At 33.9% G+C, this 237,887-nt stretch overlaps 10 protein-coding genes and 2 long non-coding RNA genes across 19 annotated transcripts; 4 read left to right on the top strand and 8 right to left on the bottom strand.

Moving 5' to 3' along the window:
* Window positions 1-13,595: 13,595 nt before the first annotated feature.
* On the bottom strand, window positions 13,596-14,163 carry LOC129952474 (uncharacterized). Its single transcript, XR_008782317.1, has 4 exons — window positions 14,089-14,163; window positions 13,866-14,028; window positions 13,723-13,802; window positions 13,596-13,665 (listed from the first exon to the last, which is right to left on the bottom strand). It is a non-coding gene; the product is annotated as an uncharacterized LOC129952474 (long non-coding RNA).
* Window positions 14,164-17,127: 2,964 nt separating this feature from the next.
* On the top strand, window positions 17,128-22,468 carry LOC129952468 (GPI ethanolamine phosphate transferase 3). Its single transcript, XM_056065060.1, has 6 exons — window positions 17,128-17,768; window positions 18,752-19,395; window positions 19,450-19,633; window positions 19,690-21,295; window positions 21,356-21,825; window positions 21,894-22,468. Exons 1-6 carry the CDS (start codon window positions 17,616-17,618, stop codon window positions 22,086-22,088), a joined length of 3,252 nt encoding a protein of 1,083 aa, XP_055921035.1. The 5' UTR covers window positions 17,128-17,615; the 3' UTR covers window positions 22,089-22,468.
* Window positions 22,469-25,282: 2,814 nt separating this feature from the next.
* Window positions 25,283-26,873, top strand: LOC129952472 (putative nuclease HARBI1). Of its 2 annotated transcripts, none has more exons than XM_056065065.1 (5): window positions 25,283-25,534; window positions 25,597-25,768; window positions 25,818-26,051; window positions 26,127-26,265; window positions 26,325-26,873. In XM_056065065.1, the coding sequence occupies exons 2-5, from the start codon at window positions 25,748-25,750 to the stop codon at window positions 26,843-26,845; spliced, it is 915 nt and encodes a 304-aa protein (XP_055921040.1). In that variant the 5' UTR covers window positions 25,283-25,534; window positions 25,597-25,747; the 3' UTR covers window positions 26,846-26,873. The 2 variants fall into 2 exon arrangements, with proteins under 2 accessions (XP_055921040.1, XP_055921039.1); XM_056065064.1 differs by having other exon boundaries at window positions 25,593-25,768.
* Window positions 26,858-28,236, bottom strand: LOC129952473 (uncharacterized). Of its 2 annotated transcripts, XM_056065067.1 has the most exons (5): window positions 28,079-28,236; window positions 27,955-28,023; window positions 27,812-27,874; window positions 27,202-27,747; window positions 26,858-27,146 (listed from the first exon to the last, which is right to left on the bottom strand). In XM_056065067.1, the coding sequence occupies exons 1-5, from the start codon at window positions 28,155-28,157 to the stop codon at window positions 27,139-27,141; spliced, it is 765 nt and encodes a 254-aa protein (XP_055921042.1). In that variant the 5' UTR covers window positions 28,158-28,236; the 3' UTR covers window positions 26,858-27,138. The 2 variants fall into 2 exon arrangements, with proteins under 2 accessions (XP_055921042.1, XP_055921041.1); XM_056065066.1 differs by having other exon boundaries at window positions 26,858-27,747.
* A 3,926-nt stretch (window positions 28,237-32,162) lies between these two features.
* On the bottom strand, window positions 32,163-73,266 carry LOC129952470 (TRPL translocation defect protein 14). Of its 3 annotated transcripts, XR_008782315.1 has the most exons (12): window positions 72,627-73,266; window positions 59,323-59,390; window positions 57,578-57,615; window positions 57,188-57,225; window positions 52,942-53,058; window positions 37,874-38,002; window positions 37,680-37,816; window positions 37,402-37,615; window positions 37,004-37,331; window positions 36,760-36,941; window positions 36,126-36,247; window positions 32,163-33,375 (listed from the first exon to the last, which is right to left on the bottom strand). XR_008782315.1 is itself a non-coding variant. In XM_056065062.1 (11 exons), exons 1-11 carry the CDS (start codon window positions 72,673-72,675, stop codon window positions 33,290-33,292), a joined length of 1,386 nt encoding a protein of 461 aa, XP_055921037.1. In that variant the 5' UTR covers window positions 72,676-73,262; the 3' UTR covers window positions 32,163-33,289. The 3 variants fall into 3 exon arrangements, 2 of the variants coding, with proteins under 2 accessions (XP_055921037.1, XP_055921038.1); XM_056065062.1 differs by lacking the exon at window positions 36,126-36,247 and having other exon boundaries at window positions 72,627-73,262; XM_056065063.1 differs by lacking the exons at window positions 36,126-36,247; window positions 52,942-53,058 and having other exon boundaries at window positions 72,627-73,258.
* A 6,680-nt stretch (window positions 73,267-79,946) lies between these two features.
* LOC129951253 (kelch domain-containing protein 10 homolog) lies at window positions 79,947-82,454 on the top strand. Its single transcript, XM_056063337.1, has 2 exons — window positions 79,947-81,169; window positions 81,241-82,454. The coding sequence occupies exons 1-2, from the start codon at window positions 80,609-80,611 to the stop codon at window positions 82,183-82,185; spliced, it is 1,506 nt and encodes a 501-aa protein (XP_055919312.1). The 5' UTR covers window positions 79,947-80,608; the 3' UTR covers window positions 82,186-82,454.
* Window positions 82,455-95,334: 12,880 nt separating this feature from the next.
* On the bottom strand, window positions 95,335-119,876 carry LOC129950967 (homeobox protein 6-like). 2 transcript variants are annotated; one of them, XM_056062941.1, is made up of 3 exons: window positions 119,282-119,876; window positions 96,456-96,606; window positions 95,335-96,386 (listed from the first exon to the last, which is right to left on the bottom strand). In XM_056062941.1, the coding sequence occupies exons 1-3, from the start codon at window positions 119,418-119,420 to the stop codon at window positions 95,528-95,530; spliced, it is 1,149 nt and encodes a 382-aa protein (XP_055918916.1). In that variant the 5' UTR covers window positions 119,421-119,876; the 3' UTR covers window positions 95,335-95,527. The 2 variants fall into 2 exon arrangements, with proteins under 2 accessions (XP_055918916.1, XP_055918915.1); XM_056062940.1 differs by lacking the exon at window positions 119,282-119,876 and adding an exon at window positions 99,234-100,045.
* A 30,754-nt stretch (window positions 119,877-150,630) lies between these two features.
* On the bottom strand, window positions 150,631-153,914 carry LOC129952813 (protein elav). The gene is made up of 2 exons (XM_056065659.1): window positions 151,810-153,914; window positions 150,631-151,665 (listed from the first exon to the last, which is right to left on the bottom strand). The coding sequence occupies exons 1-2, from the start codon at window positions 153,078-153,080 to the stop codon at window positions 151,650-151,652; spliced, it is 1,287 nt and encodes a 428-aa protein (XP_055921634.1). The 5' UTR covers window positions 153,081-153,914; the 3' UTR covers window positions 150,631-151,649.
* A 17,368-nt stretch (window positions 153,915-171,282) lies between these two features.
* On the bottom strand, window positions 171,283-176,626 carry LOC129950425 (uncharacterized). The gene is made up of 2 exons (XM_056062367.1): window positions 172,907-176,626; window positions 171,283-171,661 (listed from the first exon to the last, which is right to left on the bottom strand). The coding sequence occupies exons 1-2, from the start codon at window positions 176,624-176,626 to the stop codon at window positions 171,302-171,304; spliced, it is 4,080 nt and encodes a 1,359-aa protein (XP_055918342.1). The 3' UTR covers window positions 171,283-171,301.
* A 20,167-nt stretch (window positions 176,627-196,793) lies between these two features.
* LOC129950292 (uncharacterized) lies at window positions 196,794-207,662 on the bottom strand. Its single transcript, XM_056062185.1, has 3 exons — window positions 207,271-207,662; window positions 197,825-197,986; window positions 196,794-197,752 (listed from the first exon to the last, which is right to left on the bottom strand). Exons 1-3 carry the CDS (start codon window positions 207,416-207,418, stop codon window positions 196,959-196,961), a joined length of 1,104 nt encoding a protein of 367 aa, XP_055918160.1. The 5' UTR covers window positions 207,419-207,662; the 3' UTR covers window positions 196,794-196,958.
* A 6,020-nt stretch (window positions 207,663-213,682) lies between these two features.
* Window positions 213,683-233,825, top strand: LOC129949215 (cyclic GMP-AMP synthase-like protein). 3 transcript variants are annotated; one of them, XM_056060525.1, is made up of 5 exons: window positions 213,683-213,969; window positions 230,510-230,675; window positions 230,797-231,539; window positions 231,611-231,751; window positions 233,711-233,825. In XM_056060525.1, the coding sequence occupies exons 1-5, from the start codon at window positions 213,967-213,969 to the stop codon at window positions 233,756-233,758; spliced, it is 1,101 nt and encodes a 366-aa protein (XP_055916500.1). In that variant the 5' UTR covers window positions 213,683-213,966; the 3' UTR covers window positions 233,759-233,825. The 3 variants fall into 3 exon arrangements, with proteins under 3 accessions (XP_055916500.1, XP_055916499.1, XP_055916501.1); XM_056060524.1 differs by having other exon boundaries at window positions 231,611-231,806; XM_056060526.1 differs by lacking the exon at window positions 213,683-213,969 and adding an exon at window positions 214,306-214,330 and having other exon boundaries at window positions 231,611-231,806.
* LOC129949216 (uncharacterized) lies at window positions 215,555-218,228 on the bottom strand. The gene is made up of 3 exons (XR_008782013.1): window positions 217,360-218,228; window positions 216,329-217,279; window positions 215,555-216,271 (listed from the first exon to the last, which is right to left on the bottom strand). It is a non-coding gene; the product is annotated as an uncharacterized LOC129949216 (long non-coding RNA).
* Window positions 233,826-237,887: the final 4,062 nt, after the last annotated feature.

The following is a 237,887-nucleotide window of genomic DNA, read 5'->3' as shown; positions in this document are numbered from 1 at the left end:
TCCCAATATTGATAACGAGAGTGTTCATTTGTAGCCAATACTTAATATGCGTCATTCCTGATTCAGCCATAAATCCGACCATACGCAGAATGTGTTCTCTAATTGGCTTCTGGAAGTTCATCCCAATATTGAATGAATGGGTACGTGATAAGTTGAATTTCCGGATTTAGGATGACACTAATCGACGCGAGATTCACGAGGTGCCAAAGTATCTAATAAAGTTTTTGTTTGGGGTTGATTTTAAACTCGAGGCGTCCCATCGATCCGTCTTTCTTCGAAAAAGTTGATGGCCAGCCTATAACTGTCAACGGCGATCAATATAGGTCGGCTTAATGGCATGGCTATCTCGCAACGAGGCGACGTGAATTGGCCACCAATATTTTATACTTTTTTGTGGGAATTTCTTAAGACATATTGGGATAAGCCGCAAGCTCAAATCCAGTCTGATGTTTTCCCCAGACTCATTAAAAACTGGACCTTTAGAATGCTAGCCACCGAACTAATAAGCTTTTTCACAACAAGCCCAAAACCCGGTTTTCGCGAAATTATCGGTTTTCGCCGAAAACCTACATCGAAAACTAAAGTTTTCCCATACATTTTTGGTAAACCACAAGTTTTATATAAAACCTCTTGAAAACTAATAGCAATTCAAAGTTGAACTAAACAAAACAAACCTTTCGAAACATTCAGCGCTCAAAACAGCTGATGGCTGCTGTCAAAACAAATATATCATTTACAAATAAATTTATTCGTGGTAAGTAATATTATTTATACAATTTCCTTACAAAAAAAGAATTATTGCTTTTTTTATTAACAGAATATAAAAGAACAAAAAAAGAAAACTTTGGGGAGCATCAAAAAACGTTGAGAATAAAAGCCCGGTGACAATTTGCGACACTGGCGGTTCTTTAATTATCCTCCAGTGTTTCAAACGCTCTTTTTTAAGCGAAGAACCGGAATTCACTATGGCTACTGGGGTGACGACCCAAAGAACGAGGAAGACTTGCTCATAGTTCGTAACAACGTTTCCAAGGGATGCGTCTTCGATCTCGTCGCCACAAATCGACGCTTTCGCTTACTACCTGGAGAAAGACTTTTCGGTAACTCCTGTCAATTACAAAGGTTTGGGAGATATGAGAAAGGCGATAAGTTCATTTGTGGAGGAGAATAATTATGAAAAAAAAATCTCTGGTGGAGCCTACACGAAATCGTTCAGAATCTTCTCAACCCCGCCTATAAGTTGCTCGGACGGCCCCAATATACGGCGATTTTTAAGGCGCATTTGGGCAACAGAAGCAATAGTCATAGGCTCAGTTTTTTAGATTGAATTTGTTGTGAAAGGAGAAGAAAATGTCTTAAATAAAATGAACTTTTATTGTAACAGTTTTGTTTCTTGATATGATATATTTTCTCAAAAATTAACACACACACACCGGCTGAAGTGAACAAAGAGGATAGCTACAGCCAAGCGAGCTTGTAGTTCTTGTTGGTTCATGTCGTGAGCCGTCCCCAGAACTTCAGTTGAAACTCTTCTTTGAGACCAGCTAGTGTTAAGTTAAAATCAATTTGAATTGGTTAGAATTTATTTTATTTTCACAAATAATTTGAGAAGAACAAAACTTTTAACTTACAAATTTGTTCATCAATAAAAAATATTAATATTATATTATAATATATTGTCGCCCGAGAATTGGTTTGTTCCATACGCCACTTTTGGTGGTTTTGAGTTAGGAATGGATTCTATGGTAATTTTGTATGCTCTTTCTAAATCTGTGATCAGATTTGCGCTACGTCTCTTCAATCCCGAGATATCCAACATCAATTTTGTTTCATATCCACCAAAATCAACATTTTCTAGAATTGTTTTGTGCCATAAACCATTTTTTGGCGTTTGGGACATTTTTTCCATATAATTTTTGTCAAGTTTTTTGTCAGAATTGTTTTGTTCCACGTGCATATCACGGTGACAAGGGATAGAAAAAATACTAAAAATGTTGAGAATTGGTTTGTCCTACGTGCACTTATGTTTAAGAAATGCTATGTTTATGGGACAATGATCGCAAACAAAATTTTAGTATTGGTTTGTGCCATATCCATTACAATTGTGTCGCGCAACTTCAGATAAGAAATATCTGGAAAGCAATCTCAGCTAAGCTCGGATGTACAGACTTTACGTTGAAGATTATTAAAATCCAGTAAAAGAGAATGTTTACCGCTCAATTTTCAATAGCGAATTCAATCTTTCATTTCATAAACCTAAGAAAGACCAATGCGACAAATGCGTTTAATTTAAAAATAATGAAAACAATCTGACACCGGACGAAAAAGCTAAATTTGAAAAACACATAAAAGAGAAAAAGCTTGTGAAAGCCGATCGAGATTTAGATAGAAGCAATTTGGATGCAACAAAATGTATAATAAGCTATGACTTACAAAGTGTATTCAGCTTGCCAAGGGGAAACGCGTCCGAATTTTACTATAAGAGTAAGCTTAATATGTTCAATTTAACTGCAACAGTAGTAGTTGCTTTCCCTGGCATAAAAAGATTTACTTATTGCGTAGTTTGGACAGAAGCTCATAGTGGTCGCTCAGGAAATGACATTGCAAGTGCATTAATAAAAATTTTGGAAAGGCTTATCGGAGTATACTCCACCTTAAAAGGAGTGATTCATGTGTTCCGCAGAATAGGAACAAAATCAATTCCACCGCAATTAAAATGTCCCTAAATAGACGTGGTGTAGAGATGATTGTTCAGAGATATTCCGAGCCGGGACATTCAGGAGATGGATTGCATTCATTCGGCAATCGATAAGTATTTGAAAAACCTTGAGATCCATAGTCCACTGCACCTAGTGAAGCTTTTAACAAGCGTGAACACAGACAAAGTTGAACTTAGAATTATTCAAATGCTTCCTGAAGATTTTAAGGCGTATTCCATTTTGGCTAAGAAAATGGACTTCAGCAAAGTACCTTTTTCCAAAGTAAAAATATTGCTTGAAAAAGATTTCGATTTTGATATAAAATTTAAAAACTCGACGAAAGAAAAAGAGTACAAAACTCTAAGTTTATTTAAGACAGCCACCTAGGGTGCACTACCAACACCGAAAGCACTGTTGTGGATGCCTTCCATTAACCGCATCCTCAATCCTAAGGTAGTAAAATAAAAAAAGAATAGTTAAATAAGAAACAAATAAATCTCATACTTACCCAAAACTTGTTGACTCGTTGGATGTTGTTTATTTTGTGTTGTAGCTGTCACTTGCCTCATTGTTGGTCTCCATGGAAACTCTCCATAACTCAGTGGAGAGGAATTCCATGGGAAAGCAATGGGTGCGTTCCGGAAGAGATCTGGGTTTGGTGTATTGTCGTTTAAGTTGGTTGAATTGTTAAGTTGCATGTGAATGAAACTTTGTTTTATTTCCGTGTTTAGTTTTCGGTTAATGCATGTCCTGGCAGTGGTTAGGTGGTTCGTATTCATACGTTTTGTGGTTACTTTGTTATTATGTGTATGGATTTTTTTTAAATGTTCTGGTTTCATGTGGTTCGGTGTTACAGGTCTCTCCGATTTCGACCGTGGAACACACCCTTAGTTCTTGGGACACTGATACCCCTATTCTGTTGGAAGTGTTCTAATACCTACGTGGTTTCCCACTATTTGAGTGTGATGATGTTGGTTGGCGGTGTATGTATGGATAGGTGGATCGGATGATATGTTCCTGTTAGAGATAGAATACATCATCCGAATATTGTTTTTTTGCCGGTGTGGGTGGGATGATAATTTCAGCACTCCCTCATTTGGCCATCTACCACACAGTGGATTAAAAAGTGAGTGATAGTGGTAAAATAATATTCAAATATAAAAAAAAAATCAGTTGGACCAACAGATTCGAATATAGTTAGTTTTTCTTGTTAATTTGATTTAAATTCCAATATTAAAATTAATTCCTTATAGGAAATAAAAGCTGTATTAAGATAGTGTAAACTAAATTGAATGTCAATTGGTGTCAACAATTTTGAATAAAAGAACCCAGCACATAACAAGTAAAGGTGGTGAGTCTATTTTTTTTTTTGTGAAGAATAGGAATTTACTTATTTTTTTTTTATAATAGTTTGATTCCCGGCGGCCCGAATTAAATTATGGAAAGCGGGGCCGCCACTTAAAAAAAAAAAAAAAACAAAAATTTTGAAATTTAAATAAAATTCAAACAAATTTTGAAATTGAATGAAATTCGAAAAAAATTTGAAATTGAACAAAATCAAAAATTAAATACAAATTTGGAAAACTGAAACCCAAAGAAGAAAAATTTGAAATTGAAGGAAATAAAAAAAAAAAAGAAATTTTGAAAGAAAAGGAAATTTGGACGTGAACCAAATTGAAGATTTATCTTCATACCAACCCGGTGGATCTTTTTATGTTTGTGATTGTCCTATATTTAAGTTTTTTTTGAAATTTACCAAATTAATTCATCGGCGTGGAAGTTATTTTTTTTGTTTATTTCCATAATCTTGTTCTTTTTTTCGTCATATTTGATTGTGAGGTGTAAAAAAAAAAAGGTTGGTGTTAATTTCGTGTTCGGTACCATAATTTTTTTGTTGTATAGGGTCCTAAAAGATACCTCCACAGAGCTCTTTAGGGGTAAGGAATTAGGGCGCCGATAATCGTATCCGCTTAACAAAAAAGAAAATACCACAAAGGGTTCTTCTACGTAAAGGTAGAAACAAATAAAGACTTAGGACTACCAACCTGACTTTTTTTGTTACCAGTTTTTTTTCTTGTTTTTTTGATGTTAATTTTTTTTGTTAATTTATTTTGTGAATTTATTTTGTTTAAATTAAACTTCCGACAGAAACGCCGGAAATAGAAAAGAAAAGTTTTTTTATGTTTCGCCCAAGCGAAACGATGAGAGGTTGAGTCTTTTTTTTTCAGGGGTGTCAAGGGTAGCAGAGTGGACATGGACCTAAGATGACCTGAACCCGATCATCGACCAACAATTTTGGGGGTATCCAAAACTGGCCACGGATACCTAAAGGTAGGGTGGGTAATGGCCTCACTGCACAACATCCGCAGTGCCCTGATGTGCCAATAGTCCGTCCGTTTATGTTTCCTTCCTTTTCCTCATTCCTTGGCCTGATATATGTTTTTGTCTGCAGGCGAGGTTGAGTTTCGGGGGCAAGATCCCCCCCCGTCCGACGAGCTGACGCCGTGCACCGCAAGCAGGCCGCGTCCCCCGGATCTCAACAATCCCACCTAACCTATTCCAAATCTTCCTATCTCTTTTTCCTACCTCATCCTTATCCTACCCTTCCACTTCACCCACCTCCACACCTCCTCTTGCCTCGCAACAAAATGGCGCCCAACGTCATTAAAGGGTGTTCCAACCCAGTTGGAACATTTTTTTTGGCGAATTAGTTTATGTGGTACTAGTTTCAGTTTTTTTTTATGTTGTAATGTCTTAACCAAACTTGCTGTGGATTTTTAAACCTCGTATGTCTGCGTTAGGAAGGCCACAGGCGTACCTAGTCGTATAGCGACGAGCGTTTGAAAATTCACAGTGACCGCGGTTAATGAATGTAATGTTCTTTCTGGAATTACTGAAGTTTTTGCATAGGGCGTATGTCTGCACCAGGAAGGCCACAGGCGAACCTAGGTGTATCGCGACGTTCCTTTGCGAAAGCTTGAGTAAGGTCAGTCAGTACATTTTTCGTTTTGTCTTTTACCTATTCCCATCCTAACTTTTTTTCTTTTCTTTCTTTCTAATTTTTCAATTTTCTACTCCTAGTCTTGTTTTCTATTTGGACGATTGAATGTGCGAGACGTGTAGTCCAACATCATCGTCCAAAATTTTTGTGAAGTTGTATCCTGCCGTTTCATGTCTTCTAGCAAGGTCCCTTGAGACTGTCTAGGATCGCGGGAACGGTAGGGAAAAAACTTTGTAATGTAAATTGTTTGTGTTCTTAGTAGTTTTCCTATCCTATTATGGTCACGTCAGGGGAAGTTTAATCTGTCCGTCTGATGTCTTTTTTTTTGCAGCGATGTCGTCAGTAAGGTCGTACCATGTCGCTCATAAGCTACCTGAAGCACCCCGTATGTTTTTGGAAAACCGAAATTAACTTTTCATTTGTGAGTGTTGAAATCGCTTAAATCTGTTTGTTTAATATTCTTACGTTTATTACATATTTTTCTTTGATTTATTTTTTTTGTACATTTTTCAAAGTTATTCTGATATTTTTTCTTGATTTGATTTTTCGTTAATTTTGTTTGAGTGTTATTTATTACAAAATTATTGAAATTTTACATTTTTCTTAATTTTTTTTTGTTTTCTTAGTTTGTTAAGTTTGTTTTTGATAATTTTTCTTACTTTATAGAGTTAATTTGTTTTCATTATAGAAAACTAATTTAATCTTAGTAAGACAATCAAATTTAAAGATAACTGTACAAAGTTTTCTAAAATAGTTTTTTTTTAGAATTACATTTGTTAAGAGGTTATCTATCGTTTTTCGTTTTTCATTTTTCATTTTTCATTTTTCTATTCTTATTATTATTTTTTCTTATCGATTCTTAGTATTTTTCGTGAGTAATTTAATTAACAAGTTATTTTTTGAGTTTCTTATTTATTTACAGGTAAATAGTTATAGTTTTTTTTGTAAGTCTAAGTACAGTTTTTGAGCAATTCGTTATTTATTTACAATCATTTTCTTTTCTTTTTTTCGTTTACATTATTTATTTACTCGTTTTCGTTATTTATTAAAAATTTCTTTAGTTATTTATTATTTTTTTGTGGTTATTTATTAAACTTTTTGTTATTTATATATCTTTTTGTTTCAATTTTAGAGTTTGTTTAGTTCAAATTTACAGTGTACAGTTTTTCTATCTTATTTATTTATTTTTTCTATACAGTTTTCGATAGGTTTACATTTTTTTTTTTGTTTGATTACATTATTTTTCTTAATTTAGTTTTTTTTTCAATTTATCTTTTTCATTTTTTTGACATTTTCGTTTTCGTAAGATTAGTTGTATATACATATGTAGGTTGCAAATACCAATAGGTGTGTTTCTAAAAAGATTAATTTTTTTAGTATTAGTGAAGAAATTCAGTTTCTTAGATAAAGTACTTATTTTTTTTTGCAAACTCACCACTTTTGTTTTGTTGTTTCCGTTTTTCTATATTCTTTGTTGATTGTTGAAAAGAAAAACGATGGCTTACTCCAGTAAAGAAGAGGAAGAGCGCATAAACCGTCTTATAAGGAATGCTGAAATAAATCAACCAAGATTTACCAGGTCGGCAAGTCAAGGGTTAGACCATACCTCTAGACAGCAGATGATGTATTCTCCTCTTATTTCTGATAGGCAAATCCGAGCTGAATCCAACCAACCAGCTAGGGCTAGTATTCCTCTAGGTCGCGATGAAACCTATAGCACAGTCGATTCAGTTTCTCCTCCCCCGTTTAGTCAACTTAGTGGGATGAGAGAGGAGAATGTGCACGATAGGGAGAGTATCGGATCGATGAACGATACTGTGCGACCAGCGACAGGTTTTGTGCCTGATACTAGTAATATACCAGTATCAGTCCAGGCAGTTGGATCAGGTAGTTCCAGGGACATTTTAGAGAGCCTAGCTCAAAGACCACCTCCTTCTGTAATAAAAGCAAAAGATAAAAGATTACTACCAGAAGACATAAAAGCTTATATTAACTTGGCAATGGTAGAGGGTTTGTCTACTACCCGCCAAGTAATGCAAAGGGAAATGACCAATACCTTGAAAAGTGAGATCCAAAATCAACTTGGTGAATTCCTTAGGAATTTAAATGTAGGGCCAACAAATCATTCTTCTGCTGGTCAGATGCCCAGACCTGTGCCGGCGACCCAGCCACCAGTGCAGCAGTATCCTCCAAGTGATCCAGGTGGAAGCGCTTTTGTTCCGGTTAATCAACCGAGTCGCCGAATACATGACCCGACGAGAAGACCTCAAGATAGGGGTAATCTTCCCGCTGGGTATGAGGAAATCCCGCCAGATCCTTATGCCAACTCTTACCCTATGCGAACTCCTAACCCATACGGCTACCAACCGGAGTACTATGGTCCAACTCAGCATCCGAGACCCCAGGGTCCAATAAGATTGGATAGATGGGGCTTGAAGTTCGATGGCCAACCAACGACTATGACCGCTGAGGATTTTGTACTTCGGGTTGAGATCCAGCGGAACAAACATAGATGTGCTTGGGCTGAAGTGTTAAGGGATTTTCATCTACTTCTCTCAGGAAATGCTACCGAGTGGTACTGGCAGTTTCAGCGGACAAATTACCGTCATGACTGGCCAGCTTTGAAGGATGCCTTGCTGCGTCAGTATAGGAATACTCGCTCGGACTTCGAGATAATCCGAGACATCATGGATCGTAAGCAGCATTCCTGGGAGAGTAGTGAAGATTTCTTCATGGCAATAAACAGGATGAAATTCCAATTAAGGGTCCCAATACCGGATGTAGAGATGGTGCGAATCCTGAAAAGAAACCTCAATGAAAGAATAGGGAAATTAGTTTATCCACAGGCCATCTTTACCTCGGATCAGCTGAGGACTGCGTGCAAGGATGCGGAAGTGGCATTTCCGAGGAAGGAATTGCCAAAAACCTTTGCCAAACCACCAGGCAAATATCCGGTTAACGAACTGGAATTGGAAGAGGAGTACCAACCGACGGATGAACAGCTTGCTGCTTATCAGTTTGGTACGGCTCGACCAAAAATTTCGCCTCGCAAATACGCGGACCCTACAAAATTAGAATGTTGGAACTGCAGAGTGCAGGGCCATACTTACTTTGATTGTGAGTCTGATGTGCGAAACGTGTTTTGCTACAAGTGTGGTCTAGAAGGCGTAATAACTCCACGTTGCCCACGATGCAATCAGGGAAACCGGTCACGGGACGCGAAGGGTACGGGGGAATCGCGTGCCAATCCAAATCAAATCCCCCAATAGATTTAAAAAATTCTACCTCCGCTGATGGAGTGATGGAAACCCCTCTTTTGGAAGAGGGTGAGATGAAAATAAAAATTTTAAAGCGAGAAGAAAAAGGAGATATTATAAAAAATGAAGTGAGAGAAAGAAAGTTGTATGAAATTAAACCGTTACATGTCCGTCTTCAGGAATACGAGAAAGCTCGGGCACGAATTTTTAACAGTGCAATTAATACACCTTCGAAAAATATTTTAAAGGCAAGGGCGAGATTCAAGGCCCGGAAAGATACAACAAAGAAGATATCTTCCACGATTTTAAATTTAGAATCCGATCCTCGGCCTTATGCCAAAATTAAAATAGGTTCGAGAGAGTTTTTAGGCTTACTAGACAGCGGTGCTAGTGTAAGCATATTAGGGAAAAATTGCGAACAATTGATTGAACAACTTGGTTGTCCTATTACACCTTTCAGTTCAGGAGTTAGGACCGCTGACGGAAAAAGACAATCAATTGTGGGCAAAATTTCCATTAGCGTTACATATAAGGATAAAGAAGAGATGTTGACCTTCTTCCTCGTTCCCAGCTTGGACCAGGAGATCTATCTTGGAGTTGACTTTTGGAGAGTGTTCCAGTTAGCTCCGGGAATTATAAGTAGTATCTCGGTTGACGAACAATCAGATTCTCCAAATGCTCACCAGTTAACCTCGGATCAACAGGCCAGACTGGATGCTGTCAAAGATAAATTTATAAGTTTCGAGCGCGATGGTCTTGGAAAGACTACCATGATGGAGCATGTCATCGATACAGGAGATGCTCTCCCTGTGAAACAGCGTCACTACCCGGTCTCTCCAGCGATACAAACACTGCTGTACAATGAGTTGGATCGGATGCTGAAACTCGGTGTGATTGAGGAGAGTGAAAGCCCGTGGTGTTCGCCAGTGGTACTCTTACGGAAACCCGGCAAAAACCGACTCTGTTTGGATTCCCGTAAGGTGAACGCACTGACGAAGAAAAATGCGAACCCTCTTCCTCACATTGAAGGACTCACCAGCCGATTTCCCGACGCGATTTACATGAGTAGCATCGATCTCAAGGAGGCCTTTTGGCAAATTCCGCTGGAGAAACAGAGTAGAGAAAAGACTGCCTTTGCGGTACCGGGAAGACCCTTGTACCAGTTCACTGTGATGCCGTTTGGGTTGTGCAATGCAGCGCAACGGTTGAGCCAGTTGATGGACAAGGTAATTCCTGCACGACTTAGGGAGCGCGTTTTTGTGTACCTCGATGACTTGCTTATCATGGCACCGGATTTTGATACCCATATCAGCCTGCTAAGCGAAGTAGCCGAATGCTTACGTAAAGCCAATCTCACCATCAACATGAAGAAATCAAGGTTTTGCTTCAAAGAGTTAAAATACTTGGGCTTCATAGTTGGTGGTGGGAAATTTAAAACGGATCCGGCGAAAGTAGAGGCGATCGTGGATTTCCCGATCCCGAAAACCCCTAGGCAGATCCGTAGGCTACTTGGAATGGCAGGCTGGTATCGGAAGTTCATAAAGGACTTTTCAACTTTGACTGCTCCTTTGACTGACCTGCTGAAGAAGAGAAGCGAGAAGTTCTTCATGACGGATGAAGCGCTGATAGCATTCGAGAACCTGAAGAAAGCGTTGATCTCAGCGCCGGTTCTTTCGCGCCCGGAGTTCACAAAAAGATTTTACATCCAATGTGATGCTTCTGACGCCGGGATCGGTGCTGTACTGGTTCAGTTGGACGAGGAAGAAGAGGAGGTACCGATCGCGTTTTTCTCTCAAAAATTTAATAAAAGTCAGAGAAACTACAGTGTCACCGAGAAGGAGTGTATGGCCGCGGTGATGGCTGTGAAGAAGTTCAGGCCGTATGTCGAGGGAATGGACTTTACAATCATAACGGACCATTCCAGCCTTAAATGGCTGATGAGCATGAAGGACCTTAGTGGCAAGCTTGCCAGGTGGAGTCTTTCTTTACAGTCCTATACCTTCGACATACAGCACCGTAAAGGAAGTCAACACGTAGTACCGGATACTCTTTCTCGGGTACATGTGGATTCTCTGACTATCGAGGACGTTGCCCCGTTGATTGACTTGAAGTCAGCGGAATTCCTTTCCGATGAATATTTAGACCTCATCGAGACGGTTTACAACAATAAAGATGAGCTTCCCGACTTAAAATACGAAGACGGATATGTTTATAAAAAAGTTTTTAAAAAATTAGGCGAAGAAGAAATGTGGGAACATTCTTGGCTCCTTTGGGTACCATCAGGTTTAACCGAGGAAATTATAAAGAAGGTTCATGATCCTCCTAAATCCGCTCATGGCGGCATAGCAAAAACCCTAGCTAAACTTAGATATTATTTCTACTGGCCTAATATGACCGTGCATGTTCGTGAATACGTCTCCAATTGTAGTGTGTGTAAACAAAGTAAAGCGTCGAATCAAGTATCTCGTCCTCCTATTGTTACTTCATATTGTAGTAATCGTCCGTTTGAAAAAATATACATTGACTTTTTAGGACCATATCCAAGGTCAAAATTAGGAAATGTATACGTGTTTGTTGTATTAGATCATTTGTCCAAATTTGTGTTGTTGAAAGCGTTACGAAAAGCAAGTACTTCAAGCGTCATTAAATTTTTAAAAGAAGACGTCTTTAATATGTTTGGAGTACCAAATATCATCCATTCCGACAACGGAAAACAATTTGTATCCAAGGAATTCGAATCGATGATGGCTAAATACGGTATAAGGCATTTTAAAACCGCTCACTATGCACCGCAATCGAACGCGTCGGAGAGGGTGAACCGCTCCTTGTTGGCTGCTATTCGATCGTACCTAAAAGACGATCAAAGGTATTGGGATACGCACCTTAGCGACATCGCGTGTGCGTTAAGAAGCGCGGTTCATAGCTCTACCGGTGTGTCACCTTATTATGCATTATTCGGCACTAACATGATGACGCACGGTAGCAGTTATGAACTTGCCAAGAAGTTGCATGCGCTGGACGATAGCGAGCTGTTGACTCTTCCCCGACATGGTCGATTGCAGTGCATACGAAATCAAATTCGCGAAAACATAATTAAAGCCAACGATAAATCCTCAAAAATTTATAATGTCCGTACTAAAAACGTTCAATTTTCACCCGGACAAGAGGTGTATCGGAAAAATTTTGTGATGAGCGATTCGTCGAAAGGGTTATCAGCGAAACTCTCACCCAAGTATATTAAATGCCGCGTAGTTAAACGAATAGGAAATCAAATGTATGAGTTAGAAAACTTAACCGGAAAAAGACTTGGAATATATCACGCAAAAGATTTAAAACAATAAGTAGAATGCTTCAAAAACACGTTTGTTTGTTGGTTTTAAATACAAGTCTTTTTTCTTAGTAATCATTGTTGCTACTCGTATCGTTTCTGTTTGTTATGTGTTAATTTATTAAATTATCCGTGAGTATAACTTATTATACTTATTTAGCAACAGTTCGAAAAAGAAAAAACCGAAACACCCTATAACCACAAGTACCTGGAACTGTTTCATAAACACGGATATTTTAAGTATATATGTATTTATTATATTCATTGCATGCCTTATTTCTAAATGTTACTTAATGTTAAATGTTCTTATTTATTTATTAGGATTTTAACTTATTTTATTAAACATTTGTGATAAAATGGTTCAACCATCCCATCTGTGATATTTTTACTCATTTTATTAATTTTACTAAGACTAATAGCTTTTAAATTTTTCTTTATCTGTGATAAAATGGTTCAACCATCCCATCTGTGATATTTTTACTTATGTTTTTAATTTTACTACGACTAATAGCCTTTAAAATTTTCTTCTTCTGTGATAAAATGGTTTAACCATGCCATCTGTGATTCTTTTACTAACTTTATTAATCGTACTAAGACTGATAGCTTTAAATTATTTTTTCATCTGTGATATTTATATTTTCTTTTTTATTTTAGCTTAAGTAACTTATCTTTTAAAACTTGTGATACTAAATTTACTACTTTTTCTAACTTAAATACTATCCGCAATGATTGAAAACTACGATCTGTGATATTTACAAAATCCCTAAATTATTTATTTATTCATTTATTTATATAGTTATTTAGTTATTAATATATACTTTTTTAATCGTATCTATAACTTAACTACTTAAAATAAAGTTATATAAAAAAAAAATATTCCTATCACTTACCAATAGTTAATTAAATGGTGTAGGGTCACTTAAACGTTGGAGGTATTAGCGGTGGCGGATAGAGATGGTTGATTCGTTGCATAGCAGGATTCCTGAAAAACAGAATACATTCAAATTAGTAGGTACTCCCAATTAAATATAGATAGTTTTTTTGTATACACTTTAGGCTTAATAGAGGACATAGGTACTAGCTCGGTTTTTTCTCGCAAATCTCTGACGAGCACCTCCGATCCACATATCTAGAAGTGTACCTCCCAGCATCCTTAACTTTGGTACACCGGACGCTCCAGCAGATAGGGGTTTCAACAAAATCCTGAAAAAGGAATGCTTATTGTTAAATGTGTAGATAGTTATGTATATGTGTGTAATTTCAGGTGTCTAGTTGAATAATTACTAATTATAAATAAAAAGTAATTCGCTTTGCCTTTGACTAACGTTGAGGTAGGTCGGCAACCTACGCTGGTTATTGTTAGGGTCATTGACCTTCTAACTATAGAAAGAAAAAACAAAATGGAAGCCGACTTAATTTTATAAAATTAATACTAACCTCTACTTAATGGTAGTACAAAAGTTTGCCCGGCCTAAATCGTGGGTTTTTCCCCACAATTATCAGAAAACTCCCTTAATCTAGGAAAGAAAAATCAAGCAAATAAAATCCAATAAAACTAATTGTGTATTTCAAACACTCACCCATCTCAGCATCCCTTGTACCTCCAGTTCCTCGCCTTCATCCGAATCCCATTCCATTTCCCAGGCATCCAGAATCCTTGTTTTTTTTGCTTTTTATTGAGAGTATATCTCAATAAACAGCAAATTTTGTTGTGGATGCCTTCCATTAACCGCATCCTCAATCCTAAGGTAGTAAAATAAAAAAAGAATAGTTAAATAAGAAACAAATAAATCTCATACTTACCCAAAACTTGTTGACTCGTTGGATGTTGTTTATTTTGTGTTGTAGCTGTCACTTGCCTCATTGTTGGTCTCCATGGAAACTCTCCATAACTCAGTGGAGAGGAATTCCATGGGAAAGCAATGGGTGCGTTCCGGAAGAGATCTGGGTTTGGTGTATTGTCGTTTAAGTTGGTTGAATTGTTAAGTTGCATGTGAATGAAACTTTGTTTTATTTCCGTGTTTAGTTTTCGGTTAATGCATGTCCTGGCAGTGGTTAGGTGGTTCGTATTCATACGTTTTGTGGTTACTTTGTTATTATGTGTATGGATTTTTTTTAAATGTTCTGGTTTCATGTGGTTCGGTGTTACAGGTCTCTCCGATTTCGACCGTGGAACACACCCTTAGTTCTTGGGACACTGATACCCCTATTCTGTTGGAAGTGTTCTAATACCTACGTGGTTTCCCACTATTTGAGTGTGATGATGTTGGTTGGCGGTGTATGTATGGATAGGTGGATCGGATGATATGTTCCTGTTAGAGATAGAATACATCATCCGAATATTGTTTTTTTGCCGGTGTGGGTGGGATGATAATTTCAGCACTCCCTCATTTGGCCATCTACCACACAGTGGATTAAAAAGTGAGTGATAGTGGTAAAATAATATTCAAATATAAAAAAAAAATCAGTTGGACCAACAGATTCGAATATAGTTAGTTTTTCTTGTTAATTTGATTTAAATTCCAATATTAAAATTAATTCCTTATAGGAAATAAAAGCTGTATTAAGATAGTGTAAACTAAATTGAATGTCAATTGGTGTCAACAATTTTGAATAAAAGAACCCAGCACATAACAAGTAAAGGTGGTGAGTCTATTTTTTTTTTTGTGAAGAATAGGAATTTACTTATTTTTTTTTTATAATAGTTTGATTCCCGGCGGCCCGAATTAAATTATGGAAAGCGGGGCCGCCACTTAAAAAAAAAAAAAAAACAAAAATTTTGAAATTTAAATAAAATTCAAACAAATTTTGAAATTGAATGAAATTCGAAAAAAATTTGAAATTGAACAAAATCAAAAATTAAATACAAATTTGGAAAACTGAAACCCAAAGAAGAAAAATTTGAAATTGAAGGAAATAAAAAAAAAAAAGAAATTTTGAAAGAAAAGGAAATTTGGACGTGAACCAAATTGAAGATTTATCTTCATACCAACCCGGTGGATCTTTTTATGTTTGTGATTGTCCTATATTTAAGTTTTTTTTGAAATTTACCAAATTAATTCATCGGCGTGGAAGTTATTTTTTTTGTTTATTTCCATAATCTTGTTCTTTTTTTCGTCATATTTGATTGTGAGGTGTAAAAAAAAAAAGGTTGGTGTTAATTTCGTGTTCGGTACCATAATTTTTTTGTTGTATAGGGTCCTAAAAGATACCTCCACAGAGCTCTTTAGGGGTAAGGAATTAGGGCGCCGATAATCGTATCCGCTTAACAAAAAAGAAAATACCACAAAGGGTTCTTCTACGTAAAGGTAGAAACAAATAAAGACTTAGGACTACCAACCTGACTTTTTTTGTTACCAGTTTTTTTTCTTGTTTTTTTGATGTTAATTTTTTTTGTTAATTTATTTTGTGAATTTATTTTGTTTAAATTAAACTTCCGACAGAAACGCCGGAAATAGAAAAGAAAAGTTTTTTTATGTTTCGCCCAAGCGAAACGATGAGAGGTTGAGTCTTTTTTTTTCAGGGGTGTCAAGGGTAGCAGAGTGGACATGGACCTAAGATGACCTGAACCCGATCATCGACCAACAATTTTGGGGGTATCCAAAACTGGCCACGGATACCTAAAGGTAGGGTGGGTAATGGCCTCACTGCACAACATCCGCAGTGCCCTGATGTGCCAATAGTCCGTCCGTTTATGTTTCCTTCCTTTTCCTCATTCCTTGGCCTGATATATGTTTTTGTCTGCAGGCGAGGTTGAGTTTCGGGGGCAAGATCCCCCCCCGTCCGACGAGCTGACGCCGTGCACCGCAAGCAGGCCGCGTCCCCCGGATCTCAACAATCCCACCTAACCTATTCCAAATCTTCCTATCTCTTTTTCCTACCTCATCCTTATCCTACCCTTCCACTTCACCCACCTCCACACCTCCTCTTGCCTCGCAACAGCACAAACCTTTAAAACACCGATCTCAAAAGAAAAGAAAAAAGACCTTAAAGACGGCGAAACCAATTCTCGGGCGACGATATGTATGTTAAATAAATTTAAACGTCATATGAAAGCGACTAAATGTTCGGTGTGAACTATTTTCGGGTTTTCGAAAACTTTTTGCCGAAAACCTGGTTTTGTGTTTGGTGTGAAAAGGCTATAAGCCAAGGCGGCTATTTCAAAATCAAATGGGGTGGCGCAACAGTCCGTTGTGAACCAGGGCCTAGTGACTTACAACTCTCAACCATTCCTGTGTGCGAGTACTGTTGTCAGGAATGGAAGGGACCTATAATTTAAGGCCGAATCCGAACGGCTAGTTTGAGAAAGCACTTTTTCATGACAAGAGTTACTCTTAAAGGATTTGTCAATTTCTCGCAAGAGGCAGTACCCGCGAAAATTAATTTTTTTTTAAATTAAGCTGGCACAGGCAGGGATTGAACCCAAGACCCCTTGCATGACAGTCCAACGCACTAACCATCATGCCACGGGTACCACAGGCGGCTATTTAAACGATCTTATTTTTCACTCATAAAGTCGTTGATAGGGCTCTCAAACACAAATAAAACCTTATTGATAGCTCTTACACAACTAGTTTTATTCAATTTTAAAACCGACCCACCCTTTATGGAAAAAACCTTCATAACAAAAACTTGAAATATTCTGAATACACTTTAAATGCATTGTTACTCGAACGCCCCCCCAAATTTTTGAATTTCGAATCCATTTAAATCTCAAACCATGAACACGCCGAAATAGACATGAAAAGATTTCCCATCTCTACCCGACCAACTACCAAATGTCATAAAAAGTTAAATTCTGAAATGTCACAATTCGTGTGCGCGCTACTTTCGTGTGTCATATTTCATGTACTATGAAAACGTCAAAAATAAAATTACTCTTTTCGGTGGAATTTATTTCTTCTTAACTCGGGTGTTCTGGTTTTTTAGCTTTTTTCGATTCGAAAAAACCCAAAATGTTGAAATAAAGTGCAACAACCGAAAAGTTTAATTTCCAAAGCAAACTAATTCAAAGTATTTCCAGTGTTCGCAATTCAAATACTTGGCGAGGCCGCATCCAAAGTTTTTCTCAAATTCTCGGATATCAGTTTTCTACTTTTCAGTTTTCGCATATAAATACAAAAATACAACACGCCTGGTCCTTTTTTCTTTTCTCTTCGTTCGATAAAATGGGAAAATCTATTTGATAGTTTTTTGTTTTTAAATTTATTTATTTATTTATTTTATTTGTTGTTAATTTTGTATTAGTAATAAATTAATTGTTGCAAGTGTTTTTGAAGTGAGGAGGAGTGAGCGCCTCGCTTAATTGTATAAATTATCGCCAAAGAATCATGAATTTCGCATGGAATTATCTATTTGTTTTGATTTGGATTGCTTATCTCATTGGATCGGGTGTCTTCCTGTTTTCGCGGGGATTCTTATTGTCAAGAGTTTCTAAAACAGATGTCAGTACGTGTAGGCGGCTCTCCAATAATCCGGAAGAGGTAATTTGTGATTGTTGATGAGTAGTGATAAAGTTGACGTAATCAAAGGGAAGGAAGTGTGGTCATAATGTTAATTAGGCCTACGTCATGGTTAAGCCCTTTTATACTTAAAAAAAAGAACAAAATGCTTCTAGCATTTAAAACCGAACTTATTAGTTTAGTTTTAAAGTTAACTAATGTGAAGATGCCGGTTGTTTTGGTCTTCTTGACGACTTAAAGTCAATTCGCATGATCTGGTATCGTCATCATCAATATGTACCAGCAGGGCCAATGTTTAAGTGCTGTGCTTATTTAAGAGGCAGTCCAGAATCCACACCAATTGAAACACAAAGTTTCGTTTGGTTGCTCCTTTCAATACCATCAATTGAGCGAAAGTCAAGAATGTAGTGATGAATGATGGCACCGGTGACTTAACTTAGAGGTGAAATAACTTCGCATGATCTTTTATCATGTTTGATAGGTACCACTTTAAAGCAAAACCAATGTGGAAGATCTGGGGCAATACTAAAGACAGTTTAGACCAAACATTCCTTGCTCTTAGCTCATGAACAACGAGCCCTAGTGACTTACTACTGACAACCATTTCTGCATGCGAATAATGCCAGGGATGGAGGCATTTATAAGCCGAATTCTAGTTTGAGAAACCACTTTTTATGACCACAAATACTTTTGGAGGATTTGTCAATTTAGCAAGAGGCAGTACCCCTGAACAAAAGTAGCATGATAGCCCCTTGCACTAACAATCATGCCAAGGGTACGTTGCCATTCTACGTTTGGCAAAAATTAATCTCATCTCTTTTCCCTTACATCATGTTCCACTAATGCAGAAGTCACTTACCATGGTGCTTGTCATCAACTTCTAAAACAACCTCCAAAACTACCCATACCTATTAGGAAACCTTTTATTACGTCCTTTACAATTAATGCTTCCTTAACAGGTACTGTACTAGAACTTTTATCAATCTATTCTCAATAAATTACAGGAATATTATTTAAGTGAAGAAATCGTCCAGGAAATCTTCAAAGATGTAAACGCCTCATCGAATCTATGTCTTCCAGCTAAATCAAAAGTTATTATTCTACTCATTGATGCCTTAAAGTATGAGTTCGGCGTATTCAAGCCAAACTTATCCGACCCACTACCATATGAGAATAAGTTAACAATTATCAATGATCTCCTAACAACTGACCCAGAACGCAGTCGTATATTGCGCTTCCATGCCGATCCACCAACAACAACCCTACAACGACTCAAAGGTCTAACAACTGGCAGCCTTCCAACATTTATCGATATAGGTTCAAATTTTGCATCGCCAGAAATCAATGAAGACAATATTATCGATCAAATGATACACAATAATCTGCCAGTTGTATTTTTGGGCGATAGTACGTGGACAGATTTGTATCCAAAACGATTTATGCGTTCGTATTCGTATCCAAGTTTTGATATATTCGATTTGGATACTGTCGATACGAAGATTAAGAAATATTTGCCAAATGAATTGCGCAAGGACGATTGGGAGGTTTTGATTGCTCATTTCCTGGGAGTGGATCATTGTGGTCATAAACATGGTCCATTGCATGACGAGATGTCAAGAAAATTGACCGAAATGGATGATGTTATAAAGTAATTTAAATTCCCCTTTAAAAAGAAGTCCTGATTAATTTTAATTTTTTGAAGATCTGTAATTGAACAAATGGATAATGATACAACACTCTTGATTATGGGCGATCATGGAATGACTATTTCTGGCGACCATGGTGGGGACTCGGATGACGAAACCAATGCATTGCTATTTGCGTATACAAAAAGTAAAAAATTTGTAACAAGTGATTATGGATCAGATCCCAATTCTCTTCAACAGGTAAAAATTATTGTGCTTAATTATGACTTCAATAATAATACATATTTAAATTTTAGATCGACCTCGTTCCGACGTTAGCCACAATCCTCGGCATACCAATACCCTATTCAAATTTGGGTTTAATCAATTTTAACATAGTGCCTGATGTTGCTGTGCCTTTTATGTCGAGATATCAAGTTCTGTTGCTCCATGCGTGGCAGAATGCTCAACAAATCTACAAATACTTCTACAATTACGCTTTGGAAAACAAACGAACATTCAGTTTCGATGAAATGGATTCGATGGAGAGTCGATTTCTCCTGCTAACGCACAGAGTAAAGACCATATACACAGAGGTGGCGTTCAAAAATTTCATATTAGATCTCAATGCACACTTGCGAGATATTTTAAATGTTTGCCGTGAAATTTGGGTGAAGTTTGATGCCACACAAATGTCTCAGGGACTATTGATAACCTTCTTGCCGATATTTTTCTCATTTTTATTGATCAACAATTCGCGGGCCATAGATTTTCCCAAAATCTTCACATTCAAAGTGGTGTTGTATGCGTATCTGTTGAATATGGCGTGTGGAGTTTTTGGATATCGCTATTTCAAGAAGTTCTCCTTCAAAACCGAGGAGCATGGTATTATATTTTTCACCAGCATTGTGAGCACTCTGATGTTGGTGTTTTTGACGTTGAAGAATTGGGGCTCGATCGCAACGAATTGGAGTGGCATGAAGCGTTTCGGGAACATGACGACTCGCATCATATGTTTCATCCTCATTTCGGTGTTTTTCTCGAATAGTTTCATCATTCAGGAACCAAAAATCATTTCGTATCTACTCACTGCCGTGATTTTGCTGCTGATCTATGAGATTCTGCAGCAAAGTCTGAAAGTAGACTTTAAGACAAAATTCCGAGTAGGCGTCTTTTTGAGGTCGATATCGTTTCGATTAGTGTTGGCGGCGATTTTGGCAATTATTCTGCTTCGCTCGGCCTATTCGTTGTTCCGGTGCCGCGAAGAGCAAGGAGATTGTGGAGACTTTTCCAATAACTCGGGTGGTTTTACATTCAAACGACCGGCAAACCCCAAGACCTATCTGCTGGCGGTTGTGGTGGTTGTCTTGTACACAACTCTAACTAGATTATATTTGCGATCGTGTGGCAATTTGACGGGCTCATCGGTGAATGTGCTCTTGGCTCGCTATGGACCAACTGTGGCATCGATATGCGCTGGCGGACATATCCTGCTGACTAACAGTGCTATAAAGAACATCAAACGGAATCATATTGATTCGATGGCTTTGGTGATCTACGCTTTGTTGTTGTTACAAATCATTGTTGTGTCGGTGTCGCCGTTGATGACGTACGTCTTGCCGCCCAGAAGCACCATGATCTCGGTGAAGACGCACGAAGGAGTTGTACCGGAGATCTTTAAGAAAATGAAACAGCAATACGAAGGCGTCGAGGAAAGTGAAAAGAACTACGAAATTCCGGTTGTTTATGGCCTGGCGACTGTTTACTCCTCGATTTTGATATCATTCGGAGTTTTCCTGGCTATGGTATTGATTATCCTCCTGGAGCCAAAATCATCAATTGGACTTGTTATTTGCATCGCTGTAGCAGCTGTTATTTTGGTAGTTCATTCGATTCTAAGATATCGCACTGCCACTAGTTTTGGTAAGTTTATTTGTGTACCTTTTTGTGTCTCTTTCTTGAATATTAAATCTTTTTTTTTAGAAACTTGCATTCAACCAACATTTACTGCCATTGTGGGTTGGTTCCTTTTGGCGAATTTCTGTTTCTTCGCAACCTCACATCAGACGACGTTGTCGCAGATCGATTGGCGGGCAGCATTTGTTGGCCGGACTTCGTTTGCTCGCAACTCGAACTTCATCTCCGGGATCCTCGTCATCCTTAATACATTCTGCGGGCAGATATTCTTCATGTCCATGTATGGATTACTCAGCTCGGAGACATTTTCAATTTTTGCCCTCTTCCCTTCGCTCATTCGTTCGAATTGTAAGGAAAAAATCAAAGAAGGAGATCCTCGAATTGCCAACTCAATTAAAACAAATAACGAACTCTCCCAGCAAAACGTTGGATTCGATATGACTCGCGGTGAATTGATACTCTTTGAAAACGAGAGTGTTTATTTAGGAACACTCTTCAAACTCGCCACACAGTTTTTTATGCTTCAAGGAGTTAAGGTGCGGCCAGCGTTTAAAAAATTCCTAATTTAATTTTATTTTATTTTTATTTAATAATTGTTTTGCAGATATTCTGTGCGATGATGGCGTGTACGATACATTGTCGTCATTTGATGGTATGGAAAATATTCGCTCCTAGATTCATCTATGAGGGACTCTCAACGTATGTCTCCTTCCCTGCCATTATAATTGGTTACTTAATAATCGTTCGAGTGCATTGGTCAGTTGATAGACTTATAAATAGGATAAATAAAATCAAATGAAAGACGTTAAATTAATAATAACATTGAACAAAAACAAAACAAAAACACTTCTGGTCAAATTGTATTGAAATATTTTTATTTATATTTGTTTGTTTTTTTTTTTATATGTAATTCTATTTATACAAAGAAAAGAAAGAAAAAAACGGCTCCAAAACCAGTAAAACGGTTTCGTCCAAAGACTCAACTTAAAGCAATATCAATAGTTTTATTTGATTTTAAAAAGAAAATAAGAAAACAAAAATACATAGTTAAAATCTTAACTACTTGAAAATGGTTGTTAACAAAAAAAAAAGAAAAAACATTTTTTGTTTAAGTTTGTTTTTATAATAATCACACGCAATAAATTTAATTCACAAGTTTGTTTTTAATTTATAAGTACATTACAATGGGTTTTATTTACTATATTTTTTATAATGATAAAATCTTACGCAACTGTCGGAAGGGTAATCACGTCGTTCGTCGTTTTGGCAACAAAGCTCAGTTTTCTTCTTTGTAAACATAAACAAAACGATTTTTTTTTTAGGGCCTAGCGACTTAAAACTCTCAACCATTCCTGTGTGCCAGTCATGTCAGGGATAGAGGAGACCTAGAGTTTTATGCCGAATCCGAAGGGTTTATTTGAGAAACATTAAAAAATATAAGACTACAGAGAATTCAATATGTAGGAGAATTCATTATTTTATTTATTATAGGGGAGATATTTTTAAGTTTTTTTTTTTTTCAAAACGATTTAGTAAATATATCTTCTTCCTAATATATATAAATTACGTGTAACGTTGTTTGTCCGCGATGGACTCCTTAATTACTTAACCGATTTTAATCAAATTTGTACACCATGTGCAGTTTGATTCATCTTGAAAGAAAAGAAAGCTTCCATCTCAATTTATTATCGCAATATTATTTGATTGCAAATTATTTGTTTATTAGTAGTAGTAGTAAAATGTTTTGTTTTTTTTCCAACTTAATATCTAAAAGTTAACATTTTAACAACAATAAGATTTTAAGTTTCTTTTGAAGTTAAAAATTCAAAACTTACGTTGAAGTTGAATTTACGTAAATTTTATTACAATTATTAGTTTTAAATCAAAATTTGGTGATAATTTTAAGAACATTTTTTACTGGTTATATTCTCTCACTAGTTCATTTTGGTATGGTAAGGCTACAGTAATAAAATTCTCAAGTCCTTCAAACCTTCTGTTAAGCAAACTTTCCCAAGGAAGGTCACCCTAAATTCCTTTAAACCCGGACATCTGCCCAAAAAGTGCTGGATGTTTTCTTCCTCCCTTAAGTTGCATAATGATGATACGTTGTGGCCAAATCCGTTTCCATTAAGCTTGATTAAATCACATCTGCCTTAAAAATCCAGATGATATCGTTCAGTTCGAAACCGTCGTTAATGTAAATCTGTCCTCTTAAATGATCCAGAAGTTTGTAGATGCGCATACTGCTCTGAGATGCCCTTCGTAGGTTTTCTTGTTGACCCTCTGATTTCAACAGCCGCAATAGATCAATGCCTTTTTGGATCCAACCAATTTGAGAAATAGATCTCTCATCCCAACGCAGTCCAAAACAATATCCGAGATTGTTCAATTCCTTTACCCAGAACAATTTTCCCTCAAAAGTATTTTTGTTAGCTGATGCGGTAGTCTTGTTGCACTGTATTCGAATATTGTTTTTGATATATATCTGAGGTGAAGATCAAGGGTATAGTAATGTCCGTCCTCCGCTCCAGTTTCCATTGCCAAAGAGTAGTTTGGAGTGAATGTAGGGAATCTTAAAATTCGTTTTAAAAAATAGTGTTGAAGTTTATCCACTTCTTCCAACATTCCAAAGCCCCAGATCTAAGCACCGTATGTTTGAATAGCTCTACAAACCGCCTGAACTAGTTTCTATTTGGTTTTTAAGTTGATATTTCTCTTTGCTAGAAAACATTGGCTGCAGTGTTTCTCTTTTCTACGTGCTTTGAAAACGACATCTTTGGTGAAAGTAAGACTCTTAAGTAAGTATAGTTGGAGACAATTCGAATTCTTTCTCCGTTTAATATCCATTTTTCTTGACTAGATAACCTTCCACCAGTTCTGAACACCATTATCTCACATTTAGATAGATTTACTTCTAGGCTCCATTTAATGCAGTAACATTCCAGTTGCGTTATCATCTGCTGTACGACCGTGACATCATCCGCCAGTATAACCATATCGTCTGCATAAAGCAGCAACCTTACGTTGAACAAGTCAATACAGAGTCCTCCTTCTAAAGATTCATGCAAATCGTTTATATACATTGCGAAAAGCTATGGTGATGGTAAGCATCCCTGTTTGGCTCCAAAAAGTGTCTCAAAATATTCGGAGAGCTCTTCTCCCGTCCAAACAGCTGACTGTGTGTTGGAGTATATGGCTTCTATTAAGTTTACAAATTTTGTCGAAACTCCTACTGTGTGTAGTTTGTAGATAAGTAATTTTCTTGAAATTTTATGAAATGCAGCTTTCAGATCGACAAAAAATGCATACACCTTTTTTTGTGCCAACATCAGATGAACGCTTGATGCCAGATTATAAATGTTATGCACTGTCGAATATTTTTTCCTAAAGCCCGCCTGAAATTCTGTAAGTATATTATTTGCCTCCACCCATGAGTACAGCCTCTCGTTGAGAATTCCCATCATAATCTTGGCCACACAATTCTTTAAGGAGGTTTCCCTGTAATTCCTCGGCTGATTTGTCTCCCCTTTTTTAAATATGGGAATGATATTTGTTTTCACAAAGGCTCTCTACATTGCAGTCGTTCAACATTCTATTAAATCCTGCTGCCAGTTGCTTCAAGAAGTCATCAGTTGCATGTATGAAGAATTCAAAGGTAATCCTGTTGTTTAGTTTAACTTTTTTTAGAATACTTATAACTTCATCTACAGTTATAGGCATATCCAGATCCCAATCCTGAATTAAGTTAGGTGCATACAAAATCTGATTTGCCGTTTGATTTGGGTTAAGAAGTGAATTATAATATGTTCTAAACTCAGGACGGAATTTTGATGAAAAATTTGATGGTCTTGGTTACGTACATATTTCCTTTGCCAACTTTCACCACTCTTTACTGTCTTTTACACTGCTTATTTTGTTTTTTATTTGACAGTAACAATTATCTGTTAGCTCCAAACGGTTCTAAGAGATTGCGACATCTGCTGACTGGATTGGTCGCATTCGAAAAGCTAGTGGCTACGTAGTCGAAATTCAACTAGATTTGTGAATGCAAAACTTCACTACAAAGCTAGTCAATCCTGAGCTGTCATATTAATGACAGATGCAAAAGTAAACAAACGCAAAATCGGAAACATTTGAGAAAGTTTTAAGAATTTTAAACAAATAACAACAATATTTTTAAATTAAATAAAAACAAATACAAAAAATTAGATAAAATGAGCGATTCGGAAGAAGATGAAGTCATAGGTATGTAAAATAGTTTAATTGTGGTCAATTTAAGACACTTCATATATTTGCCAAATAGCTAGAGCTGTGATTGTCGTAAACGATCTCCTCGCAGTGGGTTCCTTATCTGACCAACTTCAAGAAAACATTAAAGAAGATCGCGTAAGGAATACGAACTATTATGAAGTAGTAATTCCAGATTACAGTTTAGAAGAATTCCGGTGCCATTTTCGAATGAGTCGAAGTTGTTTTTCGGTAATTTTTTTTTGTTTATATAAGTATGTTATTAATTAGTTCTTTAAAGGATCTTATGACAAAGATTGGAAATCTCAAGTGTGTTCATCAGTTGGAAAAAAAACTTTTGTATACTATTTGGACTTTAAGCAAACAAGAGAGTTTTTTGTCATCTGGCGATCGTTTCAATTTAGCACCAAGTTCAGCACACAATTCATTTTGTGAGATTCTGGATTTGTTGTGTTCCCTTTTGGCTCAATACATTAAGTGGCCATCAATAAGCCAATATAATGATATATCCCGGGTATGTGTACATAAAATTTTTGACAAATTCAGTTCATCATTTTGAAATAACACATACATAAATATTCTAATGAAGGTATTTCGAGAAAAATCAGGAGGTTATATTCCCGGGATCGTTGGTGCGATAGATGGGTGTCACATTCAAATAAAACAGCCGGTCAAGAACCCTATAGACTACTACAACAGAAAAAATACGCATTCGATTATTTTACAAGGTACACTTAATATTATATTAATTTTAACAAATATATTTACATATTAATTTCTTTAAAAGGAGTTTGTGACCATCGAGCTGTTTTCATCGATATTTATGTAGGCGCTCCTGGTCGACTACATGATGCTCGAGTTATTAGAAATAGCCCTCTCTCTGATAAATTGGCTCAATTCTTGCCTGCCGACTACCATCTTGTAGGAGATGCTGCCTACCCTCTAGGTCAAAACCTAATAACTCCCTTCCGTGACAATGGACACCTTCTCGAAAGGCAAATCAATTTCAATACACGCCTTAGCAGTGCCAGAATAACCATAGAGCGAACTTTTGGTTTTCTCAAAGGCCGATTTCGTCGATTGAAATATTTGGATGTTTCAAGTCCTATGCTGGCCAATAAAATTATAACAGCTAGTTGCATTTTGCACAACCACATTCATTTATTTAATGAATCTGGAAATTTTTCTGACATCGAATCTGAAAATGATGACGATCTGGGAAATGATTTAAATTCAAGTCAAAACATGGAAAACCAAGAAAGAAGCAGCTGTGCTAGAAAAAGAAACTTCTTGTTGAACAATTTTTAAAAATAAAATATGTACTTTTTTCAATTAATTTTTTTATTTGTACTTTGTTTTGTTTACAAAAAAAGGAACTTCAGTTTGTCTTCATGACTAAAAATCTTATTACTAAACTTATAAACTAATCTTAACCTAACTATAAGCTTTCTTAAAAATAAAAATAACACACTTAATACTAAACAAAAAAAAAAACAATTCATTTAAAAAAAAAGTATTTCATCACAGTTAAAAACAAAAATTATAAAATTCATTAACAAAAAATACACACGATAACTCTCCATCCAATCTCTGCAAAGTTCTCAGTTATCTAAAAAATAAAATGATATTAGGAGAATATATTTTAAGAAATTATATTAACTTACTTGTTCTATTTTCTTTTTCTTCCTTGTATTTAAGCATCTCGAATTCCAACCTTTTCTGTTTTAGAACTCGCATTTCCTTCAATTCATTTAGCACCCCTCGCGCGATTTGCACCTTTTCCTCCTCCAGTGCAACTAATTTTGAGCGAAGGGTTGCTTGTTTGGAGGTAGAGGGAGTGCAATCCGAGGGAGTGCAATCCGAGGGAGCACACAGCGATGAAGGGTTCAGAGAGCTCACTGTAGGCGCATCCCTGACATTAACTTCGTCTTCATATATTAGGCACATTTGTTCGAAGTAGGGCCAGGACATGCGCCCTCGACCTGTGGAAGTTTTTTTGTTGTTATCCAGGATGCGGTTATACCTTATCTTTAAATTGCCCAGCTTCTTTTCCAGCGAGCTCTCTTTAAAATTGTAGCCTTTACCCTCCATCGCCTCCTTAATTTTAAGGAACACCGTCCTGCGCCTGATTTTTGGGTTTCTTAGCTCATGTTTATGCCTGCTACATTCTTCTAAAAACAGAAGAACGGTGCGGTGCTCCCAAGAAGATTCTAAAAAATTAAATCTTTATGAATAGGGTATTCTTTTTTTAAATAAGAGACAATTTAATTTTACCTTTCTCTATATTGCCTGTGTTTTCTTGTGCATAATCAAGATTTGTTGGAGTAGACACTGAATCTGTAATAATATTGTTAGATATATTTTTTAGCTTACTACATTGAAATAATTTAAGATTTTTCAAAATAACTCAAATTTACCTTCCTCCGTATGTTCTGCATTTTGTGCACTCAAATTTTGTTCCATGAATGCTGCGGCATACACTGGATCTGAAACAAAATTGTTAAGTGAATTGTTTTGTTTATTGCACTTAAAAAACATTACCTGTTAAGATTTTATTGCAAATTTCTTCATCTGCCTCTATTTCGTAATTTATTTCTAAATACTGCACAATAAGTTTCATTTTGAAATGTTTGTATCTTTTTTAAATTTTTTCAACAGCTGATTGTGAAACGTCAAAATCAGTGCCAACTAACTTTTTAGCCGAAATTTGTACACTACGTCGGAGGGGAAATTTCAACTACTTTTGTAGCTAGATTTAGCCAATCAGAACCCCTTGACTACGTAGCCACTAGCTTTTCGAATGCGACCATGAGAAAGTATTCAATAGATGGCTGATGTCAAACTTCCAAACGTTTCATATAAGCTACAATTAAATAACATAATACCCACATCGGTGCATGTTCTCCCAGTGACCGGTGCATACTTCAGTGATTGACCAATGCTAAATCTTTCCTAAGCCTGCAAACGGTAATTTTAACGGTACTCTCTTTAGATAGTCCATATTTTCTAAATATAATAATCACTTAGACTGCCAAAAAAATCAAATCAAACCAAACTAAAACAGACATCGAATCATTCTTCTTCATGAAAACGCAAGCCCCATAAATCACTTGAAACCAATTGAATTGTAGAGAACTCAAACATTGAATCCATGAGTCATCAAACCTATAAGGAAAAAGTTCTGGCAAAATTTTCTTGTTTTAAAAACCGCTGGGAATTGGTTTGTTTGCGATGTTCTTAAGAATAGATGAATGCCCAAAAATTAGTCGTCCGAGAACTGCTCACATTTTTACGCTTTGGATAGAATACGACTTAAACCCCTTTGGAAGAGAAATATAATGTCTAGAGAAGTGATTCAATATCATTTACACAAAAAGCTCTACAGATTATTTTTTAACATCTCCATTCTAAAAAGTTATTTTGAAAAGAGTCAATGGGTTTTTACTGTGACACGCGAGAAATGAGCATGAAATAATTCTTTTCTTCGAATGAAAAGATTTTTACAGTTATAAAATGTATATGACGTCATTACATCAAACTTAAACTTTTGTTCTCAGGCCCAAACTTAATCATCACCAGGCTTCCCATTTTGCCATTTTTGGCAACGAATGTGAAAACGGCTGTTAAGTTGTACCACCATAGAGATATTCTACAGGGTTTTGGTTAAAGGTTTAAAAATACCTTTTTCAATGAAGATAAATAGATTATTCTACTGCGTTTTGATCAGGCAAGCAAAGCAAAGACAACACAATAGCATCTTAGGATCAATATCGTTAGTTTTAGAGAAGATTAAGATTGACTATCGGGAAGTCCATATTGTAATATTTAAGATTAATTTTTGAGGTCAGAAGTAGACATCGTTCCTGAAAGAATTCGTATAAAAATTGTTAAATTATCAGACCGTAAGTATGTATTGTCCAAAATATTGACAGAAACAGTGCGTGCCACTATTAGTCGATTGCCACAACGTTCAAAGGTTGGTATTAAAACTAAAGTCGACCATTTTGAATGAAACTACTATTTTAATAAAACTAATACCCCTATTATGGTTGGCGAATCGAACGTTCGAAGTGAGATATTTTAATTAGCGAACTGACACATTTGACATGCCACGGTTGACGACCTTGACAGTTCGAGTTCGAAATTCAGTGCTTCTATACAAAAAAATAACAGGCTTAAATAAACGTCAACTCACGAAATTAATTGATAATTTTCATATTCAATAAAATTACAAAATAAACCAAAATGATAAGCAACATAGATTTGTTTTTTTTTTGTAGAAAACGAAATATTCGATACAATTTTAATTTTTTGGAACTCCCTAATCATCTCTAAGTAGAACAAACATTTGGACCTATTGGAAGTTCTTTAAATCCAAATTAATTCATTAAGTTTAAGATCATATTTCCGACTGAATAAGGAAGCGTTTGTATTTGTATTAAACAAGTTGGAAGGCCAATTTAAAAATGCAAGCACCTCCTTAATCCCTGCCATACTACAATTTGTTTCTGCCCTCAGATTTGTTGCTAGTGGGAATTATCAGAGCAGTGTAGGAAAAGATTTTACTTGGGCTTGTCTAAATCCTCGGATTCCTTAGTATTAAAAGAAATTGTGTGTGCAATTGAAGACAAATTATGTCATCCGATGAGACACAAAACCCACGAAACTAGTTTTTTTTTTTAACGGCCAGATCCCCAGCAGTAATAGGATGTGTTGACAGGACCCATATAGGAATCGTTGATCCGATTGAGTCGCGTCATCAGTACCTTAGCAGAAATGGATATTACAGTGATAGTAAGTTTTTTCCTCGTTAGTAGCTTTTGATTTTAAGTGCAAGTTCTTAAGGAGTGTGATTTTAAAATTGTATTCGTTATGTTGACTCCAGATATCCTCGATCAACAAATGATTCCTTTGTATGAAACTCCAGTAATCTTAGGGCCCTATTATGACTCGCGATTCGCAAGAAAAATTTAATAAATGTGAATATTTGGTATTACCGTTTGCGAATCGCTTAGTTGACATTCGCCTAAAATGACAAAAAAATAGCGAATTGAAATCTCGCTCTATTGCCAATAGCGAACGTTCGCTTTCATCTGTCAGAATCGGTCGAACTGTAATTCTTCGTGACTTGAAGAAATTTACTGTTAAATTTGAAATCGGTGGTTGTTTGTCAGTTCTTGAAACGTAGTACCAAAGAGAAGAACGTTCAATGTTCCTTGGTAGTATTTATATTTTTATATCGTCGCTCAATAACTTTTCTTTTCCATCGCGAGTAGGTGACACAAGTGAGTTGAGGGTTGTAGCAAATTGGTCCCAATATTCCATTTGTTTTTTTTTTAAGGACCAAAATTTGTATTCATCTTTATTTTGACATTCTCTTTCGTTCGAAAGTTATTCGAATTCGTACGATACGTATTTTCACTTTCCAACTTTCCAAACGTCATTTATTAAGCGTTCACATTTTGAAGAGAGAAATTAAAAGAAAAACATGTAAGTTCTGTTTTTTTCCGAAAATTAAAAAATGTAATACATTTTAATGAAAATCTGTTGATGTTTTAATTAAAGGTCACAGTCACGCTCAAACTGGACAACGAGGGAACAGAAGGAAGTTCTCATAAAGCTGATGGAAGAAAACCCAGAAATCGCGAGGGCTTTTTTAACAAACAGAAATGACGTCGATCGGTTTTGGAGAAATACCGCCGATAAATTGAATAGCTACGGGCCCCCAACTAAAGACGGAGCTACTTGGAAAAAGGCGAGTTGTTTGTATGTATGTTTATGTATGTATGTGTTAACCAGCATTTGGGTTCAAAGTTTGGACCGACTTCAAAACAAAAAGAAAAAAAAATTGGTGGACAATGAAGTCAAGAGGAAGCAGTCGGGCTTCAACGACAATAATTTAATAATCCTCACTGAATTTGAAGAAGCAATCGTCAGGCTAACTGCACTTGCTGAATCAGTGAAAGGAATACGTGGGAATGTATTTGGCATAGCTCAGCCTCCGACAGAAGAGTCTGAAACTTTGCCAAAATCAAATGACGTGTCGATAACATCTTGCCATGAGGCCGAATATGGGAGTGAAGATTTGTCTCCACATTGTAGTAGAGGGCCCAAAAAAGACACACCTGTGCAAATTCTACAAAAGCAGAATGATATTCAACAAGTTTTCAATTAGTTGTCTTGCAGCTGAATAAAAATCCATTGATTTATGCTATTTAATAAAAGAAATGAAATATACATATGTACATAATGAACTTACATTGTTTTATTTTCCGACATTTCTTTTACATAAGCTACGACCTTTTCTCACACAATATTAACGTTCCACAAATAATAACACGAATGACGTTCAAATCCACGAACATGCGATAGCGACAAATGTTTGACATTTTAGTCGAATCAACGGTTCTCATTTCGCCAACGGTAATACAAATTTCTCACACTCACACGTTTATTCATTCGACTAGCCAATGGTTATAGGGGTATAATATTATGACCCAAAAAATGAAACTAGGTACAATGAAAGCGCCAAAGAAAAACTCTTCTCATTGATCTCCAACTAAAATATTGCTGCTTTCTAAATTCCAAAAAGAAAATGTTTTCCAATACAAATAAAATCCAAGAGTTGAGTTTGATAGTGGGTGTTTACGTACATATTTAGTTTGTTTTTTATTTATTTTATTTTTAACAATAAAATTCATGATTTATCACCTAACATTCTTGTTTCTTCTTTAAAGTTCTCTCATGTAGCTACAAAGATCATTAATAATATTTAAAAGTAATATTCTTTATATTTTTTGTTTTGAAATAAATTTCATGTCTCTCTTTGGTAGTGAATCGCAAAACAAAATTAAAACAATTTAACCAAACTAAAATAAACAACAAAAATTTAAATGAAATTATATTTTTGCATTTAGCTATTTTGTACCTCTACTCATAACTACTATACATCATGATGGTCTTTCTATGTGAGTTACTTTGAATTTAGTTTATTCTTAAAAATAAGATAATATTTGACTAACAATTTCTAATTTAATTTTAAATGTTATTGTTTATTTTACTTTTATTTATTTTGTGTGTATAGTAAGTAAGTAGGTAATATAAATAATACAAGAGAATAAATTATCTTTTTCTCATAGTTTATATTTTGTTTATAATTTATTTAAGTTAAAACTTGTTTAAGTACTCAAATCATAAGTATAAGTTGTATGTATGTTTGTATATTTATGTAATTTAATTAAGAACATAATAATTAGGTTTGAATTTCGAGAGAGCAATCACAATGATTAATTTATTTTAAATTCAAAATAAGTACAGTCAAATATTGAAACAGAAAAAGTAAACAAATAAAAACAGAAAAACAGAAAAAGTAAAAAAAGCAAAAAAGCTCTTGAATAATGTTTTATTTTAATTCTTTTATCCAGCAAAGGCATTTTAAATCTAAATTATTATAATTTAGATAAAATGTAAATCAGCCAAATAAAAATAAAAATTAAAATCAGTTTACAATATAATTAATAACTTAATAAAGTGTTACTACATTGTTGAGTTTGTAGATAATAAATTTTATTCTCTTTTTGATTTTTGTATTTGTATTAAGATAACAATAAAGTTTTGATGTTGTTTTATTATCAGAATATAATTCATTTAATGTTTTTGCATTTCACTAAAGAAGTTTGCTACGTATAATAATTTTAATAATATAATAATAATCATAATAAAATATATATTTATATTACATATTAGTTAAAATTAACCCTTTGCATGACCGTTTACTATCAATTGCGTATTCGATACTCCATTTGTTTTAGATTTTTTAGAAGCTTCGGTGCCTTGGTCTATAAATAAAACAAACGCAATAAAATATATTTTAACTTTTTCTTTTCGTGAAAGGAAAACAAATATTTTCCCTAAAGTTTTTTTATTTTGTTGGTAAAAATGTAGGCCAATGGAAAAAGAAATTTTGGAAAAAAATTAAAACATAAAAAGGCAGATGATTAGAATTGAATGTGATAAGTAAAATTAAGTACAAAGTTATTTGCTACGTTTTTATATATGTATAAGAATTTTTCTACCACCAATGCACCAACTATTTTTTAAGGTTAAAGAAGAGTTATAGGTTTTTATTTTGGACATGCTTTCATAAACATTCAATCAAACAGATAAGAAAGTTGACTACAAACGAACATTTTTGAAATTTTCAACTTAAAAAACAAAATGTTCAAGCTTAATACTAGAAATGGATCGTCTGACCTTAAATGGCAAACAACATTAGCAACCTTGCGATCATATTCTGTTAGGGAAATTTACTTGCTTCATCTTGCTCAAAAACAAAAAAAAAGATCGCACACATTACAATATTTTGAATCTCTTTCCTATACTAATTTAAGAATCGAGTGTTTTATAAATTAGGGTTCAAACTGGAACAAAGCTTATGTTTTCGATTTGTATCGGTACTAAAATGTACTCCTTTCCGGTTGCATTTTGTTTTAAGAGTACATTTTTTAAATAAGACTTATTTAAGGGGTTGCTGTATGTCCTCATTTTAAAAACACGTGTACGAGTATGTCAGAATTTATTTCTTAGTTGTTAATACAAGTTCGGACTTTTTTCACATTTAATTCTAATCAAACATTTCAAGCGACATTCATTTTACAAACAAACAAAATTTATGTTAACTCTTGAAACATAAAAAAGAAGCATCTATAAAGCAACAAAATCAAATAAACAAATGAAGTATGAATTACTGATAGATGGTTGTAGTATGCATGATCGAAAAAAAGCTCATGAATTTCTTCTATTTCTTCAAGTTCATGAATTTCTTGTATTTTATTTTTTATATTTCATCTTCTTGAATTTTTATTTTAATATCATCTTTGATTTTTTTTACATACATAATTCTAAAATAAAATAACACAATTATTTTAATTTCAACAGCAAAAATATATTAGTTTCGTTTATTAAAAAATAACCTGCTTAATATGATTTGAAAACTCCTATAATTCTTAATGGCTGATTGTTATAAAATCGTAACCTGCACTACTTTAAAAACTATCAAGAAAAATGTTTATTTTATTTGTGTTTTCACTAAGGCTAAGATGTGTAGTTTTGAATTAAAAGTAAACCCAATAAATATATATAAACAAAAGGGAAACTTTTTGCTCGCAAACCAAGGTCAATTGAGCAATCAGGAATTAAAAGTTTCAAAATAAAAATCGCACTGAAAATAAGCCGAGGAACGCCAAATTTTTAACAATCATTTTAAGCGCTTTATCAGGTGTTAACAAAAATCTCCGATTTTTCAAAACTAGCTGAAAGTTTGCGACAGGAATTCAAAAATTAATGTTCAATATAAACTCTGAGAAATTGCATTCGCGGTGCGGTCATGGTTTCACCGCTCGAGTTGCCCGAAAAAAAACCGTTCATAAGAGCTCTAAACAGAGTTAAACGGTCATCAATCGAAGGATTTTGAATCCTGGAAAATGTAATTTTTGCAAACGGTCAAAGTTAAATATTATAATTATTTCTTTTAGTTCAGTTGGACAACAATTGTTATGGCGGAAACAAAGTATGAAGCTCCTTCTAAAAAATATTGTCGCAACAGTGAAGGATGGTGGTGATGGTTTGGGGTTGTTTTTCTGCAGCTGGGATTGAAAAGCTACATATTATTGATGGTATAGTAAACCACAAAAAATACATTGAGATTTTTAAACTAAATTTGGGAGAAAGTGCTCACAAATTGGATCCACAAAATTATTCACTTTCCACCAGGGCAATAACCCAAAGCATTAAGCTTATAACACACGTATTTAGCTGCTTTATAATTGAACTTGAACAAAACCTTGTCCAATCATTACTAAATAACTAGCTGTTATAATTGAAATATAAACACAAATCTTATTGACGGCAAAAATAAAGCAATGGGTATTGCAACTTTCTGTATAAGGCGTTTCGCCCAATTGAGTCATCATTTACATAGATGCTATCATCACGTTCTAAGACATATGCTTCAGTCGATGGCTATCGACACTATATAAGTTAACGACAACGATGTCAAAACGAAGATGAAAACTAACACCTTCCATGAGTCGTCTGAAAATGCCAACACATCAAACAAGTCGGTAAACCAACAGCGTTCGTGGGAACAACATTGCCGACATCGCCTAATTCCATCACCCTCGCGATGTTACCTGTGGGAACCATCAGCAGGGAAAATAGTATTTAAGCTAAGAACAAAATTGTCAATTGTATTTTTAACAAGCGGAAGCGCTGCTCAAATGAAAAATAAAGCAAATAATTAAATAAGTTATTTGCTTATGTATATAAAAATAACAACATTGATGTTCTGTAAATCTTATAATATTCAAGACACCTAGAATGTCAAAATAATGTTAAATAGACTGCTCTCAAGGTGTTATCATGATTTTCGAATTCTAAAATTATTCTCTTCACTTAAAATTATTTATTATTATTTGTCTGCTGTTACTTTTGTTTAAACCTCAAAAGCCTAAATGACAGAATGATAACTAGCGACATGAACGTTCACTAATCTCTAGCTCTAAACATTTAAGTTATCTTTCACAAATACCTTAGCCTCCTTGGATACTATTTTTTAATTTTAATTATTAAATTCTTAAAGAATCTTCAAGACTCTAAGGAGATTATAGAAGATAAAACTGTAGGTTTATCCCATAATTATGATTTTTGTTGCTAGAATTTAGAGGGAAAATACATAAAATTTTCTAAATATTTACAATTTCATTTGATTTTTAAGTTTTTTTTTTGTTTCTTTTTTTTTTATAAATAATTTAATTATATAAAAAAGAATATATGTGCGTGCATTAGAGAGAGAGATAGAGAGAGGTGTTTGTTTGTTTATACTATGTAATGTATTTACCTACATGCAATACAAGTTCTTATAAATCTAGTTTGATTCATTATTCAAAAATAAAAAAAAAGAATGAAACAAAATCATTCAAAATCAGAACCAAAACCAAAAGAGTGTTAAAATACAAAATTAATCAAAACTTAATTAAGACAAAACAATCTAATTTTAAACAAAATCAAAAGTACATAGTGAAGGTTATATTGTTTTTGTTTGAATATGTAAACTTTTTGTTTTGTATCTATGATATGTTATAATAATCTTCTATTCTAAAAGCATCATTCATCAGCGACATCGTCCTCGACTTCATCGAGGTAATGCTTACACTTTTCCTTACCATGCAATGAATGACAAAATTTCTTGGTAACACTCCAATCTTCTTTAAGTGATAGATTAAACATTGAGTAATCTGGATCGCCGGTTACCTCTTTGACTATGTTTAAGAATTTTGGCATGCAGTTCTTCAGGGCATCACCGGACAGTGATGAGTAAGTCTCCAAAAGAACGAGTCCCTTGCATCTAAAGAGATACATGAAAATTATTTTTAAGGAATAAAAATGCTTTAAAAAAATACAATGTACCTCGGATGACTTGGTTCTCTATAAATGTCCAGTTGAAAGTATTGATTGTTGATTAGAAAGCAACGACGTTTCTTGTAGATTGTAAAATGAGTGTAGTCACGCTGTGCCAATAAATTCATATAGTCTCGATGGGTTAGTTGGGTTTTTACCTCAACAGCCTGCCCGTGGAGGTGTGGCCGACGAATGGTATGGATGTAACTCCAGTGGTTCTTTTGACCACGTTTGCGTAGCCTTGCTTGTACTTTTGGTCCTGAGGATTGTAAATAGTGATGCACGACATCAAAGTCTTGAAACGGTGGAAATTCGGAATCAGGTGGTAGACTTCCGACTGAAAGGTTCAAAAAAAAGAAAAATGTATTATTTTTAAAGAGAAAGTATTATTTTAATGCTATATATACCCAGAAGTTTAAGTTTTCTTGAGCTGGTCTTAAGACGATCACCAATATCGATACCGAGTTTTTGGCATACTGCTTCAATGGAACGATTCATTTTCGATTCGAAATCTGTTGAATTATCAATAACATCGAAATATGGGTGCCCGACCCATGCAGCTGCTGATTTATAGTCCAATTCTCTGGCCATTTCAACACCTTCCGAACGGCAAGCATGATCCTAGAAGAAAAACTAATTTTAGCTTGAAAGTTCTCTTTTTAAACAAAACATACAATCAACTTACTTCTGTTGTATAAAATTCTTCAGCACCATTTGCAGCTGATACTAAATGAAGAATTTGATTATAACGATTATCTCTGAGTTCAATAGAATTCCAGTTGTTAGCCGCCATCATTTTTTCCCATTTTTCCTTTGAAATATCTTAAGAAAATTTATATTGATATTATGTAAGTTGGAGAAGATATATTCTAGACTTACAAGCGCTTGCATCCATAACACCGCGATCGCATATGATCAAACAGTTTCGATTACATGAATTACCAACTTCAAAGTAGGTATTTTCAATTTGTATCATGGTACGGATAAGGTTCTCTTGAAACTTATAAGCTACAAATTTAAAGTTTGTTTTTTGTTTAATTAAAATTATTATACGAAATAGAGATAAATAAAATATATGTAAAGCAATCATTTGTTTGCAGTTGGCTTGAGCTTAGATACGTTTGAAAAGTGCTGAAGATGAATAAGTTTTATGGGTAAGTGCTATAGGTATTCCACAAGATATTTTCGAGTAGTTGAAACCTATTGCCGAATAAAATATCCTGTGAAATTGAAAATATTGCTCAAAGACCTAAGCGAGGCATAGACATAATTATAATGATAATATTTTCACGGAATCTTTGGATCTCACTTTGATGTGTACGAGTGAAATTGGAATTAATTGGGTTTTCTAATAGGGAATTCACAACTTTGAATATAATTTGTGAACGCACCCTTTCACTAACTATCGTCAGTTTATTCATGAAATAAATAAATTGGGTGGCGCAACAGTCCGTTTGAGAACTTGGGCCAAGTGAATGACAACTCTCAACCATTCCTGTGTGCGAGTACTGTTGTCAGGAATGGAAGGGACCTACAATTTTAAGCCAAATCCGAACGGCAAATTTAAGAAAGTAGTTTTCATGACAAGAATTAATCTTGGAGAATTTGTCAATTCCTCGCAAGAGGCAGTACCCATGAAAAAAAAAAGTTTTCAGTTTATTCAGTGAACTTAAAATTTGTATTGATCTTGTGAAGGATTTTGCCAGAGTCAACAGAGTCTTTATCTGGCTTACTTTGAGGAAGAGGAGGAGTATCTCGGATGAGCTCACCTCTATTATTAAGGCGACTTATGAATGTTACGTATTACACGGAGGTAAGGAGAAGTTAGAAGTCCAAAGTACGGTCAGGCATACTGTCACTGACTCTGACAACATATCTAAAACATCTTGATTATGCATACGATGTATGCTTGCTATCTCATGGGATAATGGATCTCCATCACATGGCAAAAATCGTGGGATTGAGAATCAACACGGTAAAAACCAAAACGGTAGTTTTCAGTGATTTAAAAGAATGGTCTCTACCGTCGAGATTGAAGATGGTGTGTAGATGTATTAGAGGCATTATGTCCCGAGTTCCCAGTTTTACAGTAGAAGTTTAAACTCCACTTTCAGTTTAAACATTAGTTCAAGAATTTATTCGGTTTCACATTTTTATCTAACCCTTGAACTCGGTTCAATTTGCAGTTTCAGTTAACTGAAAGTATTCTGCTATTTAAACTTCAGTTCAGCATTTGGAACCACTTCCCACGGTGACATTTCAATATTTTTTCTAAGGCTATATTTGTTTTTGCGTTTTTCCTTTAGTTGTCGTATTTAGTTTTTAACGCATCCGTTGTCCGGGAATGGGATCTACTTTTCGAATTGAACTCATTTGCAATGGAATCCTATTCCGCGGCATTTTCTTTCCAATGTACTTTGTCAGTTTTTTTATTTTCCAGATTATTCTTTCTTTTCAAAACAAACTCCAATTCTACATCTGCTGATGAAATATGACTCGTTATTTTTTTTGGCACATGTTTGTTTTAAATTTATTTCCATTTTAAAAATTACGCAAAATAAAATAAACCCCTGCAGTTCGTCAACTAAACAAAATATTTGTTGTTTTTCTTTTGTTCTTTACCTCAGAGGGAGAAAGAAAAGACAAGGAAAGACATTTGAAAAACTTCTTAATGGCTGAATCACAAACACGCTGCAGGTTCGGCTTTACGTGACGTTTACGAGTTCAGCCATAGCATGCTTTCACTATGGAGCTTCGACCTTACGTTTCGTTTGACAATCGTGAGGAACGTTATGAAACGTAATGTGACATCAAACGGAAGCTCTAGTTCAATTATCTGAACATTTGCTTTTATTGACAGCTCAACAGCTGTAAAAAAATGTCAAATATATGCTCTTTGGAGGGATGAAATAATAGAAATGTCATTCAAAGCAACCTCGAAGCATTCCCACCGTAACGCAGACGAAGCCGAAGCTGAAGCGTGTTTGTGATTCAGCCATAAAAGTGACGATCTTGACACGTTACGTCACATTACAACAACAACAATGAACAATTACCGCGTTTACAAGGAGAATTGAATTCGAATTGAATCAGGATTTAGCTCTGTATAGACCTGAAATAGGATTACTCGATCCAATCCCACTGAAAGAGGTAAATCGAATCGAAACTTGTTTGTAAACCTGAATCGGGGAAACGAGTTATTGGTGTGTGAGGATTTGCTTGTTTGTTCTAAGCAAAAATACTCCATTTAAATGGAGTATTTTTGGTTCTAAGCTGAATTGAATTTGGCGCTAGTCTTTGTGTAGAGAGCATTGTTATAAAATCTGAAATTTATTTGAAAGTTATTTCCAGTACGCATACAAATAAAACCTAAATGTAATTTCGATTCCATTTGAATTCAATTCCTCGATTCAGTGCCACCATATACCTGGATCGAAATCTCAATTCGATTCCTCGATCTCATCTTGTAACCAGGGTAAATGCTGCCATCTACTTATCATAAAATCTAATTGAACGAAATTCAGATTTCACTCTGAAACCCAACTAACTAAAAAAATTGAACTTAGTTTAAAGTTCAGCTGAACTGAAGTTTTAACCTTCACTGTGAAACTTGGGGTAAGTTTAACGTCCTATGTAAATTACAAAAAATTTCTAGCGAAACTCTAAGTTGAGAACCGCACCTTTAAGAGCGTTACCTTCAATATAAAAAGTTCAGATATTCGCACAACAGGTTGGTTCAAAATATTGCTGCCGTTCAGGCTTTCGTAGCAAACGATCCTAATTGGGCATCGCTCAGACCATATTATAGCGTATTCGGCGTAAGGACCTTGGTTTAAAACCATATAAGATCAATGTGGTCTAAGAATTGCAGCCGATTGGGCAAGTTGTCAAGCCCTTATTGGAAATCCCTTTAAAAATAAGTATAGACATTTATAGGCATTTCTAATTTTTTTCGTTGGCAAAAATTCTGAGTATCGAATCGGAGTATAGAAAATAATAAATGAGGCACCGATTTGAAACGGTCATTAAATACTGGCCTAAGGATTCTTGGAAGCTTCGTTAATGAAGTTCGAAGTGGAAATTTTATGGAATCGATAAGGAATAAATAGGTCAATATATCAACAAAAAAAACTTAAGTAAATACAAAACAAGTTCAATTAAGGTTCATACGAAAAGAATTCGATTCGTAAATAAATTTTGTTTAGCTAAGAACCAGACACGTTGTAAGCAGTAAAAACGGCTTTATTTGTATATCTAACAAACGAAACCAGATACCTTAGCGACAGTGAAATAATATCTTATTTTTTTTGTTTCGAATTAATAAAAATATATTTGATATGGAGTAGATAAATGTATGTAGATAGGTACAGACTTGTGTGTACATAAGGATATAGTATCATAATTATTATGCATCATCAGAAGAAAAACAAAATTTAAATTAAAAATACAAAAACCTAACACAAAACAATAAAATTGGACTTTCGAACATATAGTATTCATATTTAAACTTAATCAAAAAGCTGGCTGCCACCGTCTTTGCTTGTCGTCGCTGTCGCTGTCGTCAGAAAGCAGAACGTTGAGCTTCGTCGTTGTGGATATCTAAACAAAATTTGAAAGTCTACGTGTCACGGCAACGACGACAAAGACAACGTTCTCTAAAATTTATCAATTTATTCAAAAATGTTCGTAAACGTACTACATACGACTATACCCAGTTAAAAGAGGCGCGCTCTAGACTAAGACTTTGATAAACTAGTGCGCATTTTTTATTTTTAGATTATTCGAAATAAAAGACGACATGTGCGAGATGAAAATGAGAAGTTGAATCTTAAAATCAAAATACAGGTGGCGGTGGCTGTGTTGGATGGATGGACTTTAGACAGTAGGCCTAGACAGTAGACAGGGTGTCCAAAGAAAGATACCTTATATGTAATTAGGTCATATGAGGAAAAGCGCACGTGATGTCCCTTGAGAACCTTGCAATTTATGCTTAAGTCAACAAAAAAAAAAGATTAGGGTGTGTTGCACCGAGCACATTTTTATTTTCACTAATTAATTTGTCAGTGTCATTGAAGGGGCTATAGAATATAAAAAAAAAGTCAGGCAGCGGGGTGTACCAAGTACACTGACAAGAAACGGAAATAAAATTAGAGTAGCACTTTTTTTTAAATTTATATAAGAAAACAAATAAAAATTACATCAGATTCTATTAATGGAGAATATTGTAAGTATTAGGAAATATCTTATGGGTGCATTACAATAACATTTATAATAATAAACACAAAAAAAAGATATATTACATTTGTAGGTATAAGAAGAATTTTGAATTGAATTGAATCTAAATTCTTTGAATTTTGTTTTGATTTTTCTAGAATATATCTTTGCTATTCATTCAGTTAGAAGTTTTCGACTTAATCGTCGTCGCGTCGTTGAAAACTTGGCATCTAAAATCAAAGATTTTTGCCAGAAATCGTTTAAGTGAAAATTATCTCTGATTGCAATTTTATGCTATCCCAGAGTGACAGACTATGGCAAATATCTCGAAACGTTCCTTTATTTGTATATTTTTACTTCGATTTAAATAAAACAAATCAAAAAGAAAACATTTTTAATAATTCAAAAAGAACAAAATGTTTCTTCTTTTTTGAAAATAAAAAAAAAATAATTTATTTAAAATCAAAAACTATGTATTAGCCTATTCAAAAAAAAAGTATCGTGTTTTTTTAATTTTCACAGGAAATTTAGAAACCGACGAAATACGCCCACTAAATTCGTCAAAAATGTGGGTGTGTTGAAAAATTGAGGCAACACAAACAAATATCAGTTTGGCATCGTTTTGTGTTTTTTGTTTAGTTTAATTTATAATGAAGGGGAAAGATTTGGCGGAGATTTTGCGATCATGAATTTAGGGCAAATAATAAAGAAAAATTTATTGACAATGAAAACTACATTAGAAAGCTTCCTCAAGGATATCAACGAAAGTTAAATGATAATTTAATAAAAATGAGCAATAAATCTTTCAATCATGTTTTATAAAAATTAAGGCCCCTGTGGTAGTAAACTGAGGCTTCACTTTACATTTTCGGCCTTGGTAAAATATTTTAAGTGCTTTTGATATTTTCGCTGAAAGCTTACTCATTTTTTGAAATTAGTGTGCTCAGATTTTTTTGGTGGTATCTGAACAAGATTTATTTTGTTTATAGCAAGTTAAAAGTTGTATCTTCATAAAATATGATTTTTTACAAAAAAAAAATTGATTACTTTTATCTTTTATCACTCATAAATTCGAGTACAACGAATTTAATCCTGAAAGACCTTTGCTTTGCGTCTTGATTGGAGGTCGTCTAAAATCCCTTTTCCTACAAACAATGGATGGTCATAATGGGAGATAGAGACCACTTAACACTTATTCGTAAAAAAGTTGGAATCCACATCTTTTAACTCGTGCTCAAAAAAGAGGACTGCTTTCGATTGGTTTAAAGAAGATTGCTCATAGAAAATCAATGGGGTGGATCAAGAGCAGTGCAAAATATGGAAACAGGTGTTGAATTAAGGATTTATGCCAATAAGAATTTAAATCAAAGTAGTAGACTGTTTTTTAAGATTTTCGAATTGTAAATTCATATTTCCAACAAAAATTGATTGTATTCATGGCGCATGGAACACAATTGAATTTTTTTTCATTGTATTTGTGCAACTTCGTGTTTGTGGTAATGAGTGCGGTAGAACTCAGATAATTTTTTGTTTAATTCTATTAGATGGGTAAATCTGTCAAAAAATCTAGATTCGTAGATTTGGTCTTAAATAAAAAATAAATCAATTTGTTTTGAACCATTGAATGCAAAAACAGAGGGAATTTGTGTTTTGACAGATCTGGATCAAGAATAAATTAATTAACTTAGCCCATGAAAACACCCATTAATCTCTTTCATAGATTCTAAAAGCAACCTTAAATTCACCTATTCAGGATAACCTATCCAACACGCACCCACTTGGAAGGAAATGTTTTGGCAGCTGGCTAATCAGATACTAATAGCTGGGGAATCAAACACTAGTAATTTGCCTTGCCTTCAAGTTCCTTATGTCATTGACACGAAATGTCAAATCTCAATGGCTGCGTTCAATCTCAGACAGATAGGGTATCTGTATACCTTTTGTTAGCGTAAAATAATAGCTGATCAAAAACAGGTGAGATGTCAAAAAAGGAATCCAAAGGTATTCAAGAATTTCTGGAGTATGTAGGTATCTGACAGAACAGCTGACTCAACACATGGTTGAATTTCAAGAAACAGCTAAAAGTTGTTTTTATTTTTTGGCAGCTATCTTAATTCAGCTATCCAACTCGTTCAACAAAGTATTTAAATCTCCACCTATCGAAGATACCCTATCCAACAGGAGATTGAAGGCAACGAATGACGATATCAGGCACTTTAAAGATAAGTCAATAATTTGTTTTGATTCTCTAGTGTCATCAAGCTTTATTTAAAAGAATGCAATTTTGTTTGGAAAGTTAACTGAATAATTAGCCTTATTTTTGTGCAGGCGTTAAACAAAGTTAAATAATTCTGGCTTTGCCCAATGTTCCAGATCAGTGGATGGATAGGTTAGGTTAGTTTAAAGTGGCTGCGGATATAGAACCCACACACTTAGTCCAAAAAAAGGCTTATTGTGACACCACATGAATCTAAAGAATTACTTCTTACTAGTCGAACCATTTTGAACTTTTTATAAAGCTAATAATCCTTATTACCTAGTTCACTGGGATTATCAAAAAGGTAGTCTCCCAGATGAAGTCTGCGTCATAGTGAAAGAACAGGGCAGGGAAGGTGAGAGATTGTTTCCTCTTATTTCCCATCTATACAGCTCCTGCAAGAGTAATTTGAGGCACACAAGTCGTATTGCGTGTCTGCCTATAAGACAGTGTCCTGTAAGGACACCTGTTACGGAGCTAATATGAGGTCTGCTTTAAGATAACAAGTCTTTAGAGCGCTTTAGGGCCAGTGGCTGCGCACGTTGGTAAATTGTGCCACCCAGAGTTTGTAAGAGCTGCTTTTTTTAGAAGAAGTTTACATAAAGCTAACGGTATAAATATCTTCTCCCTTTCAGGCGATATAGGTATGGCGGTTCCATTTTTAGCGAGTTCATCGGCTCTACAATTTCCTGTGGTCTCTGTGGCCCGGCACCCAACAGAGGTGAATGTTAAATTGCTGCGCCATCTCCATAAGAGACGATCGACAATCGAGGGCCGTTTGAGATTTGGTTGAGACACCGTCAAGAGATTACGTAGCAGCCTGACTGTCAGAGAAGATGCGGATATCAGAAGTTGATATCACGTTTTCTCTTAGCCAGAGGAGGAACTTTTTGATCGCTAAAATTTCCGCAATTCAGTGGCTGGAAGGCTACAAAAATTTTAATAATCTTTCAGTGAGTCAGTAGCAATTTCATTACGCTTGTACAGCTTAAGAAATAGGAAATGCAAATTCAAGTCAGTAGCAATTTCATTACGCTTGTACGGCTTAAGAAATAGGAAATGCAAATTCAAGTTCAAGACTTCAGGTCTTTTTTGATGTTTTGTGAAATCACATGAGCTGAAGTGGACTTAATAACGCAATCAGATAGCTCCTATATAATAATTTGCTTCCAGCTTGTTTGGCTGGCTTAATCTCTGCTTAGTGCTTTGGATCATCAACAGCGATATGTTCCGGGTTATATTGACAAACAAATAGAAGTGTATCACTTTTGTTTCTAAGACTGTATGTCAACTCTAATAAATTTGATCCCATAAAGATTAAAATTTAAAAGTTAGTATAGTTCAAAATATTTACCAAATGATGAAATTAAGTTGACAATACTTCAACAATAGTTTGTATACCATTGTTTTGGGAATATTTTCTTAAATAGAACCATTTCATTGTTAAGAAAATGCCGATAACCTCAATTATCTTAAAGCTTAGAATGAAAGTTGATTGTGTGACCAAAAAATAATAATTTTATTTGGCGGAAAAATTGCTCACAACTATTTCTTACGCTCTTATGTACATATGTATATTTAAATATATGTATGTATGAAATTGTTCTTAAAATAAAATAAATCTTATCATTAATTATTATTCACACCAGCAACAATTATATTTCATTAATGGTTTTAATTGACGAGCTTTATTTGTATGACTTATGACCCTAGTCACAATTTATTAACTGTGAATATCGAACAAGCCCCTTGAGCAAATATATAAATATATTTACAAGTATGCATGTACAGAAATGGAAAAATTTGTACTAATTTGTTTTTGTTGTTTTCATTTTTATATTGGCACATACGATCATCAATTTTATTCTAAAGGATGTTTTTTTAGACGTGTGGTTTTCAATCTAACAATAATTTCTTCGGAGTTGTTTTTTTTTTTGACAGCTGTCACTTGATTTATGCTCGGTTTGGTTTGACATTTCGTAATGAATAGACAAGCCCAATTTATTGAAGGAAGTTTTTGATGGGCGCATTATCTTGCGTTGGTGTGGCCTCTGGTGTTGCTTCCGAGAACGTGCGATTTAACGCTGGACTATTTTTTGAGGGGTTTTGTGAAGTCGATTGTCTATGCAGATAAGTCAGAGGTGATTGACGCCTTGGAAGACAATATTCGTTTTGTTATTGCTTATAATACGACCCAAAATCGGTCGAAAATTTTGTCTCTTCACTGGAATATATTTGAGCCAGCCGCGACGGCCACATTCCTCAAACCTTTTTTAAAACATAAAATTGCAAATCCATATCTTTATATAAACAAATCTAAGTTTTGGCCAACACATTAAATTACACTATATCAAAAAATTGTTCGTACAGGTGGTTCTTCAAAATAATAGCTAACGTACCTATTTAAAGAAAAACAGATTTTTAACCGTTCTTTTTTCAGTTTTGGTATTGTTTATTATATGAGGATTATAAACAAAACAAAATAAATTAGTACAAACTTCATGAAGAAAAAAAAATGCATCAAATAAGGCAAAGTAGGAAATCAAATGTCAAAAAATTTCACGTACAGTGATAAAAAACTTAATTATATATATGTAAGTTTTAGTAGCGAGTATGATAACCTTTCGCTTTTATAACATCCTGAAGGCGATTCTTCATAGAGAAAACTAGTTTTGAAGTGACTTCCGGCAAAATCTTGTTCCATTCTTCCAATGTAATGGCTTTTAGCTTTTAGCCTTTCTTCCTAAATAATCCCAAAAATGCTCAATGGCATTAAGGTAAGGGATTGGGGAGGATGAGGCAATTGCGATTCAACATTATAGAGAAGCCACTCCTTTACTATCCTTGATGAATGTTTAGGACCGTTGTCTTGCAAAAGTAAATAGTCGTCTTTAAGGCCAGTTTTTAAAGCGCTGGCTTTCAAATTTTTTTTTAAATTTGTAAATATTTGTTTTTATCCATTGTTGTTTCTATAAACACTGAATTTCCCACACCAATGGACCCAATAGCTCCCCAGACCATAAAATTTCCGCCTCCATGTTTCACCGTTGATTGCAAATTCTTCACATCTAATGCTGTGTTTGGTTTCCTCCACGAATCTGCGATCGTCCGACTCAAAGACATTAAACTTGCTCTCGTCAAGGAATAACACATTCTTCCAAGAATCTTCTGGTTTCGAAATGTATGCATTCGTATAGTTCGTATAGTTTTGAAACGTTTGCTTTGAACCGTGCGACCATTATATCCCTTTGAATGCAGAAAGTTCCGAAGTTTGAGGGTTAAGCGATATTCCATCATTTGCTTGAATGTCAGCAGCTATTTTAGGAGCACTAAACTTGGGATCAGCATTTACCATTCTTTCATTTTTTCGTTCCATATGAGCGTCTAGTATTTTTTTTTAACCTCTTCCTGGGGCCACTTCAAAGCTTTTATTTTTTAAATAATTTTTTAATACATATTGAACTGTAGACCGTGGTCTACCAATAGTTGACGATATCTCAGCATAACTTTTTCCGTCGTTTCTTAGTTTAAAAATTAGTTTTTTTTACTTCAAGAGGAACTTTTTTATGAGAAGCCTTCATTTTCAATTTAAAAGATCAATAGACCACGGCATACAGAGCCTAGATCTCTCAATATCATTACAATACACAGTTTACATTTCCAAAAGAACCGTTATTTCCATTTTGTTAGAGAAGAGAGCAGTGTACGAACATTTGTTTGATGTACGATCAGTTGTTTGACATTCCTGGCAAAATTCTACTAACAGTAAAAAAAAACATGAGGCAAAGCTCGAACATTTTGTTGCAGTTTTGTTGTATTTCCTATTATACATAATAATTTTATCAAATAAAGTCAATAAGCTCAGATTTGTGGTAGGAAGTTCATAGTTTAAGGGAAACCTATTTATTTTCAATTTCTTTACGTGCAATTTTTTGATGTTTAATATGTATGCATTTTATTTCTTCTTGAAAACCACACGTCTAAAATAAACACCCTTTACAATATAAAATAAAACTTAAAACGTACAATAAAAAAAATGAAAAATACAGAAATATCTTATTTCAGCCGGCACAAACTCAAATGATTTTATTAACTGAATGACTATAGTTAATAACATTTAATTGCACGTGATTTTTTGTTGACAGATGGAGGGCAATTACAAGACGAATCATAATTGCACACTCAATGTCAGATAAACTTCCTCATCACAGCTGAGCTGATGAGTACACAGTTAGTTGTTTAAACTTTAAAAAGTGATTTTCATTGAATAAATTAGTGAATGACACTTTTTGTGACATCGAGTGAGGGAGTTCAATAACGGCAACTGGGATAACTATGATTTTTGTTTTTGTTCATCTTAAATAAATTAAAGAAATACAAAAAAAAAATACACACAAAATAGTAAAATTTTACATCCCCTGTTCCTCTTGACATGCGTGTAGCCCTTAAGTCTGAAGCAAGTTGTGAGCACTTAAATTTTGTTGACAGAATACTGAATAACACTATCGATAAGTCAAAGTGAAGATAAAATAAAATGCTCTGATAAGCATTTTCACATACTTTTTATATTAAGCTGGAAGAAAGTAAATAAAGACATTTCCTGCGTCCAATACCTGATAATTGCGCACTAGATTTTTTGATATCTAGCTTCTAGACTTTCTAAGCTACGCTAGGCTAGCTGTCATAAAAAGCTAGATGACTTTAATGGCTGAATCACAAACGCGCTTCAGCTTCGTCTGCGTTACTGTGGGCCTCCTCGAGGTTGCTTTGAATGATACTTCTATTATTTCATCCCTCCAAAAAGCAAATGTTTTGTTTGTTGACTTTTTTTTTACAGGTGTTGAGCTGTCAGACAAAGCAAATGTTCAGAGAATTGAACTAGAGCTTCCGTTTAGATTACGTTCTTTTCCTTACGATTGTAGAACGAATCGTGGATCGAAGCTCTATTGTGATAGCATGCATTGAATTCCTATGGCTGAACTCGTAAACGTCAGGTGAATCCGAAGCTGAAGCGTGTTTGTAATTCACCCATAAATGACATTTGCTGACATTTTAATTGAATAGATGGGGGTTAGGGGACATCATATGCATGTTTCAATTTTACAGCAACAAATCATATAGTAGAAGCCTTAACCTGCCGGTCCAATTTGCATCTGAAAATCAAATAACCAGTGACCTTGGTTTTTGACATTTAAATTTATTGTGAATAAATCTTTTCTCGAAATGTTGCTCATTGACAAAATTTAGAAACGACAATATTTTTTTTAATTATTTGTTTTCATCTGATTTCATGTCGAGATAGATATTGGATATTTAATGGATTAAAATATATTTTGGCCAATTTTCTTTTTTGTTTTTATTCGCAAAACACCACTTGAGTGCGATAATTCTTATGTCACATGACACAGTTTTTATCATACCTTAAGCTGATATTGTTTTTGACGTTGTTTATAAATCATTTTCAAAGGGATCCACATGCAATGTGTTATCTATAGCCTACTTCATTAACAATTCGCCATAAGTGGTAATAAGTTTGTTTTGTACACTTACAGTACGGTTCATATTATTAATGTTATTATTATACCGCTATGAAAAATAACTTTCATAGAGTCCGCTAAAACACCAAGGTTGAAAAAGATACGCATTGCTCTCGTCTTGTACAAGTGTTTATCAAAAGCTCAGTTTATAAATACTACTGTCAGTTAATAATAAACGTCTTTTTATTTTCGTTTGGTATTTCAACGTGTAAACCAGCTCTTTACTTTATGTCTCTTTTCATTTGTAATTTATTTAACTTGAGTCTTTTGGGATATTACAATCTTTCAGTTAACAAATATTTTGCTATTGCCAGTCTTTGTTAGTAATTGTTAGACGGCTTTTGGGATATTCAAATTTGTCAGTTAAAAAATATTTTGCTATTGCCAGAAATGTCTCCGTTAGTGAATATTTGTCGACTTTTGGTTTTTGATTGTCAGATGTCATTGTTTAATACATCTGACAGTTGCTTACAGTTTGTTTGTGTGTCATTCACATTTTGTAGACATAGCGGTGTTCGGCGACGTTTCAAGAATTAATCCTGCTCTCACATGACGGTTAGAAAAAGGCAAGTAAGGATTTAGTTAGAATGAAATAAAATATTAAAATATCCCACGGAGAAAGTACCCTCAAAAGAATCATGTTTTGAACAGATGTAAAATAAAATCAGCAAAACTAACCGGCAGTAAAATTTTAAAATTTGTTCACTAAATCTTTCAAACAAAATTAAGAAAAGCATTTTCGATGTGTCAATGTCGAACATTCGAAAGTCGATGATTTTTTCAAAGTGTCAGAACTTAGATGTTTGACTTCCCAAGATTCTTATTTTTGTTTAAAGTAAAAACAAGAAACACAACGATCTTCAAACACTCGTGCTAGTGTAAAAAAATCTGAATAAATCTTACCACATTTAATAGAAATGAGTGTATTTAATCAACAACACCGGGCTGTTCGTTACGTATAATATCTAAAGACTTGTTAGTTAGTAAGCAAAACAAATTATTATTTAAATTAATTATATAAAATATATATTATTAATTTTTGTTCCAAAATGATCAGCGGGCTTAGAATACAAAACATAACTTCCAACGACTTTTGAATTGTTTATTGTGCAATAAATCCACGTGCTAATTTCTTTTTAAACAAATCAAATAAATACATAGGCAGAAACATACTTTATTTTCTATTCATATAAAACATTTAAATAGCAGCGAGATGAAAAAAAAATATGTATATGCTTATTTTTATAAACTTAACAATGAAAATTTTGTTTCCTATTAATGTTTTTATTTTGAAATGTGCCACATTTTTGTCAATATTATGACGTTTGAGAACTGTTTGGTTAAATGCTTTGGACTTTGGAGAAATATAAATCTGTTTGAGTTTAACATTTTAAACGTGAACAAAAAGAAGAAAAAAACATTAAATTTATTTGCAAAATGAATTTTGTTATTCAAGACATTATGACTATGAAAAATGTGTATCTATAGACGGATCACGAGTTCCACAAATACGTAACAGCAGAATTCAAAAATAATTCTCTATTACCTGTGAACTGTGAAGATAGAATAATATTTTTGCATATTGTTTTTTTTTTTTTTAGTTCATTTAAAACGGATGGAAAAATCGGATATCAGAGTGTGAGTAAACTGATTGACAGGAACTTATCGACTTGTTTCGTTCATTTTGGTTATTTGACATAAGGTAGTGATGAAACATTAGAGATAAGACCTTATAAAGTTTAAGAAAAGTGTCAAAAGGTCATATTCGAACATATGTACATTAATCTTTGGATACGTCAAACTATTTCAAGAAAATATGATGGCACAATTCTTAAAACAGATCATGAACAATAATTTTGACTTTTAGCAGAATATGATTTTTTTAAACATTATCAAAAATGTTGTTAAGATTGAAGAGGGTTTAACACAAAACTAAGTACAGAATTTTTAAAGATTTTAATTTTTGAAACATCTTATTGTCCAGCTGTCATAAAATGTTATTTGACACTTTAAATGACGTAAGTTACGTTTTATTTCGTTTTTTTTTTTAATAATATTTGTTTACAATCTATGGTCCCTAAATTTGACGTTTTCAGAAACCGAAACTTTTGTAAATTGCATATAAATAAATTAATAATCTTTTGATAGGTCAAACTATTTCAAGAAAATATGATGGCACAAGTCTTAATACGGATCATGAACAATAAGTTGGTAAAATTAATTGTTTTAGCTGTCAAATTTTGACTTTTAGCAGAAAATAATTTTTCTGAACATTATCAAAAATGATGTCTAAGATCCAAGAGTGTTTAACACTAAACTAAGTACAGAATTTTCAATGATTTTAATTTTTTTTAAAACTCCTTATTCTCCAGCTGTCATAAAATGTTATTTGACAATTTAAGTGACGTTAGTTATGTTTCATTTCGCTTTATGTTTAATATTTGTTTAAAATCTATGGTCCCTAAATTTGACGTTTTCAAAAACCGAAACTTACAGTCCGAAATAAATATTTTATTTGAGAAAAACGGTTATAATGACAAGAAATTAGTGGGAATTGGAATTTGTATTGAAAGCAAAGCGGATGAATGTGATACAACAACATAGATTAAAAACCAAAAACAAAGCACAAATGACTATAATGTGGATTTCTTTTTAACAACAAAAGATTGGTTCTTGAGATTTTAATCCCGTGTACAAGTTTTCTCAATCTTGTCAATTTCAACCCAAAAATGTCAATCCACGCAATAGTTTTAAAACCTTGAACCAGGATTTCAAGGATTAGGATCAAAGTACCTTATTTGTCAAAAAGAAATCCACATACAAAAAGATTTGTATATGCAAATATCTTGAGATAACAGTGTTGTTGTTTGTTCAGAAAACGCATACAGAAAACATCACATTGAAAAAGAGAGAGAGAGAGACAGAGGTATCACACTCACCTTCGCTTTGTTTGTCCGCAGCCGAAGCTAAACATCTTGGACATGAAGCGGTTAAATCGATTTGGCTATGCTCAGGAGAACCGAATGGAAATTGTTGACATTTGAATGTAGTTGGGGCTAAATCATAATATTTGTACAAAATAAAAATGTTTAAAATAAAAAAAATAAATAAAAATTATTTGTTTAAAAAAAATAACAAAAAAAAAACAAAAATAAAACAATAAGTTGATGTTTTATGAAATTATAATTGTAAGCTTGGCTTGTAGGTTTTTTCTCTAATCATATATAACATCAAATTTATTCCATTTGATTCACGCACTATCCTTACAAATTATATGGTTCCAAAATGTCACATTTCTCCTATAGGTGGCGGGGTTAGCGTTAGCGTCGCTAACTGGATCAACTATAGGATAGGGAGAAACCTAAACTATAAAATTTGAACCTACTGTCACTTAATTTTAATAGTCCCATGATTATTAAAATTTGTTTGATCTATGGCAATAAGTTTCAACTTAAATAACAATTTAAATTATTGTATTAATATCTCATCAAACTCGTGTAGTTCTTTTCACGCAAATTGCAGGAAATCGTTTCAAATAAGCATAATTTAAGTATAAAAGTGATGTATATTCTCCTGGCACGCAATGTCATTTACATCATCAACCGCATTCATTATAGGTAGTCTCTCTTAAGGAAGTTGATCATTCCGTCGGAGGAGTTAGCTGCAAGGTTAAGTATGTCAAAATAAAAGAAGAACTTCCAACTATTTAACTTAATGAACAGAGTCGTTTGTTCTTAATAAAGAATAATAAAACCTGAGTTAAATGACGGTAATATTTTATACAAAAGCAAGGTTATATCTTGTCATTCCTCAACTGAACTATAAAGTTGGGTAGTTTGTACTTTAACCGCCATCAACCATAGAAGGAGTAACAGTCACCAAAAAACAACAATTTACCTTGTCTTATATTGATTGCCAAGGGGCAAATTAAATAAAACAAAACAAAAATATAAAACGAAGGAAACAAATGAAAAATACGCAGTTTCCATTGCCATTGACATAATAATGTAACCGCCAGCCAGCTCACGAATCGAACCGACTCGCAATGCTAAACTAGACTATTTTTAAGCACCCACCGTGGCGCACAATAATAGGATTAGAATTATTATGAAACAATACAAAAAAGCCGTCTTCGCATCTAAAGCAGCAAAAACAACAACGACAAAATATATTCATTTTCATTCTCATTCTATATGTTTTTAAAATCATGCCACTTCTATAGCTTGCCTGAAACTTGCTATCTAATTTTATTTAATTAAATTATACTTAAAGATAGTGAAATAACAAAACAAAATCGATGTATCCTTGAACTTGATACTAGACCGTTTATCGACCAATATCACCTCCTCCTACACCAATTGAAAACCATGATGCACATGGCAAGAATTGAGTTGACTTGAGGGTGAGGGATACCTAATAGGTGCATCGACAAAAAGTCAGAAAAATATATATAGACGAAGACCAGAGTGACCAATGAGCCATCATGCTATCGACTTCATTGGACATTAATTACATAATTGACAGCTTGATTTACTTTAAACATCAGAATTAGTTTTCTAATAAGACAGTTTTTAAAAATTCTGCCTTATTCAATTACATTAAATGTCACTCAAATGGAGGTTTAGATTAGGCAATAGATAACGGTGTATGCATAAAAGCTAGACAGACAACAACGAAAAATGTTTATAAATAAATAACTGAAATAAAAAAACGAACAAAGATAGAAACAATTTATTTATAAACACAAATTTCAAATGAAATTATAACTTGTAACCATCTCATGTAAAGATATAACCATAATACTATGACCTCACAGTTTATCAATTGCGAAGCACTTAACTTTAAACTATTTATTATTTTTTTAAATGGGACTTATTTGTTTTTGAAACTTGTCTTCGTTATTTTTAGATGAGTAATAACTTATAACACTTTCAATTTTCTTAATTATAGTTTTTTTTATTTGGTAAATTGTTGGAAAGGAAGAAACATCCAGATGAACACGTCTAAAATAAAATTTGATCCTCCTTTGAAAGTTAAAGATGTCTCCCCTTTAATGGCTGAAACACAAACACGCTTCAGCTTCGGCTTCAACTGCGTTACGTTGGGCCTGCTTCGAGGTTGCTTTGAATGACACTTCCAATATGACATTTCTTAAATGGCACTTCTGGCATTAGCAGATATTATTTTTTCTCAAAATAAAAAAAATATGAGTTTTGAAATCGAAAACATTAAATTTATTGCGGAAGTACCTTACACAGCCTATAATAACCAATGGAAATCCGTCCAAAAGCAAATGATTTTTGTTTGTTGACTTTTGTACAGCTGTTGAGCTGTCCGACAAATCAAATGTTCAGCAAATTTGAACTAGAGCTTCCGTTTGGAGTCACATTACGTTATTTCGAAGGTCGAAGCTTCATTGTGATAGCATGCATTGAATTCCTATGGCTGAACTCGTAAATGTCAAGCAAAGCCGAAGCTGAAACGTGTTTGTGTTTCAGCCATAAGTGTCATATGCGGAAAACTGTGGTTTTTGATTTGTTCAATGAACTTTAGCTTAAGGGTTTAGGCTCAATGAACAAACCTAATAAAAACCTACACGTACGTTCAATTGCAATTAAGTGATGAATTTTGTAGCTATCATCAAAATACTGACGTTTGGAGTTATGTCAAATTTAAATTTGACAAAAGTTTAATTTAGTGAAAATTAACGAAAACATTAAACATATTTGAGTAACTTATTTTCTTAAACACTACGTTAAAAAAAATCGTTAAATCACAATTTTGGTTTACATTCGCTTTAGCCGAAGTGTGGCGTTTGAAGTTTCATGTTTTATTTACAAATCTGTAAATATGCTTCGACAAAAAAACAACTGTTTTTAAAGTTCTGATAAAATATAACTATTGGGGCTTTCCATGGGTAAAATAAATCAATTTATTTTTAATCTAGATTTTCCATGTTTTGCACCTAAAGGAACAAAATAAATTGATATATTTTTGATTCAAGATCAAATCTTCAGATCTGAATTTTCCACAGATTTACTTCTCTTTGCTTAAACAATGTTAAAAAGAACCTAGAATTTTTTGACAGCTCTTCTAAAATCGTTAATAAGTTCACGAAGTTACACTAATAAAATGTAAAAAAAAAACAACAATTTCAATTGAGTTCCATGCACCACGAAAAAAAATCAATTCTTAAAGGAAATATAAATTAACTCATGGAAAACTCCCATATACATTATGTCACTAAAGTGCATTCAACCTTTTTTGACAGCTGATAGAAATGTAGGTACTACATTGTGTTAACTTCTTTTTCATTATATTTAAATTAAAAAAATCAACTCATTATTGGAAAGTTAAAAGACTTGAAACCCCTACTGATGATTTAGAATCTTAATCTACAACTGAAATGTTAATTTTAAACTGTCATGTCAAATTTAGTAAGAATTAGTTCAACTATTTTAATGACACAATTAAATATATTGATAATCTTCTTTTCATTCAAATGTCAATTTTCACGTTTGTGAATTAATGTTGTATGTCATTATTTCACATATTATATTTGGCCAGTTTACATTTCTAAGATCTCAAAATAAATAAAGAAATGTCTTATACAATTTTGTGACTTTTGCTGTCAGAAATCGGATTTTGTTTCATCGATTTCTCAACAATTCTCTATCACACAATTCAAAAAGTATGAAAGCTAGTTTGATTGCTAGTTGAGATTATATATTATAAATTGTCTTTATATTGAATTCTACGAAATCTTAGAAACATAAACTGGCCAAATGAGTAAACTATGAAGGAAATTAAATGTTAAATTTTGACTTTGACAACAAATTACACCTAATCCACACCGTAACTTCTGTATACAAAATCTATAGTAATATCATGAAACAGTTACTTTTTAAGTTCGCGTTGGAACTGCACGAGCTAATGTCACCATACCCACTGGTACAACAGATATTCAAAGCAGCAACTAAACTCAATTATCTGAAGGATTTCAATTTATCAAATGAAAACATGAACAAGGCTTTTTTTGTTAAGGTTTTGACAGAAAATTTAAATGTTACCAAACACAGAAATCAAGTATTTTCAAAAACAAAAATTCAAAATGCTATAGGCTCAAACTGCAATTGCTTTTTAACATTTTTGTTTTCATGAATAAATATATAACAAAATATTTACCTTCTTTATCTGTTAGGTCCGAGAATTTGACACCGCCACTGAAATATATAAGAAAATTGCAAAAGAGGCATTTTGAGAAGAATTAATGAGCTGATATTTCAATTATCCAGTTTTTCTTTTTCATCTTTTTTATTTTTTTTGTTTTTTTTTTCTAAATGTATCAAATTTTATTTTCCAAAACAATCAAAAGTTTTTTTTTTAATTTAAAATTGTATATTATTTTTTTTAATTGAATTTTTACTATTTTAATGATTAAAAAAAAAAGTTTTTATTTTTTTTAAATTATTATTACTATAATTATATTTTGTATTGTAAATATATTTAAGAGTGAGAGAGAGATAAAAACAAATTTAATGTATATGCCAACATTTTAAAACATGGGGCATTTACCTGAGAAGCACAGTAGCCGTTTCAGGCACACGGAATACCTGAAAATATTGATATAAACGAGAATATGCTCATTTTGAGGCCTTACAAAGGCATTTATTTTGTTTGTTTTTTTTTTTCTATAATTAAATTTTGAAAACAATTAAACAAATTTTAATTTTTTTTTTATTTTGTCGTCGAGAACTAGAATCATTGTTGTGGATTTTAGTCCCATATTTGTTTTTTTTTTTTAATTTAATGTAAAGAAATATTAAATATTGTGACTGTGATGCAATATTTTATAATGTTTTACTTTTAAAGGACAAAATTGTTTTTTTTTTTTTAAATTAAGTACAAGTAATACATTTCACAAAAATTGAAAAAAAGAAATATATTTTCTTAATATGTTTAACAATAAAAAGTTTATGTCGATGTTTGAGGTAAAACAAAAACGAAGTTCTTCTTTATACAAATAAATTGATTTAAATCTTGGAAAGCGTTATCACGAATTGTTAATTGAACTTAATTAAATATTTAATTTTGTCTTAGTTAATTGTAAAATTAAAAGAAAGTTAATTTAAATTTGTGAAATGTTATGCACTCTTTGGAAACAAATTAAAGGCTGGTTATCTTATGTTTGTGTAAATTTTAACTTGTTACCTTCTATGGCTTAATCGACGTAAGACCCTGAATATCTTTGTTAAAACTCATATTGACTTTTTGTATTTAAGTAATAAAATCGAACCGCGGGTTAAATACAACTTTATTAAAACATTGTGTGTTTAAGAAAGAAAAAATTATTAAATTGCATTTTTTAAACAATGTTTCTATACGAATTTTTCTCATTCAGGCCGCTGTATTACCAAAGGCTCAAATTATAAGATTAAAAATGTCTTCATGGAAAAATAAACCTTTATTTAAGATAAGTTAGCTGTAGCGAAATTTAACTTGCTCCATTTGTTAGTTTTAATGCTGAAACTTTGTTCATATTTACACGATGCAGTTATGTAACATATGGAGTTGTTAGGATGTAACCCTTTGTTCGCGAAAGTTTAAATTACATTTTGCTACACAAGACAAAATATTTAAACTTAAAATTTCTAATTTGGTAAGTTACTTCTATTTATCAGACTAATTAATTCAATCCATCATTAAAAATAATGGTCATATGAATTAATTGAAAGATGGATGAGTTTTGCTTGTACTAAATTAAAAAGCGCTATTCTTTTAAGATTAAATCAAAATGGGTGCACACACTTTATATGCAAATTCCAAAATTCAATTTGTTTAAATTAAATTTATCAATCATAAATCCTTGTGTGTGTCTTTATCCGTAAAACAAACGAATATTTTATTTTTACGTTTATTGTTTGAGAAGTTTTAGTAAAATTTAGAAATTTAATTAGTGTTCTATTTATACAATTATCAGCGTCATTCTGCTATTGAAGGCGATAAAATTAATTTAAATCTAAACTGTTTTGAACTATTTGTTATTTTGTTTACTCGCGTTTTAATTGATTTTGAAACAAACATTTTCTCCCACGAATTAATAAGCGAAAATATTCCACCGCTTTAATAGCAAAATAAATCTGGTTGTCAGTTAAATAAAGAATTTAAACTAAAAAAAAAAATAATAAACCAACCCTTAATTCATAACTTTAAATATTTGTTTTAATTTGAATTGAAAATATTAATGATTTGACTTTATTTTTTGTACATGTTTTTTTTTTATATAACAACAAATGCAATAAATGACAAATTGTACTAACCTTCCATCCCAGATTTTCGAAAAACGTACAAAGCCTTGACTGTCCGGTAGTTTTTCCTCCACATGGTCCTGAGAAAAAAAAAACAAACAGAAACAAATTATTATATTGATATACAGTTTGATAATTTTATATTTAAATTCTTTTAAAATATTATAATTCGGATTTTTTGAAATATTATGTTTGCCTTATTTCTTTCCATTTGGGAACATTTTTTGGCGGAATGTGTTATTTTAAAAACACAACCCAGCTATGCATTATTTCACTTGAGTGAAAATAAATGTATTAGAACCCATGTGAGAATAGATGATTGTATATTTGTTTGTTCATTCGTACTTATACGAGTAGTCATGACCAGACTTCTCATAGTTAATTACAGCAAATATAATATTAAATTAAAATATGGCACATGTCAAAATTAGATACTACGGAAATCGACTGAGCGTAATAAAGAACATCAAGATATCTCTGAAGATTCGCAGTTTCAAAATGTGTTAATATTTTTTTCATATGCATTTTGGGAGGGAAATGATAACATGTTTACAGTTTAATCAATATCTTTTGTATTAACATAAAAAAACATCACTGATATTTACGTAGATATCTCGTGCTATCGAAATTGTTTGGTGATTCATGTTGAGAAACATTCTTTTCTACAAATGTTTATAGATTTTTACAAAATGTAAATAAATGCTTAATGATTAATATTTTGATATTCTCTTCAGTAAAAAAAAAAAACAAGAGTGGAATAGGCTAAGTTTTATTTCAATCCATATGGCAAACAACAGGTGGAACAACATCACCACGTGTCAGGTCACAAAAAACATCTGGCCAACACTAGATTTAAAGCGTTCAAGGTGTTTGCTACCTCTAAGCAGATCGCATATAAGCTCGATAATAGACGTAATAACCGGACACTGACTAAAAGGAAAGCACGTCACGCTGCCGCTAGGCGTTTTCTCAAATGAATTTTGCAGAAGCTGTATGGACGAGGAAGAGGAGGAAACAGTTCTTCATCTTCACTGTACATGCCCTGCTCTAGCTCAAAAACGCAAGAATTACGTTCTTAATCATATCAGCATAATTAGCCTCTCACGTTTCGTAAGGGATTTAAACTGGTTCCATTGAGCTTAGGAGGAAGCCTCAAGATTCATGTGGTATCACAATGGGCCATTAAACTGGCCTAAGTGTGTCCGTTTCAATCATGGACATCCACTTTAACCTAACCTATCCATATGACTGAAGACTAACGACTTTGAAGTTCGACTTAAGCTAAATATTTGAGAATTTAATTATTAAGCAGTTTTTTCAAAAGTTCCAAAATAATAACTATTATTTATCTTGAGAAAGAGATAGCTTAGAACATTTAAATTCGAATGGTTTATTTGAGTTTTGAAAGAACCTAATAAAAAAGACTTAAATATCATTATATTCTTTTTTTTAAGTACACAAAGGGCTTAGGGCGCCAGTTATAGCTATCATTAGGCGTGTACCATCAACTGAGCGCTCCGAGCGCTCAACTTTTTTTTTAAGTGAGACAAAAAATCTCAGCTGAGCACTGAGATTTTTTGCGGAGATTTCGGAGACAAAAAAATTCATGGATTCATTTCTCAATTTGCTTGCTCACCCAAAACAGATGTTCAATTGTCATTTGTCTGGTGTGGCGCGTAACTTAAATAATTTTTAAGAAAAGAAATACAATTTAAACATTTTTATAAATTAATTAACATGAGTAAAGAAGTTCAGCAAATTTTTGCGTTCGACGGGGTGCAATATCTTTTGATCAATACAGCCGAAAGTATAGATGTATTGAGAATTGGTAAGTATAACTAGAACTACCGAAAAGCAAATGTTTTTTTAACTTACTATCTATCTAATACTTTTTTCTGTCTATTTAAGACCACGTAAGACTACAACGGCTGGAGGAAGAACGCATTCAAATTTTAAAGAAAGCTGCAGAAAGAGATGACAAAAAAATTGCTTTACAAGAGGAAAAATTGAAGCTGACAAAAGAAAATCTCGATATATTTGTTAAATTGAGGGAGCGGGAAATCAAGATCGAAGAAGATCGAAACGATTTACTTCGCCAAATCTTACAAAAAAAATTAAAAATAAGATATATTATAAAAAAAGCTATAAATTAAGCTACATAATTACCTGAAGAGCTAAGAACCTGAAATGTCTGGTCATGGTCAACATACTTACTGTTCCTTTTATTCATTTTGCCTTAATTGTATCTTAAGTTTTTATTTTGAAAAACTACAATTGACAACATATGTTTTTGACAGCTTATGTTTGTACGGAGATTCTTGTCCCACAAAACGATTCTGCCTCCGTCACTGAGCGCTCAGTTGATGGTACACGCCTATTGGTCTTCATCGTTGAAAACAAACGTTGGAATTTTCTTGACAGGTCGTCGATGATAGCTATCATTAAAAGATTCCGTCATTGAAACAAAATTCTGATTGAAATCAACCGAAAAACTTTTACTGACAGAAATCTGTCGTTGGAATTGTGTGAAATTGGAACACAAACAAGTGGAACGATTCGTTTCACTTTTGAATATAAAAGTATCAGCTGTTCAGGAAAATGAATTTCCGTCCGGAAAATAGAAAAATACATTTTAAGAGAAAAACAAATGCGCAATTAAACTTTTTTTCCTGACAAAAAAAAAAATCTTTAAGTGATTTTCGATCGATCAGTATATAATTTTCATTTCTTATCGAAGGGAAACATAGTCAACTATCGATGAAAACATTTTCTCTGATCGATTACTTAAAAAGTTACTGCCCTTTATGTATTTAAAAAAAAAAAATGATTTGTTTGAATGTTATTATAAAAAGAACAAGATTATAATATTGAAAATTATTTATCGAATATCATACAGCGTTTTTAACTGACTAACGTTAAAAGAATTTCAAAATCAATGTGCATCGGTATCATCTTCTTGATTCTTCCCTATTTACCTAGCATTTGCAGGTGGTAACTGATTCTTTGTAAGGAATAGAAGTGTACAGTCTTCCTTAGCTTACTATATGCCCAAACATAAATCCCATTTATCACATTAGAGACATGTTTAAGCAAAAATATTTAGACATTCAGTGACTTTAATTCTCTTCTAATCCAGGATTTTTTCTTATCAAACAATCTTAGCAAACCCTATCCAAGGTATGCTCAGGCAAATAGCTGCTTTATTAGATGTTCGGGTAGGCAATATTCTTCCCACTACTAAAGGCACGAGAACTTGTGCAAGAAAAGAAATAATGTACAATTCAAATATAATTTAAGTATTTGCCTTTTTTGGTTGTTTTATGTTTAAATCTTTATATTAAAAAATTGTATATAAATTATTTATATTCATAGAGAACACTGTATGAAAGTTATTGTTAACATTTTAAGGTGCTCCAATTTTTCGCAGATCAGTGCATTTGATAGGCTTAATTAAAGCTAATATTTATATTGCTGTAGTTTTATTAGTTTTATATTTTGATAATCATTAAACATATGTATTTTTTCATTCACAATGATCAATATTATAAACATTGGTTATAGTATTGCACGATTTCCAGATATACCAGTTGAGAAAAATTCCACTACGACGATAATTAAAATCGTGATCACTGATCCATAACTACAAAATGAGCCTTGTTTGTTCTCAATTTTCAAGCACTACTTTTCAAAATGTAAAATTTTCTTTAATATTTGTTTGTTGTTGTTGTTATCCAAGAATAAGTTTATTTTTGTTAATCTATTTGGAGGTATACATTTTTGTATACATATATTATGTACATAGTTCGCACAAACAAATATTTATGACCAACTCGTACCTTTGTGGTTGTACATATATTCTATAGGAAATGATTTTTATTTTTATTTCAATTTTAAAGCATAATTTTAATCATCAAGAAAAAGATCCCCCATAAAGTTATTTAGATATACACGTTTATATATTTTAAGAGACAAAACATTTTTCCTTTTTTTTTTGTTGTTTTGTTTGAATTATGTACATATTTAAATAAAATTTTCTATTGGCGTAAATTGCTTGTGAGATTAATAAAATATATTATGTTTTTTTTTGTATAATTGATTAAGTAGATTAAACCATAAATATCGAATTAAATTAAATTTAAAAAAAATAGCAAGTCTTAAGGTAATCTAAACTAAACTAAAATATTTTATTCATAATAACAGAAAATAAGTATTATCGATTTTTTACCGTTAGCTTTGTCACAGTAAAAACAGTTTTTTGAATATATGGCTGTTCACTTTGCATAAGCATTGTTTTTTATTATGCTTCGCATCTACGTGGCATCGAGCTCACTAAAGCCTAACACCTCTCGATTAGTATTGCGTTCCACGAATCACGCACTGTTTCCCAAAATTCTTTCGAATTGTTGGGTTGTGCTTTATGAACTGCGTTCTTAACATCCCCCCAAAAATTTGCGATGAGGTTAAGGTCGGGGATTGAGTGGCCCACTTCATAACGGATAATTTTTTCTGCGCAAACCATGAATTTGCCTTTTTTGACGTATGCTTTGGGTCATAGTTTTGTTGGTATACCCAAAATAACGGCATTTCCTCTTCAGCAAAGGGTAACATAACCTCCTCGCGAATGTTCACATACTCGGTTGTATCCCTTATACCCCCCATGGGATAAATAGGCCCGACCCCGTAGTATGAAAAGCATGCCCATATCACAATTCTTAATCCACCATGCTTCACTGTTTTTATAGTGTACCGTGGATCGTATGTTGCATTTTAGGATCTTCTCACATATTCTCGACGACTTTGCTTTCATCGCTTCGCAGAACATTCCTCCATTTCTCTTTTGCCCAGTCTCTATGCGCTTTAACAAACTCCATTCTCTTTGCCACATGCCTTTTCGTCAAGAATGGTACCTTGTGTGGACTTCGGGCTGGTAACTTCGCTTATTAAAGACGTCTTCGTATTGTGACAGCGCTAACAGACAGTTGAAGTCCATTTCTTATTTTCCTAGAGCTTATGAAAGGGTTCTGTCAGTCCTTTCAGTAGTCATCCTTTTTGGGCCTCGCGTTTTCGGTTTATTTTGCCATTTTAAGGCGTTACTGACCATTTTTGCTGAGGAGCCTAGAATGTTTTTAATATTTCGGTAGCTTTTTCCCTCCAAACGCAGTTTTCGAATTTTGTCGGTGCAGTGTCTTGACCGTCCCATTGTTTATTTTTGAGCTAATATTAATTATTTTTTTATATGCTAGAATTTTACAAATACTTATAATTTTATATAGTAAAATATTTACTTAACGAAAAATATTTTTAACACTTTTTAATTATAAAATCGAAAGCACTGCTATGCTATGGCTGCTCACCTACAACGGGAAAAGTAGCGTATAACTTCAAGCTAAAAGTCTCTAATATGAAAACGAAAGACCGTTAGATGCAAGTAACTTGGTAATTTTTTTTGTAAGGATTTCCGTTTTTTTTAAATAATTGGCAATCTAATAAATGGGGCCAGCACTGCTATTTTTTTGAACGCAACTGTATGTATGTACATACATACAGCTGTGTTCAAAATAATAGGAGTACCTTTACAAAATTTGCTCAAGTGTTTTTTTTTAACATGTGTATACTGGTAATCAGCCCATTTCTCTACCGGTAAGTATAACGGGACATTAAAGATGATAAAACAATGAACTGGTTTGGAATTCATAACCGTTTACATTTGTAACCAGAGATCGAATGATCTTTACTCTCAATCAGGCTATTCAAGATAATAGGAGTGTGAGTTATATTGTACGTAAAAAAAAAAAACTTAAAAAAAATAAACAGCAAGTAACTAAATTAAAATAGGAAAATTAAATAGTTGGAATATCGAATATCTAAACAAGTTTGGTTATTTAGTGGGCCGAGGAAAGCACTGCACCGACGAAAAACGGGAAATCATAAAAAAGTTGCGAAATGAAGGAAAAAATCATAAGGATATAAAGTTGATGTTGGGGTGCTCTGACCAAATGATCGCCAATGCTGTAAAATATGAAAAAAAAAGTCGAAACCCGGGGACGGAAACGAGTGAAAATGACGATCGACGTATTGTTCGCTACAGCCGAAAGGATCCTTTTGCGTCCTCTAAGATGATCCAGGAAGATCTAGGACTGGCAGTAAGTAGCGTAACAATAGAAGGCGATTGTTGGAACACATTCTTTTCGCTCGCAGTCCACGAAAAGGGCCGATGCTTACAAAATACATGTAGCCGCTAGTTTGAAATTTGCAAGAAACCATGCTAATTGGCCTGCAGAGAAATGGCGAAACATTTTGTGGGCTGACGAGACCAAAATTGTTTTATTCGGTGGAACTGGCTCTAGGCAATACGTTCGACGTCCAGAAAATTCCGAGTTTAAGCCTCGGTACACCATTAAAAGGAGGTGCTAAAGTGATGGCATGGGGCAGTTTCTCATATGCTGGTGTTGGCCCCATACATCAAATCATTGGCACGATGGACCAGCGCGTTTATGTGGATATAATGTCCAGTGTGATGCTGCCTTATGCGAGTTGGAATATGCCGGTTAAATGGGTATTTCAACAAGACAACGACCCGAAACACACCAGACAGTCTGCCAAGGAATGGTTTCGGGTCAATGGGGTTGAGGTCATGGACTGACCAGCTCAGTCGCCTGACCTCATTCCCATAGAAAATTTATGAGCAGATGTGAAAAAGGGTGTTTCTCGACGAAGACCCTTGAATTCGAGGCAGTTGTGGGACGCAATCGAGGAAACATGGAACCAAATTCCAGTTGAGCGTTGTCAGGCCCTTGTGAACTCTATGCCACGCAGATGTGCAGCGATTATAAAAAACAAAGGATTTTCTACAAAATACTGACAAAAAATCTTAATATTGAATTTTCTTTTTAGTTTTTTTATACTTTATTTTGTTTACTCCTATTATTTTGAACAATTCGTTTTGGCTTTATTTTGATAAAATTCATGTTTTTACTACCTTATTTGTTTTAAACAAAGTAGTCTTTAAGCATAATAATAAAAGACTGAATTACCTATTTTGTACAAAAGAAAAAATAAATTTAAAAAAAATTATACAACTTTTAAGTCACGATTTAATCTAAAAAGAACAGGCACTCCTTTTTTTAACACAACTGTACATGTGATTGAGTAGGTTTTGAAAATTTGTTTAGGTTTTTTTTTACCTGAAAAGAATGAATTGAAATTTTGTAATTTTATTTATTATATAGCTATTCTGCCTTATGAATGTATCCGATAGGAACGGAAATTTCTCCGACTCATACATTTTTTTTTAAATTTTCATTTTTATAACAAAGATTTTATTCAAAGATCCGTTAAACCTCTGGAAAATAAGTTTAAACAAAGATTGGAAAGGTATAAATGAGAATGATATTTCTTTAATTTCAAATATTTCACAAAATTCGGAGAGAATTTCGTTCCCATCGGATTCTAGATATTTGCCGAGACGCTCACTGTAAATGGGATCAATTGTGGGCATTCTCACTTCTCCTTAGTTAATTTGGATGTGTTTTTCGAAAATATGTATAAACCAATACAAGAAATCAAATAAATAAATAAATTAAATAAGTCAAAAAATCATTCCATTTTTCTCCATGTTTCAATAACTTTTTGGTGAAAAGGGTTAATTTGAAAAACTTTGTTTAAAATGTTAGAGGTTAGAAGCTGACACTGACACATGTAAAACATTTCAATAGAATCGGTTGAAGCATTTTTGAGCAGTTTTGACAAAAACGTTTACAATTTTAACAAACAGTATAAGAGCAGGTACCTATATGTTGACCTTGATCCATCATACAATAGACCACAAGAGTGTTAATGATAATTGCATTCTTCAAATATTACAGGCATAGTTTTTAAATGTAAGCTTAGTAATTTATTGAAAAAGTATCGGTTTTTTTCTCAAATGAATTCTTGTGGCTTGGTTCTCATGTCAAACTTAAGTTAAAAAGTTTTGTTTCAGCTAATTCATGGGTTATAATTTTACAAATAATTTTAAACGCCTCTAACATAACCGCATCCATTCCTGACAACAGTACTCGCACACAGGAATGGTTGCGAGTTGTAAGTCACTAGGCCCTGGTTCACAACGGACTGTTGCGCCACCCAATTTATTTATTTATTAACATAACCGCACAAATGAGAGCATTCAAAAAAGTAATCAAAACATACTTCGCACTATGTAAGGAGATGGTAGTTCTGCATTTCAATTTCCGTCCAAATAAAATTAAAGGGGTTAAGTTTACAAAATTTAACTGGAAGTGATAAAATTACCATTCTTCTATTTATTTGATTTTGAAAAGTTTAAAATATCAATCAAAAAGTGGAATAAAATGACAAAATGTTGGTCAATTTTGTATTTAAAAAAAGATGGTGGGATGCGACCCACACTGATAACTTCCCATCCCGTATGTCGATTTGTCTTGCTTTAAACTTTGTAGGTTTTCGTGTTGGGTTAAAAAAGTTGTTAGTTGAATTATTCTTACAAAAATTTAAATTACCAACAATATTTTTCATATAAAGAAAAAGTTTAGTTTGAAAATCTAGTTTTATCAAATAGATTTTTAGTAAAAAACAAATTTTTACCAATATAAATAGCATTTCTTAAGAGTATTTATTTCTTATACATATAGACAAATACAAATTGGATAAATTAAATTAATTTTAGAGATATCAAGAACCGAATATCAATTTTTACCAAATCTGCAAACTATTTCTTGTAGATTTTATTTCGTGATGAAAAAACGGACTGATGGAAAAAAAAGAACTACTGAACATCGAAAACAATATTTTCTGTGAAATAAAAAAAGTTTGAGGACAATATTTTTAATTTTTGCAAGTTTTAGTATTGTTTTTTTGTAACGGTTTTTATTTTTTGTAAAAAAAACTGTCAATTAGATTTTTTTCAAAATTTAACAATATTTCTTATAAGTTAAAATTAGATGGAAGCCATAAATAAATAAATAAATTAGGTGGCGCAACAGTCCATGAAGAACCAGGGCCTAGTGACTTACAACTCTCAACCATTCCGGTGTTCGAGTAATGTTGCCAGAGATGAAAGGGACCTACAGTTTATGTGCCGAATCCGAAGGGCTAGTTTGGGAAAGCACTTTTCATGACAAGAATTACTTTGGGAGAATTTGTCAATTCCTCGCAAGAGACAGTACCCGTGAAAAAAGTTAGGTTGCACAGGCAGGGATTGAACATAAGACCCATTGCATGACAGTCCGCACTAACTATCACGCTACGGGTACTACAACTTAAACTGAAAGTTTTAAAAAGATATTTGAGTCGAAAATCAATATTTACTAACTTTTATTAAATTTTCTCTTAAGTTTTTTTTATTTTTTGTAAGAAAAACTGTCAATTCGATTTTTCTGAAAATTTAACTGAATGATGAAAACAATGAAACTAAAATAAAGTTTAAAGCCATTATCTCAAATTCTTGAAAAGATATTTGAGTCGAAAATCAATTTTTACCAACTTTTGTTAAATTTTTCTTTAAGTTTTTATTTTTTGTAAACAAAACTGTCAATTCCAAACTTTTACTGTATATTTAAACGAATATTTTTTTAAAGATAAATGTAGTTTTAAGCCAATATCTAAAAGTTTTGAAAAGAGATTTGAGTCGAAAATCAATTTTTACCAACTTTTATTAATTTTTACTTGCGACATATAGGAACTATGTATGTACATATATGGCAAGTCTTGCATTCGTGCAAAATTTCCAACTCGAGATTTTAATCAAACATGATATTACGATGGTAGAGAAGTCGAAAAAAGTGGGTCCCGTGATTCCGTCCGGTCTGTTTTGTCTGTCTGTCCACGCTCCTACAGCCTAAACCGTTGGGTCGATTTAGTTCAAACTTGGAAGTTAAGGTTTTAATCAGATTCGCGTTAGGCGTTTTTCAAATTTTTTTTTAAGATCAAAACTAACAGTGGCCCCCATACAATGTTTTTGGTCAAAAAACGAAAATTCGAATTTTCCCAAAAACAAACCCGATAGATTTTTTTTAATTTTCTCTACAATTTTATTTCGTAACTTGGCTTCTTTTAATAAGAAAAACATATTTTTGTATTGCTCTGGAATGGCACCACTGATAGAACCGTTATTTTGTTTTTTTTTTTTAACTTATAAACTGATTTTAATATTTTTTTCTGAATAAGCTCTTACATTGCCTTAACAATAATTAATTATCAAAAGAGCAATTTTTTATTGTTTGGATTTTTAAAAAAATATTGAATTCAATTTTTTCATAATTCGATTTACGGATTTTTCATAACTAAAATCCAAAACGCAAATGAGCCTGACTGTAACCAACACATGAATAGCAATTTCTTGTACTTTAACGAAAAAAATAAACTGAAGGTAATACTTCCATGTTTGCGCTGAAAACTTGTAGGAAAGAAGGAATGTGATTGGATTGTAGTAGGTACCTTCTACCTACCAATAACATTCTTTCACTATCATCATAAACATTTCATTATCTATCTATCTGCATAAAGCTGAGCACGCCAAGTGAACTATTCTATGTTCGTTTTAGACACCTACTTGATTACACAACCAATAGGCGATCTTTTTACAATTTAAACATACATATTCTTTCTCTTTCTTATCTTCATATAATTTACTTTCCATCCAGGTTCGTCTAATATGAAATTAAAATAAGGTCATTCAAAAGAAAAAGCTTTGAACGAAATAGTTGAATATTTTATTTTTATATTTGGGTATATTTTAAAATCTTATAAAGGTACTTTTTTAAACAGACTTTTTGTATACAGGAGCAAGTTCGTGCGACCCAGTCGTGGATTTTTGTTTGTTTAGGTTTTTATTTTTTGTAAAAAAAACTGTCAATTCTATTTTCCTCAAAATTTTACTGAATATTTAAACAATATTTTTTAAAGATAAAATTATTTGGAAGCCATAATCTCAAAGTTTTGAAAAGATACTTGAGTACTAAATCAATTTTTACCTACTTTTGTTAAATTTTCTCTTAAGTTTTTTATTTTTTGTAAGAAAAACTGTCAATTCGATTTTTCTCAAAATTTGTCATAATATTGAAAACAATTTTTCTTTTAAGATAAAATTAGTTGGAAGCAATAATCTCAAAGTTTTGAAAAGATATTTGAGTCGAAATTCAATTTTTACCAACTTTGAGTAATGTTTTTTTTTTGGGTTTTTATTTTTTATAAAAAATACTGTCAATTCGATTTTTTTAATAAAATTACCAGATGTTAAAAACGTTATTTTTCGTTGCAAAAAACTGTTTTGGAGATAAAATTATTTTGTATTCGTAAAATTTTCGAGGTGACAATTTTATTTTTCAGTTTTTTTTTTTTATTTATAAAAAAACCGTTAATTGGATTTTTTTCAAAAAAATATACTTGTTAAGTATAACGTAATAATATATTATATAAAATTTAATTCAAGTTTCTACCGTTTTTGGTTCGTAATTTAATTCAAGTCTCTACCGTTTTTGGTTCGTAAGATATTTAGGGTTGACCAAAATGTTGACCTTTTTTTAAAGCGCTATGGTAAAAAAACCACCCACGGAATTTTCTTGAGAGCCCTTTCTGCATCGTTCTGCCTTATCATCTATAAAACAGAATTTATTTGACGCGAAGTCGCACGCACAGACATCTTTTTAAAAATCTTTTATTTCGACTCTAGTGACCTTGAAACGTCGAGAAATGTCAAAATTTTCAATTTGACAAATCGGACCCATTACAATAACTTCCTATGGGAAGTTATAATAAAATACGAGTCAATTCTTCAAAAAGAAAAGTTTCAGCTGTAAGTTTAATATTCACAGAAACATCAAAATTGCAAACAATTCTTTTTAAAAAAGTAAAACGTATTAAAAAAAATGTGAGTTAACCAATGCTTTTGTATTTGAAAATTTTGCAAGAATGGTGCTAAAAAAACTAACTTGTTAAAACACAGTGTTGTGAAAAACATTTGCAACTGGTTGCAAGAGAATACCTACTTATTTAACCCTTTTTCTTACTGTTAACATTTTTATAGCTTTAAAATGCCGTTTGGTCGATGTAAAACCAAAAATTTCAAAGACAATTGTTTTTTACAACAAAATATACCTACTCTCAAATCAACTGAAGATCGAGACATATATCTATGAAGAACACCGGCTTCCGATCTTGAAAAGTACCTACAACCTTTCGAACAAAGACAACTTTGCCAAACTGATAAGATTTATGTTAAAAGCGTATACATAGTAGCAGTTACCAACCTACCAGGGTTAGGTATTTTCAACTACACAATTTGATTGACAAGCAATATTTATATTCATGTAGGTTTGGATAATTGATAGTTGCATTGTTTTTTGTTTTAAAATCTATTTGCACTTCCCCTTACATCCTGTTGATTGGCAGGTAGGTACATCCATTGGTAGATAGGTAGGTACCTTATTTATATCAGGTAAAAACGTAGACAAGATAAATATTATTTACCTAATTGCCTATTAGCATTTTAACTTGATATTTTAAGCGAAAAAGCAAACTCAGCCACTTAAATTGCGCAATGTCATTATTGTTGCTTTCAAACAGTGTTTATTATCTTTTTATAAAAGGAAAACAAACTAAAACAGAAAATAGAAAATAGAAGAAAATAAAACTTATAATCGAATTTTCTGATTTCGTAATAAACAAAAACAAAATGAAATGATGAATCATTCTCTACAAAAATTGTCATTTTGTTTTTAGAGCAAATCAATCGAAAAACAAAGTTCAGAATTTATTTCCTTTAAAAGTAAAACACCTCAACTCAATAGACATTCGCCGGTCCGGTCCGTAAGAAGTTAAGTGCCGATACTGATATTTCATCAACTTTGCGCACCGCTCTCTCGCATTAACTTACACCACATAATATTCATGCAAATTGTATTTTTTGAGAAACAAAAATAAATCTCGAATCACATGGCGATGGCTAGAGTTGGCTCGATTCGATTCAATTCGATTTGATACGAAAAAAAAAAACAAAGTCTTTCCCGTCCCGGTTGTCGTTGTCGTCGTTGGTGGTTGTCAACGCCACCACTGTCGTCGTCGTCGCTCGTCGCCACATGGTTGTTTTTCAGCTTTGGACCCAACACAACGTTATGTCTTTTATGATTCAATAGAAAAAAGAAGGTATCTTTTCTTACGAGTTGCATCTTGCATCCTTTACAAAGTCATCACGAGATAAATAAATACACACATTTTATTATGAAATGCATTTTCATTCCCAATTTAAAATTAGACGCAAAAGATTGATGTAGTATGTAGACATAATAGAGAGAACTTACCACCAGTTAGAACAATTTTATAAACACGTTTTTTGCCCGCCGAATCCATGATTTAGATCCAAAATGCCGATCCTTCCGGGGTACTCGGTACTAGCAAAATTCAAGTTCTCTTTCCTCGATTCTCGGTGTTTGCTATTTGGAAAAGGTCAGGTTCTAGGCTTTTTCTTTTGTTAATTTATTTTCTTTATTACAAAATTCATTACAAAAAATTTGAATGAATACAAAATCACACAGAAATTAGGAATACAAAAATTAAATTTGAAAAAAATAAAGAATTAAATCACTTTTCACAGGCGACAACAAACTAAAATCAAGACAAAAAGAATGATTTTAGATACGTAAAAAGCGAAATAGCTAGAGAAGATTGGACGTCGTTAAAAAAAGGACTTGGTGGTCGATTTGAGACGTCGACGATGTCGGTCGGCGATGTGAATTTCTCAAACTCAACTTTGGTTGTAAACTTTTATTTTTGTTTTAAACTTAATTAAATATCAAATTTTACTGAGGCGACACATTTTCTAAATGTTTTGAAGAAAGTGTTGAATTGATTTTTATAAACACTGGTAGACATGGATGATGGAGGTTTATTTTGTCGGAGGAACAACTAACGAATGTGAAAGCGAAATTGAAAATTTCTTGATTTTGCTCGAAGTCGAAGCTCGATGTCAGAGTAGTCGGACGTCGGAGTGGATGGAAAAGGAAAATCTTTGCGAATTCTCTTTCTTTTGTCTTCTTTGTGTTCGAGAAAAAGATGGCAAGCCCAACGTGCTCGATTTGACATTAGTAAGGTGAGTAACTAAATGTCAGAATAATTTAAGATGAATCGAGCATTGCCATATACGATTTTTATTGATAAACATTGCCATTTATTGCTCATCTCGATTTTTTAAGCGAATGAGCAGACATATGTACGTTTGTTCAAATAGAAAAATTACAGTGAAGTGCAGGTTCATGGAAACTGTCAGAACATAAACGTCTAAGGTTAACATCTGACCTTAAAAGAAGAAAAAGAATTTAATTTAGCGCCAGTTAAATTGAGGAATAATTCAAAAATAAAATTTGAGAAGAATTTTTAAATAAAAAATTGAAATAACAATTCTTTTTCATTTTCTACTCACTTTCCACCAAGCTTTATTTGGTGTTGTAAGAACATTGATGGCTAAAACACAAACACGCTTCAGCTTCGGGTTCGTCTGCGTTACGTAGGGCCCTGTTTGAGATTGCTTTGAATGACACTTCCAATCACGATTGCCACATTGGTTATCTGTGACCAAATTAGGTCATTATTTTTCACTTGGTCGAATGGTCATTTTTTATTCCACTTGGTCATATTTTTCCGCAACGAAAAAATATGTTTCACAATTTGAGTAACGAAAACGTTCTTGGCTTAACAGAAACAACAGGTAAACTCAACTTTGTGTACACACAATTTTTTTTTAAATATAAATTCTTGATCTAAATGGGACTTAAGGAACAGAGAAAATTATCTACTCATTACATTAGCCGTAAAAATTCTCAAAATACCTTAATACTTTTAATATACATATTGTAAAAACAAACTCTTTTAATTTTTTTTATTTATGTATATAGAATTTTTAAAAGAACTGCTACTAGTTATATAAATAATTAAACCTAATAATAATTTAAGAAATGTTTCCATAACTCCAAAAGTTTTTTGTCGGATTTCGAAATTAGAATATCATGTTTAATTAATTTTTTTTCTTCTAACTTGGCTCAGGGAGATCCCAAAGATGAAGTAATGAAATGGACGATGCCTATATTTTCAAAAAAAACACAATCAACGATAAAATTGACATTGTGCGAATTTCGGGAAAACGTCATTTTTTTATTTTTTGGAATAGTTTGTTAAAAAAATAATAAAGGAAAAGACTTAATTTTAATATCGTGCTGGGCAAAGAACTTCAAAATAAAAAATGAGTCTTTGTGTCTGGAGAGTAATAAATATTCTTAAATAATGAATCTACGATTACATTTTTTAAGCTTATAAACTTTGATCTTAGCTTAAAACGCTTTATTTGTATGTTTCGTTGTCTTTATTAGGGTTAATCTAATTTAACTAAGTTTCTAGGGATTTTATTTATACCTTATTAAAAGTAAATGTCATCTGCAAAATATGTTAGAAAAATGTGAAGAATTCACTAATCTGTGTTTACAATTTTTTTGGACTGGAATTAATTATGTTCGTTATTTTTACCTACCTAGTGGACATATTTATTTTCAAATTTGGACACAAACGTATTTTTCAGGTTGGCTACCGTGCTTCCAATATAACTTTTCTAAAATGGTACTTCTGTCATTAGAAGCTGTTATTTTTTCTCAAAATAAAAAAAAATATGAGTTTTGAAATTGAAATAATTAAATTTATCGCGGAAGTAGCTTACACAGCCTATAATAACCATAAGTGAATCCCTCCAAAAGCAAATGTTTTTTGGCTGTTGACTTTTTTACAGCTGTTGAGCTGTCAGACAAAGCAAATTTTCAGCAAATTTGAACTAGAGCTTCCGTTTCGAGTTACATTACGTAACATTACGTTATTTATCATTATCATTAGGTTATTTCCTTGCGATTGTCAAATGAAACGTGAGGTCGAAGCTTCATTGTGATAGGATGCATTGAATTCCTATGGCTAAACTCGTAAACGTCGTAAACGGCGAAGCCGAAGCTGAAGGGTGTTTGAGTTTCAGCCATGAATCACAAGAGGTTGCCTTTCGCTCTAAGTTATTTCTAATATATGATAAAATAGCACTGAGTAAAATTCAAAATATAATCAAATATTGACATAAACTCATTTTCACGACTTTCAGAATTCGTTTAACACATATAAGTGTAAATTAGTGCAGACATTTTCACGTTAAGAATGGTGGGTTTTTTTTACACTAATTCTTTTTTTTTATCAAACTGACAGTTGTCCACATAGCGAGTTGTTCAAAATTAAACCTTACATTGAAAAACCCTCTAGTTTTCACCACTTTCTTTGGGTAAACCTTTTTAAATAGAAAACTGTGAAGCTAGAAGCAGTAAAAAGATATGTTAGACTCTGTTGAGACCACTCAGTTTGACATTTCATAATTTTATCTCGACCTTACTAATTTTGTTTTGCTATTTCACTTTCGTTTCTCAAGTGAGAAGGTTGTTGATTCTTGTTGTTTGTATCATTTTTAAGATGTTTAAGTGGTTTTTTTTTCTAAGATGTTATAAATCACCAACCAATGGACATGGACCGATTTTGAAGGTCCAATAATTTAATAATTCAACAAAATTGTTACTACAAACAGATATCCTTTACTGAATCTTCACAATTTTTACAAAATGTCCTCATGAGTGAGATGGTAAGAAGGCTGAATTTTGTGTATGTTTGCACAAAAAGATGAACTTTTAACAATCTCATTCGAGCGTTTGTAACAATCCAACTAGTTAAATGCGAGTTTAGTAATTAATTTTTAGATTTATTTGGACACAAGGTATGTAAAGCAGTATGTAATCTGTACCGCCAGATGAACATTTCAAAGCAATTCAAAAGTTTCCAAACCTATAACCTTTTAAAAAATAACGTTAGAATATTTATTCATCCCTAAACTTGCTTAACTCCCATACTAATTTATAAACGGATAAAATTTCATGCTAACACCAAAACACAAACCGTTAACCGTGATAAAAACCTTTCCTCAGGCTTGTTTAACTCCCATACTAATTTATAAACAGATAACATTTCATGTTAAGCCTAGTACATATTTGTGAACCATCTCGTGAACCCATACAAATTTCAGTTTTTGGTTCACCCGTGAACTTGCTCGTGAAGCTGAGTGGAGAACAAAGTGGAGAGTTTTCGTTCACTGGCAATTCACGTGCAAAATGTACGGGAACTGTTGGTGAAGCTGAAGTCAAATGTTCACAACGTGTACTCACAAGTGTGTACCAGTGAGCAATGTCAAAAGTTCACTTTCTCCACTGGCGAACGTTCACTTCACGAGGAAGTATGTACTAGGCTTTAACACCAAAACACAAACCGTTAAAGCCTAGTACATACTTGTGAACCATCTCGTGAACCCATACAAATTTCAGTTTTTGGTTCACCCGTGAACTTGCTCGTGAAGCTGAGTGGAGAACAAAGTGGAGAGTTTTCGTTCACGGGCAATTCACGTGCAAAATGTACGTCAACTGTTGGTGAAGCTTTGACATTTGGTTTCCGCATTTTACAACGTGTACTCACAAGTGTGTACCAGTGAGCAATGTCAAAAGTTCACTTTCTCCACTGGCGAACGTTCACTTCACGAGGAAGTATGTATTAGGCTTAAAGCCTAGTACATACTTCCTCGTGAAGTGAACGTTCGCCAGTGGAGAAAGTGAACTTTTGACATTGCTCACTGGTACACACTTGTGAGTACACGTTGTGAACATGAACAAACCAAATGTCAAAGCTTCACCAACAGTTCCCGTACATTTTGCACGTGAATTGCCCGTGAACGAAAACTCTCCACTTTGTTCTCCACTCAGCTTCACGAGCAAGTTCACGGGTGAACCAAAAACTGAAATTTGTATGGGTTCACGAGATGGTTCACAAGTATGTACTAGGCTTAACCGTGATAAAACCTTTTGTTCTTTCTGAATCAACTTCACTAATTAGTGGATATTCATGTGAAAGTGGAGAACTAAACAAACAGGATACATTTTTTTCAGAAGAAACACCTCTCGAGCTAACAAAATGCATTTTTCAAGCGAAATGTAGTAGTTATGGCAGTTTTACATTTTTATTTCTGTTTGAAATTTTAAAGAAAAGTATTATACGACATGTTTCATGTTCAGTGATTATATGTCACTGAATGAAATTTGTTGAGCTGTCAAATATAAAAATAAAAGGTGCCAGCTATAGCTAGCACCATTGCAATTATTTTGACTGATTGCTTATAGCGATTATTGAAAATGCGTGTCATTGAAAAAAAAAATGCCTGATAGAAATCCACCTAAGCAAATTTTCTGCAGGACATTGGAATTGCATAAAATTGAAACAGAAATATGTATATGAACGATTCGTTTTTCTTTTGGACAAAAACGAATCAGCTGTTCAGGAAAATAAATGTCTATCCGAAAATTAGAAAAATACATTTTTAGCCAAACATAGCTATGCAATTTAACTTTTTTCACAAAAAAATTCTTTGATTGATATCTAATCGAACAGTTTTTTGTTTTTAAATTTAAGGGGGTGTATTCATTGAGAATTACAAAAGTCGTGATTTCTTGATCTATAGTTTAAGGCATAGAGATATATATTTCTCTATGGTTTAAGACTCGTTGATTTAATAAACACAGCTCTTATTGATAGTCAATTTTTCTTATAAGCTTAGTAAAACCAGAGTTTAAGGTTGTATTCTACCACAATTATACATCCAATGACAGGTCAAAGCAAAAAAGTACTATTATATTTTCAAACTTGTTGTTTTGTGCTGTCATTCCCCCAAATTGGATGTATAATAAAATAATAATATTTAAACAAAAATTGTGACTGATTCTTTATCCAAACGATATCATTCCTAAAAATTATTAGCCGCGTTTTATTATCACCATGATCTGATCCGGATCTTGGATTTACATGCATTACAACAACAACACAAGATCCTGCTTTGTGTTTGGATCTCAATTTGAGATCCAAAATTTAATTCTTTTTTTCACAACAAGGAGCGCTCTATCATTGTGATTTCACATGTAAATGTTGGTATCATTGCAAACAAATTAAATAAAACCTGTATTGCCATATAAACATTTTAATTTGACTGAAATAAAATATTTTTTTTAAATAAAAAGCGAGAAGCTTTATATTTATTTATTTGGTATATAATCCATGAAATAATTAGATATTTTCACAAAACTAATTAATTGGTGAAATTCAAATAATTAAGTCCAAAAAAATGTATATTTGACATAATTTATGGGTAATAAAAAAAAGGAACAAAAAAAATCAATGAGCAAAATGTTCTATGGGCAACCCTGCTTTAAATGTCAAAGAACATAAATAAAATCGAGAAAGCTGCAGCAGAAAAAAATGTTGAAAATACTTTTATATGGGAATTTTTTGAAATCATTCTTTTAATTGAAAATGGTTGTAAGAAACACTTAGGTGACATAAATTAAAACTCAGAACCGTCTAAACCATCTCAATTAAGAGAGTAGTTTTGAAATGACGGTGGGTTGTATGTAACACTTTTAAGAATTTTGTATGATTTTCTCTCGAAATTCTTGGAAGTGTTACATACAAACCACTGTCATTTCAAAACTACTCTCTTTATTGAGATGGTTTAGACGGTTCTGAGTTCTAATTTATGTCACCTAAGTGTTTCTTACAACCATTTTTAATTTAAAGAATGATTTCATAAAAATCCCATGTAAAAGTATTTTCAACATTTTTTGATTTTTGTGATTTGCACATTTTCAGAAGTTGTGGAGCTACAATTGGAACTGGAATCATCATCGATAAGATTCAATAGGGATAAAATTGAATTGTTTGATTCTTCGATTTCATCACTTTCAAATAAAAACTGCAAATTATAAAAGTTTTTAAAAGAGAAAAGAAATAAAAATTAAAATGAATACTTCGATCAACCACAGCAGCTTCCATTTTGGGTATTTGTTTATATTTTTTTTGCTTCGTCAATGTCACTTTTGAAAGAACGAATTTGACACTGCTACCAAACTCTAAATAATATAAAATATGATGATCCAATGCTGTTTTATATCATGATCTGATCCGGATCAGATCACGATGATAATAAAACGCGGCTATTGTCGCTTAATTCAAATGAATTGAACCGTGGTTTGTATATATTTCTTTTTCTTTTGCAAATAACTTAAACTCCTCTAAGAAATCCATATATTCTTCAATTGCGGTATCAATCGACATTTTTATTAGATATTTGATATAAGTTCAGCTTTTCAATTCACAAACAAAAATCAAATATGACATTTGGCTGTGATAATAACAAAATAAACACAGCAATTGCTATGTTTAGATTAAGCCCTAAACTTAGGTTTAGATTTATTTATGAATAGCCTAAACACTGGTCGTGATTAATAACAACTTAGCAAGAGTTTAGCAAACACCTATAAATACGCCCCAAGCTCTTTTCCGGATGGATTTCAATGATAACTATCACTTGCCCATAATTTCCTATATTCCTTCCCGTTCTTAAATTCACCACACCACAGCCGTAATCAATTTTTGTTACCAAATGTCACTACAATCCAACAGTTGTCAGCCCTTAATCCATCTCCTTCACTTACATTCCTTCTAGTCTTTCTGTCAAAAAATATACCTTGACTGACAAAGTGACAAAATTAAATTAGTTAATCCAAATCCTGGCTTTTGTGGTTAATTTTCCCAAAATTTAATACTCGCACCCGCATAACATAACCAAAAATAAAAGCCAAAGCAAATGTAGAAGAAGGAACAAAGATTAAAAATCGCTTCGCTGGCAGTTGGGTGATTAAAATCAGCTTTAAATCTAATATTTAAAGTTCACATCTAGCTCTCGGTCTCGATCTTGATTTCGATTCCGTCGATCTAGACATCGACTCGACATCCACGCGAGCAGAGCAGATGTCAAGAGACAAAAATAAAATAAAAAATGACGACTACCTCCCCAAGGTCGTCGAGTTATAACACCTAAATAAATTAATAATAATAACAACAACAATTCACCTTCTCTTGAGTGAGTTTCAAAACAAAATTTAAAGAAAATTTTGTCAAAGCTAAAAAAAAAGTGCCACACAACTCGTAATTTCTTAATAACAACAACGACATCCAAGTCTGCGTCCAAGAAGAAATTCCATAACAAAGAAAACCAAAAATATATTTGGGTTGGGAAGATTTATCATTTTGATCAGTTTTTAATCTTCTAAACATTAACAAAAGAAGAAAACAAAACTTGTGAAGACGAATAAATCAAAATCCACAGCTCGAACATTTTGTGATGAGAAGAAAAAACATATTTTTTACGACATTGAATACGATTTATTGGAATATTTTTATATTTTGCGAAAATTGCCTTAATTACATTCTCCGTAAGTTCAATTGGCCCGCTCTGTCAGTGAATTACAACATGGATTGGAATAATCTAAATCAAAACCAAGCAGACCAAAACGATACGTCCAGCAGCTCGTCGAGTAGCAGCGAGAGCAGCAGCAGCAGCAGTAGCAGTGACGATGACATGGACATGGATAGGGATGAGTACGTTTTCAGGGCGTACGAGTTGACTAAGGTTAACTACAAACTCCAAAAGTCTGACGCATTTCCCGTGTCGAGGAGTGGCCATAGAGTTATTGCATCCGATGCTCATCTATTTTCGCTGGGTGGTTACAATCCGAGATCGGCTAGAAACAGTGCGATGCGCGGACGGTGTTTGCTCTTCCAGGAACTCTGGTCGTATAATTTTGCTACAAAAAAATGGAAGTTGCTGATGGACAGCAAGACGAAAAACATGCCACAGGAATTAGCCTCAAATGCTCTTGCGATACATAATAATCTTTTAATTGTAAGTAAATTTTAGTTAAAGAATAACAAAACAATAAGTTCTAAAATATCTTTGATTTGTTTTGAAAATAGTCACATGGAGGAACTGGATATCCTTTTGGTGAATGCTGCTCAAATGATTGCCATATCTTTGCAACTGGCCAACACCGAGGTGTTGTTCGCTTGACAGTCGAAGGTGTCTTGCCAACAGCGCAGTATGGTCCTGGCATAGTGATTCATGACAATCACCTCTACACCATCGGCGGTACAACAGGTTTTGAGTATTCCTGCGATGTGTTCCGTTTGAATTTAAAGACCAAAGTGTGGGAGAAGGTTTATATTTGTCGGCCCGAGATGCGAGACGACCCTGAAGGCAGATACCGACACGAAGTCGTCTACGATGGCAACCACATATTCATCCTGGGTGGAGGTACATCAATGACAGTCTACGATCTCCAAACAATCCCCGCATTCAATTTGAAAACCAACACCTGGGACTACTTTGAAACCAAACCAGATCCGACAGTTTCCGAAGGAATGCCAAAGCCTCGCAAGTGCTTTTCATGTGTGCAACTGGAGACGCAAAATGGCGTCGAGGCATACATTACCGGTGGCCTGCAAAGCGATTTCACAACGTACTTCTCCGACGTGTGGAAAATCAATTTCAAAACAATGCAGTGGACCTTGGTGAAGACGGCTGTGCTGCCTCGACCATTGTACTTCCACTCGGCTACAACACCTGGCAACGGTTGCATGTATATATTCGGTGGCATCGAGTACAATAAAACAACCATGCGGCGTCGCAATGATCTCTACAAAATGTGGATGACAATACCAAAACTTAGTGAAATGTGTTGGGATGCAATGACCTTCTACCATCCCAATTTAGACAAATACAAACGAAATCACCTTCTGAAAGTAGGTATTCCCGAACGGTTTGTTGATCGCGTCGTAGAACCAAAATCTCCAACGAGAAATGTTAGCAGCACATCATCTAGTTCCTCCCCATCCAAACGGTCTCGTTCGCTTTCGAAGTGAAATTAATTCCCACTTCTGTTATTATAAAATTTAAACAAAACAAAAAATAGTGCTGCTTTTGTTTGCGTGGATTTTAAGAGAAATTAAAATTGTTTTGTTTTCTTTTTAACAAAAATAAAATAAGTAAGAACAAAAAAAGAAATCAATATTATTATATATATTTTATTATATTGTTTCTTCAATATCAAAAATCACTAGTTGAGGCTTTTATGCTAAGAATAATTATATTATTGATAGAATGCAAAATAATTTTTGAAAATAAAATTGAAAGTATTACCAAAATGCTGACAAAATTTTATTTTTTAATGTTGATTTATTTTCTTTGCATTAAAAATGAGATTTAAGACTCTTTGTATATTTCTTCCAGGGAGCTGGGATTATAGTTAAAATTGAATGGGGTTCTTTTGCACTGGGATGTTGATCTTCTGACTCGAATTGATATTGCTCTAAATGGCCATGGCCGTATAACCTTGCACATCATTGTTATATGCAGAGAGGAAGTTTTTTAAATATACCTCTCTGAAATAGGAAAAAAGTACACCAATATAGATTTAAATGAGTGCTATAATTAGAACCCGTAGCATGATGGTTAGTGCGTTGGACTGTCATGCAAGGGATCTGGGTTCAATGCCTGCCTGTGCCACCTTAATTTAAAAATAATTTTCGCGGGTGCTGCCTCTTGCGAGGAATTGACAAATCCTTCAAGAGTAATTCTTGTCATGAAAAAGTGCTTCACAAAAACTAGCCGTTCGGATTCGGCCCAAAATTGTTGGTCCCTTCCATTCCTGACAACAGTACTCGCACACAGGAATGGTTGAGAGTTGTAAGTCACTAGGCCCTGGTTCACAACGGACTGTTGCGCCACCCCATTTGATTTTTTATTTGAGTGCTATAATTCATTCATTAATGTTCTTAATATTGCGATGGACTTATATATACCCAAAATTAAGAAAATCAGTAACCAAAAACCTGTGTGGTTCAATAAAAGAATCATAAATCTTAATAACTTAAAAAATAAGGTTTACAAGCAATTTCGCAAGTCTAATAATGATCGTAAATTATATAAACAATATCGAATTTTACAAAAAGAATTCGATACTTTAAATAAATTTCTATACAATCAATATCTGTTTTGTGTTGAGTGTGATTTAAAAACAAATAGCAAAAGTTTTTGGAGGTTTATAAATAATAAAAAAAACAATCAAATGGCATTCCCAACCGTATGTGCCATGACGGCATTACTTCATGTGACATCTCTGTTGTATGTAACTTGTTTGCTAAACATTTTCAGTCGGTTTATTTAGACAGTTGTCCTAATTTACCTAATGCTACAAACATAAACTCTTCAAATACTCCTATAAATTTAGACAGTTTAAGTTTTTCCACTTCTGAAATTGAGTTAGCGTTGTCTAAGCTTAAGGGTGCTTACCAATTTCACCAATCATTTTACGAATGTGTGCGAATGCATTGGCTGTTCCTTTTAAAAATTATTTTTAATCGTTCACTTGCAAATGGCGAGTTTCTAAATGCTTGGAAACGTTCAACAATCACACCTATTTACAAATCAGGTGGTAGGCAAGATGTTTCAAACTATCGTCCAATTTGTAAAATTGCTACGATCCCCAAATTTTTTGAAAAGTTAGTCAATGACAAATTAAATCCTTCTCTTAAAGCAATGATTTCACCATACCAACATGGTTTTGTAGCTGGTAGATCCACTGCAACTAACCTCACTATTTTTAGTAATTTAGTGTTGAATGGACTTGAGAAAGGTTATCAGTATAATGTTGTCTTTACTGACTTTTCTAAAGCTTTTGACAGAGTCAATCATGTTGCTTTACTTATGAAGATAAATAAAGTAGGTTTTCACTCAAACTTTTTAAAATGGCTAAATTCATACTTAAGGGATCGTATTCAGTACGTTCGTATAAATAACATTATTTCTGCACCGGTATATGCTACGTCGACATTCCTGATATGTTTTTAAATTCAAATTGCTTGATGTATGTAGATGATCTTAAGGTATTTCGTTGTATACAATCTGAACATGATTGTTTCCTTCTGCGACAAGATCTTGATGTTTTATCGACTTCTTTAATTTGATTTAAATAAATATCTACTAACATTGAAATCAATCATGTTGCAAACAGTATTTGTTTCTCTTAAACACCTGGATATTAGTTCATTGGAAGCATACACAGTTCAATGACATGGAAAATTAAAAAATGGTTGGTTTCGAAGCAATTTCGCAGGAACATTAATCCCAATTAGAGCTAAAATTTGAGAACAATCAATATGATTTGCTACTATTTCACGAATTAACATAACCTCTGTATACTTTCTACGAATGTTAAGAGGCAAAATACCGAGTAGTTTACACCTCTTTTTATAGGTAGAAAAATCTATGTCCCATTGAAGTCTTTTCACTACAACTCTCGTTAATCGCTTTTGGATCTTTTCGATTCTAAATGAATGAAGAAAATATGAAGGATTACACTGCAGTATTCAAAACGCAAAATATAAATACTTTAAGGTGTGTGAATATGAATCCTAACATTGAACTGCCTTTAGCAACTAAAAAATCTATATGCTTTACAAAGTCAAGTTTTTTATCAAAAATCACACCAAGATCTTTTTTAAAGGTTATAACGGACAATGGCATATGATTGATTTTATAGATAAAATTAATTGGACGATGGTTTCGAGAAAACGTTAGGCATTGGCATTTGGAAATGTTCAAATGTAAACATAATTTTCCACTAACTTTGCTGGTGGTAATGTTTAAAATTTTAAATTGTATGTATTATATTATCTAGTAATCACTAAAGTACCTATTGTAACTTTGTTTGATGAATAAACTAAACTAAACTGTAAATACATAATACGTTGTTTTTAAGCGTAAAGTAAAACCCAACGTAATTCTTACAAAAATATTGCCCGATTTTTTTTTTACAGAGAACAAATTTTTATTTCCTAGATACAGTTCAAATCATTTTAAGATTTCACCCCTATTAGCATTGGCTAGTCGAATGAATAAATGTGTTAGTGTGAGAAATTTGTACTACCGTTGGCGAATTGAGAACCGTTGATACGACTTTAATGTCATACATTTTTCGAAGATTGAACTCACTTTATTGTCGTTATCGAATGTTCGTTGATTTGAACGTCATTCGTGTTATTATTTGTCGAACGTTAATATTATGTGAGAAAAGGTGGAAGCTTATGTAAAAGAAATGTCGGAAAATAAAACACAATGTAAGTTCATATGTATATTTCAATTTTTTTATAAACATAACATGAATCAGCTGCAAGAGAACTAATACAAATCAGTACGAAAAGTTTGTCGAACTAATGGTCACATTCACAAAGCTAGTGGCTACGTAGTCAAAATTCAACTATGTAGCTTTGTGAATGCAAAACTACACTACAAAGCTAGTCAAACTGGAACTGTCACATTATTGAAAATTGCGAATATATAATATAAGAAACATTTTTGATTTGATAACTTTAAGTTATCTTTTGTGTTTTTAAATTCAATAAAATCAAATTTAAGACACAATTTAAATGATTTATATTTGTACTTATTTCATTTTGAATTCGTGTGTCTTTTTCGAGCAGCTGATTCTGAAACGTCAAAATAATTTTCCACTAACTTTGTAGCCGAATTTTTTACACTACGTCGGAGGGGAAATTTCAACTACTTTTGTAGTTAGATTTAGCCAATCAAAATCCTTAAAAACTTGCACTTAAAACCAAAAGCTACTCCAGAGGTTTGCCTCTTACTTATTATCACTGTAATATCCTTTCCTGCTAAGGTACTGATAACGCAACTCAATCAAAGCAACGATTCCTATATGGGTTCCGTCAACACATTCTATTACTCCTGGTAATATGGCCGTTAAAAACAAACAGGCTGGGATGCGACCCACACTGATAACTTCCCATCCCGCCTGTCAATTTGTTTTGCTTAAAAGTTTGTCTATATGTACTCGTATCAATTTTTACCAAATTTGCGTACTATTTTTTATGAAAAAACGGACTGTTGGATTTTTATATAAAAATTACTGAAAATCGAAAACAATATTTTCTGTGAAATAAAATAAGTTTGAAGCCAATATTTTTAATTTTTGGAAAGCTATTTGAGTCGAAAGTAAATTTTTACCAAGTTTTGGTTTTGTTTTTTTTAGAGTTTTATTTTTTGTAAAAAACTGTCAATTCGATTTTTCTCAAAATTTGTCCTAATGTTGAAAACAATATTTCTTATAAGTAAAAATTAGAAAGAAGCTATTGTCTCAAATTTTTGAAAAGATATTTGAGTCGAAAACATTTTTTTACCTACTTTTATTAATTTTGTTTAGGTTTTTATTTTTTGTAAAAAAACTATCAATTAGATTTTCCTCAACATTTTTCAGAATGTTGAAAACAATATTTCTTATAAGATAAAATTAGTTTGAAGCCTGAATTTCAAGTTTTTGAAAAGATATTTGAATTGATGTTCATTTTTTACAAACTTTGAGTAATGATTTTTTTAGATTTTTATTTTTTTATAAAAAAAAACTGTCAATTCGATTTTTCTCAAAATTTTGTCAGATGTCAAAAACATTATTCTTCGTTGCACAAAATTGTTTTGGAGATGAAATCATATTTTAGTCGTAAAATTTTGGAGGTGACAAATTTTTTTGTTCAGTTTTTTTTTTTGATTTATAAAAAAACAGTTAAATGGATTTTTTTCAAAAAATATACTTCTTTGATATCATTTATTTAATTCAAGTCTCTAGCGTTTTTGATTTGTAAGATATTTAGGGTTAACCAAAATTTTCACCTTTTTTCAAAGTGCTATGGTAAAAAAAAAACACCTACGCAATTTTCTTGAGAGATTAGAATTAAAAGAACTTCCAGTACCTACAAAATATTTGTTCTACTAACAGATGATTAGGGAGTTTCAAGAAATTAGAGTTGTATCTAATATTCTTGCGCAGTCGAAGCATTCTTACTTTTTTTTTCTGTAATTTTCGTTTTCTCCAAAAAGCAAATCTGTGTTGCTTATCATTTTATTTTGTATTTTTATTAAATATAAAAATTATCAAGTAACGAACACAATTTTTTTTTAAATTTCATGAGTTGCCGTTTATTTATGCCTGAATTTCGAACTCGAATTGTAAAGTTCGCTAACCATGGTATGTCGAATGTGTTTAAATCACTTCGGACGTTCAATTCGCCAATACCTATAATAGGGGTATTAGTTTTCGTAATTTCTCAATAGTTAGATCATTTTGGGGTTCTCATTTGACTCTGCTTAATGTGTTGAAAAACCTTGAATGTTCTTAATGGTTTTGAAGAATTCGTTTAGATTAAGAGTTTATTTTTGATGCTGATTCTACATTTCTTTAATACTGTTTTGGGTTTTCGATTAAGGACCGTCTTCGCTTGTATGCTTTAGCGTTTTTTTAAGGTCTAGTAGGGCAGGTAAATACGATACTGAACATATTTGAATGCAATATTGAAGTAAATGATGGTATATTTGCAAAATCATCAGGAATTTTATTTAAACAAAATCAGCTTCATGAATTTATATTACCTAATATGTGGTTCTTTCGAAGATTGTCAGAAACTTGCAGTAGATCGATTTTAAATTCGGATTCGAACTAAGACACTAGAGGAATTGTAATTAGATTGCCAGCTTAGCTTTGTTGACCAGTGTAAATTGTTAGAGGACAATTGTTATAAACTAAGCAACATTGTACCAAAACTGTTCTAACTTAAAAAACACTATTTTTTAACTTAATAAAATGTTTTATATTTAAAAAAAAAATATTTTTCTAGAAACAAATAATAAAAACACGAAGTCTCTTGCACAGAATTCAAATGAGATCTTTAAATAGGATAGGTGAACTTTTTTATCTCTTGCGTACAGCTACAGTTCGAAGATTCAATGGAACAACACGAGCGCCAAATTCAACATTGCCAGACTAAAGGATCCCACGACCCGTCAACAATTTAGGGACCACCTGTCACACGAAATGAGAACAATCATTAGCACAGTACATGACGAAATCAACGCCATTGGAATACTGTGAAAAATGTTTTCATTTCAGGTGCTGACAGAATAGTCGGTCGGAAAAAGGAAGCAACAACACTTGGCTTTCAGAAGAATTAAGGATCAACGAACGCAAACGCAAAAAGAAAGAAACGAGCTGGAGTCCTCGTTTCCCATGAAAAAGAGAGAAGTTCACCGCAGTGTGCGCCGCGACAAGCGTAACTACATCATCGCACTGGCGCAATAAGCAGAAGATGCTGCAAACAGGTGCGACATCAGGACCGTTAACAGAATAACCAAAGAGTTGACCGGTACACACAGCTCAAAGCAACACCTGGTGAAAGAAGTAGACGGTACTGTGAAAAGTTCGGTGGATGAGCAAGTCAGAAGGTGGAAAAACGCTTTTCCTCCGTTTTAAACCGAGTGTTTTTGCAAACAACGTGCATCCTATACCTTCTGAATCGCCTGAAAAAACAGTAAAGATGAGATCATTGTCACAATTAAAGCACTTAAGAACAACAAAGCGGTTGGAATTGATGGAATTGCCGCAACGCTTTTACAAGCAGCGCCAACGTCATCAAGCGAACTGCTTCATCCGCTCATAAAAGAAGCCTGGACCGCCGAAAGCTTCCCCCATAAGTGGAAGAAGGGAACTATCGCCAAGCTCTCAAAAAAAGAGACCTTACAAAGTGGGAAAACTGGAGAGGAATTTGCGTTCTACCAGCCGTTGCCAAAATAGTAGCAAAAGTTATACTGGCACGCATCAGAGACCACCTTGAGGCCACACTTGATGCCGAACAAGTAGGATTCCGCGCTGGTTCTTCCTGTATTGATCATATTAATACCCTTCGGATCGTTATTGAACAGTGTGTTGAATATCGATCACCACTACACCTGCTGTTCATCGACATATCTGAATAGCTTTGCGGAGGAGAGGCATTCCAAAAAAACTAATTGCTATTAATAAATCAGCATATGATGGATCCAAGTGTCACGTTTTGCACGATGGTAGGTTGTCAGATGATTTTGAAATCCGAAGGGGAATCAGACAGGGCTGTATTCTGTCGCCAATAATGTTTTTGCTGGTGATAAGCGATGTACTGCTCGCAGCTTTGTCAGGTAGCGGAGGGATCCAATGGACTTTGACATCCTATTTAAAGCATTTGGATTTCGCGGACGATGTTTGCTTACTCTCTCATAAAATCATGGATCTCCATCAAATGTTGAGAGAGAAGAAGAGGTTGTGGGGCTGAAAATAATTTCCGACAAAAAAAATCGTTTCCATAGAAGGCTCAACCGAACAAGACGTCACCTGCCGCATCAGCAAAGCAAAAGCGGCTTTCGGTATGCTTTCAATAACTCTATCAGCTTAAGAACAAAGCTACGACTGTTTCGCATAAATGTAGAATCAGTGCTTCTTTAATGGTGCAGCTCCGAAAAGGTAACAACCACGCTCCGAAAAGGTAACAACCACATTGTAGGCCAAGCAATGCAGTGAAATCCGCTCACACAAGGAGGAAGAAGAGCTGGACGACCGAGAAGCACATGGGGCAGGACAGTCGAGGAGGAATCAGCGTCAAGAGTTTGAGGGAGCTGGAACACATCTCCGGAAATTGTACACGATTGAGCGTAGGGGTTCCCAACGGACCAAACAGGTCTTAGGACCTAATTAAGTAAGTACGTATTCTTCCCCCCAAAAAATTCAACCGTAAAACCCGTTCTTTATAAATGCCCATCAGTTTACTCTTATGTACAGTTTCGGACTTTTTTTTATATTATACGAGCACTCTAGGGGATATGAATACCCTTACTGGAACAAATATTCTTTTTGTAGTCGCACTACACGAATGTGGAATGAAATATTTCCCACTATTACAATGTGCTGACATTCAAAACCTATGTGCATCGGTATCTCCTTTATAATCCTGTCCTCTCCTAATTGTTAGCACTGGGTTTATAAATTATATGGATATTCATATCCCTTTGAGTGCGGGTACAATATACATATACAGGTATCCAAAAACTAGGGCTGGAAACGTGATTAGGCACTAAGGAATAGGAGTTGGCTTAAGTAACAATTGCAAGTTCGAACAAACAAAGACGAATTGTTTTAAATTGTATATGAATGTTTTTTCAGCTGGAGATATGAACAGGTTTTGAAAGCAAGCCTAACATAAATATGCCAAAAAAGAAATCTACCATAAGAATAAAAGTATTAAATAAACACATAAGAAATTCCAAATAGAGAAACAACAACGAATGCAGATTGTTTTACCAACCATAAAACAGTGAAGCAACTCATAAAAGCAACTATCTCCAAAAAATCCCCAGGTGTAGACAATATCAACAACACTCTTCTGAAAAAACTTCCAGTTAAGGGCACAAGATTCCTTACCGTCCTTCTAAACTCTTGCATCAAACTTAGTTATTTTCCCAGCAGTTGGAAAGTTGCAAAAGTTATACCCATTGCGAAACCAGGAAAACCACGTGAAAACCCACTAAGCTAGAGACCTATAAGCCTACTTAACTGTTTGAGTAAAATCTTAGAAAAAGTATTAAAGGCAAGATACAGTGCCTTGTCGATGACTTAAATCTTTACCCAGATTATCAGTTTGGTTTTAGACCTAGTCATTCAACTATACACCAAATTGTTAGAATTAAAAATTCAATAAAACAAAACCTTGGTATAAAGAAATCTACAGGTATAGTCCTTTTGGACATCGAAAAAGCCTTTGACACAGTCTGGCACAATGCCCTTATTTTCAAACTTGCCAAATTTAACTTTCCTATCCTAATCATAAAAATTATAAAAAGTTTTCTGGAAGACAGAAAATTCGCAGTCCATTTGGGAAACGTATAAGATCCTCAAAATATGAAGTTCCCGCAGGCGTCCCGCAAGGATCTGTTTTGGGCCCAATTTTATTCAATATTTTTTTGTCTGATTTCCCGATTCCCAAACCAAATGTTAGCTTAGCAATATTTGCTGACGATACCTTTTTATTTGCCTTGGTGTTTTATTTCGAAATGTCTTTACCGAATTGCAAGAAGCCATAGTTCTTATTGAGAAATATTTTCACAAATTTAAAATTAAAGTCAACGGTACGAAGACAATAGCAACATGGTTTACACGTCGAAGAAATTTTTGTTACTGACCGGACAAAAAACTAAAAATCTGTGCCAATGAAATCGAATGGTCGGATAACTGCAAATACCTCGGCATATTTTTAGATAAAAAGCTTACTTTCAAAACACACATATCTAATACAATTAACAAAATCAACTTAACAATAAAGATTTTATATCCTTTCATTCACAAGAACTCAAGTCTAAGCAAGCAAAATACTTTATGGCGCACCTGTTTGGTTTGACTGTGCTCACTCGCACATTCAAAAACTTCAAGTCAAAATAAAGTTTTGAAAATGATGCTCGGATTGCCATGGCATTACTCAACTAAAAGACTGATAAGGCTAATGCTTACACAGTTAAGAAACGTATCTAACCAAAATAACACCTAAAATTACTGCCAACTTCTGCATTTTGTTGATAATGGGGCCTAAGCAATACCAGTTTTTAAGATTCTAATAAGGGTTTTTCTTAGTAGCGTTTTCCCTTGAACCATAAATTAATTTTAAATAACACTTCTCTATATTATATATATTTGAATTAAGGGGGTATTCTGGTCTAGAGACATGAATTTTAGGTAATTTTTGAAGTGCTGTAGAAAAAAGCAAGCAACAATTTTACCATCAATTTTCTTATACATTATTTATTCACATTAGAAGCATACAAAAAAAAAACGTAAAAAAAAAATCAAAATTCCGTTAGTTATCAGCTGATGGAGTGGTTCGTCTCAAAAATTTGGTGCGTGACCATACCCACGATTTTAACTCTCCTAGAAATCTGAAATCAAAAACTAAAAAAGATTATTAATCTACAATAATGTCGCAATGTCTGGAACTACGGAAAAGTTACAAACATTTTTTTTTTACAAAATGGCGACTGCTTAAAAAAAAAAATACAAAAATTTACCACCCTTTTGAACATTCTTCCATTTATTAAAAATAGTAAAAATGAAAATTTGGGGATAGCCGTAGTTCCGGACGGAGTCCCTAAAGAAGTCTCTCTTAAAATTTCAAGTAAATCGGTTCGACAGGACCTGAGAAATCGTGGGTATCAGATTCAAAAAGACGGTTATGAGAAAAACGCGTTTAAAGTAACCCATTATGTCTTTTGTTCTATTAGTTGCGGCCCAACATATTTGGATGGCTGCTCAGCAAAATACTTATTTCTCCGAAAATAATTTGAATTTGGGAAAATCCTCTCGTAGACATATTCTTAAATAGTTAAACTATGAAAATATGAAACAAAAAAAAATCGATTTTTTTTTATTTCTAGACCAGAATACCCCCTTAAAGATGTAAGGAATTAAAATGTTCTAAATTACTTGCTAATGAAATAATTTAAAATGTAAAGATATTCTATATTAAGCTACAAATAAATAAATAAATAAATACAAATTAACACATAAGAATTCTATACTGTTCATTTTTTTAAATAATGTACTTATATGCCTAAGCCCCATGGTTTAAATTTCTTTGGTTATTAATTAAATAAGCTTTCTTAATTATTTTACTTCATTTGTTAATTCTAGACGTAAAATTGTTTATATTCATATATTTCCTTAAATCGAAAAGAAAAAGTAGAACTTTTATGCTATTATTGGATAACATTTGCAATGTTTGGAAATTATTACTTTGGGGTTTATTCAGTTCCTCAAAAATGACGTTAACTCTCATTTCAATGAAACACTAGCAAATAACTTTTGTTTTAATTGCAATCTCTGCCATATAAAAACATATAATTATGTAAAAGCTTTTCAACGATATAAATATCATTTTTCGGAACAAAGAGACCAAAACCACTATTCTCATTTCTATAATTTTTAATTGCAAACCTTGCTTATTGTACAACTTTATATAAAGTATAAAATGTTAATTTGTTTAAGCCCTATTTTTCTTCAATATTTGACAAATAAACTCTGTGTTAATATCACATTTAACTATCAATAAATGGTTTTTTAAAGCTTCTTTTGAATTGCAAATCTCTACCGGAATCATTTTGGCACTGTTCCTCGAATAAGTTTCTTTGTTCTATTCTTAATATACATTTATGATAAAAAATAGTACACATACGCCAGAGTTTCCCATTAAGAGTTTCACAAATCTTTGGACAATAAACCTTTCTTTAATAGAACATATTCAGTAAAAAGAGTTTTGCATCATTTAAGGACGATAATGGAAGATGAGTTAATTAATTAGATTATTGGGAAATATTTTCTCTAAGAATTTTTTGCCTTCCCGGGAGCAAGTTCCTACTATCGGGAATTGCTCACGGAATTCTTTTTCCTTGGGAACAAATTTTGCGAACATGAAAATAATACATTTTTTTCGAACATAGTTTTGGAATGATTCGACAGTCAGTTCTTAGTATAAAAATGCAAAGAATATCATTTGTATTTTTAATCGATGTAATACAACGAGAACAACTAAGTTTTTGTTGTGTAAACGTTTTTGGAACTCGAACTTTGCTTCAACATCCCGCATTCTCATCACTAGCATTTCAAGGTTGTGCCTTGAGGTTTCATCCAATATCTTTTTCTGAAACTCACTAATTTTATCAAATATTCCATTTATTTTTGGTGTCGCTTCATAGCCTCAACCGCCTCGTCAACCTTATTGCAGAGTTCTTTTTTGGTTTCAATTTCTCGTTCCAAAGCGACGTTACAAGTTATGCCTTTTTGTGGCTGTTTTTGTAGGACGAGGAATGGAAGTTTTGTTTTCATTGTTCAGCTTGGAGACCAAAAATTAAAGCACCTGGGCATTCTTCCACCAATTCTTCTAAGGCACAAATTCGTATTATCGTTTAATCCAACATTACTTTTTTGTTGAGAATTTCTTACATTGTTTGTTCCGCTTTCAATTCCGACAACTAAATAAGGGGGAAATATTCAGAGAAAAAAAACACCAGGTTTTCCATAGGAATTATTTTCTCAATTTCGAAAATTCCCGATACCAATTTTTTGAATATTGGAACAGATCCATGGGAAAAGAAATTCCCGATATCCCCAAATTAATGCTCAATTGGGACGTCTACATCCTTGATAAAGTTTTAAAATTATCGATCTACTAACTTTCGTTTGATCTGTGAAACTTGTTTTTTAAAATATTTAGAACTCGAGCATTTCTTTACTTAATGATATCGGTTTCATAAAACAAAGTTCTAACGAGTAATTTACTACTTAAATAGCACCAGGTAGGATTTTTTGGCTTAAGATTTTAAAATTATACCTAAAATAAAGTTGAAGGTTTGTCAAGTTTGTTTTTTCGGGAACTTTTTATTTTAATTTTTCCGTTTATGTGTATCAATGTTGTTGTAGTTTTTGTATTGTTTGGTTTTAAAATAAATATGCATGTAAGTTGTTTATTTAGTTTGATAAATGTCGACGCTGTGCTTGAGAGCCTAGCTTTGTTGGATTATAGTATAATAACCGCGGTTAGAAAGTCCATGGAAAATTAGGTTGCACAAATTGACATAGAGCTCATCGAATTTATTTCTTACGTGTTACGTGTTGCATATAGTTAATAGGTCGCGATGTTGAGGTAGACCTGGGACATTTGGTTTTCGACAGCATAATATGACCAAATGAGTATTATGTCTTCTTTTAAAAGAAATATTGTCCAAACAGAAGGTTTCTCTTCTTTAAACGGAAACAATTTCCACTTTCTTTCGGACCCTCAAATTGGAAGATCTAATAAATCGAAGTTATACCTCAAACTGAGATCTAAATAAAAGTTGTAACGCTTGATAAATGAATGAACAAATCTTTTATCTATGAGTACAAATTAATGATGCATATTTGATATAAAGTTAACGAATTCCGTTTTAAGCATACTTTTCATTTAGATAGAAGATTAGAATACATTTGAGAACCCATGATTTTTCAACACAGCCTTTTCAAAATATTTCATTTTGTAACATTTCTTGGCCAATGCAAATGACTGTCTCATATTTTCCGTTCATAGCCAACCATAGAAAATAACAAAAGATAAACATTAAATTTAACTAAAACTGTATTTACAACATTTAAATTATGCTACTATATTTTAACTTAATTTTAAATATTTTACATCAGATTCGTATCAGCTCATTTTGGCTACATCCTGAGTTTTTTGTATAGCATTAATCTTTCTTATCTTTCATAAATAAATATGACACATTAAAGGTCTTTTATTTTATTTTTGTAATCTAATTGTTATTGGTTCCGTTGGTAGTTTCATCCTCAGACGAGACATCGATCATAGTTTCTACACGTGATGGCGACATCACATACATAAAATGCTCTGAATTTTCATTTACATTATTTGATGGTTGACCACCAGACGCAGCTTGTGAATTACTATCGTTGTTTGTATTATCGATATTATCTGTGCTCTTGGATCGGCAGTTGCCACTTTGTTGTTTCGCAACAAAACCTCCAGATTCGTCGCATTCAAAATTCGATTCAATTTCGACTTCAGCATCGTTTATGATTTGCATGCAACGCATTTTCACCATAGCCTGGTACCGTTTTGGCATTGTTCTTACCGACTTGGCCAGGCTCAAAAAGAACAAGCAAGTTGAGTCCATTTCGCGATTCGCTCGCAATATCGAGTTAACATCAAAATTTTCAACATTACTTGTATTTTGTGGGGCAATTTTGCGAATTTTCGGCGGCGGAACGGAAGATATTTCGGGGGCTGGTAAATTGTTGGTGAAAAATGGGGCTGGTGTATTTATTGCGCGTATTTTCGCAACTATGGGGGACGTCAATGTTGGTGTCGTCGAGTTGCAGGCCAAATCCAAGGGAGTTGTAGGAATTTGTGTTATATAACCATTGGAAATGTTTTTGGCCAAAATGAAAGAGGGTTGTATGTGTACTTTGGCAGGGGCAGATACTGCTGCTATGGTGGTTGTTGTTGTTGTTACCGGTGCTATGATTTGTGGAATTTGCAAGGGTGGCGGAGGTGGTGGTGCTATCACACTATCATCGGCTATGGTGAATTTTTTTAATACTTGAAAACCTATATCTGAGTCATTTTCATCGTTGTCTTCTTGTTTTTGTGGCCTTAAAAATTAAAGAGAAAAATGTATGTTAAATGAAATGAGACGATTGTGATTTTTTTTAATCTCCTACCTTCCTGGGCCTTGGTGTGGTTTTAAAAATTCCATATGATCTGCATGTGCCCAGAATTGATATTTCTTTGAAGTTTTTGTTCCTATTCGAAACGATCGTAGATATTTTGTGTAGCTGTCTCGGAGATTTTTCCATTTTCGTTTGGCTGCATCTTTTTGGAAGAAATAAAAAAAATATATTAATTTACTTCATTTGCAAAATAATACAAATTTTATATCATAAAAAAGGCATCTCTTATAAATTTAAATACAAAATAATTTGAACAGTATTTAGAAGGTAAAGATTTTTAATTTGCAAAATCATCATACAATTTGTATTTATGGAATATGTCGTGTCCTAACTTAACCTTCAAAAAAATCAGTTTTTGATTGTCTTAAGAATTTTTAAGCTTACGAAAAAAGTGATATAAAACTTTCAAAATCGAATACATATTTTGTGTGATGTCTGAATGACTACGATATCGTGCGTCGCTAGGTTAGTAGAAAATCTTCAATTTAAAAGCAAAAGCTAGGTCTTAGTTGAAGCAAATAAATCGCAGCCCAGCTATAGAAAAAACGATATTTTAGTCAAATTGAGGAAGCTAGATTTATCTAGTATTGACCTATTTTTTCTATCTTAAGCTAAAATGTCTGTATATAAAAAAAAAGCGGCAGCTTTGTAGTAAGTAGAGCCTTCACCCATTTCTATTTACAAAGCTTTAGCTACATAGTTCTTACTTTAGGAATAATATTTACTAAGTTCGATCATGTCCGAAACGTTTATAGTATAAAACAAAACAGAGAAAAGGACTGTTTCAAATCGAAGGGTCTGAGAGGGAGCCTCTAGCTTATTGAAACTACCATAATTTTAGGTGACTTTCTGATGAAAAATGTTATCAACTGTATTCTGTATTCTCATTCTCCCCCAAAAAGGCACCCAACTTACATCGGAAAGTCGGCTAACAACACGATTTAGAAAGTTTCTGGGCAAAAGATCGATTCTCTACGACATTCAACAAAGCTCTTGAATGTCTACCGTTGATCAAAAAGTTGTTTCAAGAATCATTTTCGAGAGCAAGAATATGATCCAATGATACCTCAACTCCACAATCCGCATTAAATTCTTACCGTCGATGCATTAACTTCGAAACAACAGAAATGTACGGGTTTTTTAAATCCCCGACGCACACATTTAGCTGCCAAGATGAGATAAGGCCTTTTTTAGCCACAAGACGTTATCTAATAAACGGGTCAAATAGTCGTCTATCTTTAACTCTAAATAAGAAAATAATTAAAGATCATTATGAGGAATTCTCCTAGGGTTTCTGTGAAATATTAAGATTTTGAGACTTGTGGTATGTTCATGTTGAATTGAGTCCCAATCTCACCGCTAAAGTAGCCACAAACACATTCTTTGACGGTGCCCGATTAGTGTGGTCTAAAAGCATATCAATTTTATACAGGATGATTCATTTCTTCAAAACTCTATTTCAAAAAACGCACTGCTCTATTAACAGAGCACTCACTTTAGAAATTAGGTTTCATATTCTTAACGTTGCTTATGCGTAATTTCATTGTAATTGAGTTAATTTATTGACCAATATATGTAATGTTATATATTGTAACTATATTTCCACTAATCTTAATTTCATTCCACTTAGGTGTAACTATATTTCCACTAATCTTAATTTCATTCCACTTAGGTGTGCTGCTGAATTTTCGTCAAGATTTTGAGCAGAAACAGTTGTTAGGGTCAAAATAACCTTTAAAAACAATTTAAAGAAACCACTGGTCCACCTTGTCTAGACTTTGATCAATTTCAAAACGTTTTTAGCTCAAACTATCTTTTTCATAACCTTTCTTAAGAACTTTGTAAAAACACCTGTTAATCTATAAACAAAAATAATCTAAATGAAAAATTAAAAAAAAAGCTTTTAACAAATCAACATCAAAAAAGTACGTATACGCCTCAGTGTATCAGTGAGAAACAAACAATTATTTAGTTTTGGCAAAAATTTCTAACGGGACTGATGGCATGGATTTGGAATACAAATATACATATGTATGTAAGTACATATGTATGAGTATATGTTCCTTATTTTGTATACTTTTGGCACAAAATTACAAATTCAAATTTATTTCTTCATTCATAGAAAGGTCTCTTCTTTTTCTCAAAAAAAAAAACAAATCATTTGTTTTTGTTTGCTTTGGAAAGTTGAGCTGCACGCTAAAAAACCAACACAATTATTATTTCTCATCATAACTTCAAAGGAAAACAAACCGCAACAGATGGAAACTACAGTTTGAAAGCCTCTGCTGAGAGCAAGTTTTACGATCCACTTTAACACAAATCTACAAAAAACCTCTCTCTCTCTTTCGTTTTATTATTTTTGTATTTTCGTTTCTCTCCCAATCGGAATTCTAATTCGAACTCAATTCACAAAAACAAATTCCCCTGCTTTTCTTCGTTTTCACTGTTGCCTTTTTCCACTTCCACCACACAGCACACAAAAACACTCTACAGTTATAAAAGGAAAACAAATAAAAACAACATAAATATAAATTATGAATTAAAGTTGATATAAAAGAAGAACCACCACAAAATAAATCTACACCCGCGTCGTCGTCGTTCTCGTCGTTATCGCAGCCTTCACCAAAGCCAGCTCCAGCCCCATCTCATCATCTTGAACGTGATATCAAAAGTTTTGACTCACTCTCACTGGAACTGGCATAAGTAAAGTGTAGAACTTGGGAATCGAAAGAAATTGATAACAAATTAAAAAATCGGAATTATCCTTACCAACTGTTATTCCCAACTCATCTGCTATCTGTCCCCAAGCTCTAAGTTTCTCCAGGAAGTTCTTGTAATTGGGATTTCGGGGGTTGTAAACAATATCATATTGCTTGACCACATCTATGAATTGGGTTGTTATATCAACCATTGTGCCTGTGCCTGTCCTGAGCCTGGGCCTGCTCTGGTTTGTGCTACAAGTGTGATTTCTAGTAAGTTTAGACCTAGCTAAGCTGAAGCTAGCTCTTGATTTGATATAGAATCACTTGCAAATTTAAGACGACTCTTGAGATAGAGGTTTTTGAAAATGAGATAAGAGCAAGAGCGTTGTGTGTAATGTTTACGGAGGAGAATAAACTGTTATTCCGCTGCCACTGTGCTGTTGCGACTGATGCGAATGCAAGTGTTGTGACTGCCGCCGCGCGTATTGATGAAATAACAACAACAACAACACGTCTGTATAGTAAACTTGTTTCTACCGCCAGCGGTATGAAGAACCGCTGCCCGTCACTCTTCTTCAAAAACAAAGCCAACACCTCCACTCCACTCTTCACGACGACGACAACGACAACCAAAACGACGACGACGACGATGAACGACTTACAACGACTACGACGTTACCCGCTCGCAAAGAGGAACGACGACGATGACGATGACGACAACGACGGTCGGTCGCAGTGAATCTCACGGTTGCTTTGAATAAATCGATAAAAGAGATAGAAAGCGGCGATACACCAGCAGCAGCACTAGAAGCAGCAGAGCAGTCGACATCTACTCTAACCAAAGACCACGACGACGACGACGACAACAACGACAACGACGACGACGACAAACGGGCGGCAACAGCAACGTTAATATCAGCAAGCAGCTAACAGCAACAGCAACGAAAACGTTCACCGTACCTCTCTGCCTTGCATTGAGTGAGCACATTCTGGAGAATATAGGTATTCCATTCCAACGACGACAACGACGACGACGCAGGCGGGATACCGCCGCCGCATATTCGCGTCAGCAATCCATACAAAACGAAAACGACCCAACCAACCACCATCGGTATAGCAAGCCACCCTGACCCCCTCCCCTTCCATGTTACCCGTGTTGGTGGCCGTGTTGGAGTGGAGCAGAATGGCAGTGGAGTGAAGTGGAGTGGTGGCAGCAACTATACCTCGTCGTCGTCATCCCGTTCGTGGACTTTTCATGCAGCAGTTTCGCTACTGTGATTCAATTTCGTGCTACGCGCTGAGCTGGAGTTGCTGGTTGCTGCTCGAGGGGGCGAGCAACTGGCGCGGTGGGCGAACCTCCAGAGGAGGCTAAGGATTTTGTTTTTTTTTTTATTTTGTTTTTGTATTCCAACCAACCAAACCTCCTCCGCTACCCCAGCCTCTCTCCCTTTATCGTAACATCATTCCGGTGGTGCTGCTGATGCAGCACCAGTCTTATAGTAAAGTGATGGTGCCTGGTGGTGATGGCAATTTTTTTTTAGGCTTTTTGTCATCATTTTTATTTTTATATAAAAACGTTTTTGTCGCTGTTGGTTGTTGTTGCTGTTGGTGATGGCGATGGCGATGATGATGGCGCTGCTGTTGGTTGGACTACTGACGGACGGGCGGACAGAATAGACAGACAGACGGACGGTCGACCATCAGTGAACATGAACAGTGATGGAGAAGCAGAAGAGGTTTGAATTTGAACAATCAACAGCAGAGCTCAGAGCCAGAGCAAGAGCAAGAGCCCGAGCCAAAGCCAAAGCACAGTGCAGCGAGCACCAGAACAGGCACTATGGCCGCGGCCGCGATACCAGCATTTATTTATTTTCTACAGAAAAATAATATATACTATATATATATGTAAATATACATAAATAAATATATAAATACTTTCCTCTATATATGTACGTATAAATATGTACATCTCTTACTTTATATGTAGTTATGTGTACACCTGCAACATTGTTTGAAGCGGAAAAAAACAACAACAACAAAAACATGAAAATCAATACCCAGCAGGTAGTTTGGGGAGACACCACAGTCACAGCATATTGGTCATGGTTTGGGTCATACATCAGAGAAGGGAATAGTGGGTGGTTGAGCGGTAGAATATAGAGACTTGCCTGGATAGTTAGTTAATTACATTTTCAGAGAGATTTCCTGTTACATAACTGCCTATATATTTACACATATATCTACAGTATGTACCTACCTACTTTACCTACATTTTTATTCTCAAGCCAAAAGTTTCCAATTGCGAATCATAACGTCGTTGGTAGGAAAAATAAATTATTCTTTATTGGAAATATGTTTGAACATTTTTAAAAATATAATATTTAAGTCAGAATTTAAAAGAACCGTATCTACATTTTTGCATCAGTTTCTTGTAATCTTAACTATAGTCATATATGTAGCTCATAGTCATAAGGTATAAGCAAGGTACTATATAAATAGGTCAGGATTAAAATACATTCATTTTAAATGACCGAGTTCTGAATTTTCATATTCTCTGGAGTTTTAAAATCGTGAGTTGTTTGTCTTTAAGTTCAAAATTAATGGATTTACAGTCCAATCTCTGAAGTAGTTGTTGAAGTTGGTTCCATTCATCTACACTTTTCGATGCTTAACATACTCGTATCTACGTGACTTACCAACTTTTTTAACAGACCATAATTCATAAGGAAAGTAAATAATATGGAACACCAACTTAACTTAAATTTAAACATTGGAAGGTATGCGAAATGCTTCGTCTCAGTCTTAATTTCATTATTTTGAGCTTTTTCTAGCATTCGCATGTAAAATAGTATTGAGATAAATCTTATTTTAGAGACCTTTATCATTTGAGAGGTTTTAGTATGTACAGAACAAAACATTTATCAAATTCAAATGACGTTAAATTGTAAAGAATTGCTGAATATTTATATACTTTTAATCCTGCTGAAACAAAAGGAAATGTATAGGTAACTATTGTATTCCTTAACCCAAGTTGAGGCTTTAACAAACGAAAAAGTCATGCTTTTCGGGATGGTCGTTTAAGTATTTAATTGAGTTAACTATACTTCCACTAATCACAACTTTTTAAGTATTTATAATAAAAATGGTTTTCTACAATTTGATGGTGGTTTAGAATTGTGGGTTTTCTATTACTCGGAGATTTGTATATAAGTGATATTTGTTTTAACTTAACAATACAGCGATGGAAAAAATAATAGAAACGATGAAAAAACTATCCAAAATTCTTAATTATCATCTCTTATGTAGAGTATAAGAAAAAAAAGACAAATTTTTTCAGATAAGAAATCATGTCTGATAATCAAGGAACTTTAAGTTGGATCCAAAACAGACGAAAATGATAGTTAAGGATTTTGGTGGAAGCAGTTTTTTCACCAACTAAAGCTAGGCCAATTTTTTGAATTGAAGGAAAAATATGTGTTGTAGACTAAATTCGGTCTCTAAGCATCGAAATAATGCCTTTTGACGAAGAGAGAATGTCAATTAATGAGGATTTACGGTGGATAATGGACAGAAGCACTCATAAAAGTTATAGAAAGAGCAATACAATATATGTTTATTTAATTGGAGGCCCATCAAAAAAAATTGATTTTGAAACAATGGAATATGTTTGGGGTGAATTTAAAAGAAAGTGCAAATTTGGTACATAGTTAACTGTCTTGTTTTATTTTTTTTTTGTGTTTTTATGTATTGTTATGGCTGGTAAGTTTTCTGTTTAGTATAGCAATATTCGTGGGTTTAATATAAATATCCATGCTGTATACGTTCATACTGTTTTGAACAGGCCAGCTGTTTTGGCACTAAGCGAAACTCAGGTTGGTAAAACCGCTGACCACTCGGAGTTTAACCTTAACGGTTATAGCTTAGTGCCTTTATTCGTTTCTCACCATGGTCTAGCCGCATATGTACGAAATGATGTTGCCTATGAACTTCAACCACAACATCCGAAGGAAGGTTTGTCGAAATTTTTGCTGCGTTAAACCATCTGACTCAATTAGTTGACGAGTCAACTCGGATTTCTGACGTTGCAGGTCAGTCCGCGAACACTCTAGACTTATTTCCATATTCTTACCCCTGATCCTAATAAATATGCGGTTAGTGTATAATCACCTCTAGGCACATCAGACCATAGTACCCCAGTTAAAGAGAAAAACCATACAAGAACCGTAAGTCAATATGAGAAAGCCAACTGGAACGGTCTCAACGACTTCTTTAGGAACTTTAACTGGTCACTATGCTTCCTCGATAGTGACGTGGATTCCAGCACAGATATGGTTTCAAACTTAATTCTTTGTGGAATGAGAAATTTTATCCCGAATAGAGTAAAATGTATCAAACATAAAGAAAACTTATGGTTTTGATTCGAGCTGTAAAGAGGTTATTAGGATCAAAGATGTAAGTTTCCGGATTTATAAAGCCAACTCTACTAAGGAAAAATGGAACAAGTTCAAACTAGCTAGAAAGACTTGTAACGGGCATATGTATACGACACATTCAATTTTTGCATGACCAGAAATTGCGGAAAAAAATGATACATTGTCCCAAAGGTATTAAAAATGTCTGGTCATTTGTAATAAATGTGCGCAACACTACGTCATCGTCAGTTCGTACGGTCGTTTCGAATGACAATCCTTTTGTAAGCTCGATTGATAAAGCCAATTTGCTTGCAGCACAGTTTGCTGTTAATTCGATTCTGCCAATGAGTGACATGCACATGACTCCTCCTCTACTTAAAAGCGTAAACGTTTCTATGGGACAAATCTTCTTTCGCACTAGTACAGTTGCTAGAGTACTAAAAGATCTTGACATTCACAAATCCGCTGGCCCTGATAGTATCCCCGCTATTGTTTTGAAGTGGTGTTCTTCAACGCGGGCAAAACCACTGCGTAAGCTTTTCCATCTGTTCTATTCTACTGGTCTCTTTCCGAGTGGATGGAAAACTGCGTTTGTCCAGCATTTCCCTAAAAAAGGCGATTCATCATCACCATGTCACGTTTTTTATCAAGCTCTCTTATCGAAAGTGCGTGTTTTTGGTATCGATGAATCTCTTCTTTGTTTGGTTAGAAATTACCTTTCAGACCGTTCAATTCAAGTAATATTGGACGGGTTCAAATCCGATATTTATAAAATAAACGCTGGTGTGCCCCAGGTCTCCGTTTTGTCTCCTACGCTCTTCCTTTTTTTTATAAATGATCTTTTGTCTGAAACTTCTAACCCACTAAATTGTTTCAGTGACGAAAGTACCCTCAGCTTTTCATATTCGTTTTTCAACTTTGTTCTTTGGATGTGGACTACTGTCACAAAAGCGTTACCCTCCCACAATGCTATTATCCATGGGTGGTATTTGCATCGAGGAGATTGAACAACTATCAGTCCTAGGTACGTGCATCACAAACCACTTGTTGTGGAGTGCTCACATATTTGAGATTGCCAAAAATGCTGATAAGTGTTTAGGTTTTCTCCAACGATGCAAAAAGTTTTTTTACCGCTTCAGATCTGGCTATAATTTACAAAGCTTTTATTCGTCCAAAACTTGAGTATAACTCTCATATTTGGGCTGGTGCACCAATAACGTACTTGAGCCTTCTGGATAGAATTAAAAAAAGAGCTCTAAAAATGATTGGAGGTCATTCTCTTACCGATACATTTGCTTCTCTTGTTTTATCGTTATTTTTGTAAACAATGCTCTATTGAAATAGCCAATTGCATTCCTCCCCTTAAACAATTCAACCGTAATACCCGTACTGCTAGGAATGCTCATCAGTTTACCCTCGAGCCCAGTTTCGGACGTACTGTTAAGTGCACAGATTCTTTCTTTAGCCGCACTACACGAATGTGGAATGCTTTACCAGGCTCAATATTTCCCACTCAATACAATGTGCAGACATTCAAAACTAATGTGCATCGGTGTCTCCTTTCTTATTCTTTCCTCCATTCCTAATTGCTCGCACGTTGTTCAATAATTATAAGGGTATAACCCCTATTAGTGCGCGAATTAAGTTAACAACGAAAGTTTTTTTTAAAAAAATAAACAACTTTATTTGTCGACGTCCAAAAATCAAATGCACAAGATTTTTAATTCATAACCTTCACAATGAGAACAAACTATAGATACATATTTATTATTTGGTGTGAGAACGGAAATGCAGAAGGCTTCTCACACCTGAATTTAAATGGTTTTAGTTTACAAATTCAAAATAAAGCAACTATGTGCTGACAATCAAATTTAAATGAAATATAATATTATTTATAATGAACATTAAGTAAGGGTTATGATTACATTGATATTGTATATATATATATTTATGAAGATTCATAACTCCTCCCGCCTAAGTATGAAGTGACGGCCATGATAATGTAACATTATCGTTCGGAGCTTCTTGGTCCATTGCTTCCTCTTCAGGATTATTGTTTCTATGACGTTTAAGGTATAGTATGGTTGCAGTTAAGATAAAGATGATGATGATGTAAATCAAAAACTCTGGTCGGTGGTCTGGCATATCTTTGGTCAAAGTGATAACTTCGGTGTTGGTTATTTTGGTTGCTTCCAATGTACTGCTATTAAATTTGTCTAAATGAAGAGAGTTATTAATTTTTATAAAAATTGATGGAATAATTTTAATTTGATCCCAAAACATAGTTAATTTGTTTTTGTAGATAATATTGTTAATTTTTATTTCACATTCTTCATAATGTAAAAGCAGGGTTCCGGAGATAAATTTGTCATCGATTCCACATGTTGAAGTCATCTTCGTGGTCGGGGAATTAATTAATAGTATGAATCCTTCTTCTGGTTGGGTGATACTACTGTTGATGGTGGTTTCGATGACGTCACAGGTTGCTTCCTTGTTTTGAATGATTTTTGGTATGCATTTTTCAGAGGTCAAGTTCTTTAGCTCTTCTTTTGGGCAGTAAAACGTATGTTCAATGGATGTACAAGGTTTGCTCATGTATTGGATGAAATGTTCATTCATAATTACATAGGATTGATTTAAATTTATATTGAGAGTTTCGTTTATAGGGAGTTTTATCAAATGGTATAGGTTGAAAGGTTGTGGGAGAAGGATAGGTAGTTTTATACTGAAAATTATGTTTGTATTATTATAATAAGCTTGTAGAGATAAAAACTCATAAAGTTGTTCGTCAGAAGAAATTTTAATATTTTGTAAATTCATATGTTCATGTATCAGATCAAGCTCACCAGGATTCAAAATTTGTTTGGATATTATATTAACTTTAGCCAAATTAATTGATTCAATTATTTCTTGCAAATGGCTTGTAAGAATTTCAATATTATAATTAATCTGATATATATATTGCATGTATTGAAATTTGTCTTCATCGGTTCGAATTTTTTGAGAGATTACTAATTGATACTTGCTCAAATACTCTTCTAAATCTTTTTGCTGTGCATTAATGTGATTGGTTATGTTTGCAAATCTTTGGATCATTTTGTCATTGATTTGTACTTGTCTGTTTAATTCTTTATTCATGTCATGTTCGTTGAGTTTTAAATTTTGTATGTCTTTATTTATTTGTTCTGCGTCATTATTGTCCATGTTGCCTGTAATTGTTTTGATCAAGGAACCTAGTCCGTTGATTAATCCTCTCCTTTTCCGGTATCGGGGAAGTAAAGACAACAATTTTGTTTGTAGTTCTTTAAATTTGAGATTAGTGACATCTTTCATTAATCCTAGGTTTGTATTTTTATTAATGAACTCTACAGATTTCTTAATGTTGTTAATATTTTCTTCATAGGCGGTTAAATTTACGATATGGATGATTTTTATGTTAGATTCAATCACTCGACTCGGACCTAATTTCATGGGAAGGATGCCTTGACTCTTGGATAGATCTTGTATGTCCATGCGTTGACTCATGGCTTGGGTTACCCTGAAATTTTCGTTTTTTTTAGTAATTTATTTTTGTGAGCTTTTCTATTGTTTTTGGTTAGTACTGTTATTTTATTGTCTTTGATTACTGTAAGTTTTTTCGCTCTGGGAACCATTTTATTCCTTCTGTTATTCCGTTCGAAGATTATATCATCCTTATGGAATAAAGGTGGAGTTTCCCTATTTTTATTAATTTTATCTATGTTTAATTTATTGTGGGTTTGGATTTTGTTTTTAATATCTCTATACAATTGGTCTTGATAAGTTTTTAGTTTGTTAATATAATCATGTTCCGAATCATCACGTGTTAATTGCTTGAATTTATGTGTCCTTCCCGTCATTAGTTCAAATGGTGTTAGGTTTGTCACAGTATGTATGCAGTTGTTGTAGGTTATTAGTGCTTCATTTAATATGTCAGTCGGAATCTGTTTGTTGTTTTTATCGTAAATAATTCGATATATTTCGGTCAAAGTTGAATGGAAACGTTCGACCGGTGAGTTACCAGTAGAATTTTGAGGTGTCGTTATGTGTAAGTTTATATCGTATTGTGTGCAGAAATCTTTGAATAGATTAGATTTAAATTCAGCAGCTGAGTCACACACTATTTTCTTTGGTGTACCGTGTTGCGAAAAGAACTGTCTTAATGAACTGGATATACACATACTGTCACGTGCAGTAAGAATAAAAGCAGAAGCAAATTTCGAAAATTTGTCTAAAATGGTTAAAATTTGTACGTTATGAATGCTGTAAACATCAATATGTAAAATATCCATGGGTTTATTAGGTATTTCTGAATGTTCGTATTGAATTTTCGGTGGATGTCTGTCGTATTTAAGAAGTTTACACTTTTCGCAATTATTAATTGTTTTGGTTATTTTTTCTTTCATTTTGGGAAAGTAATAAGTTCTTCGGAGATGGTTAAAAGTTTCATTGATGCCACGATGATTACTATCTTCATGGTATTTATTTATGATTTCATCTTGTTGGTCGGAATTCGTAACATCGTTTAATTTTTCTGTACACCTAATAAGTTTAAATATTTTATTACTTGCAAAATATTTTGAAAATACATGCTGCACTAGTCTGAATGTATCATTGTCAGTATAAACAGCTGTTAGTCTTTTAGGGTTGAGATATTCTTTTAAGATTGAAATTATAACAGATTCTTTGTCTAGGTCAGGTTGTCTAAAAATGCGTCTATGTTTGGTCTCAAAAAGAACATTATAAACCATGTTTGGTTTCACTACACAGTTAGTTTTGTTCAAAACTAATTGTTCAGTAAACTCATTAAGTGGTCTTTCAGAGATGTATATACCATCGTTTAGATTTTCAGAAGCAGAATGAACAGTTGATATATTAGAATTATTTTCTGATAAACTTGCATTATTTTGAACAGATACATTTGAGGCTTGTAAAATAGAGTTCGAGCCATTAGATTCGTTAAAATGAATTTCTATCCGACTTAAGGCATCAGCATTTGTGTTTGCTTTACCTTTTTTATACATAATCTCATAGTCGAATTCCTCTAATTTCAAACGCCATCTTACAAGTTTTGAATTGGGTTCTTTAAGGGAAAACAACCAATTAAGAGGCTTATGGTCCGTTATGATTTTAAATTTACGACCAAATAAATAGGGTCGGAAATATTTTGTCGACCAGACAATAGCTAGAAGCTCTTTTTCGATTGTACTGTAATTTTGTTCCGAACTCGTGAGTGTTCTTGAAGCGTAGCAAACTGGTCTATCAGATCCTATTGGGCCTTGACTAAGTACTCCTCCTATGGCGACATTACTAGCGTCAGTTGTTAAATTAAATTCTTTAGTAAAGTCGGGATATTGTAATAAAGGATCATTACTTAGAATGTCCTTGCAATGATTGAAACATTTTATATATCGTTCGTTAAGAACTATCTTATTTCCCTTTTTTAAGCATTCTGTTAAAGGCTTTGTAAGATTTGCAAAATCTTTTATAAATTTTCGGTAGTATCCAAGCAACCCCAAAAAGGATTTAATTTCAGTTTGAGTTGATGGGATTGGATAATTTTTAATTGCATGGATCTTATTAGGATTCGGTTTCACACCTTCAGATGTCACTAAGTGACCAAGAAATTCTACTTCTTTGCGTAGGAATTCTGATTTATCCAATTGAATTTTAAGGTTAGCCGATCGTAATTTTGAAAAAACCATTTCTAAGTTTTCCATATGTTCTTGTAAGGACGTTGAATAAACGATTATATCGTCCATATACACAAGACATACTTTACCTATTAATTCACGCAGAATATTATCCATTATTCTTTGAAATGTTGATGGGGCATTTTTGAGCCCGAAGGGCATTCGAATATACTCGTAATGTCCATGATCAACAGTAAAAGCGGTCTTTTCTATATCCCTAGGATCTACTTCAATCTGGTGAAACCCAGATGCAAGATCAAGTGTGGAAAAGTACATAGATTTTCCAAGTTTATCTAATATTTCTGTTATGTTCGGTAGAGGGTAACGATCGCCTATAGTTTTATCGTTTAGTTTACGGTAGTCTACTACAAGCCGCCATTTCTGTATGCCAGAGGCATCACGTTTCTTTGGAACAATCCAAATAGGACTACTCCAAGGAGAAAAGCTAGGTCTTATTATTCCTTGCTTTAAAAGTTTTTCGATTTGTGATTTTATCTCCTGTTTGTGCACTTCTGGATACCGGTACGATCTTGTATAAATCGGTATATTGTCTGATGTTTGAATACGATGTTTAATTGTATTTGAGAAGGACAATTTTTCACCTTCAAGAAAGAAAACATCATCATATTTCCTACACAATTTAAAAATTGATTTTTGTTCTTCAGTATTAAGATGTTCTGATCGAATTAGTTTGGTAATATCAATTTCGGATGATATATTTTGAATTTGTTCGTTAAAAGGGCAAATATTGACATTGTTTATTTCTATGAACTGTTGAAAATTTTCTACTGTAATAGGTTGTTCCAAAAAAAACTTTTGTTCAGTGTTTGAAATATTATGTACTTCAATATCACTATACCAGTTTTTTGACTGGTAGATGCCTTCAGGTATTTCTAAATAATTATTAATTTTAGTCGGTTTTATGTATATATCACCATCTTTGTAATCTACAGGTAGTTTTGCTATCATTCTACAATTTGCTGGAATATTGTATATTTTAGACATTAAGTTTGGTTTGAATAACAAGGGCAGAATTGCGTATTCAGTTTTAAGTTTTTTATTAGGTAAGTCAATAGTTGCATTAAGTTTTTTGAGAGTTTCTAAACCTATCAATCCATCAAAATAGTTATGAAACTTAAAAAGGAGAAATGTTATAGGTTCTTTGCAATTGAATTCAGGGAATGCATCAAAGGTAATTTTTTTCTTTAGTGTATGGGTATTTAAAACTGTCTTGATAGTAACGTCTTCTATGTTTTCATGATATTGAGGGTTTGTATATTCTGGGTTAATAAAATTTGCACAAGCACCGGTGTCTATTAAGAATTTTAAATGTTTACCGTAGGGTGAAGCTATATTAATATATGGTAATTGGTTATTTCCATGATTATTTAATTCTAAGAAACCGTATTGTTTTCCGAGGCTTTTATGTGAAAATTTGAATCATCAATTTCATTTTTGTTTTCTGACTTAATTTCCTGATTTGATATGTCGTATTGATAACTAATATTATCTTCATATTGTTCAACATAATAATCTAAATTTGGTTCATAATTAGTAGAGTCATTGGAATTTTGATAATAATCGTAGTCATTATTTGTTTCTGGGTCATAATCAATGTTATGTACTTCTTTTATTGAATATCTAGGTACTGGCTGAGAAAAATTTCTTTGATAGGGATGATTTTGTACGGAAGTTGGAAGCGTTCTAGCTTGGCCGCTTGCAACTTCCATTGGTGTAGAATTAATTTGTGGCTTATTGAAATTGAAGTTTGGTCTAGGAGTAGAATTATAGTGCAATTGGTTAAATGGTTTGGAAGTAAGCATATTATTTGATGGAACAGAAAATCTATTATTAAATTGTTGTTGCGCTGGATATTGTAATCTTGGAGCACTCTGTTGAATTGGTCTATATTGTGGTAATTGGTTGTATTGAAGGTTTTTAAAAAGATGTTGTGGGGAAGAATTATTAAAATTAGGTTGGATTGATTTATTAGGTCTGGAAAATAACAAATTAGAACTCGGTGAAGGTTTAATCAGAGAAACATTTTGGTTGTTCATATTTTGAGAAGGAAATTTGTTTTGAGTTGTGGAATATTTCATATAAAACATATTTTGTTCTTGAACACAATAATTAAAGGTTTCTGTAAGCGTTTTGGGCTTCATTGCACGAATTGTTGAACCTAATGGTTCTTTCAATCCGATTAGGAAGGTATTTAGACACATATCCGTAAAGAGAGATTTTTTGGCTGTAACAACTGATGGTAATTTTTCATGAATTTGAACATGGTTTACTATTGTGGACAGTAATTCTATTACTTTCGCGTAAAATTGTTCAATAGTTTCTGTTGTTTGTCTAAGACCGTGAAGGTCTCTTATCAGAGATGTTTCATTTCTCTTGTCTGCGTAGTGTAGAATGAGATTAGCTTTTATAGTATCCCAGTTTGTTGGGGTGCCATACATGTTTAGTACTTCATTGGCATCTCCCACAATTTTGTTTCGGACAGCTCGTAAAATAACATTCGCATACGGTGTACCATCTATTTGTGGTAATAAAACTAATATTTCCTCTACGTTTTTAATGAAGTCATACAATGACCTCGGGTTACCATCATAGAGTGGTAGGTCTTTTATAGCGTCCGGAATACGGAGACTTTGAAATATAGCGTTTACGTCTGGAGCCGTTGGGATTGTTGGGATCGTTGGGTTAGACATTGTTGAGTTACTAGCAGAAAGATTTGGAAGGTTTTCAGTTTCTGTGCTAATATGATTTTCTTCCAAAATTATTTTGGATTCGTAGGGAGCTGTATTAGATACACGACTTTGTTTATCTTTAGGCATATGTTAAAAAAAATATATATATTATTATTAATATTACTACTTTTTTTTTCTTAATTATTATTTAGAATTATTTAGAACCAACTTTATAATATATTTTTTTTTCTAGGCTTAAATTAATTTATTTTATTATTTATATCTAATTAGAAAGGCAATTTGATTAAGGAAATGAACAATATTCATCAATACAGAACTCACATTAAAACAATCCAGTAGAACATTGTTTCCTATCCTGAATTTCGGTCTGGTAAAGTTCTTCTTTGCTGTAGCAGGTTCCTGGTTTGATGAAGGTGTTGTACTTCTGTTGTTGCGTAAGTTCTTTGTGTCTTTTTCACAGTATTCACAGTTAACCGGTGTCTTTTTTGTTTTTAGTATCCACAATAAACCGTTGTGATTTTCTTATTTTATTATTCACTATTAACAGTACTGTTTTTTTTTTATTTTTTTTTTTTTTGATTTTACACAATAAACCGTTGTGATTTTCGTATTTTATTATTCATTATTAACAGTAGTGTTTTTGATTTTACACAATAAACCGTTGTGTTTTTCTATTTTATTCAACACGATTAACTGTATTGTTTTACACAATAAACCGTTGTGTTTTTTTTTTTTTGTGAAAAAAAGAAATCCGCACGACTGCGCCAATTAAGTTAACAACGAAAGTTTTTTTTAAAAAAATAAACAACTTTATTTGTCGACGTCCAAAAATCAAATGCACAAGATTTTTAATTCATAACCTTCACAATGAGAACAAACTATAGATACATATTTATTATTTGGTGTGAGAACGGAAATGCAGAAGGCTTCTCACACCTGAATTTAAATGGTTTTAGTTTACAAATTCAAAATAAAGCAACTATGTGCTGACAATCAAATTTAAATGAAATATAATATTATTTATAATGAACATTAAGTAAGGGTTATGATTACATTGATATTGTATATATATATATTTATGAAGATTCATAACTCGCGCTCAATATAAAAAAGGGCAAGAGACAAGGACACCTTACAGTTTAAAATAACACAAATTGATGGTATTCCACACTTTTCAAGATATGTGTCAGGGTGGTTAATTCTAAGTTGAAAGTTTCGATTATGCGTTAATTGAAATAAAAGTGTAATTTTAACCAATACAAAATTCAGTTTCAAAAATACAGTACCATTCTTAATTCGTTTCTATTATTTTTTGCATCACTGATATTGAGATAAAAGTGTAAGTAAGCAAATCACGATTCTAGATCAATTTCATGAACTATCTGATGTTCTTAGCATTTTCTGCAGCCCGCGTAAATTTAGCTTTAAAATCGTTTATCTTTTTCTGAAAACATATACACAACATTATACTTCTTTATTTGTATCAGCTGTCGACTGAAATTAAGTCTCTCATTCCGCCTTCCCAATCATTGTAGCATGTTCCAGGCAGAACTTTTGGCGATAAAAGAAGTCTTGTCCTGACTACATATTATAAAAAAGGGTAGCGCAACAGTTCGTAGAGATCTGTGTTTGAGTCAATTCAAGGATGAGGGAAACCAAGAGTTCTAGCATGATATCCGTATTTTCTCAGATATCCCGCTATAAAATATCTGGTTTCTATCTTTAAAAATTCTATAATAGTCCATTACTGTCGATCATCTCTAATGCAGATGGCACAATAGTTTAATATTCACCTTTGATGGGTGCCGGGCCACACAAATTTTCCAGGAAATTGTAAGACAGATGAATTTGCCAGAAATATTACAGTACAACCCATTCTACCACGTTTGGTTAATGCTGGCATACCAATCGCTATACATGTAAACTATTGCTAATGTAGGACACTATGAAGAAGTCAAACAACAGGTTGAATATCATCACCACGTATCAGGTCACAAAAAATCAACTGGCCTACACAAAATCGCATATAAGCTCGTATGGATCAAAAAGAGGTGAAAACGTACAACAACATAGCTGAAAAACGCAATAATTAACTAGGAGAATTCTTCTTTAAGGCTCTAAACGACCTCAATCACGTTAACATAATCAGTATCTCACGTTTCGTAAGAACCTTAATCTGCTTCATTGAGCTTAAAAGAAAGGATCGGGATTGATTGGTCTGAAGTTATAAGGGTTTAAAATGTTTGATCTTTTTTTAAGGTATGTCACATAAAATCGCTTAAAAAAACTAAGGAACATTGGCACAAGAGTAAGAGTTAGTTTTCACAGTTAAAACACTCATTAAAAAATATAAAACAGGATCAAATTTCAAAACAAGTAACGGACATCGATTTGTGAACGCTTCGGTCTCATGAGATTGATCAAATAGATTCTGCATATCACTTATTATGTGAAATTTATAACAAAATTCTAGGCACAATCACTTTAAACTTACTTCATTAAGTCTTTAATAAGAAAAATAGAACTGTTTGTGAAATTAAAATCATAACTGGTGTGTTTTTCAATATGGCGATACTTTGGTCTTTTTGACAGTTATCAATTGTTTGTCATTTCATAATGGTTGCGTTCAATCTCGTGTTGGATAGGGAATCTTGGATAGGTGGATTTTTAAATACCTTGTTGAACGAGTTGGGTAGCTTTATTGCTATAGCTGTCAAAAAATAAAAACAACTATCAGTTGTACACAAAAAGCAGATAAACATTTAAGCTTCGAAGTCAAAATTGTTGTATTATAAAACATTTAATTTATAATTCAACTGATTCGTCAGAAGATGATGAATTGATAGCCTTAATCTGTAATCTATGTTAAATTTTCTCTTAGCTCAATTTGAATTCTATACGATTAATAATTTATTTGCGAAATCTCTGGTTTTAAAAAATTTAAGTTTAACAAAAAACTATCTTAACAGCAACGTGGACTATTATGAATTGAAAATACTTAGATATACATAGTTAGATACATATAAGAGGCAAAAAGCTTCTTCATCGTCTATTATGTACAGAACATCCTTAAACTCAACTTCAACTAACATTTTGTATCTTTTTGTTTACCAACAAACACAATAAGCTGAAACCAATTTTCAAGTTTCTTGAAATTCAACTATGTGTTGAATCAGCTGTTCTGTCAGTACCTACATATCTCAGGAAATTCGGGAATACCTTTGGATTCCTTTTTTGACATTGCAGCTGTTTTTGATCAGCTGTTATTTTACACGTAAAACACTAACAAAAAGGTGTCCATATACCCTATCTTTCTGAGATTGAACGCAGCTAATGAATAATGCTAAATGAAAATGCTGATGTGAACCACCTTTGGTTTTAACAAGACGGCGGCGCGCGCTACATGCTATAGAGCCAACGAAGCAGTCAATTTATCGAAATACAATTTTGGAGAGCGCATTATCTCGCGCCGCCCGCGACCGAGACGATTGAACAAATTTTCATTATTTAGCGCGTTACTTTTGACATACGATCCTAATGGCTGCAAAAAGTGGTGGATAATTGGTGTTTTTTGCTGGAATTTTTCCAATCCACCCACAACGGTCACTTGCCGAAATCTTTTTTTAAACATAAGATTTTTCTGGTCATACAATTTTTCACATGCGGTTTATTTCTTCTTCAAAACTTGATCTTGGGGTTACTTTTAACTACAAACTTATATTCAAAAGTCACATCGATGAGAAGCACTTTTTAAAATGAGCTTTTAAGCTTAGGAACAAATAAGAAATTAAAAATCTAAATCTAAATTTGTATGAGAATAAGCCACGTGTTATTCGTTTTCCAAAAACTCCAAAGAAATTTCTTTTTTTTCTCTTACCGCAGCGACACTTTTATACTTAAAGGGTTTAACTTCCTTAATATTCCATGTCTGATTGCAAAAGACATTCGAGTATAGTATTCGCTAAAGATCGGCTTAAAAAGTAATGAACAAAATTGTGATTCCGGATCATATTTTACTGAGTCTAACCCGCCATTGGTGACGTAAAATTTGACTTTGATCAATGGTGACGCCGGTCTCACGGACCGGGTTTTTCAACTGGAGATTTTTCAAAAAGTGTTACTAATATTTTGTGTTTTGTAAAATATATGCTGCTTGACAATGAAACAATGATATTAAATCAACAGAAGCTCTTTTATAACAATACACAAATTCAACAAAAAACAATAACGGAGAAGAAATTTATTCGCATTTTATCGGACACCCGGTCTCAAAGACCAGTATAAGTCATCATTGGCGGGCTAAGAGTTATTTTATTGTTTACTTCAATTTTTTGCTAATTTTGCAGTATTTATGGAGACAAAAACTTATAAAAGTGTTTAAAATTGGGCTTTTAATACTACTTTACGTCAATTTTGTGTTTCTTTGAGCATCCAAATTATATCTCCGATCTGGGATTGCCGAATTAGTTTCGATTCTGATATATAAATCTTGAACCAAATGTATCTTCTCTTTAAAATAAAGACTGTGATTTTTCACAAGTGAACAGCAAAGTCTAAAAGACTTCTAGATTGACAAATATAAGAAGGCTTAAAGAATATTTAACAATGTCTAAGATTTATTGGTATCCTTAACCCAATACTTTCTTTTTTATAGATGTTTAACCGTTAGTCCAAAAAAGTGGGAAGCACTAACTTAGGCACATAATAAATCTCACAGTGAAAAGCAATTATCGAAAAAGGTATTCAACTAAATAAATTATTTATGTTTAAGGGAAATGTTCGACCTTTTGTCTCATTTCAATATATGTGCTCCAATTTGTTGAAACTTCATAAAGAAAGTCAGTAATTTGTATTAGGTAAATAAATCGTATCTATTTTTGTTTAATTTGTTGAAATAAGACAATATTTATACCTTTTCGAGAGTACCCTATGTAAAGGGTGTTTTTTCGAGGCATAGAACTTTGAAACGGAATTATAGATAGTTAATTTTTTTTGTTAATCGACATGAAATTTACTTAATTCGAAAAATAGTCTTCTAGTATTATAATTTAAATATAAATCCTGAAATATGATCGCCTCGGCTGGCTTAGACGTAATCTAATGTGGGGGTCCAATTTTCGATGTATTTCACAACATTTGTGCCCGTACATATATTGGCAATAACGTAGATTTTTCGGTGAAGACTAGCGACTCCACGTAGCCCCAAAGAAAATACTGAAGCTGGTATAAATCGCACGATCTTGGAGACCAATTCAGAAGTTTGTGACAAGTTGTTCATTCAGTAATCATGGTTTTATGTACTACTTAAGAACTGGCCAGCATCGTTTTGAAAGAAGTACGGAACAATCATTCCACTAACCCATAAAATACACCAAAAACGACACGGTTTAAGTTTCAAAATAAATTTCCATTTATGTTTAAATGTCAAACAAAACTAAAAAAAAAATCACTTCCAAGATGAACTTGGCTAATAATTTTTCTCAGTAAGCATCTAAAATAACATATATATAGTGGTGGACACGAATTTAGCACAATGAAAAGAGTACAAGTATTTTTTTTTACTTTCAATTCTTTATTACTTGCAAGTAACGGTTCATTTTTATGTTGTTACTATGACTCCCTTATATGGTAATAAAAATGTGTAAATAATTACAAAGTAAAATACCGTTTTGCGAAAAAAGAAGATTGTTTGTGATTTGCGTTGTTTTTAGCTGAACATAAATGTATCCCGTTTTGCAATCAAAGAGTGTATTTTTATTTTTTGTGTTTATAATAATTATTGAGGTAATTAAATATTCCCTTAATGATCTAAATTAATTAGGCATGGTAAAAGGAGAAAGGTGCTCAAAGGAAAAAGAAGTCTAATCTTGAAAATGAAGTCTAAAGGGCGGACGGTAACAGACATTTCTAGGTTGTTAGAATGCTCCAGGAAGTTGGTTTAATGCTCTTCGTCATTTCAAAAAGTTTGGAGTGATTGAAAACGTTAAACAAAACCCCCGGGCCAGAAAAACAACTACAAATGAAGATATAATTATTTATAGGTTATCATCGACCAAGGATCCGTTTAAGACCTCCAGTGCCATTCGAAGCGAACTTTCAACGAACTATGGAGTAAATGTTTCCTCAAGGACCATAACACGCCGATTAAATGAAAACAATCTACGTGGGTGCAGCGTTGCTCAGACAAAACCGCTTGTTTCAAAAAAAAATTTTAAAAACTAGAAAAAATTATTAGTTTCTGGAAAGACGTGTTCTGGAGCGATGAATCCAAACTCTGCCGGTTCGGATCGGATGAGAAAAAATATGTATGGCGTCCAAAAAACAGGGAATATGATCCAAGGTACACCATTAAGACGGTGAAACACGGTAGAGGCAACGTTATGGCTGGGCTGCTTTTTCATGGCACTGCGTTGGCCCATCGTAAAAATTGACACCAAAATGGACCAGATGTGAGGCTTTGGTTGAAAGTTTTCCAAGAAGAATTGCGTCTGTACTGCAAAATAAAGGGTTCCCTACCAAAAACTAAGAAAAACTTAGAATTGATAACGGTAAGTAAAATGTTACCAAGAAACTATTGAATGTGCTAAATTCGTGTCCAGGTGAAAAATTGATGTTTATACATTCCATACTTTTTTCTTCTTACAGATGTTAAACATATTTGGTGCAGTACTATGAAAACATGGTGCTATGTACATCTAATGTAAATAAAATATAACTATTTTCATAATAAGAAACCAAATTGAAAATTAAATGGTTTTTATTTTCTTTAACAAGTGTGCTAAATTCTTGTCCACCACTGTACAATTTTTCGGATAAATTGATAACACACATCATGAGAAAGAAGTAGATTTGGAAGATAATTAAGTTTCAAATTAAGTAATTTAAAGGCCACTTGTTAAAAATTCTACCCTGTATTAAAAAGATAGTTGAGAATCTAAAATTTTTTAACGGTTTTGAGATAAATGTAGGAAAACAAAGCAATAACTTATACCGAATATCCCATTTCTACTGTTTCATAAAAATGTAGATATATTATTTTATGTGTGCAAAAATTGCTCGTTCAGTTCCTCGCTATAACAACAACAAAAATGCAAGAGAGCACTTACACAAACTTTGAGAATCTCTTTTCTATAGGTACACAATCCACATATTGCATTCCACCATTTTCTCACTTATTCATTCTTTGATTTTTATGTTTTCCCTCATCTCATTATCGTAAAGAATAGAAAATGGAAAATAAAAAGATAAAGAAAAACTTACTTACGAGTACTTACGACTTACCTACAGAAACTCCAACTTCCTCCGCAACTGCATGCCACGCGCGTCCCTTGGCTTCGAAGTTCTTGTACTCTGGGGTGCCAACATTGTATATTGCATCGTAACGCTTGACCACATTAATAAACTCCACTGTGTTGTCCATTCCGAAATTAATAATTGTAAGTTATGTATATATTTTGTTTTCTTTTTTTTTTTTCTTCTTCTTTTGTTAAAGTTTTCAAAACATCACACTTTTTGAACCACTCACTTGCACGAAGTACGAAACGAAAACGGTTGCCGCGCCGCTGCTGCCGCCGAACCGAAGAAAAGCAGGGAATTATTTTTGGTTGTTGTTGTTGTCGTTTTGCAATCAACTTAATGGAGAGCAGCAGGAGCAACTGGAATTGGAAGTGATACTACATAAAGCCAGCGTACACCAACCAACCAACGACACTGAACTGACGTCCGCCCGGAACTGTGGACTGCTGTCGGAGTTGTGGCCGTCATAGACCGCTGGCATGGCGGTACATTCGCGTATATGCCAGCGCAATGTAGCTCAATCGATATAAGGGATGATGATGAGAGCAAAACATGGTTGTTAGGGCGATGGGTAGGGTATTGGATAGAGAGGGGGAGTTGGGTTGGCGTGAGGAGAAGAACGGGGGGGGGTTGAGATTGCTGTTGCTGATGAGGAGGACGATGACGATGACGGTGACGGTGATATGGAACCAGGAGGTATGGGTATGGGTATGATGGGTATGGGAGGGAAGTTGAGGGTTTAACGAACGACGACGCCCCAGGACAATGACAACGGCCACCATCGAGCGATACCAAGCGTCTCGGAATTGAAACATGACGCAGGCGGGATACCGCTTTTTATTTTTTCCCGATCTCGCTCTTCGTTCGTATACTCTATTACTCGTATACCGTTGCCGTTTAATATGTGGACGTCGACTTCGACGTCGACGTAGAGGATAACGCGTACAAGGTTTTCCCTGGTGCCTGGACTGAACGGAAAGGCAATGCGGCGATGATGGGACGACAAGGAGAAGAGGTGGGGCGGTGGGTACTTGGGCGGTTTGGTATTTTTTCTGCTTTTATTTTTGTATTTTTGTAATTTGTGTATAATTTTTTGTTTTATTTTATTTTGTTCAGGCCTACATATTGCGAAGAGAGTTGTTGTCGTGGGCGGTAGGAAGCAGTATTGTTTTTTTTTACACTAAATAAATATATACAACGTACTTACATACAACAGAGTGTAGATATGTACATAGTACAAACACTATTCAATATTGATACTGCTATAAAATAGTCGCGTTTTTTTACTCTATTGAGTAATTAAAGTTGGTGTGAAGGTATATGGCTCCTACTCGTATATGTATGTAAAAAAAATCCCAATTTAGATAGCCCATCCACTATTATGAAATTCCCTACCTTATGCAGTTTTTAAGCAAGTAGACACGTACCTAGAATTGCAAGTCTAAAAAAGCTCGATGAAAAAAGACTGCTTACTTACTTCATCGGAAAAATGTCCTTTAAATACATATCTACATTTCAGGCACCATGCGAAGTAGGAGCAGTTACCAAGCTCTGCTCCATCAATATTTTTATAAGAATAACGTTGCATCAATTATCAAACACCCTTCCTTAAGGAAATCAAATATATAGCATCCTTTAAGTACCTTGTTACAGCTTACAATAAAACTCATCATTAAAAACCTTAATTGTAAATAATTCTTTGACGTTAGATTAGAAGGTCCTAAGTCCTAAGGTTTTTTATTTGGTGTTACGGCCTTTTTTTGTCTTTTTCGTTTAATATTAACAACGTGAATCAAGAACACCTGTTAAATATTCTAATAACATACGACATTAGACATTTCCGACCAGTTTCTGACTTAAGTCTTTTTTGCCTAACATCAAAGAATTGTGTTTTTTTGTTAACTTTTTGAAAGTATTCAAAAATAAAACTTATGCCTGTTAGCCCTTCTCTCGATATTTTAGTTAAGAAAATCGAATGGAATCCTTTCATATAAAATTAAAAAGAAGACAAGGGTGGGAGGCTTTAAGTCTACTGCAGAAATAAGATGGTAAAGCAAAGTTTCTAATTCTTCGTTACTTGTATTTTTCAATTTTAGTCCTATCCCATATTCTGTCACCACATCCACCAGCTTATTATAGTCCTTATAGTTCGAAGAGCTATTGTTTTTGGAAGTTGAACATCATCCATTTTTCAAAACTTTCATTATGTGCTCCTTTGCAACATGATGACTTAGTTAGGAATAACTATGTAGAAGCTTCGTTTCATAATTCTCTACAGCATAAAAAAGTATTGATGCTTCAAATATTATAAACTTGCTGCTATGAGCTATAATTTTATTATTCTATTCCATGTTGCGCCAGTTGCTCTGATTTCGCCTCTATCAGTTTTTCTTTTAAATGTCTTTTCATGTTCAAATTTCATGGTAAAGTTACTCCTAGATATTCACTATGGTTGCTTTCATTGACATCGAAGGTGCCCTTAACAACGTGGACACATCTGCACTAACATCTCTTAATGTAGGGAGTTCGCTTCGGGAGTTAATTCATTTAATGCTTACTAGCAGAATAATTAACTCAAAACTGGGCAACTCTTCTGGAAAACGATTCTTTCGTAGAGGACACCGCAAGGTGGTGTTCTATCCCCTCTCCTCAGGAACCCAGTGGTGAATGAAATCCTAACTAGTCTAGATGCGGAGGGTTTCAGAGTGATAGCCTATCGGGACGACGTTACTATAGCAGTTTCAGGAAAGCAGGAAAACACTCTTACAAAATGCCTTGGACAGACTAATACTTTGGGCTGATCGGTGTGGACTGGGTGTTAACCCACACAAAACCGATCTGGTCTTATTTTCGAGGAGATACAAAATTCCCTTTGTCAACCCTCCTTATATTAAAGGAATCCAATTAAAATTCTCAGACGAGGCTAAATACCTAGGTCTTGTCTTAGACAAAAAACTAAATTGGAAACGCAACGTAAACGAAAGAGTCAAAAAAGCTACTGTAGCTATATTTTCTTGCAAAAAAGCTATTGGTAATAAATGGGGTTTACAGCCCAGAATCACGCATTGGCTATACACATCGGTAATCAGACCGATTTTAACGTACGGTGTAGCAGTATGGTGGACTGCTTTAGAGAAAGGTATAAACAGGGATAAGTTAAATAAAGTTCAACGTTCAGCCTGCCTATGTATAAGCGGATCGCTTCGCACGACCCCGTCTGCTGCACTGGACACCTTACTCTACCTTACACCTCTTGACATATTTAGCAAACAAATAGCTGCAAGCTCTGCTATTCTCCTCAAAGTTTCGTCGCAGTGGACTAACAACAACATTGGCCACTCAGTATTTCTTAGGTATTTAGAATCAATTCCAAAGCACACGGACTACACCATCCCCCAACTGCAATTCGACAGATTTCTATACCTCCCAGATCTTTTCGGAAGGAAAGGACATTCTTGAAGGATGAGTCAATCAATTTTTACACAGATGGGTCAAAAACAAAAGAAGGGGTTGGTGGAGTAAGGATAAAGGAAGTCTTGTCCTGGCAAGACTGATATCGACATCTGATATCCGTATTTTCTCAGATAGCCAGCCGCTATCAAATCTCTGGACTATGTCTCTTCAAACTCTATAACAATCTATAACTGTCGATCATCTCTAATGGAGATGGCACAACAGTTTAATATTCAACTTTGCTTGCCGGGCCATAGAGACATTCCAGGTAACTCAAAGACAGATGAACTCGCCAGGAACGGTACAGTACAGCCCATCCTACCACGTTTGGCAAGTACTGGCATACCAATCGCTTCTTGTAAACTGTTGCTAATGCAAGACGCCGTGAGGAGGGCAGGAACCAGGTGGAACAATATCACCACGTGTCAGGTCACAAAAAACATCTGGCCAACACTGGATATCGATCTATCTTTCCATGGTCATAAGAAGGAATGATGATAGACTTATAGGTCGTAGATATTTAGGATTTACCTGCTTTGCGTATAAAAACAAATTTAACTTCTCTCCATGCAGAGGGAAAATGGACCAGGTAAAGACAGCTTCCTTCCTAAGCACGCTTCTGAGACAACGCTTCCAAGACTAATTATGCATATACAAAATTCACATATGAAAACAAAACTACAAACAAAACATTTATTAAATTATTTCTTCCTTATCACGCCAACAGAATGCATTCAGGTTGTTAAGCTTTACAAATATCTAAGGTTTTTTTAGATTGGCATTTTTTTGGGACAAGCATATAGAAAATCTTTGAAAGAAGGGTCTCAATGCTTCTGGGCACGTTCTGGGACAAGTTTAATAAGTTTTAGTAGAGTCAAATCTCAGATATGATATACTTGCTTGAGGAAACGAAGCACAAAACCCACTTCAATTAGCTTCAAAATTCAGCTCTAAGGATAATGCATAACAATAACAATCAACAAATTGAAAACAGATTTCGGGTACTTAAAGTCGAGCTTCCTCTCCTTAATCGACTTTAAATCCCTCACTTACAACTTACATTTAATTCCTTTTTAAAACAGACATACATATTTCTTAATTTGGGTCATTACCATACGAAGCCTCGTTATAGTTTTTTACTAGACTTATTTGTTGTTTTTGTACAGACAAAAGATTGATTGCAATAAATATAGTCTTAGCATGACAGTTTTTCAAAAGTATACAATTATGTAGTATTTATATTTGCGCAGAGGTTCAATTAGGGTGTGCCGGTCGGTGGGGTATGTGTATCATTTGTTCTGCGTCACTAAAAAGAATTCATCTCATCTAAATAAAAAAATTTGCATAAAATCTGAGAGTTATGTCTTTTGATTGAGTTGATCCAAGTTTTCGACACTGATAAGGCTTGTTGCAATATTGTCTATAATCTGAAAAAAAATCGAAATCTAAGGCGAATGTATTAATGTACAGGGATACCACAATTAAATTCTTTTGTTTGGGCCTAGTATCATAAAGGTCTGGGATTTCCATAAAATGTATATTTTTATTAACAAACTTTTGAAACAATCGAGGAAATTAATTTATTAATTAATTAATTTTCCTTTGAAATACCATTCAATAGTTAGGGCATATTTGATTACAAATGCATATTTTTGCACATTTCTATAATTAATGCATATTTTTCGTTCATATTAAAAAGAAGGGACACAAAATTAAGAAAACATCGGTTTCAAAGAAATGCAAACGGCCCATAAAATTAGAATTAATGAACTACGTGAAAATACATGGCGCCATACATGGTTAAGGAAGGTTAAAACTCTTATATCCGAAGTTGATACATGCAACTTGTTTAGCTTATCGAATTTCAGAGGAAATACGAAGCTGTTTTAAAAATGCAGATTTATTGGTAGAAAATGGAAAACAAACATTTTTAAGGGAACCATCAATTCCACCACAGCCTATTGTTACCAGGTGGGTAACCTATCTACAAGCAGTTGTCTATTACGCAAAGCACTATGAGGAGTTTGAGGAAGTTAAGGTTAATAATTTCGATGATTCTGATGCTGTTGCAGTTAAAAATGCAAAAGAGAGAACCAGCTTTTACTTAAAAGCCAAATAATATTCCTAACTACAGTTTTCCTTGTGATACCATAACAGAGCTTAAGTGCCTGTCTATACGCGTTGTGCCCACAACGTTGTGACGAGAGTTTGTGGGCAAGAGAGGAGCTGAGTAAAGGGACGGGATGCTGATGACAGAATTTGAATTTTCTGCTTGGGCAGTACAGTTCCGTTCTCATTTCGTTCCGAATTTCTCATTATTTTCTGTTCGTCAATGCGAGAGGTACATTTGTTTTGCTCTTTGGCTTCGCTAAAGATTCTCGCATAACAGAATTCCGTTTTTGAATTGAGTTCTGCACTATGCATAAGAGTTCTTTAGAAGAATCCTCGTCCATACGAAGATAACTATAACGATTCTATTTCTAAGCGTAGTTCTTCATTTAAAAGAACTTTGTGTATTCCTGCGAGCCTCCAAGGTTTTGACCATTCCCTTGTTTTTTTTTTCACTTCTTCATTTAGCAGAAATAAAACATTTGCCGCTGCGCATATTGCAGTTAAACAAATAATTTCATTATTTGTATCCATTTCAATCTATAAAATTCTATATCTTGTAAAAACAAGACAAAATCCTATGTATGTCGGTAGTATATCACCCGCTCAAAATCTCGAAGACAAATGTTTCAAGTTCTTCGTTCCACAACACAAAATGGAAAACGGGCCATGAGTAGTCACAACACATGTAGACACATAGTGTTGTGAGCACAACGTTGTGGGCACAACGCGTATAGACAGGCACTAAGGGAAGGGACACATTGAAAAATCTAATTGATTTAGTTCAAGATGCTGTTGTAAAAAAAACAACTGCTGTTAAGGATCTCTTGTTCCAGCCATACAAAAGAAGCTTGAGAATGTTTTAGAAAAATATATGCAAGGCATTTACATTGAGTTGCAGTTATGAAAATTATTTGAGAAACTTTACAACCGATGAAATTTCTGCCTTTAAGAATGAAACACTTACGTCAATTGACGTAAAACGTTTCTTTTCGATGTATAAGACGTTTCAAAGGCCTAATTGCTAAAGCTTTATTTTTAAAAAACTTTAAGAAGAATTTCATGATTTATGTCAATTTTTCTATTGTTTGTTTTATTTTGAAAAAAAATGTTATTCAAAGGGATTTTTTTTTCTTATGCTGATGTCATTTTTATGTATTGTTTATGTTTTTTGTATTTTTTAATTTTTTAATATACCTACTTGTTTGTTAGTTCCTTTTAATGATAAAATAAAAGACTGATTTTCCTTAAAAAAATTGTACACTAAGTTTTTTTGTGCTCATTGAAAAGAGGAATATACTTACTTACTTAAGGTGGCGCTACAGACCTGTGTGAACTAGGGCCTCACCCAACAAACTTCTCCATTTAGCTCGGTCCCTAGCTAGATGTCTCCAGTTTTGCGCTCCAAGTTGGCCGAGGTCACCTTCCACTTGTGCGCGCCTCCTGATCCGCGGTCTTCCTCTACTGCGTTGTCCTGTGGGTGCGGATTCGAAGACTTTCCGGGCCGGAGCACTGGTTTCCATGCGCTCTACGTGACCCAGCCATCTTAGTCGTTGGATTTTTACCCTTCTGGCTAAGTCTACGTAGCTTCACAGCACGTACAGTTCGTCGTTCCATCTTCTCCTCCATTCCCCTTCGATGCATACGGGACCGTAGATCACACGAAGAACTTTTCTCTCTAAGCGACCCAAGGTGCTTTCATCCGCTTTTGTCATGGTCCATGCTTCTGCACCATATAGCCGGACGGGGATGATAAGGGCCTTATATAGCAACACTTTGGTTCCTCCAGAGAGGACTTCACCACTCAATTGCTTTCTTAGTCCAAAGAAACAGCGGTTAGCAAGAGTTATTCTGCGTTTGATCTCAGCGCTGGTGTTGTTTTCTGCGTTTACAGCGGAGCCTAAGTAGACAAAGTCCTTGACTACCTCAAAGTTACGTCTGTCGATTGTGACGTTTTAACCAAGTCGTCGGTGTTGTATGTCCTTTCTAGACGACAGCATGTACTTTGTTAACCGTTAAACCCATTTTTGGCGCCTCTGCCTCAATACTCACAAAAGCCCCATTGACATCACGCTGAGTTCTTCCGATTATGTCAATGTCATCAGCATATGCCAGTTATTGGATAAACTTCTGAAAGATAGTGCCTCTAGTGTTGACGTGTGAGCTCTGCACTATTCTTTCAAGCACGATGGTAAAAAAATCACATGACAGCGCATCACCTTGTCTAAAACCTTTTTTGACATCGAAAGGTTCTGTTAAGTTGTTTCCAACCTTTATGGAGCAGCGTGAATTCTCCATGGTCGTTCTGCACAAATGGACGAGTTTGGCAGGGATGCCAAAACTAGACATGGCTCTATACAGCTCGTCCCTGCAGATGCTGTCATATGGGGCCTTGAAATCGATGAAAAGATGGTGGGAGTCGATTTGGTGTTCTTGAGTTTTTTCCAGGATCTGCCGTAATGTGAATATTTGATCAACTGTGGACTTTCCTGGTCTAAAACCACACTGATAAGGACCTATCAGGTTGTTGACGATGGGCTTTAGACGTTCACATATTACGGCAGAGAAGATTTTATAGGCGATGACTTCAACTTAGATATGGCAATCTTTACTTCGTGTAAATCGGGAGGACGGGATTGTTGGCTTTCGTAGTCTATATTGAATGGATCAACCTGCCTGACAGCGGAGTTCAGTTCTTCGTCGCCGTTATACAGTCTGCAGAAATGGTCCTTCCATATCCTCAGCATTGACTGCGGTTCCACTATGATTTTTCCACTTTCGTCTTTGCAGCCTTCGGTTCTAGGTTTACGTACCTGTGAATTTCGTTTCACCTATTCATAAAACTTTCGAACCTCATTCCTGCTTTTATACCTCTCAACATCTTCGACCGCACGCTTCTCATGCCCTCTCTTTTTCCTTCTGAAAAGTCGGCGTTCCTCTCGCCTCTTCTGCTCATAGAGCTCACGAGCAGCTCTCGTCCTTTTATGCAGCGCCGCTTTGCGTGCCTGTAGTTTGGCTGCATTTGCCAGCCTACATTCCTCATCAAACCAGGGGTTTCTTGTCGGTGGCTGTTTGAAACCCAGCATAACATAAGGCTTCTCTGATTGCATCTTGGCACTGTTGCCACTGGTTGAGGGAGATGCAAGGTTAAATATATGATTTTAAATGCATATTTTAAGTGCATATTTCCCATTTTTAAGAGCATATTTTGCGTTTTTAAGTGCATGGAAATCCCAGCCATAATCATAACTATTGATCTTACTTTTTCTAGTTATAGCTTCTTATAAATTAAAATAAGCTTTAATGTTTTTTAAATAACGGGTTACCTAGATATCAAAATTGGGTATTTTTAAGAGAAATCAATTGATTTATTTCATTGTAAACAAAAAGGTAAACTATTAACAATAATACAAAACAACATCATTCTTAAAACCACCACGGCTTTATTTTTGTAGCGCCATTTCCTTTTATGAAGTCTTATGACCAATTCGCACATTTACGGCTGTTAACCTTGAATCAAATGTGAACCTCTAGCATTCGACCTTATCTTTCGTGCCAAAGGAAAGAGTCAAAATGTTTTCTAGTCAATTTGTATGCGTCAATGAAGCGTGTATCGTTCCATTTTTAGAAACGGCGATGTTATAACTTCTCAAATGTCAAAAAATATTAAACTTCACCTGCTAAAGAGATTGCTATTCAAAATGAAACCTTTTACTGAAAAATTGTATATTTACAGTCAAGCAGACTTTTCTGCAGACAAAGACGGAACTCTTGGTAATCCAATCCATCCACACTCTTGTGAATTTGGAAAGGATTTTTCAATTGTTTGGCACTAAAAATTTATCAATAAATACAAATACCATATAAATATTAATCATAGCAAAATAGAGTTGCACTTACCCTCATAGCATTATCATAAAAGAACAACAAATAAAGAACTTCAAAACTAGTTGATCTACTATACGGTTGTCTCATATTCACTACCCCAAGAAAATTCCATTGGTTTCTGGGGTTCCATAACGTCGAAAATATTTTCTTCTTAAGTTTTCATACCACAAATTAAAAAAAAAACAATACTTGACAATTTGTTTTTCTGCAAAAAAAGATAACAAACTTAATTTTGAAAATTATTAATATGTACAAGTTTGTGAAAACAGTAAAAAAAAACATTTACATTTACATTTTTGTTTAAACAAAAGAAAAAAAACAAACCAAAAGCCTATTATCTCATTACAAATTAATAATTGGAAAGCATACAGTTTGGCATGATGCTTTATTTCATAAACTACATATATAAACTTAGCTTTCCAATTAACTTAAGGTGGGTGTCCATTTGAGAGTAAATAATGTGCTGCGGGTCGCTCTCAAGCTGCTCTCGAGAGCGTTTCCGCAAGTGGACATAGTCTGGAGAGTAGCTCGCAATGAGTTGACTTATTACTCTAGACATTCGGTCTTTTTGAAAGTGGTGCTTACAACTATCCGAGAAAAGCTCGCGGAATACCAACACAGTTCGTATTTTGCGAGTAGCTGTCGAGAGTAAACATGGCAAATCAGTGGAAACTATGTCTTTTGTTCATATAAATTTGATTTGAAAATACTTTTATTAACTTCTCTATTGTTTTTGTAATGAGTCCAATTAGTCAAATTGAAAATTTTGACATTTCTCGACGTTTCAAGATCCCTAGAGTCGAAATAAAAGATTTTAAGAAAGATGCCGCACGTTCGTACGTTTGTTCGTTCATACGTTCGTACGTCTGTACGTCCGTACGTTCGCGACGTTTTTTCGTCGTCCATAGCACAAGAGATATCAACTTCAAATAAATTTTGTTATACAGATAATAATGCAGAAAGATGCGGAAAGGCCAAACATCTCACGAACCAAAACACTAGAGACGTGAATTAAGTTTTATATTGTTATATTGTAACTTGATACCAAACAAGTATATTTTATAAAAAAGTCCAATCAACGGTTTTTTTAAATCAAAAAAAAAAAACTGAAAAAAAATTTTGTCACCTCGAAAATTGTACGAATAAAAAATGATTTTTTTCTCAAAAAAAATGTGTGCAACGAAGAGTAACGTTTTTAACATCGTTTCAAATTAAAAGTTTTTTTTTTTAAACAAAAACCTAAAAAAAAAACATTACTCAAAGTTGTTAAAAATTGAATTTTGACTCAAATAACTCTTCAAAAATTTGAGATTATGGCTTCCAACTTATTTGATCTTATATAAGAAATATTTTTTTCAACATTAGGGAAAATTTTGAGAAAATCGAATTGACAGTTTTTTAATAAAAAATTGAAACTTAAAAGAAAATTTTACAAAAGTTGGTAAAAATTCATTTCCGACACACTTTAAGAATTTGAGATTATTGTTTCTAATTTTTGCTTAAAGGAATTATTGTTTTCAACATTCAGTAAAATTTTGAGAAAAATCTAAATGACTAAAAATAAAAACCTAAACAAAAAAAAACAATGCTAAAATGTGGTAAAAAATTACTTTCGACGCAAATAGCATTTTTTATTTCACAGAAAATATTTGTTTCGATATTCTGTAGTTTTTCTTATATAAATCCATATTTTCATAAAAAAATTAAATCTACAAAAAATAGTACGCAAATTTGGTAAAAATTGATGTTTGGTTCTCGATATCTCGTGAACAATAGAAGATATTGACTTTAAATTCTATTAATTCATCTAATTTGTATTTATTTGTTTAAGAAATAAAATCTTTTAACAAATGCTACTAAAATTGGTACAAATTGGTTTTCGACTAAAAATCTCGTTTACAAAAATAGATTTTGAAATCAAACTATTTCCTCAAATGCAAAATATTGTAATTTTTTAATCTTTTAGAATAATTCAATTGACAACTTTTTTAACAGAACACGAAAACCTACAGAACTTTTAGGCAAGGCAAATCGACAGACGGGATGGGAAGTTATCAGTGATATAATTAAAGCTTCTAAGAATACATGGCCAACTGATAATATGCTAGCAGAAGAAATCTATCAAGTGAACACGATTATGAGAGTACCCTCAGCAAAAAAAATTCAATATTCTAGCAGAGAGCTCGCGATAGCAAAATTTCTAAAATTTGGCTCTTAAATGGAAAGTCTCCCGAGAGTTGCTCTCGAGACTTCACTAGCAGAAGTAGCAGAAGTACTCTCAAATGGATACGTACCTTTAATTAAAATGATCTAATCGGTTTTGTCTAGAAGGAACTTCAAAGTTTCAGTTAACAATTGGTAAAATGATACTTAACTCTACGCTATTTCAAATAATAGAGCTGGCAACAACTATAATTGTATTGGGTTCAAATTACGAAGCAAAATTACCGGAGATCCAACCTTCAGTTGTAAATTATGCGGTGGCATGCCTGGTAAATTCAATGAGTTCAAAACTCAGTTGGATAATTTACAGCTTCGGTAGCATCACAAACTGTATCAATAGATTTGTATGACACCAAGTCACTTGGTAAAAAATGTTGTATCTTGAGATTTAATTCGTTGACATAAACATTTTTTGCTGTTAAAATTGCTCTTTCTGTCGGCCACTTAGGAGCATCTTGTGAATCAATAATCGTGTAGAAATCGAACGGTAATTTTATGCATCCAGTTTAATCTGTAGTAACTTTTCCGTCGCCTATATCGGATAGTTGTTTGAGAATGTTTCGTCGGATGGATCTTGAAGCATTTGAACACTCATACCACAGTGGCGATGATTTAAAGCACGCGTTGATCTCATCATCGTGCGTTGAACGCGAAATAACGCGAAGTGTTTGTCTGAAATCACCTTTAAAGAGTGCTGCCAGTATTAAATGAGCTGTTCTGCCTCCATCCAATAAAGTTGCCGCAATCCCAGAAGATGCAACAGCCAATGCGGTACCATTATTTGATCATATTTAAGCAAGAATTAGCGAAATAAGGAATGTTTTCCAGTTCCACCTGGTGCATCCAAAAAAACATAATCCACCTTGTCCTGCCGAAACTGCGAGCATGTTGTGGTCATAAATGGTTCTTTGTTCTTCATTCTATAGTGGGATATTACTTACTTACTTACTTAAGGTGGCGCTACAGTCCGGGACGGACCTGGGCCTCAACCAACAAGCGTCTCCAGCCAGCTCGGTCCCTAGCTAGCTGTCTCCAGTTTCGCACGCCAAGTTGGTTGAGGTCCTCTCCCACCTGGGTGCGCCACCTGAGTCGCGGTTTTCCTCTACTGCGCCATCCCTCGGGATTGGATTCGAAGACCTTCCGGGCTGGAGCATTGATGTCCATCCGCTCTACATGACCTAGCCATCTAAGCCGTTGGACTTTAATTCTGCTAACTAGGTCAGTGCCGCTGTACAGCCCGTACAGTTCGTCGTTATATCTTCTCCTCCATTCTCCATCTATGCGTACGGGACCAAAAATCGCCCGAAGAATTTTTCTCTCGAAGCATCCTAAGACGCTCTCATCTTTCTTTGACAGGGTCCAGGCCTCAGCGCCATAAATGAGAACCGGGATATAGATGGTGATTTTACATGCTCGAGAGAGGACTTTACTTCTCAATTGCCTTCTAAGTCCAAAGAAGCAGCGATTTGCAAGAGTTATTCTTCGTTTGATTTCAGCGCTGGTGTCGTTGTCTGCATTAATAGCGGTCCCTAGGTAGACAAAGTCCTTAACTACCTCAAAGTTATAGCTGTCCATGGTGACGTTTTGTCCAAGACGTCGTCGTTCAGTGTCCTTTTTTGATCACAGCATATACTTGGTCTTGCCCTCATTGACCACTAAACCCATCTTCTTCGCTTCCGTCGCAATGCTCAAAAACGCTCCACTGACATCACGCTTTGATCTTCCAATTATGTCAATATCATCTGCGTATCCGAGTAATTGGATGGATCTTTGGAAGATTGTGCCTCTAGTGTTGACGGTTGAGTTTTGCACAATTCTTTCCAGAACGATGTTGAAGAAGTCGCATGACAGTGCATCGCCTTGTCTAAAACCTTTTTTGACATCAAATGCATCGGTAAGATCTTTTCCGACCTTGATAGAGCAGCGTGCATTCTCCATCGTCATTCTGCACAAACGGATAAGTTTGACAGGGATGCCAAAACTAGACATTGCTCGGTAGAGCTCTTCCCTATAGATGCTGTCATACGCGGCTTTGAAATCGATAAAGAGATGGTGGGTATCGATTTGAAGCTCCTGGGTTTTTTCCAAGATCTGCCGTAGTGTGAATATTTGGTCGATAGTGGACTTTCCTGGTCTGAAGCCACACTGATAAGGACCAATCAGGTTGTTGACGAATGGCTTCAGACGTTCACATAATACGGCAGAGAAGATCTTATACGCAATGTTAAGGAGACTGATGCCTCTGTAGTTGGCGCAGTTTAGAGGGTCTCCTTTCTTATGTATCGGGCACACTATGCTGAGATTCCACTCATCGGGCATGCTTTCTTCCGACCAAATTTTGCAGATGAGTTGGTGCATGCTCCCTACCAAGTCATCGCCTGCTGCTTTGAATAGTTCGGCGGTGATGCCGTCAGCTCCAGCAGCTTTGTTTGACTTAAGTTTAGATATAGCTATCTTCACTTCGTCAAGGTCGGGTGGGCGGAATTGTTGATCTGCGTCGCCGAGGTTGAGTGGTTCTATCTCCCTTACAGCGGAATTCGGTTCGTCATCGCCGTTAAATAATTTGGAGAAGTGATCTTTCCATATTCTCAGCATCGACTGTGGTTCTACTACGATGTTCCCTTGATCGTCTTTACAGGCTTCGGTTCGTGGCTGGTACCCTTGGGAGGTTTTTTTTACCTTTTGGTAAAATTTACGAACCTCATTCCTGTTGTGACATCCCTCTATCTCCTCGATCGCGCGCTTCTCATGCTCTCTTTTTTTCCGTCTAAGAAGCCGGTGTTCCTCTCTCCTCTTCTGCTCGTAGAGCTCGCGAGCAGCTCTCGTCCTTTTGTGCAGCGCCGTTTTGTATGCCTCTTGTTTCGCTGCGTGAGCTTGCCGGCATTCGTCGTCAAACCAGGGGTTTCACTGTGGTGGCCGTGTGAAACCTAGCACTTCAGAGGCGGCATCTCTGATGGCTGCAAGGCAATGTTGCCACTGGTTTTCAATGCTTAATGCAGGAAGCATAGGACTCCTTAGGAGGTTATTAGAGACTCGATCGGAAAAGGACATGGCAGTCTCTTGCGATTGTAGCCGTCTAACGTCGAATCTTCTCACAGTACTTCCTTGTTTTGGCTTGGATCGGGATATCCGTAGCCGTACCTTGGCTACAACGAGGTAGTGGTCCGAGTCAATGTTGGCCTCTCGGAATGTTCGGATATCCTGGATACTGGAGAAGTGTCGTGCGTCGATCGCAATGTGGTCAATCTGGTTGACGGTTAATTGATCAGGAGATTTCCATGTCCCCTTGTGGATATTAAGATGCGTGAACTGCGTACTAGCTACCAGAACGTCTCGCCCCGCAGCGAAATCGACCAGCCTGAGTCCGTTGTCGGAGGTGGTGTCGTGCAGGCTGTATCTCCCGATTATGCCACCAAAGATGTCTTCTCTTCCTAGCTTGGCATTAAAATCTCCTAAGACAATTTTAATGTCATAGCCAGGGCACTGCTCATATGTCTTGTCCAAGAGCTCGAAGAATATGTCTTCGGGGTCTTCATCTTTCTCCTCTGTTGGGGCATGCGCGCATATTAGGCTTATGTCGGCGAATTTAGCCTTGATGCGGATTGTCGTGATGCGTTCGCTCACACTGTTGAAACTCAAGACTTTTTGCCTGAGCCTAGTTCCAACAACAAATCCACACCCAAATAGACGCTGTCTTTGTTCTCGGTAGCAGTCGCCGTAGTAGATATCGCAGTGTTTTAGTTTGCGTTTGCCCGGTCCATCCCATCGCACTTCTTGGATGGCTGTAATATCTGCCTTGCAGCAGTTTAGGGCTTCCGCTAATTGTTCGGCTGCACGTGGTCTGTTAAGGGACCTAACATTCCACGTACATATCCGAAGTTCGTTGTCCTTATTTCGTTTGCGTGGGTTGTCAACAGTGAATCCGTCCGTATCCGAGGCTTGTTGTTGCTTCGAAACTATGATGATTTTACGTGGCCAGGAAGTCACCCCGACGGCACAACCCCCAACCTGGAGGGCCAGATCCTTAGTATAACTCCAAGGAAAGGGAGCCGGATGGACCGCTCCTTATAGGCCTGGGCTCCGAATATGTCGAAGAAGCCCTATAAGGTGTTCACTAAGTAGTTCGACCTTACTGGAACTGTAGACGCCACCGTTGATTCTATCTCGAGAATTCGTCCGCTGCCGCCTGGATAAGGAGAGGTGCCTTAGTGGAAACACCTCTCCCCCCCTCTCTCGTTTGCTGCCCCCAACAACTTTCCACTGGGGTTGGAACCCAATCTCCAGTTGAGGTACTAGGCACCCGATGTTCACCGCGGGGAGGTGAGAGTAGGAGTTGATAGACAGAGGTGGGTTTTGAGAAAAACCTGTGGACGCTTGTGGGGGATATTGCGGGCCACAAATGCTGCCATTTCTACAGTATTCTATTGTGATTCACTATTTCAGTATCTATTAAATCAGATGCATTTCGATTAAGTGATTTGGCATACCGAAATGACTGAGTGGTAAGTTGGCAATGATAATAGAAAGATCCTCAATAGCAATCAATGCTTCATGGTACATAGCGTCACTGAATATTATCGTAAGATCGTTGCACCGTGTACGATGTTGATGTAATTAAACCATAGCACTTAGAAATATAAAAACAATAAAAACCTATTCTCAGATCTACCGAATGTATAAAAATTTCATTGAAATTGGTTAAGACGTTTCCAAGGAGTATGGCAACTAACACTGTGACAGGAGAATTTTATATATTAGAATTTATTTATGTCGTTTATGGATTTTGATATTCACTGTAAAAGCATGGTTTGATCAATCACTACACTGCATCCACTTATTTCTTTATATTACATAACCCTAGAAACCTACCCAGGGTGCTGCATCACCCTGGATTAAGAAGGTGTTTGAGTAGCTTTTCCTTCTTTGAAATTATTTTAAATATTATAATGATTATCTGTAGTAAGGTAAATGAATGCCATAACTCTGAAATGTGTACATTGTTTAAGTTATAAATATTGTAAGCATTCTTCTATAACAAATATATGATAAAAGCACAAATAATCGAAAATGTTGTACATACACGATTTTTTGTGGTTACAAATTGTTAAAAAAAGGAAAACCAACAAAAGTTTTAATCTAAGTTAGATAAAGCTTATGCTTTGATAAAAAGTGTTAACTTGAAAAAATATCTTAAGTTTTAGTGCATAGTTTTGAGTATCCTGAATTTTATTTTTGTACACAATTCAGTTGTTTTGGCGAATTTGATCTGACATTTTTTTTCTCTATATTTATGAGTCTTTACGATTTAATACAAATTGTTCCCAAATAATTATCAAATTTAAATTTATGTAAGTACAAAAAAACAAAAGGCTTGACTGTTCTTATGTAGTTTTCACTAGGTTTACCATGTCTTACTTACTGTCTCTAGAAGACGACCGTTTTTTAGAATTAGACCCTCTTTAGAAATTCAAATGTAGAATATTGATTAAGATTTGGATTAGAAAAAAAAAAACAAATTTAAAAGGATAATCTAAGATAAATTTAATGGACCTAGGTCGTAATCACCCGCATCAGAGACAAGAAAAGAAAAGATTTCGACAGGAAAATTTAACCTCGATAATATGTATATGTCATGTAATTATATGTATATACCTTAAATAAACACATATTAATACACTTATTCTTGTAACTCGTAGCAATGTTCCATCCAAAATTGATTATGAGTTGGCTGTCTATGGGAAATGCCCCAAATCTACACTCAACATCATCAAACCAATCTACCACACCTCAATCAAGACTAGCTTAAAAGCATTTGCAACCACTCCGATAAAGAACATCCTGACTGAAGCAGACTTCTCATCCATAGAGCACCGTACAGATCTTTTAATCGCACGTCTCGCACCTAAGATATGTCAATCTTACAAATCCCCAATAATAGAGGATGCAAAGAAAATTTTAAAACGTAAAAAAACACCAAAATGCCCTTCTGCTATCTACATCGCTCTGAACGAATCCAGCATAAATTGGCATTACTCCTTCAATTTGTAACCTCAGTCCTGGTAACATACCTCCATGGAAGTTCCCAACTGATACGATAAATGCCTCTTTAGCGAGATTCGCCATTGGTGACGCAAATTTTACTTTGATCAATGGTGACGCCGGTCTGACGGACCGGGTTTTTCAAATGAAGATTTTTCGAAATGTGTTACAAATATTTCGTGTTTTTTTTTAAATATATGTATGCTCTTTGACAATAAAACAATGATAAATCAACAGAAGCTCTTTTATTACAATACACAAATTCAAATCCAACAAAAAACAATAACGGAGAAGAAATTTATTCGCACACCCGGTCCCACAGACCAGTAGGTCACCATTGGCAGGTTAAAAAAGAATTCCTCGTCTAAGAAAATGTACACACAGATGTTCATGAAATAACTGACCTATACAAAAACGATTCATGGGATTTCATCTGTAAAGATGGATCAAAATCTGATACTGGAACTGGACTTGCAATCGTTTCAGAAGCGGTAAATATTCTATACAGTACGCAATCCCGAAATAGCAAATTCAATACCGAAAAACATTGTTATGTTCTGATAGCCTTTCTACACTGAAGGCAATCAACAGAATCCAAAACTGTGCCTTAACCATTAACAATATTATTATGCTTCTATGGGTTCCAGGACACTCAGGAATCAAAGGAAACGAGTTCGCCAGACACTACCGCTTCAGAACAATTGTATATACATACTTTCTATCCCTCCGACAAAAAAAGATTTCCTCAACGTGGTCAACACTTACTGGGATAGTATTAGAGTAGAAAAATGGAAAACATACAGTGGTTGACACGAATTTAGCACATTGAAAAGAGTACAAGTTTTTTTCTACTTTCAATTCTTTGTTACTTGCAAGTAACGGTTCATTTTTATGTTGTTACTATGACTACCTTATATGGTAATAAAAATGTGTAAATGATTGAAAAGTAAAATACCGTTTTGCGAAAAATGAAGAAAAATGAATTAGCTGGACATAAATTTAGCCCGTTTTGCATCAAAGAGTGTATTTTTATTTTTTGTGTTTATAATAATTATTAAGGTAATTAAATATTATCTTAATGATCTAAATAAGTAAGTAAGTAAGATCTAAATTAATTAGGCATGGTAAAAGGAGAATGGTGCTCAAATGAAAAAAAGAAGTCTAATATTGAAAATGAAGTCCAAAGGGCAGACGGTAACAGGATTTTTAAGTTGTTAGAATGCTCGAGGAAGCTGGTTTATAATGCCCTTCGTCATTTCAAAAAGTTTGGAGTGATTGAAAACGTTAAACAAAATCCCGGGTCAAAAAGACAACTACAAACGAAAATAAAATTATTTATAGGTTATCAACCAAGGATCCGTTTAAGACCTTGAGTGCCATTCGAAGCGAACTTTCAACGAACTATGGAGTAAATGTTTTCTCAAGGGCCATAAGACGCCGATTAAATAAAAACAATCTACGTGGGTGCGTTGCTCAGAGAAAACCGCATGTATCAAAAAAAATCTGAAATCTAGGTTACAGTTTGCCAAAGCTCACCTAGAAAAACCAATTAGTTTTTGGAAAAAAGTGTTCTGTAGCGATGAATCCAAATTCTGCCGGTTCGGATCGGATGGGAAAAAATATGTATGGCGTCCAAAAAACAGGGAATATGATCCAAGGTACACTATTAAGACGGTGAAACAATGTGAAGGCAACGTTATAGTCTGGGCTGCTTTTTCATGGCACGGCGGCGTTGGCCCCATCGTCAAAAATTGACACCAAAATGGACAAGAACGTGTACAGAGATATCCTGTTGGATTATATGATACCCTACGCAGAAGACAATTTGCCGTTATTATGGCGCTTTATGCACGACAACGACCCTAAACACACTTCAAAGTTAGTGAAGTGTGCCTTAGAGGTGAATAAAATCGAATAAAGGCTTCCCTACAAAATACTAAATTCTTGTCCAGGCGAAAAAATTATGTTTCAGCATTCCATTTTTTTTTCTTTTTAAAGATGTTAAACATTTGATGAAGTACTATGAAAACATAGTGCTATGAAGGTATATGTAATGTAAATAAAATATAACTAATTTCAATATAAGAAAACAAATTAAAAATTAAATGGTTTTTATTTTCTTTAACAAGTGTGCAAATTCTTGCCCACCACCACCGTACGTTCAGTACTATTCGTTCATCAACCCAAAGGGTGAGGCAGCCATATATCCTACAGAACATCATGAACAAATGCTTTCTCTCCTTACGTCTCGGACACACACAATTAACTCATTGCTGTCTCATCAAAAATGAAAACCCTCCAAACTGTCATATCTACCTACAGGCAAGAACTACAATCGAAAACATTTAAAACTTTTATAAACTATTACTTATACTCAATCTAGACTTCATTATCTGAATTAAACTTTGTAAATTCATATGCATGGGGCTGTCATGGATTGGTTACCTTCGATTGTATTCCAATCACAGTTCTCCGAGCCTTTGACAGACCCATGCATTGTAATTACTCGTATCTATCCTAAAACATTTATAGAATAGATCTCTGATTTCCAGCCTAGTTAATTACTTATATTATAATGTACATTTATTTTTTATTTTAATGAATAATAAAAACTACAGATTACACATACAAATCAATCCAAAATCTTACCTACTCTACTTTCGGCAAAAAACAAATATCAACCAGGCCGATATTAGTATTCGATGTTCAGTCCTATCACGAATTCCGTCGAAATCGGAAACTTTTTAAAATGTCGAAAAGAACCGTATTGCCAATCAATTCGTACTGCAAAATTGTATGAAGTTTTTTACTACGAATGTAGTTTTTTTTTGGTTTCGTAAACGTTTCCATTTATGAATTATTAATAGCTAAAATTCGAGCTACTTAAGATATTACTTACTTATTTCTACTTTAAGCCTAGTACATACTTCCTCGTGAAGTGAACGTTCGAAAGTGGAGAAAGTGAACTTTTGACATTGCTCACTGGTACACACTTGTGAGTACACGTTGTGAACATGAACAAACCAAATGTCAAAGCTTCACCAAGAGCTCCCGTACATTTTGCACGTGAATTGCCCGTGAACGAAAACTCTCCACTTTGTTCTCCACTCAGCTTCACGAGCAAGTTCACGGGTGAACCAAAAACTGAAATTTGTATGGGTTCACGAGAAGGTTCACAAGTATGTACTAGGCTAGATATGAGAAACTAACTGACTCATCATAAGCTCCTTAAAATTGTAAGAATGTTCTCATCAAAGAAAATTAGAAATCCGAATACTTTTTCACAAATTAATGACTTATTGGAATAAGAGACCAAAGCCTACGAAAAACTTTTTCTGATATCAATCAAAATTCACTACAATTTGGGTTTCCAAAATTCAAGATCGACAAATTCCCGAGAGAAGTTTCACGTACTTATTGTTTTTGCACAAACGTTTAAAATAAGATGTAATACAAAAAAAAAACTGAAAAGTTTAATGATGCTCAAAAGAATCCCTTTGGATTTGCTTGCTTATTATATCATAATACATAATATAATTTGTATTCTTTGTGAAAAAAAGTAATAAAATAAAAACCACGGACACATTGTTTAAAAAAACAGATTTATTATTACTTTAAGAGTGCTCTTGGCTCAAAATATTATTATTTTTTTTCTTCAGCTTATCAGCTATTTCTTGAAGCAGTTCCAATCCTTTATTTGGTTGTGTTCCTAAATCAACTAAAAATATATATTCATAGTTTAAAATTTAAACCAACCTGTTTTTTTTTATTAAAAGTAAATATAAAACTCAATACTTAAGTTTATTTATTGGTTATTGTAAATATTATCACAGTCATAACTTAATTTTTCAGTCTTATAATTGTACTATATTTTCTTTTTTTTTATATCTATATCTATATTTTTACCCTGAGTAAGATTTATTGTTGTTTTTCTTTCAAAAACAAAAATGAAAGAACCGAAAATAACTCAAAATTGAAAATCATATTTAAATATGAATAAAATTATTATTAAATACCAAATGAAATGTAAAAAAAATTACTCACACTTTTTTTAAATTATAAAACTGAAAAAATAATCAAGTTATATAGATTGTTAATACTCAATGTATATACAACAATAAAGCTTAAAGAAAAAAACATATATATAATAAAAATAAAAGGACAAAACAAATAAATTAATTATATGTTGATCGTTTTTAAAAAAACAAAACCGACTCGGTGATGAGAATATTTTTTTTTAAACATATGTATAACTATTAAGATATTGTTTTTACACAAAACAATAATAACTAGCTCTCCTGAAAGTAAAAAAAGAAACAAATATATAGTTATATAAAAATTATTAACAAATCAATAGAATATCAAAAAGTATTGTTATTAATTTATAAACAAAAAAAGAAAGTACAAATATTGATTCGATTGGGTATGCTAGCAGAAGATAAAATTACAATTAAACCAAAAAAATATGATATAATCGTAATTTAGCACTTCTAAAAATAATATCCATTGTTAATACAACAATCAAATAAATAAAAACAATAATTTTACTTACCGAAAACATATTAACATATTTTATATTGATATATACTTTTTTTTTCTTCAAAAAATAAGATTCAAAAAACAAAATTAAAACGCAACAACACTAAAAATTATTATTTATTTGTTAAGACAGAAATAAAACCAAAAGAAATCAAAGCACTTAGTAAAAGACAAATTAAATTATTATGTTTTATTTTTTTGTTTTTTTTTTTGCACAGAAATTACACACAACTTAAAAAAATGTTGATTTAAACAACTTAGACACTAAAGCGCAAATCTGTAGCTAGTTAAAAATAGGCTCAAAAATATTTAGAGGAGTTCTCTTATTTGTTGAACAAATTAAGAGCTCACTTTAAATTGTTTTTAAAGAGTTTTATTTTTTATATCTAACTATGATAAGCACCGGGTATAATTTAGGGAATACGTTTAATTTGTGACGCGAAAATGAAACAAGGAAAGAAACTAGTAAAATTGTATTGATGTAGCAACATTAAAAGACTATATGCCATTTTGTCACAAATAAAAATTGAGCCAAATGATGACGAATCACCTAATTTATCACTGAGAAAGTTAACTTCCCAAACCAATTGGAGAGTTATGGTCTGACTTTATTGTGTCATTTAGATGTATTATGATTCACAAATTGTTAAAAGTTCAATTGCTTCAAAGGACCACAATCTTAAAAAGGCCCGACTGGACCAGGTGTATATCTAGAAAACTAGAAATCATATAAGCCAGATTGGCTCTGAGTGGCTTGGAGCCAAACGGCTAGGTCTTGTGGAGGTGACTTCAAACAAATAAACGTTCAGATTTATCAATGACCAAAAATAAAATGAAAACATCGATGTTATAAAAATACATCAAAAAATTGTTGGAAAGCTAACCTGAAAAAAATATACTAAAATAAAATAAAAAATAATTGAGGCTTAGACTCAACAATATCAAAACGGCGCATTACAGCGCTAATTGGATCTCAGGCTAGGTTGCCTTGAGATCGCCATTTCTAGACTCAACATATAGAATTGTGTTCTTAAAAATCATCGTTTGCTAGAGTATTTAAACTAGGAAAGCTAATACTTGTAAGAAAAAAACAGTATTTTTAGCAACAATGAATAATCGAGCTATTACAAAAGGAGACAAGACACTTCTTTTATAATAAATATAATTTTAACTGTGTTCCTGGGAAACAAAGGATCCTAATGGATCAGATGTATTTTGAATATTTCTTAGACAGAAGGACACCAATAGTCTGTCCTACAAAAAGAAAGTTGTCCTCGTGATTTGCTTGTCAATTTAATTGATTGATGGATACGATGAATAGCTTTAGTTCTTTCTTTCCTTTAAGTGCATTTAAAAATGCATCATTTCATTACTATTCAATTTTCACTAAAGTCTATTTAAACAAACGCCACTTTTGCGGCAAAACTTCTTTACTTTCTTACAACCTGCCATCAACAAAAATACCAGCACTTTCCCAATGCTTCACAAAAAAGATCATATTTTTAAGTGGGCTTCATTTTACTCCCATTATTAATGTGACATCAAATATTTTGGCATATAGTCTTTAGAATTCAATAAAAAGTTACAACCCAAAACCTCGAAAAAATAAACTTTTGAATACGCCCCCATGTTTTTTAACATTGGGAGCATTAAATGGGGCACAAATTGCACATGCTTCAGCATTTTGAAGTCTTTTTTCTTTTTCATCAAAAATGTTTTAACAAAAAGGGAGTCTGGTCACCAACAGGAAATTATGACAAAAGAAAACCTCAAATATTAAAAACAAAAAAACTAAAACTTTGTAATTTCTTACACGAAGTAAAAAGAAAGTAAAGTTAAAATAAATTATATAATAAATCAAGTTTTGTTTGGCTCAAAAAAAAATATTCAAAATAAAATAAAACTGAAGCCATTTAAGATTTAGCGACAATCAATATTTCTCTTGTTTAGTAAAAATTAAAGTTAGTAAAAAAAAATAATAACAATTATTATTATTATGCCAAATAAAATGAATTATGAAACAAAATAAAAGAAAATTCAAAGGGACAAAATTGAAACATGTGCGGAATCACGTATATAATATAATATACAAAATACACAAAACTGTTATTTTTTTTACCAAATAGAAAAGAAGAAAATTACTGAACGAATCCATATTTTTTTAAACATTATATAAACGAAATAAAGAAAACTCATAAATTATTTTTCGTAAATTTTTTTGTCAATCAATACATGTTGTTTGTTTATAATATGAGAAATATTCGATAGGTTAAAATATTTTTTGTTTTTTTTTTGTTGTTGTTTTGTTTTTAAACAGAGAATTTTTTTGAAGTATAAATATGCTAAATGAAATAATTTAATTTATAAATTGTAGATATTTTTGTTTTTCTTTTAAACTTATATTCTAGTTTATCCTTGGAATGTATAGTCTGTAATAATAAATATTAATAATCTTTGTTGTTTGTGTTAAAATACAATATCAGCATTTTGTTTGGTTGATGTTGCAAATAATATCATTTGAACTCATGTGGAACATGGAAAATAGTTTAATTTTCTTTTTAATTTCAATAACATTATAAAAGTGTGTGGTTGTTGGTAATTAAATTAATTTAAAAAAGAGAAGCTAACACAAACTAAAAAAAAACAAACGACACACTTAAATTTCTTCCTTAATTATTTCAGATAAATAAAAAAAGATCAAGTTTAACTGACTCTAACCTGGTTTGTTAATAAAGTAAAGATTAACACTGTAATAGTGCACACCATAATAACTGTGTGCGTACATTTGTACACATATTTATTTTTGTTTTTTTATCATTTATATCCTTACGTAAATAATATTTTTATTTTTCTTTAAGATCGAAAAAAGAGTATCATGTTTTCCTGACTAGAATAAACTTTGGTTTTCTTCTGACTAGATTTGATTAAAATGTTTACCATTTAAATAAAGCGACAAACATATCAAACAAACTTCTTCGGGGCCAAACTGAAAAATATAAATCTCAGTCTTGCGTTATTTTTGTTTGTTTTTTAAAATATAAAAATGAAGCGATTTTTCAAACTAAAAAACAAATTATTTTCAAATAAATAAACAAACCAAACTAAAATAAAAGAAGAATGTGATGGAAGAAAAACGATCGCAGGGTGGGATCAAGATTGTTATGGAACATACTCTATATATGACGATGATGATGTTGGAATGAAAATCATAAAAATATATTAATGAAAATGAAACTTAAAAAATTACAATAAGTAGAAAAAAAAAAGTAAAATACAACAAAAAAAACAACAGAAAAATTAAAAAATAAATAAACAATGATAATTTTTTTGTTTTAATTCATTTTTATTTAATACACAATAAAAAGACACAAAATCAAATAATAAAATTAAAAATATAAGAGTGATGGTAGTAAAACTAAAGACAAAAATAAAATTGACAAAAGAAAATTAAATAAAAATAAACCATTAAAGACCCACTAAATAAAATTAAACAAAAAAAAAAACAAAAAGTTATACATAAAGATAATTAAATTAAATTAAAATAACCCAAAACAAAAAGTATTAAATAAAATAAAACTAAATTAAAAAAGAAAATCTGCAAAAATAATAAATCAAGTTACAAAATCATACATATATACGACGATGTGTTTCTATTTTCATTTCTTTTTCTTCATTTTAGATTAAACAAAATTTATATTGAATAAAATTCGAGATTAAATAATTTTATCTCCTTGTTTTGTTTTCATATTTTCTTTCATCAAAATAATTTGAATTTTTGTTAAGTGATAATTTTTTAGCTTTTGCTTTTGCTTTTGTTTTAAATATTCGGGATACATAAATAAAATCTATTGCACGCAATTACAATTCTAAAAAAAATTTCCTAAAAATATAAATACGTAATAAATAGTTTAAATATTATTATTATAATTTTTTGTTTACATAATATTATTTATAAGTTTTGTAAAAATTGAAAAAAAATATAGTGCAAAACATAAAATAATATGCAGATGCACCAATAAGTTAAAACTACATTTAGTATGCAATTTATTCTCGTTGGACAATTATATAAGAAATATATATATTTACATACATTTTTATAATGTACGTTTTTTGTATGTTATAATAATATTGATTACAAGTAAAATTGTAATTTTTTGTTTTTTGTTCTAGACAACAGAAAATTGTATATAACTTTTATAAACATTAAGTTATATATAATATTTTTAATTAGTCTATAAACATAGCATCGTATCTGTGGTTATTCTTTTTTTTTTGTTGTTGTTTGTAATATTGCTTAGAATAAATAAATTATATGCATTTATTTTTCTATACAAGGAATCAAAATCAAATCAAATCAAAATTATAAAGTCAAAAATAAAATTAAAAGAATTACAACATTGAAAAGCTGGTATTCGTTAATTTCGAAAGGCAGGGCCGCGTGCATCGGAAGGATCTGTCTGTATTGTTGAGTTGAACCCATTCGAATAAGTTTATATTTTTTATAACAATAATTGTTGACCTTGCTTCTCGCAAAGTTAGTTTAGATTCTAGTGATTATCAATTTGCCTGGCGGGACGCCAGTTTATACAAATAATATTTTATAATTCCATTGCAACTCAGTTCTGCCTTAATTTCAATCTGAAGCTCTCCTGTAACGGAGGCTGAAATTTCCCTGCAACGATTTTAATTCGCAGGAAACGACGACTTAAAGAATAAGCTTTGATATTATTATTATTGCGAGCATTTCAGTAATGCAATTTAAGAATGTCTGAAAAATTAACCACAAACTATTGAATACCAGCAATTTTCTTGTTAAACTGTAAAAATGAACGAAATAAAAATCAATTAATTAAAAAAAATAGTAAAATTAAACAAAAAACTGCACTGTATGTTGCTGTTGATTTTTTCTCGTTTTTTTTTTTTTGTTTCTTTTTCTTTTTGTTTCTTTTTGTTTTGTTTTAGATAATTCTTGACTAGAAATTTCTTAATTATTTTTAAATACATAGAATTGAATTTGCTTGTATGTTACTACACTAAATATAATATATGTATATATATATATGTATTATAATATAAATATTTTTACAATAAATATTTGAAATTAAAAATTGTAAAAAAAAAAATTTAAAAACACAATTACTTAAATAGTGAAATAAATTAATTTAAAAAGAAAATAAAAAGGGCGAATTCATAGATGTATGCCAATCTTCATTTTATTTTGTGTGTTTTTCTTCTTTTTTTCTTTCTTGTTTTGTTTTGTAAAAAGACAACTAAAGAAATCAACTAAATATTATTTTCTTTGTTTTTCTTGTTTTCTTCTTTCTATGGATCCCACCACCGTGTTTTTGTTTTCTTCCAATTTCAACGGTGAAGTTTAATATAATTTTCTCATCTTTTTTTTTTAATTTAAAAATTGCCTATGATTTGAGTTTTTTTTGTTTTTTTTTTTTTAAACTTAAATATTTAATACTGGAGCAGCCTCAATTGGTTTTATTATATATTTAATTTTTTATATATATATATGTATATTTATAGTTGCGTTTTGACAAAAAAAATTAAAACAATTTATTTAAATGTGTAACGGTATTTTTTTTCTGTTCGATTTAAGTTAAAAATAATATTTTTTACAAAGACTTGAAAATGGCATGGAAACTATGCACATATATGTATGTTCATTTCTTTTGTTAAGTCACATTGAATGTCAACAATCTTTTTCTAAGTTTAATTAAACTTCTAAAAGTGAACCTGAGACACTCAGTCCTATCACGAATTCCATTTTAATCGGAAACTTTTACGAATCCCGAAAAAAAGAATGATACCGAATACGTTCGTAATGGAAAACTTCATAAAATTTTGAATCTTTTTGATGCGATTTTTCGGAATTCGTAAAAGTTTACAATAAAGGTGGAATTCGTGATAGGCCTGACTGTATGCATTGTGCATTCTTACTTCACTTAAAAAAACATTAATATTGTTTTTTTTTATCTTGGAAATTTTCAAACAACATCAAAAGTGGAAATGAAAACCATCCTCCTTATGAAGGCAGCATGAATGATGACCATCACTCTATTGGTCTAAGGTTATAGAACTTTTTTTTAACAAACATTCAAAATGAAACAATATTTAGAATATTTTGTTTCAATCTTTCGTTTACATCATGATATAACTTGTATCAAATTTTGTTTGAATTTTTAAATTACAAATTCTGCCTTAAATTAATAAGTTTCATCCCAAAAATATTCAACCCTTAACTTTTATGTTCGCCTGGAATTTTTAAAAGTGTTATTAGTTTCACCTGAATGACATTTTTTGTCTAATTAGAAATAAGATTTTAAAATTTCACAAAGTCTGGAATGCAAACATTCGAGTAAGTATTCAGACCAAAGCATTTTTTTACGATTTATTTTTGATGGTTTCATTTAATCTTTGCTTTTTTTAAAACTGGAAAACTGATAAGAGACGGCTGTAAGTTCAGATAAACGATCGTTTTTCATTTAAACCAGCACATCGTTTGTTAATTATATTTAAATACTACATGTAAGTATATAGGATGTGCACTATATCAGGTAAATAAACATGAAACTGCATCTTGATTATCTCAATATTACTTTGCAATTGTTACAAAATGTATATGCTTCTCCGTTTCCCTAGAAACAAATCAATTTTTACTTCAACAGCTTGACTAAAGTAACATTATTTTTGTAGGAATAAATTTGAACATTTTATATTTCTAACATCTATAAAATGTCTGTGTTCTCAGAAATATTCCTCAATTATACTCTATCGAGAGATTAAAAGAGGAAGAATATAAATCCAAACGTCATTTGAATTCTCTTAATACAGTCAAGCAAATTCATATTCGTACACTCTATTCTATTTAATACAAACTTAATTTTTATCCAAATTGCATTTTCATTCAATAAATTTGAATTGCCAATTTTCCTTAAGCATTAACTTCATTTATGCAATTCATAAAAAATTAAGTAAGTAATGCATTACCAACATTATTGGCCATCTAAAAATATTTAACTAAGAACTCACATCAAATTCATATTCGTACAGTATTTTTTTTTATTCGCAAAATCTACTTTAAGTAAGCGTTAAAAAAATGTCAAAAATATTTTCATCATTTTATTGCTTTCGTAATTCGATTGTGTGTCTTAAATTTATAAAAAATGCGGAACATCGTTCGGTTGAACTGAGGAAAATGATAATAAAGTACCATAATGATGGTAAATCATTAACTATCCGACCTTGTTGGCAGATCAAGATCAACTATCCAATCAATCGTAAAAAGGTATCGTTCGGAAAATCGAATCGAAAATATGCCAAGAAACACCACACGCGAAATTTTCAACTCGCATGATAAACGCCTTATCTTATCATGCGCGAAATCAAGAAAAATCCCCGGATCAGTCCACCATAACTTGCTGAAAAGATGTCACAGGACCTCAACAAGCAGTTTTCTTCCGAGACGTTGAGAAACTCCATTCGCGATCACGGTTTTAACGGTAGAATTGCTAATAAAAAAAATCTTTCAACCTTGTGAACAGGTTGAAACGGCTATATACTATTGGAAAAACGTAATTTTTACCGATGAGTCTAAGTTCAATCCGTCTGGCTCAGATGGGCGACAAATGGTTTGGCGGAAACCCAATACGGAGCTACTTCCGGAAAATATTGTCGCAACTGTCAAACATGGGGGCGGATCAGTGATAGTTTAGGGTTGTTTTTTCTGCGGCTGGGGTAGCAAAATTACAGGTATTACATGAAAGTGCACCTAAATTGGTTCTGCAAAACCAGTTCACTTTTTGCCAGGACAATGATCCCAAACATAAGCCACATAACACAAAGTTGTGGCTGCTTTATAATTGTTCTAAGGTCATGAAAACTCCACCCCAATCACCGGATATTAACCCTATCGAAAATGTATGCTACAATTTGGACCAGAAACTGAGGAAACTGACCATAAGGAATGCAAGAGAGCTTAAAAAGCAGATTCTGCAAGAATGGAACAAAATATCTAACGAAACAACGAAAAAACTTGTCCAGTCCATGTCTAATCGACTCAAGCATGTTTATAAGAACAAGGGTTATGCTACAAAATATTAAAATTTGCTTATATTTATGATTTTTACTATTCAGATCTTTAATAAAAGAAATAATTTAAATTATGATCAAGAGCAGTTCTTGACAAATCCGAAAAAAATTAAGTTGTTAGCTGCTGTACGAATATGAGTTTGATTGACTGTATATTTATCTCCTTTTTTTCTAAAGCTTATTGAGAAAATTCTCAGAAATTTTGCCAATTTAAAAATTTTTAACATCAAATTTCAACATTGGAAATGAGATTTCATATTCAGTTTATATCTTTTATTTTTCTTTCAAAATGTGGACAGTTTTAAAGATCTCGCGAGATTTTCAATTCCTAGAAACATAAATAACAATTTCTGCTACAAAATTTTCAATGAAATCTGAGAAGAGATTTTCGATTGCTCTGTCAATTCGGTTGAGTAAATTCTCATAAATCTTTAAAATAAAACTGGTGAGTGAAATTTCAAGATGGGAAATAAGCTTTTCACTTTTAGTTTTTATTGTCACATAGCAGTTATAACAGCAGTTTACACTATCAACTTTTTCTGCATGAGTGCAGAGTTTGAAAAAAAATGACAAGTTTTAGTCCAACCGGCTGCAATCCTAGGATTTGATATGTTAACAAAAATTATCAAATTTTTTGTTTTAAATTCTAAATCAATTCAAATTATTGAGATGATGGAAACTAACAGAATCGAATTAAATTTTCAATCAAAATGTTAACCACAATAAACAAACATTCAATCATCGTCATCAACTTCTATAAAAACTTCATTTCGATTCACTGCTAATCTAGCATTTCGAATTTCCTAACCGACGCCCAAAGAAAGCATCAAGGTATAACATTTTTGGTTTTAAATTGATGCAATTTGTTTGTTATTTTCTTTTTTGCAAAAAGTGAACTTTCGAACGAATGAACAACAATTCGTTGAATGCAAGAACAACTATCAATTGCATTAAACAAATATAAATACATATATGTAGTAAACTTTTTCCCGCCACTATCACTTACATACTTCCTACGAAAAATAAAAAAAATATTAATTTAACTTAATCGATCATCAAATAACAAAAAGAACAGACAACCAAGTGATCTACACATTAATACAAATAACATGATTGCAAGTAAAAATCGCGATATTATTCTTTTACTCTTATTGTTGAACAACTTTTTTTTCTTTACCATATTTTTAAAAATTGTAAATGTGGAAGAGTTATATATAATATATAGCCTTTGTCTACTATATATCTTCATATTTATGTATATATTAAATTTCTTATCTAATTTTTTCAATAACTAGTCTTTGAACAAAATATTTCGACTATATTTTGTTGATTTCTTTAGTTTTTCTTAATAATTATATTATTAACTTTAATTATTAATTTTTTTTTTGTTTAATTCTTTTTAATTATTTTATTAAAATAAGAAAAAAAAAATAGGTAATTTAAAAGAAAACGGAAACAAGTGCCCATTTTTGTTGTGAGTTAAGTGTTAATATTAACACGTCATAAACTGTAGTTTTGAAGATATATCTATACATATATAATTTTGTTCTTACGAGATTTTTAAAAATTTGTTTTTGTTCAACAAAACCAATAAGTATAAGTATCTACGTATGTAGATAAAAATGTTGGTTTGTATATTGTTACAGTTTATCTTATTAAATTTGGTCTATTTAAAAATTAAAAAAATATAATTTAGTCCAAATTTTAAAAAAATATTTCTATATATAGATAAATAGAGCTGCTTACTTCCGAAACACAATGTGTAATTATTATTCTTTAACTAAATAAAATAATTTATTATTCTTATTACCTCTATTTTTATATATTATATATAAATTTTATATATTTTTTAATTTTTTTTTAATTTATGAGAAGATACTACAAATGAGATACTTCCTGTGTGGATCCTGTGTGTCTGTGTGTGAGTGTGTGAGAGAGAGATAGGGTGAGAGAGAGGGAGGAGTGGGATATTTATTTTGTTTCATCCCTTCTACCTAGTTGCTTAGACAGCGTTCATACTAAAAAGGGGAGAGAACAATAGTGAAAGAAAAAAAAGATTTTATAAATATCTTATTCAATTCAAAATTTTTAATGTAAAATGTAAAAAAATTAAATATATGTAATGTGAAATAAAAGAAAAAGTATATTTTTTATATACTTACTTTGCCTTGTTGGTCTTAAAGCTGACTTGCAGCACTCGGTTGCCCATGGTGTAGCCATTGAGTGCTCGGATTGCCATAGCTGCCTCATCGTAATTTGTCATCGAAACAAATCCGTATCCTTTGCATTGATTTGTTGTGGGATCTTTGACGATTTTGACACTTTGCACAGCGCCGAAGGGTCCAAACAATTGCCACAGGGCACTTTCCTCACTCTCGGGTGCCAGATTATAGATGAAAATTGGATACGCCCCACCGGGTCCAGTTGCTAGTGTTGTAGCAGCGGCAGCAGCAGCTGCACCTAAACCATTTGGAATCATAACATCAAGCATATCACCGGCCATGGGTGAGAAGCGGGCCAATCCCTTATTGACGGGAGTGTGCATAGCACCTCCAATTCGGCGCACCAATTGGGGATTCAAAAAGGCCGGGATTTGTGGCTGGATGATTTTGCTTGTACTGCCGGGAGTATTGGAGAATTTCACAACAATTGGATCTGTGCAATTTTTTGGTGTGGTTCCATTGAGGGCGATAATAGCGCGGGTTGCTTCTTCACGTTTATCAAAACGGATGAAACCAACTCCCTTTGTCTGATTATCGCTGCCGGCATTTTGTAAAATTCGCGATGTAATTATTGTTCCGAAGGGTGAGAAGACGCCTTCCAACTCAGGCTGGGTCATTGATTTGGGCAGACCAGATACATAGAGATTTGCTCCCTTAATAGCATCTGAACTGGGACGAGCAAAAGATACTTTTATCGTCTTATTTTGCAATCTCAGTCCATTGAGGACATTCACAGCCTGTTCGGCATCCTGCGCACGCAAGTAATTCACAAAACCATAGCCCAAACTTTGTCCTTTGGGGGAGTTTTGTGGATTAAGTGGATCGATAAATGCCTGCGACTTATCGCGAATCAATTTAACGCTCTCAATTTCGCCAATACTTGAAAATAATGCGCGAATCTCATCCTCGGTCATGGTTTGCGGCAGATAGTTTACTATCAGATTTGTCCTCGTCTCACTCGATTCCATTTTACCATTTTGACTAAGGGGCGATTTGGGTTGTTGGAGTTGTTGCGTGACGGCAGCGGCGGCAGCGGCAACTGCCTGCTGGTTCTGTTGTTGTTGGACTTGCATTATGACCTGCTGGACTTGCTGCTGCTGTTGTTGTTGCATTTGCTGGAGCTGAATCTGCTGCTGGGCTTGGGTAGCCGCTTGTTGGTTCGCTCCTTGAATTATTGCTTGCGCTTCGACACCAGGAGCGTTTGTCATCATGAAAGCGGTTGGTGTAGATACTTTTGTCAAATTAGAAAAATTACTAGGGTGGTGCTGGTGGTGTGTGGTAGATGTTAGATGGGTTTTTCTCTTTTTGCTTCTTTCCTTTCCTTTTTTCACACAAACACTTACTTACTCATATATATGTACATATATAAGAATTTGTTTGTAGTAGGTTTTTGATTTTTTTTTAAATTTATATGTGTAGTTGTAGTGGTGGAAAAACTATACACAAACAACGCAAACGCGAGACAGCGAACTGACGAACAACTTAAAACAGGGAAAGACAGAAAGAGACGAAACAAATGATGGCTGCCGATCAATTTATTGATTTTTCCTTTTCTTTTAAATTCTCCCAAGCGAACATACAAGCTAGAGATACACAATTTTTCTTCTATTTTTCCTTCTTTTAGTTTTGAGAAAAAAATTATATCAAAGTTGCACAATGCAATTAATTAACTTTTTTAACAAGATTTTTTTCGGCGTTTTCTCCAAGAATCAATTTATTAATGTTGCTCACAAAAAAGCGATTAATTTATTATTCTTCTTTGCACTTTGGATATGAGTGTTTAGAGATATAATCGTTAGGTAGTAGGTATGTATCTTTTATTTTTTTTATTTTAATTTTAATTTGAAGGAAGATTGGTTTTAGGTATTTTGTTTTTAATAATTGATTGAAAGAGATACACTTGTTTGTTGTTGTTATTTTTGTTTTTAATAATTTACTATATAATGAATAAAAAGATTAACAAATTAACATTAAAATTATTTGGGAACTCAACTCGCAGACAACATTACACTATGAAGTTTTCCACACGAATGAGGGTTTCCGCAAGAGCGAAGGTATATCACACGACACAGGCACGGATGTAGCATTTTCTTCTAAAAGGGGGTGGTTGTTTTTTTTTTTTTTTATTTTATTTCTTTTGTATAATATGTATAGGGAAACCAATAACCAAGTTTTCATATTTATCGTGGCGATGGTTTATTATGATCAAACGAAAAAAAGGGGAAGTTTTATTTGGTTAGGATTTGCTTTTGATAATTTATTCATTTTTATTTTCTATGTCAATGAGAAGGTGAAGGATATGAAAGTTGGTAGGTAGGTATACCTTTGTGTTTTTTGAACTTTACAAAAATTTCGGGTTAAGAAACTTTGATTTAATATTGGTACATCAAAAGGATTGCCACTTTGGTTATTTTGTTACCGCAGGTACCTTAATTATAATTATTTCCATGATAAATAGAGTGAAGTAAAAGATGGCATTTCAGGTCGAATTCGAGTCTCGTTCAATTCGTGTTTTCGCATATTTACAGACATTTGTAATTCATATTTGAGTCTCGTTCAATTCAAGTTTTAAAGAAAATTCTAAATTCTCAAATCACATGCTTGAAGCAATAACACTAACTTACGGTCCCGAAACTACATAGTTTGAAATATTGACGCATTTGTAACAGAGCCTAAACCTAAATGTCATTTTTCTTATGATCAGTTCAGACGATTGTAGGATCTTAGAGATCTGTCAGTTAAAAAAGTCTCATAAACTTCATTTGTTAATGTTTGAGTGAACGTACAATATTCTGTGGCAATATTAGCAGAAGGTTAGTTGTCAGCCATTGTCGAAACATAAACTGACAATGTTTTAATAGTCATATGTAAATATAATTATTTTGCTTCTTAAACACTCCCAAAAATAACTAATTCAAAATGTAAATCGTGAAAAATTTGTAACAAAAGCTAAATTAAAATGTAATTTCCCTTATGTTCAATACAGATGAGTATAAGATCTTCGAGGTCTTTCCTCCTGTTGGTATATCTAAGCTCACAGAGATATCCATGTTCTCGGAAACATAAACAACTTTTGCTGTCAGAAATCTAAGATTAGAATATTTGTGATTCGATTTCTCAAGAACTCTATCGTACACTTGAAACAGGATGAAAAGAAATACAAAGCTGATTTGATGGCTTGAAGATAATGAATATTGTACTATGTTTGTATTTCATTCTTCTCTCTCTGTCAATCTGTCTCAGAAATCTTAGAAATATAAATTGGCCAATGGCAGAAACGTCATTATACTAGTCACATGTCGTTTTAAACTCTAAAATTTTTTTTAAAAACATTTCTAACAAATGATGACAACTTTATATAGTAATTTACTTAACAAAGTCTATATTTGAAAAACCGTACGTCTGTGAAAAAAAACCTTGGAACAACATCTGTCAACCGTTAGAACGACCAAATTTGTGCTGCTGTCAGCTGCTATCAGACCCAGTTACAGTGAGTAACAGAAGATGCGGTGGTGATAAGTTTCGGTATCCAAAAGTCTTGGCATTTATTCAAATAAGAAAAATTATCATAACGGTTATCGAATGCGGTCGGTGTGATTTTTTGATACATTTTCTAGGGCAGAAATGACAAAATTAACATTTGTTTAATCTGTAATCATGGTGAATTGTTAATAATTGCCTTTAAGAAAACTTTTGTTTTGAATTCACTATCGGTAATCGCTTAAAATTGCTCTTAGCTCAATCTTTAATATACTTAGAACAATTCATGTGAAATTGACGATAGGAAACACAATTTAAAAAAAAAATCATTTATCTTAGCTTTTAAAAGATTTGAAATTAAAATTTAAAATTGATTAATAGCAAATTTAACATTGAGTCAATTTTTGTGCATTGAAAAATATTGATTCCTGCTTTTGGGGTGTTTTGTCACCCTAAATAAATTATTCCCACATGGGACTGACTTAACCCGACAAAATATAGTTTAGTTGCGCAAGTGTGTGTATATGAGGGGAAAACGAATGTTTTATGACGCTTTGTTCACATTCCATTCTGTTCTTACGTTTCGTTTCATTTGTTCCGTTTTTTTTCATACTGCCTTATCTTTTTGTGGTGGTGTCGGTGTGGTTGTTTGATAGGTTAGGGCTTTGCGACTTGGGTAGGGTAGATGGTGCGGTGTTCATTGAGAAAAAAAGTGGACAAGAAGAAATGAAAATAATGTATAGATACAGTTTTCTTTTTTGTTATTTACAGAAACTGCAAAACAGTAGGTAAAGTACACTACACGATGTGCAAAAATATAAAACAAAATATACAAACAATCGGCATCGGTAGTCTCTTTTCTTCTTATCGTATTCGTATCGTGCCTGTTTAACTTTAAGGTGTATTTTGGTAGATTAGCTCACAACAACACAACGTGAACCGTAAACGTCGCGTCGACTTTGTCGTTGTTGTCGTCGTCGTCGTCATTCGTCGTGAGCGATTTAGTTGCATGGTGTTTTAGGAATAACTTAAGGCACCCCATCCATTGATTAATATTTATTTATTTTACAATGATAGGTATTTTTAAAAATGAATTTGACCACATTTATTTGAAGTCAGATATATTTATAAAATACATACAATTAGGTGTAAAGTAGGCGCAATTATATATTTGAAGATATGCCATACAAAGGTATAATAACAGTAATAAATATTTAAAACGAATCATTATAGAATGCTTGAATACAAATTTGAATAGACTTTTGAACTTAAAATCAATCGAAAGGCAAAATTGCAAATTTTATAGATACCTGCTTAAGTTCTCATTTCCAAGCTTCATTTTGATTAGTTTGCTATTTGTTCTGTTGTCACTTTAGAAGACGTCATCTTTTGACATTTGACAAGTTAAAATCGCGCTTGTAATGAAAATTGAGTGTGCATACTTATTTACCTCGGTAAAAAGTTTAAAATTGCTACTTGTGAAATGAATGAAGACCAATCGGCATAAATGCAAAATTTGTATTTGGTTTCTCATTTCAAAACGTCATTTTTAATAGTCTGCTATTTGTTCAGTTGTCATTTTAGAAGACAATTGACAAGAGGAAACCGGGATTTAGAAATGAAATGTGTATATTTACTAACACAATTCTAAATTGTGACTTTTGCATTTAAGACCAATCGATATCAAAAATGCAAATTTCATGTATAGATCTTATTTTTAAACATCAAAGATAAATATTTGAATTATTCTTCAAATTTTCATTTTTAATTGTCCGCTATTTGTACTTATGTTCTCATTTCCAACCGTCATTTTGAATAGTTTGCTATACCCATGTGCAGATGTCACTTTGAAAGACGTCATCATTTGACATGTGACAGAATTAGAATGATTTGTGCTTCAGTAACGAAATAAATGAATTGAAATTCAAAAAATAAGTTACCAATTTAACTCAAAATTTAATGTTAAAACACTTTAGAAAACTTACCAAAAAATTACAACCAAAGGGCCACGTATATATTCACAACCGTCGCGTCACATTAAGCACAAAAGACAGGCTAAACCGGTTCGAACATGTTTGTAATTCAACATTTTTTTCGATCTGGCTTCTGGTTTGAGAAATGCCATTATAGGCCATATTAGCCACGTAGGCCACATTTGCCGCACTTACTCTATGGTGAAAACTTCGCATTCACTGTTCACAAAAAAAGGAAATGTGACAGTGTTATTTTTAGTTAGTTGATCACAACTGATTTAACACGTTAAAACCTTTTTTGGCCAAATGATAAATAAGGTCTTGAGGTTCAATAAAGCTCAGTGGAATATCACCATAGTTTACCTTATCCTCAAGATAGGACCCCTTCTGAATTGCGCAAATTACAGATTTATTAACATGCTGAGCATCACGAATGAGATCTTTCCTGCAGTATTATGTTAACGTCTAAGGCTATTCGGAAAAATTAAGGACTTCAAATCGATTCCTGTCACCTCTTTGTCGATTTCAAAGCCGCGTAAAACATCACAGGGAAGAACTAAACAGAGCAATGTTAGTTTGGCACCCCTGTTAAACTTATTCGTTTGAGTGGAACAGAACAGACGATACACTTTTATGTGACTTCTTTAATATCGTTCTAGAAAGAATTATGTAGAACCCAGTAGTCAACGCAAGAGGCATAATATTCCAAAGGTCCGAGCGATTACTCGGATACAACGATGCAATTGACATAATTGGAAGAACAAAGCGTGATGTCAGTGGAGTTTTTTGATCATTGTGACGCAAGCGGAGAGGCAAGACTAATTATGTGCTGTCATGAAGAAAGAACTTTGAGAGACCACATCTTAGACAAAACATCACCATGGACAGCTTTAACTTTAAGGCAGTTGAGGACCTTAAGGCATCGCTATATATTCAGACAAGGATACCGGCATTGATATCAAAATGAGATTGGCCTTACAAATCGCTGCTTTGGACTTAGAAGGCAATTTGAGTAGTAAAGCCCTCTCTATAACACACTCATCATCCTGGTTCTCATTCACATTCATGGCCCAGAGGACCTTGTTAATGAAAAAAGACGCTTCGGTTAAGAAATTATTGTTTTGATTTTTCAACGATTCAACGACGAACTGTACGGGATGTACCGCGACACTAATATGGTCAAAAGAATTAAAGTCTATTGACTTAGATAGCTCGATCATGTAGAGCGAATAATGAATATCAAAACTTCAGCACAATAAGATAAACATCCATTGACTTGTCCTTGAAAAATCTATTTTTGTAATAAAAAACATTAACTTTGTTGGGAACCCCGACCTACAAACTAGGAGCCCGCACTGTGAGCTAACAGAATCGTATGAGAAAGATGAGCAAGAAGTGAGGTAATTTTGAAAGTTTTGACAAAGTTTTTTTTTATTATTTTTTTTTTTTTTTAAGAAAATAATAATTTTTGAGGTAATTAAATATTCCTTTCATGATCTACATTAAAAAAAAATTAATTAGTCATGACAAAAGGAAAATGGTTCTCAAAGGAAAAAAGAAGTCTGACCTTAAAAATGAAGTCAAAAGGGCGGACGGTAACTGACATTTCTAAGTTGTTAGAATGCTCCAGGAAACTGGTTTATAGTGACCTTCGTCGTTTCAAAAGGTTTGGAGTGGTTGAAAACGTTAAACAAAGCCCCGGGCCAGAAAAACAACTACAAATGGAGATAGAATTATTTATAGGTTATAGAACAAGGATCCGTTTAAGACCTCCAGTGCCATTCGATGCGAACTTTCAACGAACTACGGAGTAAATGTTTCCTCAAGGACCATAAGACGCCGATTAATTAAAAAAAAAAACAATCTATGTGGGTTCGTTGCTCAGAGAAAACCGCTTGTATCAAAAAAAATCTGAAATCTAGGTTACAGTTTGCCAAAGCTCACCTAGAAAAATTTAGTTTTTGGAAAAACGTGTTCTGGAGCGATGAATCCAAATTCTGCAGGTTCGGATCGGATGGGAAAAATATGTATGGCGTCCAAAAAACAAGGGATATGATCCATTAAGACGGTGAAACACGGTGGAGGCAACGTTATGATCTGGGCCTTCTTTTTCATGGCACGGCGGCGCGCGTTGGCCCTATCGATAAAATTGATACCAAAATGGACCAGAACGGGTACAGAGATATCCTGTTGGATCATATGATACCCTACGCAGAAGACAATTTGCCGTGATTATGGCGCTTCATGCACGACAACGACCCTAAACACAGTGAAGTGTGCCTTAGAGGTGAATAAAATCGACGTTTTGATGTGGCCAGCACAATCACCCGATCGGGAATGATGTTGAACATCACATTGAGCAAAAAAAAAACAACTAATTTAACACAATTGTGGGAGGAGATTCAAAATGCTTGGTATGCAATTCCAAAGCCACGATGGGTGGCCTTGGTTGAAAGTGTGCTAAGAAAAATTGCTTCTGTACTACAAAATAAAGGTTTCCCTACCAAATACCAAGGTTAGGGCAGTTTAGGTTAAAGTGGCTGTTGGTTGGGAAGTCCAAAACGCTTAGACCAAAGTATGATCCGTTGTGAAACCACATGGATTAGTTGATCAGCTTAACTCGTCGAACCAATTGGAGCTCCGAATGAAGCGTAGGAGACAAATAATGTCAGAGTTTATTAGATCGCTGGTATCGTTGAAGTAGTAATGTTCAAGGTGGATTCTACGTCTTTGTGATAAGGCAAGGTATGTGCACAGAAGATGAGAGATTGTCTCCTCCTCGTCCATGCAACTCATACAAAAATCAACTGCAGGGTCTCCAAGTCGAAAAGCATGCCTTCCTATTAAGCAGTGCCCAGTCAGGACACCTATAACGTAGCTAATGTGCAATCTGCTCAGAGAGATTAATTGTTTTGGGCGCCTGGCGCTATGATTTGGCCAAATTAGTTTTGTCCCTAAACATCTCCTTAAGAGATGATCGACAATTTACGGCTGTTAGTGAGTTAGTGGAGGCAGAGTCTAGAGACTTTAACGCAGCTTGGCTATCCGAGAAGATGCGTTTATCATTAGTTGATATAACGTTTTCTCTAAGCCAGCATTTCAGCTTGGAACACGCTACAATGATCGGGTAAACAAAAGGAGCGACTTAAGTTTAGTCTATCTGAGTATACGCTTCCACCAACCCCATCCTCCGTTTTTAATCCGTCTGTATAAAAGCTTATAGGATCTTCGGTCAAAAATGATGTATTCTCCCAAGAAGACCTGGGAGGTATAGTCACTTTGAAGCAATAGTTATTAAACTGAGGAAGGGGTATGGTGTAGTCAATATTACTGTTTATAGTTCTGAACGAGTGCAAAATAGTGGTGTGGCCAATTCCATTATTGATTGACAGAGAGGAGGCTTGAAGCCGTATGGCTGTTTTAGCGGCCGTTTGCTTGCTGAAAATGTCCAGCGGTATTAGATGGAACAGAACATCAAGTTAGGCGGAGGGGGTAGAGCGAAGTGCTCCTCCCATACACAGGCAGGCAGTTCGTTGGACTTTGCTGAGTTTATCGCGAACAGGGCTACTGTGGCCTTATTTATTCTCTCTTGAATATTATGTTTCCAACTTAATTTCTTATTCAAAATGAGACCCAAGTATTTTGCTTGTTCAGAGAATTTAGATGGTACACCGTTTATGAGGGTAGGGTCAATGATTGTTTTTCTCTGTCGGTTTTTTGTGGGTTAACGCCTAGTCCACACCGATATGCCCATCTGGTGAGCTTATTTAAAGCGTTTTGTAAGAGTTCTTTTAATATATTGGGATGTTTACCTGTTACTGCAATAGCAACATCATCCGAATAAGCAAACACTCTGTATCTCTCTCTTTCTAGAGTAATTAGTAATTCATTTATTACTAAGTTCCAGAGGAGAGGGGATAGGACACCACCTTGTGGCGTACCTCTGCTGACACCCCTTTGTGCAGTAAAATTGTCCAGTTTTGAATTGATAATCCTACTTATCAGCATCTGATTAATCAATTCGCTGATCGACTTATCTACCTTCAGAGATGTCAATACACGTGCAATTGCAAATACCAAGAAAAACTAACAATTGATAACGATAAGTCAAATTTTATAAAGAAACTGTTGAATGTGCTAAATTCGTGTCCAGGCGAAAAATTGATGTTTCTACATTCCATGCTTTTTTTTCTTTCAGATGTTAAACATTTGTAGAGGGTCATTTTTTCGAGGTTAGGATTTTCATGCATTAGTATTTGACAGATCACGCGGGATTTCAGACATGGTGTCAAAGAGAAAGATGCTCAGTATGCTTTGACATTTCATTATGAATAGACTTACTAACGAGCAACGCTTGCAAATAATTGAATTTTATTACCAAAATCAGTGTTGGGTTCGAAATGTGTTTCGCGCTTTACGTCCGATTTATGGTCTACATAATCGAGCAAGTGAGCAAACAATTAATGCGATTGTGACCAAGTTTCGCACTCAGTTTACTTTATTAGACATTAAACCAACCACACGAATGCGTACAGTGCGTACAGAAGAGAATATTGCGTCTGTTTCTGAGAGTGTTGCTGAAGACCGTGAAGTGTCGATTCGTCGCCGTTCGCAGCAATTGGGTTTGTGTTATTCGACCACATGGAAGATTTTACGCAAAGATCTTGGTGTAAAACCGTATAAAATACAGCTCGTGCAAGAACTGAAGCCGAACGATCTGCCACAACGTCGAATTTTCAGTGAATGGGCCCTAGAAAAGTTGGCAGAAAATCCGCTTTTTTATTGACAAATTTTGTTCAGCGATGAGGCTCATTTCTGGTTGAATGGCTACGTAAATAAACAAAATTGCCGCATTTGGAGTAAAGAGCAACCAGAAGCCGTTCAAGAACTGCCCATGCATCCCGAAAAATGCACTGTTTGATGTGGTTTGTACGCTGGTGGAATCATTGGACCGTATTTTTTCAAAGATACTGTTGGACGCAACGTTACGGTGAATGGCGATCGCTATCGTTCAATGCTAACAAACTTTTTGTTGCCAAAAATGGAAGAACTGAACTTGGTTGACATGTGGTTTCAACAAGATGGCGCTACATGCCACACAGCTCGCGATTCTATGGCCATTTTGAGGGAAAACTTCGGAGAACAATTCATCTCAAGGAATGGACCGGTAAGTTGGCCACCAAGATCATGAGATTTGACGCCTTTAGACTATTTTTTCTGGGGCTACGTCAAGTCTAAAGTCTACACAAATAAGCCAGCAACTATTCCAGCTTTGGAAGACAACATTTCCGAAGAAATTCGGGCTATTCCGGCCGAAATGCTCGAAAAAGTTACCCAAAATTGGACTTTCTGAATGGACCACTTAAGACGCAGCCGCGGTCAACATTTAAATGAAATTATCTTCAAAAAGTAAATGTCATGGACCAATCTAACGTTTCAAATAAAGAATCGATGAGATTTTGCAAATTTTATGCGTTTTTTTTTTAAAGTTCTCAAGCTCTTAAAAAATCACCGTTTACTATGAAAATTAAATCGTTTTTATTTTCTTTAACAAGTGCGCTAAATTCTTGTCCACCACTGTATGTCAATTTGAACTTTTCGCCATAATAAAAGTGTCAAAAAATCACTCCAAAGTCTTGAGATTTCATCCAGATTCTGTAAAAGATATAATTAGTTTTTTGTCTTACATATTTAAAAGAAATGGGGTCTTATCAGAAATAATATCATTCCCAAAAAATTTAAGACAAACTTAAAAACTCCATCAAAACCATACAATCGTAAGGATTCCTTAAATTTGTAAATTCCTCTTTATATATTTCTATTTCGTGAAAGGTCCTTTAATTAATTCCAATTTCAATTCCACATTGATCCAGCAGCGTTAACTTCCCAATAAACGATCAATCTGCACGCAATGTACACAAAACTTACCCCTATATACCTAGTACAAGTACCTACCATAGCAGCCAGCGTAAGCGTACTTTCACAAAAGATATCATTTTCAACAACACTATACTTTAACACGAATCTAAGGAAAATATAAAATGTCATGAGGGTGAAAAAAAGCCCTCTGTCGCTATACACATGAATGCGAGCGTGTCCTGTTCCTTGTAGGATAACAACACGATTCAACCCCTAGTTCCGGCTGGTTTTTATGTGCATGCGCTTGCACTTGCGTATAGAGGGTACCTTTCGGAAATACAGTATAAAGTAACCAGTGTTGCCTCGATACTTAATGTTATTCAACTATACAGATTGTGTAAAACACTCTGAAATTACAACCCCCAACCCTTATCACGAATGCATCTCGAATGGTTTGATTAAATGTGTATAAATTTTATCCAAAATTCAGAATCCCAGAGATCAAGGTACCTATCTAACTTGAACTTATATAGAAGTTGTCCAAATGGTCAACTAGGTACGAGTAGGTAGGATATTAAATTTGAATAAATGCACAGTCGAGTATATTATGGACACAAAATCCTTTCGTGTCTTTATTTACATACATAGGTACAACAGCTGCCAAGTTTGAAACATAAACCAAGTAGAGTTGGAATGATTATTCGTATACTTTCTGTTGGTGCTACATTGTTCCATATGAATTCGTGGACATGGACCTACATATAGGTGGTTTACAAATTTTGTAGGGGAGGTTAAGTTATTGATATAACTTAAGGTAGGTACCACAACCAGAACCAGAACCAGATAGACAAAGGAGATATTAAGTTGAAAATTAATACGTTACTCTATTAGCATATTGGGTCAAATATCAACTGAAAAAGGACTCCGAATTTTAAAAATATTTCTAATTATTTCTTCTTTTTATTTGTTTCACTTAGAGGGAGTGGAGTTTTACAACTTGAGCTCAACTTGAATACACAAAATGCAGGAAGCAAAAAGGACTTTCTCCATTACAAAAATACATAATATTATAAGTATAGGGAGTGGTCGTCCTGATGGCATCTAAAAAAGAAAGGGCATTGAACCTATTAGAGAAACACAGAATCCTTCTAAGGCAGTATGTATTTTCTATTTTACTTGCTGAGAGTTGAACGAACAGTTCGTGAGGGGTAGTCAAGGTATCTCTGTAGATATTTTGTGTGACGGGGTTTATTTTTCGGTTTTTCTTTTATTTTTGGTTGTACCAAGATAGGAATAGCGCACGATGTGTTTTCTAGTTGAAAAGCATACATGTGTATTATACGAGTGTAGAAAGGATGTAGTCAAGGGACTGATATGCATACATATATACATTTTCTGGTTAAATATATAAATAAGGAAAACGGATATTAATGTTGGTACTGGAACCACGTTCTATTCGGGGGGTTTAATATTTCATTAAAATTTATTTTATGATAATGTTAATGTCCCAAAATGAGTATACCAAAATGTAGGTCCTTATGATAAAATATCAAACAACATGCAAGGCTTTAATAACACGACAACATAATGCCACCAAATATGTAGATACAATATATATATAATGTACATACAACTTATCATAACTTCTGACATAACATACATTTCTTTATTTTCTTTTCAATAAATATGTACATACATTGTCGGTTAAAGAAAAATATCTAAAAATAAAACCGGGTTTTCTGCAAAAAGTTTTCGAAAACCCGAAAATCGTTCACACCGAACATTTACACGTTTTCATTTGACATTTAAATTTGTTTAACACCGGCTGTCAAATTTTGTACTGATGAAAATAAAACCGGGTTTTCGGCAAAAAGTTTTCGAAAGGCCGAAAATCTTTCACACCGAACATTTACACGTTTTCATTTGACATTTAAATTTGTTTAACACCGGCTGTCAAATTTTGTATTGATGAAAATAAAACCGGATTTTCGGCAAAAAGTTTTGGAAAACCCGAAAATCGTTCACACCGAACATTTACACGTTTTGATTTGACATTTAAATTTGTTTAACACCGGCTGTCAAATTTTGTATTGATGAAAATAAAACCGGGTTTTCGGCAAAAAGTTTTCGAAAACCCGAAAATCGTTCACACCGATAATTTACGAGTTTTCATTTGACATTTAAATTTGTTTAACACCGGCTGTCAAATTTTGTATTGATGAAAAAATGTGTGAGTAAACAGTTTTGTTCTCCTCAAATTATTTTTAAAAATAAAATGAATTCAAACCAATTCAAATTGATTTTAACGTAACACTAGCTCGTCTAGAAAAAGAGTTTCAACTGAAGTTCTGGGGACGGGTGCAATGAATGATTTTGTGTAGGTCCTTATGGCCGGAGCAGAAAAGGTTAATTCCTAGTTCCAGATTCGTACCAAAATCACACTCATCCAGAGCGATCACTGAAGCTGTTATGATGGGTGCTTTGAGGACTCGCCTGGCTTGTCCAAAGCACTGAGGATCTTCTTGATGTTGGCATTACTGTCCATCAAGGGGCAATAGCCCACCGAATTATGAGCAAGTCTTCCTCGTCCTTGGGGTCGTCACACCAGTGTGAATTCCAGTTCCTCGCTTAACAAAGCGTTTGAAACTCTGGAGGATCATTAAAGAACCGCCAGTGCCGCACTTGAGCTTTTATTCTCGACGTTGGAAATTTGTTCTGTTGCCAAGTTTCCTTTTTTTCTATTCCATATTCTGTTAATACACAACAAAAAGCAATAATTCTTATTTTGTAAGGAAATTGTATAAATAATATTACTTATACCACGATCAAATTTATTTCAAAATGAAATATTTATTTTGACAGCAGCCATCAGTTGTTTTGTTTACATTACTTTGAGCGCTGAATGTTTCGAAAGGTTTGTTTGTTTAGATCATATTTTAATAGCTACTAGTTTTCGAGAGGTTTTATATAAAATTTGTGGTTTACTAAAAATGTATGGGAAAAGTTAAGTTTTCGGCCAAAACCGATATTTTCACGAAAACCGGGTTTTAGACTTGGTGTGAAAAGCCTATAAGATCTTACAATAAGTTCAGATCCTTCTGCAAGCCATTTTGTTGTTTTTAAATTGTTTTTAAATTATAAGCTTATTTGTACAGTGACAACTGTTTGCCACTAGACATTTTGACAGAAAGACAATATTGTATAGGATTTTCTACAGCGCCTGGCACTCAAAGTGTCAACCTTTTCAAAAGTCCATAAATTCGCTTTGGAAAATAATTTTATTTTGTTTCAATAAATCAAAATATCCACGTTTTACCTTAGATATTGCCTTGATACGTTCAAAAAATGAATGACAAGCTGCCCAAACCTTGCCGATATTTTAGATCCCTCGCTTACGATGACTATTTCAGCGTCTTGAGGCTAGTGTATTTTTTAGTTCAGAGCTTGCTTTCCAAAATGCCACACAGAAAATAATCCATTGGATTTGCGTCAGCGAGGTGGCCCAAACCATTATGACTCGAAAACAAAACAACTGATGACTCGAATTCTCGTATATATAAGGTTCTTCAAGTAAACCGTTTGTTCTTTTTCAATTCACAATTTACTCAATTTTAAAAATGTTCTCGTCAGTAAACACGGTGTTCTAAAATTGTGCGCTTTCGGCCAAATGAGAGAGCGAACGAGCCTCTCTCAAGTCTAACTTGTTGCTGTTCAGATGTAAAATTATGTACGCTCCTAAACAATACTTAGACCTGTTACAAACAGCTGATGCCACTGTGAGTAATCTGAAGACGGTCTGTAACTGGTTACAATTTGAGTGCCTGACCCTGAAATGGGGACTTGGCTACATTGAATTTAATTTGTGAACGCACACTTTCACTAATCATCGAACTGTCATTGTGAATATATCACTTACAGGAACGATCAACGTCTACAAATTATTATCAACATTTTCTACCGAATTCAGAGCCGGTCACCGCAACTTAAAAGCGTTAACTCGAATTTTCGGTTGTAATCTTCGCCCTTGCAGACAGACCATTTAAGTTCAAAAATTTGAGCCTACATATTGTTTTGCGGTGTTACTGTGTCAAAGAGACAAGTTTCGAAAATATTGCTGCCGTTAAGGCTGTCATAGCAAACGATCCAAATCAGTCAATTTCAATGGCGTTCTCAAGAATTAGGCATCGCTCAGGCCATATTTTGGCGCATTTTGGGTAAGGATCTTGGTTAACAGCTATACAAGATCAAGCTAACTTATGGACCATTTAACGTATACGGTTTCCGATTGGAAAAGTTTTCAAGTCCTTATACCATTGAGAATTCACTGCTTCAACAGAGAGCGATAGTTTTATGTCGGCTGTGGAATGAATGTATAATTGGAACATTTTTCTTCAAAAGGCAGGGCTATTGTAACCATCTTATTTTAGCTGATGGTGAAGACATGGATTTGGTTTATGCAGAATCGATCTATTAGCAGTCTTGACTATTTCAATTGGCTGGAATTTCACCACTTTATACTTTTTGTGGGGAAGCGTAAGGGACCATTGGTATTAATGCCAAAATCAACAGGGTCTTCGAAAATTCGAGTGCTTGAATGTACTATTGCGAAGCCAGCCATGGCAGCGTCACTTGAACAAAGTTGTGTTCCATAAATGGACTCTAACTTAAAAAGCAACAATTCTTAGACGTGTGGTTTTTAATTTGGCAAGTATTTGTTTGACAGCTGTCACTTGATTAAAAATCAGTTCGATTTGGCATTACATAATGAATATAATTACTTATAAACAGGGTTTGCAAATTCATTGCTATGGCGTTTGCTTCGCGTGGCATGAAATACAGCTATTCAGAAACAATCAATTTGTTGAGAGCCTTATTATCGTGTCGTGGGTTTGCAGCGTGACCTCCAAGATCGTGCGATTTAACTTCGGTGTACTATTTTAGGTGGGATTATGTGCCTTTTCTTTACAGATAAGCGGCGATTACTTAACCCGAAATTATTTTTAAAACCTAATGGCAAACTTCACTCAGAAATATAAACGAAATTCCTCATACAATTTTTCGCTTTTTCTGTCAATCCTAGATCTGGATATCTCTGAGTGTTGTACGTGCAAAAGAATAGCTGATCCAAAACAGTTGGAATGTCAAAAAAAGGAATCCAAAGATTTTCAAAAATGCCTAGTATTTGTGGGCATCTGATAGAACTGCAACTGAACAAAAACATATCTTTAAAATTTGTATGTTTTTTGGTAAAAATCTATCAGTCTCTTACAATTATAACAATATAGGATTGCATTCAGTCAGCTATCTGAAAAAAGATTAAGGAAGACGGTGGTAGTTTTTATAAGTAACACATAGCTTAATTATCAGCTCATTGATAGAAAACTGTCAGAAATTGTCAAGTCAGACAATATTGTTACTTGAAAGATCCATCAATCGTCTAAACGTAGCTTAAGATAAAATTTCCTTTAAATTATGTAAATGAAATGTTTACGTCATTTGAAAGTTTCAATATATTAAAATTGATATTTATGTATATTGCTATTGATATAAAAATCTAAAACTGTTAAGTGATTTTAACATAATTTTGTCATAATGACAATACCAACCTTACATTGACGGATATGCTTTTGAAAAGAGAATGAAAACTCCCCTTTGTTTAAAATATCAAAATTCACATTCACGCATTTTTGAATTACCAAAAAATAGAAACGATTGCATCCCTTTCAAAGTTCGTGCCGAATCCATTTGAATTGTTCATCATATGTAGGGTATGTCTTTTTCGGCCATGTTACAGCTGCTGAAAAGATTGGGTTAGTAAATTACACCTCTCTATATGCAATATGCATATCAATATATTCGTACCTACAGTTGTGAATGCAGAAAGAGAATTTTAATAATATAACAATTTTTGTGAATGTTAGGGGATACTTGGGTAAGATTTAACAAAAATTATATACATAAATAGGGTTGGATATTTATCTAATAATCAGAAGAACAATTTTAAACAGGATTTATTTAAATTATTAATACGATAAAGGGAAAACTATTTCTTAGTTTAAAGCACATTAACTACTTAATTTTAATTTCAAAACTTTTTGTTGATTCTAATGTCATTATAATAGGGGCGTATTATCACTCGCTAGTCGAAAATTCGCCTAAAGTCAATTGTTTTGGCAAATTAACAGGCAAAATCCGTACTTCGTCTTTAAAAACAAAACTGCCAAAATTAAAAACTGAAAGTGAAATGCCATTCATTGTCATAAATATTTATAAAGTCAGATTGTTTTTTGTGGAAAAAAAGTAAATAAAAATAAAGATGCTTAGCAGCGTTGAATTGTTTTTCGAGGATGAAAATGAAAAAGTAACAAATTAAGAAGAAAAAATCATGATCTGCAGATTAAGGAGAAGTTTAAGAGATGCTTCCAACCCACTGGAAGTACCAGATAATTTGTAATAAAAAAAGAGGCTGGGATGCGACCCACACTGCTAACTTCCCATCCCGTCTGTCGATTTGTCTTGCTTAAAAGTTTGTCTATATGTAGATTTTTATGTAGATTTATTTTTTTATGAAAAAACGGACTGTTGGATTTTTATATAACAATTACTGAATATCGAAAAGAATATTTTCTGTGAAATAAAATAAGTTTGAAGACAATATTTCAAATTTTTGAAAAGATATTTGAGTCGAAAATCAATTTTTACCAACTTTTGTTTAATGTTTTTTTAGGTTTTCAATTTTTTGTACAAAAAACTGCCAATTAGATTTTTTTCAAAATTTTACTGAATGTTAACAGTATTTTTTTTGAAAGATAAAAGTAGCTTAAAGCCAATATCTACAATTTTTGAAAAAATATTTGAGTCGAAAATCAATTTTTACCAACTTTTATACATTTTTTCTTAGGTTTTTATTTTTTTTTAAAAAACTGTCAATTCGATTTTTCTTAAAATTTGTCCTTATGTTGAAAACAATCTTTTTTATAAGTAAAAATTAGTCAGAAACTTTTATAAAAAAATTTTAAAGAGATATTTGAGTCGAAAATCATTTTTTACCAACTTTTGTTAATTTTTTCTTCGGTTTTCAATTTTTTGTAAAAAAAACTGTCAATTCGATTTTTTTCAAAATGTTACTGAATGTTGACAACAATATTTTTTGAAAGATAGAAGTAAATTAAAGCCAATATCTTAAAGTTTTAAAAAGATATTTGAGTCGAAAATAAATTTTTACCAACTTTTATTCATTTTTTTTAGGTTTTTATTTTTTGTTAAAAAACTGTCAATTCGATTTTTCTCAAGATTTTTCAAAATGTTAAAAACAATATTTCTTATAAGTTAAAATAAGTTTGAAGCCTAAATTTCAAGTTTTTGAAAAGATATATCAGTCGATATTCAATTTTTACTAATTAATAATAAATTTTTTCTCAAAATTTTATGAGATGTCAAAAACATTATTCTACGTTGCACAAAATTGTTTTGAAGATGAAATCATATTTTAGTCGTAAAATTTTGGAGGTGACGATTTTTTTTTTCAGTGTTTTTGAATTATAAAAAAAAACGCTAAATTGATTTTTTTTTCAAAAAATATTCTTCTTTGATATCATGTTACAATATATAATATAAAATTTAATTCAAGTCTCTAGCGTGTTTGGTTCGGAAGATATTTGGGTTAACCAAAATGTTCAACTTTTTTTCAAACTGCTATGGTAAAAAAACCACCCACGCAATTTTCTTGAGAGCCTGTTAGGGAATAGAAGGAAATAGGAAGGATTGTTGGTGTCCTTTGATTTTGATACAAATTTAAACTTTTTATTTAATTGTAATGTGTATTTAATTAGTGTATAAATGTGTATAATAATGTGTTTGATTTTATTTTAATTTAACTGTGTAATTGTTTAACTGTACTTTACTGTGTATATGTTTTAAGGTGAGGAATTGGAAAAAAGGTTACATGCTTAATGCTCAAGCTTTGAATCACGAATGACTTGTATGAAATAATAAAAAATTAGCGTTAGATGCTTGAGTGCAAATTATAACTGACAATTGAGTGAATGTAAAATGAGTAAATATGTACATAAATGTTAACTGTTTGACAAAGTCATTCTTATAATGACAAAAAATATGTTTTATACATAGTTGTTGTTGTTTGCTGCAGTTGGTCTTGCAATTTTGGTTCCAAAACATACAGCCCCCCCTGAAAGATTAGGGTCTTTCAGAAAAAGGCAGTGGTGACACCTTAACGACTGGTCTGAGGTATATTCTCCAAATTTGGTTTTCACGGTCACAACTCTGATCCTTTCGTCGTCTCCAGGGTGTGTTTTTATTATTCTCCCGATGACCCATTTGGATGGTGGTAAATTTGGTTCCTTCAATAGTACAACGTCATCAACTCGGAGATTAGGCTTTGATGTTTGCCATTTTGGTCGCTGCTGCAGTGAAGTTAAATATTCCCGATGCCAGCGACTCCAAAAACCTTGTAGCATTGTCTGTAAAAGAGACCAATTAGTTGTCATAGGAATAATGGAATTAGGAACAGATGGTTGAGGAACACTTGTATAGCGTTCTCCTATCAAAAAATGTGCAGGACTAAGAGCTATTGTATCGGAATCAGCTGTTGCCCACATAGGGCGTGAGTTAAGTAATGACTCTATTTTGGATAATAGAGTATACAACTCTTCATAGGTGAGTTTTGATTCACCTATGACCCGTTTTAAATGCAGTTTGACTGATTTAACACCAGCTTCCCACAAACCTCCAAAATGAGGTGCGGATGGTGGTATAAATTTCCAATTTATGCCGTCGTTAGCAAGATGATCAGCGACAATAGTATTGTGATGTTGGTCCCAAAGTAATTTATGCATTTCGTCTAGCAGGCGTTTAGCACCACGAAAATTTGTGCCGTTGTCGCTCCAAATTTCATAAGGCTTACCACGACGCGCGACAAAACGATCCAATGCGAGTAAAAATGCAGTTGACGACAAATCTCCCACAAGCTCAATGTAAATAGCTTTGGTTACAAAACACACGAACAGAGCTATGTAGCACTTCGCAAACTTGGGGTTTCTTCCTCGATTTGAACGCACCGTCATTGGACCTGCGTAGTCACATCCAACCTTGCTAAACGGCCTCGAATACCGAATACGCTCGACCGGAAGATCTCCCATAAGTTGCCGGGTTGTAGTCAAACGTTCGCGGAAACATTTTATGCAATCATGTACAATTTTACGCCCGAGATTTCTACATCCTAGTATGTAGTAATTTTGTTTAGTTAGTGCAAATAAGAGCGATACGCCAGGATGCAAATGTTTTTCATGGAGAAAATTCACTATAAGTTTCGAAATGTGATGTGAATTGGACAATATAATGGGGTGTTTTTCCGCGTATGAAAGTTCCGAGTTTTCTAAGCGACCACCGACTCGAAGTACGCCGCAACCGTCAATAAATGGGCTCAACGAACGAAGTCTATTTTTGGGAGGAAGATCTTTCCCTGCTTTTAAAAGTTCAATTTCTTTGCGAAATAATGTCATCTGCGCGCACTTGATCAATTTAGTTTTAACGTGGTTCAATTCTTCGGTTGACAAGGGATTTAAATTACGATCTGTGATTTTTAATGGATAGTTATCTATGAAACGAATGGCATAGGCAACAACGCGGATCAAACGAAACCAATTCGATGCGTTTTGTATTAGTGATTCTACAAAGTTAGATTGATAAATATTAGATACGAATACCTGTGTCAGAGATACTTTTCTTTCTTCTAGGTGTTCCTTATTTATATTTTCCTTCAAGTTTGATACGGGCCACTGATCTACTTCCTTACTCAGCCAGACAGGTCCATTCCACCATAGGTTGGCTGAAGCCAGAGATGATGGGGATATTCCTCGGGTTGCCAAGTCTGCAGGATTTGAAGTGGTGCGTACATGGTTCCATTGTTTGAAGTGTATGGAGCTTAACACCTCTGACGTTCGGTTGGCAATGAACACTGACCACTTCTTGGGAGGTGCTGATAGCCAATGAAGCACAATCGAAGAGTCTGTCCACGCGAATGTCTTAATATTAGGTTCCTGCAAAGATAACTTTATTTTGTTTATAAGACGAGTCAGTAATACAGCCCCACATAACTCGAGCCGAGGTAAAGATAAAACCTTGATTGGAGCAACCTTTGATTTGGCAGCTACAAGTTCTACAGAAATCATACCATCTGACGAAATACTTCGACAGTAAACACTCGCAGCGTATGCATCCAATGACGCATCGCAAAAGCCGTGCAGCTCCCAATTCAATTTATTTTTTACCATTAACCTTGGAATAGACAATGATTCAAGAGTGGGAAGTTCATCTCGTATGGTAGTCCATTGAAGCGCCAAGTCCTGGGGTACCTCGTCATCCCATGCCAATTTTCTTCTCCACAACTCTTGGAAAATAATCTTAACTCCAACGATAACAGGCGCTAAAAAACCGAGTGGATCAAACAAACGCGATGCGTCCGAAAGTATACGACGTTTCGTACAGGCAGTACTATCACTCAGCTTCACTTTATAAGAGAAGCAATCTCTTGATGGGCACCACTGCAAACCAAGAATTTTCACCGAGGTCGAGTTCTCAAAATCCACTGGAGAGAGCTCGCGTTGATCTTCCGGTAACCTTAACAGAAGAGGTTGACAATTGGTTGTCCATTTGCGAAGGTTAAATCCTGCTGAGCCCAATAATGCTACCAACTCAGATTGCAGAGCAAATATATCATCGATATTATCAGCTCCTGTTACAACGTCGTCAACATAAAAATCATTTTGCAAGGTTTTCGATGCAACAGGATAAGTTATAGCGGAATCCAGGGCGAGTTGCTTCAAAACACGAACAGCGGAAAATGGAGCTGAGGCTGTACCGTAGGTTACAGTGAGTAAGCGATAATGTTTCAACGGTTCCGTGGGACTATTCCGCCAAACAATCCGTTGAAAATCTGTGTGGTCTTTTGTAATCCAAATCTGCCTATACATTTTCTCTATATCTCCGGATATAACGTATAGATGCAGCCGATAGCGAAGACAAATCGAAAATAGGTCACGCTGTATGGTGGGTCCAACGAGAAGAGAATCATTTAATGAAATAGAATTATTTGATCTAGCGGATGCATCGAAGACGATTCTAATTTTCGTTGTTGTGCTATCATCTTTGAAAATAGCATGATGTGGAAGATAATACGCATTTTGATCTGTTTTCAGTTCGTTAGATGGAATTTCTTCCATATGGCCTAGAGCTAAGTACTCATTTATAAAACCACAGTACTGTGATTTTAAATCATCATTATTTTGGAACCTTTTCTCAACCGAATAAAATCGACTTATTGCAGTTCCAAGTGAATTACCAAACTCGAGAGCCATCGAAGGCTTAAAGGGTAGAAAAACTTCGTATCTACCGTCCAAACGACGAGTTGTATTCTTAACGAACAAATCTTCAGCCAATTGTTCTTCCACAGACAAAGGAGTTTCAACTGAGATTTCCTCAACTTTCCAAAAACGTTCCAGGTCAAATACCTTTTCATGGTCTATTCTGGTGCAAAGCGAACTAAATTGTACGCTATCATCAGATAATTTCAGTATTCCTCCAGCTATGACACAACCAAAAATGGTTGGAATCGACACCAAGTTCAAATTCGAAATATGCTTTGATCCTCCCTTAATCACATCAAAAAATTTATCAGCACCTATTAAAATGTCGATAGGGCCTGGTTTATAGTAGGTTGGATCAGCCAGCTCAATGCCTACGAAATTTTGAGGAATATGATTCATTGAAACGACAGGTAAGTTTGAAGTCAATTTTGGCAACACAAAACAATCAACGTTGATACATTCAGCACTATAATGCGAGAGCAAATTAAGAGATACTAGTCCGTTTGTCTGGCCTGCAGAGGCAGAACCTATTCCAATTATTGGAACGCAAGACCTTTTACGAGGAAGCCCTAACCGATGAACTGCTCCTTCGGTTACAAATGATGCTTGCGATCCCGAATCGAGAAGCATACGAACACTGTGATAATTCCCAGATTTGTCCTTAACCCAAGCAACAGCTGTAGGTAAAATAGTTGTGGTACGATGTGAAGACTCAATAGAATGATTTGCAATAACAGTTTGTTCAGAATTCTGATTCGATTCAGTAGAATTCGGAACAGATTGATCTGAAGGCCTCGAAGGTGTATTTTCGGAAGAATGTACTAAATTATGATGCCTAGCATTGCACAAACTACAACGGGAGTTAGAACGACATCTCCTAGACGAATGCCCTTGTCTCAAACAATTAAAACATAAAGAAGAATTTTTAGTAAATTCACGACGTGCAGCTACTGTCAAAGCTTTAAATTCTGGGCATTGTGAAAGTAAATGATCCTTTTTACACTTAAGACATACTGAACGATTTTCAACGACATGTGATAAAACTGCCTTAGATGACTTTACACTACGAGTTTGGCTGGGACGTGTAGTTGGTTGGCAAGTTTCTAAACATCGACATCGAAATTGCAGAAACTCCAAAAACTCATTTATCGTTTTATCATCCCTTGAACCTGTTTCTGCAGCCCATGCCTTTTTGGTTTCAAAGTCCAACTTTTCATGCAACATATAAATGAGCCAAGGGTCCCTATTGTTACAATCAAGCGCGTTAAGACCTCTTACAACTTCTTCCGCTCCGTCCGCGATTTTATTAAGCGATTCGATATTTCCGTTAGAACAGTTCGGAAGTGAGATAAATGAATCAATGAAAGATTTAATGATTAAATGTCTTTGGTCATAACGTCTTTCCAACCTATCCCATGTCTCAACGTAATTTGCTTCAGAACATTTAACATGACTGATTAAATCCGCGGCGCGTCCACGAAGGAATGATTTCAGAAAATGTAGCTTTTGAACCGGTGATAAAGTAATATTTGAGTCAACGGTTCCTAAGAACATGTCGCGGAAAGTTGGCCAGTCTTTATAATCACCAGAAAACGGTTCAATTGTGATTTTAGGTAGCTGAATCGGATTCAATGCACGTCGAATTGGAAAATCTGTATGTTCCTCAGGGACATCCTGTGGTGTGTATTGAGTAGATATAGAAGCCGCGTTTATAGGAGCCCCGCGATTGTTTTCTTGAGCTGTACTTTGTGAGGGGGTCAACTTGTTATCGGTATGCTCTTTCTTAAGTTCAAAAATAGCATTTGCAAGAGCCACATGTGTACGAAAATATTTGTCCTCATACTCAGCATACTCTGATTCGCGATCTACGTACCCTTCCGTGTCTATATGGTCTAACAAATCATTTTGTAAGCTAACAAATTCTTGCCACGATTCTTCGAGTTTATTCAGGCGAAATTCTAACGTGGAAAGGGTCGTTGTAGTATCGATAGTGTCTATATACGATGATGCATTCGTAATGCACCCTTTAGCCCTACCACGTTTAGCGATAATTTTGTTCATTTTTCGTAAAATATTTACAGATTTCCTTATATAGTAAGACGCAATGCAGAAAGAAATTTAAAGATTGGCTTAGAGAAAGAATTACTGTTACCGTTAGACCGTTTGTACCGTAATTACGTGATCAGATGTTCAACTGTTCTTTTAAACTGGTTATCTCTTTTCAATTATAAGACAATGCCAAATATATCATTTTTTAACATGTACATACATATATGCATAATAAGAATCAAGCACCCTTTCATATTATGCTCGAATAAATACACTTTCTTAATAAGTGATACTCACAAATCAAAGGTAATTATATCACCTGAATGTTTTTATACAAGTCACAGGCCAATATTCGATCCTGGTAACGACCTCCTGAACCCATTAATGAAATTATGTGCACGCTGATTCACGCATCTGACGACGAAGGACCATTATGTTAGGGAATAGAAGGAAATAGGAAGGATTGTTGGTGTCCTTTGATTTTGATACAAATTTAAACTTTTTATTTAATTGTAATGTGTATTTAATTAGTGTATAAATGTGTATAATAATGTGTTTGATTTTATTTTAATTTAACTGTGTAATTGTTTAACTGTACTTTACTGTGTATATGTTTTAAGGTGAGGAATTGGAAAAAAGGTTACATGCTTAATGCTCAAGCTTTGAATCACGAATGACTTGTATGAAATAATAAAAAATTAGCGTTAGATGCTTGAGTGCAAATTATAACTGACAATTGAGTGAATGTAAAATGAGTAAATATGTACATAAATGTTAACTGTTTGACAAAGTCATTCTTATAATGACAAAAAATATGTTTTATACATAGGGTGTTGTTTGCTGCAGTTGGTCTTGCAATTTTGGTTCCAAAACAGAGCCCTTTCTGCATCTTTCTGCCTTATTATCTGTATGACAAAATTTATTTGAAGTTGATATTTGTTCTGGTTCTTGAGCTATGGAGGACGAAAATAACGTCGCAAACGTAGACGTACGAACGTACGTACACACGCACGCACAGACATCTTTCTAAAAATCTTTCATTTCGACTCTAGGGACCTTGAAACGTCGAGAGATGTCAAAATTTTCAATTTGACAAATCGGACCCATTACAATAACTTCCTATGGGAAGTTAATAAACAATTACTTTGATAAAATTCAACTAGATTTTTTTGTTTAAGTTGTTAATTGTTAAGTTTATAATTCTTTCTTGAATATCGTGTCATTTCGGAAAGAGATTTTTGAATGGAATCCGACGCAACAAGAAGTTTTTCTTGAGTCTCCGTTTGTTTTTGGAGGAGTTTGAATCATTCGTTCACGAACATTCCCCTGCTCCTACGACATTCGTTGATTTTTGTTGACTGGGCTGATGTCATTGCCATCGGAGCATCTTCATCTTCAACTTCATTGTCTGCATCATTTGAGTCAGGTTGTTCCACTGTTGCAGTTGAATTTGTTCCAAACGTATTGCCAATTGGATTTACAGCCTGCTGTAAACTTAGCAAATTATCAACTGCCTGTTCCAAATGGGACAAAGACAACTGCCGAAAAGGTCCTCCACCTGTTGCGAAAAACATCCTTTTTATTTGTCGCGATTTTCTTCTTCAGTTTTAATTTATAGTCCAGCCAAACTTATATGAACTTTTATTTTCTAAACCGTTTGGTAATACTCATGCCACTCTTTACGCGTTAAACTCAAGGGCAAACGAGTCCCAATATTGGGATTGTTTTTTTTGGATGATCCAAACGTCCCGACACCCTTGGCAATGTGGGGGTTTAGCTCCACCAACTTTGAGAACTGGGCGTTGTTGGTTCTTTTAATGCTATACCAATAAAAATTGTAATTATAATTTATTTAATTTGTTCTTACTTTTGTCGAATTTCAATCATTTTTTTTATGTTGCAACAAAAAATATAGACAACTACTTGGAATTAAAAAAAAAAACTGTGATTTTTTCAAAGTCACCAAGAATTAAAGTTATGACAGATAAAGGCGAGAATTCGCCAATTGTAATAGAACGACATTTCAAATCGCCAAATTTTTGAAGTTTAAGGCGAATGTCAACTTGGTGAATCGCAAACAGTAATGCGAAAAAGTCACACTCGCTTATAATAGGAGGTTTCCTTTTAAGTAGCCCTTTAATTTGAAAGCTGTCATCTTTTTACTTGTGACAACTTAAATCTATGCCATTACACCTCAAAATGCAGTGGAATCAATAGAATTAGTCAAAGCTTAAATACAATTTTTAGATTGGAAAATAGAAAAATCTTATGAGCTACTTCTAAAATTACATATCCAAAAGGTGGACAGGTGGAAATTTAAAATCGATTTAGGTTTTTAGGATATGTCAAGAATGCATACTAGAATTTTTGCCATTGCTCTATATATAAGATAAGTGTAAATTTTCCAACAATAAATTGTGAAAAAAACATTTAGTTCCTATGCCTTTTTATACCGGCTTCCCCTATTCTTCTGTGGTGATTAGATTTGTAAAGGAAAGGTGCTTCTTATATTAACAAAAAAAAACCACCCTCTCAGACAAGTGTGGTTTAAAAGCAATGAAGGAGTGGATAAAAATCAAAATACTGTACCCAGTTATTACTGACATCGCGTGTATGTACTCAAGAGTTCTATAATTTATAGGTATAACTATGTGTTCTTGAGATCCAATATTAATTGCATATACATAACCAGTTTCCACCCAAAAAAAAACTTTAAAAGTCTCAAAAGTTTTTAATAAAAAAGAAAATCCTGAGTTCATAATGACGGATTTTATTAATATGGACTTTCAAGACATACATAAGTACCTATCAAAGTAACTAACGCCGTTTGCGAATAATACATTAGGTACTTTTATCAATAAGTCTGCTCAATTCCGAATTAAAAATAAATAAATTGGGTGGCGCAACAGCCCGTTGAGAGCTTAGGCCTAATGATAAACAACTCTCAACCATCTCTGGGTGCGAGAACTGTTGTCAGGGATGGAGGGGACCTACAGTTTTAAGCCGAATCAAAATGGCTAATTTAAGAAAGCACTTTTCATAACAAGAATTACTTCTGGAGAATTTGTCGATTCCTCGCAATAGGTAGTAACTGTGAAAAAGCGAACCCAAGCCACTCGCATGACAGTCCAACGCACTAACCATCATGCCAAGGGTACTACAATGTCGAACTAGTTATGTTTATCCTTATACAATAAAGCCCAATAATTATGGAAAGAAAAAATATATTATTCAATGTCAATAACAATTGACAGGTGTCCTATAATTTACATGAAATGTCATTTTGATAGCAAATATAGATTGGTATTGGTTTATTTAGATTATGCATGGATAAAATGACCCTGACGGTTTTATTGGAAACTATATGGACGTACCGTTGTTACCATTAAACATTATTGTAACCGAATTTCAATAATAATACTCCCAATTTCCTATTCGAAGGAATTGGTATTGGTGGGCTTGCTTACATATCTATGTCAATGACTCCTAAACCCAAAAAAGGTCTAATATCATTGAATTGCAAAATCTGTGCAAAAAATCGCAGCACCCTTTCGTAACACTAATGTTTACCTCAATAAGGTCTCCAAATTCATATTAACAGGATGGCCTATCGAACCCAACCACAGGCTTTTGAAAATCTGACGCGAAATACATATAAGCTGCGTTCAATCTCTCATAGATAGGGTATCCAGATACCACATACAGCACGGCTGTCAAAAAAGAAAACTAAAATCAGTGCTCGTTCGGAACTTGCTGGAGTAAAAATATAATCGCGGCTAACTTCACGTTTGCTTCGTGTAATATGAAAGAAACAGATGACACAATCCACAACTTTCGACAGTTAAGTTCTATAGCGTTTGTTTTCCATAAATAAATTGGAGAAATCTGATCAAACTATGGTCAGAGCTTACTTGACTTTTTCGGTTCGCGGCTTAAAAATAAAACGTCAAAGTTACCTAAAATCTCACCTATCCAGGATATCCTATATCTAACTCAAAATTGAACGCAGCCATTACATGATCTATGACGTTCATAGAAAGCTTGATCTGTCAAATTACTTGCTTATGAAATCTGACTGTATGTTAAGTAAAATTCTGGCTTTTTTTGAATTATTAGGTTACAAGTACAATTTACGTATAGGTATATCTATATTTACAAGATGAACTCAAACAGATGCTCAAAAACGTAAACATTCCCCCTGTTTTCTTTCATTCAAAAGATTAAAACCGTGAAGTCGCCTAAGGCGATTATTGTGGAACTCTAGAACTCGTGTTCGAAATATTTTTTGTCGTGTGTAGTGTTTTTCGGTTTTTTTTTCAACTTGATCTCTCTATCCTTTATCTATAGACGCAACTTAAACGTCTAAGCTGCATACTTGATTGTAAAATGTATGTAAATATATAAATAAATAAAAATACATAATTTACATGCCTATATGAATGTATTGTAAAGTAAATCTAACCTACTTAATTATACATACCTCCCTACGATATTCTCCCTATTCTCTAGGTATGGTATATGCACTATCAAAAATAGGTATAATCATATTGCATGTCAACACTATTTATCGAACCCTATGTGTAACTACCCTTATTCAGGATCACAAAACGACCATTTTAAGGATCACAAAATTTGTACCTATGCCATATACTTTAATATATTTTTCCCCCTGTTCAAAATATGAACGTTATAAAATCCATAACTTTCTTTATGCGTATTGTCCTTTTAGCACGAGAGCCAGAGCCACCGTGAAAAGACAAAGAACGAGTTAGATTTTGTATGAAAACCATAACAAAATGCATCACTGCATTATTTTAGGATAGGGATACTACTACTAATATCTACTTTTCGCAGATGTTTCTAATGTCCCTCAAGGGAAAAAGGAAAGAAATCAAATAATTTACAAAGGGATGATAGGTTATTCTACACTCTGTCTAACCTAGAATAATGCACTTTTATAGATACACGAGAAGATACACAGTTGAATGAACTTCTTTGTATATTTTAGACCAGGCCTCCTACTCAAATAAATACTGACCAACCAGTCAGGATTCAGTCGGCTATCACAGACGAAGAACGGACAACATTTTGTCTTTATCTGAGGAAAAGAATAATACGGACTCATTTATGACTGACTAATTTTTAACTTTCATACACAAATATCAAAGGCGATTTCAGAATCCAAAGAAGGAGTCGCGGATGCGGATAAACTTTCAACATTTTTACTGTGGTTCCTTTAAATAATAAACCAAATGTTGAATCAGCTGTTCTGTCAGAAACTCACAAATATACCAACAATTCTTGGATACATTTTTTTAGATCCCAGCTGCTTTAGATCAGCTGTTCTTTTACACGTAAAACACTAACAAAAAGGTATTTGGATACCCCATCTGTCAGCCATTGGCTTCGTTCAATCTCAGCTGCCAAAAAATAAAAATAACTTTCGGCAGTTCAAAAAAAGCAGAGAAACATTTAAACTTCGAAGTCAAAATTTTTGTAAGATAAAACAATTAATGGAGAATTTAACTGACTCGTCGGACGATGATGAATTGATAGATGCGTAAATAGATAATAAGTAAGAGATAACTTTCTTCTTAGCTCAATTGGATTTCTATACGATTAATAATTTACTTGCGAAATCTACGGTTTTAAACGATTTACGTAACAGAAAACTATCCTAACAGAAACGAGGATTATTATGAATTGACAACCTTCGGGTACAAAAAGATTCTTCATCGTCTATTATGTACAGAACATCCTCAAATACAACTTCAACTAATATTTTGTATCTTTTTGTTTACCAACAAATACAAAAAGCTGAAACCAATTTTCATTTGAAATTCAAGTGTTGAATCAGCTGTTCTGTCAGATACCTACATACCCCAGAAATTCTTGAATACCCCTGGATTCCTTTTTTGACAGCTCAGCTGTTTTTGGTCAGCTGTTATTTTACACGTGAAACACTAACAAAAAGGTATCCGGATACCTTATCTGTCTGAGGTTGAACGCAGCCATTATGTAATTGTGCTAGCGAATATGTTGACAAGAATGTCTGAGACCTCAAATTGACAATTGAACAAAGACAAAATATAAATTGAAACAAATCATAAAACTGGGGCACTGATGGATACGCCATATTGTGAATAGATAAACTTCATGAAAAAACACTCTATTTTATGAAGATATAAATTCTTCGCACGTACATATTTTAACCCTCTAAAACTCATTTGTTTTATTATTTGCAATATTCCCTTATGTGCACTTACCTTAAAACAAAGTAAGAGGATCGATAAATTGGATAGGAGAACGCTGTGTAGAAAATGCAATTGACGTTGTAGGAAGTGTATTCCAATTCATAAATTGAGGGAAGTTGCTTCGCGAGCATCGCCGTTTTTTTTTTTTCTTTTCTTTCTCTTTTTTCGGATTCAAAAGACATTTTTCAAGCAATAACCCAATTAACCCGCAACAATAAAACACAATTTTTTTTTGTGACAAAACCCTTTGAGAAATGCAAATATAGTTGTTCTCTAACTCAATTGAACGTATCCATAGAAGATTTAAGGGGGTCATCCCATGTGATGGGTTCAAGAAATCGTTTTTCATAAATTGCTAGCTTAATATGTGTAGAATACGGTGGTAAAGGGATTTTTCAAAATTCGAAGTCGTTTTAAAGGCTGTTAAAAAAGATAAAGTTATTCAGGAAATATTTAATCAGGGTTTTGAAGGTAATTTGAAAGTTATGTCGGTTATGGAATGTCCTATGTGCCTCGAAGCACATACTTATGTTGAGAAACGTGATGAAAAGCGAGTCTCTAGTCCTGAGCGGCATGTAAATGATGCCTTTAAACAAGCCAGAATTGATTCAAGAGCTGAACAATCTGCATTAAAAGAGTTTCAAGAAGAAAAGGAAGGAATATTCTATGGACCAGGCATGGTCGATTGAAATGTAAGTTCATATTTTCATAGTTAAGAGGAATTTTAACTTTAAAGGAGTTTTTCTCAAAACTGTGTGTTTTCAAACTTTCCTCCATCGTATCTCAAAAAATGGCTTGACCGAATGACTTGAAATTTGATGGGTTGGATTCAGCACATGTAAACACATGGATTGAACTATCGACAAGCAAGAATTCCAAAAATGTCGATTTTTTTATAGCAAAAAACAAACAAAAAAGGGAAAAGACGCGACGTTTTTTCAAATGTCTCCCAAAAGTCCAATTTTTGGTATAGTCATTTGATGATAGTTCATTCCATGCATTTAGGCTTACAGATTAAAACGCCGCGGCCGTTTACTTTTTTGTTTTAGATAAGCCGATCAGCCGCAATCGTTGAGGAAGTGCGAGCCCATTTTTTCAACGTGAAGTTGTTCACACCGGTATAACTCGTGTTCTTTACAATATTTTTAATTCAAATTTTATATTTATACTGTCGAACTATGTAAATAAATGAAAATAAACTTAATAAAGTTGTATCTTTTTACTTGTCGTAAAAAAATCCTAACAATTCCTTAAAATACAGGCCGTCACATGGGATGACACCCTTAAATAGGAGTCTGTTTTTACACTACTTAAAAATATATGCTGTAAGAAAAAGTGAAGTTTTTTTTGTTCACTTGATTAGACGCAGACTTTAAATTATTTATTTGGTGGCGATCTAGTACGTGGATTTGAATTCGCTTCAAAGTTTAAGCATTTAAGAGCATTTAATATTGTTTTTAATCAAAAATGGGGAAAAAAAAGTTTTAACCGCGGAAGAAAAAAGAAAAATTGACGCGTTCCATTCCGAAGGGTTTGCCATGAGAAGTATTGCAAAAAAATAGGCCGAAGTGACCATGTTATAAGGAATTACATAAAAAACAGTGCTTCACATGAACCGAATTACAAGGGACGGACAAAAACCGCTTTAACTCCTCAGGACAAAAGAAAACTTATAAGAATTGTGTCAAATTCAGCTGCCTCCACCAGCAAAATAAAAAAAAAAGCGGGGATAACTGCAAGCATATCCACTGTTCGGCGAGCTATTTTGATCGCAGATCACCTGAAATTAAATAAAAAATTAAAAAAAACCTCCACTAAACGCCGTACGAAAAAAACAGCGGTTGGAATTCACACTCCTTCACTTGACGTGAGATAACGAGCCTGGAACGGTGCTGAATTGGCGAAATGTTGTTTTTTCAGATGGAAAAAAAATTAATTTGGATGGCCCTGATGGGTATAACATCTATTTCCATGGTTTAAGAAAAGAGGAAACGTTTCTGACACGTCACCATTCGAGGCAAGGAGGAGTAATGGTTTGGGGAGGCATTTCGTACTATGGGGCGTTCGATTTGGTGTTCGTTTCCAACAAAATGACGGGGCTTTCCTACAAAGCTCTTTTGGAATCAGGCTTCCCCGCTATGAATGAACTGTTTGGACCTTATACCAATCCACAACGCCCGTGTTGTCAAAACCTTTCTGGCCGCCTAAAATGTGGAATTGTTGTCATGGCCACCTTATTCACCTAACCTCAATACAATTGAAAATGTTTGGGGATGGCTCACGCGTCAAATTTACGAAGGAGGTAGGCAGTATGAGACCTGTGAAGAACTAATTGTCATCATCAAAGAAGCCTGGAAGAAGACTCCCTTATGTATTTTATATTTATATTTTTTGATGTGATTTTAACACATGATGGATCTACAAAGTACTAAAAATATAAAAGATAAAAAAAAATGAGAAAAAAAATGTGTGCGTCTAATCAAGTGAACAGGACTGTACTTGTATTTTTATTTGAAATATAATTGTTATCTGTTAAAAAGATTTGTGGCAGATTCAGACCAATCCCCCTTAAAGTTACTTTCTTCAATAATCTGTCAAAATTTTATAAATGCACTAAGCAATTTATCGGTCAACTAAATTTTTACAGATTATTGATCTGTAATGTAATAGGTACATTCTGTTAAAATGATTTGCTTGATTTTAGCTTGACTAAGTTTTGTAGAGAATTTTGTACCTATAGAAGCTGAGTGTCCAGCTTTTAGCTCGAGCTACGTTCCATGCATAAGGTAACCATACGTAAACTATATAAGTAACTTAACTAACTATTTAAACGAAGCAAATTGACGAATTCGTGTTCCTAAAGTTAAGTATACATAATTGGAAGGTCTTCCAATATTGGCCGAACTGTCAAAAGTCGTCCAATCCAATTAGGTGACAATTTTGTATCAAGTGAAAATTTACCATTTATACGGTTGGTTAATTTTATCCAAATATAAGGCAATACTTTGGTAGAAAATCGGGGGACAATTGCCGACAATTTTGTATGCTCCAATTAATAATTGTCTATTTATACGGTTGGAAGACTAAAAGAAAACAATAAAATTGGTAGACTTATGATAACACAATTTTCTTGACAGATGACAGAATATAAACATATTTGATAAACGATTGACTGCCAATTTTTTTTTTTCTGTCACTTTTAACAGAAAAAATTGAGTGTTTACATAGTTGATAGAAAATTGGTGACAATCTGTTGCGAAAATTCTGCCAATATCGTGTATAATTAGCTTAACAGCTGAGGTGTCACCAGCTTTCAGTTTCTTCATAGAATAACAAGACTCAAAACCAATGTTAGGATAAAAGAAACATGTCTTAAATTACTTTCTTTCAGCTTTTGTAAACTTTAACCCGCCAATGGTGATGTACTGTGAGACCAGGTGTGCGAAAATATGCGAATAAATTTCTTCTCCGTTATTGTTTTTTGTTGAATTTGTGTATTGTTATAAAAGAGCTTATGTTGATTTAATATCATTGTTTTATTGTTAAGGAGCATATATTTAACAAAAAAAAACACGAAATATCAGTAACACATTTCGAAAAATCTTCAGTTGAAAAACCAAGTTCGTGAGACCGGCGTCACCATTGATCAAAGTCAAATTTACGTCACCCATGGCGGGTTAAATAAAAATATTTCTTATGTAACCTTTGTACCCGTGGCATAATGGTTAGTGCAATGGACTGTCATGCGAGAGGTCTTGCGTTCGATCCCTGCCTATGCCACCTAAAGTTTTTTCACTGGTACTGCCTCTTGCGAGGAATTGACAAATTCTCCAAGAGTAATTCTTGTCATGAAAAGTGCTTTCTCAAATTTGCCGCTTGGATTCGGCTTAAAATTGTAGGTCCCTTCCATCCCTGACAACAGTACTAGCATACAGGAATGGTTGAGAGTTGTCAGTCACTAGGCCCTAGTTCTCAAACGGACTGTTGCGACACCCAATTTACTTATTTTATTTAACCTTTGAACTCTATGTAAACCGATTTGAAATAAGCTTGACTTGACTCAATCACACTAGGGAGCCAAGTTGAAATTTACGATTAAGACCTGAGTCAAAAAGTTGGTTTGACAGATACCAAAAAAAAGTTTATTTGGATGGTACCTAAGAACACTTTGAATGACAAACAGTACAAGAGGCATCAAATGTCATTTTTATGCTTTTCAACTTAACTCCAATTCAAGCTTTCAACCCAAATGACGCAAAACCGATCCTATTTGAACTTGTAGACGTAGTATCCATGCCCTATCCAACTCCGCCACGATATAAACCCAACTAATAAATCTGACAACTTCGGATATCAATGACAGTAGATTTGTTGAAAAAGATTACTTCTAGACCACTAATTATTTGGATGATTGAAGAGAAATAAGGAACTGAAGTTAATTATTTTCATACAAAATATATACTAGTCACCTCAAGACTCTAAATGGTAATGATTATCAGAATTATTTCTTGAACATGCACTCTTGTTTAGTTCTTCTTCTCAACCCTGTGAGTTTTGTAATGTTGTAGGTTAGGACTAGAGCTCTAGTTTTAAACGTATTTGACTATTATGAACTATATAATCACAAGTATTTTAGCTATGAACCTACCCTTATATGTTAACATACTCTTTTTTGTCAGAAAACCTTTTTTTTAAGAAAACCAAAGAAAACAAACAACGCAAATATAATAGCGACCCCTACTTTTTTAAAAGTCTTATCCACAGCCATACCAGCTGATTTATTTCTATAGGGCTACGTATGACTTTTTATCAAATTTCCCATTAACCATGACACACCTGACGTGTCTCGTATCGTAATAAAAGAACAAAACATCGATTCACGATAATCATATATCGGCTGCCGTTGTCACTTTCCGTCTCCCCTTCCCCTAAACTAAAATTTCTTGTACTTTATAGAAAATTAATCGAAAATGTGTGTTGATAGGGTGCATTGTTGTATTTCATTTAGTTACACTACACATATGGCATTAAAATATTCTATTCGTTTCATACCTAACTCTAACTCGTGCGAGTCTAACAATGAAGCCTGCTCTAACTCTAATTCTGCAATTGAAATAATACTCTAAGGTACATATACCTCACTCAGTCTCAATATTATAAATCAGGATTCAAGGTTCAGGGAAAGTCCTTTTTTTTCGTTTTATCAAATGCGAAAGGACACACTCACACTTAAATAACGTACATAATCGAAAACGAAATAATCGTAACAAGCGTCGCCGTCGCACGGAAACGTGTTATGTTATTAAAACCGAGGGTGGTTTCATTTCCTGTAAGTTCCCTTAGAATTAAAACAAATGTAGAACAAAAGGGGGCGCATGCTCAAGTGAATAAATTTGTGTGTATGGCACTCGAATACCAACATGAGCATTGAACAAACCTAAAATCTTGTTACATGAGGTTCAATTTCAAAAATCGTGGCTCAGTCTGAGTTGCGGGAATCTCTAACTAGGCTATTGACATCGACGGACACTTCCCCTTTAAAATGACATCGATACTTTGGTTATATCACAGGAAAACCACAAAATATAAAATACGTACGTTAAAGAAGACACGTCCGATTAAATCGAACCAACATCAGGGCAATATCCCATGTGATCAATTCATTTGAAGTGCTCAAGTTCGCAGTTTGTGCAAGGCTCTGATATTCGCCATTACTCATACAAAGGAGCAGCTTCTATTTAAATAATATGACACAAACCACGAAACATTTCTTGATTAATAAAATAAGCTTCAAAGACGTTGTTCACATTGTCTTATAAGTCTCATGCTAAAAAGCAGGACAATAATTTCCAACATGAGAAGTTTTACTACCACCAGATCGGTGAATCGAGGCACTCCCCAAGGTGGAGTCCTTTCGTCTCTTTGATGGAACATGGTAGTAAACGACCTACTTACATCATTGGAAGCAGAGGGTTTTAAGGTGATTGCCTATGCTGACGACGTTGCAATATCCGTATCTGGGAAGCACCCCCAAGTTCTCTCGGAACTCCTACAAAATGCCAGGCTAACAAAATAGGCTAAGCAATGTGGATTGGACGTCAATCCACATAAAACAGAATTAAGAAGAAGATATAAAATTCCTCAGATTAGCCCACCCAAGATTAGAGGAATACCATTAAGCTTTTCCGACCAAGCTAAATATTTAGGGCTCATTTTAGACAAAAAACTAAAGACAAGATGGTAAATCTAGATAAGCTCATCAAAGTCCAGCGGTCAGCAGGTATGTGCATAACAAGAGCACTTCGCTCAACACCAACCGCAGCACTGGAAGTGCTTTTAAACCTAACACCACTTGACATCTTCTCCAAAAAGGTGGCAGCCAACTCATGTGTAAGGCTTAGCACCTCTCAATGGACCAGTAACAATACTGGACATACTACTATTCTAGACAGTTTAAGATCTATCCCAGATCGCTTAGACTATACCACCCCAAAAACGGTATTCGGTAAAAGCTTTCATGTGTCCATCCCTTCAAGATCCTCCTGGGAATGAGCGAGACCCCTGGAAGACGATGCGGTATACTTCTTTACTGATGGTTCAAAGACCGATCACGGAATTGGAAGTTTTATCTATTCACAGAGACATTCCGGGATATTGTAAAGCCGATGAGCTCGCCAAAAACGGAACACTTCTGCCTCATGTTAGACAAAAACATAACATAGGAACACCACTTGCTACATGCAAATATCTTCTCAAGCAATATGCTCTAGAAACAACAAATGTTAGATGGTCACAAAGTACCACCTGCCTAGCAACCAAGCAAATATGGCCAAGTATTGACTTAAAACGGTAAAAAAGCTTGATATCACTGAGCAGACAAAGTATAAGCTCTACAATTGGAGTAATAACGGGACACTGCCTCATAGGAAGACATGCTCTGAGGCAAATGACACAAATGACTTCTGTAGAAGCTGCATGGACGAGGAGGAAGAGGAGACAGTCCAACACCTTCTGTGTACATGTCCAGCACTCTCCATTAGAAGGAATAACTTTCTCGGTAATCCCTTCTTCGATAACACCAGTGAACTTGCAACGATTGACACAAAACGTCTCTCTAACTTTATTAAAAGTACGAAATGGTTTGTTTAAGTTCATTACTCTCCGATGAGTAACCTCATTAGTGGTATCACAATGGACCCTTGAGGTCTACGTGCGTCAATGACATCTGGACAGCCACTCCACTCCAACCTAACCTAACCTTGTTCACATTGGATGCCTTTGAGGTTGAGGCGACTCGATTTTAGGTCTCAACGTGTTAAGACATTTATAAGTATTATAAAATAGGGATCTAGAAAAGTCGAATAATGTGAAACATTTCGGCGGTACGGTGGCGTTTCCCTGTCGGTAGCACTACAATATAATCTCCAGACATAACCCATTTAAAAAAAATCTACACGATCAAATTATTTGATTCCATTTTTTGACGAAAAACACTACACAACAATATTTTCAAGCATTTTTCTGCAAAAATCTAATAGTTTTCCAGTAATTTCCAAATCGTTTACTTAATACCTTTTCACCTCCTGTTTCTCCAAAAATTGTTGTTCCTGTCAAAAATCATTTTGACGTTTCATCATGTTATCTCCTTCCCACTTAGTGGTTTAAAAGGAACACTCAAATAGAGTAGAAATTTGTATTTTCTTTAATGAGACAAAATATTGAAAAGTCAAAATGAGTCGCCTCAAATTGTCCAACGTTATTTTTGTCCTATGAGATGTACAGTATTCATAAACGAATAAGATGTTTTCAGACCAAATTGAGGATTTGAAGTTAAGAGACAATGGTTGCGTTCAATCTCAGCCAGATAGGGTATCCGGATACCTTTTTGTTTGTGTTTTACGTGTAAAATAACAGCTGAGACGTCAAAAAAGGTATCCAAGAATTTCTGGGGTATGTAGGTATCTGACAGAACAGCTGATTCAACACATAGTTGAATTTCAAGAATTTTTAAAATTGATTTGCGCTTTTTGTATTTGTTGGTTAACAAAAAGAAACAAAATGTTAGTTAAAATTGGATTTAAGGATGTTCTGTACATAATAGACGATGAAGAATCTATTTGACTCCAAATTTTAGAAGGGAATTATGATCTGTTTTTTGAAACTTTAAAATTGACTTATTTTGTTCTCGTTTTGCAGATGACCAATTTGCTAGGTCTTACGTCCTTTACTTTCTTGCTTACTCACGATCCAAACAAAAAACAACAGTTTTTTCTCCAAGTTAAAAGTTCTTTTATTTTGGTACACTTTGTGCAAGAGATCCTAATAATTTGAAATCTTTAACAGGCAATTCATTGTATATGTCAAGACTAGTTTGTTCACATTTTGTTGGCTATTCTAGTTGATGGTGCCCCTTCCTTGAAAGGTTTTTAAGGAAGCGTTGGATAACCAAACCGATGTTCTTCCGTTAGTCCCACCATTAGGCTAAAACTTTATCTACTGTGAATAAACAACTCAAAATCTTTCCGCAAAGCAACTTCCGCTCATTCGGAAATGAGATAGAAATTCTTCCAAACGATATCTAGATATTGTCACTTCATAATTGTCCTCGTTTCAGTTAGGATAGTTTTCGGTTAAACGTAAAGGAAATCTAACATAATTTACAGATTAAGATTATCTCATATTTATTAAATTGTTACGCACCTATCAATTCATCAATTAGTTGAATTATCCATTAAATGATTTATCTTATAACATTTTGACTTCGAAGCTTAAATGTTTCTCTGCTTTTTTGTGAGAAGCTGAAAGTTGTTTTTATTTTTTGACAGCTATCCCAATACAGCTATCCAACTCGTTCAACTAGGTATCTAAAAATCCACCTATCCAAGATACCCTATCCAACAAGAGATTGAACGCATCCAATTTTTCTTCTCCGATTGCAATATCCGATGGGTAGCCTCCATAGGGCGGGAAATGTCAATTTTAACTTTTCTAGTAGTGCTATAAAACTACTACGAATCCATTCGCAACTTATTTGTCAGATTCTGTAATCGACACCTGACGTTAAGGTTAATTTTGTTTATATCCCAATGCATCGTCACAAAACGTAAAAATTGATACTTGATCACACTAATTCAACACACTTTTGACAGAAACTTAAAATATCGAAAGAAACAACTTTTGTTTAAATATTTTACTACACAGACTTTAAAAGGTTTTCCAATAGGGATGGGTTAATTTTGACAGCTCATGGCAGCCATAATGGCTGTGTTCAATCTGGTGTTGGATAGGGTATCTTGAATAGGTGGATTTTTATATACCTTGTTGAACGAGTTGGAAGCTGTATTGAGATAGGTGTCAAAAAATAAAAACCATTTAAGCTTAAACATTTAATGGATAAACGACAAAAGACAAAAGGCAAAACAAAATAAGTCAATTTCGAAGTTTAAAAAAATAGAAAAATAGCTTCTTCATCGTCTTTTGCGTACAGAACATCCTCAAATACAACTTCAACTAACATTTTATATCTTTTTGTTTACCAACAAATACAAAAAGCTGAAAAAAAATTTCAAAATTCTTGAAATTCAACCATGTGATGAATCAGCTGTTCTGTCAGATACCTACATACCCCAGAAATTCTTGGATACCTTTGGATTCTTTTTTTGACATCTCAGTTGTTTTTGATCAGCTGTTATTTAAAATGTAAAACACTAACAAAAAGGTATCCAGATACCCTATCTGTCTGATTGAACGCAGCTAATGTCAAAACCGAATGAAAAGTTATCAGAAGTTATCGTCAAAACAAAAAGTATCCATAATGGATTCAAGTAACTTAAGAAAAATTTGACATTTGCTTAAGCTCGAGCCATTAAATGGCTCTTTCGTAATTGCGCGAAAGTTAGCGAAATTTAAAGAAACTGGGCTAATCTATTATGGTGAGTGACATATAATGGCCCAACTACAATAGACTTAACCGAAAGTAAGCTTATTTCAAAACTGAACGAAAAGTTATGAGAAGTTATCGTCAAAACAAAAAGTAACCATAATGGATTCAAGTAACTTAAGCAAATTTGGCATTTCCTTAAGCTCGAGCCATTTAAATTGCTCTTGCGTAATTGCGCGAAAGTTAGAGAAATTTAACGAAACTGAACAGAACGTCTATTATGGTTAATGACATATAAGGCTGCGTATTGTTTGTTCCCTTAAGCTGTCTTAAGCTCTGTTAAGTCTATTATAGTTGGGCCATATGGTTGTGTATTCGTTCGTTCCCTTAAGCTGGCTTAAGCTCGGTTAGGTCTATTATAGTTGGCCCTCAATATGTCTTTTACTTTCTGTCAAAATAAGTGACTGAAGACAAACCATCATATCAAGTTACAGCCTTAAGCAACACCTGCAAATGATAAAACTTTACTATGTTAATGGATGTTCTCTAGTAGTAACGATGATCACGTTGCGCTTTGTTAGGTGGCAAAATTGGAGTCCAAGGGCTCAGTTAAAAAATTATCCAACCCCGTACGTCAACGAAAAATCTGTCGAAAAAATCGTCGGTCTTTGTAAAAATGTGCCGCAGAATCCGAGTCAGTCAAATTCGCGTCGTTCACAAGAACTTGGCTTGATGCAGACTATAACATTGTGTCTCGCCGTCTGTTTGCTTTTGGATTTTAAAGTAATTGTTGAAAAATCAGTAGTACCCGTGGCATGATGGTTAGTGCGTTGGACTTTTCCTCCGTAATGATATCACACATTGGCGATCTGAGAACCGTGGTTTCATGCGGTTCAATGACGATTCCTTGGCAAATGCCATAATCGCCGAGCAAACGGGACCAAGTCCCTTGTTAGTGACGAAGGTTGAGCTTCAGCTCATCTTCAACTCAATAAAAAACAAAAAGTCAGCAGGTATCGATGGTATATCCAACGTTGTGCTAAGACATTTACCGACGGAAGCAATTGACATTTACACCACACTCTTCAACAATGCACTGAATAATGCATATTATCCAGTGCATTGGAAGACTGCTGTGGTTCATCCTCTCCCGAAAAAGGGAAAGGACAACTCCAACCCGTCAAATCTTCGGTCGATAAGTCTTCTTCCGAGCATCAGCAAAGTTTTCGAAAAGATCATTAATAGGGCTCTGACTAAGTGGGCTGCGGACAACAAAATTATTCCGGATAAACAGTTCGGGTTCAAGGCGGGTCATGACACAATTCATGCTGCGTCTAAACTCGTTTCTGATATCCAATGGAATAAATCAAAACAACAATGCACAGGTGCTGTCCTGGTTGATTTGGAAAAGGCCTTTGCCACCGTATGGTTAGAGGGTCTTTACCTAAAACTGAGCAGGCTTGGCATTAGCAAGCCATTGTTGTATATACTTTATGATATGCTTTACGGTAGAAAGTTTGTTGTCAAAAGTGGCAATGTAACTTCTACCACAACATTCTCAATTAAAAATGGTCTTCAACAGGGAGCGGTGAATTCGCCGATTCTCTTCAGCATTTACACCAGCGATCTGATAGGTAGTCTTACAAAGGCAATTGCGTACGCCGACGATCTAATTGCGTACAGAACGGCCCGAAAGGTTGAGGTTATTAGAATTCTCTTGCAGCGTGATTTCGACAAGATTCAGCGATATTGCGACGACTGGAAACTGAAAATAAATGTCCAGAAGTCAGAGACAATTCTGTTCCGGACTCCGTTGGCTAGGGCCACGAGGGATACGTGTAAGAATTGGCGCAAGATGGTCATCGTTGATCTTCACGGGCAGCCATTGGCGAGCAAAAGTGTAGTGAAGTACCTCGGTATCTGGTTAGATCAGTATTTATATTTCGACAGACATATAAATGCTGCTCTGACCAGGGCCAGAGGAGCCTTCGCTCTGACGAAACGGCTGTTTTTTAGCAGTCGGCTTGACCCCAGAGTGAAGGTAATTTGCTACATGGCCCTCATACGGCCAATGATCGTGTATGGTTGTCCTGTGTGGTTCAACGTTGCCCCTTCCCAGATGGAGAAGTTCCGGGTGTTCGAGCGGCAGTGTTTACGACGCTGTACCGGCTTATATCGAACAGCCGAATCTTCTTATGTACATTACTATTCCAACGAGGTCCTATACAACGGGGCTCGAATCAACAGAATTGACAATTTCGTGATAAAACTCGTTCGAGGTCACATTGCAAGAGCTATGTCTTCGACCAACAATTTAATTTTCGGGGCATTTTATCCGAACGACGAGTATTTTGAGAGTGCACGCTTGAGCGGGTTCATTCCACCAGAGGCATTCCTCTTTTTAGATAAATGCGGTCTGATACAGGATAGATTGGCAGTTCCGTTAATCTACCACGTCAGACGAAGAACCGTGGATAGGCGACTCCCGTACAGTCGGGACGTCATGGCACAAGGCGGAGCGGAGCTCCTTCGGTTCAGTAGGGCTGTGTCCGAACGGGACCGAACTGATAGGGTGAAGCAGGAGAACCAGTTTTGGTGGCTTCAATCGGCACTTGATAATGGGTAGGTCGGGATGGGGTTTAAGCCTTGGCCGGCTTACATACTTGTTTTATAGTTTAGGGTTTAGTTTTAAGTAGAATAGGCATGGTGGCACAAAAAAAAAAAAAAAATTTAAAAAAATTAAGAAAATAAAAAGAAAAAAAAAAAAAAAAATTAAAAACAAAAAAAATCAACGGAAAAAAAAAAAAAAACATACAAAAAAGACAGTAAAATATAAAAACAAAACACGTTAGATTTGCTGCTGTGGTTGTTCTAGTTTTAAGTAGTTTATAGGTAGAATAGGTAGTTTAAGTTAGCTTTAAGTTTTATTTAAGGACCTAATTTTAAGTAGTTTTTTAAGTAAAAATAAAAAAAGACCTTGATATTAGTTTTTCCTCATAATTTTCTAATAAATACAAAATAAATAAAATTAAAATGAAGTAAAATAGATCTTAGGGCCGAAAGGCATTAGTAGTTAGTGTTATAGTTTAACTTAGAGTGTCCGTATGGGACCATTAAGTTAGTTGTAAGTTATGGATAATTAGGCTAGTTTTATGAATTTTTGTCTAGCTTTAAGATAGGTTTAAGATTGAACTAATAAAAATGAATTTAAAAAAAAAAAAAAAAAAAAAAAAGTGCGTTGGACTGTTATGCAAGAGGTCTTGGGTTCAATCCCTGCCTGTGCCACCTTAATTTAAAAAAAAAAAATTAATTTTCGCGGGTACTGCCTCTTGCGAGGAATTGACAAATCCTTCAAGAGTAATATTCTTGTCATGAAAAAGTGCTTTCTCAAACTAGCCGTTCGGATTCGGCATAAAAATTGTAGGTCCCCTCCATTCCTGAAAACATTACTCGCACACAGGAATGGTTGAGAGTTGTAAGTCACTAGGCCCTGGTTCACAACGGACTGTTGCGCCACCCCATTTGATGTTTTTTTTTTGTTGAAAAATCATCTTTAGCGATGAGGCCCATTTTTGGTGGAACGGGTACGTGAATAAGAAAAGTAGCCTGATTTGGGACGACACTAATCCATGCGAGGTTCACGAGATGCCAATACATTTAAATAAAGTTACTATTTGGTGTGGATATTGGGTCCGAACGAATTGGATGACATGGACACAGAAGACACATGGTTTCAACAGGATGGTGCTACTGACTACACATCTCAAGACATAATCTCACGTCAACACAACTTAAATTGGCAATCAAGATCATGTGATTTAGCGCCTTTAGATTTTTTTTGGAGGCTTTCTTAAGCCGCTGGTCTATGGGAATAAGTTTCAAACCACCGCGGCCTTTGTAACATAATCGATGTCATAGATCAAATTAAACCTGGTTTATGCACCAAAGTCATCGAAAAATGGAACCTTCGTCCATTAAGCCAATTAAGCGATTTTATATTTTAAACTTAATGTAATTCAAAGGGTAGCTAAATAAAGATACAACCTTATTGATAAATCGTATACAACTTGTTTTATTTATCTTAAAATCGACCCAATAACCACTTACTTGAAGTTAGTGTTTAAGGTCGAAATCATAACAATTACATGTACTTTTTCTAATTGTAAATATTTGTTATATATAAATAGTTTGTTTCTTATATGTAAATATTTTAAGTAGTTCTTAAATTAGACTTAAGAAATGGTTGCAACTCTTCCGTTGGTAATTTAAATTCGAGAATTGATGAATCAGATGATAATGTTGATTGCACTGAGCCTGGACGACTTTCATTATCAATATATTCTATGTTTGCTTGATAGTTTGGCATTGAGTTAAGATCTATCTGTTGCATGCTTTGATTTGCTTTATTTTTCGAGCCCAACAAAGGAAATACACTCCTATGCGTCGTCCCCGATTGAGATGCCAATGCGGTTTTGGGAAGATTGTTGGACGTTTGGGAATGTGTATTATTCCCTAGAGTTCGTTCAATTTGTTGATACTCTCTTTTTATGGTTTGATAATCAAGAAACGGTACAATGCCTTCGTTGAGAATTGTTCCTGATAAATTTATAACACCAACCTTAAAACGTCTTTTTTGATCGGAATTCATTTGTCTTATGTCTGGGAGTAAACTTTTAAAGAAACACAAATCCAAATCCTCTTCGTAATACGTATCTAGTTGTCTTCTTTTGGGAAAATCTTCTGCAACATCAACATTTTGTTCTTCATTATCAACCCGATGTCTTTTGTTGCTAACTGTAGGCTTTACTTCATCCAAAGAATTCCATACACGAGGATCAATTTGTGTTAAATTTGTATCCGAAGAGTCTTGAATATTTGGGTCATTTTCATCCATTACAGTGACTTCATTATAATGTTGTTCAGTTTCTGATAGGTTATCTTCTTTTTCATGAATCTTAGGTGTAAATGATGCCAATAGTTTTGGCTTTAGCTTGGGAACACTAACTAAAAAAAAGATGATGGTTATTATATTGAATAAGAAAATAAGATACATTAACTATTAAGTAAAATACTTACAAAATTGTGTTCTAGATTTAGTGAAAGGCTTAAGAAAGTTCAAGTGTTCCGCTAAATAATAAGGTTTTTTGTCAATTGAAGAGTATCCAGGGGAAGCTATCAGCTTTAAATGTCTCGTAAAGCATGCTCTCAGGTTTTTCCATCTTTCTTTGCATTCGGCCACTGTAAACAAAAATAATAATAAAGTATATTTATTTAGATTTGTTTTTAAATGAAATAATATTAAAAGATGGACATCCTTAATTTGAATCTCGATTTTACATTTTTCTATCACAGTTTTAAAAAATGAGCCATTTTAAAAATGATACAAAAATCCTTAATAACAAATTGTATGATAAGTTTGCAAAGTAAAAATTTGTATTTTCTAGATACAGTTTAAAAAAATTTAGTATCTCACTTAGTTTTCTGAATTTTTCATTAGTTTTAAAAAATATTGTTGGTCTTCACTTCACTATGCTTGAAAAAATGTAATACATTAATGTTTTCGAATGATTTGTTTTAGAGTTTTTGGTGTTGATTTTGAATCTAAACTAGCTAAACTTATTTAGCGTTCTTTAAACGTTTATGTATGGCAGTTAAAGACTTACAACTAGAGAGGATTTTTGGGAAAATTTATAAGATATTTAATTTTTTTTTTAAATGAATAATGAAATAAGGAGTTTTAATTTTGTAAACTTACCATGAATTTTATTGAAAAAAAAAACTAGTTCATGAATTTAAATAGCCTCAAAAAGGCAAGTATAATATTTTTGTTTCGAATTATAAAAGGTTATAATTAAAAAACCTGACGTAATTAGTCGGATTCAAACTAAAGCCATCGAAAACCTCAGAAGAAGTGTAATTTGATTTCCGCCTACATTGCCTTGTTAACCAGCAAATCGAAAACATAAATCCTAAATAAAGGCAAAGTAAAGATCAAACACAGAATCGTAAAATTATTAAAAAAAAATAATAATGGCCATACTAAAGTACTAAATATCCTTTTTAAAAGCTAGGAATCGATTCTCGGGTATGTTGGGTATGTTTTACTGAAAGAAAGTTCTTGGAAAAAATATAAGTACTATTTTTTTCATCATATATTTCCTTTCACATTAAGCTCGAGGAAAACAGCTTTTTTCTCCATCCACGTTTAACAAAAGGCGGATCCAGAGGGGGTATCGTAGGGGTCGTGATCCGCCTGAGAAATAAAGTTCACAAAGTTATGTTGTATAACATTTATTTGTAGGAAATTTTAAGTAAACCTTCAAAAAACTGGTTCGTCATACAGTGGCTGACAAAAGTCTACGTACGACCACTATTTTCCCATCAAAAGGAGTTGGAAACCAATGTAAGCGAATGTAATGATACAGTTTTGTTTAAAATGTTTTTTTAATAACATTACACAAAAAACAAGTGAATTCATTATAAACTTAAAATGTTATTTACAAAAAATACAAAAAACAATGATTAACAAAAGTCTACGTACGATATGTAAATTAACATTAAAATGGTCTTCAAGACTTAAATTAAAAACAAAAAAAATATTTTGTTGGGTCACCACGAGCATCTATAACTGCCAGTAGTCGTCTGGGCATCGAAGAAACTACATTTTCGAGCTCAGTGGATGTAATATTTTGCCATTCTTCCTGGAGCTTCTCCTTAAGCATTGGAGCACTGCTAGAATTATGTTTTCGGATTTTTCGCTGTAGAATCTCCCACACGTGCTCAATAACATTCAAGTCTGGGCTTTGAGGCGGTGTGTACTGTTGTCTGGGAGCATGGTATAGAAGCCCATCTTTCACAAACTGAGCCGCGTGCTTGGGATCGTTATCTTGTTGAAAGATCCAACTCTGCCCAAGACTGAAAGCATCAACTGATGGTTTCAAATTTCGTTCTAAAATGGACTAAACACTAATTTTCCTACCCCAGACGCAGCGATGTTCAAATGGTAGACATGTGCATTCAAGAGGACACAAGCGTCCACAGGTTTTTTCTCAAAACCCACCTCTGTCTATCAACTCCTACTCTCACCTCCCCGCGGTGAACATAGGGTGCCTAGTACCTCAACTGGAGATTTTTCTCCCCAGTGGAAAGTTGTTGGGGGCAGCAAACGAGAGAGGGGGGGAGAGGTGTTTCCACTAAGGCACCTCTCCTTATCCAGGCGGCAGCGGACGAATTCTCGAGATAGAATCAACGGTGGCGTCTACAGTTCCAGTAAGGTCGAACTACTTAGTGAACACCTTATAGGGCTTCTTCGACATATTCGGAGCCCAGGCCTATAAGGAGCGGTTCATCCGGCTCCCCTTCCTTGGAGTTATACTAAGGATCTGGCCCTCCAGGTTGGGGGTTGTGCCGTCGGGGTGACTTCCTGGCCACGTAAAAACATCATAGTTTCGAAGCAACAACAAGCCTCGGATACGGACGGATTCACTGTTGACAACCCACGCAAACGAAATAAGGACAACGAACTTCGGATATGTACGTGGAATGTTAGGTCCCTTAGCAGACCACGTGCAGCCGAACAATTAGCGGAAGCCCTAAACTGCTGCAATGCACATATTACAGCCATCCAAGAAGTGCGATGGGATGGACCGGGTAAACGCAAACTAAAAGACTGCGATATCTACTACGGCGACTGCTACCGAGAACAAAGACAGCGTCTATTTGGGTGTGGATTTGTTGTTGGAACTAGGCTCAGGCAAAAAGTCTTGAGTTTCAACAGTGTGAGCGAGCGCATCACGACAATCCGCATCAAGGCTAAATTCGCCAACATAAGCCTAATATGCGCGCTTGCCCCAACAGAGGAGAAAGATGAAGACACCAAAGATATGTTCTTCGAGCTCTTGGACAAGACATATGAGCAGTGCCCTGGCTATGACATTAAAATTGTCTTAGGAGATTTTAATGCCAAGCTAGGAAGAGAAGACATCTTTGGTGGCATAATCGGGAGATACAGCCTGCACGACACTACCTCCGACAACGGATTCAGGCTGGTCGATTTCGCTGCGGGGCGAGACGTTCTGGTAGCTAGTACGCAGTTCACGCATCTTAATATCCACAAGGGGACATGGAAATCTCCTGATCAATCAACCGTCAACCAGATTGACCACATTGCGATCGACGCACGACACTTCTCCAGTATCCAGGATATCCGAACATTCCGAGCGGCCAACATTGACTCGGACCACTACCTCGTTGTAGCCAAGGTACGGCTACGGATATCCCGATCCAAGCCAAAACAAGGAATAACTGTGAGAAGATTCGACGTTAGACGGCTACAATCGCAAGAGACTGCCATGTCCTTTTCCGATCGAGTCTCTAATAACCTCCTAAGGAGTCCTATGCTTCCTGCATTAAGCATTGAAAACCAGTGGCAACATTGCCTTGCAGCCATCAGAGATGCCGCCTCTGAAGTGCTAGGTTTCACACGGCTACCACAGCGAAACCCCTGGTTTGACCACGAATGCCGGCAAGCTCACGCAGCGAAACAAGAGGCATACAAAACGGCGCTGCACAAAAGGACGAGAGCTGCTCGCGAGCTCTACGAGCAGAAGAGGAGAGAGGAACACCGGCTTCTTAGACGGAAAAAAAGAGAGCATGAGAAGCGCGCGATCGAGGAGATAGAGGGATGTCACAACAGGAATGAGGTTCGTAAATTTTACCAAAAGGTAAAAAAAAACCTCCCAAGGGTACCAGCCACGAACCGAAGCCTGTAAAGACGATCAAGGAAACATCGTAGTAGAACCACAGTCGATGCTGAGAATATGGAAAGATCACTTCTCCAAATTATATAACGGCGATGACGAACCGAATTCCGCTGTAAGGGAGATAGAACCACTCAACCTCGGCGACGCAGATCAACAATTCCGCCTACCCGACATTGACGAAGTGAAGATAGCTATATCTAAACTTAAGTCAAACAAAGCTGCTGGAGCTGACGGCATCACCGCCGAACTATTCAAAGCAGCAGGCAATGACTTGGTAGGGAGCATGCACCAACTCATCTGCAAAATTTGGTCGGAAGAAAGCATGCCCGATGAGTGGAATCTCAGCATAGTGTGCCCGATACATAAGAAAGGAGACCCTCTAAACTGCGCCAACTACAGAGGCATCAGTCTCCTTAACATTGCGTATAAGATCCTCTCTGCCGTATTATGTGAACGTCTGAAGCCATTCGTCAACAACCTGATTGGTCCTTATCAGTGTAGCTTCAGACCAGGAAAGTCCACTATCATAAATATTCACACTACGGCAGATCTTGGAAAAAACCCAGGAGCTTCAAATCGATACCCACCATCTCTTTATCGATTTTAAAGCCGCGTATGACAGCATCTATAGGGAAGAGCTCTACCGAGCAATGTCTAGTTTTGGCATCCCTGTCAAACTTATCCGTTTGTGCAGAATGACGATGGAGAATGCACGCTGCTCTATCAAGTTCGGAAAAGATCTTACCGATGCATTTGATGTCAAAAAAGGTTTTAGACAAGGCGATGCACTGTCATGCGACTTCTTCAACATCGTTCTGGAAAGAATTGTGCAAAAGTCAACCGTCAACACTAGAGGCACAATCTTCCAAAGATCGATCCAATTACTCGGATACGCTGATGATATTGACATAATTGGAAGATCAAATCGTGATGTCAGTGGAGCGTTTTTGAGCATTGCGACGGAAGCGAAGAAGATGGGTTTAGTGGTCAATGAGGGCAAGACCAAGTATATGCTGTCATCAAAAAAGGACACTGAACGACGACGTCTTGGACAAAGCGTCATAATGGACACCTTTAATTTTTAGGTAGTTAAGGACTTTGTCTACCTAGGCACCGCTATTAATGCAGATAACGACACCAGCGCTGAAATCAAACGAAGAATAACTCTTGCAAATCGTTGCTTCTTTGGACTTAGAAGGCAATTGAGAAGTAAAGTCCTCTCTCGAGCATGTAAAATCACCATCTATAAGACACTCATCATCCCGGTTCTCATTTATGGCGCTGAGGCCTGGACCCTGTCAAAGAAAGATAAGAGCGTCTTAGGATGCTTCGAGAGAAAAATTCTTCGGGCGATTTTTGGTCCCGTACGCATAGATGGAGAATGGAGGAGAAGATATAACGACGAGCTGTAGGGGCTGTACAGCGACACTGACCTAGTTAGCAGAATCAAAGTCCAACGGCTTAGATGGCTAGGTCATGAAGAGCGGATGGACATCAACGCACACACTTTTTCTCTCCCATCACTTCCAAATATGTCGTACTTCGATTCATCAGTGAACAAAACTCGCTTCCAGAAGTCCATGTCCTTTTCAATATGCTTTTGGGCGAATTCCAAACGAAGTTTTCGATTTTGTTCGCTTATCTTGGTGTAGGGTTAAATGGTTTTTCTAGGAGTTCTGCTGTGGTAACCGTTTTTATTCAAGGTTCTTTGAATAGTGCGTGGATGCAAAATAGTTTCCGATCTTGTGGTGAGGTCTTGGGCCAACATTGTGGCATTAACTTTTGGATTTTTCTTGACTTCTTTTAATATAAAGCTTATTTTTCTTCAATAGAGATTTTTTGGGCGTCCACTACGCGGCTTGTTTTCAACTCTATCAGTATTATTAAAGTTACTAAATATGGTTTGAACTTTAAACATACTTAAATTTGATAGCTTTGCTACATCACCAAAGCTTTAAAGCTTTTGTTTTTATAAAATGGCAAAAAAGTGGTCGTACGTAGACTTTTGTCGGCCACTGTATTTAAATAAAAAAAGAGACGTGATGTGATGTAATATCGGATGAATATTATAGTGAAGATGTTCATCTTGTCGTCTGCATCAGTGTTGCCACAATGTTGCAATTGTCAAAAGGCATTACATTTTTTCATTGCTTTAAAATGTCGATAAAATGTTATTTGCGTAGGTTTTGTTACACCTTTTTCAAGAATATCATTTAAATTTCATTTTAATTGTGAGGTTCTTGCAAGGAATTGCTATATTTTATTTATTTAAATGCGTTTTTGCAAAATAAAGAATTCAAAACACGTTTTAACTCTCATTTAAGGACTATTGAATAACACTGTGTAACTAATTTACAATGTTTTCTTTCGATGTCCGAAATTATTTATTAATTCTCTTATGCCCAATTTCATAAACAACTTTTAAACATTTAACAAGATTTTAAACTGTAAAATGGGATATTTTGGTTTCACCAAGCGTTTTTAAAGTAAACAAGCTTTTAAACCCCTTTTAAAACTAAATGCCCGTTTTTGACTCATTAAATTTTAAAAATGTCATTAAAAAATGAAAATGACAGGTTGACAGTTTCTGCTCTTCTTTTAAGATTTTTTTTTTATTTATTTCATTACACTTTCGTTTAGGTTTGCGGCAACGCCGCCGCACTGTGGGGAAAATGCGGACAAAACCTATTTTTCAGAAAATAGGATTTTTTTTAAACAGAAAGTGTAGTGGTTGTAGAATCAGAAAATGAAAACCATTTTCCAAAGAAAAAAATTATAGCACAGTAGATTTTCGCTCAAAGTTCAAAAATATCGTGAAAAATTATAAAATATTAGTATTTCTTAAATGATCAGTATATTGTGAAATTTTAAAACTATTTTTTCTACTAACTTGATTGAAATAAATAGAAAAATATTACCGTATGTTATTTAAAAAAAAAAAAAATTAGATTAGGTATTTTTTGACGAAGAAACACTCTTCCTTTGTTGGATAACTATTCTCAATAGTAGGGTCCCAGCAACATTTTGCAGTAAAAATCTCATCCGGATGCGGTTTTTAGAGCAATTTTACGTTGGAAAGTCATATAAAAAATAACAATGAATTAATAATTTACATTATGGAATTTTATGTTTATGCCTTTTAACCAGTTCTGACGATCTTATAATGTAAAAAGACGCTTATGTGAAAAAACCCTTAATTAATCCAACACTGAATTAACAGAATTATATCAACAAGTTTCGTAGAAAGTACTCCAATTTTCTGAAATTGAAAGTGTCTCGTAATATTGTTTTATGGTACTAACAATATGATATAGATAATCGTTAAAAAATAAGACAATGTGGTAAACAGAGTTTTGTATTTATATATTACATCCCTTTTTATTTAGCTTGCAATTATTTTGCATTTGGTCTCTTTCTCTTAACTACCCCTTAAGCTATTTATGCATGGACCAGAATACGAACTAATTTTTGGTTATAAAGAAAGCTCTCTTTTGAAAATAATAAAACACGGCTAATATGTAGAAACTTTAAAATGTCAAATTAAAACCGGTATTTTTATCATAAGCCATTAGCTTTTATCTATTTTGGTTATTTTCAAGAGTTTGCAGTCCCAGTTCTTTGTTAGACAATGTCAATACGTATTTTCCAATTTTTCTCTAAACGATTTCCTTTTTTATTTCCGCAGTCAATGGGGTATGGTATTGTATGATAAGTTGCATTACACTGAATTTCAATTTCTCAACGATTCAGAATTTCAGCTTCTACATGATCTTTGTTTTTTCTAACTTCTTCCGGAGTTTCTTCCGAAAAGGAAAATTGAAGAGCTGGTGCGTTAAAAATGGTCGAATATTTTTCCAAATTCGTTCTTCATTTTCTCGTTGAACAAGTTTTAATGGTACCAGGGATTTAAGAAATAAATGTCCATCAGAAATACCATCCTTAAAACTTCATAGATTTACTCACATTAAATTAAGTTTATTTGAACTAATTTGAAAAAAATGTATTTAAGGTAAGATAGCTTATTAAGATTAAACGAATTTGTTTTTATTTTATTTACTTGATTTTTTTTATTTTGTATTTATTATTTAAATTTATTTTATAATAAATCAAACGATAAACTTTGAAAACACCAACTATCTATATCATTATAAATGCAATATGTTATCCTAGGAATTGCAAACAAAATAAACCTTAACATTTGTTTTACACAGAACCATTCACTTTCAAGCATATTAAAACTGAATTTTTAGTAATTTACAATGCTTTTAAAATGCTTTTTTCGCTATTTATTATTTTATTCGTAATAAACATACGTTAAATTTGGTAAATAAATCTTTGTTTTCATATATGTACTAAGAAAATAGATATTTTCTCTTTTAGTGGGCGTGGAAATGGGCGGAATTTGTTTGCTCAGATTTGTCTTGCTATTCTCTATCATTCCTGAAAATTTCATCAAATTCGGTTCATTACTTCAGGTTTTATAGAGTTTTGTCCGCTTTCCCATACACGGTGCCCCACTGTGAGCCGTCCTGTCAAAAAGTTATAGTATTTTATAGGAAGTAAAATGATTTACCCCTAGTGTTTTCTTTCCCTCTTTCAGGTTTTGAAAAATATATCTCCCTCTACTTTAAGCTTTATGCAGATGCAGATACATGTAAAGCCACTTTAAGGGGACATACTAGTGTCACATTTTCAAAAAATCATATTGTTTCCATTTTAAGCAACATATCTTTAAAAAAAATCTAATAAGGCCATATCTATAAATCTCTTCTGCTGACATTTTTAACTCAAAGAGCAATTATAAGAGGAGACTTGAAACCTGATCTGAGTACTCTATAGTATATTTACTCTTCGACGATGTAGAATGTTTTTGATTGAATACATTTTGATTTAACATTTAAAAACTCGACAATTTTAAAGGTAACTTTTCATGAGGACTCTATTTTATTAGATATGAATATAAAATAATAAACTGAAGAACGCTTTCATAAGAACTATTTAGACAATTTCTTGCTCTAAAACAGCTATCTAAGAAAAAATCAAAAATCGTCAGTTTTTAAGATTGGTAATATGCATACCGTTATATTGATACTTATTATTTATGATTTAAATACATTTTATTCAGCTGCCTTTGCAAGGAATTAAATATAATTTGTAGGCACTTTTGTGAAAAAGGTTGATTTTATATTAAGTGTGCGAACCCTCCCTAACTAAAATTCTGGATCCGCCCTTGCATTGAACAAAAGCATTTCTTACATCTTCCGCTTATTAAATATAAAGGACATTTACCCACACCATGCCAAGTAGTTGAATTAAAGAGAAAAAAAGGACACTTAGGCATACAGATTTACCACTAAACCTCCTCGCCAGTTCAACTCCTATCAACTCAGCTAATGCAATGGAATTTTGTGATTTTGGAATCATTTTTATTTCATAGAATCAAAATAGAAAGGTACAGGAGCTTAATACCTACCTACCAATGTTTATACATTTTCTGTTTATATTTTCACATTTTGCATTTATTTAAATATCCTTGAAATACCTTGGAATACATTTTTTATAAATACATACACCCAACTGAACTGTGCGCCCAGTAACAATATTACAGATATTTACTACCTTTGGAACGCCTTTTTTAAACCATAGAAAATTGTTGTGTAGTTACACATCTATTTGTATACCTAAAATATTGTCGAAGATAAAATCAAATCTAACTTACCAGCGCCGGACGGCGGTAGCGATAAAGTATAAATTATTTACCTGTGGCATCGAATTCAATCCCAATCATTTTCCAGGTTTCATCTTGTTCTGCTTTATTGGAAAAATCTCTGCTTTTGCGATTGTAAACACAAGGGTTACGTTCAATCATTTTAACAAATTGAACATTCGTATCCGGGTCGTCCTTCATTCTGTTATGTTTTTTCAAATAATATTTAATTTTGAAAGTTTATACAATATGTAAACTCAATTAAAGTAAAATCAAAACACAGCACGTGGTTGCGGGTATACACTATTTTAATCACTGCCAGCAGAATTTTCCATATCGAAGCTACAAGAGAGTGTTAGTGACACATGAATAGTGATATCATGACTAGTGGAGTGACGCAACGACACAATTCGAATTCTTCTCACAAAGTTACCATGAAAAAACGAGACATCTGTATGGAAGGAGAGCGAGAAAAGCAATCTCGTGTTAAAGTAATTAAGTAGGTATAAGTATTTAGTACCTAACAGGTATCGGATTTTATGTGATATCTCGTTCTGTTTTTGTTATTGACAGAATTAAGGTGTGTTTGGCAAGGTGAATTTTTGATCAAAAAGTTGTGATGTAAAAATAAAATTTCATTATTTGATATTTATTTATTTGGATTTTAACTGTGCATCAATTTAAACTTATTAATAGTACAGGATGTAAAACATTGATTTGACAAAATATTAATTAACATTAATTATGCATAAAAAATGGACCAAAATTAAGAATTAAATATTTCAGAACAAAACAAAAAAACAAAAGACATGTTAAATATAAAAGTTATCTGAATCAAGACGCAAGGAAAATAATATTGAAAATGATTAATTTTAAAGTATGTTCAGTACAAGTTTGAGGAATATATAAAACAAATTGCATGAAACTTTCTCTTTTCGATTATAGACCTCATGTGACTGGGAAGGTTATTCCACTGTTTAACAGCATGAACGAAAAATTGCCTGCGCGATGTCAAACACAAAAATTAAGTCTGTTACATAAATAACTTGAAGTCTTTTTAGCAATCAGTTTGAAGAGCATAATATAACAACGATATTTGAAGAAATCTAACAGATCGCAATTGAAAAGCTGACGAGCTTGAAAAGAGACATGATCGAACCTATGTAGGTTAAAAACAAACCGAGCTATTGCATTAAATGCCACCTTTAAGTTTGTGAGCTGATTGAGAATCAAGATCAACAAACAGCTCACACCCGTATGTTATTATAGGTAGGACAAGTGCTTTTACCAGCTTTAATTTAATATGGGTGGGTAGTACGGATTTAGTATAAGAAAGTCCTCTAAGTGAAGCATACATCTTTGACACTACTGTAACGACATGGTTATTCCAAGTTAACCTGCTATTAAAGACCAAACCTAAATTTCTAACTTGGGCAACATATTTAATAATACAATCATTCAACATAACGGGAGGGAAATTATCTGGGTTTGGTTTGTTTATTGAAATTGGAAGAGCTTTGGTTTTTTCAGGATTGATTTTAAGTCCGTTCCGTGTCGACCAATCATAAACTTATATATAATTGAATTGGACATCATCTGCATGGACATGAAACTGACAGTAAGGCAAAACAGAGGGCAGATAATTAATGAACAATGAAAACAGTAAAGGTCCAAGGATTGATTCTTGAGGAACACAATTATTAAAAGTGAGGAACGAGGATATTACAAGATACGGCTTGCATACGATTAGTCAAATATAAGTAAATAAGTTATTTAGTTGTGTCAGAGAAGCTAAATAGGGTCGTCAATTTATCACATTATTACAGAGAAGATTATGGTTTACTCAATGAAATGCCTTTGAAAAGTCAAGTAAGGTTATCACAGTTGCAAATTTATTGTCAAAAGCATGTCTTATGTCATCAGATACGTTGAGTAAAACTGAAACATAACTATGTTCAGACCGAAATCCAGATTGCAAAGGATTCAATAATTGCTTGTCTTTAATATAATATTTTATCTGATTACTTATCAGGCTTTCAAAAACTTTAGATAGAAAAGATAGGATAGCAATCGGTCTATATTCCTTCTTTCCTTGTTTTAGTATGGGGATAATTTTCGATGTCTACCATAGGATGGGATATGTACATAGATGTCATTATAATGGTGTTTAATATGTGCGTTATGTGGGAAAGTAGTAAGCGCAGGAGGATTTTAACAAAGTCAGGATGAATAATGTCAAGTCCGGTGCATTTAGATTTTACAGAGAAAATTGCTTTACCTACCTGATAATCTTCTACGACACTTACCGAAAAGGTGTTAGTTGTATCATTCTCTGTACGTCTAGAAGACATTTCACAGTTTGAAACGATTTAAAATAATTTTAAACCAGTTTATGAAATTTTACAATTTTAAAAGATATAGATATGTATATTTTGTTGAAGCAAGGATTATTTACATTGTTTCTTAAGAACTATATTGCAAAATTTACAGAGATTTAGGACAATGCTACTTTACTACCGGAAAAACTAAGATTTTTATACAAAATAATACGGTTTATTAGAAGGAGAACAAATCGAAGGAAAAACTACAAGAAAAACCTTCTTTAAATTGTCATGTTTTCCAAGATTGGAGAGAATAGGAGGCATGAGAGCCACGAAAACTGTCAAACTCAAATATGCTTTTGTAATAAATAAATTAATACAAAATGATTAAATAAACAATAAATAACTAAATATACTAGCATGAATAAACAACAAATATATTAATTTTTCACCATTGAATATTTATTTTGTCTCTAAAAGTTGTCTTTGTAATTTAGTATTTTTATAAAACTTTTTTAATAGTAAAATTTGAGATAAGGTAGTTTTCGGATACTATACGTTATATCGCTCAGATGAAATTTTCTCATTCTAAATAATATAAGGTCTATATTGGCCAATACGTGGAGAACAATAGTAGAATAGCGCCATTGCAAATTAAGCATCAGTACTTTATTGTGAGTTCTTTGCAATCGAAGCAAATGGCTGTTAGCTCATTTGCCCCAAATAGGTGATAGTATAATGATTTGAAAGATAACCTTAAAAATCATGAGCTTATTTTCAATGCTGAGTTCCGATTTCCTATTAATAAATGGGTAGGCCTTTTAAAGCCAAGTTGAACTTATTCATTGCTTCTTGTATATAAAACCCAAAAGTTAGTATTTTTTTTGGAATGCCATTAATTTGAAGTTGGGTAAGAAACAGATTTTTCTTTTTAATCTTAAACGATTTAAACATTTTACTAAAACCCTACAATATTTGAAAGTTATCAGGGAATGGCTACTTTAACTTTTATCAATTTGATAAATCCATACGACATCTGTACAATGAATCTTATAAAAGCAGTGTATGGTTCGTGTAGGCGTGTTTGATTTGTTTATTTTCACGAACTGTCATTGGTGAGCCATGTTCGGATGACCTTTCTTTTTTTTTTATAAAAGGCAATCAGCAGTTTACTAGTTAGCTTAACAAAAAGAAAGGTTTAAAATTTTGAAGTCGCTTATATAAGATTTGATAAATCCATACGTCATCTGTACAATGAATCTTATAAAAGCAGTGTATGGTTTGTTTAGGCGTGTTTGATTTGTTTATTTTCACGAACTGTCATTGGTGAGCCATGTTCGGATGACCTTTCTTTTTTTTTTATAAAAGGCAATCAGCAGTTTACTAGTTAGCTAAATAAAAAGAAAGGTTTAAAATTTTGAAGTCGCTTATATAAGAAAACTCAAGGTATAATGGTTCTTTTGTCGACCGATGGTTTATTGCAATTGAACTTAGAACTAGACAGTTGGTTTCTAGGAAGGTAAATACATAAGATTAAGACAGATTAAGAAACATGTTGTACATATAATGTCGCATCGTAAGATCGATGACGTTATTAATTTCTTGTCTATTTCTTTGAAGTTTACCATAAACGAGCATGCATGAGTACAGACCTAGGAGATAATTAATGGAAGTACATTTTAAATGAATGATAAATGTCTTAAGATCCCTACACTTAGTAAATTTCGAAAAAGTAAAACATTTCTACTTAGTAATTTGTTAGGCCTAAACAATAGGTTGTTTAAAATTGAAAATTGCTTGTATGAAGACTGAGTTTTATTGTATGCTTAAATAACTGCAGAGTCAATGTGTTCGTTAATCTCTTAATATGAAGTTTTCAGCTGTCATAAATCCATCTATGAGAGTTTTTCAGTCGAGATTCAATTTGACGTTCAAACTGTAACACTTTACAGTTCAAAAATATTCAAAGATACAAAAAAGAAAAAAAAAAAAAAGAAAAAGTCTTAGGGATTGGTGGAGTTTTGAACTTCTTTTTACTAATATCCTGTGGATAATTTCTTTATCTACTTGAAAGTGTAGGATATTTTTCTTTGTTCACGCTTTTATTGTCTTTAAGCGTCTGCAAATAATAAAAAAAAAATGATATATTCAACTGTTTTCAATTAAATAATATTCTTACTTTCAAATGATTTTTTTGGAGTGCTTACATTTAAAAGTATTTAATTATGGTCGGCTGTCTTTTGAAATGTGTGTCGAACAAAATTAGGTATGTTTGATTCAATAATAAACCTTCAACTTAAAAATATTTACTTTTGAGAATATTTATATTCGTATGGTAAATCCACTTGGTTCAGAGTAGATTTAGCTTTAAAACCTTAAACATTGGATTTAGGGCAGGCGAATACGAGGTTTTCGCTTGCCTTATTATTCCAAACTTTAAAAAGTTTTGAATGAAAGTAATTAAGCTCTATTATATAAATAGTATTTTACCTACCGCAGCACGCCTTCGCATTAAAATGCTTTTATCGGATTTCAATCGAAAACATTTACTCCACAAACAATAAAATATTTGTATGTTTTAGAATGTCTAAGCATTCGTTTTGACATTTACAAATGTCAACTGTTTTCATCTGTTTAGCTTATGGTTGTTTTGTGTCCATTAAAAGAATTGAAATGCAGAAATGAGCGATAATATAACAATATATTATTTCGTTTTTATTTCTGAGCTTTATAATCCACGACAATGGAAAGTAATTTCTCTCAAAATTAGAGAATTCAAGAATTTTTACAAGTGTAAAAGTTGACATTTGATTACTTCCGCAGCAGTCTCATCTGATTCTGTTGAAAAACTTCTAAGACAAATAATACAGAGAAAAAGACATTAAAGACGAACTGGGTAGAATTTGAAACCGATTCAGCCAACCCAATGAAACACAAAAACGCATGAAAACCAAAAGTATGCTCGAAAACTCGATTTAATTTAGTTTGAAAAATTTACGTTAACGTCTCTAAAATTCTGTATCATATTGAAATGCTTTAATTTTGAACTTTATACTATACAATTCGTAAATGAGGTTTTTTAGAATACTACAAAAGTGTTTTATTAAAAAAAAATACTTTTTCGCTATTTTATTTTTTAAGGTCTGCAATCTGCAACAGAAGTTTTTTAGACATGTGGTTTTTAATCTAGCATTACTTTTTTTTGAAGTTTGTATCTTTGACATATCTGTCACTTGATTTATGCTCAGTTTGGTTTGCCATTTCATAACGAATAGACTTACTTCTGAATAACGTTTAAAAATCATACGCATTATTACCAACACAGAAATAATCAACAAGCATGCCTGTGGCTGCACCCTCAATAGTGCGATTTAACAACGCTAAATTCTTTTTTTGTAGTTTGTAGTGATACCGATTGAGCCAACCCAATGAAACACAACAACGCGTGTTTTGTGAGGCTATGTGAAGTCGCTTGTCTACGCAGATAAACCTAAGACAATTTATACTTTGGAGGAGAATTTTTGAATCATTATTACTGTCATACGACCCTGATTGCTTAAAAAAATTGTTGAAATTAAGACCTCCGGTTAGAATTTATTCGAACCAGCCTTGGCATGGCGGCCACTTGCCCAAAATAATTTTTAAAACACAATAAAGCTAAAATCCTATCCATAACATTACATTATACGCCCTTAATTTCTTCTTGAAAACCACACTTAAAAAAGTACTCTTTAGTACCTTTTTTTTTTTAATTTTAAATCACTTGTGTTTTAAATTTGACAGGTGTGATATATGTGAAGTCATTTGGATTTATTTAATATCTAAAATTCAATTAAAGTGGTCGACATAAGGAATTTTTGCAATTATTAATGTTTTCTCGTCTTTTTTATTCTATAAAAACCCCACTCAAAACATTTGAACTTCATACAAATTGACAAAAGTGAATTTTCCTTGTCTTGTGTATCTTTTTGAACACATCCCGAATAGTTTTAAATCTCACAATAGTCGGATGACACAGAGACAGAATCGGTAATTGTTGTGAATGCATCACACAACAAAAAAAAAACACGGTGAATACCCGGCTTTTCAAATGAAGATCGAAAAGCTTCTGGAACTGGAATACAAAATAAATACTAAACAGAAACACACAACGACAACAGAATTGAATTGACTTCTTCCGACAATCAAACTAGCAATAGCAAGTGTTTGGAGCACACTGCAGCAACAATAAAATATCACAAACAAGAAAATTTATATCTGTTATCGTTTATTGTTTGAAAGACAAAACAAATAGTTTTATAGTTTTTTAAAGTGTTTTTAAACATTTGTATGTACATATATGTTCCTGTTTACAAGCATTTATACAAATTCACAGACAAAAATTTCAAAATATTAAACGCATTTTAAATTTGTTGAATTGTTTTAAAAATGGTAAGTGCATTAAAATGCGTATCTAATTTCATTACGGTGATAAGAAAGTAGAGTTTAAATAAGTCGTTAAAAAGTTTGAATTTTACATAGATCTACACTACAAATTTTATTTTGTGTGTACCTATATACCTACATATGCACTTTTTGAAGGTACTCTGTTAAGTATTCAACTAAAATATTGAAAATATGTACTGACTAAATATGCGACTGAATAAATTCCCATTTGTAATAAGTACAGTTTGCGTATAAATTCAGTATCATAGAAGATGTGTTTTATGTACCTACCTCAGTATTCCCTTTTGCAATAAGTACAGTTTGCGTATAAATTCAGTATTCTTGAAGATGTGTTTTATGTTCCTAGGTATGTAGATACATATGTAAAAATATGGACATAGTTGTTTTCAATAATACAGTTAAGTATATAGATTACAGTTAAAAGTGCAACATTAAAATACAATTTAGTTTTATCTCTATTCAAACTTTGTGTTCTTTTAAATGAAATATTTTTTTATTTTAATTGAAACCTGCATAGGTACCTCTTTCACTTTTATTTTTCTTGGCGATCCCTACTGATATTTTTTATAGAGGTACTTAAGTAGAGTGTATTGAGTCACACAATGAATAGGTGTTTTCAAAATTCAGGAGAATATTCTCGAAAATTGTGTTTTCTAGTTCAGGCAGGTTCGGGAAACAAAAGGGACTTCATTTGCAGTCAACTGTATTTTTTGAACGTACATTTTTACGAAGCAAAGGCTTCAAGCTTCATACACTACGAATTCGGAAATTTACTTCAATGGCACTACCTTCAGTTTAACGAGCAAAACCTGTCAAAAACATTATTGTCTAAAAAACACTCCTCAGGCAAGGTAAAAGTCCATCACAATTTGTGTTTTGTATTTTAAAGACATATAACTACTTATTTCTTTTCCAAATTCACAAGGAAGATAAATATGTAAATCATAAAGAAAAAAAGTTCAACTTTTTAAAGGTTGTATGTCAGCATACCTAAGTTTTGAGAAAATCGATGTCAAATTTTCAGAAGCCTGGATTTTGTATAAAACTTCTCAATATCAGTCAAATATTGATTAAATCTGATAAAGAACTGCTAAAAACCCAAAAACAAATAAAAAAATAATATTTTAATCACTATAGACAATTCTACAGTCATATAACCTTATAGTACTTAAGAGCTTATATGGAATAAATGGTTTTTGTATGGAGTAAAAAAATCGTTTTTCGTGAAAATAGATGTTTTTGTAAATTGTATTCTATTTTTCATACTATAAAATAAGAAAACTGATTAAATAGTATATTTTCTTAAAATAAACTCTTTCCTAAAGCATATAATCGTTGTAAAATTAGGAATCCCCAAAAAAAAAAGTTTTTTTTTCCATAGTAGTAGTTATTTTTTATTAAAGTCCTACAAAATTGAAATAAAACCCAATATAATTATAAGTAACATAAATAAATTTATTTTTATTAGGTATAAAGTAACTAATACATAACAACTTGGATAGTAATTAAATACAAATAAATAATTGATCAATTAAATATGAAAACATTATTGAACCAGTTAAGTAGCATATTTCGAAATTAAGTTTTCGAAGAAATCAAACCTTTGGCATAAAGGAAAGCATTGCAATAAATAATTTTATTTTAGCTTCAGACAATTTGTTCTTTCTTTTTTCTCATTCAGGAATTGGAAATTCGGGAACCAAAGTTTTGTTTGCATATGATTTTCTTGGAGGCTTGTCGTACTTTAAATTTATATAATCATAACTTTCTTGGTAAAAACTAGTTTTAAACCCAACCGTTAAAATATTAGTCGAAAATTCGATTTCACATACTTTTGTGAAAGGTATTGATTTAAAGTAAAACGTTTTGGAGCAAACCTGATAGTTTTTGAAGTCCGAAGGTCCCATCTGCATGACAATCAATTTTTGTCTTTTGTAGGTAATTTTTGGTAATATGCGAATAAGAGAATTCGGCGAGTAATACTCGAACCTTCTTAAATTTCTCTCAATCACGCTGTGTACTAAATCGATTTCTTGTATGCACGAATGGCCAGGTACACAGAAGCGGAGTGTTATTTTTATTATTTGTGGGTGCGTTTTTATAAAGTTAACAAAGCAAATGACATAATGGAGTTCGTGTTCTGCGGAACACAAGAATCGGACCAGAGAATCAAGTGAGTAAAATGCTGGTTATCTTTAATGACCCGCTCCAAAAATTTTTATTATGGCACTGGCCAAATCATTGTCACTTCTTCCCATTAAATTCTCGCCCACAAAGCGCAGTAGACCTACATAAAAAGAACATAAATTAACTTATTATCCAAGAAATATTACATTTTTCTTACCATATTATTAGTGGACAGATGGGCAGTGAGACTATAATTATTTAGCTTTGAATGGTACAAAAATGAAACTTCGGCCTTAGGACAAGAAAGGACATTTTGAAGATCAAAACATATGACTGGAGTCGATGATGTTCTGTCCAACTGTCGAGTTTCTCTCGATTTTTGTTTTTGTAATTGTTGTGCCTCATATTTTGATTTGAATTCTTCCAATATTATGTTGCTCGAACTTGAAGTGACTTGAAATTCCTCACAGAGGTCACATCTGTCCTTTTTAGGTTTAAAAAAAGAGATGTTGAACTCTCGTTCAAATATTCTGCGGTAGACGTGGCTTTTAACTGCCTCTTCCTCTTCACAACAGGCCTCTTCTATGAAGATCCTCCACATTGCTTGAATATTTAAACTCGAGTCTATGTATTGTTTTTTTAGAATCACGTCTGCAGTAGTGTGATTGAACGGTAGGGAATCGAATTTTTGCTCGGAGACTCGACATTTTTGATGTTTTCCCTGTGTTGTTTGCCGAGGAACCCCACTCACAGCATTTTTTTGGTCATGGACGTTATAAATGGGCTTTGAATAATATCCAAAGTGGACAAGAAAAATTTTTCACATACCCGAAAACGAATCTCTCTTATGTTGAAAAAGTATTTGAAAGAAATTTATTTCTTAGAATTGGTCGTTACTTTTCATTTGCGCCGGATGTGAGGTACATCAAGTTCGGTGAAGCTCGATAAAAAAATGCGTCCAAAGAATAGTACGACTCAAATATTGCCCAACGATCTTCTTCTTTGATGCACATAAACGGGCAATCTCGACAGGAGGTTACGACGATAGGTTTTATTTGCTTAGCTGGAACGAATTTGTTCGAGGAATTCGTATAAGCTTTCCCTTCCTGTCGTAGTCTTTTTATTTGATCCCGCTTCCAATTTTTTTCATTTCTCAGTCTTTTCCGAACTGCGTTTTAGATTTTTGATAAAAAAAAATAAACATTGTAATATAGTTAATATTATTTTTCTGTACATTTTGTAGTCTACCTGAAGGACTGCTTTCTAAAACTTCAATTTCTTCAGCATCATGGGCTTCCAACAAAATGATATTTTCAGGGTTTATTTGTATCTCTGAAATTAGTCTCTAATTAAACTAAAATATCTAAATCAAGGCAAACAATTCGTTTGATAAATTCATAATAACCTACGCGAAATATCATTGTTCTGGCTAGAGGGACGCCTGTAACCCGTAGATGAACCTGGCAAAGAGAGTATTACGTCCAAATACTTTTCATAAAGTTCGTCTATTGATCCTTGTTCTGACATAATGTACTTGCACAGTAACTATTTTTCTTTTTAATGTTTAAAAATGGTTTAACATTAAAAAACCAATAATATTTACCTTCGTTTTAAACGCAAGAATTACCTAGGAGAATTCTTCTTTAACGATCTAAATCATATCGGTATAATCAGCCTCTCACGTTTCGTAAGGGACTCAAGCTGGTTCCATTGAGCTTAGGAGGAAGCCTCAAGATTCATGTGGTATCATAATGGGCCATTAAACTGGCCTAAGTGTGTCCCCGTTTCCATCTTGGACAGCCACTATAACCGAACCTAACGCTAACCTACCCTAAACTTTCTCATCAATCGAGACACAAAAATCACAATGAAAATAATACTAATATAACAACTAATACATAGAACTTTTCGTTTCATTCAAATGGTGTTCAATGCCATAGGGTTCCATGTTGAACAATTTAGTGCAAAATAGTTGCATGTAACTTAAAAAAAGTATTTGTTTTTTGTATGAGACAAATTAGGCAAAGGGTTCTATGTTGAATTTTTAATAACATAGAACCTTATGATTTTGGATATTGGTTCAAATGCATGAAAGTTGTATGTGTTTTTTGCCGGTAGTGTTGCCATTGATTTTATCTAATTTATAATTTTGACTTCATCTGAAATTACGAAAATTTTGATGTATAAAACTCATTTTTTGTTGTTTCTATGACATGCAACCTTTAAGTTCTCAGCCAGCGATATGTAAGTAGATTTGACTTAATAGTTAGGGAGATTTTTCTTGACTAACTTTCCAATAGAACCTTCCTATAAAGTTGCCTTAATTAGAAGGCTATTTATTGGCTGCTGGCCAATCAGATGCCAGAAATTTGCCTTATATTCAAGCCTCTTAGCCTTATGTCGCCTGAACCTGCTTATTGTAATCGGTTCGATTTGTTCAATTCAAAATTTGAACATGTCTCGAAGTTTCAAAGTTCCTAGAATTAAAATCATAGATTCTTAGAGAGATAACTATCTGTGCGTGTGTAAGTCCTTATGTCCGTACGTTTCAAATACCGTTCTTCGTCGTCCGTATCTCAATAACCAATAGAAAAATCGAATATGCTCGCCGTTCGTTCTCACTTAATATTTGTCGTGTTGGGGTGGGTAGTTCGCGAACGGTTGTTGTCAAAAATTTTAATTTTCTTTTGAGTGTTAGCTTCATTGTGTTTGCCATGTATTGCCATGTTCGCGAGCAAAATTTATTTTATGTGCGTTTTTTTTTCCTTTCACATAAATAAATAATTTTCCATAAGTACAACGACTAGAGCTTTGTCAGTTAAAACTAGCCTTACCACAACACCAAGTTCAACACGCTTTTTTTATTTGATAGATATGTGCAAATACATACAAAATATTTATCGCGTAAGGACACAAAAACTCTTCCATAAGCATCCAATCAGATGAAATTGGGGAGGCTCAGGCGACATAAGGGACTTAAAAGTAAGGCAAGTTTCTAGTATCTAATTGTCCAGCTGCCAAAAAATTGCTTTCCAATTAAGACAACCTAGTTGGTCAAGAAAAATCTCCCTAACTATCAAGTCAAGTGAACTTATGTAACAATGACATTTGATGATGTTTTTTAATTCAAATGAAAGCTAAACTTTAATTCTCCATGAATTATTTATATTCTGAACAATTCCATTTAATCTTTTTTGTAAAAGGGTTCCTTGTCGAATTGGAAGAGAAATAAGTAATATTTGACTACAATACAAAATACAAATCGAGATGGATTTGTAGCTTGCCTGAGGAGTGTTTTGCAGACAGTAATGTTTTTGATAGTTTTTGTACAAAAAAACTGAAGGTAGAAGTTAGTGAAGTAAAGTTCTAAGTTTGATGATTATGAAAGTTGACATTCTAACTAGTTGCCTTGTTCAAAATGTACGTTTAGAGAAAGCAGTTGACTACGAATGAAGTCCCTTATGCCTGCGTTCAATCTTGTGTTGGATAGGTTGACTTTTAGATACCTTGTTGAACGAGTTGGATTGCTGTATTGAGATAGCTATCAAAAAATAAAAATGACTTTCAGCTGTTCACAAAACGCAGGGAAACATTTTAGCTTCGAATTAAAAATTGTTGTAAGATAAAACATTTAATCTATTCTGTTCATTATGTACAGAACATCCTCAAATACAACTTCAACTAACATTTTGTATCTTTTTATTTACCAACAAATACAAAAACCTGAAATCAATTTTCAAGTCTCTTGAAATTCAACCATGTGTTGAATCAGCTGTTCTACATACCCCAGAAATTCTTGGATACCTTTGGATTCCTTTTTTGACATCTCAGCTGTTTTTGATCAGCTGTTAACTGCAAAACGCTAACAAAAAGGTATACGGATACCCTATCTGTCTGAGATCGAACGCAGCCAATGTTGTCTGAACCTGCCAATTGGTTGATAGAAAACTTGTCAACGTTTGGCTGACAATGGGAATGTTCAGACAACATAAGGGACTTTATTTGCAGTCAACTTCATTCTTTGGACGTACATTTTGACCAAAGCAACTAGTTAGTTTTTCAAGCTTCACACACTTCCAATCTGGAACTTTACTTCACTGACTCTACCTTCAGTTGATCGAGCAAAAACTACCAAAAACATTACTGTCTAAAAACACTCCTCAGGCAAACTACAAGTCCATCACGATTTGTATTTTGTATTGTAAAAAATATTGCTTATTTCTTTTCGGAATTGACAAGGAAACCATTTACAGAAAACATTAAATGGAGTTGTGCAGAAAATAAATAAGTTATAGAGTAATAAAGTTCAGCTTTCAGTTGAATGAAAAAGCATGATTAACTGTCATTTTGATAGAATTAGACTTGACAATAGTTAGGGAGATTTTTCTTGACTTACTCATCAATCAACTTTCCATTAAAGTTGCCTTTATTGAAAGGTAATCAGAGGCCAAAAACTTGCCTTACTTTCAATTCCCTTATGTCGTCTGAACCTGTCCAATTTTTTGTCAGTCACTTTTAAGGAAGTAAATTGGATTCTTACATAGTTGATATAAAATTGATTGTGAAAAATCTATCCATTTCCATTTTTGGTAATGTCGTAATATTGACTTGTCAAATTTGAAAAACTGAGAGCTTCAACAGTGACTTCCGGTCAAATAGCGAGCTAATTAACATCTATTATTGAAAAACCTTTTACGAGTATTTTGTAACCACAAAATTAAGAGATTAAGTTAGTTAAGTGTTTTTGGAAGAAATTTTTATTTTTGTCAAAGACGTTATTTAAGAGATAAATCCAAAACATTTTGAATGTTCATACATATTTTTTGAAAGAAGAAAGAAAATAAAGTTACCACTCACAAATTCAATCTAAAAGAAAAATCAACTTAAAATGGCTATAGTATATCCTATACATATGTATATGCATTTAAGATCTTTTGATATCTTTATCTCATACATAAGAAACCCTTGTGTTTTTGTATGGGGTCCCTAAGATCTCAAGCAAAAACAACAATCAACAGATAGAGAAATGATAGTTTGAATATTCTTTGATTTCTTTTTGTCAAGTTAAAGTGTTGGTAATTTATTGCTGATTGATGATAAACAAAAACTATGAACATACTTTACATAGAATGAATTAATTGTGCAGTGCATTTATGTTTACGTATAAGAAAATTATGTGTAGGAGGAAGAAGGTATTGAAAAAAATCTAGATACTCAAATAGAATTGAAATATAATACTTATTTTTTTGTATAGATATGGATATGAGTTAGATGCTGATTTTTGTTTATTATTTTATTTATGTTTACTTTGGCCTTTGGTCCAGTTCATAAGAATCAAGTCGCTACACCATCAACCACTACCGCAAAAGAAGGCGAAGCAGTTGTTATTGTACGAATGGGTCGCATAAACCTGCACTTTGTTTAAAAAGTTTTAATGACAGAATGAAAAACTTTAACAAAATTGGTGTAATCATTAAAAGGATAAAATTCAAATTATTTAAAAATAAAAATATATTTACTTTGTCGTAGGTAGCTTGCTTATTAAGGGTGGTTGAATCATGACGCACAATGTTAATTGTAAGTAAAACATAAAGTTTTCAGTAAATTCTGAACGATAATTACTTACTTACTTACTTAAGGTGGCGCTACAGTCCGGGGCGGACCTGGGCCTCAACCAACAAGCGTCTCCAGCCAGCTCGGTCCCTAGCTAGCTGTCTCCAGTTTCGCACGCCAAATTGGTTGAGGTCCTCTCCCACCTGCGTGCGCCACCTGAGTCGCGGTCTTCCTCTACTGCGCCGTCCCTCGGGATTGGATTCGAAGACCTTCCTGGCTGGAGCCTTGATGTCCATTCTCTCTACATGACCCAGCCATCTAAGCCGTTTTACTTTAATTCTGCTAACTAGGTCAGTGTCGCTGTACAACCCGTACAGTTCGTCGTTATATCTTCTCCTCTATTCTCCATCTATGCATACGGGACAGAAAATCACCCGAAGAATTTTTCTCTCGAAGCATCCTAAGACGCTCTCATCTTTCTTTGACAGGATCCAGGCCTCAGTGCCATAAATGAGAACCGGGACGATGAGTGTCTTATAGATGGTGATTGCACATGCTCGAGAGAGGACTTTAATTATTCTCAATTGTCTTCTAAGTTCAAAGAAGCAGCGATTTACAAGAGTTATTCTTCGTTTGATTTCAGCGCTGGTGTCGTTGTCTGCATTAATAGCGGTGCCTAGGTAGACAAAGTCCTTAACTACCTCAAAGTTATAGCTGTCCATGGTGACGTTTTGTCCAAGACGTCGTCGTTCAGTGTCCTTTTTTGATGACAGCATATACTTGGTCTTGCCCTCATTGACCACTAAACCCATTTTCTTCGCTTCCGTCGCAATGCTCAAAAACGCTCCACTGACATCACGCTTTGATCTTCCAATTATGTCAATATCATCTGCGTATCCGAGTAGTTGGATGGATTTGTGGAAGATTGTGCCTCTAGTGTTGACGGTTGACTTTTGCACAATTCTTTCCAGAACGATGTGGAAGAAGTCGCATGACAGTGCATCGCCTTGTCTAAAACCTTTTTTGACATCAAATGCATCGGTAAGATCTTTTCCGAACTTGATAGAGCAGCGTGCATTCTCCATCGTCATTCTGCACAAACGGATAAGTTTGACAGGGATGCCAAAACTAGACATTGCTCGGTAGAGCTCTTCCCTATAGATGCTGTCATACACGGCTTTAAAATCGATAAAGAGATGGTGGGTATCGATTTGAAGCTCCTGGGTTTTTTCCAAGATCTGACGTAGTGTGAATATTTGGTCGATAGTAGATTTTCCTGGTCTGAAGCCACACTGATAAGGACCAATCAGGTTGTTGACGAATGGCTTCAGACGTTCACATAATACGGCAGAGAGGATCTTATACGCAATGTTAAGGAGACTGATGCCTCTGTAGTTGCCGCAGTTTAGAGGGTCTCCTTTCTTATGTATCGGGCACACTATGCTGAGATTCCACTCATCGGGCATGCTTTCTTCCGACCATATTTTGCAGATGAGTTGGTGCATGCTCCGTACCAAGTCATCGCCTGCTGCTTTGAATAGTTCGGCAGCGATGCCGTCAGCTCCAGCAGCTTTGTTTGACTTAAGTTTAGATATAGCTATCTTCACTTCATCAAGGTCGGGTAGGCGGAATTGTTGATCTGCGTCGCCGAGGTTGAGTGGTTCTATCTCCCTTACAGCGGAATTCGGTTCGTCATCGCCGTTATATAATTTGGAGAAGTGATCTTTCCATATTCTCAGCATGGACTGCGGTTCTACTACGATGTTCCCCTGATCGTCTTTACAGGCTTCGGTTCGTGGCTGGTACCCTTGGGAGGTTTTTTTTACCTTTTGGTAAAATTTACGAACCTCATTTCTGTTGTGACATCCCTCTATCTCCTCGATCGCGCGCTTCTCATGCTCTCTTTTTTTCCATCTAAGAAGCCGGTGTTCCTCTCTCCTTTTCTGCTCGTAGAGCAGCAGCTCTAGTCCTTTTGTGCAGCTCCGTTTTGTATGCCTCTTTTTTCGCTGCGTGCGCTTGCCGGCATTCGTCGTCAAACCAGGTGTTTCGCTGTGGTGGCCGTGTGAAACCTAGCACTTCAGAGGCGGCATCTCTGATGGCTGCAAGGCAATGTTGCCACTGGTTTTCAATGCTTAACGCAACAGGCATAGGACTCCTTAAGAGGTTATAAGAGACTCGATCGGAAAACGGCATGGCAGTCTCTTGCGATTGTAGCCGTCTAACGTCGAATCTTCTCACAGTACTTCCTTGTTTTGGCTTGGATCGGGATATCTGTAGCCGTACCTTGGCTACAACGAGGTAGTGGTCCGAGTCAATGTTGGCCTCTCGGAATGTTCGGATATCCTGGATACTGGAGAAGTGTTGTGCGTCGATCGCAATGTGGTCAATCTGGTTGACAGTTGATTGATCAGGATATTTCCATGTCCCTTTGTTGATATTGAGATGTCTGAACTGCGTTCTAGCTACCAGAACGTCTCGCCCCGCAGCGAAATCGACCAGCCTGAATCCGTTGTCGGAGGTAGTGTCGTGCAGGCTGTATCTCCCGATTATGTCACCAAAGATGTCTTCTCTTCCTAGCTTGGCATTCAAATCTCCTAAGACAATTTTAATGTCATAGCCAGGGCACTGCTCATATGTCTTGTCCAAGAGGTCGAAGAATATGTCTTTGGTGTCTTCATCTTTCTCTTCTGTTGGGGCATGCGCGCATATTAGGCTTATGTTGGCGAATTAAGCCTTGATGCGGATTGTCGTGATGCGCTCGCTCACACTGTTGAAACTCAAGCCTAGTTCCAACAACAAATCCACACCCAAATAGACGCTGTCTTTGTTCTCGGTAGCAGTCGCCGTAGTAGATATCGCAGTCTTTTAGTTTGCGTTTGCCCGGTCCATCCCATCGCACTTCTTGGATGGCTGTAATATCTGCCTTGCAGCAGTTTAGGGCTTCCGCTAATTGTTCGGCTGCACGTGGTCTGTTAAGGGACCTAACATTCCACGTACATATCCGAAGTTCGTTGTCCTTATTTCGTTTGCGTGGTTTGTCAACAGTGAATCCGTCCGTATCCGAGGCTTGTTGGTGCTTCGAAACTTAAGGTATTTTTACGTGGCCAGGAAGTCACCCCGACGGCATAACCCCCAACCTGGAGGGCCAGATCCTTAGTATAACTCCAAGGAAGGGGAGCCGGATAAAACCGCTCCTTTACAGGCCTGGACTCCGAATATGTCGAAGAAGCCCTATAAGGTTCTGAACGATAATGTATAAGCAAAATATCGTCTTATCCATTTGAGAGTGCATCTGCTAGTGAACTCTTGACAGCAACTCTCGGGCGACTGTACATTTGAGAGCCAAATTTTAGAAATGTTGCCATGTATTCTTACAAGCTTTAATTATCCACACGGATAACTTCCCATCCTGTCTGTCCATATGCCTTGCTTAAAAGGTATGTAGGCTTTCGTGTTTTGTTAAAAAATTTTGAAGAAAAAAGGAAAGATAAAAGAAAACTTTGAGAAGAGAAAAAATTCAAGTGTTTGTTTGAAGTAATAGAGTTGAAAGTTTTTGAAAGTGAAAATTGGAGGAAGGAAGAAAAACAAGGATTGGAAACCCACTAGGAGAGAGAAGTTGGCAGGACATAAAGAAAAGCTAAGTATTTGATTTGTATTTGAAGAATAGAATTCTTTTATTTGTCGTTATAATCACTATTTAGAATTGTGTAATAATCATTGAGCTTTCGTTTCGTAAAAGAAAAAAAAGGTAATTCCGAGAAAGCGGAACTGGGACCCGTGCTTAAAAATTGTCTTTGTTCAGTCGGGAAAAAAAGTTAACGGTCCGTTTTCGGTTGCATACACCAATTCTTTTACTTAACAAATTCTTAAAAGATCTTGTGTTTTAATCCTACTTGTAAGGTTTCCCAAGCTAAATCAAAAATAATTAAACACACTTCTACCTAAGTACTTAAAACATTTTTTTTTAATTTGATCACAAATTGGCCTAGTTGGTTCTGCTTCAAAAGGTTTGTAATTTCCTTTTACAGAAAAAAAATAGTGGCGCCCATTTTGCTTCTTTTAATTTTTTTTTGTACCTATATATATTTCAAGAGCACCCAATTCACAGTCTACCATCAAATTCATTTGATAAGACTAAATTATTTCGATTAATAAAACTTACTTTGTTCCCAATTAATCAAAGCCACTCCAAAACTGAGCTATCGGGAGACAGCACTGGTTTTGCTGTCAGTGCGAACAAACCTATTCGCGTCTGACAGTTGTACATATATTATTTCAATTAAAGTGGCCACAGACGACGAACACGCTCGCGCAACATGGTCGCCTGCGTTCCTCCACAGACGGCGAACATTGTTCGCGAACATTCATTTCGTGTTGAATCTCCGAAGAGGAAACATCATGTGTGATAAAAAAGCGCAAGTCGTTGCCCTAATGATAATTTACCTTTGCGAAAGGAAAAAAAAATCAAACAAAAAAAGAGAGTGGATGAAGGACTGGCTTTATAAACGGAATATTCGATCGTAAATTGTTCCAAGATTTATTTTTTTCAATTTTATTTTTATAATTGTCACACACACAATTCCAAATCGCATCTTCACCGCGCAAAATTTGAATGAATTCATCAATGAAATCACGGCTTACTGTCGCCATTGTTTTTCTTCCGCGATGTGCACTCCACGAAAATCTGAATTAAAATGAAGTTTTGCTCGCGAACATCGCCACAGACGACGAACATTGAAACCGGCGAACACGATGAAATCGAAGTTTTTCGGCAACAGCGTGCCGCTCGCGAACAACCCCACACACGACGAATTTAGCGCGAGCACGAACGTGTTGCGCGAGCAAGTTCGTCGTCTGTGGCCACTTTTAATCACAAATAGGTATTACTGCACGCCGGCTACCTATTTGATTAAATCTGGATACGATTTCAATTATTCTTTCCTTATTGAGTTTGCGGTCAATCACTTCGCCATAGTATCATACTTCCTAACTTATATGTACATACATAGATTCTTCTTAAATTCGGTTCGTTAATTTTCACAACAAACGATATGGTAAAAAAAAAACACCCGCTCAATTTTCTTGAGATCCCTTTCTGCATTATTATCTGTATAACAAATTTTATTTGAAGTCGATATCTTTACGAGTCCTTGAGCTGTGAACGACGAAAAAAATGTCGTCGTCCGTACACACGCACGCACAAGCATCTTTCTAAAAATCTTTTATGTCGACTCTAGGGATCTTGAAACGTCGAGAAATTTCAAAATTTTCAATTTGACAAATCGAACTCATTACAATAACTTCCTGTGAAAAGTTAAAAATGTATTTTCAAATCAAATTTATATGAATAAAAGTCATAGTTTCCACTGCTTTGCCATGTTTACTCTCGACAGCTACTTGCGAAATTCGAACTGTGTATTCCGCGAGCTTATCTCGGATAGTGGTAAACACATGTGTCCACTCCCAAAAAGATCGAATGTCGAGAGTAATAAGTCAACTCGCCGCGAGCTACTCTCCAGACTATTTCCACTTGCGAGATCACTCTCGAGATGCAGCTTGAGAGCTACTCGCAGCACGTTTACTCTCAAATGGACACCCACCTTAATACTCGCCATAACTTCGGTCGTAAATTCAACTATACTATGGTTCATGTTTTCAATGAGGCTAAGGCATAATTAGGGTTCAATGTTTTGTTAATGTGGAAATTTGTAAGTACGCGTTTAATGGTTTCAGGAAGGTTTAGACGAAATAATGGACTTTACTTGCAGTCAACTGCATTCTTTGAATGCAAAATTAGATGAAGGCAGCTAGTTAACTTTTCAGATGTCATTAGTTTTAAACTTGGAAATTTACTTGACTATCTTTTAATTGTAGAAGGTTTAAATAACATTATTTTTTTTAAAAACAAAACTCTACAAAGGTTACAAGCATTTACCATTAGTTGTGTTTGGTATTGAAAACAAAAAGGTCCTTATTCTTTTTGCATTATGACAAGGAACCTTTTCACTCAAAGGCTTATATTAAATTGTGCAATAAAGAAATAAATAACAGAGCTATAAAGTTCAGCTTTCAGTCCAATAAAAAAATGATCAGCTGACATTTTTACATGAGTAGACTTGACCTAATAGTTAAGGTGTTTTTTCTTGATTACATTTTCAGTTAACTTTCCAATAAAGTTGCTTTGATTGGAAAGCAATCATAGATTCTAGAACACTGAAAAATTCTTAGTAACTTATGCACGTGTCATTGACAGAGCAAAAATTTAATACAAATATTTTTGTGTATTCATTCCACAAAAAATATAAACAAGCGTGTTACATTAACTATAAGAGTGTTCTTACTTGTTAATAGCTTAGTATCTTATTTAAAAAATTAAAACAAAATTTTAAATAAAACACACACTAAAAACTTCTAAGAACATAAATACCAGCATTAACATAAAAGCCAATTTTTCCTGAAATTCTTAACAATCGCAACTTCAAGCCTATTTTTTTCTATCTTTACCTATCCCCTACTTACAAATTACTACTTAATATTTATAGTCCGGTCAATTTAGACATTACCTAAATTTCTACCAAACTGAAAATCGGTAAGATTGTTTGAAATATCATTAACAAAATTTGAAAGTTCCCCATCATTTTCAAGGTCCCGATTTTATTCAAGGTCAAAGGTACAAAAGGTACTGCGTTAATTGCGATGTATCGCATGTTGCCTCGTTGGCCTACTGTTGGTGATTCAATATTAGAGCACAACCGGCCTTGACAATGTGAACTTGTTCTTGACGTTGTTTTTTATTAGCTGCAGCAATAGAAGACTTTCGAGTGTAATTTTTTACGACAACTTTAATGTATTGTCACAGATTTTTGATTTTTTAGATACACCGAAAATTTATGTGATCTTTCGATACTTGCATTAATTAAGGTATACATACCACGTTCAACAGTAACAATTTCACTTTCAGTTAAAAGTTTAGCGCAAATAAAACAATAATCTGGCATTTTTGTTATAAAACTCAAAACAGCACGATATAGGTTAGTATAAATAAGTGTTTTCACTATTTACTGGCGTTCAAGACTAACAGTTTTATTTATTATACCAGGTATAAGACCCTAGCCACGCACACAATTGAACAGGGGACAGATGTTTTCTCAAGGTTTCAATGGCGTATAAGTTAAGGGACTAGGCTTCATTTTACCTGACATTCTAACTATAACTATTTTATATTAGTAGTGTAAGTTACAATAACCGATAGAAAAATATTTTACAGCATCCTGAGATAAGGTTAATGTCCCCAATTTCTGGCCAGAAAAATTCTATTCCATTATCATTACATGATAGAAACCAAAAATATCTACTCCATTTCAATGGAGTATTTTTGCTCAATAGCTTGTAGGCGAATCGAGATCAATGCTGTCGAACGTACTGCAAAAGCAATATTTGTATTGCTTTAGCTTGGTACGTACTGCCGTACTGCACACTTTTCTTTTGTACTGCATTTTCATTTTTGTATTGCGTTTCAAATTCGTTGCTCATAAAACTAAATATGAAACGAAAGTTTAGAGATGGCATCACTTTAAATATTTTCCATGAAAGTGCACTTCCAAGTTCCACTATTTTGTCGGACTTTGTCAAAAACGAATTTATCGATGACGTCCCTCTGAACTTAATAGATTTTTGCAACAAATATTGCTTTTAAGACTCAAAGGAAATCTACCGTGGTGTACAAGCTAACATTTAACACCTTAACAGGTGAGGTTATACAAAATATAAAAAAAGTGGAGAAATTACTACATCGAATTATGCAATCAAATAAGAAAAAAATATAAGTTCCAAGAAAAAGTTTTAGAAGCCGTGCAAACAATTGATCCAAAAAATGAATCCTTCTTATACAATTGTTTCCAATTTTAATTTAAGAAGAACTTGTCAATGACCTTGATGGTGAATGGAGGGCTCTTTTACATCAAAGTATGATATGTGTAGATTTGAAATTCGAAGACTTTTGGAGCGCTATCTTTAGTTTTAAAAACGCATTAAATGCTCCAATGTTTCCCCTTTTAAAAACATTGGTTAGGACAATTTTATGCTTTCTGCATAGTATGTGCAATTTTAGAGCGCATATTGTCGCAAGTAGCTTTCATAAAACAAAACTCTTTACTGACATCCGCAGTCAATTCAATTTTATTGGCAAAGGAATTAATAACGCATAGCTGTTCTAGGTAAAATTGTTGAGTCTTTATAAAAAAATATTCTCGTTCTAAAATTAACTATTAAATGTGTTTAAAAATTCACAAATATGAGTTGAAAATAACTGCGATATTTGTATTCATTTATTTTTGAATAATAGTTATATAGCCATAATATATATTTACTTTTATTATAAAAAAAGTTCCTATTTTATTAAAAGTGAAATTCAGAAAAATATTAATGTTAAAATAACAATAAGCAATTGAAATACAAGGTTTATAGATATATAAAATAGATATGTATCTAAGTTTATTTTTTGTTATAATGGAAAATAACATGAATTTAAAAAAAAATATATATGCGTATTGCTTTTGTGCAAAAATTATGCAAAATTTTTTGAAATGTACTGCTTTGGACTTTCCTAAAACGACAGCACTGATCGAGATGTCAGTCTTAGATTTCCATCTTGTTAAATGTTGTATGTTAAATAAAGCTGGGCAAAAATTCTTGACGTTAATCTTCGACTCTTAAGTATCACACGTATGGTTGGACCACCCTTTGCTTTCCTTCTAATAATAAATAATAACGTGTTTTTGATTTGATTTTCTTAAAAGTTTTGTATCAATATTTTTAAAGATCATATTTTCTAATTTAATTGTAGAACTTCGAAGGGGCAATTAGTCAAATCGACAATGAAATTTCAGTTAAAAAAGAAGATCGGGAATCTTATACCAAAGATTTCGATAAAATTCGAAATCATCTTTTAAAAATAATGGAACTGACGGATGAAGTATTTAAAAAAATTTACGGTGGACCCAGTCTTTTTGGTAAGTTCTACTAAAATAAACTTCAATTATGCAATTCGGTTCTCAATTCAAAATTAGAACTGAGATTATAAAAATATATCATAGGTTCAAAAAAAAAAAATGAACACGTTCTTTTTTTCAGGCAGCTTTCTGGAAAACATGAAAATTCTTGCTCCAGATGAATTTGATGTCCATTTTTTGCTTAAGCTACCATTTTACGAGGATATTGTTATACAAAAGGACGCACTTCGACCAGGCTATGTTAAACTTTTAATTTCCAAACCATTGATGCGAATGAAGCAAAATAAAGACTATGTTATGGTCTATGAACAGTTTAATCAATTTGTAACATCATCCGGTCATTTGTTACGGTGCGAAATTCAGCATTGGCTGGAAAGAATAATTATTAAAGCCTTTCGAACCTATGGCAACTCATTGCCTAATTATGATGAAACAGATGTATATAAATTAATCTATTTAAAACGAGGAACAGCTCATACAATAAAAGCCTTCTCCCAAAGCCGTAATATTTCAATAGATTTTGTGCCAGCATTTAAATTCAATGCTGACAAAACTTGGCTAGCTGAAAGACCATTTCCAAATTATGTAAAGGAAAAACTTTGGTTCGCAGTACCAAAACCAAGTGTTGGTCCTAAAAATGGTCGCAAATTGACCTTCTCTATTTGCGTACCTCAAACCGAGAAACACCTATTAATGGGCAAATATAACCTTAAGCCGACTTTGAGACTTATGAAGAGCATGCGCGACAGAATTGATTCTGACAACTGTATTAAAAGTTACTTTATCAAGAGTATTTATTTGCATGAGAATGAGAATCAAGATGACGAGTTTTGGATGCAGTCACCAGGAAAGCTCTTAATACATGTGTGTTTATCGAAAATTTTGAATTTTAATATTTTTGAAATTTTATAAAACAATTCTTGTGTATTTTTTAGATGCTTGATCGGTTATTATTTTGTTTGGAGAACAAATCTATAGAATTCTATTGGTGTGGTTCTATGAATTTATTGGCAAGTCTTGACGACTGTAAAACTATAAAATTGACAAAAACATTTCAACGGGTTAGAAATAGATTGGTAATGTTTTCAGAACAACCCTACGTTAAGTACACTAAGATAAGGAGTTTGTTCGGTAGGTTGAAGATTTTTTTTAAACTTTCACATACAATTCTTTTAATCGTAGTTGAGTTTGTATTTATAAATAAAGTATTCATGATAATGAAATTCCGCTTAATAGACTTTATTATTATTTAGAAGAATATGCTCAATATTTATGTAATTTTCATATAACATTTCTATTATATAGGGGTATCTAATTAGATGTTTTATTTTGAATAACTTTCTCTTTGGCTACATGTCAAACTGGAAACTGACAACTTTTGACATGTAACAATTTATAATGAGCAGGTTCAGGCAACATAAGGGGCTTCAATTGCAGTCAACTTCTTTCTTTGAACGTATATTTTGACCAAGGCAACTAGTTAGTTTTCCAAGTGTCATGAATTTCAAATTCAGCACTTTACTTCACAAACCTCTATATTAAGTTCATAGAACAAGAGCTACCAAACACATTATTGTCTACAAAACACTCCCCAGACAAGCAACAAGTCCAATGCGATTCGTCTTTTGTATTGTAGAGAAATATTACTTACTTGTCTTTTAAATTGACAAGGAGCCCTTCTACGGAAAACATTAAATGGAATTGTGCAGAAAATAAATAAATTATAGAGTAGCAAGGCTTAGCTTTCACTTGAATAAAAAAATTTGATCAGAAGTCATTTTGACATAAGTTGACTTGAGTAGTAAGGGAGATTTTTCTTGACTAACTTTTCAGACAACTTTATAATAAAGTTGCCCTAATTGAAAGGCATTGGTCAGGTTCAGGACTTCATTTGCAGTCAACTTCATTCCTTGGACGTAAATTTTGACCAAAGCAACTAGTTAGTTTTTCAAGTGACATGAATTTCAAATTCAGAACTTTACTTCGCAAACCTTAAATTTAAGTTCATAGTACAAAAAGTACCTAACAAATTATTGTCTACCCAACACACCTCAGGCAAACTACAAGTCCATCACGATTTGTATTTTGTAATGTAAAAAAACATTTCTTATTTCTCATCCAAATTTTCAAGAAAACCTTTTACACAAAACATTAAATGAAGCTGTGTAGAAAATAAATAAGTCTTAGAGTAATAAAGTTCAGCTTTCAGTTGAATGAAAAAACATGATCAACTGTCATTTTGATAGAAGTAGACTTGACTTAAAAGCTAAGGAGATTTTTCTTGACTAACTTTCCAGTCAACTTTCTAGCGTTGCCTTAATTGGAAGGCAATTTTTTAGAAGCTTTCCAATCAGATACTAGAAACCTGCCTTAGCTTCAATTCCCTTAAGTCGTCTGAACCTGTCCAATATCGCCATAACTTCAACAACGCATTATGCAGTCACATTTAATTTTATTTCTGGAAAAGGTGGTCATAATTGGCCACGTAGGTCTTTTAGAATTTGTTTTACATTTATACACAAAAGATTTAGTTTTGGCAAATGCTCCACACTTGATTTAAAATCTTAAATATTCAATTCGTTAAGTTGTTGAGGATATACATCTGCAGTTGTGCGAATTGGTGATGGAAAATTTCATGAAAAGGTTTGGCTAAAATCATTTTCGATTTTTAACGACATAAACACCCAAATATTTCTCTTTAAAAATACTCATTTTATGTTTTCTTTACATCAAAATGAAACTTATTATTGGAAAACACTATTAATCGTATGAAGCCTGTTACTTTTCTTTTAAATCCTTTAAAGTATTGGAAATAGCAAACTGCCTCATTAAGATTAAATAGAGAATCATATGACGTTGTTAAATTTTTAACGTTTTGAGCCAATATTCACTTTGATTTAATTAACTTTACACTATTTACATTTATTAACCTCTCGGTGTAAAATTGTACTTCAAAAAAAGCTTCTCGTAATAATACTTGATTTTGATTTTTTTAAATTAATTTCTTAAACGATTTTATGTTATTATATTTTCAGGATACGCAACTAAACCAATTAAGGAGGAACTCATATAATAACAATTAACTACTAATCAATAATATATGTATTGTTCTTTTATACCTAATATAAATAAAAAAGTTTTCTTTATGTAGAGATTTTTTTTTTATTTTTATTTAAAAGCATTAAGTGATAAGCTAAGAAGTCAGATTACGATTTGAAAACGGTTCGGGGGCATTTTTCATAATATGAATTGATGGCTTCAAAAGTCACAAGAAAATCGAGCTCAAAACAGATTTACAACAAGGTGAACAGATTTACTGAATTCATATTCATATATTTATTCGCATAGATTTATACAATAAGATACAATATCTTCTAAGGCAGTATAAACTTAATTATTTAATTTACATGATGTGTTTTAAATTACAAAAAAAAAGCTAACAAAATTAATTCAAACAAAGATAATTAAATTATTAAAGAAAAGTTACAATAATACTTAATTATTTGGAAATAAAATTAATTTTAATGACTTAAATTGAGTAGGTAGGTAATGAGAGAGAAAAAGGATATAAGTTATAGAAAGAGAAAAAAAGGAAGAAAAAGAAAATTATCACTATGTTAATGTTCCAAGTACTTCTTGAGTTTAATCCCGAACAACTCAGTACTGCATATCATCCTTATTGATCTGGGAAGAGAATTCCACAGACGTATCGCATTTATAAAAAACTGGCGCTCAGATATTAAGAAAGCGTAACGTAAAGGCCGAATATTTAAAGTTCTAAGAGAATGCGAATGACATATCTTATTATGAAGGTAAGGTGGTTGATGAGTTTGCTAAACATTGTGTAGCAGGTTTAACGTTCTAAGTTTAAAAAGATTTTCAAGAGTAACGCCATATATTGATTTGGAAAATTGAGAAACGTGATCGTACTTTCTTAAACCGAAGATATACCTAGCTATGCTGTTATATGCAACATTAAGCTTACGCTTGTGCTCATAATCACAATTATTGAAAATTTCACAGCCGTAGAGCATAATAGGAATCAGAAGTGTTTTGGCTAATATGATTCTTGTTATTTAATGATTAGTCCACAGCATACGAAGCCCTCCGTAAACCCTACCAATTGTTAGTCGAATATTGTGATTCCAAGAAAGTGTTTTGGTAAACGTAATTCCTAAGTTTCTTGCTGAATGGGCAAATTCAATTATTTAAGTATATTTTGGGGAAGTCATATGTGTCGATTAACTTTCTTGAAATCACCAAGCATTTAGACTTAAATGGGTTTATGCAAAATCCTTTTTCCTGAGACCAATTATGAACCATGGATAAATCCTCATTAACCTCAACTGCTGCATTTTTAACCAAACCCAGGGAAAAGCTTTTCGTATCTGAACATCGTCAGCGTACATATCCACTTGACTCTTTTGCAAGCAAGCAGGCAAGTCATTTATATACATTGAAAATAATAGTGGGCCAAGTATTGAACCTTGTGGGACTCCTCTGTCCAACATGAGCAGTTTAGACACACTACCTTTTGCCACAACTGCCTGAGATCTGCAATCCAGGTATGACTTAATTAACATTGTCGAAGGAAAAGAGAAGTTAAACTTACGACAAAGGACATTATGGTTGACCGTGTCAAATGCCTTAGAAAAGTCTAAAAGAACGAGAAAAACAACATCATCAGAGTCAACAGTTTGCCTTATATTTTCAACAACATTTATGAGAGCTGTTGTACAGCTGTGCTTGGGACGTAAACCAGACTGATTTACACATAGCAAATGTTTGTTGTTTAGATATTTTCGTATTTGGGAGTTCATTATCTTTTCCATCACCTTAGAGAGAAATGATAGAATGGCAATAGGTCTAAAATCATTCTGGTTTTTTGGAATGGGTATAATTTTAGCTTCTTTCCAAGCAGTTGGAAAAATACTCGACATAAGGAAGTGCAATGAAATGTAAATTGAAGATCGAGTGAAACTGTTTCAGGATTGTATCATTCCATTGATTTTATTACTTCGATGCACATGACAGCTAGCTGGATGTTTTGATTGTTCTAGTAAGCAGTTCCCAAATATGGATTGGGAAAGGCTGGTGTCGAAATATAGTTTCTGAATTTGCCTTGAAAGTTTTTGAAAAAATATTATTTTACTCATTTTCAGCGACATCAGGTACATATGTGATCGTTCCACAAGAGGCGGTTGGATGGATGCGCATACCAAGAGTATTTAGATGTTCAGTTTCATTGATGCAAGTGACACCCATGTATAATTATAAGAAGAAGGTGTATCTTTCGCATTAACGATACAAAACAACATTAGGTTTTCTAAGCACTAAGTACATCTCGGTAGCGTCTTCCGCATTGTACATATAGTGTTGTGCAGGTCGGAATTCAATGAGTTTCCACGTTCGCAGTGGAAAATCTCATACAATTTTGAATTACGAACGAATTTCATAAGTTTCTTGGGATTCGTGAAAGGTTCCGATTACGATGGAATTTATATCCAAACAAATGGGTATCTAAAGCTCATTTAAGTAGGGATCACTTATATTTGTCTTTGGTTGATTCCTTTTATTTAACCAAAAAGATTAAATAACAACCGATTTAACCGACTTAGCATCAATAACATTGTAAACATTCCTACTGCACAGCCTTCAAAACAAAAAGCTTTTAAGCTCAAGAAATGCAGTATACAGAAATCTTAAAAATATGAAAGTCATTTGTTAAATCAGAATACTAATATCTTAATATATAAGATTAAAGGTAAGAAATATTAGAATAAACTTAAACAAAATCTTATTGTCCAAATTTTATTCAAAAGATTAAATTAATTTATTCTTATATTCAAAATAGAACTTTGTTAAGAAAAATTTAACACATAACTTAAAATAAAATAAAAAACAGGAATGCATTCTTTAAGAGTTTGTATATAATTCAATAAAAAAATATTTTACTTATTCTATAGTGAAAATAAAAATTATACAGTAAGTTATTTTACTTAGGGTGGAATTTTAAAGCTAAGTCGTAAGGCACTGGCATAAGTTCAAAAAGAGCTATGTTTGTATAATGTTTTATAGTTAGTCTGGTGGGCTAAAATTGTATAAAAAATATATTTAGTTCTAGATTTTATGATCAATTGTGAATTGTTTATACAATTCATTTATTACTTTGGTGTGAGAATTCTCATCGATTAATTTTGTCAGGTATTTTGATTTTCTTCCACTTTTTTCAAAGCATGTTTCGTGTAATTGTTCAAATACACAACAGGTCCGTGTTCCATTTCCAGAAAGTAATTTACACAAATTTTGCGGTTCGAAGATCTCATCCACAGCTAAAAAATGTTGAAGGCGATTTTTCCTAATGCTAAAACAAGACTTATGGAAATCTCTTAAGATTATTGCTGCATTATTTCCTGCCAACGATAGTATTTCAGCTAAATCACTTGCAGTGAAGTGAGCACACTTAAAATCATCCAACACCTGATTCCTCGTTCCATCTTCTGCATTAAAGCATATTTTATGAAAATCCTTCAAAGCTGTACAACAATTTCCTTCTGATCCACACAAAATTTTGCACAATTGACTTATTGTGAAGCCAGTTTTATCATTTAAGAAATGCTTTAAATAGTCTTTTGTTTCGTCGATGAAACAAAATTTGTGGAATTTTTCCAGCGCATCAGCTGCCCCAGTTAGTATATTGCACAAGTCCACTGTTCGGAATCCACTTTGTTGAAAATCATTAAGCAGTTTGGTTTTATTTCCATCGCCATTAAAACAAATTTTATGAAAATGTTTAATAAAGCTGACAGCACGAGTTCCTGTTGTACATAAGATGCTCGACAAGTTGCTTGGCTTAAAGTCATGACTTAAGAAATCCTTTAACATTTTTGTTTGGTTGCCTTTACCATCAAAGAAAGCATTGTGCAGTTCTTCGAAAGCCTCTTTGGCTTTAGCTCCTGATCCACTTAAAATTCCAGACAAATTGTGCATGGTAAAAGCTTGCTCACCATCCTTCGCAATAAGGAAGTGTTTTAAATACGGACTTCTGTTGCCTTGTTCATCGAAGAAGGCACCATAAAGATCTTTTAAGGCTTTGGGGGCATTTGATGCAGCTCCAGTGAGTATACTTGAGACGTTTGTTAGATTGATTCCGTCATTTTCTAGAGTTCTTAAATATCGTGTTTTACTGCCGTCTTTTTCAAAAAAAATCCC

Source organism: Eupeodes corollae, chromosome 3, assembly GCF_945859685.1.
Source record: "Eupeodes corollae chromosome 3, idEupCoro1.1, whole genome shotgun sequence".
NCBI lineage: Eukaryota > Metazoa > Arthropoda > Insecta > Diptera > Syrphidae > Eupeodes > Eupeodes corollae.
Note: the sequence above shows the minus strand (reverse complement) of the source record. Positions and strands in the feature narration are given on the sequence as shown.

What these genes read in the sequence shown, in the direction of transcription:
- LOC129952470 (XM_056065062.1), bottom strand. Translation starts at nt 72,675, where the DNA reads ATGGATTCGGCGGGCAAAAAACGTGTTTATAAAATTGTTCTAACTGGT. An exon ending in AAGAATTTTATACAACAGAA is followed by an intron (nt 37,616 to 37,679) that starts GTAAGTTGATTG and finishes TTTTTCTTCTAG; the next exon opens with GATCATGCTTGCCGTTCGGA. An exon ending in ATTTTGTCATTCATTGCATG is followed by an intron (nt 33,376 to 36,759) that starts GTAAGGAAAAGT and finishes TTTTATTTATAG; the next exon opens with ACCAAGGCACCGAAGCTTCT.
- LOC129950292 (XM_056062185.1), bottom strand. Translation starts at nt 207,418, where the DNA reads ATGAAGGACGACCCGGATACGAATGTTCAATTTGTTAAAATGATTGAA. An exon ending in GATTGAATTCGATGCCACAG is followed by an intron (nt 197,987 to 207,270) that starts GTAAATAATTTA and finishes TTTTGTTTACAG; the next exon opens with TGGCCGAATGCAAAGAAAGA. An exon ending in TAAATCTAGAACACAATTTT is followed by an intron (nt 197,753 to 197,824) that starts GTAAGTATTTTA and finishes TCTTTTTTTTAG; the next exon opens with TTAGTGTTCCCAAGCTAAAG.
- LOC129950425 (XM_056062367.1), bottom strand. Translation starts at nt 176,626, where the DNA reads ATGAACAAAATTATCGCTAAACGTGGTAGGGCTAAAGGGTGCATTACG. An exon ending in GAAAAGTATCTCTGACACAG is followed by an intron (nt 171,662 to 172,906) that starts GTATTCGTATCT and finishes TCTCTTTTACAG; the next exon opens with ACAATGCTACAAGGTTTTTG.
- LOC129950967 (XM_056062940.1), bottom strand. Translation starts at nt 99,375, where the DNA reads ATGGTTGATATAACAACCCAATTCATAGATGTGGTCAAGCAATATGAT. An exon ending in TGAGTTGGGAATAACAGTTG is followed by an intron (nt 96,607 to 99,233) that starts GTAAGGATAATT and finishes TCTTCCAAAAAG; the next exon opens with ATGCAGCCAAACGAAAATGG. An exon ending in CCACACCAAGGCCCAGGAAG is followed by an intron (nt 96,387 to 96,455) that starts GTAGGAGATTAA and finishes TTAATTTTTAAG; the next exon opens with GCCACAAAAACAAGAAGACA.
- LOC129952472 (XM_056065064.1), top strand. Translation starts at nt 25,504, where the DNA reads ATGAGCGATTCGGAAGAAGATGAAGTCATAG. An exon ending in GGAAGAAGATGAAGTCATAG is followed by an intron (nt 25,535 to 25,592) that starts GTATGTAAAATA and finishes TTTGCCAAATAG; the next exon opens with CTAGAGCTGTGATTGTCGTA. An exon ending in TGAGTCGAAGTTGTTTTTCG is followed by an intron (nt 25,769 to 25,817) that starts GTAATTTTTTTT and finishes AGTTCTTTAAAG; the next exon opens with GATCTTATGACAAAGATTGG.
- LOC129951253 (XM_056063337.1), top strand. Translation starts at nt 80,609, where the DNA reads ATGAGAAGAAAAAACATATTTTTTACGACATTGAATACGATTTATTGG. An exon ending in TACATAATAATCTTTTAATT is followed by an intron (nt 81,170 to 81,240) that starts GTAAGTAAATTT and finishes TTTTGAAAATAG; the next exon opens with TCACATGGAGGAACTGGATA.
- LOC129952813 (XM_056065659.1), bottom strand. Translation starts at nt 153,080, where the DNA reads ATGATGACAAACGCTCCTGGTGTCGAAGCGCAAGCAATAATTCAAGGA.
- LOC129952468 (XM_056065060.1), top strand. Translation starts at nt 17,616, where the DNA reads ATGAATTTCGCATGGAATTATCTATTTGTTTTGATTTGGATTGCTTAT. An exon ending in ATCCCAATTCTCTTCAACAG is followed by an intron (nt 19,634 to 19,689) that starts GTAAAAATTATT and finishes TTTAAATTTTAG; the next exon opens with ATCGACCTCGTTCCGACGTT. An exon ending in TCGCACTGCCACTAGTTTTG is followed by an intron (nt 21,296 to 21,355) that starts GTAAGTTTATTT and finishes CTTTTTTTTTAG; the next exon opens with AAACTTGCATTCAACCAACA.
- LOC129949215 (XM_056060524.1), top strand. An exon ending in CGGTGGACCCAGTCTTTTTG is followed by an intron (nt 230,676 to 230,796) that starts GTAAGTTCTACT and finishes TCTTTTTTTCAG; the next exon opens with GCAGCTTTCTGGAAAACATG. An exon ending in CAGGAAAGCTCTTAATACAT is followed by an intron (nt 231,540 to 231,610) that starts GTGTGTTTATCG and finishes TGTATTTTTTAG; the next exon opens with ATGCTTGATCGGTTATTATT.
- LOC129952473 (XM_056065066.1), bottom strand. Translation starts at nt 28,157, where the DNA reads ATGAAACTTATTGTGCAGTATTTAGAAATAAATTACGAAATAGAGGCA. An exon ending in TTGCAATAAAATCTTAACAG is followed by an intron (nt 28,024 to 28,078) that starts GTAATGTTTTTT and finishes ATTTTGTTTCAG; the next exon opens with ATCCAGTGTATGCCGCAGCA. An exon ending in TGCAGAACATACGGAGGAAG is followed by an intron (nt 27,875 to 27,954) that starts GTAAATTTGAGT and finishes ATATTATTACAG; the next exon opens with ATTCAGTGTCTACTCCAACA.